The sequence below is a fragment of the Aristolochia californica genome, unplaced genomic scaffold, assembly GCF_029961685.1.
Source record: "Aristolochia californica isolate CCGP_79_NKW_82.1479 unplaced genomic scaffold, dmAriCali1.0.hap1 SCAF_13, whole genome shotgun sequence".
Classification (NCBI taxonomy): domain Eukaryota; kingdom Viridiplantae; phylum Streptophyta; class Magnoliopsida; order Piperales; family Aristolochiaceae; genus Aristolochia; species Aristolochia californica.
The window spans coordinates 25439934-25728291 of record NW_027181804.1 but is presented as its reverse complement, the minus strand read 5'-3'; the positions used below and the strand labels follow the sequence as shown (position 1 = coordinate 25728291).

The following is a 288358-nucleotide window of genomic DNA, read 5'->3' as shown; positions in this document are numbered from 1 at the left end:
TACAGTAGTAGAGCTAATCAGTTGAAGGAGTAGAGCTCTGGATCGGACAATCTTGGTGTTGGAACAGCCATGAGAGGTTCGGCCTTCTTCAAAACGAAACCAAACTTCTCTGAAACATCAAGTTTTGTGCCCTCAGGCAGTTTTCAGTCGAATGAGTGCAGGAGAGTGGCCATCACATATATTAACATCCTCTCTGCCAGGGCCATACCTGGGTATATCCTCCTTCCCCGTCCAAACGGAAAGTAATGAAAGTCATTGCCAGTGAATTCACGTTTGGCTGTAGCCGTCAAGAACCTCTCCGGTCTAAACTCCTCGGCAGACTCCCATGCCGCAGGGTTCCTTTGAATCGCCCATATATTCACAAACACGCGAGCGCCCTTAGGAACTATGTAACCACCCACTGGGGTGGACTGGTTTGGGGTTCTCGGCAGCATGAGTGGAATCACAGGGTGCAGACGAAGGACTTCCTTCACAAACGCGTTCAGGTAGTGCAGGTGAGGTAAGTGGGTCTCCTCCACGAGATGATTCTTTCCCACGACTTTGTCCAGCTCCTCTTGAGCGTTTTTCATAACCTCTGGATGCTTCATCACCTCCGTCATTGCCCACTCCATGGTTGTCCATGTCCTGTCGTTACCCGCCAGCACCAAGTCCTGTAAAGGAAGTTAGGAATAAAATCATGAAAATCAATTTGAATTAGACCTCGGTCACTCTCTTGCAATTTTTTAGTTTTACAAGCATTTCATGTACAGGAGTCTAAAAACTTCTGAAAGCTTTCTTTGTGCTCTCCTGATCATAGTGACTGCTCGACGGAAGTGTATAGATGCTTCAAGAGAAGTTACTTGAATTATAAAATTGATGGAGGGGAAGAAGGTGCTTGCCAGGAGCAAACCCTTTATGTGAGATCGCATAAGGGGCGTCTTAGGATCGCCACTCTTTTGTATCTGCAATAGTATTTGGAGGAAATCTTTTGTTCCAACACTGTTGCTATAGAATATAGGAATGAAGAATAATATTGCCATAATTATTATTGATCAGATGTAAGTTATTTATAGAATTACACAAAGATTGTAGGTGATTAGGACTCTACAATTTGAATCTATCTCTAATTCAAACACATATATCTTTATCTCTATCATTATCTTTATATCTATCACTATGCTTATTTTTATCTCTATCATGCCCCTGCAAGATAGAGCTCCGAGAGGAGAGTCCAATCTTGAACTTCAAAAATAAGAAGCATGTTCTTGGAAGTGGTTTGGAGAGAGCAGCGACACTGGTAACGGCTGAGTAGAGTCGCGGCAGTAGAGGCGGCTGGGGCGGACGGAATCACATCGTTTGGTGGAAGAGCAGTTGCATCGGAGGTGGCTGGGATGGACGAAATCGCATCGTCTAGTGGAAGAGCAGTTGCACTGGAGAAGGTTAGTGCGGACGGAATTTCATCGTCTAGTGGAAGAGCAATTGCACTAGAGGCAGCTGGTGGACGGAATTTCATCGTCAGGTGGCAGAGCAGCGACACTGGAGGCGGCTGGTGCAGACGGAATTGCATCATCTGATGGAAGAGCAGCAGTACTGGATGTGGCTGGTGCGGAAGGAATTTCATAGTCAGTGGCAGAGTAGCAGCACTAGAGGTGGTTGGTGCAAACGGAATTGCACCGTCTGATGGAAGAGTAGCAGCACTAGAGGCGGCTGGAGCAACGACTAGGGTGGACATAATTATATATCTGGTAGAAAGATAGCGACTGGGGTGGACGGTATCACATCGTCCAGATAGGATGAAATCTTTGAGTTTATTTTTTAAATAAAATTTGTTGCATGTGTGAAACACACACGTGTGAAAGTCCACGTGCGAGTTCGCATGCGGCGCACGTACGTGCACTAGACGATGTGTCCAAGGGGGAAATAATTTTTCCCCCTTGAACTTAGGTCGTCTCGGTGCTGTTGAGATGGGCGGCGCTGGCAGGCTGGGGGCAGTCGATGCTCTAGCTGGAGGCGCGAACGGCGGCGACAGTAAGGAGAGCGTCGACGACGATGGCGGCAACGAGATGGATCGGCGGGGTTGGAGGCAGCGAGAATGATTCGCAACGACGACAGTGTCGGGGGAGTGAGTTGGAGAGACGACGGGTTCGGCATGGGGGGAGAACTCTGGGCGGTCGACATTGTGGCCGTCGGAGTGCAGTTGCGAGCTGCAATTGATTGCTGTTGAGAGCGGGGACGACTTGCGGCAGCGACCGACTAGCTTCATGTTCTGGCGTAGTAGGGGCCAGTCACTAAGCGACGACTTGCGGCTGTGAGCGGCGGCGAGCGACGATGTCGTGCGGCTGTCGAGTGCCAACTTTTTGGCAGGCAAAGATTCTCGATGGTCGACAAAGGTAAGGGACTTGTGGACTGTTGCAGAGACGCCGTGTCGCAGGACCGTCAATGGGAAATTTGAGCAGAGCGGATGGCGGTGACAGCAGGGTGACGATGACGAGGATGTCAGGTGAAGTGTTGGTGGCAGTTTTTTTTTTTTTTCAAAAATTTCTCTGGCGAGATTACTCGGAGAAAGGGAGGAGAAAATAGTAGATATGGGCGGTGGTAGTAGGCGACAACTGCGGAGGCTGCTTCTGATAAGGATTTCTAGTAACGGCAGACTACTTCTGATTAATCGATCGGAAACTCTGATACCATATAGAAAATAAGAATGAAGAATAATATTACCATAATTATTATTGATCAGGTGTAAGTTATTTATAGAATTACACAGAGATTATAGGTGATTAGGACTCTACAATTTGAATCTATCTCTAATTCAAATACTAGGTATCTTTATCTCTATCATTATCTTTATATCTATCACTATGATTATCTCTATCTCTATCAGTTGCCTCTTTTCTAGCTTTGATCTATAAGGGAGTCGAGGATTTTCTCAAGAATAATTCTGACCTTCTTTGTCTAGCAGACGATTCCCCTAAATCAAATGGAGCAAGAATCGGAAAGAAATCCGATACGTCGAGCTTGTAGAAGACCTCCGCTAGGTATTCTACTACATCATTCACAAACAAGTTCAGAGTGGCGTTCTGTGGGTTACTTATGTCTCTTCTGTTGATTAGTTGGCTGATGCTCTCATCAAACTGCTTCCACGAACATGCTTCCTCTTCTTGAAGACCAAGATTGGACTCTCCTGTCGGAGCTCCATCTTCCAGGGGAAATGATAGAGATAAAGGATGATAGAGATAACAAATGATACAGATATCTTCAAAATCCTAGACCCTCACAAATTACTTATAAACTTATAAGAAAGTTCAATACAATAAATAACAAAAATTACAGATTAAGTAATCTACAAAATAGTTTCTGAATCAATGTGCTGATTATCTAGCTACCTTATTTTGTTTATATAATTTTAAGCTTATTAATAAACTAAAATTTTAATATTATATATTAGTTAGATGATAGATTTTCACATTGAAACTTTGATTTAGAGTAATTCTTAAATTCTTATAAATAATTCATCAATAATTATTAAATAAATAAAAATATAATAAATTATTTATATTAAATAAAAAATTATCTAATAAATTTCTATAAAAATAAAAAATATATTCCATTTGTAAGGATTTTTCAAACCCTAAACCCTCAGAATTAATAATATTAAGTTTCCCCAGTATTCAAATTATTAAATAAAATTAAATAATAATTATAGGTTTAATTTTATTATTAGTTATTAGTTATTATTATAATTATTAACTACTATTATCTGTAATTATTACTCTACATTAGTGATTAATCCTTTATTTATAATAGATTACAGTAATCTATGATATTTTCATAACTAATCGCTTAATTTTTAAAATATAACAAATTAATCTATAATCTTTCACTTGAGCCTATTAGCATTCGATGAAATATATATATACCTAAGTTTAACACAGATATTACATGAAATTATAATATATATTAAGATCTAATAAAGACAACTAATTCAACTTTAATGCATTAAAGTATGATTAATCAACTACAAGCGTTAATCTACCAAGGTGAAATGTTTACTCAAAACAGCAAATTCAAAAATTTAAATAGTAATAATTAATTCATAACCAACCCCTTCATCTCTCTCTAAATATCTCCCGATTTCCTGTAAAATCCTCTTAGAAACTGCAGCCCACCGTCGTTGTCGTCTCGTCTCATTAGTGACAATCCAGAAACCCCTTCTTCCTCCTTCTTTGTTTCAAACTTCCCCAAGCCATCACCGCCAACCAACCTTTGTCGTCAACTCATCCACCGTCAACCTTCACCCACTGTCATCATTCTCATTGCCGGCGCCGCACCAACCAATCCCCCCCCCTACGTACACACACTCCCCGTCCCAAGCACGTTCCTACGTAGCATGCGAACTTGCACATATACATCACACGTGCAAAAAAAAAAAATCACTATAAAACCTCGTCTCCCCATCCCGTGCATGTACCTGCCCAACATGCAAACTTGCACGTGTAGATCACACATGTGAGTTTCGCATGTGTGACAAAAAAAACTATCACTGCAAAACCTCTTCTCCCCATCTGGACAAAGCGATTTCGTTCGCTCCAGTCGCTACCAGTGCCATTGCTCTTCCACCGAAAGATACGATACGCCTGCCCCAACTACTACCAATGTTGCTGCTCTTCCACATCTCTTCTCCAGGTGATTCAATTTTGTCCGCCCCAGCCGCTACCAGTATCACTGCTCTTCCATATCTCTTCATAGGATGTTGCGATTCCGTCTGTCCCAGCTGCTACCAGTGCCATTGGTCTTTCACTTCTCTTCTCTGGATGATGCACTTTCGTCCGCCCCAGCCACTACCAGTGTCGCTGCTCTTCCATATCTTCATGAGACAATGCGATTCTGTCCACCCCTACGGCTACCAGTGTTGGTACTCTTTGAAATCTCTGCACCGGACAATGCAATTCCATCAGACCCAGTCGCAACCAATGCCACTGCTCTTCCACCAGACGATGCGATTTCGTCCACCCTAGCCGCTACTAGTGCTAGTGCTCTTCCACCAGATGATGTTCTTCCCATCCTTTAATTTTTGCTTCTTTTTCTTGAAGACAAAGATTGGACTCTCCTCTCGGAGCTCCATCTTGCGGGGGCATGATAGAGATAAGGATAAAGATCGAAATACAAGTACCAAATAGACTCAAACTCAAATTTTGAAGAGTTGTAATCTCTACCGTCACTATTGTAATTCTATACATAACATCTCCTCATCAATGAAAATCACAAAAAATATTATTCTCTATTCCTAAATTCTATAGGGTTTGCCAAAATCCGAACTCGAACCCGATCCCTGACCCGATGACCATTCTCGTAACCCCATCCTCACCCCGTCTCTGTAAACCCAAGTTAAATCTAACCCTTTCCCTCCTTGTCCCCATAAACTCGATCCGTCTCAACCCCATTTTATATTTTTGTCCCCTATGTGGGGTTGAGTTTGGGTCGGGTTAGTAAAAACCCGTCTCCGACCCGAAACCCAAAGGTTTTTTTTTCCACCCCTAGATTTTTTGGGTCAGGTGGAGTCAGGTTCCTGGAAAAATCTGACTCGATGTCCACTCCTAGACTTGTGACTCTCATACCCGAATTGTCCGAATCTCATTTTTTAGTACAGTTCGGGTGAGGGGCGCTTCCACCCTGGAATTCGGGAATGAAGTAGACATCTAAGAATGGGGTAAGATATCTCTATCATTTTTTATCTCTATCATGCCCCCCGCAAGATGGAGCTCCGAAAAAAGAGTCCAATCTTGGTCTTCAAGAAGAGGAAGCATGTTCGTGGAAGCAGTTTGGTGAGAACATCAGCCAACTAATCAACAGAGGAGACATGGGTAACCCACAGAACGCCACTTTGAACTTGTTCGTGAATGAAGTGGTAATCCAAAGCGACATTTTTCATGCGAGAGTGAAATACTGGATTGAAGCACACATTTTAGCACTGACATTGTCACAATAAAGCACCGGTTGTTGTGGAAGAAAAACAACAAGTTCAGTGAGAAGAGAGCATATCCATCGATCTCAAATGTAGTGGTTGCAATAGAGAGATATTCCATTTACCAAAGAAGTTTTTAAGAAGAGATTTAAAACCGAATAAAGATATTAAACACATGGGATTTTCTTTTGAGAGGGTAAAACCAGATATACTTTATGAAGTGATCAACAAAAATAACATAATATTTGAAATCATCAATAGAAGAAATAGGAAAGGTCCATACATACCAAGAAAATAATATCAAGAGGGGAAGTAGAGAAAAAAGAGGAGTGGGAGAATAGTAATTTGTAGCTCTGGTTGCATTGGCAAGACTTACAATTGAAATTAAATTTTAAATGAGGCAATAAATCTAACTGAAAAGTAGAAACAATGTGCCTTAGAATTGGAGATGACGGATGACCTAAGCAATGATGTCAAGTAGATGAAGTGGTCTTGACTCTAGAAAAGGCTACTAACGAGGAAAACTTGGGTGAGGACAACGGCTACTTGTACACACCATTCATAGTTCGACCCTACAAAAGTGTTGCCCTCGTGTAGAGATATTTCACAAGAAAAGAAGTAGAGCAAAAATCAATAGAAGCATGATTAGATTGACAAAACTGAGATATAGAAATAAGATTTTTTTTGCATGGTAAGAACACAAAAATTATTCTTTAAAGAAAATGTGCAGGAGGGTGTAAACAGAGATTTGAAACTAGTATGAGTAATAGGGAGATTTTTGCCATCACCAATCACAATGTCTTTAGTGTCGTCATAAGGAGAATGAAGAGAGAGATTACCAATTCGAAAATAATATGGTACAATGCGTCACCATCCAAGAGCCAAGTAGAATCAGCAAAAGAGGTGGGGATTGCAAGATGTGCTTGTGGTTGCCATTGTGTCGAAGGGCGTGGTTGGCATTTAGGAGTTGGGCGAGGAGCTGATGGTGGTGACAATAGTGGATGCTTCTAATAAAAGATAGGACAATGTGTCCTTGTTCATGACACTACTGGCAGAGTCCAAGGTAGGTTTGGGACCGGGATCGACCATCAACCGTGAGCATAGACTCAAGTGATAAGGAAAGAATAATTTCCTTATGACAAGTTGGAAGACCGTCGAGATAAATATGTTGTACTCATAAATCAAGCCGAAACATGTGGAGTCGTCGAAGTAGAGTCGAGGGCAGTATGCCTCTTTTTTATTCGCATGCACACCTGCTTTATGTGAACTGGCTCCCTCTTAGAGTAGGGAGAAAGGATCGATAAGAGGGAGAAGACAACGATGTCTCGTGTCTCTCATACCATGTAGAAAATTCAGAGAGCAGAACAAATAATTTCCACCCTGATCTTTCATTGATGAGGTATGAAGGTAATTTATAGTTTTACAATTCTTATTTGACTTCAGCTACGTGCTGTAGCTAGATACAAAGTACAGTTTGACTTTAACTTATCCTTTTGTCTCTATCATCCTTTTACCTCTATCATGTTATGTAATGTTACACCCAATACGTCTTGCTCCACAAACTTGTGATGTCTTGAATTTTGACATGGAAATATCCCAAAAAACCAGTAACTCCACTCTGACACGGATTCTGATTGGGTGCCATGGACAAGAAAAAGAAAGAAAGCGTGTTGTGGAAAACAGAATGAGAAGAGAGATGGACAAATGAGAGACACAAAGATGTCGTGATAAAAGAAGGTTCGGGGAGAAGATGTATAACCAGCCAACTGTTTAATCTATCATACACAGAACAGGTAGACAAGGAACAAGAAAGAAGAGACGTGAGAAGAAGGTGATAGAGGCAAGAGACGGTAAAGGAAATTGTTGGGTAGTAATTCCGGAAGGATCTCTGCCGGCCCTTGGCTTAAGAAAACTACTGGGAGTGCTGATCTCCCTAATATTAGATTACTTTATGTTTTCGTAAAATAGATGATTTGACTTCATTTTTTTCCAACTTGACCAAAGATGAGTTGACATCTTGTGTGATAGCCAAACTTAAGAGGCTATGATTTAATTAGATAATATAACTAACAAGTGGCGCAATTACGGCAAACTCTCTTTTCATTAGGCCATGATTAATCTTTTGGTTTTGAATCTCTTTCCAAGAGTGTTACAAGATGACAGAGCTACCTCTACTGGGACGATAGATTGTAACCTGTGTTGATTCCATTGAACTAGTCGAAGAACAGTTGCTAAATAGCTCAAGATTAACAGAGGTGAATCCTACTTTACTTCATCTCTGTTCTCAAACTATATGAATTATAGCTACGGAAAACAGCCAAAAGATTCTTTCGAACTAATTTTATTTATGTGCAGTAGTAGATCTAATCAGTTGCAGGAGTAGAGCTCTGGATCGGATAATCTTGGTGTTGGAACAGCCATGAGAGGTTCGGCCTTCTTCAAAACGAAACCAAACTTCTCTGAAACATTAAGTTTTGTGCCCTCAGGCAGTTTCCAGTCGAATGAGTGCAGGAGAGTGGCCATCACATACATTAACATCCTCTCTGCCAGGGCCATACCTGGGCATATCCTCCTTCCCCGTCCAAACGGAAAGTAATGAAAGTCATTGCCAGTGAATTCACGTTTGCCGGTAGCCGTCAAGAACCTCTCTGGTCTAAACTCCTCGGCAGACTCCCATGCCGCAGGGTCCCTTTGAATCGCCCATATATTCACCAACACGCGAGCGCCCTTAGGAACCATGTAACCACCCACTGGGGTTGACTGGCTTGGGGTTCTCGGCAGCATGAGTGGAATCACAGGGTGCAGACGAAGGACTTCCTTCACAAACGCGTTCAGGTAGTGCAGGTGAGGTAAGTGGGTCTCCTCCACGAGATGATTCTTCCCCACGACTTTGTCCAGCTCCTCTTGAGCGTTTTTCATAACCTCTGGATGCTTCATCACCTCCGTCATTGCCCACTCCATGGTTGTCCATGTCGTGTCGTTACCCGCCAGCACCAAGTCCTGTAAAGGAAGTTAGGAATAAAATCATGAAAATCAATTTGAATTAGACCACGGTCACTCTCTTGCAATTTTTTAGTTTTACAAGCATTTCATGTACAGGAATCCAAAAACTTATGAAAGCTTTCTTTGTGGTCTCCTGATCATAGTGACTGCTCGACGGAAATGTATAGATGCTTCAAGAGAAGTTACATGAACTATAAAATTGATGGAGGGGAAGAAGGTACTTGCCATGAGCAAAGCCTTTATGTGAGATCGCGTAAGGGGAGTCTTAGGATCGCCAATCTTCTGTATCTGCAATAGTATTTGGAGGAAATCTTTCGTTCCCACGCTGTTGCCTCTTTTCGCGCTTTGATCTATAAGGGAGTCGAGGACTCGCTCAAGCATGACTCCGCCCTTCTTTGTCTCGCGGACGACTCCCCCCAAATCAAATGGAGCAAGAATCGGAAAGAAATCCGATACGTCGGGCTTGCAGAAGACCTCCGCTAGGTATTCTACTGCTTTCTCAAAGTCGGCTCTCACCTGACGCTTCTCCTCTTCAGTGAGTGACCCTCCCCATAGCATTCCCGTAATTGTCTTATACATCACTGAGAACATGACGTTCTCGATTTTAATCGGAGCTCCGGCGCTGCCTTGGACCTCTGCCACAATCTCCCGGACTGCGGCCCGGCGGACGCCGTACGAAGTGTCCAATTTTGAGCTGTTAAGCAGCTCTCCAATGCTCACCATCCGGAGCATTCGACACTGCTCCCCATATGGAGCCCACCCCATGCCGTGAACTCCGTTCAATAATGCCATCGACCCCGGCGGCACGTCGCGGTTGGCGAAAATGGCGTCGTGGTCCCCGAGAAGCTCCTTCGCCAATGATGGCGAGCTCACCACTACGAAGAGCTTCTGGCCGAGGCTAAGGCTGATTATGGGGCCGTACTTGCGAGCTAAACGAGCAAACCAGCTGTGGATATCGGGTTCGACAAAGGGGAGGAAGCCCAGAAAGGGTACTCCTCGGGGCCCCGGCGGTAATATCAGCCGGCTTTTGCTCGTTTTCTTTGCGAGAATCACCCAAGCCAAAATAGCCACCCCGGCCACGACTAAGAACTTCACCGAAGATCTCCATTGCTCGTCGCCTAATTGCTCAAACATGGATAGGAGTTCCATAATTTTTGCTGTCTCCGTTTCCCTGGAAGAGATTATCGGAAGCATACTAGCTTGATCGAGCTACCTCTCCTTTTATAATTTTGTGGTCCGGATCGTGTCACCTTCTAGACGCAAAATTTAGCTTAATTGCCGGCCTAGCTCATCAGTTCCAGGAAAAAAGGAATAGAAATAAGCGTTCTCCTTTTATGAATTAATTATTACTATTTAAATTTTTGAATTTGCTGTTTTGAGTAAACATTTCGCCTTGGTTGATTAACGCTTGTAGATGATTAATCATACTTTAACGCATTAAAGTTGAATTAGTTGTCTTTATTAGATCTTAATATATAGTATAATTTCATGTAATATCTGTGTTAAACTTAGGTATATATATATTTCATCAAATGCTAATAGGCTTAAGTGAAAGATAATAGATTAATTTATTATATTTTAAAAATTAAGCAAATAGTTATGAAAAGATCATAGATTACTATAATCTATTATAAATAAAAAATTAATCACTAATGTAGACTAATAATTACGGATAATAGTAGTTAATAATTATAATAATAACTAATAACTAATAATATAATCAAACCTTTAATTATTATTTATTTTTACTCAATAATTTGAAAACTGGGGAAACTTAATATTATTAATTGTGCAATTGGATAATTTTTTGTTTAATATAAATAATTTTTTTATATTGTTATTTATTTAATAATTATTGATGATATATTCTTATAAAATTATAAGTAACTTGTGATTGTCTAGGATTTTAAAAATCGTTACAACTGTTAGTAAGCAATGAACTAATTAACAATATTAGGTCATTAAGTTAATTAATAAAGTAATTAAATATTAATTGAAAAATAATTTCAATAAATTATGATGTTTAATTATTTAAAAAATATTATATAGCATAATGAAGATGTTTTCCTATCATTTGTTATTTTTTAATTTAAATTTTTTAAAACTAATTTTGGACCTAGTCACCTTTTAGAATGATCAAGGGCAACTCAAGTGAGTAAACCCCACTCGATTAACCCAACTCGGGATCGAACAACACCGAATTGGGTCCCAATTTTGTTGCAACACCCCAACACCAAATAGATATTTAGATCCCAAAACACAATAAACTGTGTTTATTGCACACATTTAGTTTGTATCTTAAAAATTGTTAGTATATTTAATATTATATAATATATAATTATGAGGATTTTTATAATAATAGATTTTTTTTTTTCAAAGATACAACCGAGTCGGATCGAATCATCTTGTCACACGTTGAATTGGGACTCGAATCATGGGCACCAAGTCGAGTCGCCAAACCCTGCTGAGAACAGACAAACTGAAAGGAGAAAATCACAAACCGAAAGTACCTACTCCGAGTAGAAAAAAGAGAAAGGAGTGGTGTCGCCGGCCTGTTACAGCAGAGCAGAGTGAATAAGGTCGTTCATGGCCGACGTTCAATTTTCAACCAGAAAACGTAGGATATTGGACTCAGTTACCCAACAAAAAAGAATGAACGATAGTGGGGATCAGAGCTAACAACAACCTGTGCAAGAGTTCAGACATGCCTGACGACGACTTTCGATTCATCTTTCATGAGTACCAAACAAGCTTTTGCTTGCTTGTCACCGTAAAAGACAAGAAAGGTTAACCTCAACACTTGGAAATTCCTGTTGGGAATCATATAGACAGTCAACCATCAGGAGGGAATGGGATTGGGCGTTCTGGACGACGATGAAGTCATTTGTATTTCAGTATAATCCCTCACTCGGCCATCCCCGTTTCTTTATTAGCAACAAGGCCTCGAAACCTTTATCTTGATCAAGTCAACCAATATGTTTAAGCGATAGTATTGATTAAGACTCGTCCGGCCACTGAATTAAAAACGATAACCAGTTCTGGGTCAACTGGTTTTACGAGGTTTAACGGCTGCTTCAAGTTTGAATCAATCTGCCCGCATAAATAAGATAATTATTCTATGTAATATATGAATTCATCGCTGTTCTCATTGGAGATTAACCTTCAACAGCATAAAGAACTGTTAATGGCTAAGTTTCCTCGAGGCTTAGGTCATGAAAACGAGTGCAAGAGGGCTGAGATGCTTGTACAGCCTATGCAGGGAACAACTGGATTTGAGTTATTAGATAAAGATAACCCAGTTGTTTTTACTATATAGAAGAACATCTTATGTGGTCCTCTGCTGCCTGTGAGTGACAAATGTCTCTTCGTCTCAGTTCAGAAGCTAAGATTCCCTTCTCTGCAGAACAAAACGAAAAAGGTGACTCTTCTCGGTCGACTATCTGTTGTCTTCAAGTAATCATCCTTGAACGGAAATCATCCTTGAATTCTTATTTATATTTTGCTCTTGCAAGTAGCCGCGGTCTGATTGTTTACAAGTTTATACCTATCGTTTTCTTTTCTGGGTGGTCCTTTCAGGTAAAAATTTCATCTGATTGATTGAGTTCTGTTTCAGACCGAAGGTTGATCAGGCTACCATATTTCATCTTCTATTGGTGAGATCAAAGAATTAATAGTTGAAAGCGTTGAAGTCTGAGAGTGAGTTTGAATGCTCAGCTCAAAGCCTCGACGGACGGCAGCTCAGCATCTGCTCGCCACCCGACATGAAGGCACTATTACATGTCAGTTGTGACTAGGGGTGGCTTCGAACTGAGCCGGCTCGCGAGCGGCTCGAGTTCGGTTCGATGCCGGCTTGGTTCGATTCGTTATATCTTAAGCTCGAGACGATCTTGAGATCAGAAATCGGCTCGTTTAGATTAACGAGCCGAGCTTGAGCAAAGCTAGGTTCGGCTCACGAGTCGACTCGTTAATTTAACGAGTGTTGATTTGGGAATCGGGGGGATTTGGAAAATTTTTGGGAAAGAGAGTGTTGCCTCTTCCATTCCGTCTTGCCGCCTGTGAAACCCATACTTCTCTACCATTTCTCATGCTTCTCTGCCATTTCCATGACGTTTCAGCATGATTTTCTTGCGGAAATTATTGTTCGTCGGCGGGTATTCATGGGAAATGGGGTATTTTGGTCTTCAAATTCCTCGTTCTCCCCTCCCTCTTCGATTCCTCAATCTTTGTCAAAGACTTTGATTTTTCTGTCTACAATTTCTTCCTCTACGATTTCTTCCTCTTCGATTTCTTCATCTGAAGTTCTTCCTTGCCGACGAACGAAAGCGACAGTCTGACGAGTGGTAAGATTTTTATTTAAAGTTTTTTTTTTTTTTGCATCACCGACCTAACCCTACAAAATCTCTAACTCTCGCTTCGTTTCAGCAGTGCTACTTCATTCTTGGAAAAGTTTTGGAAATATCCCCGAACGGCGAACACTCTCTTTTCCTGTAAGTGTTGATTTTTGTTTTCATTTTTATCTTGTGTATGTTTTCTTCCTCTGCGATTTCGGTGTTGATTTTTTTTCATTTGTATCTTTTGTATGTTTTCTTCCTCTGCGATTTCGGTGTTGATTTTTTTTTTCATTTTTATCTTTTGTACGTTTTCTTCCTCTGCGATTTCGGTGTTGATTTTTTTTTTCATTTTTATCTTCTATATGTTTTCTTCCTCTGCGATTTCGATGTTGATTCGAGCAAAACACAACAATGATCTTTCGATCAATATTTGAATGATTTGATTATGATGTTGTTCGTATTTCGAAACTCAAAGGAATACGCATGATAAGAAATTTTTCCAGCCAAACTCTTCCTATTCCTAAATATAATATTCGATTTCGATGAACCCGCTCTTACCATAATTATGGATATTACAATGAGGAGCCAACAACCCCTATTTTTTTATTTGATTTTCCCTCTTGACTGTTTAAAAAGGAAGTATTGCTATTTCCCCATTATATTCTGGTCTAATTCCATTGTCACTGTGGACCATAGAACAACCATAATAATTAAATTGTTGTTCACCAAAACAAAACTCTTTTTTATGCATATGGAACTCAACCCAATTCCGTTATGTTAGACTAGTAACAAGTCTAGTAAGCATGTATTCATCATACATATAAGAACAGAACATTTCGGAATATAGTACATAATTTTTCTTTTTTGACCCAATATTTGGTTGAATTGATATGTTAGATACAGACGGATGTAAATTATATCTCTTTTTTTCAATTGATTTTTATCCTTCCTCTTCTATTTCTTCATCTGAAATTCTTCCTCGCTAACGAGACGAACGTAACAGTCTGACAGGAGGTAAAATTTTTATTTAATGTTCTATTTTTTTTTCTATCAACGACCTAACCCTACAAAATCTCTAACTCTCGCTTCATTTCAGCAATGCTCCTTCATTCTTGGAATGTCTTTTGGAGATATCCCCGAACGGCGAACACTCTTTCTGTTTCTATAAGTGTTGATTTTTTTTCATTGTTATCATTAATTTCTTGGTATTGAGGTTGAATTTCATCAGAATATTAGAAGAGAATGTTGGTGTGCTTATTTCCTTCTCTTAGAAGTTTTTAAATTTATATATAAAAAAAGGATCGGTATATTGGACTAGAAACTATTGGGCGCAGGGCTACAGGCTCGAAGAGACCCCGCTTCCTCTAAGAATAGACAAGTTTGATAAAATAAGATTAGGCCTAATAATAGACTCCTTAAAAATAGAGAGAGAGAGAGAGAGAGAGAGAGAGAGAGAGAGAGAGAGAGAGAGAGAGAGAGAGAGAGAGAGAGAGAGAGTCATTGAAAAATAAATCATCCAGATATAACAGAATAATGACTACCTCATATATTTTTTTTAGAGATATAAGAAAGTTAAAGGTTAGAGGTATTTGGGTAATTTATAAGAATGTTAAAGGTCAGGGGTATTTGGGTAATTTTATTTCAGGATATTGTATTCTGAAGTTGTAGTAAATGTAGAAACCTCCCTAAGGAGGTACATACAAGTTCCTACTTCAGCACTTTTGAATCTTTTGATAATCTTGCTTTGTCATTTTCTATCAATGTCATTAAAGTGTTCCCCCTAGAATTGTTAATCTTCGTAGGCATTGTTCTCGTTATTACTGATAAGTGTCTTAAATTATGTGTAGGATCTTTGATGTTTGGATTGCTTTCTTTTCTTTATGTTTTTAATTTGTAATTTTATTTTTTTGTAGAAGTAAGAATGTCAACACCTCCTCAATTGACATCAATAATTAACACTAGTTCTAGTGTGGCCATAAATAGTTACTCAAATCCACCAGAGTCACTACCCTCTGTCATAGAAGTGGGCCCAGATGATATTACCATAAATGAGGATGAAGTGGCTCTACCCATACTTCAAAACGACAAAAAAAGTCTCATGTGTGGTTGGAATTCAAAGAAGTACCACTTAATGGTACAAAAAAGGCTCAGTGTGTTCATTGTAAAATCAATTTGAGTGTTATTAGTAATGGAGTGACCACACATATGAGTCGATATTTGAAACGTTGCCCTAGTAGAAAAGTGGCAATGAGAAACAAAAAACCTTAAACTTTCAACCAGTGAGACTGGGGTCTAATTTTGATCAGAGTCCATCTAGACTTCCTTTTATGGATTTTGGAGGAAAATACGATCAAACTAAAATGAGAGTACTCATTGTTCATTATATTCTTATGCATGAGCATCCATTCATGATAGTAGAAGAGGAGGGATTTATTTTGTAATGAAGATGGCAAATATGAATTATGAGAAAATATCTCGTAAGACCATTAAGAAGGAGTGTATGGAGGTGTATGAGGCATAGAAAAAGAAATTGAAAATTTTGTTAAAAGAGATTAACAAGATTAGTCTTACCACGGATCTTTGAAAGTCCAAAAATCAAAAGATTGAATACATGGTTATTACTGGGCATTTTATTGACAGTAATTGGAAGCTACAAAAATGAGTCTTGAGTTTTGTGCATGTACCTCCTTCTCCTCGTGCGTTGATATAGCAAATGCTATTTACAAGTGTTTGAAAGAGCGGGAGATCGAAAATAAAGTTTTTAGTATTTCAGTTGATAATGCTACATATAATGATGTTTGTATGAGAGTTTTGAAAGAAGATTTTTCAAGGGAAAAAAATTTGGTTTGTGGTGGAAAGTTGTTTCATGTGTGTTATTGTGCTCATATTTTGAACTTATTAGTCTAAGGTGGTCTTGTTCAAATTAAGGATATCATTGATAATGTGCGTGAGAGTGTCAAATTCATAAATCTGTCTGAGGCTAGATTTCACACTTTTTCTGAAATTGTACAACAACTAGGACTTGGTGAAAAGAGGTTGGTTATTGAATGTCCAACTTGTTGGAACTCCACTTATGACGTGTTGTCTTCTGTATTAAAATTCAAAGATGCATTCTCTAGATATTAAGTTAGAGAACCAACTTATGATTGTTTGCCAAGTCTTGATGAATGGGAAAAGGTTGACATGGTGTGTGAGATTCTAGAAGTTTTTAATGCAATTACTAATATAATTTCTGGGAGTGACTACCCTACTTCTAATTTGTACCTTAGTGAGGTATATAGGGTAAAAGAAGTTCTGAATTTTCATTCTACAAATGAAAATGTTTTCATTCTACAAATGAAAATGTTTTCATTCTACAAATGAAAATATTTTCATTAAGACAATGGTTAGTAGAATGAAAGAGAAATTTGAGAAGTACTGGGGTGAATGCAATTTATTGATGGTTTTTGCTTCAGTTTTGGATCCAAGGGTCAAATTAAGGTTGATCGAAATGTGTTTTCCAGAGACATATTCTAAAGAGGAAGCTACAATGAATATAAATTTAGTTCGACTCACCTTATATGAGATCTACGATGAATATGTATCCTTATATAATGTGGATATTAGAGATGAAGAGATTACTTCAAGTATTAGCTCTGTGGGTGTTTCCACAAGTCGTAGGCCTTCATCAAGTTCAGGTTGATCAAAGTTAATGAATTATGTGAAACAAGTGGAAGTAGTTAATTCACCAAGGTCAGAATTGGAAATTTATCTTGAAGAAGGTGTATATAGTTGTGAAGGAACTTCACAATATGATTTTGATGTTTTAGAATGGTGGAAAGTGAATCATATGAAGTTTCGGGTATTATCTAAGATGGCAACAAACATCCTTGTAATTCCCATATTCACACTATTTTCAAAGTCTACATTTAGTGCTAGTGGTAGAGTAATAGACTCATATCGTTCTTCCTTGGCACCAAATACAGTTCAAGCTTTGATTTGTAGCAGTGGGTGTAAAGAAAAATCACAAGGTGAATTTATTTGATTAATTATTTATTATGATATTTTTAATATATTTTTTAGTTTTATTTATTAAAGTTTTGTTTTATGATTATAGCCTGAGAAGAAGAGTGTAGAGATAATGTTACCAACTACATGATTTTTCATTTTTTTCTCATCATGGTAATTTTAATATTTTTAACGACATTAAGTAACTAGTAGTGGAAGAGTATTTTTTTATATGACAATAACTAATTATTTTTTTTGTCATAGGTGGAGATTTTGCTCATGCAGGGACGTATATTATTTTCTAGCATGAAGAGAAATAACTATAGTTTTTAAATTTATAATGGATTCATAGTTTTTATTTGGGTGATTGTAAATTGATAGTGATATTTCATTTAATTTTGTTATGTTTGATTATTGTATGGAGTTTATTCATAATGTTATGTAGTGTATGGAGTGTTTAGACAATTTTATGGAGCGTATGGAGTGTATAAACAATTTCATGGAGTGTTTATGGAATGCATAGACAATTTTATGGAGTATTTGTGTAGTGTTTATGCAGGTATTATATATATAGATTATGCCCAATTTTAAGTAAAGGTCATGCCGAATTTTATACAGATATTATATACATAGATTATGCTCAATTTTAAGTAGAGGTTATACCCAATCTTATACATGTATTATATATATAGGTTATACCCAATTTTATGTAGAGCTCATGCCCAATTTTATGTAAAATGTATGCATAATTTTATATACAATTTATTTTATATATATTTTTTGAAAAATTTTAAATGTATGTTGAAACTCGAGCTCGGATCAAACTCGGTTAAAATTCTTGGGCTCGAGCTCGATAAAAATTTTAGGCTTGAGACGAGGCTTGGCTCAGCTCGAAGTTCTGCTCGAAATATTTAAATCAAACTCGGCTCGAACATAGGTAGGTTCGGGCTCGGCTCGGCTCGATGCCACCCCTAGTTGTGACCTCCTACAAGGTTCAGCTGGTCATTGTATTATTTAATGTTAAGACATAAAATTAATACTTATTTAAGGTTGAATGGATAATCAAATTGAATCCCATTTCTTCATGCCTGACTTGCAAAAAAAGATTGTCAAGGTAACTTTATCCTTGCACTGAAGCGTGGCACCAAGTCAAACTAGTTCACAAACAGTTCTTGGTCGGTTAAAAAAAACACTATTTAGTTCAATTTTTACTTCATCTCGGCTCGAGCTTAAACTAAAAAAAAACTCAGTTACCCACTTTGAATTCAGCCAAACCCGAAGATTGTGAAGGTTCTAAAGTACAGAAATGGGTGACTCATAGGAGTAATTAACTCTAACAAGATCAGTTAACTAGAGACCCTATTCCCATAGACAAGACAAGTTATCAAAGTGTGTATTGTTTAAGATACCTACCCCAGACGACCCAGATGTTTGATATGATCTACATTAGCTTTATTAATTTTCTCATTATGGTATGCTTGTAATAAGGGTAATTTTCACAATTTTAGTACTATTAGGGGGGAAACACACATGAGGGTAGTGTAGGGATCTTTCTTCCCATCAGTGATTTGTGGTTTATTTTCATTTAGCAAGTGAAGCCTCACCTTGGTTTATGTGGTACATTAAGTTACATTTGGAGCTCGATTAGTCTACTCTTCTTTGAGCACTTAGTGGCATTTCAATCCCTCAAAATATGAGGACATTGATGTCACTCAGATTTCAAACCTAGAGGACAAAATTCTCTTGAATGAAGGGTAAAATGATATGATCTAGTGTAGCTTAATAAAAAAATTATTTATATTATGCTTGTAATAAGGGTAATTTTGACAATTTCAGTACAATTAGGGGAGAAACACATATGATTTAGTGTGGAGGTGTGAGTTTTATGTTTAGAGGGGCAAAATGATCATCACATTATTATTTGCAATCCCTAACAAAAGTAGATAAGAGAAAGGAGGCACTGGGAGTGAATACTTGACCCTTCTTTGTTATTTTATTTTGGTGTCTCTCTTTACTTTCTCTCTTTGAAACTCTCACCTTGAACCGAAAGCTTGCTTCAAGAAGAACATATCAATGTTTCTTTCATTTCACATGCACCAGGGATAATAGGCACTTCAAGGCTAATCACATTCAAAGTCTAAGAACATGGCCAACAAAGAACAACCATGTTGTTTACAAATTCATGTTAACCATATTTATATTAAGTTTGAAACAAACACATTCTTTCCTTGACATATCATTGTCTAATGCTCATCAAGCAATGATTAATCATCTAGTCTATCTGGAAAAAAAATTACTTAGTAGTCTCTAAACCCACATAAGACTACTCAATGCTTCCAAAGTGATTTGACTAATAGGTATAAAAGTAATGTCTCAATTTACACATACACCTTAATCTTGCCAAGTAATTTCAAATTATTTTTCATTAGCTTGGAGTTGGAGACATGTTTACCTAGCATGGAGAACAAGTGATCTTGGGTATCAAAATTTGTTTGGGTCAGAGCCCTAATAATTAAAGTTAATTTCATTGGGCATTCTCCCTTTTCTTTTTCTTTTATTTACACTTCCCCTAGATCTAAAAATATTTTAGGGACAAAGATTTTATATATAGACAGTTTGAGCTGCAAACATCTTTTCACTAGGGCAGGTTGATTTCTTCCTAGGGACCCATGCTTTCTTTTATAACAAACTAAAATGGTTTTTAAAATTTTGCTTCAATTGGGTTATGGGGTACAAAGAAAAAATTCTTCTTCATCACTTGACGTGGAGAATGCTAGATAGGTCTCATTTTCTATACTCTTCAAGTTTGTGGCCTCATTTTCATCATCTCTTAATGAAGTGGATTCTTGAGGGACTTGGATGCCCACATCTCCTTCATATCTTGATGAAGGGAACCACACTTTCAATTTCTTTTTCTTCTTGATCAAGGAGGAGGAATCGAGTCAAACATGTTACTCAATGCTTCCCAATTTTCTTAGTCGTTATGCACATTTCAATATGGTTCAACTACTCACCTCTACTTTCATAAGACACCAAGTGCATAACCCATGCACAGACTTGAAGACATCTCTTGTCTTTAGTAGTTAATCTCCTATTTTCAAAAAAGTTTGACCCATTTACAATTACACTTCAAACCTCCATAATTTGAGCTTTGATGAATAGTCATTCTCTTTTTCCATCTTAAAATTTTGAAAGTCAAAATTCACTTGAAAGGGAGGGGTTGTTGCACTATTGACTTGAATCTGACATTAGTACTCTTCTTGAATACCAAACTATTAAAGTATACTTGTTTTAATACCACTTGTTAGGTTATGTGAGTAACAAAACTAAAGGAAGAGGATTTCATGATTAGGTTTGTTAATCTTCTTTTGATTAGGCTAAGTGCGCTCTGACCTTTTAGTGAATTTCTTTTGGTACTCTTAATTTCAAATCAAGAGTCTGTTGGAAGATAGGCCCAAGCCCACACAGCCAAAAAAGACCCACATATCTAAGAGTATTATAAGATGGGTCACACAACCAAGGAAGGCCCGCAAGATGGGACCAAACACATAAAAAGTAGTACCCATCATGATTACCATGAGCTGGCATCCTTATCACATAAGTCGGAAGATCAAGAAAGACTCACAAAGGCATCTTTATCTTATGGTCACGTCCTAGAAGAGTTCTAGTTTAAGTTATGTTTGTCTTTTATCTATATTGAGTTATTTAATTATGTTAGGACTTATCTTTAAGTGTTAGAGTTTGGGTGTAATTGGGACAAATGTGGTTTTATTGTAATTGGACTCTACTACCTTCCTTTATTATAAATAGAGGTTCATGTACTCTGATTATAATAAGTTAATGAAGTATTTCTCTTTTTCATAAATTTAGTAGAGTCTATGGATATGTAATCTATTTCATGATGAGCACATAAGACTTATAGTGGTTCACAAGTGCAACTCAAGTTTCTATGTCCATTCCCAAGTGTTGGTACCCTAACACGATTTATCAAAAACACACAAAGAGCTTGTTACTAGCCAAATAAACTTGAAAGTTTAGACGCACACTTGTGATTTCAGCCCTCAACCTCTTCCACAATGGCTTAAATTTAGGGACGATTCTTAAATAGTTTTCTTTGACTTTATTTTTTTATCACTGGTTTGGTTTGAGTTTTACGTGTGCAATTTGTTTAAAGATAAAATAAAAAAATTTAAATTTTGTATGTGACATTTTATTTTATTAAAAAATTATCAGATAGGTATGGTAATGTATGAGATTGATTATTAATTTCTATTTATTTATGTGGAAAATGCACTAATAGGTCTATTTAATTTTTCTTGAAAATTTAAAAAAAAAATTATGTAATTTCCTAGTAAGACACTAATAGGATTTTATCTTAAAGTTTCTTGGACAAGTGTCTACTAGGAAAATTGGGATTGTAAATTTCCAACTTGAGGCACTAACTGGGTCTAGGTCTAGAGAATTCAAAGCAATGAATTGGGAGAACTGAGTGGGTCTTGTTTGTGGCTACAGAATACAAAGAAAATACTCTTTTCTTGCCTCACTAATTTTATTCAATCATCTAACAAAATACTTTAATGCCAAACATCACTGCTTGTACATAGCCATAACTCTTAAACGTTTGGATTGCTGGTTTATTAAACGACTCTAGTTGCAGGAATACAGATCCGGATCGGATAATCTTGGCGTTGGAACAGCCATGAGAGGTTTTGCCTTCTTCAAAACGAGACCAAACTTCTCTGAAACTTCGAGCTCTGTGCCCTCTGGCAGTTTCCAGTCGAATGAGTGCAGAAGCGTGGCCATTACGTACATTAACATCCTCTCTGCCAGGGCCATACCTGGGCATATCCTCCTCCCTGACCCAAACGGAAAGTAACGGAAGTCATTACCGGTAAACTCAAGTTTGCTGTCGTCGCCCGTCATGAACCTCTCCGGTCTGAACTCTTCCGGAGACTCCCATGCCGCAGGGTCCCTTTGGATTGCCCACATGTTCACCAAGACGCGAGAGCCCTTGGGAACCATGTAACCGCCCACTGGCGTCGACTCGCTTGGGGTCCTCGGAAGCATGAGTGGAACCACAGGGTGAAGACGAAGAACTTCCTTCACAAAAGCGTTCACGTAGTGCAGGTTCGGTAGGTGGGCTTCTTCCACGGGATGATTCCTTCCCACGACTTCGTCCAGCTCTTCTTGGGCGGCTTTCATAACCTCTGGATGCTTCATCGCCTCTGTCATTGCCCACTCCATTGTTGTCCATGTCGTGTCGTTACCCGCCAGCACCAAGTCCTGTCAAGGAAAGCAGGAGTAAACTCATGAAAACGAATTAGAATTAAACACAGGCTTGAGATGATTTATGTGTTTGGCAGATCTGAGCTTCCTGGAATCATAATCATTGCTCCATGGAAACTCTGTAGTCTTCAACTCAAGTGTTTTGAATAATTTAATGTAAATTTGATGGTGGGGAAGAAAGGTACTTGCCGTAAGCAGAGACTTGATGTGAGATCTGGTGAGGGGCGTCTTTGGATCTCCACTGTTCTGTATCTGCAATAGTATCTGAAGGAAATCTCTGGTTCCCTCGCTGTTGCCTCTTTTCTGGCTTTGATTTATGAGGGAGTCAAGGATTTGCTCAAGCCTAACTCCGCCCTTCTTCGTCAGGCGGACGACTCCCCCGAAATCAAACGGAGCTAGAACCGGAAAGAAATCCGACACGTCGAGCTTGCAGAAGACACCCGTCAGGTATTCTACCACTTGCTGAAATTCGTCTCCCACCTGACGCCTCTCCTCCTCAGCGACCGACCTTCCCCACAGCAATCCCGTAATTACTTTGTACATCACCACGAACATCACCTTCCCAACATTAATCGGAGATCCGGTGCCGCCGTGGACCTCCGCCACCATCTCCTGGACGGCGTGCCGGCGGACGTCGTACGAAATATATAACTTTGAGCTGTTAAGCATCTCTCCCATACACACCCGTCGGAGCATTCGCCACTGCTCCCCATATGGAGCCCACCCCATGCCGTGAACCCCGTTCAATAGCGCCATCGACCCCGGCGGCACATCGCGGTTGGCAAAAGTGGTGTCTTGGTCCTTGAGAAGCACCTTCGCCAGGGATGGCGAGCTGACCAGTACGAAGAGCTTCTGGCCGAGCCTAAGGCTGATTATGGGGCCATACTCGCGAGCTAAACGAGCAAACCAGCTGTGAATATCGGGCTCCAAATGGGGGAGGCAGCCCAGAAAGGGCACACCTCGCGGCCCCGGTGGTAATGGCAGCCGGCTTTTGCTGGTTTTCTTTGCGAGATAAGCCCAAAGTAAAATAGCCGCTAGTGCCGCGACTAAGAACGGCCCCAAAGAACTCCATTGTCCGTCGCTGTGATTGCTCCTTTTCACCGCCCATGACCACGCCGTCTGAACGGCGCCTGTAAACTTGTTTTGAAGGTTCATAATTGTTGCTGTCTCCATTTCAGTGGAGAAGTATTGTGGGCAGCGTACTCGCCTCTCATTTTATAGTGATAATCATCCAGAAGTGATGGTTACCAGAGTAAAGAAAGAATCATTTGCTTAATTTGTCACCATCAGAGACAAAGAGCTAAAATCACCTGTACCGGTGGGAATCATAGAAAGAGTCAGTCGGCCTTTAAAGAGAGAAATCCTAATATTCAATGACGCCATTGCGGAAATCCAGGACTGTCATTTACGACGAAAAATGAACCCCACTTGTCGGTACATTCATTATACTTTAACCTTTATAGGTGGAATTCTTCATCGCTTGACGAGGATTCTTCGGGGACTTGGATGGCCACATCTCCTTCATACCTTGATGAAGGGAAACCACAATTTCAATTTCTTTTTCTTCTTGATCAAGATGAGGAATCGTGTCAAACATGTAACTCAATGCTTCCAAAATTTCTTAGTCGTTATGCACATTTCAATATGGTTCAACTACTCACCTCTTTAGTACTTCAATGAAAAGAGTAAATTTAAAATTGTCAAGAAATGTATACATTTCTTTGAAAAATCAATTTCACTGAGAAAGATCCCCACATTTCCTTAAAGCGATTAAATGGAAAGAGGTAACATTTATCGGTAAAATTATTTTTTCAACAAAAGTTTTCTTATTTTTAAAAGAGAATAAATGAAGAAGGGCAACTTTTCTCTACAATGGAGAATGTACTTATTTTTTGTGAAATTAATTTTTCCAAAAAATGTTCTTGTATTTTAAAAGAGACTAAATGAAAAAAAAGGGATTTTTTTGTTGGCCCAAGTGGCTTTTCATGGGGTCAATTGAGATTTACAAGTTAAAATTTTGACACAGGTGTAGAATACATGCAATTAAGCAATTTATAAATAAAAATTCAATCACGCACCTTAAAGTGACACAAGAATTTTTGTTATCGATATTCTCCTATTGGTATTCACCACCCAATAATAGAAATTCTATTATTTAAGCTCCAATAGCTAGAATTTACATAAAAAATATTTTGACTCTCCTACATGCTTTTAAAAATATGATTTAGCTGGATTCTAGCTTTACCTGGCCTTTTTTTTTTTTTTTTTATCTAGATTACAATAGGTTTTAGACGTTCACAAAAGAAAAAGAAAAAGGTAAAAAACACTTACACACTTTCACTTGCATAGTATATTCTCCTTGAGAGATCCAATCATCCAATCTTTGCAGCACAATGTGATTATGGGAGCTTGTCTAAATGAAATGCAAGGAAAGATGGAGGAAAGAGTTGGAAATTTTGTAAGTAAAAAAACTCTCTTTCGCTCAAAAGTACTTTGAGAAGAAGTATTTGCAAAACTTTGAAAATAAAGGCTTGAAGATTTACCAATAAATGCTCATTAACTTCTTTGTGTGAGTTTTAGTGGGGTATTTATAACTTTCCCAAACAAAACTAGTCATTTTTTGCCCATTTACAAAAGTCAGAGTTTGGATTGATCGATCAATAATGTATAACAACTATTTTTTTGTCTTGATGTGACTTATTGATCGATCAATATCTTCCCATTAGGGTTGATATGTTAAATTGATAGATCATTGCCAAGGTATGATCGATCAATCGAAGTTCCCTCTAACGATGCATTACAAGTATGATCGATCATGTTTTATGTCCCTGACTGGCAAGATTATGTTTGATCGATCAATCATGTGGGATGATTGATCATTCAATGTAAAATTTGCTTGTCTAAAAAGTATTGATCAATCAGTCCAAGTGGGATAACAGGGCATGTTTTATAGCATGATATGGCCTTGTTCTAGATGATCAATCAATCGCTTACATTGATCGATCATACTTTTAAACTTGGCATGTGCTGGATGATTGATCATTGGCAGATGTTGATCAATCATTCCAATTTCAGTTCAACTAAGTTGACTTTAAAAGTATGAGATTGAATGATCCTAAAGTGCTCTAACATGTTTAAAGAAAAGTATATGATGTTTTAAAACATATATGAATTCAATGTATGTCCTAAAGGTCCATGTTTAACATTGTACCCCAAATTGAAGGAGTTTGGACAATTGTCTTTTACATAGATTATTAAGTTCTAACATATATCAATGAATCCTAAACTCTAGTCTTCACTTTTACTTCTTATTCAAGGGTGCTTCTTCAAGAGGAGACTTCCTGTGATGCATGAGGTCTTAAGCAATCTTTATTCATTTTGAATCTTTACACCTCAAAATGCATGTCTCTTGAAGGTAAAGTATCTGAAATATTTAATTTGTAAATTGTCAACTCTATTAAGTTTTGCTATCATCAAAAGCAAGAAGGGAATTAACCTATGGTTAACATTTTCCCCCTTTTTATGATGACAAAACCTAACTTTGAAAAATTAAAACATACACAATCCCTAAGGTTGGAGCTAAGTCAATTATGCAATTTTTGGAATAAGCTCCCCCTTAACCTTTGCATAGTACTTTTTAGTCATTTGATTTTTGATTTTTAATTTTTAAATTTCTAGAGTGTGGCTAATGGGTCGGTGTCCATCTTTCCATTTTTTTTCTCCCCTTTTTATACCACACTCAAAAAGATTTTGAAATGGAACATAAGAGAAAGCAAAAAGTGTTGGCTCAAGGTCACATTGTTGACATGTAGCATAGACGAGAATCAATAGACATTGTTTAGCAATATCAACATTTTTTTTTTCAAATTTATAATCATTTCTCAATGCTTATGTTACTCTAAAACTTTTAATTCATGTATCATTCTAATGAATGATCTTTGATCTTTCTTTTTAATTCTCAATGACAATTTAGAGTGAGTCTTAAAGTTCAAGATTTCAACTAATGAAACTTTTCTTTATTTTAACTTCTATTTTACTTTTTTATGTATTTTTTTTCAGTTTTATGGTTATAATATAAAAATTTTGAAGAAAGAGAAAAAACTCAACATATGACAAAATTAAAAAAGTATTTAACTTTTATAAATTCCATTTTTAAATTTGTTAATAAAATATTAAATAATTAGGCATAAAAAACTTTAAAATATTTTAAATTTTATAATTACACATACTATTAAATTAACTATATATTAGAGTGAATTAAATGATAACTTACAATTCTTCAACTCGCTTATCGTGAGAGTGGGTTTCATTCATGGCTTAAGGGATAATTAATCCAACTTAAATGTTTAAAAAATACTCAAAAATCACATGCGAGTATCGACTCTGATAATTATTATACTAATGTTTATGAGTCATTATACACTAAAATTTTGGTCAATAAAATCACTTTAGATTAATAAATAATATAAATTATAAAAATTAGACAAATTTGGCCATTTTTTCATATACAATTATGTGTTAGAAAATATACAATTTTTTTCATATACTCATAGAATAAACAACAATAGGTATATTTTTTCATTTTTTAATAACACTTTGCTCTATATTGAGACACAATAGCAAGCTTAAGGCTCATTTGAGAACTAATCTGAGCTAAGAAGGTAATAAAAGGAAAAAGACAGAAATATGAAAAAAGAAAATACCCACAAGATAAAGAACAAAAAGGATCGTAGGCTGGGTCATTGTTTCCCTTAAAATAACCTGAAATAGCAACAAAAGATGCGACGAGGGAAGACAATGTCATGACGTCCGGTACTCATCTAACAGGCTCTACGACAAGGAAGTTAGAACAGAAACAATACCCAGTTTCCTGTTTCCTCCAAAGTGAAAATCTCCAGCTTCATGTCAGCAATCTTAGCTCTATCTTTAATTAAATGAATGCAGCTTTCACTGCTTCACGTTCGTCAACTACTCTCTTGAAAAAATATCCGGGCTTTGAAGGAATCAACTGGAGGACTGTTCACAGTTCCCAATCACATATTCTATGATTAATCAGCTTGGAGGAAAGTAAACGTTCAAGGTTTGTAGGTGAAGGTGGCGAAAGAGGACAGGTTTTATCTAATACGAAACCCAGTTTGCAAAAAATATGAAACGGCTATTCCAGCTGTACGATTTTGATCAATGGTATAGGGTTTAGGGTTTAGGGTTTACCCTAATACGATGAACGGTGACGATGGGAAGAGGCAAGCCGACGGTGATGGATGCTTAGACGAAGGCGAGGGGATGAAGTGAGGCCATGTGTTAGGTGAAGGTGAAGGCGAAATGAGAGAGAATGAGCCTCTTCCTAGCCTTCACTGCCCCTCACTTCTTATTCAAAAATCCTTTTCATTCGCCTCTCATTCCCTCCCCTTGGTGTCTCCATCGCCATCGCCATCGCCATTCACCGGACCTCATTTCACCTCTTATTAGCATCCATCTTTCTTGGTCACTCATTGTTTAATTCTCATATTAATGAACATAATTTAATTCCAATCATTGTTTAATTTTCATTTATGCATTGTAAATTGTTATTACTTGATACCTTTTGATTAGTAGTGAATATTACATTTGATAGAATTGGTTTATTTCTATTGAAAAGTGAGTAAAATTACTAACATGACTTGATTAGAATAATGTTGCTATTTACCAAATTGTTGATTCTAGACAGCATAGCAATAGTTTCTCTATTTTGAAAGCTCTTTTTAACTCGACTTTTAAATTTAGTTTATCCAAAATTTGAAAGCAATATGCCCTCATTTATGAGCTTATTTAATTTTTTTAATATTAAATTAATTCACCTATATTTACAATAACCATTTGAAAAAATATTAGTATGAATTTTGGATGAACTAAAAAAAATAAATGGTTATAACACATAAATTTGTTTATATTAATTTTAATTTTAATTAAATTTACATGTATTTTAATTTATTATTTTAATTTATTTTTAATTAAAACATCCAAATTTACATGTTGTTTAATTTATTATTTTAATTTTAATTTATTTTTAATTAAAACATCCAAATTTCCCACTTGAATTTCATGAAAAACATTTTCGCCAAACTAAAACTCTTTTGCAGCTACATTATGACAACCAAATAACCATTCACATAGCTATAAATCCAATCTTCCATGAGAATAAAAAATGACATTTGAAATTGACTATCATTTTATTAGACAAAAAGTATGAGTTGGAGTTATTTTCATTAACTAAACTCGTATTTAACAATCATGGTCTACTTTAACAATCATGCGCCAAGCTTACTGTGATCGATATCTTTGGTCCACTAGCTTCTGAGGGAGTGTAAAGAAGTATATTGTGTTTCTTTGAGTTAGTCACTATAGGTTTTCTTTAATTGTTCATAAGGGGCTTAGGGCACTCTTGTAATTAATATTGACTTTTATGATATAAAATATACACTCAAGAGAGGAGTTGGTCCTCAGTTGAAACTAAGGCAAAGGGGGGGCTCTCTCTCTCAATCTCACCACCTCATTAGCTCTCTTCTTCTCCTCTCTTAATAAATTATCATTTTGACATGGATAAGGTTAATGTTAGCACTTTATAGACTTTGTTTATACTTAGAGAGGGTTAGTCGATAAATATTCTCACCAACCCGCTTCGGACCCGTCTACATCAATTTCTAATTATTTTTTATTGGACTAATCTTCACTCTTTCTATTGATTTTTTTTTAAAATTTTCTTTTGTATGATGACACCGACAAGCTGCTTAAGTTATTGTTTATTCAAGGCTGAGATAGAAATAGAAGACTTTTGATGTTCCAGACCAGTATTCTTTATGTCAAGTAAAGGAGTAGTTGCTATTACTTGGTCCATACTGTGATACTTATATGACCACTTCTACCTCATAACCAAAAATGTTCTCATTTTTTTTTGGGAAATTAATCATGCAAATTGAACAATGCCCAATGCAGAAGGAAGATGGGAACTGACAATGTTGTTAGTATCCATTAGAAAAGGTAATAGGTTCCAAACCTTCATGGCACTTTATATGGGTACTCTATGTGAAGAACAATGTGTAATGTAAATGGCAGCAAAATGACTGAAACAAGGCACTTTATAAGAGCTTACAGACACTTTAACTCCTCTGAAGTCATTTGCTTGACCGAATCCTTTGAAGAAACTTAGCGACTAACTGGTGTTTTTTTTATGTAGTTGAGCTCTGCAAATGTAACAGGCTGATGATGCTCATTTGTCTTCTCTAAAATTTCTTTAGAGTAGATCTTATCATATTTATTAACACTCTTATGACCTATTCGAATAGCTTGACATGTCGCCTTCTTGAGTCAAGGGCCTGACCAATCTTGATTAATAACGTCGGTAAGCATCTTGTTTGACTTAATCGAGATTAGGATGTGTTCGGTGGAGTGGCTAACAAGTAAACGGTGATGGCAAGGTGAATGGATTGTGGTTGATCTAAGGCCTTCGTGTCTCTTTTCGAGACATATCAAGCAGATTTTTTTTCGTACTCACTGAAGTTACTAAATTCTAATGAAGTTTACTTCTAGATGGCCCTAATGGAATATTTGTTTGTATCGACTGGGCCAATCCTTGTATAAGATCTGTGGTCGAGCTTTTTAGCACACTGGTTTCAACATGGTATCAGAGCAGGTTGGTCCCGATTTTGAGTCCCGCTCCCACCGAATTTGTCCCATGTATTTTTTGTGAATTTGTCCCTGGTGTTGGAATATTTGTTTGTATCGACTCCTTGTATAAAATCCGTGGTTGTTTTCCTAACAGGTTCGAGCCTTTTAGCGCACTAGTTTAAACGGGGGAGTGTTGTATAAGACTTTTTATGGCTATCGATGTTCCCAACCAGTCTTTCTATTGACTTTTTCCCTTTCACTTTCGATGAAGTTAACGATTCAACATGACTGAATTGAAGATTTACGCCTACCTGTATTTTAATTTATTTTTAATTAAAACATCCAAATTTCCCACTTGAATTTCATGAAAAACATTTTCGCCAAACTAAAACTCTTTTGCAGCTACATTATGACAACCAAATAACCATTCACATAGCTATAAATCCAATCTTCCATGAGAATAAAAAATGACATTTGAAATTGACTATCATTTTATTAGACAAAAAGTATGAGTTGGAGTTATTTTCATTAACTAAACTCCTTCAGGTATTTAACAATCATGGTCTACTTTAACAATCATGCTCCAAGCTTACTGTGATTGATGTATTTGGTCCACTAGCTTGTGAGGGAGTGTAAAGAAGTATATTGTGTTTCTTTGAGTTAGTCACTATAGATTTTCTTTAATTGTTCATAAGGGGCTTAGAGCACTCTTGTAATTAATATTGACTTTTATGATATAAAATATACACTCAAGAGAGGAGTTGGTCCTCAGTTGAAACTAAGGCAGAGGGGGGGCTCTCTCTCTCAATCTCACCACCTCATTAGCTCTCTTCTTCTCCTCTCTTAATAAATTATCATTTTGTCATGGATAAGGTTAATGTTAGCGCTTTATAGACTTTGTTTATACTTATAGAGGGTTAGTCTATAAATATTCTCACCAACCCGCTTCGGACCCATCTACATCAATTTCTAATTATTTTTTATTTGACTAATCTTCTCTCTTTCTATTGATTTTTTTTTCAAATTTTCTTTTGTATGATGACTCCCACAAACTGCTTAAGTTATTGTTTATTCAAGGCTGAGATAGAAATAGAAGACTTTTGATGTTCCAGACCAGTATTCTTTATGTCAAGTAAAGGAGTAGTTGCTATTACTTGGTCCATACTGTGATACTTATATGACCACTTCTACCTCATAACCAAAAATGTTCTCAATTTTTTTTGGGAAATTAATCATGCAAATTGAACAATGCCCAATGCAGAAGGAAGATGGGAACTAACAATGTTGTTAGTATCCATTAGAAAAGGTAATAGGTTCCAAACCTTCATGGCACTTTATATGGGTACTCTATGTGAAGAACAATGTGTAATGTAAATGGCAGCAAAATGACTGAAACAAGGCACTTTATAAGAGCTTACAGACACCTTAACTCCTCTGAAGTCATTTGCTTGACCGAATCCTTTGAAGAAACTTAGCAACTAACAGCTTTTTTTTTTAATGTAGTTGTGCTCTGCAGATGTAACAGGCTGATGATGCTCATTTGTCTTCTCTAAAATTTCTTTAGAGTAGATCTTATCATATTTATTAACACTCTTATGACCGATTCGAATAGCTTGACATGTAGCCTTCTTGAGTCAAGGGCCTGACCAGTCTTGATGAATAATGTAGGTAAGCATCTTGTTTGATTTAATCGAGATTAGGATGTGTTCGGCGGAGTGGCTAACAAGTAAACGGTGATGGCAGGGTCAATGGATTGTGGTTGATCTAAGCCCTTCGTGTCTCTTTTGGAGACAAATCAAGCAGATTTTTTTTTCGTACTCACTGAAGTTGCTAAATTCTAATGAAGTTTACGTCTAGATGGCCCTAATGGAATATTTGTTTATATCGACTGGGCCAATCCTTGTATAATATCCGTGGTCGAGCTTTTTAGCGCATTGGTTTCAACATGGTATCAGAGCAGGTTGGTCCCGATTTCGAATACTGCTCCCACCGAATTTGTCCCATGTATTTTTTATGAATTTGTCCTGGGTGTTGGAATATTTGTTTGTATCGACTCCTTGTATAAAATCCGTGGTTGTTTTCCTAACAGGTTCAAGCCTTTTAGCGCATTGGTTTAAACGGGGGAGTGTTGTATAAGACTTTTTATGGCTATCGATGTTCCCGACCAGTCTTTCTATCGACTTTTGCCCTTTCACTTTCGATGAAGTTAACGATTCAACACGACTGAATTGAAGATTTAGGCCTACCATGAATTTTTTGCACTCGCTGCTAAATTCAGATGAAGTTTACGTCTGGATGGCCACATTGTCTCGCCTCCTGTCACTATAAAAGGAGAGGTCGCTGGACCAGGAGAGTACGCTTCCCATAATACTTCTCCCCGGAAATGGAGACGGCAACAATTGTGGGCCTTCAAAACAAGTTTACGGAGGCCGCTCAGACAGCGTGGTCATGGGCGGTGAAAAGGAGCAATCACAGCGACGGACAATGGAGATCCTTGGGGCCGTTCTTAGTCGCGGCACTGGCGGCTATTTTAGTTTGGTCGCATCTCGCAAAGAAAACCACCAAAAGCCGGCTGCCATTACCACCGGGGCCGCGAGGTGTGCCCTTTCTGGGCTGCATCCCCTATTTGGAGCCCGATATCCACAGCTGGTTTGCTCGTTTAGCTCGTGAGTATGGCCCCATAATCAGCCTTAGGCTCGGCCAGAAGCTATTCGTAGTGGTCAGCTCGCCATCCCTGGCGAAGGAGCTTCTCAAAGACCAAGACGCCACTTTTGCCAACCGCGACGCGCCTCCTGGGTCGATGGCGTTATTGAGCGGGGTTCACGGAATGGGTTGGGCTCCATATGGGGCGCGCTGGCGTATGCTCCGAAGGGTATGCATGGGAGAGATGCTTAACAGCTCAAAGTTAGATATTTCGTACGACGTCCGCCGGAGCGCCGTCCGGGAGATGGTGGCAGAAGTTCACGGCGGCACCGGAGCTCCGATTAACGTCGGAAACGTTATGTTCGTGGTGATGTACAAGGTGATTACGGGATTGCTGTGGGGAGGGTCGGTCGCTGAGGAGGAGAAGCGTAAGGTGGGAGACGAGTTTCAGCTAGTGGTAGAATACCTGACGGGTGTCTTCTGCAAGCCCGACGTGTCGGATTTCTTTCCGATTCTAGCTCCGTTTGATTTAGGGGGAGTCTTCCGCCAGACGAAGAAGGGCGGAGTTAGGCTTGAGCAAATCCTCGACTCACTCATAAATCAAAGCCAGAAAAGGGGCAACACCGAGGGGACCAGAGATTTCCTTCAGATATTATTGGAGATACAGAACAGTGGCGATACAAGGACTCCCCTCACCAGATCTCACATCAAGTCTTTGCTTATGGCAAGTATCTTTCTTCCCCAGCTTTGTGTCTAATACAAGTTGGTTTTCATGAGTTTATTTTTGATTTCCTTCACAGGAATTGGTGCTTGCTGGTAATGACACAACGTGGACAACGATGGAGTGGGCAATGACAGAGGTGATGAAGCATCCGGAGGTTATGAAAAACGCCCAAGAAGAGCTGGACAAGGTTGTGGGAAGGAATCATTCCGTGGAAGAGGTTCATCTTCCTAACCTGCACTACGTGAACGCTTTTGTGAAGGAAGTTCTTCGTCTTCACCCTGTGGTTCCACTCATGCTTCCGAGGACCCCGAGCCAGTCGACTCCAGTTGGCGGTTACATGGTGCCTAAGGGCTCTCGCGTCTTGGTGAACATGTGGTCAATCCAAAGGAACCCTGCGGCATGGGAGTCCCCCGAAGAGTTCAGACCCGAGAGGTTCTTGATGGGCAACGGCAAACGTGAGATTACTGGCAATGACTTCCATTACTTTCCGTTTGGGTCAGGAAGGAGGATATGCCCAGGTATGGCCCTGGCAGAGAGGATGTTAATGTACGTAATGGCCACGCTCCTGCACTCATTCCACTGGAAACTGCCAGAGGGCACAGAGCTTGATGTTTCTGAGAAGTTTGGTATCGTTTTGAAGAAAGCAAAACCTCTCATGGCCGTTCCATCACCAAGATTATCCGATCTGGGTCTGTACTCTCGCAACTAGCCTTGTTTAAAAACAAAGCAATCCAAATATCAAATATGGCTTTCGTGTATAACCATGTATAGTTGTGGTTCTATCAAATGTGCTTCTGCAGTGAAGCTCGGCCACTAAAGTGTTGTGTTAGATGTCTTATGTGCATGAATATAATTAGTGCAGCTATAAAAGATTAGCCTTTTTGCTGCATTCTGTATTCACAAGCAAGATCCACTCTGGTCCATTCATTGCTTTCTCTAAATGTTATTTTCATTTGTTATTTTCTTTAGGGAATTTTACTTTACTACCATTTTTTTAAAATATTAACACAAATAACCTTCAACCCTAACCCCAACCCCAACCCCAACCCTAACACAAACCCTAAACCCTCATTAATGGAAGTTGATTTATTTTTTTAATATAAATTGCAATTTTGTGTGTTTAGGGTCTAAGCCCTTACTAATTTTTTAGGATTTAGGGTTTGAAACCCTCCTAAACCCTCAACCTTATGCCCTAAACCCTCAACCATATGCCATATGCTATATGCCCTCCGTCGGTTTCATATTTATGAAATTGTACTTTACTCTATTGAGATAAGATTTGCAGGATTTTTAGTTGCAAGTTGCAATTAAATAAATTTGAAGTGCCATGTGGTGAGGAGATTCCGGTATTATAAATATCCACCACATGGGTTTTGTTTTTCTGTTTATGTTTTCTTGTATTTACGCTAGTTGCTAGGATGGGTACAAAGTTTTATTAAGAGTAGCCTAGCTAACCAAGGGTGGATTGAGTCCGATTAAGAGTAGGTTGGGTAATGGAGGGTGGGTTGAGTATAGTTCAAACTAGGTTGAGTTGTCTACACAAGCATCCATTAGCCAATAAAACCCGACCCACATCACTGACGAGGTATGGTTTGTAGTGACTGTGAAGTGATATGGGGCTCTACCAGGGGTATTCGGTGAATTTGGACTTAGAAGTGTTTTTGCATTGTAAAGACTAGTCATCTGCTATGGAATTATTTTGATTAATTTTTAAATGTTAAGAATGTTGTTGAATAATTTTGAATTTGTATGGAGTGTGGGTTATAAATATCCACCATATGTTTTTTTTTTTCTATATTTTATTGAGTTTCCATGTGTTTTCCCTAGTTACTGAGACGGGTAGAGAGTCTGGTTATGAGTAGGTTGGGTAATGGAGTGTGGGTTGAATCCAGTTCAAACTAGGCTCAGTCGCTTGCACGGGCGTTCATTAGCCAACGAAACCCGGCCCCCATCATTGGTGAGGTACGGTTTGTAGTGACTGCGAAATCATATAGGGCTCTACCAAGGGTGTTCGATGAATTTATACTTAGGTGTGTTTTTGCATTTTTAGAACTAGTAAAAAAATAGGACTTAGGTATCTTTTTACATAAAGAGACTCTTACTAATGTATGTAGATTTTGCAGATAATATGGCATCAATTGTTGAGTTCTTTAGTTTATATAATGGAAAATTTAACGAGAAGTCAAAATATTTTGATGGTTATTATAAAGGTCAATCACAAATCAAAAGGATTGCAGTTTCGACTAATTTTAGTGAGTTCTTAGTAATGATGTACAGAGTCGAAGGGGTTGGATGGTGATACTCACCCAATGCTTATTAAAGCCAAAGTTCCACTTTCTCACAGGGTTTTACTATCTTTTATGTGGAAGATGATCATGATTTGATTAAATTATTTGAGCTTGCTTCAAGTAATAAATCTATGGTTGAGATTTACTTAGAAAAATTTCTTAACACAAAGAGCCCATGGAAGAGAAGGTACGAGGAATCGGGACGTTATTGGTGAATCATCTTATCCCCAAGAATTACCATGTAGATATGATGATACAGAGGATTAGGTATTTATATTTGTATATTCATAATATGAATCGTAATAAGTTTACATGACTTGTTTTTAAAAACTAACTATTATTTATATAGGTTCAATACATAAGGGCGTGAAGTAGTGTTTTTGAACCCCTTGCCTATGGCATCACTATTTGAGGGTGGAACATCTTCACCCATGTAATTTCAAATATCCATTCGTTGTTAAATGTGTGATGTTTATGTTATCCCTACCCGGATTTTTATGTTTATTATTGTGTGTATTCAAGGTTGTCGGTGATGATGATAGTGATAGTTTTAGTGATAATTATATTAATTTAGAGGATATTGAGTGTGATGTTAACAAAAATATGTCAATTGCTAGTGGCCATGAGGGAGATGAGATATTGGAAGCCGGGGTTCATAATGATAGAATTGAAGTAGTTATTGGATACCCAGATATATATGAAGATGCTCGAGAGATAAATACCAGATATCACAATGGTGCTTCTAGAATGATAGATATTTCAAACTCAACAAAAAAAAAAATATCAGCGTAGATCAAATATTTGAAGATAAGTCCCAGATGTAATTTTATTTCAGAAAATACTCGATTGAAAGATAAGTCAAGTATACAACATTGAGGTCTAGCAACTATGATTACTAAATTAAATGTGTTAGTAATGGATAGGTGATTGCTTGCTGCATACCATGATTGTTTTGTATAGTAGTATGTTTTTCTTTTTTTTTTAGTTTTGGCTTAGGGTGGAACAAATGTTTTGGGTCCTCTATTGGTGTTGTATAATCATAGGTTATGCTTTATGCAATTTATGTTTCTTGTCAGTTGTTGATTGCCATTGTAAACCTTAAAAAGAACTCATTTGAGTGTAGAGGTTGCAAGAATAAAACAGACATTGTATAGGTATGAATGATTTTTGGAGTAGTTTTTTTTATTTAATATATTTCATGCTCGGGAATGCTTTACTATGATGTTGATGTTAAGGGTCTTTAGTGTAGAGGAATTTTTAATTTTCTTTTCTGCTACTACTTTGGGAAGTTCCTCTTAGCTTTTGTTTATGATTCTTTAGGTACTTTTGGGAAGTTCTGAGGTTTAATTTTGGAGATAGTTGGGAGTTGGAATTTGGTTTTGAGGGTCTACGATAAAGGATAAGAGAGGGAAATTTCATTTATGGTTTTTGAATCTGAGGAAAAAGGCAAGCATAAATGAGAGAACTAAGTGTATCTTTGGGATAAGGCGCTTTCCGAGCACCTTCAATATGTGATTTTGGATTACTAAAAGTTGAAATCAAAGTGAAATTTAGAAAATGTTACACCAAAACTTATTTATTTTTTAGTGTTTCTGATATGATTCAAAATGTTTCACTTTTTTTTTCTTTCACACACTAGGTATACGCATCTACAGAAATGTTGATGTAAGGAAATGGAAGAAATTAGTCTCTTATGATTTCTTGATGTGCACCTATTATATTTTGTTTTATAGTTTTTTTTTATGGTTGGTTGATTATAGTAATGAAACAAAAAGAGTTAATAAAATTAAATTCAATTTTTTTACTAATTAATAAATAAAATTTATATTTTATTACAATAAATAAAAGGTAATACAATGTGTACCGATAATTAAGATTTAAAAAAATTAAATAACTTTTTTTCAATATTTTTAATTTTTGAAAAAATATGAAATCAATAATAAAAGGAAGTAAACAGATTAAAAAATAATTTTTAAATTAGTAATTATATAAATTGTATAATTTATTAAAATAAATAGAAGATAATAAAACACTTACCGACAAATAATATTTTTAAAAACTGAAAAAATCCATTATTTTTAAAATATAAAAATATCATATTTCAATACATAAAGATAATATTTTTTATTACTTAATATGTAAAATTTTAATTTTATTACAATAAATAGAAGGTAATAAAATAGGTACAGATAAAAATAATTTAAAAAATAATTTTTAAAATATTTTTAAGTTTTGAAAATATAATAAATCAATAGTGAAAGGTACTAAAAAGATTAAAATATAAATTATAATTTTTTTTAATATTTTAAAATTAAAAATTTCTTATTTCTTTACATACTGATATGATTTTTTATTATTTAATATATAAAATTTATATTTTATTACAATAAATAGAAGTTAATAAAACATGGACTGATAAATAGAATTATTATACTAATGTTTATGAGTCATTATACGCTAAAATTTTGGTCAATAAAATCACTTTAGATTAATAAATAATATAAATTATAAAAATTAGACAAATTTGGCCATTTTTTCTTATACAATTATGTGTTAGCAAATATAATATCAAATTTTAGAGACCCAGATATCACACCAATACTCATAGAATAAACAACAATAGGTATATTTTTTTCATTTTTTAATAACACTTTGCTCTATATTGAGACACAATAGCAAGCTTAAGGCTCAATTGAGAACTAATCTGAGCTAAGAAGGTAATAAAAGGAAAAAGACAGAAATATGAAAAAAGAAAATACCCACAAGATAAGAACAAAAAGGATCATAGGCTGGGTCATTGTTTCACTTAAAATAACCTGAAATAGCAACAAAAGATGCGACGAGGGAAGACAATGTCATGACGTCCGGTACTCATCTAACAGGCTCTACGACAAGGAAGTTAGAACAGAAACAATACCCAGTTTCCTGTTTCCTCCAAAGTGAAAATCTCCAGCTTCATGTCAGCAATCTTAGCTCTATCTTTAATTAAATGAATGCAGCTTTCACTGCTTCACGTTCGTCAACTACTCTCTTGAAAAAATATCCGGGCTTTGAAGGAATCAACTGGAGGACTGTTCACAGTTCCCAATCACATATTCTATGATTAATCTGCTTGGAGGAAAATAAACGTTCAAGGTTTGTAGGTGAAGGTGGCTAAAGAGGACAGGTTTTATCTAATACGAAACCCAGTTTGCAAAAAATATGAAACGGCTATTCCAGCTGTACGATTTTGATCAATGGTATAGGGTTTAGGGTTTAGGGTTTACCCTAATACGATGAATTGTGACGATGGGAAGAGGCAAGCCGATGGTGATGGATGCTTAGACGAAGCCGAGGGGATGAAGTGAGGCCATGTGTTAGGTGAAGGTGAAGGCGAAATGAGAGAGAATGAGCCTATTCCTAGCCTTCACTGCCCCTCACTTCTTATTCGAAAATCCTTTTCATTCGCCTCTCATTCCCTCCCCTTGGTGTCTCCATCGCCATCGCCATTCACCGGACCTCATTTCACCTCTTATTAGCATCCATCTTTCTTGGTCACTCATTGTTTAATTCTCATATTAATTAACATAATTTAATGCCAATCATTGTTTAATTTTCATTTATGCATTGTAAATTGTTATTACTTGATACCTTTTGATTAGTAGTGAATATTACATTTGATAGAATTGGTTTATTTCTATTGAAAAGTGAGTAAAATTACTAACATGACTTGATTAGAATAATGTTGCTATTTACCAAATTGTTGATTCTAGACAGCATAGCAATAGTTTCTCTATTTTAAAAGCTCTTTTTAACTCGACTTTTAAATTTAGTTTATCCAGAATTTGAAAGCAATATGCCCTCATTTATGAGCTTATTTAATTTTTTTAATATTAAATTAATTCACCTATATTTACAATAACCATTTGAAAAAAATTAGTATGAATTTTGGATGAACTAAAAAAAATAAATGGTTATAACACATAAATTTTTTTATATTAATTTTAATTTTAATTAAATTTACCTGTATTTTAATTTATTTTTAATTAAAACATCCAAATTTACCTGTTGTTTAATTTATTATTTTAATTTTAATTTATTTTTAATTAAAACATCCAAATTTCCCACTTGAATTTCATGAAAAATATTTTCGCCAAACTAAAACTCTTTTGCAGCTACATTATGACAACCAAATAACCATTCACATAGCTATAAATCCAATCTTCCATGAGAATAAAAAATGACATTTGAAATTGACTATCATTTTATTAGACAAAAAGTATGAGTTGGAGTTATTTTCATTAACTAAACTCCTTCAGGTATTTAACAATCATGGTCTACTTTAACAATCATGCTCCAAGCTTACTGTGATCGATGTATTTGGACGACTAGCTTGTGAGGGAGTGTAAAGAAGTATATTGTGTTTCTTTGAGTTAGTCACTATAGGTTTTCTTTAATTGTTCATAAGGAGCTTAGGGCACTCTTGTAATTAATATTGACTTTTATGATATAAAATATACACTCAAGAGAGGAGTTGGTCCTCAGTTGAAACTAAGGCAGAGGAGGGGCTCTCTCTCTCAATCTCACCACCTCATTAGCTCTCTTCTTCTCCTCTCTTAATAAATTATCATTTTGACATGGATAAGGTTAATGTTAGCGTTTTATAGACTTTGTTTATACTTAGAGAGGCTTAGTCTATAAATATTCTCACCAACTCGCTTCGGACCCGTCTACATCAATTTCTAATTATTTTTTATTTGACTAATTTTCTCTCTTTCTATTGATTTTTTTTCAAATTTCTTTTGTATGATGACACCCACAAACTGCTTAAGTTATTGTTTATTCGAGGTTGAGATAGAAATAGAAGACTTTTGATGTTCCAGACCAGTATTCTTTATGTCAAGTAAAGGAGTAGTTGCTATTACTTGGTCCATACTGTGATACATTATATGACCACTTCTACCTCATAACCAAAAATGTTCTCAATTTTTTTTGGGAAATTAATTATGCAAATTGAACAATGCCCAATGCAGAAGGAAGATGGGAACTAACAATGTTGTTAGTATCCATTAGAAAAGGTAATAGGTTCCAAACCTTCATGGCACTTTATATGGGTACTCTATGTGAAGAACAATGTGTAATGTAAATGGCAGCAAAATGACTGAAACAAGGCACTTTATAAGAGCTTACAGACACCTTAACTCCTCTGAAGTCATTTGCTTGACCGAATCCTTTGAAGAAACTTGGCAACTAATAGTTTTTTTTTTAATGTAGTTGTGCTCTGCAGATGTAACAGGCTGATGATGCTCATTTGTCTTCTCTAAAATTTCTTTAGATTAGATCTTATCATATTTATTAACACTCTTATGACCTATTCGAATAGCTTGACATGTCGCCTTCTTGAGTCAAGGGCCTGACCAGTCTTGATTAATAACGTAGGTAAGCATCTTGTTTGACTTAATCGAGATTAGGATGTGTTTGGTGGAGTGGCTAACAAGTAAACGGTGATGGTAGGGTGAATGGATTGTGGTTGATCTAAGGCCTTCGTGTCTCTTTTCAAGACAAATCAAGCAGATTTTTTTTTCGTACTCACTGAAGTTGCTAAATTCTAATGAAGTTTACGTCTAGATGGCCCTAATGGAATATTTATTTGTATCGACTGGGCCAATCCTTGTATAAGATCCGTGGTCGAGCTTTTTAGCACACTGGTTTCAACATGGTATCAGAGCAGGTTGGTCCCGATTTCGAGTCCCGCTCCCACCGAATTTGTCCCATGTATTTTTTGTGAATTTGTCCCAGATGTTGGAATATTTGTTTGTATCGACTCCTTGTATAAAATCCGTGGTTGTTTTCCTAATAGGTTCGAGCCTTTTAGCGCACTGGTTTAAACGGGGGAGTGTTGTATAAGACTTTTTATGGCTATCGACGTTCCCGACAAGTCTTTCTATCGACTTTTGCCCTTTCACTTTCGATGAAGTTAACGATTCAACATGACTGAATTGAAGATTTACGCCTACCTGTATTTTAATTTATTTTTAATTAAAACATCCAAATTTACTTTTTTTTAATTTATTATTTTAATTTTAATTTATTTTTAATTAAAACATCCAAATTTCTCACTTGAATTTCATGAAAACCATTTTCGCCAAACTAAAACTCTTTTGCAGCTTCATTATGACAACCAAATAACCATTCACATAGCTATAAATCCAATCTTCAATGAGAATAAAAAATGACATTTGAAATTGACTATCATTTTATTAGACAAAAAGTATGAGTTGGAGTTATTTTCATTAACTAAACTCCTTCAGGTATTTAAAAATCATGGTCTACTTTAACAATCATGCTCCAAGCTTACTGTGATTGATGTATTTGGTCCACTAGCTTGTGAGGGAGTGTAAAGAAGTATATTGTGTTTCTTTGAGTTAGTCACTATAGGTTTTCTTTAATTGTTCATAAGGAGCTTAGGGCACTCTTGTAATTAATATTGACTTTTATGATATAAAATATACACTCAAGAGAGAAGTTGGTCCTCAGTTAAAACTAAGGCAGAGGGGGGGCTCTCTCTCTCAATCTCACCACCTCATTAGCTCTCTTCTTCTCCTCTCTTAATAAATTATCATTTTGACATGGATAAGGTTAATGTTAGCGCTTTATAGACTTGTTTATACTTATAGAGGGTTAGTCTATAAATATTCTCACCAACCCGCTTCGGACCCGTCTACATCAATTTCTAATTATTTTTTATTTGACTAATCTTCTCTCTTTCTATTGATTTTTTTTTCAAATTTTCTTTTGTATGCTGACACCCACAAACTGCTTAAGTTATTGTTTATTCGAGGCTGAGATAGAAATAGAAGACTTTTGATGTTCCAGACCAGTATTCTTTATGTCAAGTAAAGGAGTAGTTGCTATTACTTGGTCCATACTGTGATACTTATATGACCACTTCTACCTCATAAACAAAAGTGTTCTCAATTTTTTTTGGGAAATTAATCATGCAAATTGAACAATGCCCAATGTAGAAGGAAGATGGGAACTAACAATGTTGTTAGTATCCATTAGAAAAGGTAATAGGTTCCAAACCTTCATGGCACTTTATATGGGTACTCTATGTGAAGAACAATGTGCAATGTAAATGGCAGCAAAATGACTTAAACAAGGCACTTTATAAGAGCCTTACAGACACCTTAACTCCTCTGAAGTCATTTGCTTGACCAAATCCTTTAAAGAAACTTAGCAACTAACAGTTTTTTTTTTTAATGTAGTTGTGCTCTGCAGATGTAACAGGCTGATGATGCTCATTTGTCTTCTCTAAAATTTCTTTAGAGTAGATCTTATCATATTTATTAACACTCTTATGACCGATTCGAATAGCTTGACATGTAGCCTTCTTGAGTCAAGGGCCTGACCAGTCTTGATGAATAATGTAGCTAAGCATCTTTTTTTATTTAATCGATATTAGGATGTGTTCGGCGGAGTGGCTAACAAGTAAACGGTGATGGCAGGGTGAATGGATTGTGGTTGATCTAAGCCCTTTGTGTCTCTTTTGGAGACAAATCATGCAGATTTTTTTTTTGTACTCACTGAAGTTGCTAAATTCTAATGAAGTTTACATCTGGATGGCCATACTATTGGAATATTTGTTTATATCGACTGGGCCAGTCCTTGTATAAGATCTGTAGGGTTAATTCCCTAAAAGGTTCGAGCCTTTTAGCGTACTGGTTTTCAACATGGTATCATAGCAGGTTGGTCCCGAGTTCGAGTCTCGCTCCACCGAATTTTTCCCAGGTATTTTTAGTGAATTTGTCCCGAGTGTTGGAATATTTGTTCGACCGGGCTAGTCCTTGTATAAGATCAGTGGGGTTGCTTTCCTAACAGGTTTGAGCCTTTTGTGCACTGGTTTCAACATGGTATCAAAGCAGGTTGGTCCCGAGTTCGAATCCCGCTTCCACCGAATTTGTCCTGGGTTTTTTTAGGAATTTGTCCTAGGTATTTCTAGTGAATTTTTCCACGGGTTTTTCCCGTATTTGTTTGTATCGACCGAACCACGGGGGAGTGTGGGAATATTTTTTTGTATCGATCGGGCCATGCGGGGGAGTGTTGGAATATTTGTATGTATCGACCGGGCCATGGGGGAGTGTTGGAATATTTGTTTGTATCGACTGGGCTAGTCGTTGTATAAGATCCGTGGGGTTACTTCCCTAAAACATTCGTGGGGTCACTCCCCTTTTGGGGGAGTATTGGAATATTTGTTTGTATAGACCGGGCCAGTCCGTGTATAAGATTCGTGGGGTTACTTCCTTAAAAGGTTTGAGCCTTTTATAAAAGGAGAGATCGCTGATACTTCTCCCCGAAAATGGAGACAACAACAATTGTGGGCCTTCAAAACAGGTTTACGGAGGCCGCTCAAACAGCGTGGTCATGGGCAGTGAAAAGAAGCAATCACAGCAATGGACAATGGAGATATTTGGGGCCGTTCTTAGTAACGACACTGGTGGCTATTTTAGTTTGGGCGCATATCGCAAAGAAAACCAACAAAAGCCTGCTGCCATTACCACCGGGGCTGCGAGGTCTGCCCTTTCTGAGCTACCTCTCCTATTTGAAGCCGGATATCCACAACTGGTTTGCTCGTTTAGCTCGTGAGTATGGCCCCATAATCAGCCTTTGGCTCGGCCAGAAGCTATTCGTAGTGGTCAGCTCGCCATCCCTGGCGAAGGAGCTTCTCAAAGACCAAGACGCCACTTTTTCCAACCGCGACGCGCCTCCTAGGTCGATGGCGTTATTGAGCGGGGTTCACGGAATGGGTTGGGCTCCATATGGGGCACTGGCGAATGCTCCTAAGGGTATGCATGGGAGAGATGCTTAACAGCTCAAAGTTAGATATTTCATACGACGTCCGTCATGTAAATCTTTCTGATTTCAGAGAGGTTTTTCCATTATCAAACTCTGAATCCAAATTACAAAAAATCCCGTCGGGTTCATGAGAAACCCTATTCGAAAAAGCTATTCGAAAAAAAAAAAAAGAGGAAGAGGGAATTTACAAGTATGTCCTTGGACCAAGGAAAAAGACAAGTATGCCCCTTTACATATACATATTTATATTACCCCCCCCCCCCCCTTCAAACTTTTGAAGGGGCAAGTAATATAAGTTTACCTATGAGATGATGAAAACGAGGAGTTGTATGCGATTTGGTGAAGACATCCGCAAGTTGAGATGTGGAGGAAACATGGGGCAAGGTGAGAGAGCCTTGTAAGTAGTGATGCCGCATAAAGTGACAATCAATCTTAATATACTTCGAACGCTCATGAAAAACCGGATTCTTGGCAATCTGAATGGCACTTTGATTATCACAAAACATAGGGGTAGCAGACAGTTGAGGAAAGCCAAGTTCTTCAAGTAATCGGCGAAACCAAATTAACTCAGCAGCAATGGTTGCCATAGCCTGATATTCTGCCTCGGCAGAAGTGCGAGAGACAACGGATTGTTTCTTACTCTTCCAAGCCACCAAAGAATTACCAAGGATGATACAATACCCAGTAGTAGATTTTCGATCTGTCGGATCACCAGCCCAGTCAGCATCAGAATAACTAGTGAGGACCAAATCAGAGGTGGAAGACAAAAGTAAGTCATGATGCACAGTGCCACGTAAGTAAAGTAAGATACGAATAACGACTGTCCAATGAGTGGTACGAGGGGCAGAAACAAACTGACTAACCACATGAACAACATGGGTAATATCAGGACGGGTAACCGTCAAGTAAACTAGGGACCCAACTACCTCTCTGTATCTGGTAACATCAGACAACAAGTCACCATCTGTAGGGCCAAGGCGATGATTGAGTTCAATGGGAGAATCCATAATCCGATCATCTGTTAATCCTTCACGACTGATCACTTCAGAGATGTATTTTGATTGAGACAAAATATAACCTTCAGGAGAATAGGCAACTTCAATACCCAAAAAATACCGTAAATATCCAAGATCTTTCATTTCAAAGAGAGAATGAAGTTGTTGTTTAAGGTCTGCAATGCCAGCTTCATCATCACCAGTCACAATCATATCATCAACATATAGAAGGACCACAATATGCCCCACAACAGTTTTACGAATGAACATGGCAGAATCATAGTTGGAAGCAACAAAGCCAAGACAGATCAAAGAGGAACTGAACTTCGCAAACCAAGCGCGAGGAGCATGTTTGAGACCATATAAAGCCCGTCGAAGACGGCCAACATAACCAGCAGGATGAGGAAGGCCTGGTGGTGGCCGTATATATACCTCCTCTGTCAAATCACCATTTAAAAAGGCAATTTTAACATCCATTTAATGAAGATGCCATTTTTGAACAGCTGCAATAGAAATCAAGGTGTGAATGGTCTTCATTTGAGCAATTGGAGCAAAATTCTCATCATAATCAAGGCCTTCAGTTTGGGAGAATCCTTTAGCAACTAACCGAACTTTGTATCGCTCAAGTGTACCATCAAATTGAGTTTTGACTTTGAAAATCCATTTACAACCAATAGCATGCTTACCCAGAGGAAGTTGAACCAACTCCCAGGTACCTGTTTGGTGCAGGGCGGTGAGTAGGGGTGGCTTCGAGCCAAGCCGGTTCGCGAGCCGGCTCGATTCGGCTCGGTTCGATTCGTCATTTTTCGAGCTCGAACATCGAAATCGGCTCATTTACCTTAACGAGCCGAGCTCGACCGAAGCTAGGTTCGGTTCGTTGGCTCGCGAGCCGGCTCGAAATGAGTCGAATCGGCATGAATCGGTACGGGATCGCGAGCGAGCGGGGGAGCGGGAGCGGGAGCGAGAGCGAGGGGGGGAAAATTTTTTCCTCCCCCCTCGTCACCACCGACCCCTCCCATCGGTTGTTGTCGCCGCCTCTACCGCCGTCGTAGCTATTCTCCGGCGTCTATACCACCGTCGCAGCTGCTCACCGGCCGCCTCTGTGTCCGTCCGTTTGATTTCTTCCTCTCCTCGTCGTCGCCTCTGTTTCCGTCGCCGTCGCTTCCGTCACCGCCGATTCCGTCGCCGCCGACTCCGTCGTGGCCATCATCTCCGACGATAAATCCTCCCCGGCGCCGTAAGCCCCTTCCCTCGGTGTCGTCTCGGCGGAAAACCAGAACAGGGGAGAAATAATCTCCCCCTTCCTCGCGAGAAGATGATCTCGCACGTGCGATTTCGCACGTGCGAGATCATAAAATAAAATAAAAAAACTTTTTCCTCTGGAAAAAATTAAAAATAAATTTTATAAAAATAATTTTCTATAAACTATTAGTGTCTCATGTTTTTTAAACACTTTTCTAATTGAAATTTTTTATTAAAAATCATATAATTTTCAAAGTAAGATTTTTTGTACCAAGATGGGGTAGAAAACTGTATAGAAAATTTTTGAATAAGTATTTAACAGTTGATGCTGTAATACTTTTAGCATGAAATAATTTTCATTGCAATTTTGTGTTTGATATTTTATTTAATTAAAAATTTATCGATAAGTATAATAATATATTAGATTGATTATTAATTTTTATTTATTTCCCTAGAAGAGACAATAAAAGGTCCATTTAACTTTCCTAAAAAAATTTTAAAATATTTCCTGTAATTTTCTAATAAGTCACTAATAGTAATAAGATTTTATTTAAAGGTTTTTTTGGGAATATGTATCATAGGAAAAATATTTTTAGTTTTTCCTAGAATATAAATTTTTATCTAGGGGCACTAAGGTGGCCATAATAAATTATGGCCAAATTCAAAAATTACAAAACAAGCTAGATAACAATTGGAGTAAAAAATATTAATATTGGTGCATTTTAATCCATTATTGAAATTCAATCCTGAACCTCCCCTATCATTATATTTTTTTAAAATGTATGCATAATTTTATATATAATTTATTCAAAGCCACCCCTACTGCGAGATCATAAACAAGGAAAAAAAAAACTCTTTGTCCCTTCCTCATGGCTCTTAAATAAATTGAAAAGATATTTTAGTAGAAATACGTTTCCAGAGACTAGTTTTTTCAATAAATGTTGAAAAAACATTTTTAATAGAAATATAGGGACCATTAGTGCCTCGTATATTTTCAAAATATTTTTCTAATTATAAATTCTTTTTAAAAAATCCTATAATTTTTCAAGTAAGATTTTCTTGCCAAGATGGCTTAGAAAACCATATAGAAAAATTTTGAATAAGTATTTGACAGTTGATTATATAATACTTTGAGCATGAGGCAATTTTCATAGTAATTTTGTGTTTGACATTTTATGTGATTAAAATTTTATCGATAAGTATAATAATATATTAGATTAATTATTAATTTTTATTTATTTCCTTAGAAAAGGCAATAAGAGGTCCATTTAATTTTCCTAAGAAAAATTTAAAATATTTCTTGTAATTTTCTAGTAAGTATGTAATAGTAATATGATTTTATTTAAAGAATTTATAGTTTTTATTTGGGTGATTGTAAATTGATAGTGATATTTTATTTAATTTTGTTGTGTTTGATTATTGTATGGAGTTTATTTATAATGTTATGCAGTGTATGGAGTGTTTAGATTATTTTATGGAGTGTATAAACAATTTCATGAAGTGTTTATGGAATGTATAAACAATTTTATGGAGTGTTTATGGAGTGTTTATGCAGGTATTATGTATATTGATTATGCCCAATTTTAAGTAAAGGTCATGCCCAATTTTATACAAGTATTATATATATAGATTATGCTCAATTTTAAGTAGAGGTTATGCCCAATCTTATACACATATTATATATATAAGTTATGCCCAATTTTATATAAAATGTATGCATAATTTTATATACATTTTATTCGATATATATTTTTTGAAAAGTTTTAAATGTATGTTGAGGCTCGAGCTCGGCTCGAAGCTCGGCTCGAAATATTTAAATCAAGCTCGACTCGAACATAGGCAGGTTCGGGCTCGGCTCGGCTCGATGCCACCCCTAGCGGTGAGCTCATCATTAATAGTTTGTCGCCAATTTACATAAGATATAGCTTCCTTGTATGACTTAGGCTCAACAAAAGAATGAATCTTAGACGAAAAAAGTCAAATAGGGGGAAGAGAGCAAATATGAAGATGTACTATACCTCTGAGGGGGACGTCAGACACGAGTGGAAACGCGAGGGGTGGCAAGATGCGGATCACCAGAGTCCAAAGAGTCGAGAGGGAGAGGCACCATAGGAGAAGGTAAGTCAGTACCTGCATCTGACTGTTGTGAAGGCATACTAGAGGAGACCTCCGGATGGAGGGGTGAATTAGTGGACGGATGGTGAATGATTAATTGGTCGTCATGGGGCTCATCAGACACAAAGGGATCAATGTGTAACAATTCTGTATCATGCAAACTAGGAGTAGACAACGGAATCCGAAAGTAACAGAACTGTTCCAAAAACTTAACATTGCGAGAAACAAAAAGTCTACTAGACTCAGGATGATAACATCGGTATCCTTTTTTACCAAAACTATAACCTAGAAACACACATAATGCAGATTTGGCAGACAATTTAGTGCAACAGGAAGGGGGTAATAAAACAAAGCATGCACAACCAAAGACACGCAAGTGCTCATAGGTAGGACGAACACCATACCACCGTTCAAAGGAGAGATACTGCCAGAAACAAATGACGAAATTTGATTAATCAAATAAGTGGCAGTATGAAGGGCTTCCCCCAAAAATTCATAAGGGACAGAGGCATGGAGCAGTAAAGAGCGAGCGGTTTCAATAAGATGACGATGATTACGTTCTGCAACACCATTCTGCTGAGGTGTATAAGGACAAGACAACTGATGAATAATGCCCTCAGACTTTAGAAAATCATTCAATAAAGATAACATATATTCACCACCCGTATCAGAACGAAAAAATTTAATGTAGGTGGAAAAATGGGTTTGCACCATAGCACAAAATTGAACATAAATAGAATAGAAGTCTATTTTTTTATGCATAAGAAATATCCAAGAGAAACGAGTAAAATCATCGACAATCAATGCATAATAGCGAGCCCCACCTTTAGTGGATACAGGTGCAGGTCCCCAAACATCAGAGTGAACAAGATCAAAGGGAGAAGAAGTAACCGGGTGACTTAATGTAAAAGGTAAATGACATTGTTTGCCAAGATTACAACCAACACAGTCACGAAGAAGGAAAGATTTAATAGTAGAATCTAACATATTGTGTTTGATCATAAACTGTAAACAAGAAGCAGAAACATGTCCTAAACGAGTATGCCATAAGTAAAAAGAGTTATCTATAGAAAGTAAATCTTGCAACATGGATTAAACTGAAAAGCTAGACACCTGCAGAGATACTGGCAATTTTAAGTCATCAAGCAAGTAAAGACCACCTTCTCTATGGCCTATCCCAATCTGCCTCCCGGACTTGCGATCCTATATAAGACAATGATCAGAAGCAAAGGTAATGGTAAGACCTAAATCAGTAAGTTTGCCAATTGAAAGAAGGTTAACAGCTAGATGGGGAACAAAGAAAACATCAGACAAAGACCAAGTAGGGTGAGTGACAGTTCCAACCAAGGCTAGTGGCATGGGAGACCATTAGCAGCTTGGATGTTAATTGGGTGAGAAGGCTTAACACAGTCATGTAAAAGAGACAAGTGGGGTGTCATATGGTGTGTGGCTCCAGAATCTAAGATCCATTTATGAGTGTCACTGGAGCCAGCCAAACAAGACATACATGTATGAGATGCAAATTGAGTACTGGGAGCAGATGACTTGCCAAGAATGCGAGTGAACTCGGCAGCTAATGATGAGAGATCAGGCGTAGAATCACTGCTGGTGGGAGCTGGGCCAGAAGGGGCATCTGATTAGTCCAAAGATCCAATGGCAGTAGATGGACGAAAATCTCTATGCGGAGGTGGACGACTAAAGGCATGATGTGGTGCAGATTTGAAATGACCTTGATTTTGACGACTAGAGGCATGATGTAGTGTAGGTTTGAAATAGCCTTGAGTTGTATTGTTGCTTTGCAATGAGGGACACTGGTGTTTTCAATGACCTTTACCATGACAGAACATTCATCTTGTGGAACTGGCACTTTAGGCTTCCCTGATGACTGATGAGTATGAGAATGTGTTCCAGAACCAAGTATGTTCCCTGTTGACTGAGTATGAGAGTGTGTTCCAGGAACAAGTACCTGTGACATATCAGGTGATGATATCTTACTGGAAGAAAGCCCACCCAAAGACCTCAATCGTGTTTCTTCAGCCAACAATTCAGATACAGTTGTAGACAAGGTGGGTAGCGGAGCTCTATGAATCATAGATCCTCTTATCAGTTCAAAATCACTGCGAAGAGCCATAAGAAAATCGGTAAGCTTGCGATCATCACATGCTCTAGTATATTCAGGGAGCTTCCGAAAGGAGGGTGGATCCATCATATATAGTTGATCCCACAAAAGTGTCATAAACGAGTAGAATTCTTGAATTGTATGATCACCTTGCTTAGCGGACCGAAGTTCTGTCTCAATCTGTTACCTTTTGGCAAAGTTTGTCTGTTCATACAGAGTTTCTAAATAGTCCCATATTTCTTTTGCAGTCTCATACTTCAATAGTTGCAAACTGATAGACTGATCCACGGAGTTGTTGATCCAAGTGATGATTTTTGCATTATCAGTCAACCACTTCTTATTTTCTTTGATGAAGTTAGTGGATGTAGATTTTGGAGCAGTGATATTTCCATAAATGTAATCCCACAGGTCTTTTCCAACTAAAAAATTTCGCATCACAAACTTCCAAAGAGAGTAATTACTCCCATTTAATCGAATAGAAATAACCTTCATATCATGACTAATTGAATCCATAGAAAGGTAAGTCCAATAGCAAAAATGCCACAAGCAACAGAAGATGGTTGCACCAGTCATGATTCACGAGCAGGCAATGACCAAACTGAAACCAACTCTCAACCCAACCACTATAATCAACTTCCCTCACAAACACATATCTATATCAAGTTTTCTCAAAAACAATAACACGAGAACTTCAAACAACCACCAACAGAACTACTTCCGAAAACCACTCCAAAACCCCGAAATCAACAAATTTCAACGGTAAACCTACTGCAGAAATTTTAAAATTCCGTGAGTCCGTAATGCTCTCCACGAATAGAAATCACACAAACTAACACCAGAGGTCAACGAGACAGAGTAACACAAGCCACGATAGAGACTGAGTAACACAACCCGACGAGAGCTTTTGTGGGGCGGCGAGGTGTCTTCAAGCACTAGAGATCACCGGACGAAGAGTAGACGAGCGGCGCGAAAGCGGCAGACGAGCAGAACAAGCGCAAACCATGCAAAACAAAAAAAAATTCGAGTGCGAGAACAAACAAATCACCTAAGATGGAAAAATCGAAGCAAAATCGCACGATTTCCCGCTCTGATACCATGTAAATCTCTCTGATTTCAGAGAGGTTTTTCCATTATCAAACTCTGAATCCAGATTACAAAAAATCCTGTCAGGTTCATGAGAAACCCTATTCGAAAAAGAAGAGGAAGAAGGAATTTACAAGTATGCCCTTGGACCAAAGAAAAGGACAAGTATGCCCCTTTACATATACATATTTACATTAACACGCCGTAGTGTCGTCCGGGAGAAGGTGGCAGAAGTCCACGGCGGCACCGGAGCTCCAACTAACGTCGGAAACGTTATGTTCGTGGTGATGTACAAGGTGATTACGGGATTGCTGTGGGGTCGGTCGCTGAGGAGGAGAAGCGTAAGGTGGGAGACGAGTTTCAGCTAGTGGTAGAATACCTGACGGGTGTCTTCTACAAGCCCGACGTGTTGGATTTCTTTCCGGTTCTAGCTCTGTTTGATTTAGGGGGAGTCTTCTGCCAGACGAAGAAGGGCGGAGTTAGGCTTGAGCAAATCCTCGACTCACTCATAAATCAAAGCCAGAAAAGGGGCAACACTGAGGGGACCAGAGATTTCCTACAGATATTATTGGAGATACAAAACAGTGGCGATACAAGGACTCCCCTCACCAGATCTCACATCAAGTCTTTGCTTATGGCAAGTATCTTTCTTCCCCAGCTTTCTTCACTGCGCGAGTCAAGTTTGTGTCTAATACAAGTTGGTTTTCATGAGTTTATTTCTGATTTCCTTCACAGGAATTGGTGCTTGCTGGTAATGACACAACGTGGACAACGATGGAGTGGGCAATGATAGAGGTGATGAAGCATCCGGAGGTTATGAAAAACGCCCAAGAAGAGCTGGACAAGGTCGTAGGAAGGAATCATTCCGTGGAAGAGGTTCATCTTCCTAAGCTGCACTACGTGAACGCTTTTGTGAAGGAAGTTCTTCGTCTTCACCCTGTGGTTCCACTCATGCTTCCGAGGACCCCGAGGCAGTCGACTCCAGTTGGCGGTTACATGGTGCCTAAGGGCTCTCGCGTCTTGGTGAACAAGTGGGCAATCCAAAGGAACCCTGCGGCATGGGAGTCTCCCGAAGAGTTCAGACCCGAGAGGTTCTTGATGGGCAACGGCAAACGTGAGATTACTGGCAATGACTTCCATTACTTTCCGTTTGGGTCAGGAAGGAGGATATGCCCAGGTATGGCCCTGGCAGAGAGGATGTTAATCTATGTAATGGCCACGCTCCTGCACTCATTCCACTGGAAACTGCCAGAGGGCACAGAGCTTGATGTTTCTGAGAAGTTAGGTATCGTTTTGAAGAAAGCAAAACCTCTCAAGGTCGTTCCATCACCAAGATTATCCGATCTGGGTCTGTACTCTCGCAACTAGCCTTGTTTAAAAACAAAGCAATCCAAATATCAAATATGGCTGTTGTGTACAACCATGTATAGTTGTAGTTCTATCAAATGTGCTTCTGCAGTGAAGCTCGGCCACTAAAGTGTTGTGTTAGATGTCTTATGTGCATGAATATAATTAGTGCAGCTATAAAAGATTAGCCTTTTTGCTGCATTCTGTATTCACAAGCAAGACCCACTCTGGTCCATTCATTGCTTTCTCTAAATGCTATTTTCATTTGTTATTTTCTTTAGGGAATTTTACTTTACTACCATTTTTTAAAAAAATATTAACACAAATAACCTTCAACCCTAACCCCAACCCCAACCCTAACACAAACCCTAAACGCTCATTAATGGAAGTTGATTTATTTTTTAAATATAAATTACAATTTTGTATGTTTAGGGTCTAAGCCCTTACTAATTTTTTAGGATTTAGGGTTTGAAACCCTCCTAAACCATCAACCTTATGCCCTAAACCTTAAACTCTCAACCATATGCCATATGCCCTCCGTCGGTTTCATATTTATGAAATTGTACTTTATTCTATTGAGATAAGATTTTCAGGATTTTTAGTTGGAAGTTGCTATTAAATAAATTTGAAGTGTCATGGAATAATCATGCCATGGGGTGAGGAGATTCCGGTATTATAAATATCCACCACATGGGTTTTGTTTTTCTGTTTATGTTTTCTTGTGTTTGCGTTAGTTACTAGGATGGGTACAAAGTTTTATTAAGAGTGGCCTAGCTAACCAAGGGTCGATTGAATCCGATTAAAAGTAGGTTGGGTAATGGAGGGTGGGTTGAGTTTAGTTCAAACTAGGTTGAGTTGTCTACACAAGCATCCATTAGCCAACAAAACCCGACCCACATCACTGACGAGGTATGGTTTGTAGTGATTGTGAAGTGATATGGGGCTCTACCAGGGGTGTTCGGTGAATTTGGACTTAGAAGTGTTTTTGCATTGTTAAGACTAGTCATCTGCTATGGAATTATTTTGATTAATTTTTAAATATTATATAATATTATTGAATAATTTTGAATTTGTATGGAGTGTGGGTTACAAATATCCACCACAAGTTTTTTTTTTGTCTATATTTTATTGTGTTTTCCCTAGTTACTTAGACGGGTAGAGAGTCTGATTATGAGTAGGTTGGGTAATGGAGTATGGGTTGAGTCCAGTTCAAACTAGGCTTAGTTGCTTGCACGGGCATTCATTAGCCAACGAAACCCGACCCCCATCATTGGCGAGGTACGGTTTGTAGAGACTGCGAAATCATATGGGGCTCTACCAGGGGTGTTCGGTGAATTTATACTTAGGTGTGTTTTTGCATTGTTAGAACTAGTAAAAAGTAGGACTTAGGTAGTTTTTTACATAAAAAGACTTTTACTAATGTACGTAGATTTTGCAGATAATATGGCATCAATTGTTGAGTTCTTCAGTTTATACAATGGAAAATTTAACGAGAAGTCAAAATATTTTGATGGTTATGACAAAGGTCAATCACGAATCAAAAGGATTGCAGTTTCGACTAAGTTCAGTGAGTTCTTAGTAATGATGTACGGAGTCACGGGGTTGGATGGTGATACTCCCCCAATGATTATTAAGGCCAAAGTTCCACTTTCTCACAGGGTTTTACTATCTTTTATGTGGAAGATGATCATGATTTGATTAAATTATTTGAGCGTGCTACAAGTAAGAAATCTATGGTTGAGATTTACTTAGAAAAAGTTCTTAAGACAAAGAGCCCATGGAAGGGAAGGTACGAGGAATCGAAACTTTATTGGTGAAACATCTTATCCCCAAGAATTACCATGTAGATATGATGATACATAGGATTAGGTATTTATATTTGTATATTCATAATATGAATCGTAATATGTTTACATGACTTTTTTAAGTGCTAACTATTATTTATATAGGTTCAATACATAAGGGCATGAAGTAGGGTTTTTGAACCCCTTGCCTATGGCATCACTATTTGAGGGTGGAACATTTTCACCCATGTAATTTCAATATCCATTCGTTGTTAAATGTGTGATGTTTATGCTATCCCTACTTGGAGTTTTATGTTTATTATTGTGTGTATTCAAGGTTGTCGGTGATGATGATAGTGATAGTTTTAGAGATAATTATATTAATTTAGAGGATATTGAGTGTGATGTTAACAGAAATATGTCAATTGCTATTGGCCATGAGGGAGATGAGATATTGGAAGCCGGGGTTCATAATGATAGAATTGTAGTTATTGGGTACCCAGATATATATATGAAGATGCTCGAGAGATAAATACCAGATATCTCAATGATGCTTCTAGAATGATAGATATTTCAAACTCAACATAAAAAAATATCAGCGTAGATCAAATATTTGAAGATAAGTCCCAGATGTAATTTTATTTCAGAAAATACTCGATTGAAAGATAAGTCAAGTATACAACATTGAGGTCTAGCAACTATGATTACTAAATTAAATGTGTTAGTAATGGATAGGTGATTGCTTGCTGCACACCATGATTGTTTTGTATAGTAGTATGTTTTTCTTTTTTTTTTAGTTTTGGCTTAGGGTGGAACAAATGTTTTGGGTCCTCTATTGGTGTTGTATAATCATAGGTTATGCTTTATGCAATTTATGTTTCTTGTCAGTTGTTGATTGCCATTGTAAACCTTAAAAAGAACTCATTTGAGTGTAGAGGTTGCAAGAATAAAACAGACATTGTATAGGTATGAATGATTTTTGTAGTTTTATTTTATTTTATATATTTCATGCTCGGGAATGCTTTACTATCATGCTGATGTTAAGAGTCTTTAGTGTAGGGGAATTATTAAGTTTCTTTTTTACTACTGCTTTGGGAAGTTCCTCTTAGCTTTTGTTTATGATTCTTTAGGTATTTTTGGGAAGTTCTGAGGTTTCATTTTGGAGATAGTTGGGAGTTGGAATCCGAAGGTATGGTTTTGAGGGTCTACGGTAAAGGATAAGAGAGGGAAATTTCATTGATGGTTTTTGAATCTTAGGAAAAAAGCGAGCAGAAATGAGAGAACTAAGTGTATCTTTGGAATAAGGCGCTTTCCGAGCACCTTCAATATGTGGTTTTGGATCACTAAAAGTTGAAAGCCATGACTCTATTTGTAATCAAAGTGAAATTTAGAAAATGTCACACCGAAGCTTATTTATTTTTTAGTGTTTCTGATATGATTCAATATATTTCACTTTTTTTTCTTTCACACACTAGGTAGTATATGCATCTACAAAAATGTTGATGTAAGGAAATGGACGAAATGAGTCTCTTATGATTTCTTGATATGCACTTATTATATTTTGTTTTATAGTTTTTTTTATGGTTGGTTGATTGTAGTAATGAAACAAAAAGAGTTCATCAAATTAAATTCAATTTTTTTAATAATTAATAAAAAAAATTATATTTTATAAAAATAAATAAAAGGTAATACAATGTGTACCAATAAAAAATATTTTTTAAAAAATAATAAATTTTTAAAATTTTTTAAAATTTTGCAAATATATTAAATCAATAATAAAAGGAAGTAAACAGAATAAAAAATAATTTTTAAATCAGTTATTATATAAATTTTATAATTTATTAAAATAAATAGAAGATAATAAAACATGTACCAAAAAAACAAAATTTTTAAAAACTGAAAAAAAACGATTATTTTTAAATTAAAAAATATCATATTTCAATACATAAAGATAATATATTTTTATTAATTAATATGTAAAATTTTAATTTTATTACAATAAATAGAAGGTAAAAAACATGTACATATAAAAAATAATTTAAAAAAATTAAATTATTTTATGTTTTGAAAATATAAAAAATCGATAAAGAAAGGTATTAAAAAGATTAAAATATAAATTTAATTAGTTAATATAAAATTTTATAATTTTAAAAAATAAATATAAGGTAATAAAACATTTACGAACAAATAATATTTTTAAAAAATTAAATATATTTTTAAAAATTTTTAAATTAAAAATTTCTTGTTTCTTTACTTACTGATATGATATTTTTTTTAGTTAATATATAAAATTTATATTTTATTACAATAGATAGAAGGTAATAAAACATAGACTGATAAATAAGATTTTTAAAAAAGGAATTAATTTTTTTAATAATTTTAGTTTTGAAAATATATTAAATTGATAATGAAAGATATTAAACAGATTAGAATATAATTTGAATTAGTTAATATATAATTTCTATAATTTATTAAAATAAATAGAAGGTAATAAAAACACTAACCATCAAATAATATGTTTAAATACTTAAGTTTCTATTATAATATTTTTAAATTTTAAAATACCTTATTTCAATATATAATATTTTTTTATTAATTTATATTTTATTAAAAATAATTGAATGTAAAAAAAATTACCGATTAATAAGATTTTTTAAATAAATAATTTAATTTTTTAAAGTCCCGAGTACTCTGATTTTCTTATTCAACATTAGGAAAAGCTAAAGGAAGAAAACCATCGTCCCCATCAAGAGTAGTAGCAATCAATAGGCATGTAGGATATTTCTCATATAAATGTGTTTCATCAACACTAACAGAAGGTCTATAGTATTGGGACCCTCCAATGGATGACCCAAATCCCCAAAATGTACATCTTTCATGGTCATATTCATCACAACATAACATGTGTGCATTACCTGGATTCAATTGTTTTATTGAATTTAAAAATCATGGCAACAAATTGTATGAGTCAGCCCAATCACCAAAAATTGCTTTAAGAGTCTTGCATTTTGCTCTCCATGCTTTCACATACGGGACATAGATGTTATATTTATCTTTCATGATCTGCTGAATATCATCAAGAGTCAAAGTAAATTTTGTCCTCACAGTTGGCGTAATGATTTTACAAATGAAAAATGATGTACATTGTTGATAATCATAACGAATAGAAGTATTAACACATGTGTGATCTCCACCATACTTTCTTATCTTAAATTGATGAATCATTCGACTATATGATGCAAAAACACTCCAATGGCAACCATTATGAACATATTTAATTTTATAATCATAACCACTAGACCTCAATGTCTTATACTCGACATGTCTTTCAATTTAGTATTTTCTAAAGTAAAATTGCATGTGATACTATCCTCAAATATTTGACCCACACTGATATTATCTAATGTTGAATATAAAACATATATTAATCTAGAAACATCATTGACACACCTAGCATTGACCTCCCATGCATCTTCATATATATATATATATGTGGGTACCCAATTGCATCTATTTTTTCAACTTTGTCATTATGAACCCCGACTTCTAATATCTCATCTCCTTTTTGGTATTGACTTACTTATATTAACATCATTATCAATATCCTCTAAGTCAATATCATCATCACTTAATCTATCACTACCATCATCACTGACAACACTAAATACACACAACAATAAAAATAAATATCCGGGTAAGAGTACAATTAACATCATACATCTAACAAAACTTGAATAACGAAGAGGTATACGAAATTACATGGGTGAAGATGTTTCACCCTCAGATAGTGATGCCATAGGCAAGGGCTTCAAAGACCCTAATTCATGCCCTTGTGTACTATATCTATATAGATAATAGTTAGTAATTAAAAACACGTCATGTAAACTTATTATAATCCATATCATGAATATACGAATATAAATACTTACTCCTCTATATCATCAAATCTACTTGGCAATTCTTAGGGATAGGATGTTTCACCAAGAAAATCTTGATTCATCGTACCTTCCCTTTCATGAACTTATTGTCTTAATACCTTCTTTTCCAAGTAAATATCTACAACCATAGATTGATTAACTGAAGCAAGCTTAAATAATTCAATCAAATTATGATCATCTTCAACATTAAATATAATAAAAAACCCGTGACAAAGTGGAACTTTGGCCTTAATAATCATTAGGTGAGTATCACCATCCCACCCTATGACTCTGTACTTCATCACTAAGAACTCACTAAAATTAATCAAAATTGTAATCCTTATGAGTCATGATTGACCTCCGTCATAACTTCCAAAATTTTCAAACATCTCCTTCAATTTTTCATTGCATCGATAGAGGAACTGAACAACTAACACCATATCATCTACAAACTATACATTAGTAAGAGTCTTATGTTAATGTAATTCCTGACATCTTAATATAGACAAACAAATGCCTAAAACACTCCACAAGATAATGAATTTAACATTTTATAGCACTTCTAAATTTTACCAAACATACATTTAATTGATCTCTAACTACCCAACCTATTAACTATGACACACACGACAAAGCATAAATAGGAAAAAAAATACCAAATCCAAATTTTATGACTAGTCCTAACCGTGAAAAAATCTACCACAATCAAAATTCACTGGACACCCCTAGTAGAGCCCCATATGATTTCATAGTCACTACGAATTGTACCTCTTCAATGATTGGGGTTGGGTTTCGTTGGCTAATGGATGCTCGTGCAAATGACTCAACAAGTTTTGAATTGGCCCGAACCCACCCCCATACCCAATAGCCCTCTTTATGCAAAAAAAAACTACTTGAGTCCTAACTCATTTAACACCCCTGAAAGAGCTTTGTATGACTAATTCTATTCATGCAAGAAACAACCCAAGTCCAAATATTTATGACTAGTCCTAACTAGGAAAAAACCTACCAAAGTCAAAGCCCAATATGACTTCGCAATCACTATGAACCATACCTCGTCAGTGATGGGTGTCGGGTTTCATTGGCTAATGGATGCTTGTGGAGACAACTCAGCCTGGTTTGAATAGGGCCAAACCCACCCTCCATACCCATGCAAAAAACTACCTAAATCTAAACTCACCAAATACCCCCTATAAGAGTCTCGTATGCCTAATCCTATTCATGCAAGAAACTACCCAAGTCCAAATTTTTATGACTAGTCCTAACCAAGCAAAAACCTACCAAAGTCCAAATTCACCGAACACCCCTGGTAGAGCCCCATATGACTTCACAATAACTATGAACCGTACCTTGTCAGTGACAGGGGTCGGGTTTCGTTGGCTAATAGACGCTCGTGCAAGTCGTTTAGCCTAGTTTGAATTGAACTCAACCTACCCCCGTTACCCCACTTACTCTTAATCGGACTCTCTACATATCCTCATAACTAGGGCAAACACATGGAGACAGAATAAAACACAGACAAAAAAAAAAAAAAACATGTGGCGGATATTTAAAACACCTGAATCTCCTCACCACATGGCAAAATCATTCCATATCACTTCAAAATTATTCAACAATATTCCATAACATTTAAAAATTAATCAAAATAATTCCATAGTAGATGACTAGTCATAACAATGCAAAAACACACCTAAGTACAAATTCACTTAATACCCCTTGTAGAGCCTCGTATGGCTCACTACGACCATACCTCGTCAATGATGGGGGTTGGGTTTCATTGGCTAATGGACGCCGTGCAGGTGACTCAACCTAGTTTGAATTGGACGCAACCCACCATTCATTACCCAACCTACTCTTAATCGGACTCTCTACCCGTCATAGTAACTAGTGCAAACACGTAGAGATATAATACAACATATAAAAAAAAAAACATGCAGTGGATATTTATAACACTTGAATCTCCTCACCACATGGTAAGATCACTCCATAGCACTTCAAAATTATTCAACAATATTACATAACATTTTAAATATTAATCAAAATAATTCCATAGTAGATGACTTGTCATAACTATGCAAAAATACACCTAAGTTCAAGTTCACCGAATACCCCTGGTAGATCCCCATATGGCTTCCCAATCACAATGAATCGTACCTCTTCAATGATGGGGGTAGGGTTTTGTCTGCTAATGGACACCCATGCAAGCAACTCAGCCTGGTATTATTTGGACTGAACCCACCCTTGGTTACCCAGCCTACTTTTAACCAGACTCTCTACTCTCTACCCATCCTATTAACTAGGGCAAACAGAAGAAAACATAAACAAAATAAAAACTCATGTGGTGGATATTTATAACACCCAAATCTCCTTACCACATAGCATGATCATTCCATGACACTTCAAAATTATTTAACATCATTCCATAGCACTTGTAAATTACTAATACAGTAGCAATAGAACTAAAGGAAATTGAAGCCCAATCCAATAATATGAATGATGAACTGACCTATGTCAACATAATTTATGCAAGAAGGGGGACATAAACACCAATTATGTACAAATAAGGGGAAAATCACACTGTTAGCAATTGAAAATCCTGCAGATTTTATCTCACCAGAGTAAATTGTAATTTCATCAATATGAATCCACAGATTAAAGAACCTTTGAAAATGGTAAATCCTCCTTAGATGCTCAAACTAATTTTAACCCCTTTGAAGGAGTGTCTACCACAAGGCATGTAAACATAATTTTAATAGTGTAAAATAAATTTAGAAATTTAGAAACTTCAATTTCATGGTTCTAAACTCAATCTATTTATAATCATATTTAAATCAAACAGAATGTGAAATTTTTGAATTCAAATTGACCCTAATCCAACTCAGGAGTCTCAATTTTGGAATTTATTTACACCCAAGATATTTCTAATCGTGCTTAAATCAAATGAAACGGAATACTTTGGTTCAAGGAAGAGAAGTAAAAAAAAGAGAGGGAGGGGGGTCGTTGGTGTTTGGGGCTTAGGGCTTATGGCTTAGGACTTAGGGTTTAGGGTTTAGGGTTAGGGTTTAGGGCTTAGGGCTTAGGGTTTAGGATTTAGGATTTAGGGCTTAGGGCTTAGGGCTTAGAGTTTGGGACTTAGGTTTAAGGGTTTGAGGTTTAGGGATAGGGTTAAGGGTTTACAATTAGGGTTAGGGTTTAAGGTCCTGGGCTAAGGATTACGGTTAATGGTTTAAGGTTGAGGGTTTAAAGCTTAGGGTTTAGGTTTTTAGGCTAAGAACGTGGGTTTGGGGTTTAGGGTAGGGCATAGGGTTGAGGGTTTAAAGTTTAGAAGGGTTTCAAACCTAAACCCTACAAAATTGGAAAGGTTTTAGGTCCTAAACACACAAAATTGCAATTTCTATTAACAATAGAAATCAACTTCCATTAATTAGGGTTTAGTTTAGGTTAGGGTTTAGGGCATAGGGTTGAGGGTTTAGTGTTTAGGATTTGAAACCCTAAACCCTAAAATAATGGAATCGGTTTAGACCCTAAACACATAAAATTGATATTTGTATTAAAAAAAACAGAAATCAACTGCAATAAATCATCCATTAGAACAAAATCATCATTTAATGAACAAAAATAAAATAAAACATTCAAAATCATCATTATTGAATAATCTACTCAATTTACCAAAAGTAAAATATAACGTTCAATGGCATAGAAATTCATAAACTCAAATAAAAAATTAATTAATGCAGAGATCAATTCAATCAAGTTTCAATTAAAATTAGTAATAATTTTAATTTAAATCACAGTTTAATTTAGCTATATATGACAGAAATTTCATTAAAATAAATTCAAAAATTAAACTATAAATCACTCAAAAAATCAATACAGTAATTAAACTGTAAATCGGTACGATAAATCAATAAAGTAATTAAATACCTAAATTAAAATCATGCAATAATGAAATACAGAAATTATATTCAATTAACATCCCTAAAAATTACCCTAGTCAATCGGCTTATGAAATTCAGCTTTAGAGGGTGAGAAGAGTTCAATACGGCTTCGATTTTGACTTTGGGACAAGAGGATGTAATAGGCTTCGATTTTGAGAGAGGAGGCGGCAAGGGCTAGGCTGGTTCAAAGGAAGATAGGGTGGATGAGAGGAAGGTGCCAAGGGCTAGGCTGAGCGGCAGCCGTAGAGGAGCAGTGGCCAGGAGGCGGCAACATGCACGACAAGAGGGAGAGAGGGCAAGTGGAAGCCGTCAAAGCTCTGAAGCATCGAGAGGGAAGCACTTGTCGACAAGAGGGAGAGAGTGAATAAAAGAAAAATCATAGGATCAAGGGCTTATATGACATTTTGATGACATGACAAGATGACATGGCATCCAACGTGGATGATTATGTGGTGATTTGATTACGTGTCAGGTGACATGGTGTTATCTTTGAAGCGTTGAGATAGAAATAGCTCATGTCCCAACTTTGACACATGGCGATTCAATACGGTGTGATGACATGGCACCACATAAACGACCAAACTGATGTGTCATCTTCTACTGTACACGTGTGCAGTTGATCGATCAAAGTTGGGTCTTTTGCATATTAAGTTTGGAAGTTGGTTATTTTGTTTAATATTTTTACAAAATTGGTAAGTCTTCTCACTACCTATATGACCTAGTACCTTATGTCATAGCCAATGTTCATCAATTTTTTCACCCAAGCCGATGGCACTAGTTGAGGGTAAATCATTTATTTTCACCACATAAATGTTCTTATCTCTATGTCCCTCTATAACTAGTTCATCGTTTTCATTCTTTATTACAAAATTTAATAATACAAAGTAAATCATGCATCGACCCTTCAACATAGTATACATCAAGTATAAAAAAGGTCAAGGTACCAATTTTACCAATTCCTTTTATGGTACCTTTGATATTGTCACCTAATGTTACATGACCACCATAATTAGGTTTGAGTTCAACAAACTTCTTCTTATCAATGGTCATGTGCCTTGAGTAATTGCTATCCAAAATCCAAATATTTTTTGGTGCCTAGGTTCGGAGACAAACCTACATCACGAAAAATTTAACCATTAGTGATCCATTTTAAGTTGGGTCCCTTTGGGATAAATTTTGATGCACTAAGTGATTTGGGCTTCCAAATTTGTGTGCCCAAGTTCTTATGGGTTGCCACAACCCTTTTGGTTGTTTTGGGTACCCATCTTTGGCAAATGTAGGCGTAGTGACCCACCTCATTACATTAGTGCATCAAATGTGAGTAATGGGAGAGAACTTCTTGACTTGTTTATTTTTGTTCTTCCCAATTTTCCTCTTGGGTGTGGATTTTTTAGATAAAAGTTTGACTTGCTATTCTAAGTCTAAACTCTTTTTTTCAAATGCAAGTCTATCACATAATAGTTTTTTTCTATCAATCCACTTTGCCTTAAAGCAATCGCCATATGGCTCTTTAACCACCCTATCTATGGGTCTATATTGTGAAAGCCAAATAGCCATTCATATTACTTCGAATCCAGGCCCCATGGGACTGTTTAAGCCCATATAAGGACTTCTTTAAACGTCATACGGACTCTCCCTCAACCACATAACCAGATGGTTGACTCATATAAATTTCTTCACGTATATTACCATTTAAGAAAATATTTTTTGCGTCGAGAGGGAAGCACTTGTCGACAAGAGGGAGAGAATGAATAAAAGAAAAATCATAGGATCAAGGGCTTATATGACATTTTGATGACATGACAAGATGACATGGCATCCTACGTGGATGATTATGTGGTGATTTGATTACGTGTCAGGTGACATGGTGTTATCTTTGAAGCGCTGAGATAGAAATAGCTCATGTCCCAACTTTGACACATGGCGATTCAATACGGTGTGATGACATGGCACCACATAAACGACCAAACTGATGTGTCATCTTCTACTGTACACGTGTGTAGTTGATCGATCAAAGTTGGGTCTTTTGCATATTAAGTTTGGAAGTTGGTTATTTTGTTTAATATTTTTACAAAATTGGTTAGTCCTCTCACTACCTATATGTCCTAGTACCTTATGTCATAGCCAATGTTCATCAATTTTTTCACCCAAGCCGATGGCACTAGTTGAGGGTAAATCATTTATTTTCACAACATAAATGTTCTTATCTCTATGTCCATCTATAACTAGTTCATCGTTTTCGTTCTTTATTACAAAATTGAATAATACAAAGTGAATCATGCATCGACCCTTCAACATAGTATACATCAAGTATGAAAAAGGTCAAGGTACCAATTTTACCAATTCCTTTTATGGTACCTTTGATATTGTCACCTAATGTTACATGACCACCATAATTAGGCTTGAGTAATTGCTATCCAAAATCCAAATATTTTTCAATGCCTAGGTTCGGAGACAAACCTACATCACGAAAAATTTAACCATTAGTGATCCATTTTAAGTTGGGTCCCTTTGGGATAAATTTTGATGCACTAAGTGATTTGGGCTTCCAAATTTGTGTGCCCAAGTTCTTATGGGTTGCCACAACCCTTTTGGTTGTTTTGGGTACCAATCTTTGGCAAATGTAGGCGTAGTGACCCACCTCATTACATTAGTGCATCAAATGTGAGTAATGGGAGAGAACTTCTTGACTTGTTTATTTTTGTTCTTCCCAATTTTCCTCTGGGGTGTGGATTTTTTAGATAAAAGTTTGACTTGCTATTCTAAGTCTAAACTCTTTTTTTCAAATGCAAGTCTATCACATAATAGTATTTTCTATCAATCCACTTTGCCTTAAAGCAATCGCCATATGGCTCTTTAACCACCCTATCTATGGGTCTATATTGTGAAAGCCAAACAGCCATTCATATTACTTCGAATCCAGGCCCCATGGGACTGTTTAAGCCCATATAAGGACTTCTTTAAACAACATACGGACTCTCCCTCAACCACATAACCAGATGGTTGACTCATATAAATTTCTTCACGTATATTACCATTTAAGAAAATATTTTTTACATCAAGTGATAGATAGGCCTTGAAGAGTAAGCGGCAAGCGATAATAAGATACTTACAACTTGGCAACAAGAGATAAGGTCTTCTCATAATCCACTCCATAACATTGAGTGTAACCTTTAGAGATGAGGCGGGCCGTAAGGCGAGCAATGGACTGGATTATGTTTAATGGAAAATACTCATTTACAACCTACTGGTTTCTTGCCTCTCGGTAGCGGTGCTAAGTTTCATTTATGATTTTCATATAAGGTTTGCATTTCCTCATCCATAACCTCCTTGCATCTTGGATGTTGCACATAGAGGTGGAAGAAAGAGATGCAAGGAACTGAGAACATGCGGAAGACAAACGATGGTGAGACATAAAGTTGGATATAGCATGAGTAGGACAGGAACGACGTTCTTTTCTTAGACCAATGGGCCTAGTATCAAATTGTGGACCAAATGGAATAGGGGAAGGACTTACCTCGGCAGGATCCGAAAACTCCATATGTGAGGTGTCGACCGGTCCTTTGGGGGGTGGAGTGACATCGACATTAAAGGACACAAATGGACAAGGAGTGGTATTAGGGAATGACAAACCTGGAGAAGCATCATTCGAGGAATAGAATGAGGTGTCCTCAAAAAAGGTCACATCCCAAGACACAAGTAGCCTTTGAATGGTATGATTGTAACAGACATAACCTTTTTGGGTGCGAGAGTAACCCAAGAAAATGTAGTTCATAGAACGAGGAGCAAGTTTACTTCTCTGAGGAGATGTGCTATGGACAAAACATGCACAACCAAAAAAATTTACCGGAAGAGAAAAAGGGTCTTCACTAGGAAATAATACCGAATATGGAGTCTTATGACCAAGTATAGATGAAGGTAACTTATTGATAAGAAAATAGGATGTAAATATGGCATGAGGCCTATAAAAGTGTTGAAACCATTGAGCTAAAAGGCTCGAACTTGTTAGGAAAGCAACCCCACAGATTTTATACAAGGACTGGCCCGGTCGATACAAATAAATATTCCAACACTCCCCCACACAGGGAAAACCCGAGGACAAATTCACCATAAATACCTGGGACAAAATTCGGTGGGAGCGGGACTCGAACTCGGGACCAACCTGCTCTGATACCATGTAGAATTTAGGATCTCATGAAAGGAACTTTAGATCAACAAGAAAGAAGAAGAAGAAGAAGAAGAAAGAAGGAGAAGAGGAGAAGAACGTGGAAGAAGAGTTTGGATTAAGGGAGAAGAGGGTTGCGTCAAAAAGAAAAATGAGGGCTAGACGAATTTGTGCAAAGAGAGGAGAGTGCTTCAATTTCCTACTTCTTAGCCAATGCCTTTATTTATAGTTTTACAATACCCTTAGGGCTACAACTTGATAAAACAAAAGACATAAAAGAAACACATATTTACACTTCTATGCCATCTTTATGGAAAATACCATATTTTACACATATACCACTCCTTTAAGGTGTGGGCCTCTTGTTTTGAGCTCGTGGGCTTGAGCCCATCTTCCAACAATCCCCCTCAAGTTCGAGGAGAAAAGACATCATAAATACTTAGTTTGCCACATATAAACGATAGGATTTAGATGTAACGGGTTTAGTGAGAATATCAGCTACTTGCTCTTGAGATGACACATGTTTGAGAGAGATTATTCTTGCTTGAAACTTCTCCCGTATGAAATGACAACCCACCTCAATATGTTTAGTTCTTTCATGAAAAACTGGATTTGAAGTGATATGAATGGCTACTTGATTATCACAATGTAGATTCAAGGACCCCTTTTTATAAAAACCTAGTTCGGTAAGAAGGGTCCTAATCCATAAAAGTTCACTAACGGTATGGGCCATAGCTACGTATTCTGCTTCGGCGCTAGATCTTGCAACCATATTTTGCTTCTTACTTTTTCATGTAACCAAGTTTTCCCCAACCAGAGTACAATATCCTGATGTAGATTTTCTATCATCAGGAGATCCAGCCCAATTTGCATCTGAAAAGCCTTCTATGTTGAAGTGCTCATATTTATTATACAGCAATCCTCTTCCTGGAGCTCCTTTTAGATAACGTAATATTCTCTCTAAAGCCTGCCAGTGGGTAATTTGTGGTTTGTGCATGAATTGACTCACCACACTTACAGCATATGATATGTCTGGCCTAGTTACCCTGAGATAAATCAGTTTTCCCACGAGTCTTTGATATTTGCCAATATCAATATCTTCTTCATTTGTGGCACATAATTTTACATTTGTATCCATAGGTGTGTCAACTGGTCTACAACCTTTCATTCATGTTTCTTCAAGGAGATCCAAGACATATTTCCTTTGAGACAATATTATCCCATGTTTGGATTGAAGAACTTCTATACCCAAAAAATATTTAAGCATACCAAGGTCTTTTGTCTTGAATTCCTAACATATCATCTATTTCACCTCTTGTATGCTCAAAGCATCATCATCGGTTAAGATAATATCATCCACATATACGGCCAATAATATTTTCCCTTTGATCATATCTTTATAATATACGGAATGATCAACTGAGCATCGATGAAAACCCTACCGTAGGAGTGTTTGACTAAATTTATCAAACCAAGCTCGAGGGGACTGCTTAAGCCCATATAAAGACTTTTTTAACCGGCATACTGACTCCCCCTCAACCACATAACCAGGTGGTTGAACCATATAAATTTCTTCACTGACATCACCATTTAAAAAAGCATTTTTAACATCCAACTAATAGACGGGCCATGAGGAGTTAGCAGCAATAGATAAGATGATGCATACCGAATTCAATTTTGCAACAGGAGATAAGGTCTCCTCATAATCTATCCCATAGCACTGCTTATAGCCCTTAGCAACCAGTCGAGCTTGAAGACGAGCAACCGATCCATCCGAACTATGTTTCACCGAAAAAACCCATCAACAACCAACTGGTCTTTTACCTTTCAGGAGTGATGTTAAGTACCAGGTTGGTTTTCGTATAAGGCGTGCATTTCTTCATCCATAGCTGCCTTCCATCCTAGATGTCTCAGGGCCTCCTGATACGACTGCGGAACGGAAGTAGAAGAAAGGGATGCAAGAAACTGAAAACACTCGGAAGACAAGCGATGGTGAGACATAAAATTTGAGATAGGATGCGAAGTAGTACAAGAGTGACGTTCTTTTCTTAAAGCAATAGGCTAAGTATCAAATTCAGGCCCATACATTGGAGGAGAAGGACTTACCTCGGGTGGAACTGACAACTCCACAGGTGAAGGTACGGCCGGTGCATCAGGGGATGGATCACTTCAAGATTGAATGGCACAAACGGACAATGAGTAGTAGAAGGATAAGTCCATCTTGGAGGAGCATCATGGGAGGAGTAGAAGGGAGTGTCCTCAAAGAAGTCACATCCCTAGAGATAAACATCCTTCGAAAGGTAGACTGAGGATCAAGTTTATTTTTATGTGGAGATGTAACATGAACAAAACACGTACATTCAAACACTTTCAAAGGAAGAGAAAAATGATCTTCACCATTAAATAACACAAAGTAAGGAGTTTTATGATGAAGGACTAATGAAGGTAACCTATTAATGAGAAAGCATGTTGTAAGTATAGTATGAGGCCAATAGAAATAGGGTACCTTCATGGAGTAGAGGAGGCCCCGAGCAACTTCAAGAAGATGACGATTCTTCCTTTCAGCAACACCATTTTGTTGAGGAGTATAGGCACATGATGTTTGATGAATAAGCCCATTACTCTCACAAAATGATTTGAAGTCATGAGACATGTATTCCTTAGCATTATCAGATCTAAGGGTTTGAATTTTCTTCCCAAATTGTGTTAAGACCATAGCATGAAAAATTTTAAACAAAGGAAGAATTTTGGAACGCTCTTTAAATAGATATAACCAAGTCACTCGAGTAAAATCATCAACAAAAATGACAAAATATTTAACTTGGGAAATATTTGAGACACATAAAGGGCCCCATACATCAGAATGTATTAGCTCAAATGGAGCAGTACTTGTAGTTGTATGACGAGGAGAATATGTACTCCTGACATGTTTTCTTAATTGACAAACTTCACAACTGATATTAGAAAGTCCTTTTAAAGATGGAACCAAAGAACGAACTGAAGGGGTAGACGGATGACCAAGTCGGTTGTGCCAAAGTTGGGCCTCAGATGTAGTGGACGATAATGCAGCTAATAGTGGAAGAGTGAAGTAGTACAAACCCCCCTTTTCATGGCCGCCACCAATCACCCGCTTCGTAGTGAGATCCTGAAAGACACAAGAAGACAGTGAGAAGGTGATAGAGTAATTTAATTGTTTGGTCAATTGGCTAACCGAGAGAAAATTTAAAGGAAATTGAGGAACAAACAAAACATCTTGAAGGGGAATAGATGAAGTTGTCAGAGTGGTTTCATCCACTCTTGTTAGACTTTGTGGTCTTAGTTAGGTACTTGACTTTTCGCACCTTAAACGGCTAGTATTTTCGGGTTGTATTGGCTAAGTATCTGACTCAGAACTTCGTAGTTAAGCGAGTTTGGGCGAGAGTAATTCTAGGATGGGTAACCTCCTGGGAAGTACTCTTGCCTAGGACTTTGACATGGTATCAGAGCTAGGCACGCCACGGCCTGCGTTCTTATCCTGTGAGAAGCGGCTCCAGAATAGGCAGGGTGGGTGTCAGAGTGGTTCCGTCCACTCTTGTTAGAGTTTGTGGTCTGAGTTAGGTATTTGGTTTTCCGTACCTTAAACGGCTAGTCTTGTCGGGTTGTATTGGCTAGGTATCTGACTCAGAACTTTGAAGTTAAGCGAGCTTGGGCAAGAGTAATTCTAGGACGGATGACCTCCTGGGAAGTACTCTTGCCTAGGACTTTAACATGGTATCAAAGCTATGCACGCCACGGCCCGCGTTCGTATCCCGTGAGAGGTGGCTCCAGAATGGGTGGGGTGGGTGTCAGAGTGGTTCCGTCCACTCTTGTTAGAGTTTGTGGTCTGAGTTACATACTTGACTTTCCGCACCTTAAATGGCTAGTCTTTTCAGGTTGTATTGGCTAGCTATCTGACTCAGAACTCCGAAGTTAAGCGAGCTTGGGCAAGAGTAATTCTAGGATGGGTGACCTCCTGCAAAGTACTCTTGCCTAGGACTTTAACAGAAGTAAGAGAGGAGGAACCTTTGCCAAGGACCTTGGTTTGGGTACCATCAGCAACAGTAACGAATTTATGAGGATTACAAGGAGAAAAGGACTGCAACGAGTGTTTGTTACCTGATAGATGTTCGGAGGCCCATGAGTCGATGATCCAAGAGGAAGAGGAAGAAGAGGAAGAAAGCATACCTGAGGCAATAGTAATTGCAGCAGTAGATGATGAGGGAATAGATGATTCCATGAAGAACTTCAATTTCTAAAATGCAGCATAGTCCTCAGCCGTAAGAGTCACATTTTCGGATGATGATTCAACCTTATCTTCATTTTTTCTCAATGTTAACTGAGACTGGGTTACCTGTGGCCCAATCAGGTTTGCCATGAAGTTTCCAGCATGATGCCACAAGGTGGTTCTGACGGCCACAATAAGTGCAAAGTTGAGGCTCAGTACGGAAAGAATTCTGACCCGTTCTACCACCTCTATTTTCAGTCACTCTCATAGTTCGACCCCCTCTCATATTTCTTCCCCGTCCTCGGGATGAGGAAGATGTTCCCCGAATGCCAGAGAACATCGTCGATGGAGCATCAATAGGAGAAAGAGGGGATGGATCCGGTATCGTAAGTAATGTAGTACTAATATCATCGAAGGATGGAAGAGCAGAAGAACTTAGAAGTTGAGTTTTGGCCACCTCAAGGTATGGTTTAATATTCGATAAGAAAATGGTTGTTGCCAAAGCTTCTCTTTGTCGTTCTTGAACGGCAATATCAGTGGAATATGGCTGAGCTAGTTTTCATTCTTAAAGAAGACCACAAAACCGTGCCAAAAATTCGTGAATATTTTCTCCATGTTTCGTATGCAGCATGTTTTGTAAGACATCATATATTTTTTGTAATGAAGCAATGCTTGAGTAAAGCTTGGCACAAGTGTCCCATATGTTCTTGGCGGTTTCCAAGTGGACCACATTGTTGGCCACCTGCTCTTCCATGCTATTAATGAGCCAACTTATCACCATGTTATCATCCTTAACCCACTTGTGGTAGGACGCATCTTCTTCATCAATCGAAGGAGAAAAGTTAACAACGTGGCTCAAGAGGTCACGAGTAATAAGAACCCTCCAAACTGATTATGACCAGCTCGTGTAATTCGAGAGACCTCTAAGTGGAATTGTAGTAATACGGAGTATATCACTCTTATTACTATTGTATCCAATCTCCATGATGCAAGTAAAAATATGAAGGTCAAGGGAAAAGGCCTTCTTCAAAGAACAATTACTCTATGTAATTTGAAGAACCCGTAGACCAAATCAATCACCAACAAAAGAGAACAAGAACCAATTTATTTTACAAGGGCAAGCACCAAATTATCAACAAATTTGTGCCTTTAGAAAGTGATAATAACATACAGTCATCACTCAACTTCTCTTGTATTCATAGAAAAAAGAGAAGAAAGTAGATGCAACCGATTAGGCCTTAATCCAAATTCCAACACAAACGAGTAATAGACAAAAATTTAGAGAAGATTTAACGACAAACCAAGACACTTGGAAGAGATTTATCTTCAGCTCATGGGAGACTTCAATGTAAGAAAAAATTCAATTGTTGAAGTTAAAAAAACGAAACTACAAAGGGTAAATGGCTGTTGGCATTTCATCAAACATATAATGGGCATCCAACAACATAACAAAAACCTATGAGCAACCTAAAGTACGAGAAGATACAGCAACATGTGCTGAAATTTTCTACCTCAAATGAGATGGATCCAAATTACATAAAGGTAATTGAATTTCACCCATCAATCTTAATAATATGCAAACAGCAAATGATCTTGATCACTCTTGTAATTGATTTAAAAGGAGTCTAGATTATAACATCAATTTAGTCATAGAAATAAATCTTTACAACATATAAAGATTTATCTTGAGTTGATGTGACTCAAAATTCAAGAAGTAAAAAAAACAGTTAAAAGGAGTATGTAAATAAGAAAAGGAAACAAAAAAAAAACATAAACAAGAAAATGATGAACTTATCTCTTTATGACTGAACTCCTTTTACAACTTCTTGAACAGATTTCATAATAACTCCATGAAGAAATCCTAAACTCCTTGCTCTGATACCATGTTGAAACCATTGAGCTAAAAGGCTCGAACCTGTTAGGAAAGCAACCCCACGGATCTTATACAAGGACTGGCCCGATCGATACAAATAAATATTCCAACAAAAAGTAAGGTACCTTCATGGAGTAGAGGAGGCCCCGAGCAACCTCAAGGAGATGACGGTTTTTTCTTTCAGCAACACCATTCTATTAAGGTGTGTAGGCACAAGATGTTTGATGGATAAGGCCATTATCATCACAGAATGATTGAAACTCACAAGACAAGATTTTCTTTAGCCTTACCTAAGTACTTGAATTTTCTTGTCAAACTGAGTTAATACCATAACATGAAAGGCCTTAAAGATAGTAATTATTTCAGATCTTTTTTAAAAATATATAACCAAGTAACCCGAGTAAAATCATCAACAAAAGTAATGAAGTATTTAACATGAGAAAAGACACACAAGGGTCCCCATACATCAGATTGTAAAAAGGAGCAACACTTGTAGTTTTAGACCAAGGAGAACATATACTCCATTGGTATTTGCTTAATTGACAAACCTCACAATTGAAAGTAGATAAAGACTTTAAAAGAGGAAATAAATGGCAAAGAGAAGGTGGAGACGGATGGTCAAGCCGGTTGTGCCAAAGTTATGCCTCGGATGGAGAGGATGAAAGTGCAGCTAACGGAGGCTGGTCGAAGTAATATAAGCCCCATTTTTCATGGCCGTCACCAATTACTAGCTTCATAGTGAGATCCTGAAATACACAAGATGAGGGTGAGAAGTGATAGAGCAATTTAGATGTTTTGTGAGCTGATTGACCGAGAGTAAGTTTGAATGGAATTGAGGAATAAATAAGACATCTTGAAGTGGGATAAAGGGTGTAATAGACGATGATTCCTTGCCAAGTACTGTGGTTTGGGTACCATTAGCAATACTAACAAATTTATTGGGAATACACGGAGAAAAAGAATTGAGGGTGTGTTTGTTACCTAAGAAATGTTCAGAGGCCCTAGAGTCTATTATCCAAGACAAAGAAGAGGAAGTGGAAGAAAACATACCTAAAGCAATAGTGGTAGCAGCCGTAGGTAAAGGTGTAAGGGAAGACTCCATAAGGGACTTCATTTTCTGAAATGTATCATAGTCTTCAGGAGTGAGAATCATCTTCCTGGTTTGTGATTGTCTTATCATCCCGCTTATCAATTTTTACAGCGGTTGGAGTAGTTGTGGCCCATTCTGGTTTGCCATGAAGCTTCCAACAATTTTCCACAAGGTGGTCGTGACTACCACAATAGGTACATATACAAGGCATTGTGCAAGTGTGGGTAGGACCGGTTCTACCACCTCTTGTGCTGCCTCGTCTAAAAATTTTGTCGCATCCTCGAAAATGATTATTATGGTTAGTGATTACTCAGAATAAATGATTATTTTGGTTAGCGGTTCATATAGGTTATTAAATATAATCAATAACACAACAAATTTATTCTTATCCTAATGTTACAGAAAAATTGATAGGTAAAAATTAATAATGTAATTAATCAAGTAACAATATATTAATTTAATAATAAAATAATTAATTTACCAATAGTTAATTAAGTAATGATCTGATTAGTAATTAAGTAAGTAATGAATCAGGTAACTAATTTGGTACTTAATCAGGTAAGTAATTAAGCAAATGTTTTAGTTTGAAATATTTCAGTTAATGGGTTCATGTTTAGTACTCCAGGATATTGGTCTATCATTCTCTAAGGTCTTCAAAATGTTTAATATTTCTACTTCCAATTGTTACTTTATCATTCTAAATATTAATTTAATTAATGCTACAATACCATTAAATTTAATTGACTTAATTAGCATTGTTAATTTGTCAAATTACTTAAATTCATTAGTTAATTTTTAAATAATTAATGTAAATACAACTAACCTTATTTATATGAAAATTGATTTGTATTTATTACTTGATATAAAATTAAATTCTTACTAAATGAAATGATAAACTAAGATTAACTATTATGAAAAAAAATATTGGATTAAGTCGTTAAGTAATAAATTAAGTGATCTATATTTCAATTAATAATCAATTTAGTAACTAATTAATTGGGTAACAATTAACAATGTAAACTAAGTATATATTTAAATAATTGATTAATAATTAAATTAAATGAGAATTATTCAAATAACTAATAATAATTAATAATTAATAACTAAGTATTAACAGACTAATTAGTCAATTAAGTAATTGATTAAAAAGTCAAGGATGAATCAACTAATTCTCTAACTAATTAATTGAATAACAACTAATTGAATAAGTGAATGTTTGAAGTACTCATCTAATTGAAAAACTAATTGAGTAACTAGTGAGTCAACTAATAGTTATACAACAACTAACTAATTCATTACCTAATCATTTAATTCACTAGTGAATTAATAATAAATAAATAACATTAAATGACTAAATATTAGTTACTAAACTTAATAAGTTATTATTAAATAATATTACTTACTTACTTACAATTTAACTAAATTACTGACTTTTTTAGTATTAAATTAAGTGGTCAATTAGCCAAATAACCAGTTACTTAACTAGCAGATATTTAACAACTAACTAATTTATTGCTAAATTTTTTAATTACATCGTGAATTAATATAAATAAGAATATTAAATAATATTTATTTATCAATATTTATAACGTAAAAAATCGTACATTTTATAGAGAAATTATTATTTAAATTTTATTTTAATTTATTTTAAATTAATTAAAATATAAATTTAAACTTTATTATTTTATTTTTAATTTAAATTAAATTTACCCATATTATTTTAATAATTTTATAATTTTTATTTTTATTTTTATTTACTTTTATAATTTTTAATATATTAATTTAACTTTAATTGATTTAAAATTTAGAAATCCAAAATTTCCTCTTGAATTTCAGTAAAACATGTTCGCCAAAACCAAAACACCTATGCAACTTCATTATGACAACCAAGCAACCATTCTCATAGCTACAAATCCAATCTTCCATTAGTGAAAAAGATACATTTGAAATTGACAATCATTTGGTTAGGGCAAAACTAAGAGTTGGAATTTAACAATCATGCTCTACGCTTAGTGAGAATTATGTATTTGCTCCACTAGCTTGAGTTAAGGTGCTCTTGTAATTAGTATTGACTTCTATGATATAAAATACTACCCATTTTTTTAAAAATAACACAAATAACCAACTTTTCACCTTAATATCACAAATACCCAACTTTGACTGCCCAACCAGTCTTCCTATCGACTTTTGCCCTTTCACTTTTGATGAAGTTAATGATTCAACATGCCTGAATTGAAGGTTTACGACTATTCTCCCATTGCACATGACTCATGACATGATCTTCATGCGCATTACGCAGTTCATGTCCTGGTGTCGTTAGGGAGCGCCGAAATTTATGTCATGTACATTAACATACATAACTCAAGAGTTCATGTCCTAAGAGTAAACAGCGGAAAGTGTTTTCCGCCCGATTTTGAGAATCATCTACGTGACTCTCGCGCGGGGCTGTCTCTCGGGGTTCTCTCTACCGCACACCCTCTCTGCCATTTCATTCCCGCAGCCCTCTCTCGTTCTCTGCTCCCTCTCTCGTCTCCACCGTCCCTCTCCGGTCTCCCTCTCTACGACGTCCATCTCGCTGCGAACGTCCTTTCGGCATCTTGCTCTCCATCTCGGACTCACTCTCCCTCTGAACCTCCTGCTCGATTTTGACATTTGGGCTTCAATTTTTTTAATTTCTACTTCGATTCATCATCGATTTCCCCATTCGACTTTGATTTCAGCCATCAGCTTCAGTTTAACAACCATCCTCCCTCTCCTCTCCTTCTTGACCTCCGTCGCAAAGCACGGGAAGTCGAGCATCTGTTGCAAAGTTTCTCGACCTCCCTCTCTTCTCCCTCTCGGCGTACCGTCGGAGAGCCGCCTTTGTCAGCATTGCCCGCCGCAGTCGCCGGCCGTCGCCTTTGCCTACTAGCATGTCCCCGTCGCCATCACTGTTGCCTGCTGGCTCGCCGCTGAGGAAGACGAAAATGGTTTAATTTTTCCTAAGTTAGGAAATATTAAACTATCTTCATAAAAATCATTAATTTATAATTTTTATTTATAAAATAATTATTTTTATCTATAAAATAATTATTTTTATTTTAAAATTACTATATTAAAATAGTGATTTAATAGTCATAATTAAAATATTGTTAAAATAAATATTTGATAAATTATTTTGGCATAATTATCCGATTGCTACAGTTAATTAAACCAATGGTTTTAAATTTTGTGATAATATATTATTAATTAATAATACATAAAATATATTATGTACAAATATATAGTGTGTTAAATTTATGATTAGATCAATTTTTTCTCTTAAATTATTCATTTTTAGGTTAAAGTATATCATATGTTATTAATAAATTAATAACTCAACGTATTACTTTCGTTTTTTTATTTATAACGTTATTTATTACATTATTTATTTATTATTTGTAATTAATCATATACGTATTTCATTGGCTCATGTAATTACCATATTAATGCACAATAAAATATCTAATTCAATTAATAAATATATTAATATATTTAATTATACATTAAATAACTTATTCGTGTAGTAATAATGGTTGTTTTACCTAATTTGGGGTTTAAGGATTATGTTGTAATTAAGTGCACTCTAAAGGTTTAGAGATTCTCTTGTTTTTTATGTTTTTCTCATGTTAGGGCACTAACACTGGAAACTGTTTTCCAGTGCACATGAAGTCGTCAACACTAACACCCAGCGAAGATGATCTTCATGTACATGACTAACATGATCTTCATGTTGGACATGAACTTGAAAAATCTATTTGGGGGACTAACCCCCCCATAGTGTGATACAGTTGAAATGACCATAACTCCCCTGTAGTCATTTGCTTATTCGAATGAAAGATAGCAACTAACAGGTTTTTTATGCAGTTGAGCTCTGCAGATGTAACAGGCTGATGATGCTCATTTGACCTTTCTTATTCTAGACAATTTTTCTCCTACATTTTCATTTTTTTTTTTGTCACTTCTACATATTGTCTTGGACCTAATCTCAATCCTCTAATTAAATGGATCAAAACTACAAACCAGACCTGGACATAATTGGTACAACAATAGCTGCATAATTATGCATAAAACTTTATTCAATAATCAAACACAAAAATATTCATTTGAAAAATAACACTAGTTTTGTCCATAAGTACTCAATCAAATCGTTATGATTCAAGGATTGAAAAACCATATCATGGAGATAGAGGAAAAGTTTAAGAAAAATGGATGTAATTGATACAACAATAGCTGGTCGTTAAAGGCGCCTTGTGTGATTTGTCCTCATCTTCGGTTTACTTTTCTATTTATACTTTTAATTTAGATACCGCCATTATTAAGATTTGCTGATTTGGTTTGAATTCGGGTCCAAATGATCAATCTAAACCTGATCCACCCTTAAGCCACATCCGGCCTATCTATTTTCTGGTGCATCCTTGATTAGAATTCTTAGTTTAGGTCAATTTGTCAAGCTTCTGAGGTGTAATTGTATGGCCCTCTTACAAAAAAACGACAAAAGCGAATGGACAAAATTGAAGAGGCTAGGGACGTGACCAGATAGGTCAAATTGAACCCTTGAAATGTAGTCAAATAAAAACTCAAAAGAGCCCCATGAAGTCAAAAATCAAAAGAATCAAAAGAAACCCATGTAGTCAAATTGAAGAAAGGAAGGGACATGACGAGAGATATCTAAGAACCATGGGCACCAGTCCAAAAGTCTTCCTTCTAGAAAAAGAGGGAAAAAGAAAAAAGTCCAACTATTAAAGGGACAATTTTTTAAGGGAATTTTACTAAAATACTTAATTTTTAACAAATATTAACAAAAATAACTAACTTCAAAACTAAATATAAAAAATACCCAACTTTGACCCGTCAACTGCACATGTGTACAGTCCAAGTTGATACATCATCTTTGATCGCTTACATGGTGTAACGTCATCATGCCACGACGGTGCTTCAAGGCAATATTGCCCAACATCTAACATGTCCATTGATTGCCACATCATCATATATTTGTACAACATATCATCAACGTGCCGCATCGCCACCCCATGTCAGCTAACCTTATTTCTCCCATTTTTCTTTCATTATTTACTTATCGTCATATTTAATTTTAAAAATATATTAAGAACATTAATTTCTGGTTTTATTAATATTACACATTTCATTACCTTCAATTTAAAAAAATTAAAATATAACATTTGTTCATTAATTATTTATAAATCATTTTCTAATGTTATTAATACATTACATTATCGATTTAAGGGATTATTAAATTTAACACAATATTTTATTAAAAAAATTGTAGGTACATATTTTATTACATTCTTTTTATAATAAATATATATTTCTTATTTTTTATTTAAAAATCATATTCTTACCAATTTAACACCTTGATAATCAATTTAAAATATTTTTTATTTAAAAATTAATTTCAAAAATTAATTTTAGTGTTCAAAAATCTTTTATAGTGGTAACATTTCATAACATTCTATTTATTGAAATAAAATATCAAATTTTAGTAATAATTATTTAAAAAATATTTTTGTAATGTAATTAACACCTTTCATTTTTTATTTCAGATATTTTATAATTTAAAAAATATATTTCAAGAAAATATTTAGTTTTCAAAAATTATATTTGTCCTTACAGGTTTTATTATCTTCAATTTAAAAAAATAATATATATATATATATAAAATAAATTAAGGTATTATTTAATAAAAAATTCCTCTAAACTCATTAACACATTTTGTTATCGATTTAAGATATTTTATAATTTAAAAAATTATTAAAAACTATTTATGTTTTAAAAACCTTATCCCTTGGAACACGTTTCATTACCTTCTATTTATTGAAATAAAATCCAAAATTTGTATATTAATTATTAACAAATCAACTTCAAATCTGATTACCACCTTTGATAATCGATTTAAGATATTTTCAACTTTAAAAATATTTTAAAAAATTATTTTAATTTTATAAATCTTATTTGTCAATACATGTTTTATTACCTTCTATTTATTGTTATAAAATATATAGTTATTTATATTAAATAATTATAAATTTATTCTTATATATTTAACATATTTCATTTTTAATTTTCTAATTTTTAAAATATATAAATATTTTAAATTTTTAGTTTTTAAAAATATTATTTTTCAGTACATGTTTTATTACCTTCTATTAATTTTTTAAAATTATAAAACTAGTATATTAAATAATTAAAAAATAATTATAAGTGATAAAAGTACCAATATTATAATTATACCCTTCACCAAAGTAAGAGAGAAGAAGATACAAAAAAAAATTAATTAATTACATCAATAACACTCAAATTACATCATATCTTCCAACAAATTAGTAATTTTTGTCATCTATTTTATTTTGATTTTGAAGTATTTGATATTTGCTTGTAAAAATTTATAATATAGTCTTTCCATGATAATATAGAATATATACATTCATAATAATATATAATAGATATATATATATATATACACAAGAATAAATGTATATATCTTATTATATCATAAAAATGTCATTTAACATTCCCTAAATAAAAATTATAATTTCATTTAAAATAAATCATAATTTGAATAAATTTAAGTTGAATATTTTTATCTTTTAAACCTAGAAAAAAATTATAATTTTAATTGATAAATAAATTGAAAGTAAAGATTACATTTTAGGTACACTCTATATAATTTAAAACAGATATTTTATTATAATAATAATAATAAATTTTATTTTAATTAATTCATGTAATCTAAATATAAATACATATATCTTAATGAAAAAATATTAGCTAGTCACATATAATTAAATAAAAATAATTAAAACAAAATTTAAAAGATATTTTCAACAAAAAAAAATATTGATATTTAAAGAACAAAATTTCATTTAAAAAAATAATATTAAAAATTATAATTATAATTACTTAAAAATATAAATTTATCATTTTAATGTTTAAACTAAAACATCATTTTAATCATTTTAAATACAAGAATGTAATTTTAATTTCAACTTATTATATTTCATAAATAAAAATAGTAAAAAATAAATTTAAAATATAATTTATATACCTTTGAAATGATATTTTATTATAATTATTTTTAAGTATAATTTATTTAACTTTGAATTGATATTTTTTATAATTATATTAATTTATAATTTATATAACTTTGAATTGATATTAATTATATTTAAGTATAATTTTAAAATTCATATAATAACCTATAAATTGAAATATGAGTAATTTAATGACAAGTGTCAGTTATTCAAATATAATCGAAGTATAAATTTTAAATTAATAATTAATATATTAATTATTAAATTCAATTTAAAATTTTCATTTAACAATATATAAACACAATAATGTAATTTTAATTTCAACTTATTATATTTCATAAATAAACACAGTAAAAATAAATTTAAAATATAATTTATATACCTTTGAAATGATATTCTATTATAATTATTTTTAATTATAATTTATATAACTTTGAATTGATATTTTTATAATTATATTAAAGTATAATTTATATAACTTTGAAATGATATTAATTATATTCAAGTATAATTTTAAAATTCATATAATAACCTATAAATTGAAATATGAATAATTTAATGACAAGTGTCAGTTATTCAAATATAATCGAAGTATAAATTTTAAATTAATAATTAATATTTTAATTATTAAAATCAATTTTAAATTTTCAATTAACAATATATAAATAGAAAATAAAACTCGATTATTTAAAATTATTTTTTGAAATTTAAATTAATTTTGTGAATAAAATACAAAAGTTAGTGACCCTAAGTGACGTTTAATGAACTAGGAGGACGGTCATGTGGTGTCTATAAATTTGGCTTCTAAGCAACTATGTCGTGATCTATCAAATGGTATGGCAAACTATATAATCTTAGAATGATACATCAAAAGCATAATGGAATGGAGGGCCATTTGCCCTTTGCTATGAAATTTGTAGCAACTTTATCTTGATGACAAACATTTTACTTGTAATTGCTTATTATTTATTTAAATATTTAATCAAATAATCTCTGGTTAATTAACCAATTTATTGTAATTACTAATTACTTAGTTGAATAATTTCTAATTAATTTGAATATATCTATATTTTTGTGATTATGTTTATTTATATATGTTTATTTTGGAATACAATTAATAATTAAATTTCAAACTTGTAGTCTTTCATGATTACAAATAAGTTAACCAAAATAATTTCTAACTAATAAAATTATTATATTTTTATGTTTGTCACAATACTAGTGACATTATGTGCAATAAGATAATTTTTTTATTAATGCAATAGAAGAAAATTTTAATATAAATTTTAAAATGGAATTAAGTATTGTAATAATTTATTTGTGATATTAGTTATTCCAATTATAGCATAATTACTAAGTATAAATGATTATTATGGTTAGTAATTACTGAAAATTAATGATTATTATGCTCAGTTGTTCTTAATAACTTAATAATAACTAAGTATTAACAGTATAATTAATCACATAATTAATTGATTAAAATGTACATGATGAAATAATTAAATTCCTTCAGGAATCATCTGGCCGATATTTTCACCAAAGTAGTTCCACTTGGTCTATTTTAACAATCATGCTCCAAGCTTAGTGTGATTGATGTATTTGCTTCACTAGCTTGTGAGGGAGTGTTAAGAAGTATATTATATTTTTTGAGTTAGTCACTATTGTTTCTCTTTAATTGTTCATAAGGAGCTTAGGGCACTCTTGTAATTATTATTGACTTTTATGATATAAAATATACACTCAAGAAAGGAGCAGGCCCTAAGTTGAAACTAAGGGGGGCTCTTAACGTGCTCTCTCAATCTCACCCCCTCATTAGCTCTCTTCTCTCTTCTCTTTTCTTAATGTTTGCCATTTTTTTGGGGAAATTAATCAGGCAAACTGAACAATGCCCAATGCAGAAAGAAGATGGGAACTCACAATGTGTAATGTAAATGGCAGCAAAAAGACTGAAACAAGGCACTTTATAAGAGCTTACAGACACCTTAACTCCTTTGAGATCACTTGCTTCACCCAATCCTTTGAAGAAACTTAGCAAGTAACAGGTTTTTATGCAGTTGAGGTCTGCAGATGTAACAGGCTGATGATGCTCTTGTCTTCTCTTCCGATCTCACTACCTCATTTGCTCTCTTCTTCTCTTCTCTTAATAAATTGTCATTTTGACATAGATAAGGGTTAGTTTGTAAAGAATTTCACCAAGCCGCTTCAGACCCATCTACACCAGTTTCTAATTATTATTTATCTGACTAATCTTCTCTCTCTTTCTATTGAATTTGTTCAAATTTTCTTTTGTATGATGACGCCCACAAGCTGCTTAAGTTTTTGTTCATTCAAGGTTGAGATAGAAATAGAAGACTTTTTTTATGGCTATCTGATGTTCCAACCAGTCTTTCTATCGACTTTTGCCCTTTCACTTTCGATGAAGTTAGCCATTCAACATGACTGAATTGAAGATTTAGGCCTACCATGAATTTTTTGCACTCGCTGCTAAATTCAGATGAAGTTTACGTCTGGATGGCCACATTGTCTCGCCTCCTGTACTATAAAAGGAGAGGTCGCTGGACCAGGAGAGTACGCTTCCCATAATACTTCTCCCCGGAAATGGAGACGGCGACAATTGTGGGCCTTCAAAACAAGTTTACGGAGGCCGCTCAGACAGCGTGGTCATGGGCGGTGAAAAGGAGCAATCACAACGACGGACAATGGAGATCCTTGGGGCCGTTCTTAGTCGCGGCACTGGCGGCTATTTTAGTTTGGTCGCATCTCGCAAAGAAAACCACCAAAAGCCGGCTGCCATTACCACCGGGCCCGCGAGGTGTGCCCTTTCTGGGCTGCATCCCCTATTTGGAGCCCGATATCCACAGCTGGTTTGCTCGTTTAGCTCGTGAGTATGGCCCCATAATCAGCCTTAGGCTCGGCCAGAAGCTATACGTAGTCGTCAGCTCACCATCTCTGGCGAAGGAGCTTCTTAAAGACCAAGACGCCACTTTTGCCAACCGCGACGCACCGCCTGGGTCGTTGGCGTTATTGAGCGGGGTTCACGGCATGGGTTGGGCTCCATATGGGGCACGCTGGCGAATGCTCCGAAGGGTATGCATGGGAGAGATACTTAACAGCTCAAAGTTAGATATTTCGTACGACGTCCGCCGGAGCGCCGTCCGGGAGATGGTGGCAGAAGTCCACGGCGGCACCGGAGCTCCGATTAACGTCGGAAATGTTATGTTCGTGGTGATGTACAAGGTGATTACGGGATTGCTGTGGGGAGGGTCAGTCGCTGAGAAGGAGAAGCGTCAGGTGGGAGACGAGTTTCAGCAAGTGGTCGAATACCTGACTAGTGTCTTCTGCAAGCCCGACGTGTCGGATTTCTTTCCGGTTCTAGCTCCGTTTGATTTGGGGGGAGTCTTCCGCCAGACGAAGAAGGGCGGAGTTAGGCTTGAGCAAATCCTCGATTCACTCATAAATCAAAGCCAGAAAAGGAGCAACACCGAGGGGACCAGAGATTTCCTTCAGATACTATTGAAGATACAGAACAGTGGAGATCCAAAGACGCCCCTAACCAGATCTCACATCAAGTCTTTGCTTATGGCAAGTACCTTTCTTCCCCACCATAAATTTTACTTGAAATTATTCAAATTACTTGAGTTGAAGATTCTACTAACCCAGCTTACTTCACTGCGCGAGTCGAGTTTGTGTCTAATACAAGTTGGTTTTCATGAGTTTATTCCTGATTTCCTTCACAGGAATTGGTGCTGGTGGGTAATGACACAACGTGGACAACGATGGAGTGGGCAATGACAGAGGTGATGAAGCATCCGGAGGTTATGAAAAAAGCCCAGGAAGAGCTAGATAAAGTCGTGGGAAGGAGTTATCCCGTGGAAGAGGCCGACCTACCCAACCTGCACTACGTGAACGCTTTTGTGAAGGAAGCCCTTCGTCTTCACCCTGTGGTTCCACTCATGCTGCCGAGGACCCCGAGCGAGTCGACGCCAGTGGGCGGTTACATGGTTCCCAAGGGCTCTCGCGTCTTGGTGAACATGTGGGCAATCCAAAGGGACCCTGCGGCATGGGAGTCTCCCGAAGAGTTCAGACCGGAGAGGTTCATGACGGGCAACGATGGCAAACGTGAGTTTACTGGTAATGACTTCCATTACTTTCCGTTTGGGTCAGGGAGGAGGATATGCCCAGGTATGGCCCTGGCAGAGAAGATGTTAATGTACGTAATGGCCACGCTTCTGCACTCATTCGACTGGAAACTTCCACAGGGCACAGAGCTTGAAGTTTCTGAAAAGTTTGGTATCGTTTTGAAGAAAGCAAAACCTCTCATGGCTGTTCCAACACCAAGATTATCCGATCCGGATCTGTACACTTGCAACTAGAGTCGTTTAATAAATTAGCAATCCAAACGTTAAGAGTTATGCTATTATGTATAAATAAGCTTGTGTAGTGAAGCTTGGCCACTAAAGTGTTGTGTTAGATGGCTTATGTGCATGAATATAATTAGTGCAGTCGTAAAAGATTAGCCTTTTCTCTGCATTTATAGAATAATAAGAAGAATGAATAATTTTCTAATGATTTTCATTGAACAAGTATCCAGTATTTATAGGATTACAATAGGTGTCATCGCGTGATTTACAAAAGAGTTTATAAGTCTTCAGAGTTACAATTTGAGACCATTTCAAATTCTATCAAGCTTTATTTTCATCTCTGTCATGCTCCCGTAAGATGGAGCTCCAAGAGGAGAGTCCAATCTTGGTCTTCAAGAAGAGGAAGCGTGTTCGAGGAAGCAGTTTGGTGAGAGCAACAACTAACTAGTCAACAGAGGAGACATGAGTAACCCAAAGAGCACTACTTTGAACTTGTTCTAGAATAAATGGTAATCCAAAGCTACATGTTTCATGCGCAAGTTAATGATTGAATTAGAGTACAAATTTGTAGCACCGATATTGTTACAATAAAGCACTGATTGACACGGAAGAAGAACACCAAGTTCAGTGAGAACAGAATATATCCAACAGATCTATAGTAGTAGCAACAAATTGATATTCTGCCTTAGTAGAGGATTGAGCCACAGTCCATTGCTTCTTAGTACTCCAAGAGATAAGATTGCGACCTAGGAAAACAAGATAGGCACCGATGGAAATGAAATCATCCTTGTTTCATGCCCAGTCAGCATCAGAGAACGCATGGAGAGGTAGAGACTCATGTTCGGCTTGGTTTGACTCGTTATATATCGAGCTCGAGCCGAACTCGAACTCATAAATGGGCTTGTTTAGGTTAACGAACCGAGCTCAAGCAAAGCTAGGTTTGGCTCGCGAGCCGACTCGTTAATTTAACGAGCAGCAGGATGGGGCAAATTTTCGGGAGCTTCGCACACTCTCTCCCAAAAAAAAAAAATTTTGATCTCTCTCTTGCCCTTGCTCTCTTCGTCTCCTCCTTTCCTTCTCTCTTCTTCCTCCGAAATTCCCTCTCTCGGCCTCCATCTCCCTTCTCCCTCTCGCCGTCGGTGCCCCTTCCGCCGTCGCCGCACCTAATCCTTCCCCCCGCTCATCGCCTTCTCTGCCTCTCATCGTCGTTGCCGTCGACTCCCGTAGCGTCGCCCTCGCCTCGTCATACCCCAACTAGAGCGGATGCTCTGGACCCTCTCCCGTCGTCGTCACCCCCTACCACCGCCTGCTGCCGCCGTCAAATTAGCCGGCCACCGCTCTCGCTGGAACGGCAAGAACCCTCGGATACCTAATTTTAGGGGGGGAGATTATTTTCCCCCCTCGACGCTCCATCCCGCACAGCGTGCGAACTCACATGTGCAGTTCACACATGCGAGTTTCGCACGTGTGATTTTTATAAAAAAATAATATATATATATATATATATATATATATATATATATAGTGTGTGTGTGTGTGTGTGTGTGTGTGTTAAAGTTAGCATTTGATCAAATTTTCCTGTTTATTTTTTTTATTTTTTATAATTAATCATGTACACAATTAATTGGCTCACGTAATTATTGTATTAATGTCTAATAAACTGCAATCATTAAATAATATAATATCTAATTTAATTAATTAATATATTAATTTATTTTAATTATACATTAAATTACTTATTTGTGTTGTAATCATGTTTGTTTTACCTAATTTGGGGTTTAAATATTATGTTTTAATTAAGTATACTATTATAAGCTTATTTTCTTGTTTTTTATATTTTTCTTATTTTGGGGCATTAACACTGGAAACTGTTTTCCAATGTATATGAACTCGTCCACACTAACACCAAGTTTGAAATTGAATTTCATGTAGAGGAATTAAATGAATTTGAAGCAGGAGATGAAGATGAACTTCAAATTTTAAGTTTGTTGACTAACCCCCCTTATAATTCTCATATCCATAGTAGCTTCGGAGTCATTATTTAGTGTTGGTGGTAGAGTAATAGACTCCTATTGTTCTTCCTTGGTACCAAATACATTTCAAACATTGATTTGTCGTAGTGATTGGGTTCGGACTCTTCACGGTATAAATAAAAATCAAAAAGTGAATTTCTTTGATTAATTATTTATTACGATATTTTTTAGTTTTATTTATTAAAATTTTGTTTTATGATTACAGCCTGAGAAGAAGAGTACAGAGATAATGCTACCAGCTACATGATTTTTCATGTTTTTCTCATCATGGTAATTTTAATATTTTTAACGACATTAAGTAACTAGTAGTGGAAGAGTATTTTTTTATCTGACAATAACTAATTTTATTTTTTTGTTTTTGTCATAGGTGGAGATTTTGCTCAAGCAAGGACGTATATTATTTTCTAGCATAAAGAGAAATAACTATAGTTTGTAAATTTATAATGGATTTATAGTTTTTATTTGGGTGATTGTAAATTGATAGTGATATTTCAATTAATTTTGTTGTGTTTGATTATTGTATCGAATTTATTTATAATATTATGCAGTGTATGGAGTGTTTAGACTATTTTATGGAGTGTATAAACAATTTTATGGAGTATTTATGCAGGTATTATGTATGTTGATTAAGCCCAATTTTAAATAGAGGTCATGTCGAATTTTATACAGGTATTATATATATAGATTATGCTTAATGTTAAGTAAAGGTTATGCCCAATCTTATACATGTATTATATATATACATCATGCCCAATTTTATGTAGATAGAGGTCATGTCCAATTTTATGTAAAATGTATGCATAATTTTATATTTTTTTATTTGATATATATTTTTTGAAAAGTTTTAAATGTATGTTGAGGCTCGAAGCACGGCTCGAGCTCAATAACAATTTTAGGCTCGAGATGAGGCTCGGCTCAAAGCTCAGCTCAAAATATTAAATCAAGCTTGGCTCGAACATAGGCAGGTTCGGGCTCGGCTCGACTCGAAATATTTAAATCAACCTCGGCACAAACATAGGCAGGTTCGGGCTTGGTTTTGCTCGATGCAACCCCTACCTCCCGTACTCTACGATGGAGGATGAGAGGGAGAGGAGAGGGAGACCGAGAGGGACGGAGGGAGAAGAGAAAAAAAATTCGCAGGGGGGGGGAGGGGTTGGTTGATTCGCAATATAGGTGGGAAACCAAATTCCCCGATTTTTGCCTTAGAGAATGAAGTGATGTAATTTAACTTCAATTCAATTCATTCTACACTAACGATGTTATTTAACGAACTAAGTAATGCGGGGAGAATTCATTCCACCTCATTGTGGACTAACCCCCCTTGCCTACTTCAAACTTAGATATCTTAAATGATGGGTTTATTGGATTCTCATGGCATCACCCATCCTTCTGATGCTTTTTGTTGATCACCATTATACTAGTTCTTCCTATCGTAGTCCTTCAAATAGCACACCTTTTTTTTATATTTTCCAAGTTTTAATTAATTTCTTATATATATGCATTTTTTTTTTACTTCAATACTATATTTTTTTAGCCCATTATTATATATTTAGCAGTATTACGTATATAAATAAAATCCATATCCATTTTTATCTCACTTGTAAACAAGTATACATGACAAATAAAAATATATATGACAAAAAATTCCACCATTAATAGTTTTCACATAAAAACACAGTTCTTGTCAATGATAATATATGTCGATACATATTTAAAGATGATTTAATAAATAAATTATCGATGTTACTTTTCTCGATAATTAAATAATACATTTTTAAATAAATTTAATCTTTGGTAGACATTTTTTTCATAAAATATTTTTGGAATACATCTAAAAAATTTATCAGTGAAATTTTTCACTAAAAAAAATAATTTTAAAATTAAAAAAATAATATTATCCATTGAAGCATTCTTCACCACAAATATTTAAAAAAAATATAGATATGAGGGTTATCAAAGGCGAAATTTAATCTTTTCTTGGCATTTGTTGTACCGACAAAAACCTCATTTCTTGTAAGGAACTGGATCACCCAAGTTAGATCAGAACCCAATCGTGAAGTGCCTTCGTTCGATCTGATCTTACTTGTAAGAAAATGATTTCTAAAACAAATCTTAGCCAGTATCTCTCTGATCTCGCCTACATAATCGTATATAGTCCAGATTTATATATACAAATAAAAAAACGATAATCAAAATTTATTGCTCTTCTTCATCGTCGTCCAGGTTTACTGCCACAACCTTAGAAGTGCTCATCTTCGTTAATGGCTGAGGCAAGGGAGACATGTGTTTCTTCTTCTCCATCGTAACCTCGCACATTTCCCGTTCTTTCTTCAGGTCTCCGGGCGGCAAAAAGCAATCCATAGACAAACCCCATATGTTGAAATCCACTTCCTCGATCGTCCATGTCTCCTCCATGAACGTCCGACTATGGCTGTCTGAGTTGTGGCCGAACCTAAACAGGGAGACTGTAGTTTTTCCGCAATGAGCGATACTAACGCCATCGACAAGCCTGTAGTCCTCCACTAAAGAAGCCATGGTGGTCTCCCAGTAGACACTGTCCCCGTCTGAGGTCTTGATTCGTAGAAGGTGCGAATCTTCGAACTGGACTAGAAGGCCGGTTCTCTGGCTGAAGTAGCCCCATACTGTGTGGCGTATGATCTCGACATTATTGCCACTTCTGGCCCTCAATGCTGAAGGTTCGGCTTCCAGTTTCAGTAAGAAACAGTCCTCGTTATTTATCGTTCTTTCACCATTGCAGATGGCACTGGAGAACAAGTTGGCGGTGGCTCTTGGGTCAAGACCCTGCGCAGATCCCATCAATAACATTCATTTAGATTTGGTGAAGATGAACAACATTTTTCGACAATTTTTCTCCTACCTTTTCATTTCTTTTTTCACTTCTACAAAACTGTCTATGATCTTAACTCAATCCTCTTATTAAATGGATCAGAACTATAAACCAGACCTGGTTTACGTTTCAGAGAAGCCCTCTTACAGAAAAACGAAAAAGTAAAGGGAGAAAGTGCCGGTATCGTAGATTCCAAAAATCAAAAGAACCCCATGGAGTCAAATTGCAGAGAGGAAGGGACGTGACCAGAGAGATCTAACAACCATGGGCATCAGTGCAAACAAAGAGGGAAAAAGAAAAAGTCGAACTAGTAAAGGGGCAGCTTTTTTTTTTGTGAAATTAAATTACATGCACTTTAGCTTTAACAGAGGAAATTCAGTCAATCGAATCTCGTTTTGTATTTGAGCTACGAAGAAATAGTTTTCCGAATTATCATAGGAAAGGAGCGTACTGAATCACAGTAGAAGAAATTTGAAAATGAACTTGATCCTCACAAAGAAATTTGGAAAGAAATTCACCTGTAGGGAGCGACGTAATGGCCGAGGTGGTCCTCTGGAAGCATGAGATTGGTGCCATGGAGTCTGTCTCCATGCCACCTTCCCGTCGCTTCCGGCACTAATCTTGCAGCCGGACACGACGAGCTCCAGACACCACAAATCGGGTCTCTTCTGCCAGAGCACAAACCCTCCCACCTCGCTGTACTGCGATCTCTTCACCTTCATCATCTTGTTTTTGCTATTCTGACGACCACCTCCAGATTGAAATTCAGAAGCCGACATCGTTACTTTCCCGATCGCATACATGCTGTTGATGGAGCCTAGAATTTTCTCACCGCCGGTTGCGGCGACATATTGTTGGACGATGTACTTCGCCATCGATGCCTCCTGCTAGACACATTTTGATCAACAGTGATTAACAATCTTAATTCCTGAAGAATTAACCAAGATTTGTAAATGGGTTCCTTTAGAAACTATTGAAACGACGACGGAAGAAGAAGAAGAAACTCACAATGGGGTGATCTTTGATGTTGCGGTTGAGGTAGTGGTCTCCGCAGATGGGGAGAGGGGTAAGAGGAGCCCCGACTACTCCTAGTAAGAGCTGAAGCTCCGCTTGTCTTCCTCCTAAGATAGACGAGGGAGGAGAGGATCTCTCCACATTGCACCTCATCCATGTCTTCATGTTTTGCCAGGATCTCCCATTGTTGTTGCCGCCGTTGTACGATTTTAACACTTCTTCAGGGATTGGGACTTCGAGGACGGTTTCCAACCCATCTTCTCGGTCCAAATTCGGGCAGAGCTTCATCATGAGAGAGAGTGAGAGATGAAGACGGAGAGAGGAAAAGCCAGGGATCGACGTATCGGTATCCTTGTTAATGGCCGAGGCGATGGAGTACTGTAAAGGGAAACAGGCGGAGGCAAGTAAGTCAAGTTAGAAACCAAACGCGGACCCCATTCTTCTTGTCGACGTCGTGATTGCACGCTCTTTGTCTCTCTCTCCTTCTCTGAAACTGAAACTTTGAGCTTTATCTTTACTCCAAAATCCAAAGAACTTGACCTGCTCTTTTTCTTTTCTTCTCTGTGAGTTTCTTTTTCATCTCTCAGGAGTATTTTAATGATCTGATACAGGATAGAATGGCCGACACAGACAGTAATTACGCGATCATTCTGTTTAATTACGAGTTAGATTTCATGTCTCACCCTCAACAATAATTAAAAACTTTTCAAACCATTGAACCAAGCGTGCCGGATACGGTTCAACAGTTGCAGAAATTTGAAATTCTCAATTCTTATTAGCATCTTATTCCCTCTGAAGTTGATGAACGAGAGATTTAGTTCTCTGTGAAAAGTTCTCGTTCAGCTTATCTAGGGGATTACATTCACCGTTCAACCATTAAAATATGAGAGATCAGAAGATGCCTTCCACGTCCTGATTAATTTACGAATTCGCGCAAGGTGTGTTTTATCAGTTTTGTGCCTCTGAAACGACAAATCTCAAAAATCAATCGTCTTCTTCACCAAGTATCGTTTAAATTTTAAAGAGAGTAAATAGTTCAAGAGAGCTACTTACCATTTCCGACTTTCAGTAACCTTGTTAAGCTTGAGAATCCATTGTTTCCATGAACTCATTTGAGTGTGAATGGCCCCTCCGCGAGCTCCTTGGTCATCCTCTCCAGCTATTATCACGCCGCGATCGACGGCGTGATTCCCTGGACATTTAGACGGAGTACGCGGGGGACGGCGCGACGAACAGAGAGCAAACTATTCAAAAGGACAAACAGCAACCTCTCTTCCTACAGCTTCATCTTTAGTCTGTTCTTTCACCAAAGTCTTTGCTCTCTTAGGTTTTTCTTGTAGGAGCAATCCTTGATTCATCAATCATAGATAGTAATTCCTCCAAAGTCAAGTTTCTCTTCATTTTCACTCCTAATTTCATCTTCTTCAATATAAACACTCTCTATAAGAAGAGCTACACTTGGAGTCCTTGAAGTAATCAAACTCTAATTTGCACCAAATGTCTCTGGTTGATTTTAAAAAAAAAAACTAACCACTTCATTTCTCAAAGCATTAAGCAAGAGTTCTTTGGCGATGACATTTCTATTTACCTTGGCAATGTTGTCACAATTACTCATAGACTTGGGAATTTATTAGCCATTTAGTTCTTGAAATGGGAGTCAGGGTCCATGACAAATGGATTATCACATGTCAAAATTCTCTAGCTAAATAAATACTTTCATTCATTACTCCGACAATTGTTATTGAGTCCCATCAAACATTGGAGGGGCATATGGATCGTGACCCTCTAAAAATGTAATGTAGTCCAGAGCTTCGATGCTTACTAAGTTCTTAAGAAGATAGGGGCTTGTGTATTGTTGTTATAATTTCCAATTGGGATCTATAGTACTTAATCTGAATACTAAGCTTTCAAAGTCAACTTGCTCGGATACCACCTGTTAGGTCCCATGAGGAACAAAACTTAAGGGAGGTGAATAGGTATGTTCACGTTGTTGTTGATTTTTAACTTTGTTTTAGTTGGACCTACGTGTGTTCATAACTTATGAATTGTAATTGCAACTTGCGGCCTGTTTGTGCACTATGTAAGTGAAAGTGAATTCACTTTCTTTAGGGAAAGTGGCTCCAAAATTGATAGTGCGTTGTGTACGTTGAGAGTACAAGTGAATTACATAGGTAATTCACTTTCACTCGTTTAAGTGAAAAAAATGACTGAAAGTGAATTCACTCTATTATACCAGTGAATTTTCAGTTTCACTCGTTATTTCACTCGATGCTTGATGCTGAAAATTCAACTGGGTTTTAATGAAAATACTCATATCATTTTATTAATAAAATATCTTATTTATTTATTTATTATATTTATAATTTTAATATTATATTAAATTACTAATTTAAGAGTAATTATTAAGATATCATAAAAGTAAGAATTTGATTAAGTATATATAGTAAATATTTTTGTTTAAATAATATAAGTTTCTAATTAAGTAAAATAATATTTTTTATTTTACATTATAAATATTATATTATTTTAGACTAAACAAAAGAATATCTTATTTTATTAATAAAATATCATATTTATTTATTTGTTATGTTCATGACTTGTAATAGTATATTAAATTACTAATTTAAGAGTGATAATTTAGATATTATAAAAGTAAGAATTTGATTAAGTATCTAGATATTATGAAAGTAACCATGCTTGTTTAGGTATATTATTTTTATATTTAATTAATTTAATATTTTATTTAAATATTTAAATTATTTATCTTATTTTGTTAATTAAAATTTTAAATAAAATATTTTAATAAAGTTAAATCTATCACAGTATTTTATTAATAAATTTATTCTCCACTTGCCACTGTTTTTTTTATTGTGCACACTAACAAGAAAGTATTTTACATTGCACTTTTCATTGAGCACACTAATGCAAAAAAGTAATTCACTTTCACTAGGTAATTCGATTCACCACCGATTCCCCCCCCCTCCCTTCTTGATATTAAATTCAATGTTCAGGCAAAAGTAAAAAACAAAAAAGACGATGAATGCATTGGGATTTATATTGGTTCACAATTCTATCTTAGCATCTTAGAATTAATTCACAATGTTCAAAGGCCTAACAATATCTACAAAAAATTGTTACTAAAGCAAATTACAATGTTGCCTATGTTGGAACTTACAACACTCAATTGACCATAGAAACTAACTTACATAGTACACTCTCACATAGATTTATAGCACACTAAGCTCTCTAGCCTATATCTAAACTAAGAACTTTAGCACATTTGTCCACTTTAGGGACTTACAATTTGCAACAACTAGGTACACTTACCTAAACCCACAAAAGGATTAACAGCAATTTATTACGCACTCTTGCCTAGATTCACAAAATTATTGATAGTAGTGTCCACCTATTCAAAGACCTACAACACTTTCATATCTATACCCTTGAAAGTATTCCAAAAGCCAACTAATCAACATAGCTTAGACCCATACAGGGTTTATCAATGTTGATCGAGTTTTGACTCTCATCCAAATATTGATGATAACAAAACTTAATCGAACTAATAATTGAAATTTATACAAAAATCAAAGTTTATGCAAAAGAATCGGCATATGCATATCCACAAATGTGTCAAGTTATCTTGAAGAAGCACCCATAAGTAAAGAAACGAATAATGAAATATTAGAGTCTAAATTGTCTAGAAAAATCTTAGAAATCGAGGAACAAGTGAAATTTTGGCATTCGTAACATATTTTATTGAAGCATAGCTAACTTTGAAACATGTTAGAATCACTTTGGCTTTGAAGCCTAGATTAGAAAGCTAGCTTTAGTATGATCGATCATTGTCTACCAATAATAGATCTTATTTAATCGATTTAGTTAAAAAAAAAAAAGTACAAGCAAACACGAGAGAAATCTTATTTTAAAAAAGAGAAGATGAAGTCGAGAATGGAGAAACGGGTGCCGAGCTTGCTAGCTTCAATTCAGATGATTCTGCTCGCGTTAATTTGGAATGCTGAATCATGGACGAGTCATATTACGAGTTATGGTTATACTGAGTTGCTGAACTGAGTTGTGAGTTGTAAATGGGTTGTAATGAGTTGTATGTGTGTTAAGTTAGCGAGTTAGGCAGTGCGCCAACTCGTTTTTATTTTTTTCCTTCTCTGTATATACAACTTACAGAAGTGAACGAAAGTCACTCTGTTTTTCCAAAATAACAGAGGAGCTTCGTCTCCCGATTTGGGGATTTTCCAGAAGCAATTTTATCATGGTATCAGAGCTAGACGAGATCTCGTTTCCTGTTCGTCAAATGGATTCTTCAAATCCGTATTATCTTCATCACGGCGACAATCCGGGAAATATTCTCGTCACTCAACTTCTCACCGGTGAAAACTTCAACACCTGGCGTCGCTCGATGATAATGGCGTTAACCGCCAAGAACAAGGTATGTTTCGTTGACGGATCTCTTCCGTCTCCTTCTGAAACATCCTCTATGTTTCATCTGTGGATTCGTTGCAACAATATGGTACTCTCGTGGATCTTGAATTCACTTTCACGGGAGATAGCTGCCAGCGTCATTTACGCTGATTCAGCTCAGGCGATGTGGTCCGAACTCAATGAGAGATTTTCGCAAGGGAATGGACCTCGCATTTATCAATTGCAAAAATCCATTGCATCTCTCATTCAAGATGATCTTTTCGTAAGTTCCTATTTTACAAAAATGAAAAGTCTCTGGGATGAATTGATGAATTACCATCCATTACCTGTTTGTTCCTGTGGAGCATTGAAGTCGTTGATGGAAATGCAGCAACAAGACTATGTTATGCGATTTTTAATGGGACTAAATGACTCATTTTCGCACATTAGAGGTCAGATCCTCCTTAATGATCCATTGCCTTCCATTAACAAGGTCTATTCTTTGATCATTCAAGAAGAACGTCAACGAGAAATTGGAACTATAATGTTACCTGCCATACCTGCTGCTGCTACTGTTACTGCAGCAGCTGCTGCTGCTACTGCAGCTGCTGCCATTGCTGATGCTAAATCTGTTCGTCAGAACAAGTCTAACCATCGTAAACCTATATGTTCTCATTGTTCCATACTAGGACATACAGTGGAGAAATGTTTTAAATTGCATGGATATCCTCCAGGATATAAGTTTAAAGGCAGGTCTTCCAATTCTTCTAACTCTTCAAATTTTTCTGCTAATCACTCTGCCTCTGCTAACAATGTTGCAGCAGAATCATCAACTATTTCTTCATTACCTTTAACTCCAGAGCAATGTCAACAATTGTTGGCTTTACTCAATACTCAATCCTCAAATTTTTCATCACACAATGCAAATATGGTAACATCTCCACTTGAACATTTATCTGGTAAGGGTGATTCTGCATCTTCACATTCTGTTTTTTCGTTTAATACTGTTAAATCTAGGTTGACTCATAATGATGAATGGATCATTGATACTGGTGCTACGGATCATATGGTTCATTCCATATCTTTTTTTGATTCATATAAGCCTATTCAGAATTCATTTGTAAAATTGCCAAATGGTTTTTTTGCACCAGTTACACATATTGGATCCATTCATTTGTTTCCTCAACTCACACTATACAATGTTTTGTGTGTTCCTTCCTTCAATTTTAATCTAATTTCTGTTAGCAAGCTTACTCAATCTTCATCATGTTGTATCACATTCTTTCATGATTTTTGTTTTCTTCAGGACCCCATCCATTGGAGCATGATTGGGAAGGGTAAAGCTTGTGAAGGGCTTTATATACTGCAGAAACCAGAACCACCTGTGACCTCCCATAAAATTGTGGTTTCTAATTCTGTTTTTGGTTTTCATTCCAGAAATTCTGATTTTGTCATTTGGCATAAGAGATTGGGTCATCCATCTCCATCTCGCATGAAATTGTTATCGTCTTTTGTTCCACAAATTGCTGGTTCTAATTCAATGATTTGTGATGTATGTCCTCTTGCTAAACACAAGAGATTACCTTTTCCTTTACACAGTCAAACAAAAACATGTTGTTCTTTTGAACTCATACATTGTGATATATGGGGACCATTTCAATCCTCTTCCTTGGATGGTTTTAAATACTTTTTAACAATAGTTGATGATTATACTCGTAGTACTTGGGTTTACTTGTTGAAATCCAAATCTGATGCTCGGATTCTTTTACAACATTTCATAGTTCTGGTTGACACTCAATTTCATACTAAAATCAAGTATGTGAGAACTGATAATGGTAGTGAATTTGCTATGCCTTCATTCTTTGCTAGCAAAGGAATAATTCATCAACTCTCTTGTGTAGCCACTCCACAACAGAATTCAGTTGTAGAAAGGAAACATCAACATATTTTAAATGTGGCTCGAGCACTCATGTTTCAATCTCATTTACCTTTGCATTTCTGGTCTTATTCAATTCTTACTGCTGTTTATTTGATAAATAGAATACCTTCTCCATATTTGCAAGGTAAAAGTCCTCATGAGTTGCTTTTCAATAAACCTCCTGTTTATGATCATTTGAAGGTTTTTGGATCTTTGTGTTATGCTTCCACTTTATCACATAACAGATCCAAGTTTGCTCCTAGAGCTCGTAGATGTATATTTCTTGGATATCCTCTTGCCATCAAGGGTTACAAATTATATGATCTTGATGATCATATTTCTTTTGTTTCCCGGGATGTCACATTTCATGAGCATGTATTTCCTTTTAAATCCATATCTCAGCATTTGAATTCATCTATTCCAATTGTTCTTCCAAAACCATTGGTTGATTTTTTTTCTCAGCACTCTGATATTGCATCTCCTTCAATTGATCATTCATCTCATATACCTCTTGAATCTGAACCTTATTTTCAAAATCAGCATTCTGACACAGATCATACATTACCTGTCTCTAATGATCTTCCTCTTAGAAGATCTTCTCGAGCTCACAGGTTACCTGGATATCTGCATGATTTTCATTGCCATATGGCTTCTTCAACAGCTTTACCTCCAACATCTCCTAATACGATGGCTGGTTCTCAAACAGGTACTTTGTATCCTCTTTCCAATTTTGTATCTTATTCTCGTCTTACATCTAAACATACAGCTTTTGTTGTTGCTCTTTCAACATTTTTTGAGCCTAAAACATTCACTCAAGCTGTCAAAATTCCTCATTGGAAGACTGCCATGGCTGAAGAAATTACAGCTTTGGAAACAAATAAAACATGGATTTTAACAACTCTTCCACCTGGTAAGGCTACAATTGGTTGCAAATGGGTTTATAAGGTGAAGCTTCGTTCTGATGGGACACTTGAACGGTATAAGGCTCGCTTAGTTGCTAAGGGGTTTACACAAAAAGAGGGCATTGATTATTTTGACACTTTTTGTCCTGTTGCTAAGATGGTGACAGTTAAATGTCTTCTTTCCATTGCTGCTATTAAAGGTTGGCATCTTATTCAATTAGATGTCAACAATGCTTTTCTTCATGGGGATTTGCTTGAGGAAGTGTATATGGATTTACCTCCTGGTTTTGGTGATCAAGGTGATAAAAGAGTATACCAGCTAACTAAGTCTTTGTATGGCTTAAAGCAAGCTTCACGCCAATGGTTTGAAAAATTTTCTTCCACCATAGTTTCTCTTGGTTTTCAACAGTCCAAAGCTGATTATTCTCTTTTTACCAAAACTCAAGGTTCCAGTTTCATGGTTTTATTAATATATGTTGATGACATATTGATAGCCAGTAATGATATGGCATTTGTAGACACCTTCAAAGTTTTTCTTCATCAGAAGTTCAAGCTCAAAGATCTTGGACCCTTGAAGTATTTTTTGGGACTTGAAGTGGCCCGTAATCAATCTGGGATATCTCTTTTTCAACGCAAAAATGCCTTAGATCTTTTGTCTGATGCTGGTTTTCTAGCTTCTAAACCTGCCAAAACACCTATGGAGCAGCATCTTAAGCTTTCAAAATCTGAAGGTACTCTTCTTGAGGACCCTAAGATTTATCGAAGATTAGTTGGGAGGTTGCTTTATTTGACCATTACTAGACCAGATATAACTTTTGCTGTACATCAACTAAGTCAGTTCATGGCTGCTCCTCGGATGCCTCATCTCCAAGCAGCTCATCGTGTGTTGCAGTATATTAAGAATTCCCCTGGACAAGGTCTTCATTTTTCGTCTTCCTCCACACTTAACTTGACTGCCTTTACAGATTCTGATTGGGCTGGTTGTCCGGATACTCGGCGGTCTATTACTGGTTTTTGTATATTTCTTGGTAGTTCGCTTATTTCATGGAAATCCAAGAAGCAAACTGTGGTTTCTAGATCTTCTGCTGAGGCTGAATATCGGGCTCTTGCAAACACTGTTGCTGAGTTGCTTTGGCTCATTTACTTACTGAAGGATTTTCACATTTCTCATACTCATCTTGTGGCTGTTTATTGTGATAACAAATCTGCTGTTCACATTGCCACCAATCCAGTGTTTCACGAGCGTACAAAACACATTGAGATTGATTGTCATTTTGTGCGTGACAGAGTTCAAGATGGGTTTATTAAACTCTTCCACATCACTGCTTCTCATCAACTTGCTGATTGTTTCACTAAACCACTTGGCTTGCCATTGTTCTCTGCTTTTCTTTCCAAGCTGGGCATTCTTGACATTCATGCGCCAACTTGAGGAGGGGGTATTACGAGTTATGGTTATACTGAGTTGCTGAACTGAGTTGTGAGTTGTAAATGGGTTGTAATGAGTTGTATGTGTGTTAAGTTAGCGAGTCAGGCAGTGCGCCAACTCGTTTTTATTTTTTTCCTTCTCTGTATATACAACTTACAGAAGTGAACGAAAGTCACTCTGTTTTTCCGAAATAACAGAGGAGCTTCGTCTCCCGATTTGGGGATTTTCCAGAAGCAATTTTATCAAGTCATCATCAATCACAATGCTTATGCTACTTCTCAGACTTCTTCCATCGTCCAAGCTTTTCTAATCCCTGTGGAAAACATCCCTTCGATGTTAGCACGATGACTCTCTGGACTGGAACTGAACCTGGCAGGATAGAGACTGAGAAAAAGGAGAAAATAGAGAAATACCTTGCGAGTTTCTATTGAATGTTCATTATCAACAATCGAAATTGCCTCAAAGCCCAACGGAATCAGTACTTTCTGGTAGCTGCCAAAGAACCAAGTTTCAAAAATGAGTAATGAATTTCAATCGAACAGAGAATGTCGCAAATTTGAATGATTATAAATGGTGAAAAATGAGGAATAAGGGGCGAAGAATTACTCAGCAACGGAAACACCGTAAGGGGGTCCCCCAAAGTGCTCACTAATCTGTAATACGAAACACAAATATTAAATTTCAGCATTGCTGCTTCAAGAGCAGATTACTTCTGGATGCAATCAACAGAGGGAAGAGATGAATATGGTGGAGGAAGTACTGACCGGAGAGATCAAGGTTATAAGCTCCCCATCGGGTTTAAGAAGATCTGCAACTTTGCTCCCCCAATCAGGCCTCAAACTTGGGTCTACTGCGGCGAAGAACCTGCAGAGATTCATTCAAGTTATCAGAGACGGAAGAATAACTCACAGGGCGATTTAATATCTAGTCCGAGAATCATGGGTACTCACGTATAATCGAAAATGAGATCGAATTGTTCAGCTGGTTTCCAAGCGAAGAAATCCGCCTTCAGAAAGTCGAGGCAATTTGCGTTCGGAAGAGAGGAAGATAACTGGATTTGCATTCAGATATTTTAATCAGGCAAGAATTAAAAATAAAAAAGACAATACTATCGGAACAAGAACAGCATCTGTCTCTGGGTTGTCTCAGTGCTAACCTCTTTTGCTCTCTTGATGGCATTTTCTGAAATGTCTAAGCCTACAACAAATCGGTCTGGCGCAGCGATGGCAGCAACATCGTGACCCTGTAAATGTCACGAATTAAACCAAATCAGTCTTCCCATCCCTGTAAATGTTAAAATTATGAGAGGAGAGGAAAGTGAGAGACTCACACTCCCACAGCCTGGAATGAGAGCCCTCCCCTTGGGAAGAGCACCGGAATTCAGAAGATGGACGATGACTGGCTGTGGCCGTCCCAAATCCCATGGAGTATTCCCATTCTCCCAGCATTTGTCCCACCCATCTGCATTCTCACAACTCACAAATTAACGCTTTGGCTTCGATAAAAACTCATAGCAGGCCTGAGCCATTACTGAATCGAAAGCTCTCCAAGATGTGTATAGGCTTACCTTCAGGACTATCTTGTATCCTCTGTTGCGTTTCAACTATTTCTGGGTTCGCACTCGGAGCGTATGGACGCTTTGCAACTTCCGCCATTCTCACGACTCCTTAATTGATACGAGGCTGAGAACTCCGCAAGTATACAAGACTGAGGACTCTGAAAGTAAGAATTGGGATGGTTTAATGGAGGAAGACGTTCCTTTATTTATAGTTCTCTGCGAGGAAGGTGGAAACCACAATCCCGAATCCCCGTGCTCGTCAAAGCAATAAAGAATTTCTGACCCATAACTTGGTAGAGTAAAAAATGGAGGACTCTGTCGCTCGTGCAGACTAGAAACAGAAGAAGAGTCAAATTATTACTCCTTTTACCGCTCGATTACAGATCAACTTGTTGGATGGAAAAGAAACGGCAACGACAGCGAAGTGAGCCCGTGTTCAATGCTTCAATCATCGTTCGTTTCTTTATCCAAACAAATCGAACTGGAAGATCTTTAACAAGTGGCACCCTCCATGATACAGTTCTGCTCAACCTCAAGTTTCACGATTCCGTTTAGCCTCATTGTATATTTTATTGATTCTCTCACGTAAGAAAATCATCGTTGAGAGAGAAGATGAGATGTCGATATCGGCTCTTCTGTATTTTAGCCAAACAAAAGAGAGATAAAGAAGTCGAAGGCTTTTTTGGTGGCCGCTGTGGTCAAACTTGGAAGACGGAGTAAAGCTTGTTTAATCAAACTTGGTAGACGGAGTGATGAATGTAAGAATGTATCAAGACCCATTATGAACGTAATGAATGTGGCAGAGTTGGCGATGAGGGTTGCAGGTTATGTCGCAGATGATGTGGTAAAATAATGATGTGGTAGATGATGTGTCGATCTATGTTTACTGCATTGATGAAGTGGCGACACATAAACAGTCAAAGCTCATGTGTTGCTTTTGACTGCACACATAGGCATTTGACCGGTCAAAGTTGGGTAGTTTTAGAAATATTTTGATGATGTCAGTATTTTTGAAAATAATTTATTTTAAATGGGTATTTTAGGGAAATTCCCTTTTTTTAAATAAACAACATATTTATGAATTAAAATTTTAAATATCTTATTTAATTATAATTTAGATAAATTAATTATAAATTTAATAATTAATCTATTTATTTATTTAAATATGAGCTTAATTATAAAAATTAACAAATAAAAATTATGAATTTATATTATTAAATTTTAGAGTTCAATATCTTAAGTTATTATTTTTAATTATTTATTTTAGGATTTATGATTTATTATATTTTATATTATAATTATTGTTTAAATTAAATTAATAATTTAGTTATTAACATATATTTAATTTCATATATTTTTAAATTATTTAGTAACATAATATGTTATATTACTTTTTTTAAGTAAATAACACAATTATGAATGTAATTATATAATTAAAATGTATTTAATTAATTAGACAAGTAAGTAATTATTACCTGTTCCATTAAATAATTGATTAGTTATTGCAATGAATGGGTTATTTAGTTTGATAATACAAGAATTAATTAACTAAATACTTAGTTACATAAGTAGACTTTATTAAGTTTATTGATTAATTATTCACTAATTAATAGGTAATTATTACGTTGACCAATTTATATTTCCATTAAATTGAAATGTTTTAACTATATAAAGATTATGACAATTATGATAATATAGTGGCATTATGATAACAAAAAACTTTATTTTTGGTCTTTTTGAGTTAGAAAATATTAATTTTATAAGTAAAAACAGTTAAGATTTATTCTGAGATTTTTTCCCTTAAGGAGAAATCATGAAAATATTCTATAAATCCGCTCGTTATGTAATCCCGTTAATCAGTCATAATTCTTCCATTTATATTCTATAAAATGGTTATTTAATTTGATGATGTAAATGAGAAAATAAGAGACTGAAATTGAAGTATTACTTTCTAGATGGTATCAGAGCGGGAGTCTTTATTCTCCTTCTCGTCGCCGAAGAATCGAGCTTCTCCGTAGCTTTCTGTTGACCGAAGAACATAGCAGAAGCTTTGTCCTGTAGTTTCTCCGTCGTCATCCCACTCCGGCAGAACCTCGACGACTGTAGCCGAACTACCACTCGGCCTTCCATCATACCACACCACTGGCCCCGCTGTCGATCACTATTGCCACCGAAGGAAATTGTCGATTTTTTTATCCCTACGACTGCCGACAGTCCCGTAGCCGAAACCTCGTTGCCGACAATCACCGACGACTGCACCACCTGTCCCTTTGTCACAACCGACCACTGCACCGAAGGAATAAAGCCAAATTCTGCCACCCGAACTCAGCTGGAACCCACCAAACCGCAGTCGAATCACCGCTCGGCCTCCCCGAAAACCATACTACCGTCGCCGAAACCAGAAGGCATGCCGTCGTCGAAACCGGTACTGCCGTCACCGAAGACGAAGACAAAGGTACAGGAAACAACAATTCGCTTTCGTTAACTTAGGTCCCGATTTTATTTTTTTCTGGCGAGTCGCCAAACCGAACAATTTCTTCTGCCAACCCGGACCCGGACCATAACCGGACCATAACCGGACCTAACCAAAATGAAGACAAACCGGACCACATCTATACTCGAATGGAACCGTGCCAAAACCAAACCTGACCAGAAAAAAAAGTCCAGATCGATGGCCACCACTAAAGGAGCATCAACCAAACTTATCCCATCACCACAGTTTATAGTCCACTAAGACAATTCTGCATTTCCAACAAGAATCATCCTCGATGAGACCAATTATTCATTATGGTACCAGATCATGGAGATGCGAATTGGCACGCGCAACAAAGCTAGATATCTCACCGATGAAACGAGAAAACCAGCGTCTGGCGATCCCAATCTTGGATCATGGATTACTGAAAATTAAAGAGTCAAAAGTTGGCTTATTGACTCTATGAGTCCATTGCTAATGCAACGATTTATTCGCCTTTCCACTGCCAAGGAGATATGGGAAGCAATATCCAAAACAATATATGATGGGTCAGATGAAACCAGTATATTTGAGTTGAACCAGAGATCTTTTTCTACCAAACAAAATGGTAGACCACTATCCACATACTACAATGAATTGGTTGCTATTTTCCAAGAGATTGATCATAGAACCATATCTCAGGAAGGAATGGTCGAAGGGCTCATCCAGTTGAACTCTGTAATGGCTAGGTTTCGAGTTCATATTTTTCTCAATGGGCTTGACTCCGAGTTTGATCAAGTTCGTGGAAAAATCTTGCGAAAAGACCGCAAACTTGATTTGGAGAGTACACGCATATGTCAGACGAGAATATCAACAGATACAGACAATGGGGAGCTATCGTCCAGTCTCAGAGAACTCGACGTTCTTGGTCAACCAAAATCGACAAGGATCATCAAGCAGTAAGAACACTCAATCCTCTAAAAAATGTACCAACCGGGTATGTACTCACTGTGGAGAAAAAAGACATTCGCAACAAAGGTTTTATGAGATTATTGGTTATCCGGAGTGGTGAGATTTCTCTAAAAAACCCCGTAAAAAGATAGTTGGGAAAGCTGTGGGGACATCCATGAAAGCTAATCAGCAGCCCCCTATGGCAAATGTTACCCATTCAGGACATTCTAACCCAGAAGATTCTTGGTTATGGTATTAGACGGGGCAAACTCTTCTATTTGGAGTTGACAAAAAAAAAATATATATATATATTTGTAGCAACTGGGCGTTCATACTATTCACTCACCCCCAACTTGAGGGGGAGTGTTGGAAAACAAGACCTCGGAACCGAAGGCGCTTTGTCATCACCACATCACCAAAGATGCCCTGTCATCACCGAAGACGTTATGTCATCACCGAAGACGTTATCTCATCACCGAAGACGTTTTGTCGTCACCACATCACTGAAGATGCTCTGTCATCACCGAAGACGCTATGTCATCACCGAAGACGCTCTGCAATCACTGAAGACGCTCTGTCTTCACCGAAGACGTTTTGTCGTCACCCATCACCGAAGACTGTCTTGAATTCATCTCTGGTTCGTTGTGAGAGCACTATTCAGAAGTGCTCTCGACGAAGAAGACGACAAGACCAGACTTGATCGAACCAAATTACCGAACCAGACCGAACTGAACATCCAAATCGGATCGTACAAATTGACTTCTGCTAATCACACCCGATGGAGCGCTCAAGAAGAGCGGATATATGGTATATTTTGTCTCTGACCAAGCGTAGTATACAGCAAAAACTTATACAACTCACTTAGCAAGTTGGGCATCCGATATTTGTATGCATCAACTTGAGGGGGAGTGTTAAGATTTACTCTAAGATTTCTTCCCTTAAGGAGAAATTATGAAAATATTCTGTAAATCAGGTGATTGTGTAATCCCGTTAATCACTCATAATTCTTCCATTTATATTCTGTAAAATGGCTATTTAAGTCAATGATGTGAATGAGAAAATAAGAGACTGAAATTGAAGTATTATTTTCTAGAAAAACTAAAATTAAAATTAGAGGTAACTTTACAATCTTTATTAATTTTTTTATCTTCTTTCAAAAGGAAAAAAAGAGAAAGAGAAAAAGAGATCAAGGGGAACAAAACAAGAAATAAAGAAAAAAATATTTCCTACCAAATTTCTTCTCCCAACGAATATCAAATTTCCTAGCAAAAGTCTAGTTTTGCCAATGAATTTTGTTTCAAAATTGTTAGGTTTTTTGTTGCCTAAAGTTGTTTTTCTTGTAGTGAGTGAAACTCAAATGAGTTATGTATGCCTTTTCCAAAGAGGCACTTTTTCCTAAGAGTCACTCTTTCATGATTAAATCTCAACTTTCTCATTGGTATTAAGGTATTTGAAGAAGAGCCTAGAGCAAGGATTATTGTATAAGAATCATGGTTATTTTAAAGTTAAAGGATTTGCAGATACAAACTGGGTAGGTTCTCTTGATGATTGAAAATCTACCTTCGGTTTCTGTATAATAGTTGGTGGCAACCAAATGATTTGGGGCGCAACAGGGAACAAAGTGTTGTAGCGCGATTTGGTACTGAGGCCCAATACAGGGCTATGACACAAACAATTAGTGAGATGTTATGGCTTCAATCCTTACTCATAGAGTTAGGTTTTCTAGTGGAGACTCCAATGCAACTTCATTTTGACAATCAAACAGTCATTCATGTTGATAGAAATCAAATGTTTCATGCAAGGACATAATACATTGATATTGATTGTCATTTTATTCGCGGAAAACTTAAGACGGGACTTATTAGTATTGACTATGTTCCTTCCAAGAATAAGCTTGTAAACATCTTCTTTTGATCAGTTGCAATAGGTACACTTCAAAAGATATGTTTCGACCTTGGGGTGTTTGATGTTTTTGTACCATCAATTTGAGGAGGGTGTTAAGAGAATATGAAAGGAGCTAACCATAATGAAAGAAAAAAAAAAAAAAAACAACACCCCCCCACCCCCCACCCCGCCCCCCTCCTTCCTCTCTCAAACCTTCATGTTCTCTCTCTTCTTCTCTCTAAGCGAAGTACAGTCCTTCTTTTCTCTCTTTTTCTTCTTCTTCTTCTTCTTCTTCTTCTTCTTCTTCGCCCTCTTTGTTCTTCTCTTATTGTTAGCCTCTACAATGGATTAAGCCCTAGAATATAACACGGAGCAACCCAAAGTGGTGTCAAAGTTATTTGTGCGGGAGCATGATACATCGATAGATGTGGCACAACCGAAGATAGACAAGTAGATGAATATCTAATGGGAGTTTGATCATTACTCGAGTGAGGAAACCATTAGTCAAAATCCCAAGCAAGGGGAGCACCCATATCTACATAAAAATAAAGCAAATTTTCATATGGATCTACTCAAAATTGATCATTCATTTTGATTACTAAATATCAATGCAAAAATTCCCATAAAGAATCAGAGATATATTATTGACCCACAAATTAAAAACGAAAACAACATCTAACATGTCCTCCCACACACATGCCTTCAACCCCAAGATCTAAAGGTTTAAGTACATTTCTCTTCCCAACTTATCCAACATCAAAGCCATAATGCTACAAATTAACCAATACAAATCCACTAAAAGCAATTCAGCCATAAGAGAGTTGGTGTTTGGGTGAGAAGATTGTGGAGGAGGGCCAATGTCTAAGTGAGAAGCATTGAAGGAAGGGAAAGACGGAACGAAAGAGAAGAACAAGAGGAAGAGGTGAGGGCCAATGTGGAGGTCACGCCTGTCAACGAGGACGAAGGAAAGCGCATAGAGGCAAAAATGAGACGAAATGAGAGGCGACTGAGAGTGAGAGGGATTTTTTTTCGAGGTGAAGTGAGGATGCAGGGCTACGACGACGGAGACAATGAGGCGACGATGTACAAATGGGAGTGAGCGAGCGATTAGGCAAAATTAGAAGAGGGGGAAAGAATGGAAAACAAAAGGTGAGTGAAGAGCGTGACCTTTCACCTCCACTGTTGATCAATATATATATATATACACACACACACATTAATTCACATTTATACTTATCTTCCACTAATACATGTGAGCACATGTTAAACAAGCTTGTATGTGTATATGACTGTATTTTTATTATTTGTTTTAATAAAATAATAACCTAAGTTACTTACTATTAAGTATTTTTACTTACAAGTGACACTTCTTGCCTCAGTCTTCCAAGTTTGACCACCGCGGCCGCAAAAAAAAGCCTTTGACTTCTTATCTCTATTTTGTTTGACTAAAAAATAGAAGACCCGATATCGACATCGACATCTCATCAACCTTCAATTTTCTTACGTGAGAGAATCAATAGAATATATAAAGAGGCTAAACAGAATCGTGAAACTTGAGGATGAGCAGAACTCTATCACGGACGTTGCCACTTGTTAAAGATCTTCCAGTTTGATTTGTTAGGATAAAGAAACAAACGATGATTGAAGCATTGAACACTACATGGGTTCACTTGAGGATGAACAGAACTCTATCACGGATGTTGCCACTTGTTAAAGATCTTCCAGTTTGATTTGTTAGGATAAAGAAACAAACGATCGTTGAAGCATTGAACACGGACTACCCAACCAATACAACCCGAGAGGTGTGGAAAGTCAAATACTTAACACAGATCACCAACATATTCCAACAATCAGTTGATTACACTTAGTCAAGTAGATTTGAGCTAAAGTTTTTCTACAAGGATTGATCGATCATACTTTATAACATTTTGGCAAAGTTATGTCCGATTAATCAACTATGTTTTATATTTTGAGCCGGTGCACATTCTGGATGATCTATTATTGGCAAACAATGACCGATCATGCTAGGTGATCAAGTACATTACTAGGTGATCAAATTGAATGTAGACGCTTTGAAGCTTATTCAGTCTTGAAGTTATCCCAATCACATACTTGTTTAAGAATAATTTTTTCTTTACATTTTGGGATGGGATGAAAGATCCATTAATGAATGTTTCTCATAATTCAATTACAATGGATTGTAAGAAACATCTATTCTAATTTTCCACCAGAACATAATGTCTGCTCTGTTACCAATAATACAAAAAAAATACAACTTTCTTTTCAGAGAGTCTTTCTCCAAGTGAGACCTATTATTCCAAAACTTTAAGCACAAGAGATAAAATGTATAGGAGTTTGATGGAACTTTGAATGCAAACAATTGGAAGAGAAAATGGAGCTTTAGCCAAATATGGAGTTTTCCTCTTCATTGGGTAAAATCATAATTTTATGCCCAAAGATAATTGTCCAAAGGTTTGGTATGCCAATGTAAGCTCAACTCTTGGTCTTCTACGAATTTGAGAGAGTTTTCCAACCAAATTAATTACTTTTTGCCCATTACCAACAGGCCGTAAAAAGTGTTGATCAATCAGTGGAAAGGTATAATCGATCAAGCATATATAACAGCTATATATTTTAGGTTCCTTAAGCCTATTGATCGATCGAGACATGAATAAATGAGTTTTCAACCTTTTAGAAAATTCATTAATCATTCAACCATGCTTTATAGAACTGACTATGCAGAGTTTTGTATGATCTATCAAGCTTAAGTAAATGATAAATCATACTCTATAAGTTACGTCGGATTTAATTTTTGATAATTGACTAAACCCATGTAGGTTGATAGATGATGCCAATTTACTATTTTGACATTTAAGCATTATATAAGTTACTATAGGAATTTACCAATGTAAAATGTTTATATACATTCGGCTAAAATATGATTTTGAAATATTTCATATGTTAAAGCTTCTTCGTAACATAAATATGCTTAAGAATCTAATTTTGGCTGGCTATCTACTTACGAGTTCTTAATATTTTCTATTAGATTTTTACCTAAAGTTTTATTAAATCTAATTCTCTTATTTAAAATTATAATAAAAGGTTGTATTTAAAAATTATCATTAAAATTAAAATTAAATAAAAAAATTCTCCTTCTAAACGAACCCCCTTCCGTCTTGCTGATATTTCTCCAGTTCTCTCTCGTCGTTTTCTCTTCCGCATCCGTAGCCTGCTTGTCTGCTCGTCTTCTCTGTCATCTCTCTCTCTCGTCATTTTCTCTTCCGCATCCGTAGCATGCTTGTCTGCTCGTCCTCTCCGTCGGAAGCCCCATTTTGCCGGCAAGTGTATCGAGTCCGAGGAACAGAGCGAGTCCCAACCGGGACGAGTCGCCCTGATCGGTCAGAGCTGCCACGAGGCCTTCGTCATAGGAATCTCTCCTGTCCATCCGACGGAGACTGAGAAGAAAGACAACTTCGCTCAGTATGAATTTGCCACCGTCTTTCCGATTGATGATTTTGCCATGAATGGAGGGCAGTAATTATTTAATTTACTCCAAATGTGTATTTCAGAATAATAAATAAATAAAATTAAAAAAAATAGGTATCAAGGAGATTTTTCAAATATAGCCTTAGTCAAATCTCTAATTTAAATTCTATCAATTATTTATTTTTTTTTTAATTTTTTTATATATTAGATTTTTCTGTGGGATTGAAGTAACTTGTGATTAAAACATATTATCCACTATTAAATATAAATTAAATAATTAAATAAATATAATATATATAGACTTGTGATTAAAATAATAATCATATTCTTTGTTGAATTTCCTTAAATTTTCTTTTATTTTCTTTAATTATAAAAGATTTGTATCCGCGTACTTAAAAAATACATTATGTAGCCAATGCGGAGATATTTAAATTATTTATTTCTTTTTCGTATTTCGCCCTTTAAATTCATCTCCGAAAAATCCTCTATACTCAAAAAAAAAATCCATTATTGATTCCTTAAGCATTTAATTTATAATAAATGAAAGAATATAACATATAAGACATATCTATGTAGTTATTTTTTCTCTTATGCATAGGTTTCTAAATTGTATTTTTAAACATAACTAATGGTAAATACGACGAAGTATAATATGCTTGTTTTTCATTTTTTTTGTCGAAGGCAAAAGATTTTCTCTGTCTATTTATTTACCAACTCATGTATTAGATAAATGAGTAATTGGTAGATATTTTGATAATTGAAAATTATTAAAATGTGTTATTTTTATATTTTTAATATAATTTAAGTAATGTAAAAAAAATATAGTAGTTTTATCTGATTAATTTTAGTAATTGAAAAAAGGCCAAAATATGTCTGTTTAGAGTTGAGCAAAAGCTACAACTTTAAGTGATATATAAAAGATTAGTAAATTAATAATTTTTTTAAATATTTCTTTTAAATATCAAGGAAAAAAATTTAAAAAAATTATACAAAACAAGATGGAAAAACTAAGAATAATCATATAAATAAGTGTGTCTGTGTGTATATATATATATATATACGACTGATCCAATACAAAAAACCATTTGGTATGAAACAAGCAAATAACTATCTCAGTCGTATGATCATCATCGAACAACTAACATAGCCATTGATCATGATCCGATGGTTGAAATAACTGTTAATCGTGATTGGATAGTTGAGATAGCCATTAATCATGATCAGATGGCTGAGATAACGTTTCACACTAAATGACTGTTCATATTGGATCAACCCTCTCTCTCTGTCTCTCTCTCTATCTCTCTCTCTCTCTCTCTCTCTCTCTCTCTCTCTATAACTATATATATAAATGAATTTGTGTAGCTAATTGTGTACAAAAGATTCTACGAACATATTGCGATAAAGTTTTCATTTGAACCATCTATTTGGCAAAATATGTGAAATTAAAGTAATTTTAATTTTTTAAAATTCCCTCTAATATGTTAAAATATTATTTAAAGTTCCAAAAGATTTATAATGAACCCAAGAAAATTATTTGGTAATAATTTTTATATTTCTCAAATTGGGTTGCTCAATAAAACTCCCTACACACCTTAAATATGTTCCATTTGAAAAAAAAAAACTGAATATTCACCGAAGATCCTCTTTTAAGAATCGAGGATGTGAACATGAAAGGTTACATTTTTGTTCGAAATGATGAGTATGCCCCTATGTGGCAAAATGACGAATTTTAAAGTGTGCCATGGGCACCAAACTAGGTATTTATCAAATATTTTTTAATATATAGTTGAAAAAAGGAAAAAACCTAATTTGAATAATAAATATATTAATTAAACCAAAATTAGTGATACTCATATACATAGTTGTAATAGAGCTTCTAATGATAAATATTTTCTTGCAATAATATTGAACGATATATAAATGTTCTCGATGAGTTTTTGTGTTAAATTGACTAATACAACTTCCAATCGATGAATTAGTTACTCTTTTATAGAGCAGTATTGTTAATTAAGTTCAAATTTGCTAGTCCATGTATTAGTAGTGAAGCCGGTCTCTTCCGGTTGGAGAATAAAGGTGAACACCCGAGCTTGGCACTTGATCTAAATACTTTGAACTCAAGTTTGAGCCCAAAAATTTTAACCGTGTTTGAGCTCGAGTTTGAATTCGAGCTCCAATCTATACTTACGACAGTAATTAGAATAAAGGGTAATTTTATAAAAAAATCTATGTAAACTAGAAAGGCCGAACATGGAAAATCTCAAGTTTGGCTTATTATATTTAACTAGCTTTATTTCAAATTTGAGTTCGAACCCTAACTTTAACTAAAGTTAAAACTAAGAACGGGTCTCCAAACGTCTTCGAATTTTGAGTTAGTCGGATCCGGCCCTTGCTAACGAGTCTGTTTTCCTCGATCGGAACAAGGGCGGACGTCTTTTTTCAATTCCACCTGACGTGACGGGGCTCCTGGATCTCTAACTGAAACTACGATATTCTCTGGTTTTCTTAACCGTGGCGGCGTTGATTTGTCGCTTGGTCAGCCTCGAACCTCGGCCGGATAAAGGTAACAATTAAATACAGAGAAGTGGAAACTTCAGAAAAAAATGAGGAAAGTCGCTCTCTTGTCGGGTTCCTTTCTCGTCCAAATTTGCAGGCCGCGGCCGGAGGTCGCGTTTTTTGCCAAATAACAGAACTCGAGCGAGCCCTGCTGCCTCCGGAATCCTCCAACTTGTCTTCCATTAAATTAACTCGGACAGAATATTTGCCTTTATTTTTTTCCCTTTTTCACAGTGATTTCAAGGTAACGACCTAATTCCCTTTTCATTTACAATTTAATTAGATTTTAAAAATAGAAATTTACTTTTAGAAGTTAGGCTTTATGGTTTACCATCTTTACGGTTTCCACTCTCTTCCAGCTCCTTTCCCCTATGGTCGCTTAGCGAAGATCTTTTTCTTTATATTCTACTGTTCAAAAGGCCGCGTCCAACCCGAGTTCTGTCATTTCATCGCAGACGTCAATCGAGTCATTAATTGGCTTCCGATGAAGCCGATTCGTTGTTTAAACGAAATTTGCGCCTCGGACTCGGTTTTTCCGTTGGGCAGCGGCTAGTTTCTGTCCGGGAAGGACTGAGATATTGATTTTGATCAGGTTTGCAGATAAGTCATCTGGGTGGACTTCTGGGATTCTAGCGGTTCCGAGTAATATCAATCCATCCTGCACTGTTTCCTCCCTGGAAGAGGGCGTTCTCTGATTTTGTTTTGTTTAAAAATTTCAAATTCTGCTGTGAAATCTTGATGAGAGTTTGAGGGAGGACCCCTTCTAGGATGTTGAACCTAATCGTCAGAATGTGAAGTATTATGGCAGTGGCTGCCAGATACAGAGATGTCCTTTTACGTTGCTCGCAAAGGTTCCAAGGTTGGTACCTGGCTTTTTAGCTTTTCTTCCCCCTTTTCTCCCTTTTGTTTCTTCTTTCATTCTCCTAATCTCTTTTTGGGCTTGCCTTTCTGTTGTACTTCCTTTATTCAGTTATCTTTGCTTTCCCTTTAACTTGATTTCCTGTTTTTGGTGAGAAGTTATGGAGGAGGGTTTGCATGGAAACCTCTGTAGAGTTGCAGCTCTTAGCCGAAAAGTGGAAGCTTCTTCTTTCCGGACTACTTTTTCAGGTCTCCTTTTGTTCTCAATTGTTTTCCAAGATGATCAATGCAGAGGATTTTATTTATTTATTTATTCATTTGAACTAATGGTTTATGCGCTGTTCTCTTCAACCAGTTAGTTTATGTGATGCTAATTTTTTCAAATCTTCAATCAATATGAGAAGAACAAGCCACAAGGGCTCTTTATCATCTTCCTTAAGAATTGAACATTTGGAGTAACTGATTTATTCCTCTTCTCCGTATTTAGATAAAGTGAACCTCAGAATAACTACACGGTTCTTACAATTCAGCTCTGAATGCCTATCTGATCCTAAATGTCAACTCAGACTACAAGTATCGGAGTGATGAATGGCCTTGAACCGCGTTGTACTGTTCAATTTATCATGGATATGTAAATAAAAGAGCTTGCTGGTTTTAAATAGTGAATTGAAAAAGAGAGTTTTTCACAAAGAATGAGAGACGCTTTCAACCAAAAAAACAAGGAATCTTTAAAAAATTTTTTGAGACAATTAACGTCCTGGGTATGCAGGTTTTACGGGTTTTCCCATTGTCTGGTAATATCTCTCTTGCTGCACCAAGCTTGGCGGTTGACATATTTTATCCCGGACAACAAGCTGAAACGTCATTTCAGTATTGTGGCTTCTGTACTCCGGTCTATTGATGTGATGGGTCTTGGCCTTTTCTGCTTAATCTTGTTTTCCTTTGTTAGATAGTTCAGTCAGCACAATGTCTTTCCTTTTGATTGGAAAATGTTAAATTAAAAAAATGCTGGAGACTGATTATAAGGTTTTATCTATAGTATATCCATGGGTTAGCAGCTCGAGGAGTTCATTATTTACATCACCCTGGACCAATGCTTCAGGATCTTGGCTTCTTTCTCCTTCCGGTGAGTGATATTCTTTGCCTCCTCTTAAGATTGCTTGCCGGCATGCTTTTATACTACGTCTACGTGTCTTCCTAAAGAAAAGTTGATGGTTATATAGTTTTCTAGATACATGCATTTGCACAAATACAAAGTGTCAAGGTGAGCACCTTGTATATGCTTCATTGTCATAGCCGTAGCCTTTTTAGTTATAACTGCTTCTCCTGGTCTCAGGGACTCAGCTTCTTCCTTCACCAATTAATAAAACTGGGCTTAATACTCTCTGTCATTGTCTTGGTTTACAGATGTATGGCTCTGATAACCTATCTTAGTTTCTGATGATCTGTAAATCATGGTCGACATATTGCCCAAAACAACTTTGCAAGTGAATTCTGTGCCAATGTGAAATTTGGCACTCCGTGTAGAAACTTTTCATTCATTGCTGTAAAAGCAAAGTACTGCAAAATAAAATAAAGGAGTATGGTGAATTATTTTTAATTTGTTCTACTTTATTCTATTATTTAGTGAATGTCATTTCTCATCCTGTTAAAAAAACGATTTTAGCTTACATGTAGCAAATAATGGAATAAATGAACCAAACTTTCCTATTAACTTTATTCTGTTCTTCTATTATTTTAAAGTAGTAAGAACTTTATCTTATTCAATTATTTGAGTCCTAAAAAAAACTTCGTGATGCTTCTATTTATTTGAAGAATTGACCTTAATATTCTTTGATGTTAATGTGCATAGGAGCTTGGACAAGACAAAGCTTATATCAGTGAGAGCCTTTTTTCCTTCTTGTTTGTCTCCTTTGTGTTGGTAAAAATCTTTCTCAAATTTACATTACCATGTTCCTCTCTGATTGGTCTAGATTTGACTTGTAACTATGTTCCTCTTCTGATGTTAAGGGTGATCCAGTGGTCCTAGAATAGTTATAGCCTAACAAACTTAAGCATGATGCATTAAATCCGAAGTACATCAATAACTTTGAGCAATGCCGCTGTTTTTTTGTTCATGCTGTTTCTCTTTATATAGAGCTTTCTTGAACCTTTTAGTGTCAAGTTTGTTCCAATTTTTAATGAGAAGAAAGCTTGAAATTTTACTTTCATGCATTATATTACCCTTTGTTGTTTAGCTTGTAAAAGCTGCCTATTTGGTTTATTAAAAATTAGCAGTGCTGGCTGTTTTATTTTCATTTTTTGAAAATGATGAGGAAAAGATTTTGTAAAAGAAAAGTTCCATGAAGGAAAGTGTACATTTGACCAAAGACAGAACTACAATTTCAATAAAAGCAACAATTTTAGGAAATCCTATTGTAAAGGTAGGTGGTTCCCACAACTTTTAGGGAAGCCCTGCATCTAGATGTAGAATTGGCTTGACAATTGACAGTTTTCATGTTGTAAGTCCAAGAAAGTATCCATCATCAGAGAATGTCATCAAACTCAACGAAATAAGCATGAATCACCCCAGTGGAGATGTCTACCCTGAAACCCAGCTGTTGCTCATTGCTGATTTCCCCTCAACCATGGGAGGTGCAGAGAAGTTACTGATATGTATCCAAAGCCCTCAGAGAAGGAGCCCTTTCTCCACCTCCATAGAATTAGATTGACTGAAAGATGTAGAAAACAAGATGGGATACACAAAGATTCCTGGATTACCCACCTCCACTTACTGCCTTAGATAACCTGTAGAACCTCCATCAAAGTTCACCATCCACGGGAGGGGACTATTCATACTACATAGCTCCTACAGTTCACCAGTCCTAAATTGTCATAGGGCTAATCAGAGGCTAAGCTCCCAGAATCTGTTTGCCAAAAAATATAATGTAGATTGCTGTCTCCTGATTAAATGGCATGCACCATCAAAGATCCTTGTATTTTTTAACTTTTGGTTATGGTTTTTGGTCAAAGATTTAGTTGTCAAAGTGATCATCCCTTTATTATGATGCTATTATCATACAATCTGAACAAAATTGATAGTTACTTTTCTCTTTTAATTGCCCTGCCAAAGATATTTATCAGTCTCAATCTTTTCAGACAGGATACGTATATGAAAAAAAAAAGCAACTGTCAGAAGCAAAGTTCTTTTTTGTTTTTTGGAACAGAAAAACAAATATGGTCATAGTTGTTGCTCAACATCAAGGTCTTCAATGTCTGTGAAGCTTATTGATTCCCTTTCAGTATGCTCTTTTTTTTTTTTTTTTGGTGTGTGTAAATAATGATGGGGGTTTTAGTTGGGGGTGGGGGATACAGGGGCTGTGCAACTTGGACGTCATTGTTACTCAACCTTATGCTGATGTAAAAAACTAGTTCTTTTCTTTGTGGTGGCTATTTTGAAAGAGAATTTTTTTTCTTCTCTGTTGTTATTATGCCCAGGCAGCTAATTTAACAGAATATTTTGAAAAGTGTGTCCTATAAATATATTGCATCATTGGTTTTATTTAGGTTGTAGGCTCTGGATGTATGCATATATAATATGTATATATGTATATATATTTTAGTTGTGCAGTTGCACTTGCATTTGTTCAATGCTTGCCTTCTTTTTACTTATTCTATTTTCTGTTGCAGTGGACGTTCCATCCATTCATTTTGCAAAGCAAGAAATTCTACACTGTTCTTCTCTGGCGCAGGGTTTTAGCTTTCCTAGTTGTAAGTGTATCTAGTTTATGATAAAAAAGCATATATAGTACTTGAAAATTTTATTTCTGCTGTTCTTAGGATGTACCCTTTACATCTGTCTCTGCACTGTGATGTGGCTGCTTATAAAGTTCAAGCTGCATCTGATGAGAAAATAGAGGTGCTAAAGAACCTATCTCATATTGCTTCCGTGACCTACTCAGTGGATTGACAAGAATACCATGCGTAAAAAGCACCAACACCTTGCATGTGCTTGTGGGCATCCTGTTATTTTATTAGTTTGTAAATATGGTCATGCATTAGTTTATCTAGGTTCGTTGGGAACAAAAAATATCATTTTAGAACAAGTGTGAGTTATGTCAGTTTAAAAAAAAAAAAAAAGCTGACCTGAGACTAATGATTTTGTCTCTTGCAGGCTTCCCAAACCCTCCGTATTATCACATTTTATTCTACACAGCTTCCAGGGCCTAATTATCACTGCCGTGAGGTAACGTCCTTGTCAAACATGGTTGTTTTCAGTATACTTGCATGTCTTTTTTCGTATGCAATGTCAGTGCTCAAGAGGAAATTTTTAAAGATAAAAGTCAAGTATTTCTATTCAAATCAAGCCCCTCAAATCAATTATAATTAGCTGATGCAACATATTTGAAAGGTCATTAAAAATATGGAAACCCTTTGAATCTCGTGCAAGTTTATTAAAAAAAAGGTCCTTTCTTTCAGGGATCTAAACTAGCAAGATTGCCTCGTCCAGATAGTGTACTTGAAGTTCTTCTCATTAATTGTAAGGGATAGCTTCACTTGTGATGTTATGACAAATAAACAGATACTTTTAATGTTCATTTCTCACGTCTCAACTGCAGTTCCCCGTGGTGCAATTTATGGTTGTGGTGATTTGATTTTTTCATCTCACATGATCTTTACGCTTGTTTTCGTTCTCACGTATCAGAAGTATGGCACTAAAAGGTATTTTATCAACATTTTATTCTGTCTGATAGAAGGTAGGAACCGTCTTATGTGATTTTATCAGCATTTCATTCTTTAAACTTAAAAGGTAGAAAGAACCACCTAATATAGAATTAGGTTCTCCCATCCGTTGTTGGATGGGATGGGGTTTTTATTTCCTTTTGATGGCTCCAGTAATTCATTTGAAACCATGATAATTCATTTGAATCCCATGGTTTTCTTGATGGATGCCGTTCCAGTATGAATAGATTGCTTTATGGAATTGCTTCCTTGTAGCTGTATTTCAATGCCTGCTCTTTCTACATGGCTTTTAGGTGTATCAAGCAGATTGCATGGTTGATTGCTGTGGTTCTCAGCTTTTTGATTATTGCTTCTCGCAAGCATTACACAGTTGATGTTGTGGTGGCATGGTAAGTATATCACTTTTTCTCGTCGTTTTTAGGCTATCTAAATAAGTTATGTTTTTATGGTTTTAACTAATGTAGATGTGGACTTTTTATCAGGTATACTGTGAATCTGGTGGTTTTTTTTGTGGACAAAAAGCTTCCAGGTTTGTATTTGGCAGTTAATTTTGGAGTCTCACCTATCCTTTGTTCTGCTATTATGTGTAAGTTTTGTCTTTTCCTGGTAATGACAATCTGGTGTTTCTCATTGCAGAACTGCCTGACCGGACCACTGGCCTACCCTTGAGCACCAAAGACAGAGATGGCAAATCCAAAGAAGAGAACCTCAAACTCATTAATGGACATTCCGTGGATTCCACAGATTGGGTATAGCTCGTCAATCCTTCCTCTTCAACTGATCTCACCATTCTTTCTCAACCTTAAATGTCATCTAGTTATTGACATGATCAAACCTTGCTCCAGAGACAGAGAACACAAGTGAATGGGAAGCTTCTTGAGGATGTTAATGCCGTTCATGCTGATAGTCCTATGAACGGCACATAATGCAAGCGTGGTGCAGGTTGAGCTCCTTGTGTATGTATAATCTAGGAGGCAGAAATGGAATTTTCTGGGCTTGATTTGTTTCATACGCTCTTGCTTGCTCCTTAAATTCATGGCCTCCCCGACACACATTGTAACTTGGAGAGCTAATATTGCGTTTTTCAGTTGTGCTCCCCCGCATGGAAAATACGTATAAACAGCTACCAAGTTCAGGTATGCCCTCCCGTTCTCGCCCCTTGCCAATCGCGTTATCTGCTTTAAAATGCACCCTCTAGATTTCAGTTTCTTGCAGCACGGAAGATTATTTTCTCTGTGATTGGGAGAGGGAGAGAGGGAGAGAGAGAGGGAGACTTTCTCGGATTGGGATAAGATTATTAACCTCCAAAACCAGCAAATCAGACAGAAACCCACCCCAACCAAGACGCCGGGCAAGATAGATTCGCCATTTTTGAAATACTGGGGAGATGATAAGGCAATGGAAAATGTAAGTCGCGTGGCAGCCATGAATGGAGCTGCATGTTTGCTGTTGCAGGTCAGGTGTTTGCATATTTGCTGCAACTGAGCTCACCCGATCCCTTTTTCTATTTCATCTTTTCCCCACAACCACAACCTCTCTCCCATCCTTCTCCTGATCAGAATCGAGAGTGTCGTTTCTTTGCTGTATGCGTCTCTACAAAGAGGGATTCAAAGCTCATCATTTTGTCTCCTCTCCTTTTCCTTTCCTTTACTCTGTCGTTGTAAGACTAGTGTCTGCTTTGGACATGATGAGCAGCACTTCACCTGCAAGTCTTGACCGGCGTGATAAGTCGCCGGAAAATATGTAAAGAATTTATCGGAAGGCAATCGGGCACATGTGATTCACTTGATAAATCCACATGGAGTTTGCGTATAAAATCCAAGAACAGAAGCCGCATCTGTACATTTAACTTTCAAATGGGTAACGAAAAACGGATCTCGAGTGGGGCCGAGTGGGCCGAGTGTGAGACGGAACAGCTCACACCTGTGTTTGCTTTCTCATTTTGTCCGTAAAACAGGGAGAAAGAAGGAAGAGCGGAGGGGACAGGGGACCGGCGAAGGAGCTGAAACGTAAGAGGGGTTGATCAAAGAGGAGCTGGAGAAGGGGATGACGGAGGGTCGATGGAAAGCTGAATGGTAAAGGAAGGAGAAATGATGAGGGTGGTGAAATGCAGAAAAACAGACTGCTGAGCCCCTTTGCTGCTCATAGAAACCTACCCAAAAACGTTTCCAAAAGAAAAAAGGAAGATTAATTTTTTTTTTTTTGGGACCTTGGATCCACAAATCTTCCTCGCTGCTGCTACTAATCCAAAGCTTTTCTCTTTCAGTCTTTCTCCCTCCCTCCCTTTCTCTCTGTTGCTCGTACCCCTCCTCTTCATGCCCGGTGATTTTTTATGAGGCAAGCATTTTAGGACACAAACAATAGTCCTTATTCTTCAGCTTCAGCTGTCCTTTCTCTCCCCTCGATCAGTCCTTCCCTCGGACAATGGGAGCCCGTTGCTCCAAATTCAGCCTCTGCTGGTGTCATCCTCATCTCAAATCCACCGTCCTTGAGTCGTCCGATCTCGGTAAGTCCCGCTCAATGACTTGAATCCACGTACATGCTCTTGCATTTCCTTAATTTCTGGTCTCTTTTACCTTTGGCGGGTGTTTCAGAGAATGGCTGGCCGAATGGCCGGGACTTGCTGCCTGTTTTCACCGAGTTCAGTTTAGACCTGCTTCGAGTTGCCACTTCCAACTTCGCCGTCGATAATATTATTTCCGAACATGGCGAAAAGGCGCCCAATGTCGTTTTCAAAGGAATTCTTGAAAATGATCGAAAGATTGCTGTTAAGAGATTCAACAAATCGGCCTGGCCTGATTCCCGGCAGTTCCTTGTTCGTTTCTACCCTGGGCATCTTTTAGGTTCAAATTCTGTTTGTGTGTGTTTTGCATTTAGTTTTCACGGTGATATTCATTTTTCTACCTCGTAGGACGAAGCCAGGTCGGTGGGTCTGTTACGAAATGAGCGATTGGCAAATCTTATTGGTTGCTGCTGCGAAGGTGACGAGAGATTGTTAGTTGCCGAGTTCATGCCGAATGAAACCCTAGCAAAGCATCTCTTCCACTGTAAGTCTGGTCTAATAATAATGCTCTTGTTTGTCATTGTGTTAACTTCAGACAAGATGAGGTGGACTATCTACTGCATTTTTTGACACAGTCATTGGCTGGCATAGTTTAAACACACTGAGCGAATTGACCTCAGTCAACTATTCTATACCATAACTCTGGAACTGAAAAAAAAAGCTGCATTAATCTGTTATTTCATGTTGATTTAACTAATAAATCTACTATAACTGAAAATTAAATGCACTTTTACTGCTCTAACAATTATGAATTATCCCCATCTGGTGTGTTATTTTGTTGTTTCGTCAAAGTTAATTTTCCTTTTTTATCCTTAATTTAATGGGATTCTCTTGATTCAGGGGACTCGCAGCCTATGAAGTGGGCAATGAGGTTAAGAGTTGCCTTGTATTTGGCACAAGCTTTGGAGTACTGCAGCAGTAGAGGGCGAGCTTTATATCATGATCTAAATGCTTACAGAGTTCTTTTTGACCAGGTTGTTATTGACTATGTTTTGTTTTGTGTAGTTTGTTGATTCCTTTTTACTGTCTAGGCCTAATTGTATGTCTGTGCTCTACAGGATGGAAATCCGAGACTCTCATGCTTTGGCCTCATGAAAAATAGTAGAGATGGAAAAAGTTATAGTACAAACTTGGCTTTCACCCCTCCTGAGTATTTACGAACAGGTAATAATTGGTTCAGAAAAAGTTCTATTAGTTGTTACAAACACTTCCAAAATAAGAATAATTCATGAACATATCCTCTGGTACTTGATATGGGTCATTGGTATGTCATGCGGTATCCGTGCAGAACTGGCAATTACATTATGTCTTAAACTTAGTTACTGAGAGCTGTTGAGCTGCATGTGGGGGTGGCTCGTGAAACAACTTCCATCTTTCAACAGACTTGAATGAAGCTTGTTAAAGTGGTTGATCTATCCTTTCATTATCACCAAAATAAAATCAAAAAGGAAAAAAAGAGTTTGTTCTCATATCTGTTTTTCAGTTTCTGGGTACAAAGGGTGGGTCTGCCTCTGTACACCAATATATTATCATTTATAAGTTTAAATTTATATGCGTAGCAGTTAGTCAAGCTTGTCTTTTACCTGACAAACTTCTAACCCTTTCAGTTTTTCTTGCTTGTAATTTCAAATATTGTTTGCTCAGCAAATATAACATTCTGAACAAAGAATGGAATTATGTTTTTCCTTTTAGTCAGTCAACATTACTAGTTTTCATTAATGATCATTATTACCATTTAGATGGGTGGCATCAATGGTCAGTCATCATGATCATGTCCTTTTAATATTGTTAGATGTACTGTGAATATCGACTAATGCTAACTATATATTCTTGTTCCTGGTTTGCAGGGAGAGTCACGCCAGAAAGTGTTTTCTATAGCTTTGGCACTCTATTGCTGGACCTTCTTAGTGGCAAGCATATTCCCCCAAGCCATGTTAGTTCTCATTTTATACATTTTTGAGGTTTACATAGGAGGGCAAATGTTGATTTGAGTATTGTGTTGCTGCAGTAACAGAATCTCATTGTTTATTAAGGATATAATTACTTAAATAAGAAAACAGATACATGCTTTTATTGTATATCAAAATTAGATTTTCCATCATTTGATTGGAAGAAAGAACAGTAAGGTTACATATAATTCAGAAAACATTGAAAAATGGATGCAAAAAGGAATAAAGTGGGATGATGAGAGATTTTTGCTGGATTGTCATATGAAAGGGTTTCTTGGTGTGACATCTTGGCTTCAAGCATGATGGGTGTATGGGCTGTTTGAGGTGAGCATTATCAGCATACAAAAAGTACAATAGTGAACACGTAATCTGCCATTTACTGAATTAATCAGAACTGGTTAGTGGCCCCTGAGAGCTTGTATTTGCTTCTTCCACCAAAGGATGTTCGAGTTTTCTATCAACCATGACATTATGTAAACAATGATATAATTACATATCTCAAGCACTTCTCTCAAAACTAAAGAGATAAAATATGGCCATATGGACATTGATATTTGACTTCTGAAATTTGAAGACCCACAATATACTCATGTTTGATATCATATGAGACTAGAGGCGGGCATCGGGTCGGGTTTCATGGGGAACCGACTTGACCTGACCGAAAACCCCGGGTTTGGGTTTTGGGTTTTGGGTTTTGGGTGTCATCCTGTAGGTGGGGTCGGGTTTATGGGAATGGTAGGGTTGGGGCTGCGATGGGTCGGGTTTATGGAGATGGGGCGGGGATGGGTCGGGTTTACAGAGAGGGGGTGGGATGAGGTTGCCGAGATGGTGATCGGGTCGGGTTTACAGAGAGGGGGTGGGATGGGGTTGCTGAGATGGTGATCGGGTCGGGATCAGGTTTGACATTTCGGGTTTTTTGGGGTTCAGGGACGGGAAACCCAATCCCTATCTGACTCGTGCCCCCCTATGTGAGACTTGTAAGAGTGTTCATCGTTTTCCAATCAAACACAAGCAATTCTAGATCCAATCTGGAAAGGACTGACTGAAAAATAGTGCTGAGTGGAGAAATTGTTTAATCCACTAAAAATGGATAAAGCTTTTCCTCTCTTGTTGAGAGAGACAGTGATGTTCAGGTAGGGACAACTGCTCCGAGGTGGCGGATCAGAGTGACCAGGGCCTCATTTCTTCTGCTATTTTGACCACTCAAGTTGGTCAATTAGATAAAATAACAGTAAGTATTGTCTAGATAGACTGTCGAAACTTTTCTGTTGTTGGATTTGTCTTTTCTTCAAAGCTAATCCACTTTGGTGCTAAACAAGCAAGTAAATGATAAGCAGTTCTTCATTCCCTTGTTTCTATACTGTCTATTTCTTTTGATAAGAATTACTCATATTGCAGCTGTGGGACTTCTGTTTTTTCTGAAAAGAAATGGATTTGAATTTTGTTCACTTGTTGCAGGCTCTTGATCTTATCAGAGGGAAAAATTTTCTGATGTTGATGGATTCTTGTCTGGATGGTCATTTCTCGAATGATGATGGAACTGAATTGGTGCGCTTAGCTTCTCGGTGTTTGCAATATGAACCTCGTGAGAGGCCAAATGCAAAGTCATTAGTAGCTTCCCTTACATCTCTTCAGAAAGAAACAGAGGTAAATACTACTGCTGGAGGAATGAATGGAGGTTGCTTCTTTTGTGCTTCTCTTTGATAAAGAAGATTCTGGGAGCCTTTTGCAGGTGCCTTCCTACACACTAATGGGTATTCCACATGGGACTCTCTCCTCAAATGAGCCATTTTCCCTCACTCCATTTGGTGAAGCTTGCTCCAGAATGGACCTCACAGCAATACATGAAATGTTGGAAAAAGTAGGCTACAAAGATGACGAAGGGATTGCCAATGAGGTAAAAAACTTTATCAGCTTAACTAACTTCTCTTTTTCATTTCTCTAGTCATGTTATTAGAATCAAATTTCATTTGCCTTCTGCAGCTCTCCTTTCAAATGTGGACAAATCAAATGCAAGATACCTTAAATTCTAAGAAACAAGGGGATGCAGCTTTCCGAATAAAAGATTTCAGTACTGCCATTGATTGTTATACACAGGTCTGTATCGGAGAACCAAAGCGATATTATAACACATTTGCATTATCCTAGTTGGTTAATAGAATTGCTATCACTACTGACTTTGTCATCTTCTGCAGTTCATTGAGGGGGGAACAATGGTCTCTCCAACAGTGTTTGCTCGGCGCTGCTTATCTTACCTCATGAGCGACATGCCTCAAGAAGCATTGGGCGATGCAATGCAGGCTCAGGTGGTGTCCCCAGAATGGGCTACTGCATTCTACCTTCAGGCTGCTGCTCTGTTTAGGCTTGGAATGGACAACGATGCCCAAGAGACTCTCAAGGATGGCACTGCTTTGGCAGCCAAAAAGAATTGCAGAAACTAAAAAAATGTATAGGTTCTTTTCTCCATACAGATTTGCACAATATTCTCTTTGATCTTAATATATATTATAATTTCATGTAATATCTATCTTAATATCTTAATATTAACCTAAATACCCTTTATTTATTATAATTTATTAAACTAATATTTTTTTAATTATATTATTAATTTATATTACACTAAAATCTATCTTATGTTATTAATAAAATATTTTATTTATTTATTTATTATATTTATTACTCTTCATACTATATTAAATTGCTAATTTAATAGTAATAATTTGATCAAGTATTCTTTATTTTATAGGTAATTAAAATATTAATAATAATTCTACACTCTATCTTAATTTATTAATAAAATATTTTATTTGATTATTAATTATTTAATATATTTTAATATTACATTAATATTATAAAAAATAATTCATTATCTTGTTTGCACTATATTTTCCTTTTTGGGTGGGACCGGAAAATGGAGGGTTTAGATCATCCTTCTGATTGGTCTCAATGTTGTACGTTTTCCGTATACAACTTGTGCTACGAGTGCGCCCCCGTCTCTCGTCGTATATAATTCCGTCGTGGCCATCCTACAAAAACCCTAATCTCATATTTCTTTGGCAGATTAACCCTAGGTCGACGAGAGCAGCGCCGCCCACCTTCGCCGGATAGGTAACTGAACCTTTCTCATTCATCCGACGACAGCTGTGAGCGAAGCTCTTGGACTCTTTTTGATCTTTTTCTCTGGGCATTTGTTTGTCTGTTGCTTATCTGATTCTGTGTTGTGCTCAGTGCAGCGAAATCATGGCATACGCTGCAATGAAACCTACTAAGCCTGGGATTGAAGAGTCTCAGGAGCCCGCTCATCGCATTAGGATCACTTTATCTTCGAAGAATGTCAAGAATCTTGAGAAAGGTTGGTTGCTTTACTGTGTTGTTGTATTATGAGTTTTTATCATTGAACTGTACTTCTCCAAGTCATAAGTGTTAATCACTGCTTCTTTTTATCTTAACTATTTAATGTTCGGTTTATAGTTTGTGCCGATCTGGTGCGTGGTGCCAAGGACAAGAGATTGAGAGTTAAAGGACCCGTGAGGATGCCTACTAAGGTTCTTAACATTACCACCCGGAAGTCCCCTTGTGGAGAAGGTATATCTCACCCTTTAACTTCTACAGCATTCGCGCTTATGTATCTTCATGCTATATTTGATAGCTTTTGAATTGGATTTATGCTTTTGTGTAAAGTAGTTTCTTTCCTCCCTTTGGTGTGAGGCGTATTTTCTTTTGAATTGGATCTTAATACATCCCAATCTTCTGTTCTAGTGCTTTCAGTGCTTGTGTTGTGAATCATGGGTTCATGCGCAGACTATTTTACAAACCCTAAAGTTTGTCTTTGATTTAATTATCCTTAAATCTTAGAATAAAAAATCATCTTTGAATCTTAGATCTAAGTTTTTCCACACCGTGTGCTATAAATTATGCTAATATGCTTCATAGATAACATTGGTTTCTAATACTAGTTTGTTGATGACTGGAGCACTAGAAAAATTACCCTAACTATTAAAGTACCTTTTTATGTCTGTTGGAATTGATTTGAGAAGTCACTGTTGGTTGTGTACATGAGATATAATCCTCTTTGCTGAACTGCAGCAAAACATGGATGTTCCTTGACCTTGGTTTACTGATCTATTGATCACTTGTGTTACTTATAAATTTATGATCTACATTATAGTTTAATGCAGCAAATTTTGTATTTGGAAGAATATCACTAAATTGCGTTGGCATTCTTAAGAGTCATCTCTGGAGAGATTTGTCTTTGGATGTGTGGATGTTGTATTTACTGTGTTGTCTTTGTGGGTTCTCTGATCTATTGATCGATCATTGTGTTACTTATAAACACGAATTTATGATCTACATTATAGTTTAATGCAGCAAATGTTGTATTTGGAAGAATATCACTAAATTGGGTTGGCATTCTTAAGAGTCATCTCTGGATGTGTGGGTGTTGTCTTTGTTTTCCATTTGTATGACTGAAAAAGCTGAGCGTATTATTTGAATTGTTCCAGGAACAAACACCTGGGATAGGTTTGAGCTTCGGGTACACAAACGAGTAATTGATCTTGTCAGTTCCTCAGAAGTGGTGAAGCAAATCACCTCTATCACTATTGAGCCTGGTGTGGAAGTTGAGGTTACCATTGCAGATCCGTGAAAACATTGAGGCTTCATTGGGCTTGTGTTTTGTTTCCAGTGGGAGAGTCTCAGGAGTTGAAATTTGTTCTGAGAATGTATGACCGATTTGGGTTTATTTTCTTTATTTGTAGGTAGGATGCGTTATCATATGGGACTATTTTGCTATACGAGAAATCTGCAAAATTGTTTCTATTTTGCATTTTTGTTTCATTTAATTACAGTTTTCCCATATCAACTACAGCATAGTGACCTGTGAAAGTTATTTTCGCTTTTATATTAGTAATTTAATATAATATTAAGTAAATAAAATATTATATTATATAAAAATACTTTGATAGATTAAACTTTTATAAGATGGTTTTATTTTATTTTTATTAATAAAGTAAAACAGATTTTAGTTTAGTCTAAAAACACAAATTATACACCCATTGCAGACATTTCATTAATGGATTTAAAACTTGTAACGACGGTTGCAACCACCCCAAGAACCAGAAATAATGCAAAAAAATTCGAATCCTCCGTCGGCGACGCTTGGCCCTGGCACGAAGAACGACAAGGGAGACCAGCCCCATTCGCCGTAGAACGGCGACTTAAATCCATACCCTCAGACCAGGGGCGGCGCAACAGGTGGTTTTATGTAAATATTTGTCCTTCAGATTTTGGCTAAGTTCCCTATGAAGGCTACTGAAAATGGAGTTCAGTTCTTATCGATGAAATCAAGGGAAGAAATCCGCCTTATTATATTAGATTTCTGTAGCTGTAATGGCTTTTCTCTGGGTTGTTCTTCACGTAAGATGCAGCGGGGAGCAATTTTCTTGAATAAAAGGTGAAGCACGATCCAAACAAATTAGTTATAATAACACTTTCAATGCCTTTAAAAGTGTCGCCACTGTTCCTGCATTATCATTAAAGATACCCGCAACCAAACTCCACTCACTGCCTCCACTATTAGCAGAAGAAAAGGAATAGACTCCGATCATGAAGCGTCTCTGCAACACAAAATCTCAAGCAGAAAAGTAACTACTGGTTGAAGCTGGAAACTTTCCAGTGAATCATTCTAACACTTGAGTGTGGTAAAACAACTACACATGAAAAGCTTCAGTCTCAACATCAATCCATGGACAAGCCACTCAATAACCCAAAAAAACAAAAACGTGTCACATTCAAGTCCTACCTACCTCTTCTGTTCAAGTAAGATTTTGCAACCATATCAACACAAAATGTCAAGAAGAAAAAAATCAACAACAGAAACTGAGCATGATAAGACCATTTTCTAATCAAGCAATGATCATCAAAATCAATTGTCAAGAATTTTTTAACTTCAGTTATTGTCAAACTTCTCTTGTGAAGACTTTAGCTCAATGACCACAGAGAAGGGTTTCTAGAGGCCTCTGGTTCAAGTCTCACCAGCATGCTGGGTTCAGTGTTGAAAGAGATCTAAAGAAAAAAGTTGATCAGAAGAACACTGGCAAGATATACCTCATGGAAGGGGAAGAAAGAGTAGGAAGATCATTAAACTTAACCAATGATGACCTTCTGAACCCTCATTGTTGATATTGGTAGCATATCACCTGCACTATTGCAAAATCAAACTGCATATGACAATAGAAACCAAATAACAAAGTACTGAAGATCTGAGGTACCAACTACACAGAGCTGTTTTATTGAAATTGTATCATAAGGGTTAAGGTTCATCAATCAGTAAATGCTCTAAAGCATCATTTTTCGCGGATTGTACATTTGCTGAAACTACCCATTCCATCATTAGGCAAAAAGGAAAAAGAAAGAGATTGTTCCATTTTTTTGATACAGATGAAGCAACGCCCAGCAGAAATATGCTAATGAACACAGTTTATGGCAGGCCACTAGCTTCTGTCTTATATAACAATAAAGAAATGAAATAAGGGCAAGTGGAAAAGGCGAAATGAAGGGGGAAAAAATTAAGAATCAAAATCAAGAAGAATTCGTAACAAGCGTTCTACCACAAAATTTAGCCAGTCCTCTTTTTCCTCGAGCTTGAATAGTAGTCCAAGTACCACCGGACGAATTTCTTCAAACCCGTTTGGAGATCAGTGGTGGGTTTGTATCCAAGATCCCTCTGTGCAAGACTAATATTTGCATGAGTGAACATAACATCTCCGTTCCTGGGCATCTTCATCATCACCCGATTTGCCTTCACTTTCAGAAGCCTCTCCAATATACTAACAAGCTCTGTGACTGGTACAGGCGACGTGTTCCCCAAATTAAAGATCCGGAATGGTGCAGGGCCCTTCTTCTTTCCGCCACTTCCCGTGCTCTTCCCGGCAGTATCCAATGACGCCAAACAACCCTTCACTATATCGTCAATGTAGGTAAAATCTCTGGCCACAGTTCCGTGATCTGGTCCCTCAAAGATGGGTATACTCTTTCCCCGCAGAATGTCCTTCGTGAAGAAAAAATAAGCCATGTCCGGGCGCCCCCAGGGCCCGTATACCGTGAAGAATCTGAGCCCTGTAATGGATAGACCGTAGATATGGTTATAGGTATGGGCGATCTCCTCCCCAGCTTTCTTTGTAGCGGCATAGAGACTAGCAGGCCGATCCGTTCGGTCCTTTTCTGAGAATGGCACTTTCGAATTCAGGCCATATACAGAACTGGAAGATGCCCACACGATAGCAGGTTGGGGATTGGCGGATTTGCAGACTTCGAGAAGACTGACGAAGCCGGCAATGTTGCTGTGGACGTAAGAGCCAGGGTTCTGCAAGGCGTACCGAACCCCCGCCTGGGCGGCTAGGTGCATGACATGAGTGAATGACACCACATCGAAAAGCTTGCGGAGGAATGCGGAATCGCTAACGTCGCCCTCGACAACAAAAACACCGGATCGCTCGAGGAGCGCCTGCCGTGCCCGCTTGAGGGAGACCTCGTAATAGTCATTGAAGTTGTCAATACCGAGAACACCGTCGCCCCGGCGCTTAAGCGCGGCCGAGACGTGAGTGCCAACGAAGCCCGCGGCGCCGGTGACAAGCACGGAAAGCCCGTGCTGCTTGCGAACGCGTGCCGAGGACCGCACTCGCTTCTCCCAGGCAGGCCCTCCCCAGACGGAGTTCCCCAAGATTCTCCGCGCAGGGTCTGCCGCAGAAGGAGCCGGCGGGGATCGTAGGAAGAAAATGAGAATAAAGCCAAGGAATACAAAAGACCAGAAGGCGATTCTGGCCAGAGAAGAGTGCCAGCGCAGGCGATGCATGTTGGCCGATTTGTCCATCATAAATTTGCAGGGACTTAAAGGGGTGTTATCTAGATGTCAAATCGTCTTCAGCTGCAACATAAAAGGGCAGTAGAAGAAACCCTAATTCCGGAAATTAGGGTTCGGAGTAGCACCGTCATTTTCCGCCCCACCTTTTTTTCTCCACGCAAAGGCAGAAGCGAGAAACTGTAAAGGTCTCAGCCGCAAGGGTTTCCTCTTTGTGCTCTGCCCAAGAATCTTTCCGTTGCTTGGATGGGTTTGTCTCCTACCTGTCCCCCTTTTGAAATATCCAGACAGAGAACTACGTGACCCAACACGGAGTCAAGAGCTATCGCCCGAGAAAGTAGAGAGAACAGAGAAGAAAGAGGGTGAAATAAGCTAAGCAAAGGCAACGGAGGGGGAAGAGAGATCTTGGGGGCTTCGAGTTGGAGAAGAGTCAAAAGCAGCAATAAATCATGAGATTGGTTTCTTTTATATTTATACTTTTTGCCCTTTCTGAATAAAATATAACCATGTTCACATTAAATAAAGCAAGCAGAAACCAGAAGGCGATCGCCACCCTTTTCGCTCCATCGTCACCAGAGTCGACTCGAGGTTGTTAATTGTTTAAATAAATTCTGAGAGACGTAGCCGAAGATTTTGACTAGGATTTACAGTAGACGGGAAAAAAGGCGACTGCGATTGGTTTAAAACCCTTAAATATCTACCTTGATTTGATCGCTTCTCTTGAGATTCGTTCCTTTCACGCCCTGGATTTTCTGGATTCCTGATAAAACCGTAAAATCATAGTCTACCCTGTAATTTGAGTTTTGCTATTTTAATGGAGTTTGGTAATAATAAGTAAAATTACCCGATTAAATATCCAGATAAGATTTTTTGTTTTATATATTTTCCGTTTAAATCAGATAAATGGATGAAATTGATAAGAAGATAAAAAATACAAGTTGCAGGATACAGAGCAAGGAGAAGATGCAGCTCACGAGAAGCCTGTCACTCCCTGACTGCAACCCCTCTTGTTAAAGAAGAAGAAGACCTGCTCTGTTACTGAAAGAATCGCTCGTTTTTTCTTTTTCTTTTTACTCTCACCGCTACTGAAAGAATCGCTCCATTTAATAGTTACCAGACATAATTACTGTAGTTTAGTCCTACCATGCATTGGATGCTGTCCACAAATAAGCAACAGAAACAACTCAGGATCATATAGAGAACATCACAGAGACCAGCAAAACAATACTGAAACAACAGAAGATAATCTCTCCGCATTGGAAATTATATGTTACACAGCACTCTCTTACCTTGCTGCAGCAACCTGCACTGGTGATCTTTAAAAAACTCCCTGAAAAGCGTTGCTAAACTCTCAATACTTGGTGAAATGTTGGAGGACCTCAAAGTAGTCTGGGAAGGTTTTTCGAGTGCATCCTGGGTCCTTAATGGTGACAGGAACGTCTCCACAGGCAGCCAAAGAGAAGGCCATGGCCATCCTGTGATCGTCGTAGGTGTCAATTGATGTCACGTTCAACTTCTCTGGTGGAGTTATGATGCAGTAGTCTGGACCTTCCTCCACGGTTGCTCCTAGCTGAAAAGACCCCCATAACAATTGATGAGAAAAATGTTTCTCTGGTGTTACGAAAGCTGGAAGTCAGAGCACCAACCTTTCTGAGTTCTGTACATATTGCAATCATTCTTTCAGTCTCCTTTACTCTCCAGGATGCAACTGAGAAAAAAATAACTTCTTATCAAACAGGTTCACCAAAATTTTAGGTATCTAAGACTTGAACCCACGAACTAGTGAAGCAAATCAGGAGAAAACCTACCATCCCGAATGGCGGTGGGGCCATCAGCAAAAAGTGCAACCACTGCAAGGGTCATGGCAACATCGGGCATTTTGTTCATATTGACATCAATTGCACGTAACCGCTTCTTCTTGGAAGGATCCAGAGGTGGACCTGTTACTGTAACACTTGTCTCAGCCCAACTGACCTTCGCGCCCATTTTCTCAAGGACTTCTGCAAATTTGACATCACCCTGTAGAAAACAAATGCGAAATTTGTCAGTTAAATATTAGGGTACAAACAAATTCAGACCTGAGAGTTACAAAAATATGCACAAAATGATGATACCTGTAGGCTGCTAGTGCCACAGCCTTCCACAGTGACAGTCCCACCAGTTATTGCTGCACCTGCTAGGAAATAACTAGCACTTGATGCATCGCCCTCGACATAAGCTTTTCCAGGGGACCTGTTGTCAAAGTTTGGACCAGCATAGGCAGTTAGAATTGTCGATAACCTACTTTCATGGGTCAAAAAGATTAATTAGATGGGATCCACTAAACTTACTTGTACTTTTGACCTCCCCTAACTAAGAACCTGCTCCAGCTGTCATCATGCTCAACAGTCACGTCAAAACGTTCCATCAATTTCAAAGTCATCTCCACGTATGGAACAGAAATTAGCTTATCAACAATCTCAATTTCTACATCTCCGAGGGCCAAAGGGGCAGACATAAGCAATGCAGTCAGGTACTGACTGCTTATGGATCCAGAGAGTTTAACCTGCAAGCAGAAGGTCTAGGTTATATCTCCATGCACCAAGCGGTGGCAAAATAAGGCAGAATGAAAGCATAGTAAAATATGTAGCTTTTTCATTCAATTCTCACAGTTCAATTGAAACCAAGATTACCTTTCCCCCAGGCAGCCCTCCATTTACATTGACAGAAACAGGAGGGCAATTTGTACCCAGCGTACAGTCAACATCTGCCCCAAGCTGCTTCAGAGCATCAACAAGGTCCCCAATAGGCCTCTCCCTCATGCGTGGAACCCCATCTAGTATGTATCTGAAAATATTCAAGCAAATTGTCTCAAATTTGAAAATAAAAATCATCAGGAACCCATCTGATGCATATTTATGTTTCTTAGAATCATATCCCAAAACAGACCTTGCTTTTCCACCAGCAGCTGTGACTGCAGCAGTCAATGGACGCATAGCTGTTCCTGCATTTCCTAGGAAAAGTTTCACTTCAACAGTTGATTCTTTGCCTGCAGGAAACAGACCGCCACAACCTTGTACAGTTGCTCTTCTCAATTCTTTGTCATCCTCAACAGCAAGCCCAAGAGTCCTCAGAGCTCCAAGCATATAGTGGATGTCCTCACTACTTAGTAAGTTATCTACTATGGTTGTTCCCTGAAAAATATTGGAAGACCTTCAATATGACATCAGACTATCAAAAGCAACAATATGACAATATGACAAACAATATGAATCAGGTGGATGGATATATATTTGCTACTAATTGCAACAGACTGTGACCAAGAGACTTTCAGTTCATTGTCAGAACAAGAAAGTGAACTGCATTTTATGTAACAAGTGGGAGAAGATATTTTCCAAAAGCACTATTGTTATAGTGTAAACACTGGAAACATGCAATACAGAACTAGTAGATGCATTTAAATATGTCCACCTATCACAAAAAAAACATGTCTGAGGATGATCGTTCATTTATCGATCTTGCTATATTCTCTCTGTGACACATGATAGATTCATTATATAATGATGGGAGCAGGATGCCAAAAATATCCAGCCAAAGGGATAAAAGCTTGCACATAACGTGAGGAACCTACCTCAAAGAGCTTGAGATTGGTCCTGAGCTAGAGAGAGAAAATGCAGGAAAAAAGAAAGTTGGCACCGGGTTGTGATATTTAATGTGCTTGGTTGACAGACAGAAAAAAAAAATCAATTGAACTAGGGAATTCTAGCTGCCCTTTCCTCGTGCTATGTTGTATTTATTAATGCTATAGTAGTGGAACCCACATAGGCTGGCAATTCCCTCCTAATGAAAAAAATACCCTACATCGTACTGTTTACAGAAAATGACAAAGTACCCCCATGTGCCTATTACAATAACTAGAAATATAGCAAATATAACACATAAACTTGATACCTAACATTCCACCCTTCCTACAATGAACCTTTTCCTCGAGGTTCAGCTATGACTGGAGATGCTTGTGTCATCCCACTTCATCCACAAATATGCACACCTCATACATGTATGTATCTCCAAGGTTTTTAAGCAAGTAGAGCTGCAATTGCTTACATTGATGCCAAGAGTAAACTTTTCATCACAATTGAAGCATAACTCTTGAGATCATTGTGCAGCCATTGCTCCAAGGTCAACTTATTGAGGGGATTTCGATTGCCAATGTCCAAATTGCTCCTCGCTGGTATTGCCTATTGAGTTTGTAAGATCTAGTGGTGCTCATGCATGTGTACCAAGTCTATGACCTCCAATATTGGCTTTGGCTTGAAAATGCATACATCAACGGCTATTTCTGGCTTTAAACCACACATAAAGCAACCGACTTAAGCCTTCTCCAACGACTCGATGCAGTTTGCTAGTATTGAAGAGCAAGTATGGAAGACTCCTACGTGACTCTCACAGTAAGAAATCTCACAGAGCTAGAATTAATATGGTGCAGTCTAAGAAGAGTTTCGTGGAAGGAGGTCTAATAGAAGAGTCTCAGTTAAAGGTGTTTTAATTATATTAATCTTTTATTTATGTTCAGTTGTTCAATTGTTCTAGGACTTATATTTTAGTGTTTAACTTTGGGTGTCACCAAGACAAGGGTAGTTTAATTGTAATTGGATTCTATTTGTTTCCTCTATTATAAATAAAGGCTCATTGTACTCAAATTAAATCAAGTTAGTGAAGTATTTCTCTTTTCAAGAAATTCAACAGTTAGTTGTTCAAATTTACCTTGAGATGCTTTCACCGAGCTTGTTCTGTTTAGCTTAGAAAGTGCTATTTTAAGTTCTCATACTAGGTTAACATAAAACTGAAACACAAGGCTCAAATAAAGGAGTCCGAGTTGAGGCTAGGATACGATTTAGAGTACCACTTGCACCATTGGTAGTGTCTCTCCTTCCAAGTGAAAGGAGGTGAGAAGCACCTTCTGATCTCCCACTGTCTTGCGGAAATCGAAAATTTGCTTGGCTTTGTAAGTGTAATTAGTGAGATACTCATAGGGCTTGTACTTGGTGAAGTCTAATCATGTGTGCCTCGGTTGCAGGCTTCTCTTTTGGTAGCTGTTCACATCTCTAGCCACTCAAATGGGGTATCTTATTCCTCAAAAGGCTTGAACTTTTTCAGTTCGGCCTCCTAATGTTGATCTCTACCAAATCTTTCAGTTTAAGTCTCCTTCGATCAATTTCCTCCTTGCTTCAGTAGAATTGGGCAAGTCTTTGTTGGAGCAGACTTTCACTTTCTTTTTGAGTCATCTTCAAATGATTGATTGCATCTCAAAGACCAGTCGAATATGCATCAATGCAATTTATGTGGACAGTGACTTTTCTCCCAATTTTCCTAGTCCTCTTTAGTAGAAATTGAGAGCAGTAATGCTTCCTGTGAAGACTTCAAGTTGCCTTGAGACTTCAAACCTGTGTGGTATAAACGCAGAAAACTGTTTTAACTTCAGCCAAATTATTTGATAGGAATCAAATCTCCACCTTAGTATAAGCAAGGCTACTAACCTCATGTCCAAGATAAAGGAAAAAGAGAGAGAATGGCAAGAGTATGGTTCCCTAACATGATGTCTCCAAAACAAAACCATAAAGGATGTCTACTAATAACCCATACCTATGCCCAACTCCTTGTCATCCGTCCCACAGTGGCAACATTATGACCACAATTGCTTGGATACAGAACTGTTACGAAACCACCTCAGAAAGCTTCAGATCAGTGGTAAGCAGGAGGGAAAATGTAGAAAAGAGAAAGATGACGGTGTGCTAGGGTTTTGACACCTGACATGCTTGGTGGACCCCCTTACTTTTGCTATGCTGTATTTATTAATGCTTAGAAGTGAGACTCACATTGGCAGGCATCCACTACAAACCCTAACCCTCATTCTCTCCCATTGCCAACAATACCCCCATGTGTCCCTTACACTAATTATAACTTAATATGACAGATAACTAATATACAGTTAAATTTCTGAAGAGCCACTGCTTTAGGTGATTCATAATGTTTTTTTTCTCTGAAACACAATGCCATTGCTGATTCTGCATTCAAAGAACTGTATAATTTTCATCTTTCTCATCAGTGTGGTGCTTCGCACAAAGGGTTATGTAGAAGTGTAGTGATCAAACACCATGTCTTGTCCATGCCAAAGTTCAACGAATTCATGTGTTTACTAACACAAAGTTCTTTTAGTCATTCCAAACTTCCTGTAGCACTATTTCTAATTTCAAATCATTACATCTCTGTCCAAACTATAGAATTTTCCTCACTGGTTTAGTTGATTACTTTCAGCCATATGGTTTAACAATGACTACAAGTTATGAATGTGTGAAAGTGGGGGGCAGAATGTTAAAATCATAACCCAGGCTGGACAGCTGAGAGATCTAAAAGTCAAGTTGCACTAAATGAAGGAACTAAAAAAAGTCAATTAACAGTGTTATTTCTTCTTGTTTAATGAAATCTATCACCAAAAAAAGACAAACCTAAAGAAACTTTGACGGAACATTACTATACTTTTAGGTTTGTCTTCCAAATTAATGAGGGTCTTTCAGCGTTAGCAGTAGTTGACATAAACTGCACTTACTAAAACTACAGATTTAAATAAATAAATTGAAACATTCAAACAGTGACTGAACTTACTAAAATCGTAAAGTTTAAGAAAATAATTTCAAACATTCCAACATAAAAGATACTCTCCTCTTCATGACCAACAATTTCATAATCAAAAGTTGTAAGAACCAAACTCAGCCAGAAAGTTGGACCTAGTTTAATGGACTTCATTGCTTTGCAGTTTTTACACAAGAGAAGAACTGTTTCTGCTTAAAAAGGCACAACCTTCCCAATTGACCCACTTAAACTATTAAACTAGTCCAAGTTCAGTTGCCAAAAGACCTTCACTATTAACATATGTTTCATACTTTTGAACTCTGAGACCTATGAGTAAACCCATGGAATTTGATAAAGACAAATAAACACCAAGCCATCTTTGGATGTCTAATAAATGATAAGAAGGTAAACCGTTAAATTTTTAAATAGATTATACAACATGAAAGTATCAAATAATTAAAATTAACAATATGTCTGTTTTTTACAGCTTTCATTAGAAAAAAAAATTGAAGATTTACCCAAGAGACTTAAAGCTTCAACAAGGTTTTCCAAGTTGGTACAATGTTGATAACTGTGAATTCATAGTTTGCAGCAGGACATGTAACAAGCGGACAAAGGTGCAGACGCTTTCAAATTATATCTTTCACCTCTACAGTACAGTGACCATAACTTAATTGGTCAGTAAACGGTCTTACATTGACCACTTCCTAAAGAATTATGAATTGAAAACATGGGAACAATGTATCATATGAATGTTTAAGTCAAGCCATACCTTTTCTAAGTGAGCTATGGTCTAAACAAGACAGCTGAATATTAGATAAGAGTCAACTGTAAAGCAACCACTAACCCGAAGCCACAACAAATGTCAAGCTCTACCTCGGTTCCTAAACACTATGACATAAACCTCAGCCTTTTCTTTTCTACTGAAGTTTAACCTCTCCTACGGTAATCAAGGGGATACATCACCTGAATCATTCGCTAGAACCTACAAACCAAGGAGGGTTTTGGACCACCACTGCATGGACACCACCAATCTTCTACAGTGTAATGATTAAAGCCTCTCAGATGTTAATAAATTCCAGAATTTGAAATCAGCGTCAAAGGAAGTACTCCAAGGTCAAGATATTCGTAATGTATTCACATTTAAACTGATTAGCTTCCCAAAGACAAGATATGCGCTTCTTTGCTAAATTATAAGTTATCAGTCTTTTCTGAATGTCTAAAAAGAATGATGTTACTAGGTCCAGCTCCTTGCGCATATCACAATACCAATAACTAGGAAAACTTTATGTGTAACGAGCAGACACTCAGCATTCAGTAACCAACGGACAGAAGTAAATTTTAAATTTTGATAAAACCAACATCGCACACGTCCAACATGAGTTAATCAGGTGGAAAAACCAATCCAAATAAAAGAGACGAATTCACCTCAGAGAGAGCTGCAAGGAGTAGAATTCGATTAGACAGCGATTTCGATCCAGGCAGGTTAACAGTTCCCGTGATCTCCTTAATGGGTTGCAAGACGATCTCCGGTAAAGCCGAAGGCTTCTCGGCGGTGACGACAGCAGCCGAAACTCTAAGAGAAACCGGCGGAATAGAACCCAAACCGGGTCTGTGGCTTTTCATGCCCCCAAAAGCCGATAACTGACAGTCGGATCCAATCCACAGAGAGGCAACCCTCCTGGGTCTCTGAATTCTGCTCACATAGGCCGGGAAGAGGCGGGTCCTCAGACCATCCGCTATACCAGCTTGTGCCATCGTCTTCCCACCCTCGCTCGACTTCTTCCGCCGCTTCGACTGGAGATCCGGGAGAATGGTTTAACGAGAGATAAAAGTAAGTAGTATATTTTCCACTCCGACTAGCCAGCTGCGAGACGGAAAACCAGAAAAAAGCAGCCGGAGTTGGTCTCACCAACCCTCTTACCTAACACGACTCACTTGGTCCATAAACGGCGACTTCTCAATTGAATCGACACTCGACTTACCTTCGGTCAAGAATGATGTCGCTCCTCCTATACGGGTTCCAAGAACAAGTGGGTAAGGTAAGATGACGCATCTCCAGCAAATTATTGCAGCTTGACACCATTTTGAGCACATTTTAGTGCTGCCATATAATAAAACTACCCCCCTACTATAATCTGCATAAGACTTAGAGATTCATTTTCACCTTTATAAATATTATCTTGAATCTGTTCTATGATTGGTAGCAAAAGAAAGATCTTGATGGGTGGTGAAAACAAAGAAAAAAAGGATTTCATGGGTTTTTTTTTTTTTTTGTCTTTATGTTGTTGTAGTAACTTGGGAAGCCACCTCGGCCAACAATTTCTTCACGTGCATAACGTCTTCTTGTGTAGATACACGAGGACACGTTGTTGTCATGTTCTGCACGATTGTATATGAAATCGATTTACTTTTATAATTTTAAAAATCCCTAATGGTAATGCATCTTATACTATTAAATTAATTTATATAAGTCTTGTCTAATTTAATTATATAATTTAAAAAATACCCAATAGATAAAGTGAGTTATATAATTAAATTAAGAATCTAATGAATGAGTGTTCCATTATCTCTATGGGTTGATCGAGTCAATTTATAGAACCTGTTCTGATATTTGTTGAATTTTGGGCAAAAGAAACAACTCATTGACTTAATTATAAGTTAATGAGATTTTATTTATAATAGAAGAAACAAGTAAAAGTATATTACTATTAAACTACCCGTATCCTAGTTACACTCAAAATCTAACTCTTAGAAATAAGTCATAGAGTATAAAATAACTAAAATATTTTTTTGTTGAATCACTTTTGTGATCATTCCTTCCATGAGAATTCTGTAAGACTCCGCTATAAGAATTGTTAGTCTGTGAGATTTCTTGCCATGAAAAGTCATGTAAGACTCTTCTATTTCTTCTCTTCAATAAGAGTCTATTGAAATATAAGAGAGATCGGCCTGGTCGATATTAAATTTTCAACACTCCCCCGTACGTTGCCATTTGTGGCTTGTGGAAACAGGTGGGAGTGAGACTCGAACTCAGGACTTACCTTGCTTTGATACCAAATTGAAACCAGTTACGCTAAAACCTCGAGGCAATAGTGAAGGCACAACATGAATATAAGAGGGATCGGCCTGGTCGATATTAAATTCTCAATAGAGTCAATAATCCAAGATGCGGAAGAAGCACAAAATCGAGTAGATGACATACTTGTGGTTGCAATAGTGGTAGAAGGAGGTGCTAAGAGGGGTGATGAGCATACTCTTCAATCGTTGAAAGACTTCAAAATCTTCTTTAGTGGAAGTTTTATTAATCTGGGAATTCACCTCCTTTCGGTCACTAACTTGGTTCATATTTGTTGGTCGGCCATGAAGCTTCCAACACTTGTTTCGTTCGTATGATTGAATAAACCAAAGTAAGTGGAAGAATGAAAATTTGAAGGACCAGACATTTTCTCCTCTACCTTGGCCTCTTGAAGTATTAGATGGTCCTCTTCCTTGAGAGATCATGACAGATGTTTCTGTGTGACCGGGATCTTGGGCTTTTGATTCTTCTTTGATAGTAACACACATATCATCAAAGGATATACTGTTTCAGATTGGTACTTGTTCATTTGGCACTATTTTGGTGGTACATTCATGATCTTAGATGCTTCAAAACTTTTTGCAGTTTCCTGTCATTTCCCTTGACTCCTCCTGCAACCACAACGCACGTCGTCTCCTTCCCTTGTACCAGTGCAGCGTAGGACAACCTTACTTGGAAGCTTTTATGACTCTTTATCGAGTCTCTTTTGATTTCGAGAGACCCATTTGAGATTGAATATTCAGATGCTTAAAAAAGTTTTTTTTTTGTTACTTGATGAGATGCTTGAGATCCGTCGAAGTGGCCTGGCCGCTTGTTCATTTCATGCAAATGTGACTTATATTTTATTGATGATCCTCGTTATTGGTTTAGGTAGAGTAATTCAAATGGAAAAGCTTTCAGCTTTCGATTGTACAATCAAACAGCAAATGCTTCTTCGATGTGGTTGTAAAAAGCACCCTGGGCAGAAAAGCACAGACAGATGGAAGATGAAACACCTCAAACAGTAGAATTTGCTGGCCAGAGGCAGACACAGACAGGAACGAAGAAGCACATAAAGAGGTATTTTTTCATCACTTCCGTAAAAATAGTGTTAACTGAAACAGATTCCAAACAGAACATGCTCAGGGGCTCGGTTCAATAAGAGCAAGAAGATACTATGAAAATGAAATTAAAACACAAAAATAAAGGTAAAGAGGGGGCTTTATTATCGTCCAAACACCAAAGACAAAATTCTCTTTAAACTGGTTTCTTCTCCAATGCCATTTCCGAATCTGGAGAGTGGGATCCAAATCCAAATGCTGCATCTTTTAACACAGAATGAGACTAAAGAAGCTGATCCAGCCTAATTTATAGTAACGTCTTGGCAGCAGCAATGACATTTTCTGCTGTTATTCCATATTCCTTGTATATCTTTCCTGCCGGAGCACTTGCACCAAACCGGTCGATGCCAATAGACTTGCCCTTGCTTCCGACAATCTTCTCCCAGCCAAATGTTGAACCAGCCTCAATACTTACCCGTGCAGGGACATCAGATGGAAAAACACTTTCCTTGTACTCATCAGATTGCTCATCAAACAGTTCCCAGGAAACAAGGGAGACCACTCGGACCTTCTTCCCTTCTTTCCTGAGTTCATCTGCAGCTTTAGCAGCTATCTCCAATTCAGAACCAGTACCAGTCAAAATAAGTTCTGGTTTGCCTCCAGAAGAGTTGTCAGAAATAATGTACCCTCCTTTCTCAACTCCTTCAATTGAAGTTCCAGCAAGCTGGGGAAGCTTCTGACGGGAAAGAGCAAGAACAGAAGGTCTTTTCCTGTTGAGAACCGCGACCTTGTAGGCCCCAGCAGTCTCATTACCATCAGCTGGGCGGAGCATCAGAATGTTAGGCATAGCTCTGAAGCTTGCCAAGTGTTCAATAGGCTGATGGGTAGGACCATCCTCTCCAAGTCCAATTGAATCGTGGGTCATCACATAAATGACTCCAGCCTCGGACAATGCTGAGATCCTCATGGCAGCTCTCATGTAGTCCGTGAAGACGAAAAAGGTTGCACAGTATGGGATGAGCCCAGGACTGTGAAGGGCAATGCCATTACAGATGGCACCCATACCATGCTCCCTAACACCAAAACGAACATTTCTTTCTGCAGGAGTGTCCTTCTGGAAGTCTCCAAACATTTTTAGTAGGGTCATGTTGGAAGATGCAAGGTCAGCACTTCCTCCAAGAAGGCCTGGCAGAACCTTTGCAAGTGCATTCAGGCACTGCTGGGACAGATTTCTGGTGGCATCTGCAGGGCTTTCCGGAGTGTAGGTCTGTGAACAAACATATGAAGAACTAGGTGATACGCCAGACAAATCCATAACATCATTCAGGTCATATGATCACAAAGTACTCACTGGAAGGGCCTTTTCCCAGCCAGCAGGAAATTCACCGTTAATGAGTAACTTTAATTCTGCTGCCTCTTCCTTGTACTTCTTTTCGTAATCTGCAAATTTCGCATTCCACTCAGCTTCAAGAGCTGCACCTGCTTCAACATGGCGGCTCCAGTGGCTACATAAGCATCATCAAGTACCCATCAATAAAACCGAAATGAATAACTAGCTTCACTTACGAGGGAGAAAAACCCTTCAAGTTGCACAAACCTCTTGACATCTTCAGGCACATGGAAAGGCTCATGAGGCCATCCAAGATTTTGCCTTGTGGCATCCACTTCTTTGGCTCCCAATGCACTACCATGCACACTGTATGAGTTGGCCTTGTTTGGGGATCCATAACCAATAGTGGTTGTCACCTGTAGTAAAACAATATAAAAAAAGTTAGAAGCTAGTGTCTTATTTTTTGTAATTGAAAAACTTCTTGAGGGACTTGTTTGAAGAGTCCACACCTTAATTAATGTGGGTTTGTCCTTCACAGCCTTGGCTTCTTCGATGGCGGCATGGATCTCATCGTAACCCGTGTTACCATTCTTCACCCAAATGACATGCCAGCCAAGTCCTTCAAAGCGGGTGTCCACACTCTCAGTGAAAGCAATATCAGTATCACCATCGATAGAGATATGGTTGTCGTCATAGAATGCAATCAGCTTTCCAAGACCCCAGTGTGCAGCAAGAGAGGAAACTTCATTTGAAATTCCCTCCATTTGACACCCATCCCCAAGAATAACATATCTATGATGATGGGAAGAAAGGTTTTAATAATTTGAAAGTGAATTACAATGGTCGAGATAAATACCAGAAAAAAAAAGATTTCCAGAGTACGAGGGATTTACGTATAGTGATCAACAATCACGTTGTCAGGTTTGTTGAAACGAGCAGCTAAATTCTTTTCAACCAGAGCCAATCCCACTGCATTTGCAATTCCCTGTCCCAGAGGGCCTAAATAAGAGAAAACACGTCAGGTTTTTCCATTTTTTTCCATTATTAAGCAGCAAGGGGTATGATCAATTTCAATGCAAAAGAACTAACCGGTGGTGACTTCAACACCAGGAGTCTCAAAATTCTCAGGGTGACCGGGAGTTTTGCTTCCCCACTGGCGGAAAGATTTCAAATCTTCTTCCTACAGATAAGTTGCAGGTAAGGGCGATTGGATTTACAAATAGAAAGTATATATTCATAAAAAGAAATTAGACTAAAGAAGTTCCCTTGTTCTTTCTCTTTTCATTTATTTTTCCTTTTCCTTGAGCAGAATCGCACCAGCAAAAATAGAGTGCAACCCATAAGAAAGTAAAATTGCGCAAAATGTAGATTATACGCAGATCAGCTGCTCCCGTTACGTATGGCAGTATCAAATTAATAATAGTAACAACAATAAAAGGCTTCAGAGAGATCAAAACCTAAGAAGATCAGTTGCCCAGGAATGAACTTCTACCCTAACTCTCCGGAGGACCAGAAGACCTACCCAGTACTTCAACTGATCAAATCAAAAGAGTTTGCAATAGAAAGAAAAGAATAGTTACCTTGACACTGTCGTAGCCGGCGAGATGCAAAAGTGCGTACTGCAGCATGCAGCCATGGCCGGCGGAAAGCACGAACCGGTCGCGATTGAACCAGTAAGGATTCTTGGGGTTGTACCTCATCACCTCATCGTAGAGTATGTGACCCATTGGCGCACATCCCATAGGCAAACCGGGGTGACCGGAATTCGCCTTCTCGACGGCATCAATGGCGAGAAATCTGATGGTGTTGATAGACTTCTCCACGAGGGCGGTCTCGGCCTTAGGCAGCGTATCGATGGCTGCGGCACGGACGTGTGCGTTGCGACCACCGATCGGAAGCTTCTGCCCCTTGCGGTAGAACTGCGAGGAAGAGGAGGAGGCCTTGAGGGCCCTTCCGGCGAAGGTACTGACGTTGAAGCCTGGAAGGGCGGCACGCTCGCCATGGGTGGAGGAGCCATGGCGTGCCGTAGCACGGGCAACGAGGGCATGAGAGACAGTGAGGGAGGAGGAAGCAGCCATGGCTGCTGCGGGGAAATCGGAGGGTAGGCGAGGAGAGGAAGGAGTAGTTCCGTTCTTTGTACAGATTTGAGTAGGGGTTGATTGGAGACGCTTTTAGGAGCAGAGAGCCTTCAGCCAACTGATCTAATCCTCTGCGGCAAGAGGGTATGGAGGAATCATCCAAGCCCTTAAAACAGGGTAGGAAATGACTGCTTTCAGTTTTTCTTTATCCTTTTCCATTTGTTAAAAAGAAAAAAAAGAAAAATGAATTTGCAAGGTGGCTCTTGCTACTGGTTCGATCCACACCATTGGTTTCTCCGGCCGAGTGGTGGTTCGCTTCCGCAATGGAAGCCCATTCGTCCCTGCCACCGTTCGTATTAAGCTCACATTTCAAACTTCAACAAAGCCGGTTTGTATTCTTACAATTAACCCAGGAAAAAGCCTTCCAATTTGCGATTTTTTAATTGAACTCGATTTGACCCATTCGAGACTAATCAGATACTGACTCGAATTAAGGTTGATTAGTTGAAAGCTCACCTGTCTGTCGATAAGAACGAGGAGGTTGGTGGAAAGCGAGCGCCGCGTGCCTGTGCTTCTAATTTCAAACCAGGAGCTTTCCTTGAAGCAAACAATTGAGGTAGGTAAGGACGATTGACGTACATATTTTACTCAATGTATCACGTTGGAATTTTGAGTTGGTGACGTGAATACTTTGGTAACCATTCCTGAGCTGGTTACCTTTTCTTTTCTACTTCAATCCGATTCTAAATATGTAGCACAAGCTTATAGATATAAAGATAAACGATAATTGAATTAGAGATAGGCTTAAATTAAAAATTGTACACAACTATGACATGTAGCTGAAAGAGTTGTAAAAACTACGGAGTGTGTTATAATTCTATAAATACTACATACCTAATCAATGAAAGAAACGACAAATTAATCTATGTTCTAATTATATATGGTATTAGAGCTCTCGATCAGCCCCCTCCCATCCCGACAGAGCTTTATTAGCAATCCCCCACCCCATCATTGTTGACCCGACTGGAGCAATGTAGCTCATCGCTGGAAACTGCCACTGTAGCCAAACCAGAGGGTCGTTGTTGTCGTTGCAACCTCTTTTCTCCCCGTCACAGGCTTTTGACCTGAGCCTTGATTACTCAAAACCACTACAATCACAACTACAGACTCGCCATCGTAGCCGGACCCGAGGGTTGTCTGAAGTCTCCGCCGTTGCCATTGGTACCTGGTTTTTTTCTCTCCCTCTTCTTCTCCGCTTTTCTTGTACAATCATAGTTGAAGTTGTAGCATGTCATCGTTTCCATTGCCATTGTTAGCTTCGACGATAGTCACGCCGACTGCTTCCAATGATTCTCGCCGGTGTCGTCCAGAATCCACCCCTTGTATCTTGACAGGACCACGAGAGAGACCTAAGTCCAAGGGAAGAATTTGTTTTCCCCTTATGCCTTTTAGCTCACATCCACCAATTATCTTTGCTAGAAACTTCAGATGGAGGTTATTCTTATTGGTTATGATCTCTACAAGTTTGTTGATGGTTCTTATCCTACGCCCTCATCCACAAAGACTGTCAATAGTCTCACTGCTCCCTATCCTCAATACCGTATATGGCTTCGTCAAGACAAGTTGATTTTTGGTGCTCTTATCTGCCCTCTCATACCATCTCTCATTTCACTTATCACTCATTCAAGGATCTCTCATAAAGTCTGGAATACTCTTGGCTATACTTATGCCCACCTCTAGTGGTCACATCAAGCATATCAAGGAATAACTCAAACATGCCACTAAGGGATCCTAAACAATTTCTAAGTATATGCACTTTATTAAAACATGAGCTGATGAATTTGTGGCCCTAGAAAAACCTATAGATGCAGAGGATCACACTGAGAAAATTTTGGATGGACTAAACGATGATTACAAACCACTTTTTAGCATTATCAATGGTCGTGACATGCCAATTTCCTTTGATGAATTGCATGGAAAACTCATCAATAAGGAAGTCTCGCTGTGTCTATCAAGCTCACTCCTCTCCACTTTCAACTTTTACAAATCCCATCAGTTCTCGCTACAATTTCGACAAGCCAAGTAAACGTAATCACCGACAACATGGGGCATCCTCCTACTGCCCACAGCCAGTTACTGCCTCAAGTCTCCCTAACACCGTCACTCTAGATGGTCGATCTCAGCATCGATCCTACCTAGAACATTGCCAATGGTGTCGTGAAAAATGATACATTGTTCCACAGTGTTTTGTCTTTCGTCAGATGCAACCTCTCCTGCCACCGCCCTAGGCTCCTCGCCAACCTCTTCACTGGCTACCTTGCTCTTCGGCATCATAGCAACCATGAGCACATCTTGCAACCGCCAACTCTCCTACTAGTTCTACTTGGCTTCTAGATAGTGGAGCATCGCACCATATTACCACCGACTTGAGTAATCTCTCACTTCACACTCATTATGACAGCACTAACGACATTATGATTGGTGATGACACCGGTCTTCCTATTACTCATACTGGTTACAAATTTCTATCTACACCCTCATGCAATTTTTCCTTAAATAATGTTCTTTGTATCCCTATCATGCAAAATAATCTTATTTCTATTTCTCAGTTTTGTAAATCTAATAATACTTCTATTGAACTCTTACCTACTTTTCGTGTAAAGGATCTTTGCATGGGAGCAACATTTTTGCAGAATCAAACTAAGGATGGTGTGTACGAATGGCCATCGTCCTTAGTCTAGCCTTTGCCAATAATGGATTTCTCCAGTGTCAAGACCACTTCATCTGCGTGGCATCATATCTTAGGTCATCCATCATCTACGATTCTCAAGCACATCGTGTTTACCTTTCAGTTAGATTTATCGCACCCTCTCAATTTTAACTTTAGTTGCAATTTTTATCACTGCAATAAAAGTCACAAATTACCATTCTTCCACCCCACCCTTGTCTCTTCTTCCCCTCTTTACATGATATTATCAGATGTTCGGACCTCTCCCATTTATTCTATTGGTGATTTCAAATATTATATTATTTTTGTTGATCACTTTACAAAATATATCTGATTTTACCCTATCAAACAAAAATCACATGTGTTTGATACATTTATCCGATTTAAATCTTTTGTTGAAAACTTCTTTGGTAAAAGGATTAAGACGTTATTTTTTGATAATGGAGGGGGAGGATGTAAAGGTTTGTCCTCTTTTCTGGCAATCAATGGCATCTCTCATCTTACGTCCTCTCCACATACACCTTAACACGATGGGTATTCCGAATGACGACATCGATTGTTGAAACAAGTCTGTCTCTTATTTCTCATGCCTCCATACCTCAATTTTACTAGTCATATGCTTTCTCCACTGTTGTCTATCTCATCAACCATCTACCTACTTCCACGCTTAACCTTCTTTCACCATATGCCAAACTTTTTGGCACTCCTAAACTACTCTAAACTCCTTAATTTTGGTTGTCTTTCTTAACCGTGGCTCAGGCCATATTCCTCTTCCTGTGTCTTTCTTGGGTACTCTTCCACTCAAAGTGCCTATTTGTGTCTTGAGTCCACTACCTTTCGTCTTTATGCATCGTATCATGTTAAATTTTTTGAGTCTATCTTCCCCTTCACTTCACTTTAGTATCACCTCAACTATCTATCGTTTGACACACTCTCCCATTGGTATTCATCTATGTCATTACTTCTGGTTACCGACACATCCACCGCAGCTTCGATCCCTACACCCTCAACAAGCTCCATTCATGACCTCGCACTTAACCCCACTTCAACACCAAACCTCACTCAACCTTCAGACGACCCACACTCATCATCCCTCCCTGATTCCTACTCTCCCTATGATATTGTCATTAGATCCAAGAATAACCTCACAGCTCATCCAAAAACTAAACCTCACAACCAACCGTGACTCAAGCTCTCATTGATCTCAAATGGCGCCAAGCTACGTATGATGAGTATGATGCTTTTGTTTGGAATGAGACATGAGAATTTGTTTCCTCATATACTTTGTAGAATCTGGTTGGTTGTAAATGGATTTTCATACTAAATATCTCTCTAATGGCTCTATTGACAGGTACAAGGCTCACTTAGTTGCTAAAGGGTTTCACCAGTGCCCCGAGGTTGATTATCCTGAAACCTTTAGTCCCGTTGTCAAGCCTACTGCTATTGGCATTGTTCTTAGCCTTACATTAAGTCGTGGCTGGTCGCTTCAACAACTTGATGCCAATAATGTGTTTCTCCAAGGTTCCCTATCTGAGGATGTCTTTATGGCATAACCATGGGGCTTCATTGATCGTGATCATCCCCATCATGTCTGCAAACTTTACAAAGTTATCTACGGTCTCAAGCAAACTCCTTGTACTTGGTATCATGAGTTGCTCCAGTTTTTCATCACCTCTGGCATCACCAACTCTCATGCAGACACATCTCTATTTATCTATCACACAGGTACTAATGTGTTGTATATTCTGGTCTATGTGGATGACATTATTATAATAAGAGACAATGATAAACTATGACAATGTTCATCCACCTTCTTGCTCAAATATTTTCACTCAAGGATCTTGACTTCTTGAAATACTTTCTTGGAATTAAAGTTGTTCCTCATTCTCAAAGATTATTTCTGTCTCAATGCCGATATATTTATGATCTACTTGCTCGTACAAGCATGACAAATACAAAACCTGTATCTACGCTCCTTGCCATGTCATCTACACTCACACTTTAGTCTGGTATGACACTCTCTAATATATTTGAATATCGAACTATTATTGGTAGTTTGCAATACTTCTTAGTCGCCCTGGCATTGCTTATGTGGTAAATAATTTATCCCAATTTATGCATTGCCCTAGTACTGACCATTGGGATGCTGGCAAACTATTGTTATACTATCTTTGTGGGACTTTGGATCATGGTATTGTATTACATCAACAATCTTCTTTGTCTCTCCATGCGTTCTCTGAAGTTGATTGGGTAGGAAACAAAGATGATTTCACTTCTATAGTTACCTATTTTGTTTACCTAGGTTGCAATCCTATCTCTTGGAGTTCTAAGAAGCAATAGACTGTGGCTCGATCCTCTACTGAGGCGGAATATCAATTTGTTGCAACCACTGCACCTGAGATCCGTTGGTTCTGCTCTCTTCTCATTGAGCTTGGTGTTTTTCTTCTGCAACAATCGGTGTTTTATTTTGACAATGTTGGTGTTATAAATCTGTGCTCTATTCCAGTCTTTCACTCACACATGAAACATGTAGCTTTGGATTACCACTATATTCGAGAACAAGTTCAAAGTGGTACTCTTTGGGTTACTCATATCTCCTCTACTGATCAGTTAACAAATGATGTCACCAAATTGCTTTCATGAACACGCTTCCTCTTCTTGAAGACCAAGATTGGACTCTTCACTCAGAGCTCCATCTTGCGGGGGTATGATACAGATAAAGATAAACGATGATTGAAATAGAAATAGACTCAAATTGAAAATTGTATCCAGCTACGTCACATAGTTGAAGAGTTGTAAAAGCTATGAACTGTGTTGTAATTCTATAAATACTACATACCTGATCAATGAAAGAAACGACAAATTAATCTATGTTCCAATTCTATAGAAGCATCAATAGACACTCGTAGATCCCCAATAGTCAAACTAAAAGTGGGTCTCAGTATCAGGCTCAATCTTTTGACAAATTTGAGCTGCCAATCATGCATTTACGCACATTGGTCTTTTTTCTTTCTAGGATTCTTTGATAGACGAAAGCACTTTCCAATGGGAAAGTTAAGCTTGAATTCCGTAAACTAGCTTATGAATTTGATTTTTACAACTCTCTAACAAAGACCCACTAACCAATAGATCTCTCATAGAATGTCGAAGAAGTTTTCCCCCTTTATGGCTTTGCATTTTGCAAGGGACATTTAGAACCTGCCCATAAACGAGTCAGACCATTAGGCAAGATAACACGATCAGCAAATCACTCTTGAGCCAAGGGGGATTTATTCATTGAATATTCTCTTCCTATCCCATCATTCTCTAGTCACATAAAAGAAAGGTGACTGGCATTTTTTCCACTTACCATTTACATTATTTTGATTCTTTTACAGTTTGCGTCTGAACTGTGAATCCCTTTACCTATCACAAGAAAGGGCGTCGATGCTCTTTGTAGCGGTGGGAATTTGTGGATGCATGCATATCGTTCATTGCCATTCCAATGTAGAATAATCCGATATGTGCTCACTCCCTAATATTATGATAGATAAATGTTGAATCATCAAAAAAAGGTAGGTATGATAAATTAAGATTAAACCAAATAAGAACCATTCATTGTTTGTGTGCTTCATCCAAAACATTGCGTTTGAGAAGATGAATTATCGGAGGCAGTTTTCAGAAATTTAATGGAATTTTCAGAATTATGAATGCTTGGAACATTCATACATGAGAAGAATTTCTTGCCTCTTTGTACTTTGTCTTACAATCTAAACGAGAAGAAGAGCATAAGCAAGCCCACAAGCTGCACTGATTATTCAAACAAACACCAACATTAATGCATGAAATAAAGAAAACAGAAAAGCAGCTATATACATTGTTGAAAACTGATTTCGGATCACCAAAATATGAACCTTTTGTAATCGTTGTTGTAACTTTGGTTCAACAACACAACTTGCTAAAAGGAAAAGATGAGTCATACTTAGAAGTTGAATAACATTTTTATTTTCTAGATAATACGTTTAGTTGGAAGACCAGTTGCCAAGGAAACACACTGAAGATCATTTGAAACCAAGCATGAAGGAGGATGAAAACCATAATCTGCTCTTCAGATTTGAAGAAGAATAAATCCCGGTAAGTTTGCACTTCAATTGGCATATGACCCAGGAAGAATTATGTGAAGATAGAAAAAGAATTGGAGAGAAAAGAGAGAAAAGTAGAGAGAAAATTAAGGCTAAGTACAACTTATACAATGAGGGAAAGATCAACTCACCCCGCCCACTTTTATTGCTCAGTTAAGTTGGTTTTATAAAAAGACTAAATTACCCTTATAAAGATATATTATACATAAGTTAAACACTTTTTAAAATCTCAAAATTTACATTTACATAATAAGCACACACTTTAGAGATATTAATCTAGACCCTTCTGTCTAACAAATTACAGATTTAACACAAACAATTACTAAAATACCCTTAATTTCTAACATTCACTCTCAAGTTAAAGTATATATGTAAAGCAATCCCAACTTGGTACAAAATTTATTGAACTATTGCTTTCCAAGAGCTTTCGTGTATATATCACCAATCTGCATTGGGGTAACTACCTTACCACTTATCACTACATTGATTACCACACTTAAGCACCATAGGTTCTTCAAAAAGCAAATTATAAATCTTCCAATATTGAATATATCTACATGAGTTGATTGTATGGGCCATTCAACGATATTGTCCTCAACAGTAGAATGTGCCACAACGTTTTGTTTTTTTATTGTTCCAACTAACACTATTTCATCCAACATATGTACAAAAACTTGTGTTGGATTTTTGTCCAAATTAGAGTCATCGTAATCTGCATATGAGTATACTTCAACTTTGAGGTGATTGTGAGGAATATATAGTAGCACTTTTCCTAGGTCTCCTTTCAAATATTGAAACACTCTTTGTTTTGCTTATGTCAGAATGGTTCTGTCCACTCTTGTTAGAGTTTGTGGTCTGAGTTAGGTACTTGGGCTTTCCACACCTTAAACGGCTAGTCTTTTCGGGTTGTATTGGCTAGGTATCTGACTCAGAATTCCGAAGTTAAGCGAGCCTGGGCAAGAGTAATTCTAGGATGGGTGACCTCCTGAGAAGTACTCTTGCCTGGGACTTTGACTCAGAGCTAGGCCCACCACAGCCCGCGTTCGTATCCCGTGAGAAGCGGTTCCAGAATGGGTGGGGCGCACCTTAAAAGGCTAGTTTTTTCGGGTTGTATTGGCTAAGTATCTGACTCAGAACTCCGAAGTTAAGCGAGCTTGGGCAAGAGTAATTCTAGGATGGGTGACCTCCTGGGAAGTACTCTTGCCTAGGACTTTAACAACTTCAAGATAAACTTTGCATGAAGATTCCATAAACTAACCAACCACTCTAACAGGGATAGCAATGTCAAGTCTTGTGACGGTTGCATATATAAACTATCCAACTAATCTTCTATACATAGTCTTGTCATTCAATAACAGCCTATCCCCATCCCACAAATTCTAACCAACCTCCATAGGATTTTCCATTGGTTTGGCTCCTAATAATCCATATTCACATAACATGCCACTAATATACTTCCTTTGTGAAAGTATTACTCCTTGCTCACTCCTAGCAACTTCAATCTGCAAAAAAATATTTTAGGGATGCAAGGTCATTGGTTTGAAAATACCGGCTCAAATAAGCTTCCACTTTCTTCTTCCCCTTGGTATCACTTCCAAACAATACGTGTCATCTACATATACCACAAGAACTACACTCCCAGATGCTAAGTAAAAAAAAAGAATGATAACAATGGCTCCACACAAACCAAAATGTCATAACAATTTTATTAAATTTATCAAACTAAGCCCTTGGCTCTGCTTCAAACCTAGATAGATTTACATAATTTACAAACTTTCTCATTCTCTCCCTAAGCAACATGCCTAAGAGGTTGTTCTTTAAAAATCTTCTCATGTAGATCAAAATTCATTCTTAATATCAAGTTCAACTAAGGACTTTCCCTTAGTAGAAGGAACAAAGATTAAAACTATATTGGTACTCATGCAACCACCAGAGAACAATATCAAATACATCTACCATATATGTTTGGGTATAACCTTTGGATACACAATGTGTCTTATATCTTTCAACTGTCTCATCAATATTGTATTTGATTGTATACACCTAAAAACAACCAACAACAGTAGCATTAGTAGGGGGATCAACCAATGTCCAATAGTAAGGCATTCATTTTATCATCTATAGCTTTCTTTTACCCGGGCAAACATAAGGTATCCTACACTTTATTAGGTATAGAAACACAGGATGATGAAGTATCAAATGACTGGAATGAAGGAGATAAACTATCAAACGGACATACTAAGAAATTGGATAATGAGTTTCATTCTTTAAAAAAACAAGAAGATGCAGATCATCAATGGTAGGATCTACAAGTATGGAGGAGGAGGATTCAACAATGTCAGAGGGGAGCAAATCTTCTTGTAAAACATCAAGTGGAGACAAGATACAAATCAAGGCTAATATACCAAGGAAGTTTCAACATATCCATTAGATTAATCGAAGTTCAAATCAAATTCGTTCATGGGGATTAAATCAAAGGATCAAATCAGAGGTTGAACCTTACATTAATTGAATCTTAGTGATTCTCTTTCCTTGTTGTACGTATAGTTGCATCGTTCTACGGACAAGCTCCCCTATACATTGACAAGTACCTCTTTGGTGCATTCATGTGAGAAGAGACATTTTTTAGTTTTCACCCAAAATTAATGAATTTCTTTTTGGTTTATAACCTATTACAAGAGAGTTCATCTACTAACTCTTGCTGCCTTAAAGCATTGGCCAAATGGCTATTATGAGCTTCATTAAGGGCAGCCACTTCACCCTTGAGTTTGGCAATTTCTTGCTTTAGAGTATCACATCAATCTTTATATTTTTCAAGTATTTCTTCTAGCTCATGCTTATAATCGAAACCGCTTACCTCTTCCAATGTGGTGGAATAATCATCTTCTTGTGCTATGAGTCCAATATCCCTTTCCTTCTCTTCTGAAAGGCTAATTTCTTGTTCCCATCCTAAACTAAGATCAATACCTTCTTTTTTTGTTCTTGGGATATTTGCTTGAGAATGGTGACCTTTCCTCAAGATTTGAGCATTTATTTTTTTATGCCTATCTTGCCACACTCAAAATAGACATAATTCATTTTCAATGATTTTTCTTTGTTACCTTTGTTTTGACTTCTTCTAAAGTTTTTCTTCATGTTATACTTCTTTTATAGGTGTCTAGTAATGAAGCTCACCTCAATGAATCTTTCTTCACTTAGACACTTACTCAAACCAGATTTTGTGTGAAGAGTAATGTTCTTCCTTCTAGGCTATTTTTTCCTCTCTCTTTTTTCCAATTCCATTTCATAAGTTAGGAGGATACCTAGCAACTTTTTTCAGTTCATAGTCTTAAAGTTGGCCTTTTCTCAAATAGTGGTCTTCCTCATGTCCCATGACTTTGGAAGGATCTTGAGAAATTTGCCATTTCTCCTATAGCAAAAAATCTCTTCACCAAGGATGTTCAACTCATTAGTAATATAAGTGAACCTAGAGTTCATGTTAGCTAATGATTCACCTTATTTCATTTTGAGTTTGTTGTATTGGGTAACCAATAGGTTAATTCTACAGTATTTGACCTAATAGTTTCCTCATGGGTCACTTCCAACTTGTCCAACATGTTCTTTACAGTTTTACTAGTGGAGCCTATCCAACTCGTTTGGTCCTAGGGAACATAAGAGTAGGTTGATGGCCTTAGAGTTGGTCCTAAGTTGCTCTTTGTCTTCACTAGAGAGTTCCCCGAATTCCTTGGACGCCTTTTCTCCATCAATCATTTCATGAGGATCAAATGGTCTATTTTTTGTGACATACCATATGTCCCAAGTCCATAGATTGAAGGAAGAACCCCTTCTTACCTTCAAATAAGCATAATTTGCTCCATTGAAGATTAGGTGGCAGTTGGTGGATTGCCCTATGGGGAGGAGCATCTTGTCTTAAGAACCCACTGAAATCAATTAAATGAAATCAAATGGAATATGGATTTCAAATGCTTAGGCCTATTTTGATACCAATTATTGACCTAGTTGGCAACTCAAGAGTGGAGTGAATTGAGTATAAATTCAAATTTTAAGTGACTTAGTGCTTGTACTGCAATTTAAAGCAAGTATAGAATATAAAGCAAAATTACACGAACACAACCACAAGGAGACCAAAATTTTTATTATCAATGTTCCTCTAGTAGTAATCACCACCTAGTAACATGTATTCCAAAAAATTTACAAATTTGCCCTGTAGGGAAAATTACACAGAGATTCACTAACTCTCTTTAAGCTAAGTATAATACCCAATTACATTTTACCCAATCTCCCTCAAAGAAATTTTGGCTCTACTAAGTACTCCTCTTCTAAATATCGGGTTCTAAAAAAACCTCTTTGAAAAGAAAGTGGAAGATACGAAAGAAAAAAATGAAGACTTACACAATTTATAAGAGAGAATCTTCCCTAGTGAGATCTACCCTTCCAATCCTTAGAGCACCCTATAAAAATATTTGGTGCTTAATGGAATAAGGAATATTAAGAATATCAAGAGAATGTTGAAGATTTTGAAAAAAAATTCCTAAAAAGGGTAAAAAAAAAAAAAAGTATGCAAGAATGATTGTTGAAATTTTTATTTGCCAATAAATGCTCAATAAATATTATCCAACAAGTGGGTGCCTGTTTATAATTTCCTAGTCGAACTATTTATTTTTTCCCTTTTTAAAAGAGTTGCAGAAAGACATGATCGATCATACATGATCGATCATAAATTTTGTTGATCGATCATTCAATCCCAACAACTAATTTTTGAGTTCTTGTGGCCTATTGATTGCTCAAGGCACCGATCAATCCCTCATGTTGATCAATCATGCCAAGTCAATTGATTGATCATGCTTTAAAAAATTGGCTAATAGTGTTCTGTATAATTAGATCATGCTTCTGAGGTTAATCGATCATGTTTTATAAATCTTGTCTAATAGTATTTTGTATGATTTATCATGCCTATAAAGGATAACGAATCATGCTTTATAAAATCTATCTGGCTGCATTCTGAATGACCGATCAAGCCTATACAGGATGATCGATTATACCTATTGCTAGTATACAAAGATGATTTCTTAGCATGATTTAGCCCATTTCTAAGGGAATTAATGTTTCTAGAGTTGACTGTCTTCTTGCAAAACTAGAGTTGTTGAGATTTTTCTATTTGATTCCAAAGTCTATGTATTCAAATCTTCGAACTCTCTTTCGTAGGTGCTTTTTCAAGATGACATAACATTTCATTTTGCATCAGATCTTGCAGATAGTTTTGTCAATTCTTCCTCGTATACCTTGAATTTGTGTTTTATTATCAAAATTCAGGATGCACTTCTTGTTTTCTCTGCAAATTTTTTGTTTGTGCCACCGCGGGATGGCGAGTTAATGGAGGGGAGATGACAAAAGAGGTTTTTGTCTCCTTCCAATGAAACGAGGTAGACAGAAATGGCAGAGGGGCTGCCGCGCGTAGATAACAGTAATTAGTTTTGAGTTTGACGTTTTCGTCCATATTGGTGGCATTTTGCTCCCAATTCCGGAGGTTGAAGACGGTCACGTTTTGGGTTTCAACCCGAAGAGTTCATGGAGTTTTTCTTTTTCTTTTAATCAAAACTCAGATTAGATTCACGAACATTCATATAGATCAACAATACCTACTCACTGAAGAAACCATTTATAGAGATTTACGTAATCATTTCCAATATTGGCCTCTTGTATCTGCATCTTCAACTTCGTCTTGGTCAGCCTGCTTCATCTTCACAGTGATTATCAGAAAATCCCATCCATTAATCCTATTTTTCACCTTACTGAGTAACTCCATTAAAAGGGTTGTTCTCTCCTAGCATCAGTAGCGGTTTCCCATGATCCTATCTTGGCTCTTCGTAGCAAGATATTGATCAAAACGAAATTCTCGTCGTTATCCAATTTTGCAGCTTGGAGTCTGTTAGCTGACGAAATTAAGAACTGAGAGGGGAGAAAACGGTTCCGGAAAAGCAATCCATCTTCTTCAACTTCCATGGGCTGGTAATGATGTCACAGCTCAGCCAAGTGGTGTCTATGTTTTCGTGCAGACATCTGACAATCATTTCGTTTCTTCCGAAAAGGGTTCTGAATTCTTAAAGATTGTGCTCATGGCGGACCCGGCCAAGCAAACAGACATTCTCTCATTCGGATGGAACTTGGAAGGAAGCGATAGTGTTGGTCGCCTGAAACCCTGGCAAGTGAGTTCTCTGAAGCATTCAAGTTGTCTACAGAAAATACCATTTACAAACTGTAATTTCTATAATGTTTCTGCTTGATTCAGAAACAAAACTAGAATTAAAACAAACAACGAGAATAAATCCATATGAAAGAATGATTGGATCGAGTGGGAAGGCATAATCGGAAGTCTCAAGAGTAATAAGATTTGAATGGTAATAAATTTCGTTCTACAAATCTGGAAGCCAATTTGATAAAAAAATGATGATCAGAGGGATGTTCGCCTTGAATCCGTTTGCTGCACGGACGAGTAAATGTCGTCCTTTTCCAGTCAAGTTCTACAGTTTTACTGCTACGTTTACAATGCAGATTGGACCCAGAATCAATTTCGCTCCAAAGTCCAGAGCATAGCGAAACAAAAATTGAAGAAAGCATAATGAAGATGAATTCCCACTTGCAATTCGTGAATCTCATCAAGGCCAGCCAGTGGGTGGACCACCGGAAGCCTCTGATTTCTCCCCGGTAAATCCATTTCCAACGGTACAGGGGAAACGAACCAGTTCCCAGTTGCTCCAGTTGTGGTTAAACGTGACGCCATCGACGCTTTTCCCCGTGAATATTGGTTTTCCCATTATCGACGGCAATTACTGAAAATGTTTCGTCATAATTGATCAATGGCGTCTGACAAGACAGTAAATGAGCAGAGCTGGATGCTTAAAGGACGACAGACACGGCAGGTTCTTTCTTCGGTGAATCGGCATCTGGCCGTTTACTGCTTTCGTTTCACCATTTCTGCTTCTCTCCCCATTCAAATCATAAATGCATTGCATGACAAATCTCAATTCTCTCTCCCCCGTTTTCTGAATCCCAACGAACAACCAGCGAATCCTTTATCTCCTTCAGATTTTCAATTTCTCTCTAAACAATGGCAATGTTGTGAAGTGTCAAGAGAGAATTTTTATTAATAAAATATTTTATAAATTTAACTTTTATAATTTTTAATTAATTTTTATTAAAAATCAAATGATAGATTTTAACTTGTAATAAATTAATTAAATATATAATAATGAAATAAATTAAAAAATACTTACTTTTATAATATCAAATTAATCAAATTGTTATTTTGCAATATCTAAAATTTTACTACTAAACTAGTAATTAAATATAATATTAATCATCAAAGGAAAGAATACTTTAATAGCCTTCTAGTCGTCATCGAAGGGAAACAAACTGTATTTGTAAAACCGGTCTTCTGCTTGAGATGGAATTGTTGAATATTACGTATACAAAGCAAGAATTCGGGAGTTGAAAATCAGTTTATACAAAAATAAAAAATGGCTTACAAATAGTTTTACAGAGAAAAAGAAAGTTCTTCCGTTTAACATTAACATCCTCCCTTAAACTGGATGCTTTTAGCAATCAGTTTACACCTGGATCCGAACAAACACCCAACAAATCGTGTATCTTCAAGAATGCGTCAAACTTTAAAGGCTTAGTCATTATATCTGACACTTGCTCCTACGTATGACAATAAACCATCTTTTATTAGCTCACAAAAGAAATGAAAACGAACATCAATGTGTTTGCAATGACCATGCATCACTGGATTTTTAGAAAACTTGACTGTTGAACTTTTATCACAATAAACGGTTGTGGAACCATGTTGACCATGACTGACCTTTTCCAATATCCTTCTTATCCATATTGTTTGACAGACATATGAGGTTGCAACAATGAACTCGACTTCAGTAGTGGACAAAGCGACTACAGGTTGTTTCTTCGAGGACCAAGACACTGTTCTTGAGCCCATCATAAACACATCACTTGAAGTACTTTTCGTCTCGTCTAAATCCCCAGCATAATCACTATCTATGTAGCCAATCATTTTCTCACTTCCTTCCTTCTTGTAGAACACACCAAAATTAATAGTACCTTTCAAATACCTTAATATCCTCTTTACTGCTTAGAAATGAAGTTTAGTAGGGCAATCCATGAATCTACTGATGAGACTCACTGCAAACATAACATCTGGATGAGTGGTAGTCAAATACATAAGACTTCCCATAATCTACTTATAGAAAGTATTGTCTATCCTTACTTCATCTCCATTTGCCATGACCTTGAATCTAGGAACCATAGGATTGCAAATTGGGTTGCACTTGTCCATGTTGAACCTCTCCAACACTTCCTGTACATATTTCTTTTGACTAATAAATATGTTATCTAATATTTGCATCACCTCAATGCCAAGAAAGTATCTCATTTTTCCAAGATTAGTCATATCAAATTCAAGCATCGTGTTTTTTTTTTAACTCAACAAACATAAACTCATCATTCCCAGTAAATATAAGATCATTCACATAGAGACACATAATAAAAATATTACCTCCATTTCCAGTCTTGATGAATAAAGTATGTTCATGGTGACATTTCTCAAATCATTCTTTCATAAAATAGGACTATACAACTATACCAAGCTCGTGGAACTTGTTTAAGTCCATACAAGGTTTTTTTCAGTCTTAAAACCTTCTGCTAATTGCCCTTCTATTCATAGCCAAGTGGTTGTTCAACATATACTTTTTTCACTTAGTTCACCATGCAAGAAGCTGACTCTACGTCTAGTTGATAGATTGTCCATTCCTTTAGAGTTGCAAGAGAAATCACCAATCAAATTGTATCTAACCGAGCTACAAGTGCAAAAACCTCAGTATAATCTACTCCATGTTTTTGAGTGTATCCCTTTGCGACCAACCGGGCTTTGTCCTTATCGACTTCTCCATTCTCATTGAGTTTTGTCTTATAAACCCATTTTACCCCAACCTTCTTTGCTTCAACAGGTAAGTCTGTCAACTCCCGCATATCATTTCTCTCTATGGCTCCTATTTCTGCATCCATTACTTATCTCCACTTCATACTTTTCACAGCATCGCCGAATGAGACTGGATCACTGCCTGCAAACAAAGCTTGGTATGCAGTATTTTCTTCCTCAAAGAGACCTTCTCCACTTTTGTAATCTCTCATCCAAGCCGGTGGCCTTCTAACTCTTTCTTCATTGCCATTACTTCTATTTTCTTCATTTGACTCATCTAAATGATCACCCTCTATATCTTCTGTTTATTTGTCACGGTGATCAACTTCAATGTTTCCTCCATTGTTATTTATTTAGAGAGATTTTTTGTCACTTTCTCCCTTGTCCAAATCAGCTATAATAGATTCTTTATGATTTTTGCTCTGATCCCAACTGTTTTTTTCTTCAAACCACATCTCTACTTACTATTATCTTCTGAGAAACTGGATCATACAATCTGTATGCTTTCATTTCCTCACTAACTCCGAGTATAATACATCTCACACTCTTGTTATCAAGGTTAGTCCTCTTATTATCAAGAATATGAACATGTGATATGCAACCAAACACCCCGAAATGATCAACTAATGGTTTAATTTTACTCTTAGCTTCTTCTGGAGTATGTTTTTAACTACTAAAGTTGGACTTTTATTCAGAACATAGACATTCCACTTGACTGCTTTAAGCCAAAAAGTTTTTGGAATCTTTCTTCCTGAAAGCATGCTTTGAACCATATTCATAATGGTTTGGTTTTTTCTCTCTGTAACTCCGTTTTGTTGTGAAGTATATTCTGCAATCAGTTGTCTTTGTATGCCATTTTCCTTACAAAAAATTGTAAACTCGTGTGATATAAATTCTCTTCCACGATCAGTTTGAAGACATCTTATATATGAACTAGTTTCTTTCTCAACGCAACTCTTATAATTCTTGAAAGTAATGAAAACTTCTGATTTATCTACCAAGAAATAAACTCAAGTTTGCGGCTAAATCATCAATGAAATTGATTAGGTGCATTTTGTTGTTGTTTGAAGTGGGGTTGATTGGTCCTTAGATGTTGACACACACCAGTTGAAGATTTTGAGAAGCCCTCCATGTGTTCTCTTTTGGAAATGGATCTCTGCGTTGTTTTCCTACCAAACAGTCTTCACATTCTGTCGAAGGAGTTGTGAATTGAGGAAGTCCATTCACCTACTTTTTTGTTAAAGAGATTTTAAGTCATTGAAGCTTAAATGCCCATATCTAGAGTGCAAAAGCCGAGTTGGATCCTCTGTAGGAGAAGAAAAACATATTTCTTCTTTTTGTTGTTTCTGGGCAGGTAAGATGAACATTCTATTTGAGGTTATAGCAGCCTCCATGATCAATTCTCTCAGGATTATAAATTTTACATTTTCCATGTTATATGAGAATTGCAAACCTTTTTTCTTGTAGTTGTCCAACACTTAGCAAATTAGTCTTCAGTTCTGGAACATAAAACACCTCAGTGATGACTTGCACAAGTCCATTCACCAGCATTCGTATGTTTCCTTTTCCTATCACAACCATGCTTGAATTGTCTCCCAACTTTATAAAATTGCTAAAATTTTCATCAAGCATGGAGAAAAACTCCTTCTTGCTACACATATGGTTTCTACAACCTGAATCAAGGAACCACAACTCCACTTTACTAGCTTCCTTGGAGTTCACTTATGCCATTAACAATATTTTTTTATTAACTTCTGCATAGTGTGCCTTTGTCTTTGTCCCCTTTGTTGGGCCTTTATCTTGAAAATATCCAAGTTTATGATTATTATAACACTCAATGGTAGACTTCTCAAAATTTTGCCTACCTCGTCCTCTCCCTCTAAATCCGCCACAAGTCAACTTCAATGTTTGTTCTTCCACAACATGACTATTCATGCATTGTTCATGCACTAGAAGATTGTTTTGTAGCATATCAATGGACAAAGTGTATAAATCATTAGGCTCTTCAATAGAACACACAACATAGTCGAATTTTGTAGTCATAAATCTTAGAATATTTTAAATGAATACAATATCCTCTATTTTCTCACCATAAACCCCCGTCTTGTTAGCTATAATAAGAGTTTGAGCAAAATATTTATTCACAAATTCTATTACCTTCATGTTGAGCACCTCAAATTGTACTTATCGGTGTTGTCCCCTTGTACTTTTGCTTCAAGGAGTCCCAAATATTCTTCAATGCAAATCCTTTAGCTTTATATATATAATTACCTTCTTTTATCCATATGTAAGTTTTGCCCGTTACTTCTACTAATCATAGTGTTAATCAAATTTTGGAATTGATCGTTGAACAAAACTACTCTTATTTGTCATTATTACTTTTTTATTATTTTATCATTTCTTTTTACGTCAAGGATTTTTTTCTCTCCTCGAAATGGGCGTTGCTCTTATCTCCTCGGAGAAGGCGCTGCTGTTCTCTCTTCGAAGCAACACGAGGCGCTGTCCTCGTTTTTTTCTCTCCTCTCCTCCAATCATGCGTTGCTCCTCTCCTTGAAGTGGCGCTGGAAAACGAAGACACTCACTGATTAGCCGTTCAGCCAGGCGAGAACCGAGACGATGGCAACGTCAATGCCGATGAAGAAATCAGAGACGTTCAAGAAGCAGACAGGGACTCTGTGTCTGGGTTCCGGGAAGCTCCGCAGGGATTTTTCGTCGAGTCAGGAGAGGTCTCGCTCCGACTCCGTCTCTCTCTCGCCGTCTCTGATTTCGAGATTTTCTTCCCGAACGGAATTTTTTTTCCAGAGGGGTCTCGATCTCTCCTTCTCTCAAATTTCTTTTTTCTCTCACCGTCTCCTCTCGCTCTCTCATTCTCTCAAATTTCTTTTTTCTTTTTTTTTTTCTTGATGTCAGACCTTTCTACAGCAGCGTCGTAGGAAGACAAGGGGTCGCCGAACGGAATTTTCTTCCCACAGTCGCTAATCCAACCAAATATTGAATATTTCGTATACAAAGCAAGAATTCGGGAGCTAAAAAATTAGTTTAATCAAAAATTAAAAAATGGCTTACAACTAACCTTACAGAGAAACAAAAGTCCTTCATTTAACATTCCGGAAACAACTGTAAGGAACAGTTCATTCTAACAGTTTTAACAGGAATTAGAGAAGAATTTTCAGTTATCTTTAATTACGATTACTTCCATGTAAATGGATGACCTGAAAATCTCAGAAATAATAGGGAAAATGAGCTCAGTTGACACGTCTCTTAGATTAGGTTTCCTCCTTGTCCCTATATAAGAGTGCATGCTGCTCTGCTTCTCCTCTCCAGGCATCTCACAAAAATCCTCCTCTTTCTCTTCTCTCTTGTCTCAGGGGCTATGTCAAACGTCTGCAGCACCACCGCCCTCTGTATGTCATCTCTCCAACGAAATCTTCTAACATCCCAAACTTCGGACACCAAAGAGGATCCCCATGAATGACGCTCTGGATCGAAGCACCGTGTATTAATAATAGATACATCACATCACAGAAGGGCATTATAGCAAGAAAGAGAGCCCCCATCAAAATCATGATTGCCATCCTCTGTGATTGTGATGCCTTTCTGAGTTCAGACGGTAGCCATACCATGGTGATCAAACAACTCTCCTAACTTGTGAAAAAAGGATAAATCGTACCTATGGACTTCGCCAGCTCTATAAAATCGTGCTGAAAGGAGAAAACGTGGTGGAGGACCTCCATACAATGGTGCCAGGCCGGTCGAACTGGAATAGAAACAACAAGACGAGCAGGAAGGGGAAGAAAGAGGAAACGACGAGTGAAAGTAAATTTATTTTCACTTACTAAGAGGCCCTCTGGTACAGTACGACACCTTCAATTCACACAGCTAGACATTTGTGGTTTCCGTTGGTTGTAGATGGGCTTGTTTAACTCATCTTCTTAAAACCCTTCTCTTTAATCCATTGATGAGCATTAGATAGAGCAGCTTCGCCATTACTAATTGCGGTTGAGCTTCAACAGCAGAAGAACTGTTCTTCTGGCATCGTCGTCTCGTCTTTGTGCAGGGAAAGGACACCCTGTGGAGGGATTCAATTGAGATGGTCGGCCGCTGCAGAGAAACAAAAAAAAAAATCACATGATCTACAGATCTCTCGTGTCATAAATGACTCCTGATTTGCGGCGGACGCGTTCCTGCGTGTTTTTTAGGTCAGATTCATACGAGCAAGATTACAAATAAAAAAATTATATTTAATAATAATAATAAAAACAAATATTTTAAACCTAAAAATGGAGATTAAAAATAAAAATAATAATAAAACAAAACTAACAAATAATTGATTTGTTATTTAAATTTATTTTTAATAATAAAAATTAATATTATAAACTCAAAAAGGAGATTAAAAATAAAACTAGCAAATAATTGGTTATATAATTCATATATCAACTAAATTGATTTTTAATAATAAAAAAATTAATGTTATAAAATAAATAATATTTTAAAAATATACCAATCGATTATTTTTTATTTTAATTTTTTTAATTATTTATAATAAAATAATTTAATTTTCATTTTAATTTTCTATTATTGTCAAAGAAAATTTAAACTAAAAAAAAAAAGGGTGGGAATTATAAGAACTAAAAAACAAAAGGAAAAAAGCGCGTAAATCCCTCCGTGATTAGGTCTATAGGGAGAGCCGGACCACTTATTTCTGTCTCTTTACGGGTTTGGACGGGTGACCCCACTCGAAAGATCGCTTATCTCTTTGACAGATTTACCCCCTATAGACAACACAAGAAGGAGCGACAAGGGGGGTATTACAGTCATTTCAGTCGAAGATTCGACACGGGCGATCATTTCCATCCCCTTGGGTTCAGGATCAAAAAGAACCGAAAGCTTCTTTTTTTTGCCCAAAATGCCCTTCTTATCTGAAACAACAAGAGCAAAATGGGGGAGCGGTGGGACCCGCGTGACAGCTGGATTTTAAGAATCTATCTGTCCTCCAATACCCGCAAATCAATGGCGCGCTTCTCAGACTGAAGATAGTGAAGCAAATTAATCGGTCCTATATATACCCGTCGGGATCCTTCTTCTCCGACAGTCTGTCTATGACCATGCGGCGGGCCTTCCTTGGAGGTTGCCTTCGGCAGCCCTCCGCGCCGGTAGCCCTTTTCTTCCTTTTTCCGGTGTTTTTGTCGTTGGTCGCTCCGGCGACGGCATGGCGACCATGGCCCCGCCTTTTCGATAACTCCTCCACAACTGAAGGCCTGGATATCGCCTTCGGCGCCTCTAAGAAATACGAGGGCTCCTCTGAATTCGTGCACCTCGTGTACCATATGGGTCCGGTTCTTACCGCCAACATTACCTTACACCCTATCTGGTACGGCAACTGGAAGCCCGCGCAGAAACGCATCATTCGGGGCTTTCTTCGCTCCATCTCCGCCACCGGAGCCACACGCCCCTGCGTCGCCGGTTGGTGGAATACCGTCCGGCTGTATACGGACCAGACGGGGGCCAACATTACCCGAGTCGTCCGGCTAGGGGAGGAGAAGAATGATCGGTTCTACTCCCACGGCAAGTCTCTCACCCGTCTGTCAATCCAGTCGGTTATTAAGAGCGCAGTGACGGCGTCGACGCGGCCGCTACCCGTCAATCCCAAAGGCGGCCTTTATTTGCTGCTGACCTCCGAGGACGTGTACGTGCAGGACTTTTGCGGTCAGGTCTGTGGTTTCCACTATTTCACCTTTCCCTCCATCGTCGGATACACGCTACCTTACGCCTGGATCGGCAACTCGGCCAAGCAGTGCCCCGGCGTTTGCGCTTACCCCTTCGCCGTGCCCTCGTACATTCCGGGCCTGAAGGCCCTGAAATCGCCCAACGGAGACATCGGTGTGGATGGGATGGTAAGCGTCATTGCCCACGAGCTCGCCGAGCTGGCAACTAATCCTCTGGTGAACGCCTGGTACGCCGGCCAGGACCCATCCTTCCCGACGGAGATCGCCGACCTCTGCGAGGGGATTTACGGCACCGGCGGCGGGGGTTCCTACACTGGGCAGATGCTTAACGGAGAAGATGGGGCAACTTACAACATGAACGGGATTAGGAGGAGGTTCTTGGTGCAATGGATTTGGAACCCTGTTGTGAATTATTGTTCTGGACCAAATGCTCTCGATTAGTATAAAATGTAAACAAGCACAAAAGTGAAAAAAAAAAAAAAAAAAACCAAAGGTATCTCTTCTGTTTAATTACTGAAGCTAGAGTTTTTCTCTCTATTTCTCTTCTCCTCGCCATGTAATGTAATAAAAATGTGTTGATGGCCCTTGTACAAACAGGTTTTCTTGTTGTTATTTCATAGAACCATCGGTGTTTCAGCTGTTCTTCCCGCCGGGAAAAATATCTCTGCGTTTGAATTTTGAAGAAGGGTTATTTGCCACTTCCGACTGGAACTTTTGCTAATCTCGGGATGCGGCTTCGATTCGGACGTTTTTTGTTTTTAATAGTTTCGAGGGAGCAGGAGTCCAGGCATACAGAACTCTTGTCTTGTCTCACCTCTTCTTTTTTTGCCTTCTCCGCATTCTCACAGACGTCAGCCACGCTCGCCAAGGAACAGTTGCAGAAGCAGGAATAGGGCCTTTCAATGTTGGTTTCTGACCCGACTTTGTTTAAACTTTATCACCTTTAGTCGCCTCTTTCTTCTTCTCCGTTCCTTTCCTGTTTCCACCTTCAAAAAATCATTCTTTGTTGCTTTACACAATCCTCACCTCTCGCGGACCCTTCTCTTGCTTTCTCTCCTTTTCAGAAAACTTTTATCTCGGTTCTTTCGAGAGTTCAATCAAATAAAGGTAAACCCTTTCTTCGTCAGTTGTTCCATACCTCACTGGAACAAGCAGAATGTGCAAATGACACTATCCCATTACCAGCTCATCTGATATCTTCAACAGTGACGACGACCGCCTCGTATTCATGGCTTCTCGTGTTGAGATTACGTCCCTGAATACAATGAAAGGTGCTGACTCTGCGCCGTTGAAAACTTAATACCATTCAAGAACAGCTAACAGGAACTGGATTTAGATGAATAAATCTGCCTGGCCTTTGATGATATGATACCACTTTCATAGGTTTCACCACTTCGATGTAACAACTCTTTGACAATCTATCCCTGTCGACTTTTTCTGATTCGAATACATGAATTCCTGTACACAAGGACTGAAAATTCTCCAATATGATGTCATTAAACAGTTTGAACTGTTGTTTCAGCTTGACTGGAACAGAAACAAATGTTACACAGAATAAAGATAAGAAAGAAATGGAAATCAATAAGCTGAGGTAAGTTATTAGTCGCTTTAGGCGGGTGGAACTGTTCAGGTCTTTCAACGTTGGCAAGATAAAGATCCCTGCATAGTCAGAATAATGATGTCTGGGAACGAAAAAGCCTAAGGAGAGGGTAATCTAGATAAAGTCACGCGTGGCCCATAAGAAAATTATTAAACCTGTAAAGCTCTACCTTACATTAATTGCTCATCATGTCAAATTGATGGAGGTATAAAAATACCATATGCATAGTAAACAAACCCAGCGAAGGATGGTTGAGATCGAATGCATGATTAGCACCAGAAATCAATTGTAAAGACCGTCAGAAAACCTGATCAAATGTAAACAGTAAAAAGTTGAATTTTTTCAGCTACTTTCACCAGTAACAATCATTCATCAGTTTCCTCCAAGATCACAAGCCATTAAAAAGAACCCAAATATATATTCCATAATATAAAGGTTCAGCACGAATGTTTTCCTTGTTCTAAAGGGAATGCAATAAAATTAGACTCAAGAGGAGAGTGTTCCCTTGGTTTACCTGCAAGATTGTTGGTAGTTCGTATTCCCTATCTTATCTGTGTCACAGAGACCTAGAACAGTCAACAGAGTGGTGATGGGACGAACCGTGAATGGTCGATGTCAGAGATGGGTCTGCTCTGGCTCTTTAAGTGAAGGAGCTTGACTAATTTCTTTGACCAATACTCCCCCAGGGGCCACCTTGGCTGTAAATCTAACTACTCCACAGTGCATAAATAATCCAGAAATTAAAAGAAAGAAAAGGATAGCAAGCATCAGAAACAGCTAGCATATGTAACACCAAAGTACCAGCCAAAGAAATAACTCCTCTTTATGTATTTGATTATCCTTTTTCCCCACAACAGCCACTACGCATACAGGGACATTCTGAATTGACCAAGAAAGTTTCTTCACTTGGAGAATATTTCTTTGATGGCACGTTTACCAAGAATTTTTTCACAAATTATCTGCAGGTAAATCTTCCAACTTGACCAAGAAAACTTCTTCCCTCACGGAGACTACTTTGATGACATGTTTATCAAGAATTGTTTTTAACAAAATTTCTGAAGGTAAGTAAGCATTGTTCTGACCTTATCAAGAAAGGAGTAAACATTCGGATACTAGTAAGAGTTACAGAGAGTGTGATAAACAACAGATTCTTTGTTGGTTCCTCCGCAGCTGGGGGGTGATCAAATCTTCACAAAAGGTAGTGCTCTAGAACGGTCCAAGCAACCATTACACCAAATCATTAAGAGGGAAAAAGTAGGACTTGAGAGGTGAACAACACAATAAATTCAACCAAGAATTGTAATAGATTTAGACAAAAAAAGGTCCTTTTTTCCTCTGTAGGGCCTTTGATGTCACTGGGGCCTGATGTGAGAGAGGGACACCTAACTAAAGGAAAAATAGTGCTCTTCCTAAGTGTAGGCATGGAAAGCTTTGTGAGAAAACTTACAAGTACAGTTTGGGGGGAGGCGGGTGTTAACACACCGTTATGAGTATTCGGAAAATAACTGTTCCCATGAACAGTCACTCACTTTTGACAGTTATACGATTCCAGAAGATGATCCATAATGAAGGCTAAATATTGTTATAGTGAACCTTACCAAAGAACCGTAACGAATTCAGTGAATTTTTTATATCCTCACTTGATGGGATACTAAAATTCATATCAATCACTTACAGAATCTGCATCAGGACACATGGAACTTCTTTTTCCAGAGGATCTGATCACATTTTCCTCGGTAAAAATAACGGTTTCAAGTGTAATGATTCAACAAAAAATATAGAAAAACAATTTAAGATGTGCATAAAACACAGATATAATGAAATATCCCTATGTAAATTTTCAGCTGGAGTTCATTAACTGGAGTTTGAGAGGCAATAATAGAAGAGAAGAGAAAGTGGAGAGAGGACAGGAGAAATGGAGAAAGAAACATTTGTATCTCCCCTCTCACGCTATTTGCTTGAAGTCACAATCTCCCCATGATTAGGAGACTAAACCCATGTCCTAATATAAAACAAAGAAAAAAATCTTACTAAAATAGGAAACAAAGAATCTTACACTACCTAACAATTTCCGCACTAGTTGCAAGCTTGCTGAACTTGGCATCTTCTACACGCACGTGAGTGACAGCCGGCATGAGTTTCTTTTCACACTCCCTCTCAAGCTGGAGTTCATTAACTTCAGCTTGTTACATACTAAACCAAAATAAAAGGACATAAATTTTTTTCTGTTTAAGTCTTCAATGAGGAAATCAGCTCACAGATCCTTAAAAGCAGCTCGAGTCATAGGCTAGCTTTAACTTGTCCCATGATCAGCTGCTAATCATTGTTGATTTGGAAACACAAATTCTCCCCCTTACACATGGATGTCAAAGCAGCAAATGAGGAAATCTACTCATAGATCTTCAAAAAGCAATTTAGTGTTATGCTAGAGTAACTTGTCCCCAGTCTGCTGCTAGTCATTGCTGATCACCGAAGTAACACACCTCTACTCTAGAAAATTCTTGGGTAGGCTTAACTAACACTACCAGTACTACAATGTACTTCTCACCCTCAATTTGGAAACCCATGACACAACCCCACCTTGGACAAACTGTTAAATATATTGAAGAAGAGTAGTTTGGTCATTTCGGTCTGAGTGTATCAAGGAGAGTACTAATAGTTTCAGGAAGTGTATTAGTGTCTATGGTCCAAATTTCATTATTTTTGGACTTGTATATATGGAGATATAAGGTGTACTTGTATGAGGGGTAGAGCGGTCTTCTCCTCTCAACTCACTTCAGTGAATAAGAGGGATTAGGGGCTCGAGCTTTTCAGCCTAATCCAGAGCTTAGGCTCCTCCTAAATCCTCTGTTCTTCTGCTCCTCATCTCCTCTCACTCTCAATCTCTTCTTTTCAAATTTTTACATGGTATCAGAGCAATCTGTTCTGATTGCAGCCCAATGAAGCATCCTCCCTCCTTCTGTCGCATACAACATTTCTGAAAAGGGTTTATCCAGGTTTGACTTGACTGGTGTCCAAACACTTGATTTTTTGTTCTTTCTCTGCCATAACCTTAAGGTTGATGGTCTCTACTATTAGATTAGTATTTCTATGCTTGATTAGTGACCCAAGAGGATTCTTTGCTTGGGATTTCCCAATTCTTACTGTGAGCAGACCCTAATATTGATTGTTTTGCCTGTCATCTCCTGGATTGCTTATGTCAGCTCTATCTGTTGTGATTCTGGTGTGTTTTCATTGAAATTTCATTCAATTTCAGTTTTCTACATATTATAGGGTGTTCGTGTGTTGTTTTTTATGAAACCCTAATTGTGACCTGTGGGGCCTACTTGGTATGCAAAACTATAGAAGGTCATATTGAATTTTATTTATTGGACTTTTCTGTTATCTATGGCTGATGCTGATGAAATTATCACTCCCTCAAGGGATGTTGGGAGCTTAGAAGGAAAAGATTCAAGACTCAACTATTTGAGTTGATCTAAAACTGTTCAAATTTATCTTAATGCCAAAAGAAAGTCAAAATTTATCAGAGATGATCCTCCAACCCTCCTTACAAATGATTGGGAAACAGAAGACAATTAAGTAATGACTTGGCTATTGAATAGTATGGACTCAAGGTTGAGAAATCAAATTATCAATTGTGAAACAGCCAAGGAGATGTGGGTGTCCTTGAAACAACTAACCATTTCTTTGACAAGTGTTGGATTAAGTTGGCAAGCCTACTTGGGCAACTCACTGAGGAGCACCAGATGAAATGCAACAATTGGCTCAGTGCATGGCTTAGCTTGCCTCTATCTCAGCTCCTTCCTCTTCAGCATCGGTTTACACTACCTCCACTTCCTACAGTTACCCGTGCCAGCTCAAGTATGTCAATATATATGTACGTCTTGGGTCCTCCTAAGTAATTGACTCAGGAACATCCACTCTTATGTCAGGTATATTGTCTTTATTCATTGGTCTAAGGTAGTCTTCACTGGTTAAAAATGTTATGTTGGCCGATGGTTTAGTCTCACTTGTACAGGGAATGGGTGATGTCACACATACTCCATCTATGCCGCTTAAATCTGTGTTATTTGTAGTTTCCTCATAATTTTTTATCTATTAGTCTACTCACTAAATCCTTGAATTATTTTGTAACTTTCTTCTATCAATCTCATTGTGTGTTTCAGGATCTTATGACGAGGAAGATGGTTGGTTCCACACGTGAGAGAGGCTCCCTTCCAGTGGTATCTACAACTCGGCCATCCTTCACCAGCAAAGTTAGTTCATCTTTTTCCTACATTTCCATCGAGCTTATCTTTTCAATGTGAGTCGTGTTAACTAGGCAAGCATCATTCGATTTTTTTTCATCGAGTCAGAAGAAAAGTAAAAAGAAGCTTGAACTTATTCATTCTAATATACGGGGTCCATTTCCAATTCCTAGCATGTTTGGGTGCAAATATTGTTAAGTTGGGTCCAAGGCCCATCCCAAAATGATTTAGCAACTTAGGAAACCTCTTGCCCAGCTAATAAACTCAATATCTTTGTACTCACTAATCCATGTGGGGCTATTCCTTAACACTCCCCCTTACGTGTAGGCCCTCTTTTGTGGCTTTACAAGTGGATAATTTAGGTGTAGGCCCTCTTTTGTGGCTCTACAAGTGGATAATTTTAGGTGTAGGCCCTCTTTTGTGGATCTACAAGTGGATAGTTTAGGTGTAGGCACTCTTTTGTGGCTCTACAAGTGGATAATTTAGGTGCAGGCACTCTTTTGTAGGTCTACAAGTGGATAGTTTAGGTGTACGCCCACATATGAGTACCTGTTCTGATACCATGTTAAATATCACCAAACACCACAATTCAGTACACTAGAGCATCAATAAACCAAAGAGAAGTACTTTCCCCAAATTTCAATATTTGCGTAATCAAGTGGGCCCTACACCGAATTCAATTATGGCAATACAACACCCAATTCATTCAATTTAGAACCAATAGTGATCAATTCCAACAATTGAGATCTTAAATCAATGAAAGAATGACTTAATTGCAAGAAATCAAGATGGCATAGGCTATATGGATGATGACACAAGCATTAGGTTGATGACGCAGGTAGATTTGAGAAATTTCCTCAAATTGGGATCATCAAACACTTCTAAATCCCTACATTCAGTCAAATAGAAACAGTAATCATTAGCTAATAGGCTAAGACAAGTAGAAAAAGAGGGAAAATGAAACTTTTACCCTACTAGTCCAAAAATGTGGGAAAAACCTTCAAGGAGATTGCTGAAAATAAAGAGAAGATCCATAAAATCGAAACAAAGTTGCCCAAGACTTGTATTACTGCTTTAATACCATGAAAAGTACAAAATACTGAAAATTTATGGTTAAGATATTCCAAACCATTGTCAGTACGAAGTACATGAACACAGGCACCAAATTGATTTTTTATTTCATTGAAAAAAATTGAGGAATACATCAAATACTTCGGACTTCTCCCGTATGAGATACACCCAAGTGACTCTACTGAAATCATCAATGAACGACACAAAATACTTAAAACCAAATGGGCTAGGAACCCGACATGGACCCCATACATCAAAGTGGACTAATTCAACAACTTGGTGTTTTGACTAGAACTAACTAGGAAACTGGTGTGATGATGCTTTCCCAACTGACAGGATTCACAATCAAATGAAATATCGGCCGGCAGAGAAGGAAAAGACTGACGCAACTTAGTTGGTGAAGGATGTCCCAAGCGCAGATGTCACAAGTAAGAAGAATCTGCAGTAGAGCTACAGCTCGAGAAACAAATACATCATCTAACATGTACAGCCCTCCCTTCTCATGTCCTGAACCAATCGTCCTCTTCATCTGCAAGTCCTGGAAAACACAAGAAGTATGATAAAAGTTGACTAAACAATTTAAGGATTTAGTTATATGACTTAAAGACAAGAGATTATCTAAAAACTTTGGTACAAATAAAACGGAATCTAAAGATATTTGTGGAGTAGTGTGAACTATACCCTCCCCCTAAATGGGAGAGGTGGATCCTTTAGCTAAAGTAACTCGACGATATGAACGAGATGGACTAATGGACTGAAATAGAGAGGGCATATCTGGCATGTGTGTAGAGGCTCCTGAATCAATGATCCAAGAGGGGGAATGAGACACATTTAGTGTATTCATACTTGTACTAGCCATCGTGGCACGCACTGAGGAAGAAGGAGGTCTAGAACAATGGCCAAAAACATAACAAATGATCCCCCTATACCTATTAATGAAGACTAAGTAACATAAGACAATTTAGTGGTGACCTAGTTGGTTAACAGTATGGAGTCACGATTCAGTGACTAGTTTTTGAGTTGTAGTACTGTTAAGGCAATGTGGATTACCTTGGCATCTATTTTATCTCAAGAAAATAACTTGTCGAAAATTTATGAATTGTATGTGAGATACTTTAATATGAAGGGTGGAAGTAGATCACTGACAAATTACTTCACTGAGATGAGAGGGGTACTATAGGAAATTAGCACATTTCTAGATGGTTTAGGCTCTATGTGTGATGCCATTCATGGCTAGTTGTTGGCAAATGAGGATGTGACCACCTTAGAGAAGGCTTTTACTAGAGGTCTTTGGACTGAAGATGCAATAGTAAATAAAAATGACTCAAGTGAAAATCTCTCTGATGCAGCTGCTCTTAACCTCTAATCTTATACTAGTGAGCTTAATGGCCAATTTCGTGGTAGTAATAATAAAGGTAGAAGTCGTTCCTTCTCTACTCGTGGTCGTGACCGAAAATTATTGGGCGAATAAAAAATGAGTTCACCGTGGTAAGTAAACCATATTTCTGAAAAATGTTGGGAGAAACTCGGTAAACCTACCTAGGTCAATTCTGTAATGATAGGAAAGGACGCCCCTTCACACACTAGGTCTTATGAAGAGATTTAGTAGTTAATACAGCGACTAGGCCAGTTTACTGCATCATCTACTACAACGATTGTTGAGACTTATACTTCATCCTCAACAAGTATCACAACGATGAGTACAGGTATGACTTCATTGAATGTGTCCCATTCTCCCTCCTAGATCATTGATTCAAAAGCCTCTACACACATGTCAGGTATGTCCACTTTATTTCAGTCCATTAATCTATCTCATTCACATCATTGAATTACTTTAGCTGATGGATACACCTCTCATATTCAAGGGGAAGGTATTGTCCACACTACCCAGTAGATGTCATGTCAAGTATGTCCACTTTATTTCAGTCCATTAATCTATCTCATTCACATCGTTGAAATACTTTAGCTGATGGATACACCTCTCATATTCAAGGGGAAGGTATTGTCCACACTACCCAGTAGATGTCATGGGACTCAATTCTGTATGTTCCAAAGTTTCCAGTCAATCTCTTATTTGTAAGTCATATTACTAAATCCTTATATTTTTCCATAAAATTTTATCCTACTTCTTGCATTGCACAAGACTTGCAAACGTAGAGGATGATTGGTTCAGGATATGACATTGGGACAATGTTTGGATTGGGACACCATTATAAATAAACCCACTACACCCCCCCCCCCCCCCCCCCCCCCCCCCCCCCCCCCCCCACTACAATAACTTTTATTACTCCTACCACACTTGAGAGTCGTTGTCCTATGGAAGAACACGGTGGTGGACACTTCAAAGCAATGCCGATAGACACACTACCTACATAAGACAGAGTGTGCCCTACATCCGGCATTAGGATTGGAGTATGGAGCAATGTCTTACTGCTAGGAGTGATTTTTACTCTCACTTACATTATGCCAGCAATGCCTCATGGAAGGACACAACGGCGTGAGGGGGAGTGATGGAAGATGAAGGCATATTGATAGATGTGTCATTTTATACAAAAAGATTTTATACATCATTTGCAGTAAGTTGGGAGTTCATGTTGTTCTCTCACCCCCAAATTGAGGGGTAGTGTTGGAAGATAGGCCCAAGCCCACACAACCAAGGAAGGCCCACATATCTAAGAGTATTATAAGATGGGCCACATGACCAAGGAAGGCCCACGAGATAGACCCAAGCACATAAGAAGTGGGACCCACCATGATTACCACAAGTTGGCATCTTTATCTTATGGTCACGTCCTAAAAGAGTTTTAATTTGAGTTATGTTTGTCTTTTATCTATATTGAGTTATTTAATTATGCTAGGACTTATCTTTAAGTGTTAGAGTTTGGGTGTAATTGGGACAATGGTAGTTTTATTGTAATTGGACTCTACTACCTTCCTCTATTATAAATAGAGGTTCGTGTAATCTGATTATAATGAGAAGTTAATGAAGTCAATGAAGTATTTTTCTTTTCCATAAATTCAACATTTTTGGTGTTTTGTGCCTCACATGATATTACCCATTAGACGTCTTGTCCTCATACCCCTCAACAAAATGGGCTGGTTGAATGTAAAAATAGACATCTTCTTGAGGTTACTCGGACATTGTTACTTCACATGAACATTCCTAAGTCTTTTTAGGGGGATACAATTTTGACTTCTTATTTCTTAATTAACTACATACCCTCTATATTGAATGGTTAACTTTCTCTTCGGGTTTTAATCCTCTAAATACCTCAAAGTATACCATGAATGTCAACAAAATGATATTCGTTATCCAAAATAACAATAGGTATAAGGTGCAATCTGCACATGCCAAGTGGGCCCCACACTCAATTAGGGCACAAATCCAGGACCGACAATCAACAATATCACCAATAGCCCTCAATTCACCCAACTTCAACAACAATAACAACAAATTGAGCACAAAGACCAGCAATTAGGGCTGACATAGGCACAAAGAGACAGTGATGCAGGATAGGGACAAAGTATGGATTTAGAAAACGATCAATAGGGAACCCTCAAGGGGTAGAAAAATCATAGTAATCTGCTTTATTAGTAGTAAACAAATAGTTATACCAAAAAAAAGGAAGAAACCTGACCCAACCAAGAGAAGAATTCTGGATTAAGAATCCAAATCTTGTAGAGGGAACAAGAAACTGGCTAAAGAACCTCCCAAGAACGAATTCTATCGCTCTGATACCATATTATGAGATTGAGATTAAAGAAGAAGAAAAAGTAAAGAAAGAAGTGAAGAAGAGAGATAGGAAGCATCAGAATACACTGCTCATGTAGGGGCTCAGAATTCAAGCTCAATCCCTTTTATTAAATCACTTAAGTGAGATTTAGTACAAAAAGACAAATTTGCTCCTCCTTACAAAATCTCCCATAAATTCTGAAATACAACTCAGAATTAAATGAAAATTGAAACATAGAATTCTGTAATGAAAACCAACGTACTTCAACCCTTATGATAAATTTAGAACTACAATAAATTACCAAACACCCCCATATGTGTATTTTAACAATATTGAACCACATTATTTTGATCCATTTTTTCTCTTTTAATCTATTAAACCAAGATCCATTGGATCCTTGTGTCACACAAAACCTGAACCAGAGTCATCATTAATCAAGTCAGGTAAATAAACCTACACCAGACCCGTTTATAACTTGGATTGGGTTTGGGTCAACTAAAACCGGTTGGGTTCAGATCGGATTACCAAGTTGGGTCAAACTTTGCCACCCCTACCTGCATTAGAGGCGCATGATTATGAGATACACACTCATCCTACAATTATCTCTATAAACACTTGATATTTATGCTATTCTATACGTACTTTCCAAATTTTCTTCCAGAATCATCATTGCCTAACAAAACAGCTTGTTATGTTCTTGAAGAGGATCAAGATGTATATTGTGTAGTGGTGATCTCATAAATGTGTGGAGGCAATCACCCATACTATCTCTTGACAATGAACTCCTGGATCTGCCAATTATATAGCTGATGTCTGAGCTAAAGATGGTGTATTATGTTAATGTTGGGAAGCCCTTTCCCCTTGTGGTGTTGTATCTCCCTCCCAATTAATTATGTGTTCTTTTTTTTCTAAAAAATGGTGACAGTATCATCTAAAGAAAAGTGAAACACAGTTATTCTTCAAAAATCTTTATTCTTCAATATAATGAGAGTCACTATTTCAAAGAAAAAAAATATATACTATTGAATAGATGGTAACACAGGTGGGATTTTTAACTCAGATATGCATGTACTCAATAGGAAAAATAGTGTCCCTTCAATTACTCTACTAGAATTTAGATAAATAGGACCATAAGGATTGCAAGATATAATAGCTGAAATCAGGAGATTCAAGAATGGAAATTGCAATTCCTTGTCCATTAGCCTGGATAGAAGCGAAGCGAATATTAGATGCTCAAATAAGCATATGCAACTTTCTAAGCAGATTCACTTTAAATCTTGCCAGCAGTAATTTCACATAGCCAGGTCATGGACCACAACAGTTTTTCAATGCTTAACTGAGAAAGGAACTATAAATAATTAGACAGAAAATCATTACCTTTTTCTCTTTGAAATTCAATTACTATGGCAAAAGAAATAAAAGTTAGGTCACCAGCTAAAGATCCTTGAGAAGAAAACCAGCAACGTTCACACTCTTGACTGAACATTGTGAGTGCTACCATCCTTCAAATTTTATTTTTACTAAGTATCCCTCTCTTACTCTGTTGTCCTTGCAGTTTGCAATGAGATCACAAATTCTACTAGTGTCTTTATCCATTAGTAGTCATACTAGATTCCACTCACTACGCATGATATGCTTTCCTTGCTTTTTGAAAAACAAGCAATTGGATTGAGAATTTTGAGCAATAAAGAAAAATCCTACACCAAGCTTCTACAGAGCCATCCAGACATGCCTACTGTGCAATATACACACACTCACATTCGCATTGCTCTCATCATCATTATTGTCATCATCTCATCCGTCTTTCAACCATGATGATTTCAGCTTCACAAACCATTCTGATATATCTTCTCCACATCTTGCCAGAGCATCAACTAGCATTAACAGAACCCTACTGGATGATCTATAAGATTTCTGCATTCAGTTGAGTCCAACTAAGATGACTCTCTATTATTTTTTAGTCTACAGGAGCTAGCAGTAGTTGTTTTGTCAATATTCGTCTCTGGTTCTGCCTTTCTTTATTTCTCCCGAATCTGTAGGAATCTTCTCATCTCTTCTAAACACATCTTCTGAAAGATCAGTGCCAAATTCTGTGATCCAAGTTAACTAATAACACGTTGACAAAGCACAATATTCTAAGGATTCTGCTCAAATACTGAGGGTCTACATCTTAAAACAAAAGGTCCATGTTCCAAAAACTATTTTAGAATATTCCAATGCATTTAGACAACCTAGAGCAAAACATTGGAACTGTCACAGATATACACAGGTTAATAAGAAGAAAGAAAAATACAATGACAATTTTCTACAGGATTACCTAGCAACCAAAACATGAGCTATGATGCACTCCAACGAACGGCATACTGAATTTTTCAGCCATTTTCCGAGCCTTGATGACATCAACTACAAAATTAAATAAAGGATCATAAACTTAAATCTCTATTACCTTCATATCTTTAGCAGACATGTAAGAATTGACACAACAGAAGATACAAGTGATCAGGTAAGAGACTCTTAATTCATTTTAGTTCACCTAAATCTATAACTTCTCCCAGTTCAGCATTATTTAGTGAGTGGCTATATATCAGCACCACAGAAAAAATGTAAATAGCTAGAAAATTTTATACCTCGCAGGCAAAGACTTAACCCTGGATCAATAGTAACAGCGACTGCAGAAAAATCTCCTATTTGACATTGCTTCATCCAGTGCCAGTTGAATAACCTGAATGCATGAAATACAAACTCAGGTTCCATGACTCCAACAGGAAGTTAAACTGAATTCAAAATGAGACATATATAAACAATTTGACTTCATGGAAATGCATCACTTGGGCGTGAGCTTCTTCTACCATTTTAAGAGCAACTCCACCAAACTGTGTGAGCAAATCTGCCTTAACGAAGTGGCAAACTAATTGTTCAGAAAAGTACAAATGCAAAAGAGCCACTTGCAACTATTTCTTAACTTTAATCAATGCTTTAATCCTACTGAGCTCTTTCAGAGCTGTTGATTAAAAATTAAAATAAAATGGAGTACACGCGGTCAAATTTAGGAAAAAGCATCGCAATTCACGTTCCTACCCAGAAAAAAAAAATGTAAAGCCATGGAAAGAAGACATAAACAGATGATAACCAGCAAATACGGTTAGTGAATTCTGGAAATAGGAAATACTAAATCAGAAATTACCAGAGAAGAAACCACTTGGCTAAGAATATCGCCGCTGCTTCTAAAGCTGACCCCAAAACCAATTGAGATACAAACTAATTAAATACAAGCTAATACACAGAAACAATTCCGTCATAAATAAGGCTCGAACGTGACAAACAGTAAACTCACTACAGCTGCAGCTTGTCTCGATGCCGAGAACCACAAAATTGTCTTCTGTGCTGATATCTCGGCCGAGTATACCACAAGGATACGCACGGGCAGTAAACCTAGGAGCAGCGGTGAACTCACTAGAGAAGTATTCGTAGGGAAAGTTTATTCGGTATGGAGAAGAAGTAGCGATGTGTCCTCTGCCTGAGGCAATCCGCGAAAGCACTGTCCAAGGAGGGAACGGAATCCGATTCCGTAGAAGATTAATGGGGGCAAGCATGCTTCCATTATCGCGTATGCTCGACCTCGGAGCAGCTGCAACGAAAACAAACCTGTTCCTGTGCTCGTGTGGGGTTAATACACTCAACAAATTGAATTCCGTTTCCCGCTTATAACCTGGGCTACTTTTAGTGAAAATAAACCTTTTGTTTAAATATTTTATATTTATGCATTAAATTAAATTAAATATCTTAATTTAATTTTTTTAATTATTTATTAATTTATTTATTTTTAAAAAAATATCTTAGTTTACTAACAAAATAGTTAAATAAAATTATCTTATAAAAATTAAATCAATCAGAATCATTTTATATAATAAAATGTCATCTTATTTATTTATATAAATTCATGATTTTAATATTATATTTGATTTCTAATTTAAGAATGAGAATTTAGATATTACAAAAGTAACAATTTGATTAAATATTTGGATATTATAAAATAAAGTATTTATTTAATCATTTTATTTTATTTGAGATTTAAATCAGGCCATAAAATCTCCTTATAATAAGCATTACAAGAAATCATCTCTACTCCTTAACAATATTTCATATACGACATACGTTTTAGCTCTACTTGTAATGTAAACACAACTCAATTCTACAACAATTTATTAGATAAATGTCGACCTTTTCGATTTAAGTCTTACCAGTTGGAATATTTTTCATAGCCCATAGACTAAATGAAATATCGACTGGGAGAAAGTGTCATCTTTGCTAGATAATTTGAAAATTCGCTAGCAGAGAGTACCAACTTTACTGATGAATTTAAAAAATTGCTGGCAGAGGGTATTATATTAATTTTTATATTTTACAACTTTTCTAGTGAAAATTTGAATTTTGATGTGAAAGCATAACAAATTATAATTTTTAAATTTACATGTTAAAATATATATATTCACGTTTAATATAAATATAATAAAAATATAAAAATATAGAAATAATCTATTGAATTATAAAATCAAATGTATATAACAAAAAAAAATATACAATAAAGCCCCAAAATATACACCATCTAATGGAGGATTTAAAGGAGGACGACTTTGGGTCTACATTTGCCCCTTTTTATCCTCCCCAAAGATGAAGAAACTAGAAACATTCATCTTCACAATAAGTTCAAAATTTTTGTGAATGCCTCTACATTTGTATCTATTTGTGACTTACTTGACTGTTATTTTTTTTTTTTTTATGGATGCAAAAAAGGAGGATAAAAAGTATAGCATAGATTAAGGGAGGGTCTACACCAAAAAAAAAGACCCATGCATGTACAAGTCTAGCTGGAGCCCATATTTTTGGAGTTAAGTCCTTGTGTTGTAACGCTAGATTATACAAGATTTCATTTTCTATGGTTAATGAAGTCTGGAACATGCATAGAGATATGAGGATAGGTAGCTTTAAAGTGCGTTGCTACACATGCCTTCCACCACAAATATTATGAGGTCTATTGCAAAAGCTTAAGACAAAAGATGATCAATCAAGTTGCCAAGACAAGACACAAAGCAAAAAGTCATTGAAGGTTGTTGTGAAAAAGAACTAACAGAAAGTGGAAACTTGAAGTCTTGAAGATCTAGTCAAGTTACATAGAAAATCTCAAAAAAGCTTACATATGAGGATAGTCAATCAAATTTCAATCCTAAGGTACTTAAGAGCATTGGAGCTTTAAGGTGTGAAATATTTCAAAACTGTGTTTTATTGATGCATCAAAATAATTTATAATTACTAAATCCCTTAGTGTTGCGTATATCATGTTTAAGATTCAAATCAGTACACTATCATATAACACGATCAATAATTCTGTATAGGCTTGATTGATCATCCATAATGTACTCTAACAAAACTTATAAAACATGATTGATCATTAACTCAGGCATGATCAATCATATAGAATATTGTTTAACCGGTTTTATAAAGCATGATTGATCAATGAGTTTTCTAAAAGGTTGAAAACTCGTTGATTGATGTTCTGATTGATCAATGGGCTTAGAGAACTCAAAACATATAGCCTTTATACAGTGTTGATCCACCATACTTTTTCATTGATCAATCAACATTTTTTGTAATTTTAAAAAATTGGTCAACAAATGGCTAGTTTGGCTACGAATCTTATAAATAGGCCTCCAAACTCATTGGGAAGAAATAACTGAGGAGTTATTGGCAAATAAAAATATTTTTAAAAAAAGGTGTTTAAATTTTAAATTCCCAAATACCCTTTTGAGAAAAAAAGGTTGATTTAGTACAAAATCCATCATCTTCTCTCAAATCTTGTGGCATTCCTCGCTGAATCAAGCTCCATTACATTGTGTATTGTGGTCAAAGAATAGGAATTGGAATTGGTAAAATCGGTACCTCAATCTCTTTCATATCCGATGTTTATTACATTGAAGGGTTAATGCATGACTTACTTAGCAGTCAATTCTGTGATAAAGAAAATAAAGTTTCATTTGAAAAGAACAAATGCTTAGTAAAGAATGAAAATGATGAACTAGTTCTAGAGGGACATTGAAACAAAAATCTCTATGTTGCTAACATAGGTAATATACCCTCAACTAGTGCCATCTGTTTGGGTGCAAAAATTGATGAATCTTGGTCATAGCATAAGAGATTAGGACACATAGGAATATGTTTAAGAGTAAATATGGAAGAGTCTTACATGACTCTCATAATAAGAAGTCTTACAGAGCCACGATTATTATGGAAGGAGGTCTCACATAAGAATTTTAGTTTAAAGGTGTTTTAGATATGTTAATCTTCTATTTATGTTGAGTTATTCAATTATGTTATGACTTATCTTTAAGTGTTAGAGTTTGGGTGTCATGGGGTCAAGGGTAGTTTAATTTTAATTGGACTCTATTACTTTCCTCTATTATAAATAGAGGTTCATGTACTTTGATTACATCAAGTCAATGAAGTTTTTCTCTTTCCATTCCATAACTTCAACAGATTAGTGAAAAATAACCTAGTAAGAGGACTGTCGGATAAAAAAATTGTAAGAGAGAAACCTTGTGATACTTGTCAACTTGGAAAGCAACACAACTTCTTTCAAAGATAAGAATTTAGTTTCAAGCTCTCATCCTTTTCAACTAATCCACATGGATTTAGTTGGACCTACCCGAACCTTAAGCTTAAATGGAAGTGCTTCACTCTGGTGGTGGTAGACAATGACTATTCAAGGTTAACATGGGAAGATTTCCTAGCCCACAAGGATGATGCTTTTCTAGCCTTTGTTAAATTATGTGAAAAAAATGCAAAAGGAACAAGGCAATAACATTCGAGGAATATTACACAAAGCATAGTATAGACCACACATTCTTAGTTCATTGAACACCTCAGCAAAATGGTATTATTGTGAGAAGAAATTGAATCTTAATTGAAATGGCTAGTACTATGCCTCATGCATACAACATGCCACGTAGGTTTTGGGCCGAAGCTACGAACACTGCATATTATATCATTAATCGAGTAAACATAAGGCCACTTCTCAAAAAAACTCCGTATGAGTTGCATGGGGGCACCCTTCCCAACATTACTTATTTCAAAACCATTGGATGCAAAGTAAACATATTGAAAGAACCAAAGAAAAAATTAGGGAAATTTTACTCTAGAGCTTATATAGGAATTTTCTTGGTTATTTTACTCATAGCAAATCTTATAGAGTTTATAACAAGACATCTATGAGAGTAGAGGAGTTAGTTCATGTTGAGTTTGGTGAATCTGATTCACCAAATCCAACTCCAACTCCAATATTTGATGGTGAAGGGGGAAACCCCTTCGATTCATTCCCGAGATCTCAAATTCGAGACCAAAATCTTGAAGAGAACTCAAATCACCCAAATAATCAAGAAGACCCACCTATGGAGCCGAAGAACTATAAGTTCATGGCTGATCATCCTCTAGAACAAATCTCTGGTTACCCTCAAGGCAAAATTGTAACCATAAGAGCAACTCATGAAACTATGACAAATAGTGTCTTGATTTCTCAAATAGAACCCTTGCTTTGCTGAGGTTGAAAAAAATGACTTTTAGATTATGACAATGCAAGAAGAATTGAATCAATTTGAGAAAAACAACGTTTGGACTCTGGTACCTAGACCCAAAAATCAACAAGTCATTGGAACAAAATGGGTCTTTAGGAAAAATTAAGTAGTGAGAAACAAAACTAGGTTAGTTGCCAAACGATATAACCAAGAAGAAGGTATAGATTTTAAAGAAACTTATGCACCCGTGGAGAGACTAGAAGCAATTTGAATCCTCCTAACCTATGATTTACATAAAAGAAGAGATATATGTTGAACAACTCGAAGGATTTAAAGATGTGAGTAAGTTTGACCGTGTATACAAATTATAAAATGTATTATATGGGTTAAAGCAAGCTCTAAGAGCACGGTATGAAAGATTAAGTGAATTCTAAGAAAAGAATGGCCATAAGAGAGGAAGCATATCGAACAACTTAAGCGATTGATCGATTAATCGAAACAAAATGATCAATTATTCACGACGTGAACAAAAAAGAAGAGCCACATTTGAATTTTGAACCCATCTCTTCATCCCAAATCATTTCAAAACCTATTCCAACGATTTTTCAGGGCTCCACTAACCCGAAATCTCTATTCCTTCTTTGTTTTTGAGAGATTTTCCTTCAAATCGAAGGCTAAAACTCTCATTTCTTCCATTTTCTCTCAAAAAAACTGAAGTGAGAAAGATGGTGAGAACAAAGATCATGGCAAAGAAGAAGACTCCAAGGAAAGTGGACGACATCTGGGAGGAAATCCCAAATTGGAGGAGCAATTCCTCACACAGGCTCAAAGAGATAAGTATCTCCAATACTTTGCCTCTAAGAGTATAGTTGAGCCTAGTGAGCTTGATCTCTCCTTTTGCACATGAGAGATTGTTGATTTTGAGAATATATTTTGTGCTGACAAAGGTATATTGGAATGTGAAGAAGACATTTATCCACTCTTGGTGAAAGTCTTTTACACAAACCTTGAGGTAGAAAAACTCTCCTCATGCAACCTCTGACTCACATGTCAAGAACACTCGTATATCAATCAAAACTAGTGAGCTCAATGCTCGGCTTGGGACGACATCTATGGGACTTGCCAAGTTCGTCAAAAGAGAGATGGCATATAGATCTACATCCGCACCACCCTCAAAATCTCCAAGACATCATCCAAGTGTCTCTAGGACAAACATGTGGAAGCTCCTATGAGGTTAAGATAAAATACTTAAGCATGGAGCATTGAGTCTTCATGGAGATTGTTACACATTTTCTCAATCTAAGGAAAGGAACATTCTCTTGCCTCACTACAACTGACATCTTCTAACTTTGGGCCATTATCAAGAGAATTCCACTAGATTATGGCTACATTATGGGAAGGCGCATGTTGGATGTAGCTACGAGTACTCAAGCTGACAACCTTCCATTTGCCAGAGAGATCACCACTGTTCTCTATGTGTTCAGAGTGGATCTATCAAATGAGGTATCCATGGACATCACAAAGAAAATGTCCATTGGAGAATAAGGGTTGGAAATTTTTTTTTTGCTAAGCGGCATGGACAATAGATTCAAAAGGCTAAGATACAAAAGAAGACAACCTCACAACCTTGATGAAGATGAGATGAATCCAGAGCCTCCCGTGGATCAGTACGAATTTGCAAAGAGGAGAAGAATAGAAGAAGGTACTTCATCATCCACTGATCGACTCTCCACTATTGAAGAACATGTAGATGATGTCAAGCTACTCAGGTAGCAATCATGTCCAACATCGACGAGGTGAAGGCACGTTAATAGAGAATCGAGTAGCTACTTGATACCATTCTAAGCCAACTTCAGCCTTTAGACTAGTTGACTTTAGGATCCACCTATTTTTGACTCCTGGAGTACATGAATATACTTGTATGTTTTGATTTTATACTTGTACACATTTTGTAACTATTTGAACATCTTTTATAATATGGCCTTTGAGACACTTTTTGTTCTATAATATGTGTTTAAATTCATTATTTTTTTGAATATGAAAAAAAAGGGGGAGAAGAAAACACAGAGAACTTGGATAAAAAAGACCAACACACTCATAAAATTACACTTAAAAGGATTAAAACTAACTATGCACAAATTAAGGAGGCGCTTATGATAAAATTATATATTTACTTATCTCCTACCCTTATGGCAGTGTAATCTTTATTTTTTTTCCAAGTCAGGTTTTGCCATCATAAAAAAGGGGGAGATTATTGACTATAGGTTGACTCTCACACTGTTTTTGATAATAACAAAACTTAATTGAGCTAATAACTTACAAATTTAGTATTTCACATACTCAACCTTCAAGAGCATGTCAAGGTCTAAGCTTCAAAGCCAAAATGAAGACCTCAAGCAAATTAAAGAACCTCTCTTGAAGAAGCACTCATAAGAAGAAGACAACAAGAAAACTCAAGCTCAAACATCAAAGACATTAGTTTAAACTTAGTCAATATTTGTAAGAGAGTATTTTAGCTTCTATTCCTTAAGATCTTGTCAGATTGGAGCTTTAGGTTATAAATTGCATATAAACATGTTAAAGTACTTAGAGAGAAATTCTCTTGCTTTATAAAGCATATTTTTAAACTAGCATTAGAATGATCGATTAATCATTGACTGTGATCAATCAACCATAGTTGATCGATTGATCAACCATAGTCGTTCGATCAATCATGCTTGAAGTCCTTTACTAGCAAGGTTCTGACTGATCGATCAATCTGGAGGGATAATTCATCATTCCATGTTAATTTTGCTTGCCTAGATAGCTATGATCAATCAATTGATGAAGGATGGCCGATGATACGTTATATCATGAAATGGATGTGTCCTAGATGATCAATCATACTTGTATTGCATAGCTTGAGGGAATCTCGATTGATCAATCATACTTGCATTGCACAACCAGGGGGAACCTCGATTGATCAATCAACCACTAGCAATGATCGATCAACTTAACTTTTTTTTATCAACAGTAACATATTGATCGATTAGTCCATTGATCAATAAGTCACTTTCTAACAAAAAAGTAGTCGTTATGATCGATTGATCAATTAGTCACTTACCAGTGATTGGACAATCAATGGTTTAGTTTTTTTCCCAACAGGCAAATAATGGCTAGTTTGAGTTGGGGAAGCTATAAATACCCCCACCAAACCGTGAGAGAAAAAGAGAATGAGAATTTATTGCTATATCTTCAAGCCACAAATCTTTATCTTACAAATTACCTTCAAAAGTGTTTTAGAGAGAGAGAGCCTTATATTTGAAAACTTTTATTTCTTTCAATCATCCTTGCATACATTGCAGTACAAACTCCTTGATCATTACTACATAGGAGGAGGCAACTTGAATTTGTCAAGGAGAAACATCTCTCCAAGCAAGGGTGTAATTTTTTCCTTTCTTTTATGAATTTGTGAAAGGTTCAACTAAAATTTGTTATTCTAGATAGAAAGACCTAGCTAGACCTAGAATCTAGTAGTAATCTCTTGGGGAAATCGGCTTGTGTAAAAATCGTGTATTAAGCTACATGTGGCCAAAGAAGGTCAGAAAGTCTTTGTATTTTTTTCCAGCTATTAGAGTATAATAGTGGAAATTCCCCTTGCAAGGGTTCTTGGGCCGTGACTACCACTAAGGGAACATTAAGAACAAAAAATCTTTTTGTCCCTATGGTATGTGCATGTCTCTACTTATATTGAATTGATTTATTCAAATTAAAATTGATTACACGTATAAATCAATTTTAATTTGAATAACTCAATCCATCACCCTTTGAGAAGCCACCTGGACCAACATATGCTTGTACCATCATGACAGATACACTAACTCTTGGAAAAGTCAATTGAGGTGAGTTTCTTTTTGAGATGATTGGAGATTCCTTGCATATGTTTGAGGAGAACTATTGTGATGTTCTTTGTATTATTTTACCATCGCTAACACCTTAGGGCTTTAAGATAAGAGAAACTTGTTGATGGAGCTATGAGGTGAATTTCTCTATCTCACAACTGTAGAGGTAGCTACCCAAAGACCTTGCAAATTCCTTTTTATTAGTCAAATAACTAGACCTAAATGAGTTGTCACTGTAGTGCTTGAAGAACCTCCTTTTTTTTCTTTGATGGCTCCATGATGAACTGTGTGTTCAACTGCTTCCTTCAGTTTAGATGGATGACAATTGGATCTATCTGTTTTAGATTTGATTGAATCAAATTTGAGCTTGTGGCCTTGAGATCATCACTATTCTTTGTGCCTTGAGAAGCCAAGATGTTGGAGTTAATTTTCTTTTCTAGTGGAGAAAGAAATGAGAGGTAGATATTGTCCCACCGGTATACGAAAAAATGTGGATGTACAAATGAGCTAGTCCGCAAAATGGCACAACCACTTATAGTACAAAAACAGAAAAAATAAATAAATTACAAGTGATGTTTTAAGTCTTATCTCTAGTGACCATCTAATTCTATCTCCATGACAAGTTTAGAGCACATTTGTAAAGGCAGTTGGTTGTTTTGAATCCGATGCTTTAAATAATCTATGCCTAACATTTAGACGAGAATTTCCAACTTGTGCTTACATATGACTGATTTGTGTTGAGACAGAGTGACGGTAGGAACAGTTTTGGTTGTTGCGACTTTGAAGTGAGAATCGGTATTCTGGTGATCCGTCTTTCTTTAGGTTTTTCAACTATGTTCAGCTTCTAGTTCTTAGAGCTCCCTTTAAAAGGTAAAGAGATCAGTATTTATTGTGGAGAGATGGTGGTTCAACCACCACCCTTTCACTCCCACATTTTCTCTTTGCCAAGTCCTCAACCAACAAAAATTTGACTTGTGGTAGCACCAAGTCCACATCATGATATTTTTGACACATAACATGTCCAAGTTCTCATTGTATGAGATTTCAATATGTGGCAGAGCTAAGTCTAATTTCCTTTAAATTGTGGCAAGTAGAAGAACCAAGTCTCCTACCATGTGTGAGATGATGTAAATCATATTATGCTACGTGGCACTCCAATTGGTTTCACATATCACTCATGTGCCAACTCCCCAACTTGTGTGGTGTCTAAATCGCATTTAAGTGACCTTCTTTTGTACTTTAATTTGGGTGGCGGCCTAGTTCGATTTGCCTCATTTTGATTTTTTGTTTAGACTACAATCTCAAATTTTGACTAAAATTTTGATTTTGACCATCCTTCCACACTTTGATTATTGGAAGCTTTGAATTTGACCATCGGTCAACTGGTGGTTGAGTTCCTTCGATCTAGATTGTTAATCAAAATTGATGATTCTGACCATCGATCAAGGTTATAAATTTTAGTGATCAAATTTTCATATCTATTTATTTTACTAACTTCCTACTACCTCCATGTAAGAATTCATGGGATGGCAACTTCCAAAGAAGCCAACATTACTGACAAGCCTTCCATTAAAGAAAAGCAAATTCCTCTTCAAGACTTTAGGCTAATTTTTAAAATATAAGGCATATATGCCTGATCAGTCTGCATTGATCTCTGTAACTCTTTTCCTATAGAAGATGTCTTACTAAGTTGTACTTTAAGGTCGTGTTCGGAATACAAAGAGCGGAGAAAAAAAAAACAAAAAGGAAAGAGGTTACATTTCTCTTGTTTGGATGCCCATAAAAATGAGAGACAAAATGGAAGAAAAAAGTAATTTCTTATTTTTGGATATATGTGGAAAATAAATAGTAATATTTAATTTTTTAATAATTAAGATTTTCTTTCGAATTTCTATCTGTTTTCTTTTCCTCTCCACTCCTTTTCGCTACTATTTCATGGCAGCGACAGCGCCGGCCCTTTCCGTCGGAGACGATGGAGACAAATAAGCTACCTTCTTGATTCCCTCGAATAAATCCAGCGATTGCTTCTTCTTCTGAAATTTCTCTATTTCGGTAACAATCAAAACTGAAAGATTCCATTTTGTCGTCACCGGCGACGACACTCCCAGCTCCAGGGAGCTGTCATGGCGGTTTCCCCCTTGTCCGTATAAAACGAAACTCTCAAAATCAAGCTCAAGCGTCATTTGATAAATCTTTTCAGTGCCGTCTTGGTATCTCCGAAGGAATCTATCAAGCAAAATTATTGGCCAAACTGTTGGATGATGTCAGCCTTCAGTCACAGTTGGCGCCGTAATTTCTTATGACGACCGTGGACATCTTTCCTCCTCTTGATTTTCTCAGGTAGGATTAATTACTTTCTTGACTTTGACGCATGTGTGGATCAGTTCATTCTTTTTTATTCAATTAAATAAAATTTTATTAAATTATTTATTATTATTTTAAATATTTATAAAAATAACTAACTCTCAAACTTAATTTTAAAAATATCTAACATATCATTAATTGCCGTATTAAAATCCAAGTAGGCCGCACCTTGGGCGTGTGTGCGCGTGTTTGAACGCTAATGTGGCAATTAATGATGTGTCAGATTCCATGGCGCATACACTTGCGGATAGTGACATGGCACTATGTGGGGGCGATCAATACAGTAGAGTTGGATATTTTTAAAATTAAGTTTGTGAATCGATTATCTTTATAAATGGTTAGTTTAGGGGTTTAGGATTTAGGGTTTAAGGTTCTCGTTCTTAGGATTTCTCTATATATTTGTGGTTGAAGAGGAGATGGTTAAGAGGTTTAGGGTTTTCATTCCATGGATAATTGAGGAAATATGGAAAGTACGTGGAGGCTATGTTTGCAGCTCTTTCTTTCCGGGGGAGGAATACTCGTCTTCTTCTTCTACCCTTTATTGAATTCTGATCCTTCTAATCTCTTGGATTGCTCTCATTACTCTCCTTGGTGTACCTCCAAGAACAGGATCCAAGCCACCTCCGGACGAGTCTTCTCCGACGTTGATTCATCTCGTCGGAATCACCTTATGGTTGTTCCTCACCATCCTCTTGACCCACTTACCTTTCAGGAGATCCTGAGAGTGCGTTCGGTTCTGTTCTCTCACGAACTCTTCAACTCCTCCAGTATTTCTTCAGTACATTCCTTGGATCTTGACGAGCCTGAAAAATCTGATGTCCTCGAATGGAAGGCAGGGGAGCCACTCCTCCCTCGGCGAGCGTTTGTTATCGCCTTCTCCGAGGGACGATCTCATTTACTCTGGGTTGACCTCGGAGAGTCCAGGGTGATCCGGCACGAGGTTAGCTCCTCCTCCGGTTATCCGATGTTGACCTCCCAAGACCTGGAAGTCGCTTTGTCGATGCCATTTGCCGATCCTCAGTTCAACCGGACCGTGTTGGCGAGGGGAGTCCTTCCGTCCCAAGTGGAGTGCGTCCCACTTCCCGCCGGTTGGTACGGAAGGTATGAGGAGGGTCGGAGACTTGTCAAGGTCCAGTGCTTCTCCAGGGAGGACACTGGCAATTATTACATGAGACCCATCGAGGGAATCACCGCTGTCGTCGACATCGACGCCAAGAAGGTGGTTGAGCTGACGGACCATGGGGTCGGTATTCCGATACCGAAAGCGCAGAATACAGACTATCGATACGCTGCTCAAACAAAGACTTCGTCGTCGCCGGAGATGCTACCGGTGAATCCGATCTCAATGGAACAGCCCAAGGGGCGGAGTTTCATCGTAGAGGAAGGTCATCGGGTGAAATGGGCCAACTGGGAATTCCACCTGAAGACTGATGCTCGAGCTGGAGTGATCGTTTCCCGCGCTATGGTGCGAGATGAGATCACCGGGGAGCTTCGAAGCGTCATGTACAAAGGGTTCTTATCGGAGTTGTTCGTGCCATACATGGACCCGACGGAATCATGGTACTTCAAGGCGTACTTGGACGCCGGCGAGTATGGGTTCGGTTTGTGTGCGACGCCATTGAACCCGCTCAACGATTGCCCTCGCCACGCCTACTACATGGATGGTATCTTTGCGGCGGCAGACGGTACGCCGTTCGTCCAATCTAATATGGTCTGCATCTTCGAGCGTTATGCCGGCGATGTCAGCTGGCGCCATGCTGAGAAGAGTTCTAGGGAGAAGGTATTTTAAAATAAAGTTTTTTTTTTTTTGAATACCCAAAACAAATAAGAGAGAAAAATGGGAAAAAAAAATATAGTTTCTCTTCTTTCTCTTTCTTTCCAAAATTTCATGTTTTTTTGACAGAAAATCCGTTAACTAAGAGTCTGTTTGGAACCCCATGGAAAATAAAATAAAATAAAATGAGAATTTAATAATTATCTCATTTTTATTAAATATTTTTAGGAATAATAATGGTTAAATTCTCATTTTATTTTATTTTCTAGAGATTCCAAACAAACCCTAAGAGAGAAAATATGTTTCTCTTGGAAAATTTGTGCTATCAAATACCCAAAAAAAGATTTTCTATCTTTTTTTTTATGGTTTTTAAACATGCCCCTAAGGAATTAAGTGAAAAAATGGGAAGAAAATCTTCCTTAAGATATTTTCATTAATTTCTTCATTTCCGCTATATACTTTCATGAGGTGACATTTCTAGTTGCATTCATGTACTTCCTATTCCAATTCATTCTATCAAAGCACATCGAAATTAATTGTAACCACATGTCACTTTATACAGAACTAGATTCGAAGCAATTCCACCATAGAAGTATACGAATTAGTTCGATGTCTCTATTAAATTGTTGAACATACAAGAATATCTTCAAAATTTTCTTTTCTTTCCTTTTTTTCCTCGAAAAAAACCGACTTGCAATATATGGCTTTATTTTTTAAGATTTCTCTTTTCTACTATTGATTCCTAGATCATTTTTTTTTTTATGCAAATAACTAAACATAGAAGCTAGATAGAAAATACCAAATTAAGTAAGAGAAGAGTTAGATTTTCGTATGAGAAAAAAATGGATCACTTTCACAACCCCTTCATCCCCTCCAAAATGAAAAAATGGTAAAACCCTAGCTCTTAAAGTACAGGAGTCAAGAATGCTCTGGCTGATAGGAATCGTTCACATGGGTACGAATGGATTCCGCTCAGAAAGATCAATCACAACTTAATTGAGCGTGGGCAACGTTACTCTCAACCAGCTGTAAAAGGCTGTTTTCATGGCGGTGAGGAGAATTATGAGATAAGGAGATCCTCATAGAGGTCATCAATCGCCATTTAGGGGTGGAGCCCTGTTACGATTTTGTCAACGTTCACCATCTCTCTACAAGATTTTTCTTTTTTTTTTTTTTTCTTTTTTTTTTTTAAAAAAAAAACGGAAGGAATTGGCCTGTTCTTGCGATGACCAAGGAAATCTAAGGAGACATAGCACATCTTACTGAATATTCGAAGCTTTTCTTGCTTCTGGGTGTATCTTACTGAATATTCGAAGCTTTTCTTGCTTCTGGGTGTATCTTACTGAATATGGGTGTATCTTACTGAATATTCGAAGCTTTTCTTGCTTCTGGGTGTATCTTACTGAATATTCGAAGCTTTTCCTGTGTACAGATTCGTGAAGCAAGACCGAAGGTGACGTTGGTGGTACGCATGGCGGCATCTGTCGGGAACTATGATTACATCGTCGACTGGGAGTTCCAGATGGATGGTTTGATCCACATCAAGGTCGTCTTCACCGGCTTCTCTTCACGTCAATTGTTTTTCGTAAGTGTTTATTCTTATACAGTTCTCTTTCTGGGTTTTGATGGATTCGACAGGTGGGTCTCAGCGGGATGTTGCTGGTCAAAGGAACGGGATACGAGAGAGTGGATCAAGTAGCTGAAGACGAAGATTTGTTCGGCACGTTAGTTGCGGAGAACGTGATCGGAGTGATTCACGATCACTACCTCACTTTCCGGTTGGACATGGACGTCGACGCGCCGGAGAACTCGTTCGTGAAAGTCCACCTGGAGAGGGAGGAGACTCCGCCGGGATCCATGAGGAGGAGCATCATAAGAGCCAATAAACGAGTGGTGAAGACGGAAAAAGAGGCCCAAATCAGGCTGAAGCTTTACGATCCTTCCGAATTTCATGTCGTCAACCCCTCGCGGAGGTCGCATGTGGGTAACCCTTCTGGTTACAAAATCGTTCCCGGTGGCACCGCCGCCAGTCTGCTGGATCCCGCCGATCCCCCTCAAGTCCGAAGCGCCTTCACTAACAATCAGGTTTGCTCTTTCAACCAAATTAACTTTTCCTAATTTGTCACTGATGAGAAAAACTGTGATTAATGTCAAATCGGCTAATCGGTTTAGCCGGAGCGACACGCATCTCTATCTAAAACATTAATTCGGCGGACATGACTGGTACTGTCGAACCAGAAAAGATTACCTTCGTCAGCTATCACATTCTTTTCGTAAACGACAGCAGTTGAACGAATTAAGTCAGGTTACGATTCCTTTCCGACGAACAAACCTCTTATCTCGCCATTAATGTCATCAGATATGGGTGACTCGTTACAACCGGAGCGAGCAATGGGCAGGCGGTCTTTTAACTTATCAGAGCCACGGAGAAGACACTCTGGCCGTTTGGTCGGAAAGGTAGCTAGAATCTGTTTCTGGTTCTGGGTTTTCTATGATCTGCAGTTATTGATGATGCATCTTCTGACTTAATGAAGGGATCGAGAGATCGACAACGAAGACATAGTTGTGTGGTATACGTTGGGCTTCCATCACCTCCCTTGCCAAGAGGACTTCCCCATCATGCCCACCGTCCAGTCCAGCTTTCACCTCAAACCTGTCAATTTCTTCGAGAGAAATCCCATCCTTCGCACCCCTCCTTACGTCGACGGCGACCTTCCTGTGTGCCGAACAGTTGCTTCGACGTGAAAAGCCATGGATTCAACTCGGGTGAAGCCCGGCGGGGATTCGATTGCTGATTGAAATCACAAAAACACAGAAGAAGCAATAATGTGCAGCAGCTGTAAGGAGTGATATGGTGGTGTGTCGCTCCCGTTTCTGCGCCAATATGTAGATAATATACACAGATATGCGAGGCAAGACTGCAAAAGGGGGTGAAGATGTTCATTTCTTATCAGTTTTTATTGGAAATTTTACCAAAATACCAGAAATAATTTATTTGCAAAACTACCAAACTTTGACCGGTCCACTGTATAAGTGGACAGTCAAAGGTGACACATAAGCTTCGACTACTTATGAGTTGCCCCGTCGATACTGTAGAGGCTGCCACTTCATTATTATTGACACATCATCTGCCACGTCATTATATGATAAAATTTTGAATAAATTTTAAAAAATTAAAAAATAAAATACATTTTTTATTACCATATATCTAAAATAAAAATTATTAAATTTTTTAATAAACAATTAAAAAATAACTTATACTTATTTAACACCATTTAATATCAATTAAAATATTTATTAATTAAAAAAATTATCGTCACACTTTTTATTATTTTATATTTTAAAAAATAAAATAAAATAAGTAAACTACTTAGTTTTAAAATAATTAGAAATTTAAAATATTTATAAATAGAAAAAATCTTACTCTTAAGTCTTAAAATATTTATAAATTAAAAAAATATATACAAAAAAATTATTTTAGAGTTTTAAAATACAATTTATTTGTATACTTTTTATCACCTTATTTACAAAATAATAATATTTACAAATTTAAAATATTTATAAGTAGAAAAAATTAAGAGTAATCAAGCAAAATATTTCTTATCCCTGAAAACAAGAACAAACACACAAAAAAAAAAAAATTGAATTGGAACTTAGAAAATTTGATCCTTCATTTTATTACGGAGCACATTTATTGAGGAAGAAATTAAGTGGCCTGAGTCAGGTTGACCCGGACCGAGTTGGTCTGAGTTGAATAAGTCTGGTTGGTGGACTCGGTCGACTGGGAAGGTTGGCTCGGTGGCTTGACACGGGTGCGCTGAAGCAGGGGTAATTAAGTCCGTTTCCTAAGTTAGGAAAATCAAAATTTCCAACAGTGTCATCTTCTTTACGACTTCTGAACACGGAAACAGAGAGTTCTTCGGGAGGAAAGTTTCCCAACAACAGCAACGTTCGGTCGAAGGATCCCAATACTCCAGACTATTAGGCTGTGGAACCGTGATTAATCAAGTTGGAAGCAATTGAAACAGATTAAACAGAAAAATCAGTAGAGTAAATCAATGGACTCCCGTGCATTAGACCCAAAAATTCATTACTACACGTCCTCTTTGTTCACTATTGTTTCCAGAAACAAAAGAAAAGAAGGGCTTTTTACCAAAATAAGGGGCGATTTTGAGAGAAGGGGCGGAGAGAAAGTGAAATGATAGGGTATTAAGACAGGGGGCAGCGAGACGATGAACAGAGGGGAACGGAGAAGAAGAACGAGAAATGAGGCTGAGACGAAGAGAGGGCCGAGACGAGAGGCGAGGAGAAAGATCGAGGAAGAGATAAGAACGAAAAATTGAGGACTGCCATGGCGAGCGCTTACGTGGCCCAAGATGACAGGGCAAAAGACAGTAATATATAATTGCGTGGCAGTTTACGTGGCAGCTGATGTGTCAAAATAATGACGTGGTATCTGATGTTTTAATCTACTCACGTTACGTTGATAATGTGGCAACACGTAAGCAGTCAAAACTTATGTGTCGACTTTGACTGTCTACAATGGACTAGTCAAAGTTTGGTATTTTTGCAAATAAGTTGAATTCGTCGTTGTTTTCATAAATAAATTTTTTTAAACCTGTATTTTGGTAAAATTCCCGTTTTTATTTTACTTAGGAGTTAGTCAAGTTAAAGTTAGACTTCAATTTCAACTCTTAGGGTTTAGGGTTTTGTGCCCTAAAATGAAAAATATGATACTTAAATAGAAGATATGTTTAAACATATAATTAACCAAAATAAACATGATTACTTTACTAATAAGTGATTTAATGTAGTATTAAAATATATTAATATACTAATTAAAGAATTAATATATTAATATACTAATTAAAGAATTAATATATTATATTAGTTAATGATTAAAGTTTATTATAAAACAATATAATAATTACGTGTGAATGTAATAAATTATAAAAAATAAAATAAAAATAATAGAAGCAAATATAATAAATAAATAAATTTATTAATAACATAAAATATATTTTAACATTAAAAATACTAATTTAATACAATATTTACAAACTAAATATACTGAATAAATAAAAACACTTATTTTACTAATAACAGAAGATGGATTTTTACGTACTATTAATTAATAATATTTTTTAAAAAAATTTTAAATGATTAGATTAACTAATTATAAAAATGGAATAATTAAACCAAAATATTTGATCAAATGCTCTCTTTAACAATATTTTATTTACCATTATAGATTATAAATAACATATAATAAATAATAAATAAATATATATATATATATATATATATATATATTCTATAATTAAAACTTAAAAAACATACTTGAAAATGAATCGAGTTACTCGTAATAGTCCACAATTTTCAGCATAAAAGCAAAAGTTTATGGCTTGGAATATAACAATGAGTTCGTGCATTTAATATTAAAATCATCAACTGACTAGTTTAGTATATATGAACAACAAAATACATGTTAAAAAACAATAAGATACAACCATCAATGATCATTCCATATGCTAGTCGCTATGACATCTCGAAATTGTGCGGCTCTTGTAGATTCTATTGCACGCAACCTCCACATGTTTGTTGATAGGCTATCTTCATCCACAAGACCATCGCTATCATCGCTATCTTCATACTCATTTACACTTGTTAATCGGACCTCATCACCTCTTACACCATGCTCATCACCTGAATCATCATCTTCCGATTCAAACATCCTCTCTATATATATAATTATGTAATATGCAACAAGCTATTACAATATTTATTTGGATCTTATAAGAAAACGGAGGAGCACCTTTCAACATTTGAAATCGAGTTTTTAAAGCACCAAAAGTTCGTTTAATAGTACTCCTCAAATATGAGTGCCTTCGGTTGAATAACTCTTTATCAATTCTAGGAAGGTTGTCTCCAAATTCTTGCAGATGATAACGAGTTCCTCGATATGGAGCCAAAAATCATAGCAGATTTGCATAACCAGCATTGACTAGATAATATATTTACCTACAATACAAAATATATTCTACCTAAAATAATTGAAGATAATAATAAATAAAAAGATACTGAATAAAAAAATATCATTTATCTTCAGGTACAAGGAGTCTTATCTTCATGAGTCAATGCGTTATTCAGTACTCGGGAATCAGTTGTTGATCCCTCCCATCCAGCAAGTATATAAATGAATTGCATGTTAAATGTATATGTTGCCATCACATTTTAAGAAAGAACCCTTTTTGTTCCAGAACCTTTGTTATTCTTCAAATGGGATGTTCACTTTGATATGAGTTTCATCAATAACCCCAATACAATCCTAATTATACCATTTCAATTAATACAGAGCAACTCATTATATTAATCTAAAATTGTTCATTAGAGGGTAAGTAATGTTACCTTAAAATACGGATAAAATATTGAATTGTTTTAACCTTCGAGTGAATGTGTTTTGAAGGCCGTTTAATAAAAATCTTCTACTATTAAGTATCTCTGCCAATTTGTGAAACACAATTTGATTCATCTTGTAAACTTTTCGAAATTTAACAGGTGATTTCTCTAATGCCTTTTGCTAATAAATCGGACCACCAATCCCACAAGAACGTGGTGCATATGAATTACTGAGATAGTATCTTCCCATGGCGTAAAAAATACACATGAATGCTAACATACTTACAATCATTTCTTTGTCTGTCGTAATATCCATGGAAACCTGCAAATACAATCACCATAAGCACAATGACGACTATAAAAATAATTCATGTTTCTTCATAAAAGTCATAAACACAAACATACCCCTATCTTCAATCATAACCTATTTTCAATCACACATCTACACAACTATATTCAATCACACATCAATTTTCATCCACATTCCCACATTACTACCTTCAATCATAACCATACACAACTATATTTATTCAATTGTCCACGTCCATACTCATCCATAATATTCATCCACACAATAAGAACCCAACAATCATGAAAGCCCAAATCTTAACCATAATGATATTCATAATCTATCAATGATAAGTCTTACAATGTCATAATTAAAAAATATCATTAAAATTCAAAACACTCGTCCCAAAGTAGATAATGTACTTAAAACTCATTGTTACATTTCATAAGAACAATATTTAAGCCATTGGAGCCGCTCTTCCACTATCAGCTTTGTAAATATGTCCCTCTTAATTTTCGTATCCAACCATCAGGAGTGCAAAACTTCAACTATATCGGTAGGTCAGAGATTTTCTTGAAGGCTTCAAACCAATTATCTTCGAATTTACCATATTTAGGTTTGATAGCATCACTAAATACTGCGATGATTTCCTTCATTGCATCAAAGAATATGAAAGTGTCATCAGTGGACATTTCGGATATCTTTCTACGACGAGTTGAAGTCAACGGGTTACCACTTCGGGACTAATTAGGTGCCGACTCATTCCCGCTAAAAAATGGTGATGGAGTATCACTACCTAAATCGACATCGTCGACTATGTCCAAGGGTGAATTTTCTAACTCACATTGGACATCATTGCACATGTCTACGCTAGTTTGACTTACTGTCCTTATGGCTATTGAGTTTCCCACCACCAAAGCCAATTTGTCGTAAAACAAGCACCCTTCGTGTCTATACTTCTCAACATCTTTATACTCCTACAAGAAAGAAACATCATTTAGACCTGCTGATACAAAGTTCTAGTAATGCAAAAAACATACAAAATGTTTTGCAGTTCAGTATGATTTACTGACTTTAATGTAGTCTTGCCATACAGAAAACATACAGTAACTCGCTATGTGGTTGCATCCCAACCGAACCCACTAGTGTTGAAACATCTGGTTACTGTTTGGTAAGTTTTCTTCCATGATCTTGTTCGATTCTTGAGCTGCTCAACAGTTTTTTTATTAACTGCATCTTCATTGAACCTATTGACACAATCCATATACACCTCAAGCTTCCAAACCCTATTGGGCAACTTGTTCCCTATATTGACCTGCTCAACCAAGAGATCGAACATTTTGCTATAATCCTAAAAGGTTCAAATGTCATATGATCGAGGAGTTTGCTATCTTCTTCCAACTTATAATCTAAATCCGAAATAGTCCTCATGGAATTTTTTTATCAAACAACTTTTACGCGTCATAGTAAATAGGGACACATAGAAACACAAATAAGAACTTAAGGTTTAGGGTTCAACAATATTCTATAATATTTACAAATTAATCAAACTAATTCCATTGCAGATAACTAGAATAATGCAAAAACACACTCATCAAATCCAAATTCACCGAACACCCCTGGTAGAGCCCCATATGACTTCGCAGTCACTATGAACCATACCTCGTCAGTGATGGGGGTCGGGTTACGTTGGCTAATGGACACTCGTGTGGGCGACTCAACCTAGTTTGAACTGGACTCAACCTACCCTAAACCCTAAACCCACCCTCCATTAGCCCCTGAACACTAAACCCTGACCCTAACTCCATTAGCCCCTAAACCCTAACCCTAATTCCATAACCTAAACCATAAACTTTTTACATTAAACACCCTAAAAGCCCAAACCCTAAACCCTATAACCCCAAACTCTAAAGCCCTAAACCCTAACTTCTATTAACCCTACCTTGACCACACTTTTTTTATAAAAAAAAACTCTAACCCTAAATACCCTAAACCCTAACTTAACTATACTCTAAATACCCAAAACCCGAAATTATACCCTACCTTAACCCTAACTCTAAATACCCTAAACCTTAAACCATAAAGACGAAAATGAATGCTAAATACCATAAACCCTAACCCTATATCTCTAAATTATGCATAAACTAAACAATAAATACAAATACCGCACACAAAAATTAAGATTAAATCAAATACAACAGTAAATTAATAATAATAAATTAAGGTTTTGGGTTACCTTCTGAAATTTGGGGAAAATTATGGATGTAGATGAAGAAGTCGATTGTGCCATTTGTTGGGCTAACTGTTGAAGTTCATCTAGGCACCAATCACGATACCCAATTTATCAACTTTATTCCACCACTTAATAGAAAAATAATTGGTGTGCTCACAATGTATACATATTTTGTCACCTTTAGTGTCATCATAATTTCTACGTCTACCTAAGTTATCTCGGTCTTTGACTTTGTTGCCCTATCCACATCCATGAGTAGTCTCTAACTGGTTCTGTTATGTTGAAAATTGAGAGTAGTAGCCTCTACCAATTTAGTATCTTTGCTACCTTACGGTGTCATAGTTGTTTCTGCATGCATTACCATGTTAAAGGCCTTTGGGAGGGGATGGCAAAGCATCAAATGCAAGCAGTTGAGCCCAAATAGCATCGAACTCCAATTCTAGACCATCCAAGAACTTTGCTCCATGAATTTTCCCATGCTGCATTTGAAGCGCTTTCTCATTAGTGGTAAAAGGATGGTAAATACTGATTAAGATACTCTAGAGCTCATTATAATAGTTAGTAAGTATTTTATCACCACTTTTCAGACTAAATAACTTGGCATGCAATTTATGAACAAATTACTTCTTGTGCATATATAGTCTCGAGATATGTCCAAATTTCCTTCGTAGTTTCACAATTCAAAACTTGACTTCGAAATTTTGACTACATGGTATTGAGTAATTGTGTCATTACCTAGCTATCTTCTAGCTCCATATCATCAATAAGAGGAATAGGAGGATCATCGTCAAGGTATTTAGTGTTCCTTGGATCAACAACGGTAATTTTTTGAAGTCGGGAATATAGTATCTTTATCTTCTAATTTTCGAAACTCTCTAGTAGGTGTAAATACTTTACTAGAATCAACCAAATTTGATCAATACAATTAGCACCAAGTGCAAGACTGTTAAGCACCTAACCAATACTACCCAAAAGATTGGCCTGGTAGGTAGTGGAAAACCAAGTACTTACTCTAGGACCATAACATCACACACCCATTGGAGAAAGAATTTGTCCTCATGCTCTTACGATCAAACACTCAACAAGCTCCTCCGTTACGAGCCGACGTCTACGACGGCCCACTCTAGCGACACCGCTAGGTCGCCCCCTCCGGGATTCGAACTCGCAATGTAAGTAGTGGCTCTGATACCAAATGTTAAACACCTAGCCAATACTACCCAAAAAAAGGGCCTGGTAAGTAGCAAAAAACCAAGTACTTAACCCGGGACCATAACAAAGACCCCACACGCATAAGAATTACGACTTCAAAATTAGCAACACACCCATAGTTGCTTAATTAGCAACACAAGCCACCAACCCTAGGGATATGACACAACAAGAAAGGGAAAAAAATCTAACCATTACCATCAATCAACACAAAATTTAGAAATTCCCCTTCCCTAGAAAGTATCAACTTCAAGAAGAACGTAAAAGAATGCCTGGAAAACTTCACAGCAAGGTCTTATTGGACTGATATCATGTAAAAAGGTAGAAAACTGCAAATAAGAAGAAAAAAGAAAATCGAGAGAAGAGGGGTAAAGAACAGAGTGTGTTGAGGAGACGCTCTAAAGTGAAAAACATTACAAGTTACAAAAATGCCCTTCATGACTCAAATCTCTATAACTCACTAAATATAAGTCAGAATAATAGATATCCCTATGAGTGAGGTAAAATGACCAAAATACCCCTGTATGAATTTAAAAAAAAAAACATTAGATTATCTCCCTCCAAAATGATAAACTTATTGGAGATTTCTTGGCACGAAACCAATCCAACTTCTAGTTTGATGTCAATTATAGTATAAACCTTTTATTTAAAAAAACTATAAGAGATGGGTGGGTTCCATGTGTGAAGGGCTAATGGAGGATGGTGTCTCAGATATTTACTGATTTCATAATAGTTGTCAACTTCATAATTAATGGCTGTCATGTGGATTAGAAAGAATTAAGAAAGGAACAGGTAGACCGCATCCGGCCTCCAATAGGAATTGGCATGTGAAAACTGAGGTAAATAAAAATGAAAGACCAAGTAAATCAATACTTAAACAAGACATAGATTAAAGAAAGACTTTTAAATAAAATACAATTATTTAGAAATATTCTACAAATAATAAGGATTGCATTATTACAGAAGGTGCAGGAAGTTTTTCTTCCAAAAGCCGCTCATCTACATTGCTAGGTTTCTATGAATCTCAAGATGAACTTCAGTTCTATGTACAAGTGCTTGTGATGTTGATATTTTGTTCTGATAATTTCTATCTGAAACTTCTCTTCTCAGAGAACATGATCTGCAAGTGATATGTTCTGGTTAGGCTCTTATAAAAAATTTTATATTGTAAGTGAATCTTTAAGTTAGATGTTATGTATTAGATCTCTGTTTTTACCAAACAGAACCTTTACTGTTTAGAAATGGTTGCATCCATGCAAGCTTTGAATTTCCAAAATTTAGACAAGGTGTTGCACAAGTTATCCACTTTTTTAATTATCTTTTGACATCTGCTTTTACTTTTGAGAGGTAACAGAAAATCGACTCCTCAATCCTGGACAAGGCTTGAAATAGTAGAATGAACATAGTGATGATAAACAGTCATTAGCACACTATGTCATGAGCTGCACTAATGTGTCATAGAATCCCCTTGGTAGGGACCTATCTTCTTCAAGTGCATGTAAAAAAAAAAAAGATGAAAGGTTATGGTTAAGATGGCTGGAATTGGAAGTCTAAGAGGAAGAGAAGGAATGGAGTAGAAAGTGGTGATAATTTCATGGAAGGAAATTGGTAGTGGCTCGTGTGAGAAAGAGAGGAAGTTTGAGAAGGAAAAAAGGGAAGGAGAAAAGCTTGTGGGGACAAGCCTAGAGAGGGAGAGGGAGAGGGAGAGAAAGTGAGCAGAAGTTTAGAATAATGCTCGACTTCTTAGCTGATTTGCTCCAGACCAGCCACCTCTGTTTATACTTTTTCTTTTACATCTATTAGGAAACTCCTACTTCAATTAGAATTTTCAATTACATCAAAAGAAAATCAAGATTACATGATTAAAGGAGATTGCTAATTTAATTAAGACCCTATCTTAGAGAATATGACAAGAATAGGGAAACCAAAGATGGCTTTCACCACTGACCAGCCACTTGACCTTTGATGGAATTCCAGATCCGCCCCTAGGCTGGCGCCTCTTGCAGAGTTTGGCAAAAAAATACCAACTTTGCCCTTAAAACACAACATTTCTCCTCCTCTACTAGTTAGGTACCACTCTCATGCCATTTTTTGGGTGTTTTATCAATTTCATAAGCTTTTATTGCTTGAGTAGATAAGGTGCAAGCTAAAGTAAAATCATACGATGCAACATATGGCACAACTGTAAGCCCCTGTAATTATAGGCAAGGAGCTGCCTAGACACCCCTTCCTTTTCTAATTGATCAAAGAGGGGGTTGGCTGATTAAGCACATACTTCCAACTGACTTTCCAAGTAGAGATAACACCAGATATTTTGTCATACAAGTAACCAAACCTCCATGGAGGAGGAAGACCCTTCCTCACCAACCAATTACATTAGTCGAGTCATTTTCAATAATTAGAAGACATCACAATGCTCAGAAAACAGGTTAACTCCTGCTAAAAATGCCTTTGTTTTTGCTTCATTAGAATCACAAGTACCCGCCAGACCCAAGACTACTAGAACAACAGTCATAAGCTGATTTGATGATAGTCATAAACAAGTGAATCCTAAAAGACAATTAACTCTCAATGTTTCACTTAAGTAATCTATCTATTGTAGCCTCATAAATAGACAATCTTATGTGCCAGACAAGGGAGATGTACAAAACCAACAAGCTTCTTTTGCAATTTCCAAGTATCATGAATGTAGTGGACTGTCAGTGACATGTACCCCTTAGTTTGTCCAGAGGTCCATAAACCACAAGTAACACTCAACCTCGATGAAAGGACTTCTAGAGCTTTGTACATTTTCTCCCGCACACAACCATACATTTTTATACATGTAGTCTTTATACTGTTCCTTGAAACCATCTTGAGCTGACGATTAAAGCTACCAGAACACTCTCTAAACCCAATATGCTCAGGAATAGAGAACAGGTACTCATGTTCAACAATCACTTTAGCAAGACACTAGTGAGTAGTTTCTTAATCAAATTAGTCAAGTATGCAATCTTATCCTTGTTTTATCACTCATATTAAGGAGCATCTGACCAATTTGAGGTGCATTACCCTTTTGTGTTTTCTCAATAATGGACACTTATTTATGTGGTAATTCAAATGAGTGATGCCTTTACAAGATACAGCTAAAATCTCTGCACTACAAAATTTACAGACTGCAGTCACTCTTTTGTCAGTATGTATAACCCTCTCAGAGTCCTCCCACAGCTTCAATGTTAACTTTCTTCTCATACTTGTACCAGTATGACTAATTGCAATACTATCCAGTGGGGTATTACTACTCTCTACAGTGTTATGCACAACAAACCAACATCATGGTCTCCATGGTCACCATCCTCATCAGATGCATAGGTTCTAACATTTTGCACAACAAAACTAAAACTTCCATAAAGTATGAAAACAATAACTGAAATTGTTAAAACTTCATACTCATTTATTATCATATAATACATAAATAATATTTTTTTTTGAAATGTTGATAACTCAAACAAAAATAACTTCAATGCACTACTTAAAATTTTTATTTAAAAGCCATGTGGTGGATTACATCCATAATCTCTCACCGCATGGTAACAACATTCCTATAACACTTCAATAACCAAACATGCCACAAAGTATGACCAAAAAAAAAAAAAAAATCTAAAGAAAAATCATAAATAAGGAATCAAAGTTCAACTTATAGAATCGATAAACACCTTGAGTTCTGGTAGCTCATGTGCGATTAACTACACAGCAGCCTTCTACATTTTGAGGTCTGTTAGTTGAATTCCAAATCTCTAAAGGTAATCAGAGAGTCAGCATAAGATAAAACAAATGGAATAAATGGCAGGAAAAAAAAATCCTGGACGTTTTCTGAATTTCAAGCTTTAAACTAGTAATATGGATGCCACATTGACAAAAAGAATCTGTCTATCCACCCTCTAGAAACACATATACTGGTCCTCCATGACAAATTAGTCCTAAATCATCCACAGGGATAAAATTTTATGCTATGCAAAGATTGAGCTAAAAAGGCTTCTAACACAGAGGGCACAAACATGACTCCACTCTCATTTTAAATAAGTAAATGCTCTTAAACTGAAATAAGAAAACCATTGAATCCCTCACCTAAAACTCACAGCAAATAATAACAAAGCGAATGGCAGACACAAACCAACATAACAAGTACTAATGTTGCAGAAACAAGGGCAATCTATACAGAATGTAAAGACAGTAATATAACAGCTTGTCCAATAGAATCAGAATGGCATGGACCAGATGAAGCAAAATAACATAGATATCTTAGAATTTATGCATACCTCCGAAAAGCAAGCACTTCAAATAGCTTGTAACGAAGGGACTCTGCCTGGGCAATGGCACAAAGACCTCTGTTGTTAACCATTTCAGCATATCAAGAGCACGCTGTTTTTCAGGGAAATTAAATCGTTTCTGAAAAAACTGACGCTCAATTCCTGAATTCATCTGCCCTTCTCACCTGAAGGAAATAAACAAGTTTCCTTACAAATAACTACCGAATTTTGACAATACGCGGAACTGTTCCAGCAGTCCTTCACTCCCTAGATGTCTGAAGTGAACGAGATGAGTGACCTTCCCTTCTCCCAGTCCCGATCTCTTTCAAAACAGGAAATAGTGAGAAAATAAAAGAAATACAAAACCAGAACACAAATAAAAAAAAAATAAAAAAACAGAAATGAGAGGAGACGAGAGATGATAGAGAGACGCCGTCAGGAAGAGAGAAACGAAGGCTGAGGGCTCGCCCTGATATAGGGGGACACCAGAAAGTGGACTGCTAATCTTCTGGTGCTCGGAAGAGGTTGAGAGAAGACAGATGTGAGAGTGACGACGTCAGGAAGAGAGAAACGATGGTTCAACCGAAAGATACCGTCAGGAAGAGAGACGCGAAGGCTGAGGAAGTCGCCGCGAAGTGCCGGCAGGAAGAGAAACGAGGAGAAGTTGAACGAGGGAAAGTGAATTTACGGTGATCGAATGTAAACTACAACATTTTTTCCCCTTCAAAATTGACGGATTCTATTCCAAACTATGATTTTCTTTTATTATATTGTGTTTTGTTCCGGTGACTTCTCTATATTCATTTTTTAAGGGGAAAAAAACTAGAAAGAGAGAACAAAGATTTAACATCAACGAAAATAAACCAAGATTGAAGATATAAACTCCAAACTTGAATGAAGAGACAGACGAAGACTTACATGACTCTCACAGCAAGAGTCTTACAAGAGTTTCATTATGTTGGCTTTTTATTTATTTTCAATTATTCATGCACAAATTATGTTACTTAATTAGATTGTCTGGGTGAAGCCAATTTTACATGCACTAATGTAGTTTTGTCAAGAATTTATACCTGATACATATAATTACGAAAGTAATATTTTCTTAATCGAATGATCAATAATCTAATACGAAACCATATATGCTAAATTCCGAATTCTACAGCGTTTGTTAATGTAATATATTACGATAAATTCTTCTATGCTATTAATCAACCAATTAATCACACAATAGTAACTCCTTTTTACAAACTATTTTCATTTCACTGTGTAGATAGCCATATCAACCACACAAGTGTTTAAAAGAGCACTAACTACAACATGTATGTGCAATAACCAGAAGTACTTTAAATACTTGGTGTCCTAAGTCAAGAATAACACAACAATGCAATAAGAGCCAGCTTTAGGATACTGCCTTAAAGTCCTAAAGCAAGTAGTCAAAGAATGCCAGAATAGTAGTAATTTGAGAGCAAGATGGGCATAGGAATGAAATTAAAAATAGACCACCAAGGCACTATAAAGGAGCTTTCAAAAACTCCTTGGAACTCCTTTTGTAAACTAGGAAGACCTTGAAATTATGCATTGGAGGAGAAGAACAACAAGGTAATGTGAAATATGTTCATGTTAGAAGCAATAAGTGGAAGAGTTGATCAAACAAGTTTGGGTCTTCAATCTAAATTGGCACAAAAGATAGCAAAAGTTGTTTGAACTAATTTAATTGTTCACACAGGTCATGCCAAGAGCATTGTAGAACTAACTTGGAGCTTTGATCTAGCCAAGAAAGGTCTCTAGTAAATGAAATCTATGTAATCAACGTCTCTAGTAGAAAATCTTAAGCAAATTTGGTACCCTAGTGTAGCTTAAACTTGATCTAGAAGACAGTAGAGTTTAGGGTTAGAAATCAAAGAGAACTTACATCCCAATCTTATGCATCGAAATCAACCTCTCACCCATAAAAGAAAATGAGAGAAAAAACGAGAATGCAGATATAAACTTAAAGTGTTTCTAACAGAATAAATTAATATTGATTTTCTTAGTGGAAAATAGCACATAAATATAAGCAACAAAGATGAACATTAGCACCAAATCGAAGCCATATTAGCAGTCCTAGCCCCTCGTATACAAGGAACAAGAAATAAGAACAGGACTCTAGATATTAACGAAATGTTTCAGCCATCGAAATACAAATATGCCGAATGCAGTCCAGACAAAATTACTACTTTCTATTCATTCGAAGTGTAAAAAACAGAAACATTCTAAGCTTGCACCCCACAAAAGGAAAAAAAATTGCCGAAAACTAGTGTAGAAACCTAATTCAATAAAGACGGTGATGGAAGGAAGAGCTCTAATCGAACAAACTGAAACCCATATCTTCGTCGCTCTCTTCTTTTGGTTCCTCCTGCAATTGAAAACAACAAATAAGAAAACTACAAAAGAAAATGAAATCTCCGAACTTCAACCTAGACAATACAGAAAGGCAAAAAGCAGTGAAGTGAAATTAAGAATAGAAAATCATCAAATCAACCCACCTTCTTCTCTTCTGCGGCAGGAGCGGCGGCTGCAGCAGCTCCCCCAGCAGCAGGAGCAGCCACAGTAACAGGAGCGGCTCCCCCACCTATGGACATTCCATTAGAATATTTGGAAATGAAATGGTACGAGTTACTTTGATAATCAAGGAACGCAATCCACATCAACATAAACTAATACAAACCAGATCCAGAGTTAAGGATGAGCTCCTCAACACCCCTCTTCTGCACAAGTTTCACGAAGAGCCCGAACCAGTAAGCCTCCACCTTAATATTGGCCGCCTCACAGATGGCGGCGATCTTGTCCGCCTAAAAAAGATTATAACACGAAATATTCAGTTTCAAAAGAAAATGCAAACCACAAAAGATCTCTCGGTTCTCGTTCGAGTAACAAATGAGTAAAAGAGAAGGAAGAGAACTATACCGTGATGGAAATTCCATCGTCGAAGAGGATCATACAAGCATAGGAGCAAGCAAGCTCGCTGCACGACATCGTTGCAGTCAGATTTTGCTTTGGAAAGACGGAGGGAGTAAGATGAGGAGGCCAGACGCTTAGGAAGAAATGGCGTTCTAGGGTTTGGAGGGATTATAAAGGCCACGAGTCTAGGGTTTTCTAGTCTCAGAATCGTCTCTGGACTGGACTTTTTACTGGGCTTCAATTACAGGCAAAGCCCATAATGGCGTCTTCGGGTTCCTAACAATCAATCACATAAAGACGGCCGACCGGGTTCCCTTGCAGGGTTGCACTCTGTTTTTTCTTTTTTTGGGATCAAGGAATTTATTAATAAAATATGGGATAAATATATTAAAAATATTAATAATTTTTAAATATATTTTATAAAAATAAAAGCATGTAGCATGCAACCCCCAAGGAGTATTTCACCAAAGAAAGACCTCACGTGTGTTGATAGCACAAGCTAACCAATGACTTGAATACAACAGAATTGGAATTACTGATTTGAAGCCATGAAAAAAAATTGTGATTTCCCCAATGTTTGGAGTAAGAATGTGTAAACATATACAATTGGAGCTCTATTGAATCATTTACAAGTTTTGGCACATGGGATTAGATAATTTTTTGCTCTACATTGATTTTAGTCGAGAGTTCTTAACCCATTTGAGTAGTAACAACTAGCCATTTTCTAACTATTGGAACTAGAGGGCCCTCACCCCCTACTAGAGTAGACTCTGTGTTGGTCTCAAGATTCTCATAGAGATAATTCTAATAATAACAAATATTTAACTTAATAATGAGATGTCTTAAGTATAACTTATAGCTCAAAAATTATTCGGGTAACATATTTATTTGATCAGTTGTGATCCGATCAAATGTCCCATACAAAAAGAGATAACAAGCAACTCATGCCAGAAAATACATCGTCTGAGCGGCCTAATACCACCGTATACCATTATATTAAAAAATATTTAATTCATACTTTAAAAAAAATTAAGCTCTATTTTCCCCTACTTAATCAAAATGACAGAAAGTCATTTTCTAGCCACAATGATCGATTTTTTAAATGTTGGGGAAGCTCTCTATTTAACCAAACTTTCCCGAAAGTTGAAATCTTGACTCTAGTATTTTCCAAGCCCCTCAAATTCTCACAAATTTTTGAGAATTTATCTGTTAAATTTGAAAGTTTTATTCATTGAGCTAAGTATCTTTAAGCCTTTACTTTAAAATCTCCACTTACCGTCTCTTTAAAAAATACAAATTGGATTACATTCACTTCTCAATGATCTCTTCAAATCACTTGAACATGAGATGGTTGAAATGAGAATTGAAAAAAATTCAAGGTGCATAAGATCAAGACCATGATTTCCTATATCTTCCATATATATTGGGTATTAATCGATAATATCCGATTTCAAGGGATTACATATTAGGTCCCTTATATTGAAGGCATTAGCATAACCCTCTTTAAAAATGCCACCCTAGTATGGTAATCAGGTCCAACAAAAAAAAAAAAAACCCTTTTAATCCTAAGTTTTTTATTAATATTTAATACCTATGATTATAAAAATGATATTGATCAAGTTTATATGTGTATTTAACTATAATTTCTAATGGTAGACAAATATTAATTAATATGGTTTCCTACTTTAGGACTGGACTTTTATATACTAGTAGTTTTATAACTTGATATTATGATTAAGTAATTACATATTTATTATTTTAATATTAAAATTTTATATATCAAATTAAAAATAATGAATCAAGTAGATGTGCTCAAGTTTATATTAAATTTATATAACAAACAACCCAAAGCAAAAACCCTCAATAAATGATCATGATTCTGTAAAATAGAATCTAGAAACCAAATGTAATCTTCTTTTGCTATCATAAAAGTTGATGTCTTCAACTAACAATGAACAAAGAATACTAATCCACAAGTTGGCTACACAATCTCAAACCCCATGAAGCAACATTCTTCTGACCCCAAGAGATTTACAGAAACCATTAGAAAAACAACAACCAATAAACCATAAACGCCCATTAGATAGAGATAAAACCTTAGGTGTCATCTACTTGAGAGTGAAACACAAAGCTCGAAAATGTCGTCGTGATGTCCCTGCTCAAAGATAAAACTAGGTCAACATACAATACAAATTATATAAAAAGTTTGACTCAATGATTGAAGGATATCGAGCAAATGAAGTACTAGAACAGTAAAAAACAGCACCGCTCTTTTACAAATGGTTAAAAGTGAGAGTAGAAATTGATGACGAAAACGGATAATTAAGGCTTTGTCACCAATTTTCACTTACACATGAGTTATTGTGGCATGTGTGACATCCTACCAAATGCAGATAAACTTGATATATAAAGGAAAAATCTATAATTTAAATACAGACCACCTCTGATTATAAATGAGGCACAAACAATCATTGCAAACAAATCATGACTTCAAATAGTGTCCCTTCCTCTCCCTCCCCTCCTTCATGTAGGCCTTAGAAACGGGTAATGAGCATCAAACATGAACAATGTTGAGAGTTGCAAGTCAGGGGACTTGCTTCTGGATAGTTTGATCATTGAATACCCTCTCTTGTAAGTGTTAGGCTTAAGTTTCCAAGCTTTATGTTTTATGTTGTATAATCACGACGCATACAATGTAAATAAGAGAGATGATACCAATGTATCATTCTTTATAAAAGTAATTTAAGTGAATAAAAGGAGGCAACAGGGGCAAAGTTTTGCCCTGACATCTACCATATTTTTCTGCGACAGGATCTCCTCTTTTTTCCCTCTTCCTTTTCTTCCTTGGAATCTTTTCTTTTCTAGTCTACAACTTGACATGGTATCATAACAGGCTGTTAGGCTCTATTAATATCTTTACAACTTCCCTCCCAAATACTTACAAGAGCACTTTTTAGGAAAAATAAAAAAAGTTCTCTAATGAGAGGTCTAAGGGACTTTTGTTTTCTCTTTGTACACCACAACCAATTTGTTGGTGGTGTTAGTGGGTAGACTTGCTTGAGTGCCCCTAAGCTAAGTTCTCTATGTGTTAATGGTTATATCAGTTAGAATACCCGAGGCTGCAAGACTATTGGTCTGAAGAGACTCAGTTGCAGAAAGAGTCGTTGCCACTGGTTTAACAACAACACGTAACCAACTACCCATTCTACTACGATATTATTAGACGGATTTTACTGGTGTAAAATTGGCATCAGAGCTGTAAATTTGGTATCAGAGCCTTAAAGAGTTTTTTGGTAAAGGAATGGAGCGCATTGTCCAAATCTTTGTTGATAATCAATAACAAAACAAATTCAAAATCTCAAACAAGCCCTAGGATGAACACAATACTAACAACACTTTCTTGGCTTCCTAGCCTAAAAAGGCCACAACAAAAATTTGCAATTGTGACTCCACCACATTATAAGGAGACACATATCAACAACCTGAATGGAAACCCTCTTGTCGACATAGATATCACTCAAGATAGGGATGAACCGAGTGTCTAAAAATTATAAAATTATGCAACTTTAAGTCATTGTTAATGAATTATAGATAATTACACTTTTGACACAATAAAATATTATGAAGGTTCATCAAAATTGGGCTAGTCTCCATTCAAAACTCTTCCTCTAGAAAATCAACTAAAACCCATAAGATTTCAAAAGTGTTATTACAAATATCTACAAAGTGCATAAAATACTTCCAATAATTACAAAAGATTCACCAAGAACCTCAACCCCCAAGGAGTGTTTCTCCAAAGAAGACTTCACTTGTGTTGATAGCACAAGCTAACCAATGACTTGAATGCAAGAGAATTATAAAATAAAAACCACAATTCAAAGTTTTGGACTTATTGATTTGAAGCTATGAAAAAAAATTGTGATCTCCCCAATGTTTGGAGTAAGAATGTGTAAACATATACAATTAGAGCTTTATTGAATGATTTACAAGTTTTGGTACAAAGGATTAGATAAATTTTTGCTCTAGAATGATTTTAGTCAAGAGTTCTTAACCCATTTGAGTAGTAACAACTAGCCATTTTCTAACTGTTGGAAATAGAGGACCCTCACCCCCTACTAGAGTAGACTTTGTGTTGGTATCAAGATTCTCATAGAGATAATTCTAATGATAGCAAAAATTTAATCTACTAATGAGATGTCTTAAGTATATCTTATAGCTCAAAAATGATTCGGGTAGCATATTTATTTGATTAGTTGTGATCCGATCAAACGTCCCATACGAAAAGGGATAGTAAGTAACTCATGCCAGAAAATACATCATCCGATCGACCTAGTAGAATCGTATGATTGGACAAGAGAACGAAAGAGGTTCTATTGAAAACTGTTCACCAAAATGATAGAATGACCAGCCCAAAAAAAGGGTAAAAGAGTGAAAATGACAAAAGAAGCCAACAACATAATAAAGAGTTGATCACTTAGTAAGAGAAGTGTTGAAGTGCCAAAGTTAAAAGAAGTTTACTAAAAAGTACAAAAAGTGAAGGTAGTCAACTATTTATGAAGGAGTTGACCAATTTCAATCTAAAAAAGCAGTCTACTACTCCAAGACAGAAAAGAAAATGAGTCAATCCCATGAAAAATAGTCAACACATACACTTAAAAAGTAATGGAAAAAAACAAAAACAGTCAACCACTTTTAAAGGCAATCGACCACTTCAGGAAAAAAGGAGTTGACCACTCAAAAACAATCAACCACAACCACCACCACAACTTGATAGAGAGTAAAAAGCAGTTAATCATTGCCAAATGAGTCAACCACATGCATAAAAATTCAAATTAATTACAGGTCTTCAAAATTGTACGCCAACCATTATATTAAAAAAAGATTTAATTCATACTTTAAAAAAAATTAAGATCTATTTTCCCTTGCTTAATCAAAATGACAGAAAGTCATTTTCTAGCCACAATGATCGATTTTTTAAATGTTGGGGGAGCCCTCTATTTAACCAAACTTTCCCGAAAGTTGAAATCTCTATTATAAGCCCCTCAAATTCTCACACAATTTTGAGAATTTATCAATCAAATTTGAAAGTTTTATTCATTGAGCTAATTATCTTTAAGCCTTTACTTTAAAATCTCCACTTACCATTCCTCTTTAAAAAATACAAATTGGATTACATTCACTTCTTAGTGATCTCTTCAAATCACTTGAACATGAAACAATTGAGATGAGATAATTGAAAAAAATTCAAGGTGCATAAGCTCAAAACCATGATTTCCTATATCATCCATATATATTGGGTATCAATCGATAATATCAGATTTCAAGGGATTACATATTAGGTCCCTTGTATTGAAGGCATTAGCATAACCCTCTTTAAAAATGCCACCCTAGTATGGTAATCAGGTCCAACAAAAAAAAACCTTTTTTATCCCAAGTTTGTTATTAATATTTAATACCTATGATTATCAAGTTTATATGGGTATTTAACTATAATTTCTAATGGTAGACTAATATTAATTAATATGGTTTCCCTACATTAGGACTGGACTTTTATATACTAGTAGTTTTATAACTTGATATTATGATTAAGTAATTACATATTTATTATTTTGATATTAAAATTTATATATCAAATTACAAATAATAAATAGGTTAAAAAATGAATCAAGTAGAAGTGCTAAAGTTTATATTAAATTTATATAACAACCAACCCAAAGCAAAAACCCTCATGATTCTATAAAATGGAATCTAGAAACCAAATGTAATCTTCTTTTGTTATCATAAAAGTTGATGCATTCAACTAACAGTAAACAAAGAATACTAATTCACAAGTTGGCTGCACAATCTCAAACCCCATGAAGCAGCGTTCTTCTGACCCCAAGAGATTTACAGAATCCATTGGGAAAACAACCACCAACAAACCATAAACACCCATTAGATAGAGATAAATCCTCAGGTGTCATCTACTTGAGAGTGAAACACAAAGCTCGGAAATGTCGTCGTGATGTCCCTGCGCAAAGATAAAGCCAGGTCAACATACAACACAGATTATATAAAAAATTTTGACTCAATGATTGAAGGATATCGAACAAACGAAGCACAACACAACTATTTTACAAATGGTTAAAAGTGAAAGCAAGATCTAATGATGAAAACGAATAATTAAGGCTTTGTCACAAATTTTCACTTACACGAGTTGTTCTGGCATGTCTGACATCCTACCAAATGCAGATAAGCTTGCTATATAAAGGAAAAATCTATAGCTTAAACACAGACCACCTCTGATTATAAATGGGACACAATCAATCACTGACCAGCAAAGTGGCCTTCCCTATCACTAGCCATCACTGCGAACAAATTACGCTCCTTCCTGTAAGCCTTAGAAACGGGTAATAAGCATCAAACATGAACAATGTTGAAAGTTGCAAGTCAGGGGACTTGACTCCGGATAGTTTGATCATTCAATTCCCTCTCTTATAAGTGTTAGGCTTAAGTTTCTAAGCCTTATACTTATGCTTTATGCTGCTTAATCACGACGCATACAATGTAAATAAGAGAGATGGTACCCTGTATACCATTCCTTATAAAAGTAATTCAAGTGAATAAAAGGAGGCAACAAGGGCAATGTTTTGCCCTGACATCTACCATATCTTTCTGCGGTAGCATCTCCTCTTCTTTATCTCTTCCTTTTCTTCCTTCAAATCTTTTCTTAACTCTAGTCTACAACTTGGCATGCTATCATAGCAAGCTGCTAGGCCTAGTAATATCTTTACAACTTCCCTCCCTAATACCTATATGAGCACTTTTAGGAAAAATAAAACATGTGCCCTGCTGAGAGGCCTAAGGGACTTCTGTTTTCTCCTTGTACACCACAACCAATTGGTTGCTGGTGTTAGTGGGTAGACCTGCTTGAATGCCTCTATGCTGAGTTCTCCATGGGTTTAAAGGCCTTTTATAAATGACTACAGTCAGTCCTTGGGTATAATTCATAAAGAATAAGAGTTATTTGATGCTTTCCTGAGTTTTGTTAATGAAATAAAGATTCAATTTGGTCTCTAGTACATGAATAGTCTTTTTCTTCATTTTGTTTCTCCCATGACATGCCCAACAATCCTCTGGTGTCTATACTCAAGAACAAGATGGAGTAGTTAAAAGAAAAAACAAACATTTCGAGGGGGTGCTTTATGCCCTCATCAGTTTTTAATGGTCAAATTCCTCTCAAGATATTAAGACCCACAGCTAAATTATTCTCTCCCACCACAAGTGTTTGAATGTGTATATTTTGTCCACCTTAGTGGTCCTTAAATAGACAAGTTGTCTCTCAGTCAGTGTAATGTGTATTTTAAGGCACTCAGGTGAAAAAAAAAAGGGTATTGTAGATGTGACATATTTGAAAACTCTTGCTACTTCCAGTTTCCTATTGACTCGAAATCTATTAAAGTGTGTCCTTTCTAGTATGTCTGTCCTTCCTCCGTCAATTCCCCATCCTGTAGTTGATGTGCTAAGTCCCAAGGTGGACAAGCCAGAGGACAAACCATGGCAAGTCTACCAAGCATAGACATAAGAGACCTATAACAGTTAAAGAATATGATGTTGCAGAAAACTGCTCATGAGATAATGATGTCAATATTGCTCTACCACCGTCATCCACATCAACTAGGGCTGACCTTGATTTACCCATTACACTCAGGAAAGGTATTTGTGCATTTACTCATCATCCTCTTGTGAAATATGTCTCTTGCTCATCTTTCTTCTGCCTATAGTCTTTTGTTTCTTCCCTTTCTTGAGTGTCTCTTTTTAGGTCTAAGTATGAGGCCTTGCAGTGAGTGCCCTAAGTGGAAACTTACTATGGATGAAGAAATAGGAGTCTTATTACAACAACAGACTTAGGAATGTGCGATCCTTTGTCTAGTGCAGAAATTTTGGGTTGTAGATGGATGTATGACAGAGAATAATCTAGACAGATCTATTGAAAGATACAAAGCCCAAAGTTACTGGCAGATACAGACATATAGAGTTCATTACTTTTAAAACTTTTTCCCCAGATGATCGGCCAGACTCTGTTTGCATTCTTATCTCAGTTGCAGTGAGTGAAGGTTAGACCCATTTTAGCTGGATGTCAAGAACAATTTTCTGTATGGTAATATGCACGAAAAAGTTAATAAGCAACAACCTCTAGGTATGTTGCTTAGGGGGGTGTAATAAGGTTTGTATGCTAAAAGACAATTTAGAGGCTTAAACAAAACTCTATAGTGTTTGGGTTGAAAATTTAGAAAAGTGGCTTTAGTAATTGAATTTGTGCATAGTCAGTTCGATCATTCAAGCTTTGTGCAAAGAAAGAAGACTGCAGCAGTGGTGTTAATCATGTATATTAATAATATTGTTCTGCCAGGAGATGGCAAGCAAGACTTGTTGATGTGAAAAACCACTTGATGGTGAATTTTCATACCAAAGATTTCGAGCTTAAAATATTCATCAACATAGAGTTTCAAAGAACGAATCTGGGATAATCTTATCCTAAAGGAAGTATTATTACAGGCTCACTTCAAGAGAATGGGTTGCTTGGGACCAAACCTATTGAGATACCTATGGACAGCAATGTGGATCTTAATGATGAGGATAGCCTATGTTGAATAACCGAAATATCTATCAGAGGTTGGTTGTAAAGTTGATTTATGCAACACTGACAAGATCTGACATTGCTTTTGTCGTGAGTGTTATTAGTCAATTAATGGAAAAACGAAGGAAAGTTCACCCGGATGCAATCTGCCGAGTTTTAATGTTTTAAAGAGCCACAAGAAGGGGTAGACCAAAAGGAAATTATGACATTAAAGGGTTTTCATATCCTGATCGCAAGTATGGCGAGTGCATGAGTGAGAAAGAGTGAGGCGGGAGCTGGCAAATCTCAGGCGAGCTCGACTACATTGAAGAGAGAGACGACAGATCGGAAAGACAATTGAACGACCGACAACAACCAGGAAGACGCACTGAACCTTGGCAGAGCAGCAATCTCGATCAAGTTCCTCTGCGGATCCTTCTCACTTTGAGCATGATGACGCTGGCTGGACACTTGTTCAAGGAAGAAGAAGACATCTGCAAACTAATGCTACGTATCCACAACTGGAAACATTCCAAGTTGGCGCATCCACATTCATCCTCAACATAATCAATATTGGCACAAGAATTTCTTCTCAAACTAGCAAAAAGATGTCCCTTCATCAGCATTCCAGATATAGCCGCCACCATATTTGTTCAACTTTTCGACAGGGTCACTGCTGAAAGAGGTGCAGGAAGGAGAACTTGTGAGCTCTGGACTCCTAACATCATCTTCGACATCTCAGATTTCCACTATAAGGGTGGCCTTGACTGAAAAATCACTCAATGCCATGGAAAATCGATCATGGCTAGACTTTACATCCCTTAAAAGACCAACTCCGACTTCGGAAGGACTGCCTTCGAGACCGTCTACTTCATTATTCCTCCAAACATTTCATACAACCCCCCACTCCACCACCACCAGTGTCTTCCATACACACCCCCCCACTCCCCCCGCCATCCCAACATAACTACATGGCAGAGCACTCGCCCACACAACCACCCAACTCCCCCCAACCAGAAATCCAGCTACAGAATCTCCCACCACCACCCTCAATTTCCATCCCCCCATCCCTTTGGCTGGAAGGAGAACAAATACTCTCTCTATCACTTATCGCCATCACCTGCAACCACCCACCTTGCCCATTATCTATTGCCTCTTGGTTCAGTGAAACACTACAACTCCATTACATTCCATCCTACTCCTTCCTCCAACCGGGTGAATGGATATTTTAATTCCTCACACACTCTGAGAAATCAGCCACCCTTTCTCTTCCCATTGATCACCAACCCAACATCACCACATTGTCGGCCAGGACACCCTCCAAACCAGACAACTCCCCGGGTCAATGGGTCAACGTTTGGGGCATCCCTGCTGAGCTCTGGCACATTCAAACATTCAATCAAATTGCTACGGCCTTTGGAACCCTCTCCGGCTTGGATACCACCATCTCATCTAAATCGAGACTTGATGTTGCCAGAATCCTCATCATCCCCAGCAGGCCTCTCCAAGGATCTAAATTCTTGAAACTCCTTGTCAATGACCTCTCTTTTTGTTTAAACATCGTCTTTGAAAATCCTCTCACTGAATCCTTATTGTGCCATTCATGACTTCAGAGTCACCCACACTGAGCTGACTCAGTCACCTCCCCCAGTCACCCTCGTATTGAGGATGATATCGGTTCAGTGGACAACCAACTCCACCACAAGACTAACGGTGATCAATACATTGCCATGCCAAATTCAAAATTCAAAATATCTGCCCCCTTACGGGCCCTCGCACACATTGTCGGCACTGACTCTGGCGAAATTGACCCCAATTTGGACCATTTATCGCCTTACACAGATGCCTTTCAAACAACCCGTGACCCCCACCTGCAGTCCCCTTGTCCAAGTCAACCTCTGCATTCCACCGATCCCATCGCACCTTTTCGTCTTATCCAAGAAATGACCATGCCGCCCATCCCAACACTGCCATGTGGATCTCAACTCTCCATGGATAACCTATCAGTACAACCGTGTCAGAATCACTTTTCCTCTGCTCCCCACCCAGAATACAGCAACCGACTATCAACCTTAACAATGCCCCCTTCCCCTCCCAACCTTTTTTCCCTTAAATACCCATCCTACTCACGCCTTTCCAACCACATTGAATTCCATCCAAATTGCCCCTCCAAATTTGGAAACCTCCCCTCTTCCCCTCAACTCCACCACTGCTGACACTATCCTCCACACCCTCCCAAACACATTACCTTCTACACCCACCCAGAGAATGTCATCATGATCCCTCTCTAACTCGCCAGCCGCCTCTCCACTACCTACTACTGACCACCCATCAGACACTGAATCCAACACTCCCACCCTTTTCAATCAGTAAGCAGACCTTCAACCCGCCCCTCCAAATGAAAATTCCAGAAAACATGTGGCTGATCTACAATCGGAGAGGCATAAGTACAATGATGAGACTTGGGCACAAATGATGAGACTAGCTGAAATTAAGGGAACCATCACTCAAGATCAACCTACTGCCTCCAAACCCAACTCTGGAGTCCCTACCAACATAAGACAGTCATGATCATCCTTTAATGAAACATCCACAAAATTGGAAATCCCCGCAAGATGGCAGCGGTTCGAGACACTATTGCCTGCTCCAAAGCCTCTATTATCTTCATCCAAGAGACCAAGCGCCAGTCATTAGATGATAGCTCTGTTCACGACATCTGGAGAGGCTCTAATCTTTCCTGGATGGCTTTAAATGCTACCGGTCAATCTGGCGGCATTCTTGCAATGTGGAACTCTGGTCTAATAGACGTCATGGATAGCTTTATTGGTTCCTACACCATCTATCTTAGGGTGTTTGATCATGCCTCCGGTAACACCTGGGACCTTGCTGGAATCTATGGCCCAAACCGTTACCACAAATGCCGGCAATTCAGGCAGGAACTCTCCTCTCTCGCCTCAATGTGGCAAATTGCTTGGCTCTTCACCGAGGACTTTAACACCATCAAATTCTACAATGAGAAGATGCGAGCTTGAGGACATTCCCCTATTTGGTAAGAGACCTGGTTCAATTGTCAACAACATAGGCCCATCCTCTCCAAACTCAGATCGATTCTTGGCAAATGGAGATAGGCTCCAGCTTTACCCGAACTCTTTCGGCAAAGTCCTCAATCGCGTATTTTCTGATTATTGGCCTATACTTCTTGATACTAAGCTCGGCCAATGGGGGTCCAAGTCATTCCGATTCGTGAATTCATGGCTTCTCAATGAGGACTTTGATTCATCTTTACCAACCTATGGAACACCCTTCCTACTGTTGGTAATAGAGCACGGTCACTACCTCATAACCTCAAGCAACTAAAGCCGCATCTCAGAAAATGAGCCTCGAACAAGCACATCGCCACTACTGCAAAACAATCCGATCTTCTCTCCAAAATTGCAGAAATTGACAAAATTGAAGATGATGGTGGTCCATTCTCTCTCTCTCTGAATTTGAGACCAGACTTGCCCTTCAAGCCCACTCCCTCTCTATATCTCACCGTAAGTGAATCCACTAGAAACAACGGGTTAGATACAAATGGCTCTCAAAAAGATATGGCAACACCAAATTTTTCCATGCCATGGTCTCATCTAGAAGAAGAATCAACCGCATCACTTCCATGTCTCAATGATGAGGTGATCTTTGACTGTTCAGTTATTACTAACACTTTCCTCAATTACTTCACAGATTTATACCGAGAGAAATACTCCCATTGTCTGAAGCTTCTCAACTTTCAGCTCCCTGCCATCTCAAACTCGGTTGCTGCCCTCCTTGATCTTCTTTTCTCTACAAAGGAAATTGAAAAAGCCACCCTCGGTCTACCAATCGATCATGCTCCATGGCCCGATGGCTTCAACGATGATTTCTTTAGACGCTGTTGGCACATCCTCAAAGAAGACATCACCAACATGGTCAACTCCTTCTACCATCAAGGGATCACCTTCAAAAGCTTGGCGCCACTTTCATTACTCTCGTCCCCAAGAAAGCTACTACTAAGCATCCCAGAGACTACCGGACCATCAACCTAATTACCAGAAGCCACAAAATCATTGCATGCACCCTCTCTCACCTCCTCAGAGCTGCTCTCCCTTCAGTCATCAACCCGAGCCAATGCGCTTTTATTAGAAGCTGGTCTATCCTTGACGCAGCAATGGCTTCTCACGAGCTTCTCCATCATTTCAAAATTGATCATCAGCCTCAGTTTGCTCTTAAGATTGATTTGGAGAGGGCATTTGATCTGTCGAACTGGCATCTCCTTGATGATCTCCTCCACCAAATGGGCTTCGGTGGTAAATAGCGCTTCTGGATCAGAAGTTACATCACGTCTCCTTCCTTCTCCCAAATTCTCAACGGCTTCACCTTCCTACAATTCGTCGACGACACCATTTTCTTCGAAATGGGGACATTGGAAGAAGTTAATAACCTCAAGGCTCTCATCGGCCTCTTTGAAATCACCAGTAAGTAGACAGTTAAATGCGCAAATCGACCCTCATTGGATATCACATTGCCCCAGACACTCTCCTATCAATGGCAAACTCCTTGGGCTGTGAAATTGCCTCATTGCCAGCATCCTACATGGGTCTACCGTTGTTCAACAGTCGACCCAACAAGAATCTTTAGACCCCTGTGATTGAACGGCTTGAACGACGTCTAGCTACCGGGAAAGGACACCTTCTTTCCAAAGTTGGCTTCATTCTCCTGAATTCCTGCCTCACCGGTATACCGAACTACTACATTCCCTTCCTTCATTGCCCAATGTCAATTTTCAAGAAGATTGATGCCCTTCAATGACGCTTTCTTTGGAAGCCAAAATCTTGTTAAATGGAGTGACATTGCATGCCAAAATTTGTGGGTGGTCTCGGTATCTGGCTAACTAAAGAGATGAATCAGGCCTTATCTCTCAAATGGTTATGGAAGTTTAATGCTGAACCAAGATCCATCTGCCGCCCAATGCTCACTGCCAGACTCAGTTGACACTCCCCTTGGAGGATTTCTGGTGGTCGACGTCACAAGCTATCCCCCCTCTGGTATGCCCTCTTCCTCCTTATTCTCAGTCTTTGGGAGAGGAAATCGTTTTCTTGCCGACAATGGGTCCTCCATTGTGTTCTGGTCAAACTGGTGGTGTGGTCATGAGCAGTTCAAATCAGCCTATCCAGCTCTCAACTTTGTGTGTTCTCGGCCCCTTTGCCACTATTGCCTGTCTCCAGTCCCCCCCCCCCGATGGATGAAATTTCCACTTCCGCAGAGAACTTAACGACTCAGAGGCAGCCTTGATATCTTCTTTTCATGCTGACCATTAGCAAGTGCAAATTATACCTCTTCTTAAGGACAAGATCATATAGCACCCTGAAGAAAATGGCTTATTCTCTGTCTCATTAGCATACATGCTCATCAAGGGGATGGTCCTCGTCCCACCCTCAAGATCTCTCCTTCCTTTGGAAATTAGCCACTCCTCTCCAGGTCCGCTTCTTCCCCTTATGTGAAGATCAAGACAAAATCCTCACTGCTACCAAACTTCACAAACATGGTAACACCTCGCCAAACATCCACTGCCCCTTCTGCAACGCTGCCGAAAAAACCACCTATCACCTCCTTCTTCACTGCCACTTTGTTTGGTCAATGTGGACTGGCGTTCTTCAACGTATCAGACTTCAAATTTGTCTACCCAGCACTCTCCTCAGTGCCTGCAATTCTATCTCGCATTCTCCCATGCCCGGCATTGGCAAAATCATTCTCTTCTTGCACTGGCCACATTCCTTGGGCCCTTAGGAAAGAGAGCAATCGAAGACACTTCAACCTTAAATCCAGCAATGTTAACATGATCTCCAACAACGTCATCAGCCTTGTTGCCTCCTGGTTGTCCACCAAAAAAGAATTCACTGCCATCGGCTCGCCCCTTAGCATCAATTGGAGAGAGATGGCCAGCCTCCACCTCTGCAAGCGTTCCCGCGCCCCTCCCCCCCCCCCTTCTTCCTGAAGCTCAATTTTGATGGGAGTGCTCGTGGCTGCCCGGGAGTTGCCAGTTATGGGGGAGCTTTCCAGAATGCAGACAGCCACATCCTCATCACTTATTCCAAGCCTTTCGGTATTGCTAATCCCACGTAAGCCGAGCTCTTTGCATTGCTTCAAGGTCTCATCCTCTTCAAAAGCCATTTCTCCGCCCCCCCTCATCATTGAGGGCAATTCACAAGTTATCATCTCATGGTGCTCCACCTCCTCCCCTCCTTGGAGGCATTGGAATGTAATCAATAAGATTTTTCATATTTTGCCTCTTTTGGAATGTTTTTGGAACAATGTACCGAGATCAGCCAATTCTTTGGCTGACTCGCTTGCTAAAGATGGAACCTCCCTCCAATCGCTTGTTGTAAATGGAGTGCTCCTTCTCTAGGTTTGCATTTCCTCTCTCTGAATAAAATTCACATATAAATATATATATTTATATATTTATATTGATTGCAAATTCCAAGTAGGATTGTTCTACAACTGGGTATTGAACCTTTTTGGTGGCAATCTAATGGGGACACCCCTCATGTACCATCAACTACACAAGTCTATACTCAGAGACACCGGACTACGACAAGACCCACACATTGTGGTTGGGGAATGAGGCTTTTAGTACAGGTTAATTTTTATTTTATTTATTTATATTTTGCATTGTCCTTAGAAATAATTGTTTTATTTTTTCGGGGAAATTTTGGTCTTTAGGGGTATTTTTGTCATTTTGAAATGTCTTAGGGTTGCGGGTCACTATTTAAATCCATTATATTTTTAAATCAGGGATTATTGAATGAATTGAAATTTTTTGTCCTCCCACTGTTCTCTTCTTCCTCTTCCTTCTTCTCCTCTCTCTATTTTCCCCATTCTCCCTCACTGCAGCAATACACGACGCTCGTCCCCCGTCACAATCTAGTAGCATGAAAGAGTAAAAAGTAAAACATGGTGGTTAGATCTAAACATTTAATCTGAATATAAAGCCATGGCTCATATTACTTGTAAGTTAATATAGGTGAAATCCCTTATGGTAGTTTTGTTCTACTCTTAAGGATCCTATTTTCATGGGATGTAATAATCAGACTACTATACAATGTAAATTAAGTAAGAGAGAGGTATATTAGTCTTTTTATACAAAAGTGTAAAATTGGCTCCAAGGCCCATCCCAAAATGACTAGCCAACTTCTCCTCGGACCCAACTTCACATGGTATCAGAACAGGTACTCATATGTGGGAATACACCTAAACCATCCACTTGTAGAGGCACAAAAGAGGGCCTACACCTAAACTATCCACTTGTAGAGGCACAAAAAAGGGCTTACACCTAAAATTATCCACTTGTAGAGGCCTACACCTAAATTATCCACTTGTAGAGGCACAAAAGAGGGCTTACACCTAAAATTATCCACTTGTAGAGGCCTACACCTAAATTATCCACTTGTAGAGGCCTACACCTAAATCATCCACTTGTAATTATCCTACTACATGTGAGGGGGAGTGTCAAGGAATAGTCCCACATGGATTAGTGAGTACAAAGATCTTAAGTATATTAGTTAAGAAAGGGGTTTCCTAAGTTGACTAGTTATTTTGGGATGGGCCTTGGACCCAACTTAACAAGGAGTCAGTAGAGGGAGTCAATTTTTGCCTTGACGTCTGCCATCACTTTTTGCGGCAGCATCTCCTCCTCTTCCCCTCGTTTTCTTCTCTTTTGAAATCTGTTCTAAAATCTAATCTACAACTTGACTAACAAATAAACAAGGTCCAAATTGAACAAGCACAAACTAGGCCCAATAGAATAAATGTCTTACTTAGATTCCATGTTAAAGGTGGTCCAACTCCAACCTTAAATGACCAGACAAAACTAGCAGACTTTTTTCCCAGCGAATAACCGTAGGGTATTCCTTGACATTAACCTGTGTGGGATTATACCTACTAACAATGCTAATAATAATGATGATGATGATGATGATGATGATGATGGTAATTTGAGAAGCTTCTTTTTGTTTGCTAATGAATATGAAGAGTTGATGTAGAAAAAGAGTCATTCAAATATACCAAGTTCACCCATAATATCATACTACACACTGTATCCTTGCTCTTGCTTTTTATCGTCCATTGAACGAGCCAATGTTGTATGGAACTTACTATTCAACAAGTCCACACAGCCACACACAACCTAATTTTCCAACAGTTTTAAAAAAAAATTATCCCCTTTACCCCCTATATGAGGGGCTCAATCTCACGGACATCTACATGCACATGTATGTTATGCGAATCCACATGCATGAGCAAATGCAGTGATCCCACTCCTAGTAGCCAGAATAACTCAAACCACAAGACTGCTCCAAAAACATGAGTCATAATACAGTAAAGCAAAAGAGAGCCAAATTATAAAACGATGAATACGTGGGCATATTTTTTGTTAAAATTCAGGTCCATCCCAAAATGACAAGCTAACGTAGGAAGTCTTTCCTCCAACCAATAACCACATGACTTTTCCTTAAATTTATCTATGCGGGATTATTTCCACTAATACTCCCACTCACGTTGAAGCCTACTCAAACGAACAACAGGCCCAAGACATGAACAACGCAAGCGAGGTACAAAGTAAATGAGTACTACCTAGGCCCAACAAAGCGAACATCCTACTCTAATAACATGTTAAATCTGGGTCCAGATACAATCCAAAACGACTAGCTGATAATGACATGATTTTTCTTGATATTGCCCTATGTGGGATTACTCCTACTAAGACTCCCCCTCATGGCTCCTGAGACATGAAAAACACGAAGGGGATACAAAATAAACATGTACTAAAGTTGTGCCTAAGTTCATCCATCCAAAATGACTAGCCAAAATTATGAGGCATTATCCCAACTAATACACACATGACTTTTCCTAATATTAACCCATCTAGACTATTCCCACTATACCATGTTAAAGATTGGATACAAGTCCATACCAAAATGATTAGCCAAAGTTAGAAACTTTTCCCAACCATTAACCACAACTTTTCCTGATACTAATCCATGTGGGATTATCCCATCAATTTGCACATCTTAAATATAGAACAAAAACTGATCCACATTTGCTCATGACAGATAGCAAATCAACAGGCAAAAGGCAATGAAACTTACTTGAGATATTGGAGAGTCATATTCTTTAAAAGAGAGGGGTGTCGTAATACAAGGCTTCGCCATTCTTCCTTATCAATCTTCCCATCATGTTTAGTATCAGCCTCCTCAAATGTCTGAAACAGAATACTCAACCAAACTATAAGGTTCTACAATAAGCAATCAAATGATATTTATTGGATTAAAAGGACAAATAGCCATAACACACCATGAGTGCTAAATTGGGTCCCTCCCTTTAATCTCTTGTTGTTAGGGGAGGCCTCCCTTGATGTTTTTTCTCTTTCTTGAAATAAAATCATCACTATTTCAAAAAAAAAAAAAAAAGATGCACTTCCAAAAATCATGATACTGAACATGAAATAAACTTCTTTTGGATTAATCATGAAAAAAACTTTGATAACTTAAAGTTTGAAAATACTCATCATAAAGCACAGATTCTAACACAAAAGGAAACAAGAAAAACAAAAGCATGTGATGAAGACAGCACCTTATCTATGATACTCTCTATGACATCATCAGTAAGGTTCATTCCAGATTCGGCGAGAGTGGCTACTACCATTTGCTTCACCTAAAGATCAGATATCAAAATGTTAGGTAGTCCCTACCTAAATGCTTTAACAAGCCAGAGGATACTAACAAGCCAAAAAAATTGATATCATTGCTCTCGTCATAATCAACAGAGCCGGTTGCAAGCACTGGCATTGGGGATGTACTACTTTCATTACTACAATATTATTAAGGTTGCCCTTAAAAAAGAAAACTCAGCATGCCAAATATGAATCACGGAAATGTGTAAACAAGAAGAAGCAAATTTTTACAAACACAAAATAACCATCACACTTCTCAACCAAATGTAAGTAAAAAATTCAAGCAGTTATAAAAACAAAAATAACCACAACCTTTCGCTTTTTAGCAAAAAATTTCATTTAGATTAATATATAAGAAGAGATCCAAGATGTTTTTTGTAATATACCTTCATTAAGATGTAAAAAATGATAAGAATGGGAACAGCACATTCAAAATATAGCAATCTGAAAATAGGACCATCAAATTTGGCAGAATCACAAAGCTCCTATCTGAAGGAACCATCAAAGGAAACCAAATCTCATCAAGGGTTGTTGTATAGCTTAAGAGAATCAGACATGCAAGACACCTCAACCAATGTGAGTAACAGATATGTTTTTCATTTAGCATGGGTGCAATAATTTTTACTCAAACTAAGACTTCTCAAGGACGTGAGAGAGAGAGAGAGAGAGAGAGACCCCATAAACCTGTCTCTCCATGAGCATTTCAGCAGTAAGCTAGTAATAAACTTTTCTACATATCCTAAAATATATAATCACATTATGGAAGATAGCAACATCTTACCTCTTGTCTCTCAATGAACCCTTGTTGCTTGAGATCATATAGTTGAAAAGAAACTACAAGTCCAAAACATAAAAATCAACTTAAAAAACAACGGAACAATTGAGTAGTTGATAACCAGAAATAAAATAAACTGAAAATAATTACCAGGTAAAATGTACACTCTTCCATTCTCATATTATTTATTACTCTAACAGAGTTTTATTCAAGTGCATTGTCCACGTATGAGAACAATGATTATCCATTAGATTCCACCAACACATTTTTTTCTCAAATGCAGATGACATGCCCCATTTGAGGTCAGGGTTATGTGTCTACTCAATACCAACTCTAATACATGTAAATCTATTGAAGAACCCAGGCAATGGACGCACAGAACCTTATCACACCAGAAGCAATCAAAGATGCACAACTACTTACATTCAATCTTATCATCAATAGGAGCGTTGGGATGAAAGACAGACAGGGCACGTGCAAACTCCTCAAAACCCAATATTCCATTGTGCTTAGTATCAAACAAGTCAAAGACCTGTAAAGATTGAAGTGCAGCAAAACCAAAGAGATATTAATGTACACTTTGTAAAAAGCAAACTTATGGGAATTTTCCCTTTTCTTTTTAAGTAGACAATATAAAAAGTTTTGAAGGGAAAAAAAACACCAGCAGCAACAGCAAAAAGTGGAGACAGCAAACAAACAAAAGCCTACTCACAGAGCCATCTGAAAGCATGTTTTGTGTGGCTCTCTCAGCTGTAAAATGTGCTGATAAACATGCTTTCACTTTTCATAGTGGGATATGAAATACTCATGTAAATATTAATATAGTGGGATGTCCGAGGGTACTTCCTCTGAAGGATGACTTCTTTACATCACTCACAGGATAAACCAAATAATATATTATAAAAGGAAAAAGAATAACTTATAGTAGATATTCTAAACCCGTGTGCCTCATGAATTCACCACAGATGAGGTTTACCAATTCAGCAAGCAGAGAATCAGAAATAAGCAAATTGCCATAAAGAAGTTTTCTGTACCATTACTTATTAGAGGTTCAACCATGCTCAGTGATTTAAAAAGATCAACAGATAGGGAAAATATAAATGAGACATATGAAGAAATAAATATTGTTTTTCATCAATTATTTGGTATTTTCTTCATAAGTTCCCTCAATAATCTTAGTTTGATTAAACTTTCTGAGTACCATTACATTCCACTAAACGACAATGAAAATTGGCAGGCATCAACAATAATTAAGTAAACAAAAAGAAATATATTTCAATGTTTTTAATTATCCTCTCTGATCATGATTTGCACTCTCCAGTCCAATTTTGAAAGTTCAGCTGACTGCCCATCCATAATTCAAGGTCTTACTGTCAACACTGGATAGCATCTTCAAGCCAATATGCTTGTAAACAACTGATATATGATTTTGTATGTTTTCACCCTAATGTTGCTTGTAAAAGAGGTATTCATTCTAAGAGAAAAACAATGTCTCATGTGAAGAGTCCAGTTGAACACCCTGTAGCTAAGGCATCTTCAAGCATGAATACAAATAATACCAGATTATCAACTTAAGAGAACTGTTGAAGATGATACAGACAAGAAACTACACGCAAGACCTTTCTTAGCACAGTTGTAAAGAGATTAGCCAAATGCCTAGACACTTTATTCAAAATTCAAATAGAATAGAAACAAAGAGCATACCCGATCAGCAAATAAGCTCTCTTTTTTGTTTGTTTTGAACAGTGCCAATTGGAACTTTTCCTGAAATTATTTAAAACTTATGTCAATATAAATGGACCTAGAGAATAAGTAGGTAGTGTCAATATACACATCAATTTGTTTTCATTCTCCACTGAACAATCAAAAGAGCCCAACTGACCTTATTGATTAGCCCGTCATCAATCACAGCACTGCTAATCTTCTTAAAAAGTTCATATAGTGCTTCAATTTCACTAACACTGACTGTAAACGGATAAAGCAGAATTATGAACTGGAGTTGGATCAGTATTTAACTTTATAAAACAGAGAGAGAGAAAACTACCATGTACATGATGCAAATTTGTGATCAGATTTGAAGAGCATTAAATGGTTCATTTTATACTCCTGATGTCACAAAACGTTTAACAATTGTACTAGAAATATCATACCAATTCATATATTTTAATTTTATGCTTTTTCAACAGTTTTCAGATGCCACATTCAAGAGAGAAAATAAGAGAGGTTCTCTGACGGAACAAAATGGAAACCAATATCCGTATATTTGTAATTATTTCTTATAGAGCGTGTAGTTTATCTATTATACACCAATATCTATATACATGATCAGATTGCTAATCTACTACAATATGTATCTTTTTCAATCAAACATTCTTTTATATGATCTCTTTACCCCATGGTGATAAAAATCAATATTTTGCAATCATTCCATTTCTTCCCAGCTTTCTCAATGATTTAGATTTGTCAACCATATATTATAAAAGAATTTACTCAACTATTTCTTAGAGAAAATTGCACTAGTTGTGGACTGAGACTTTAGCTCAGCGGTCACATGGGCAGGTTTAAAGGCTTGGACTCAAGTCTCAATAGGGCTAGGGTGTTGTGTGCATGTATAATCAGCATCTTAGTAAAATAAATAAATAAATAAATGAAACCATTTCAAACTACTGGGACCCAAGTGAGTTCTTTCATCTTGAAATCTTATGATATTCCTCATTTCAATAGGGTAAAGGAAACGAATGAAAGAGTATTAGTAACACGATGCCTAAGACACTTATGACAATATCTGATACAGATAGGTCAAAAGAATAGGCAGCTTTTACCTTCTATAGCTTAACCATTCTGGGTGGAAGGAGAAAAATGCTGTCCTATGCAAGAAAGAACAGAACATTTCACTAAAAAGTGAAAATGAAACAGAGAGAAAAGACAGAAGAGGTAATCTGGAAACCAGTAAGAGAGAAAATTCTTTCAGAATACAAAGATTCCTAGTAAATGGCCAGGGCTTTGTCTCTCCTTCCATCAAAGAATTCTTCACTTTCTTCTACATGATAGATCACCACAAATGTCTTAATCTTTTCTTTTTTTAATAAGGCAATCATCAAAAAGAGAATTTACAGAAGTACAAAAAGGGTAAGAATCAACCCAGACAGCTCATCACATATCTAAAGGGAACAAGTCACCCACAATAACATCATGCAAATCCATCCCCAATCTGGCTAAAGAGTCTGCATTTCAATTTGTGTTCCCAACAAACACCATACACATACAACTAAAATGAATCTCATCATAAATATGAAATGACCGCCATGGAAAACATGCCTTGGCCATGAGCTAAGTACATCGGTGCTCTATTTATGATTAAGAAAATACTAGAATCAAAGTAAAATAAACTACCCATGTCCCACTAGAAACCTTAAAGATAAGTCTTAAAACAATGAAACTACCAATCCTTCAATGGAGAACTAGTTGAACAAAAAGACCTTTCGTGGGAAACTTTTTTCCATGAGACTCATGTAAGACCCCACCATATTAAATCTTTCACTGTGAGATTCCTTTACCCTGAGAATCACATAAGACTCCTACATATTTTTTTCTTTAACACTCCCCCTCAAGCTGGAGATTGTAACTTCAGCTTGCAAAAAAAGATTTTGGATCTTCAATCTTCAATTTTCCTGTATTCTTCATTGCTAGTCACATAAAGTTTTTTACCAAAACTCATGGAATTTTTCACTGTAGGCTCCTCAACACCTCTTCTTTTGTACTTCTCCTTCTACTTCTCCCTCTCAAGCTGGTAACTTTCTTTTCAAAAGATTTTGCTTGCACAATATAAGGGAAGAAAACATCACTCCTAGCCAAACAACAAGACTCCACACACTAGTGAAAAAGGTCTAAGTCTAAAAACCCACACAATTTTAAAGGCAAACAAGCCAATTTTAGGGCATTGAAAAGAGACTACTCACTATTTAAGGGTAGCTCACAAAACATCACCATTGGGTGAAAAATAAAGATTTGACTCAAACTGGATGTTGGGCACACTCCTATTCTTTGCAGGTAATGTGTCTATAGGCGTTACTCCGAAATGATAAAACATATAACATTGATAGGAGAGGTACTAATGGAATTTCTGGAAGTTTAACGAAAGCGACCAATGTTGACACTAATGAGAATAACAAGAACTAATACTAAAGAAAGGGATTTGACCATAAAATAAACGAAGACCAAGAAGATAGCAATTTGACCCACAATATGACTATAAATTTGACAAGGAAATTGTCCAATAAAATTGACCATTCAATTAAGTATTTGTAGTGAAATTTAGCAGGAAAGATCAGACCATAATCCAATTAGAGCATCATGTACTAACCAACTGGTGATGCATCACAAGTGAGCATAGCAGTAATGGTGAAATTAGCAGCTTCAATAGTTAAATCCAACAGTAGTAATAATGGTTCAAAAAGGTGTTCCAGCAACAACTCAGTAACATCATTCCGATGCTTCATCTGAACTCCATGTTTTCGCTCTGTCAACACTTGAAATTCCAGTAGCTTCCCATCTTTCTTATGGTGAAACCATTTTCTATACAGAGACTCCATCTGTTTTCTAGGACATGGGCAACTTAGCAAGTTTCGATTTTTCAGGGTCTCTAGAGAAAATTAAAATAGAAAATCAGCAACCCAATGTGAGATAGAAATGTTGACAGGGTAGAGTAGAGATCCGCCTAATCAGGGGGTAAAAAGAAACACAACAATCCATAAAAAGATTTTGACCTCTAAATAGAAAGTCCAATTTAACTCAGGAACTTACAAGCACATTGGATACTAGAAAAACAACTTAAAGCACGCAACTTAGTAAAGGTCTGATTAACAGAGGAAGCAACTTAAGATAGGAAAGTGATGATCACCAGGAAAACCAAGGACAGCCAGCATCAGGCAGCTTAGATTTTTTAATATGCAGACTGCTGCAGTTTCTGCACCTAAAGGGAGACCAGAAAACTAGAAGAGACAATTCTAATCCCATGTTTGACAATACAAACCATGCACATTTGATCATCCCAAACCTACATAATTATGTAGAAGAAATCCCCATCTAGCAAATCAGCATAAATTGAAATCACAAATAGGAAAACCAACGATTAAGCAAGATAGCATACGAGCACAGAGTTATTAAAGTGAAAGTGCAGGCTGAAAACAATAGTAGAATATATATGAATAGAGGACGCAGATACTAGGATTTTTTAGTGAAGTAGAAGGAGAAAAAAGAATACAGAGCGATGAACTTTGGGGCACAAAGGATTTAATTGCCTACCAGATGCATCCCTCCATGGTGTCCTGGCAAGGGAAGATGGTGCATGCGTGAATGTACTGGCACTTTGTGTACACAAAAGGATGAGTCTTGTTGAAAGTTTAGGGCGGGGAGAGCCATCAGACAGCAAACGAAGTAAGGTCGGCGGACAGCTTCTCAGTGGGGGCTTCTATTATGGCTGCCAATGGGTCTTGCCAAGCGGTAAGCCTCCATCAAACCCACTTTCTGTAACAGAAGCTCTAGGCGGTAATCCTGTAACATAAGGCCTACGGTCGTTTTTCCAAGCTATAAGCTCCTTGAATCTGAGATTGATGTTGTCAAAAGACTGACAGTGGCAGCTTCCAACGTGATTAAAATGAAAGAGAGACAAGGGGCCAAGATGAGCGACATCAATCAGTAGCCATTGCTACTGTGCAAGAACAGAGTCATCGATCAGCTGCTGATCAGTGAGGGTTTAAGTAGAATTGGGATTTTCAAGTGTAATTTTCTCAGCATCAAATCCACTGAAGGGCAGCGAGAACAAGTCATAGACTAAAAAACATAAGTATATCAAAACACATGAGTTATTCCAGAAGAACCGACAAAACAAAAAAATTAAAAAAAAATTAATATTATGTTCAAGAAGACAAAATTTGTAAAGAAAACAACATAAACTCTTTGACAAGGCCAACTCACAGACATGGAGTAACCTGCTCTGATACCATTTTGAAATTTTAGAAGAAAAGTTGTAGTCATTGATCGACTGTAAACTGACTACATTGGTGCTCTATTTGTTATAGAGAAAAATACTAAAATCAAGATAAAATCAAACTATCACATTGTCCCAGTTACACCCAAATAAAATCCTTAAAGATAAGTCCTAATTAAGCCCTAAACTACTAATTGCAACCAAAAAAAACTAAACTACTAATCATTAAATAGAGAACTAAAAGACCTTTTGTGGGAGACTTTTTCTATGAGACTCCTGTAAGACTCTACCATATTAAATCCTACAAAATAATATTATGTTTATCAAGAGAGTCGCATAAGACTCCTCCATATTTGCTTCTTCAACAAAGCCAACTAATAACCGACTTAAAATCTCCTTCAATGACAAGGGGACAGTGAAAATTTGCTTATAAAGCCTTAAACCATGGCAGAGAGCACGAAATTCTGCCTCTGAGGAGTCAAAAATACCCAAGGAAACAAAGTAGACAAGAAGGACCATATGTGAATGATCTCTAAAGAGCCTCAACCCATGCATGGCTTGGATTACCTTTAGAACTTCCATCAAAATTTAATTTAAGCTACCCTTGTTGAGGAGGGAACTATTCTACAAGTGACGCATGCCTTGAGGAGGAAAAAGATACCACGTCCTTCCAATGGGCACTGCTATACAGAGTACTAAAAGCAGCAAATTTACTTACCCAAAACTGAGTACTGTGAATTGCTCACTCAATTACTCCTTCAATAGACCAAGAAGTGCTGTCAAGTGTCCAACTATTTCTCTCTTTCCAAAGAGCAAATTACAACAACAAAGGCTGCTTGCTATAACAACTTACCCAGAAGTGGAAGAGATCTTTTAATTACCTAGACCATCAAATCCCGGAAAGAGGAAGAGAAACAAAAATGAAAAGAAATTTTCTACCCCATGGAATTCCAAACCTCAAAGGCAAATAAACAGTGAATAAATAAATGATCCTCAGACTCACATGCACTATTCCGAAGCTTACAATCAGAATTATGAACATTTTGACCCCAGTGGCTTAACTGCTCAATTGTTGAAATTTTGCTTTTAGACGCACAGCAAAGAAAATTGTAACCATCAGGGGAACTGGTAAAGACCATATCAACGGTGACACAGGATGACTTTGAACATCAACACTCAAATAATGGGCATAAAAAGACAAAAAAGTAAACAAATCCAAAGAGCAATATTTCCTAATCAATTCATCTGTCCTTCCCCCAAAACAAAAGTCCCCTCCATAAGAGACATTAAGGATGCAGCCTCCATCACGTCCTGATCATGCAGACCATGTTGTAAATTAGGGCTCCCCCAACCATTCACATAAGAGGATGACCCATGATTTGAGGGTCCCTAACCACTGCAAAGTGCTGAGGGAAAGAAGACGATAAAGGGGCATCATCAATAGACTCATCTAACCAAAATTTAGTGAGGACCCATCACTAACATGAACACGCAATCCTCTGACAAAGAGACCCCTCAAACAAACTATTGCTTTCCATTTACCAGAGGCAAAAGAAGGAACAATTGTTCGTTCAGTAACCGGATGCATCCATTTGATTTTATGGTAAGTGATTAATGACATTGAGAGGGAATCATGGATGCAAATGTTGGTGGATCTAACCCAAGGTTCAGAAAGTGGGGAAATGTCTTTTGCAATCAGTTTGTCAGGTGGACTGCTTGAAATCTCAAGCTTCATGATTGCTAGAAGTAGATCATGATTTGGATTAACCAAGACTCCAAATCACCAAAATGCTATTTAATCAACATGCGTAGGTTGGACTCCAAGTGGTCCAACAGAGCTGTAAGACGTGACCTTTGAGCAGAATGGGGTGCGCTGTCAGGGCTGGTGCTGGGCTAGCATGGGCCTAATGGGGCAGGCACCAATGATGCTAATGAGACTGGCAGTACTGAAGCTGCTGATGAGGCTGGCAATATTGAGGCTGCTGATGGGACTGGCGCCAAAGCTGCTGATGGGGCTGGTGTTAAGACTGCAGATGGGGTTCGGCATGGGGGCTATTGGGGTGAGGGCAACAGTGGATGGGGACTTATAGATTGTTGAAGAATAATAAATCAATAAATTCACAATCCACCCAAGCATGTAGTTCAAGAAAAATGCACAAAAGACAAATAAGAAATCCTTGCATGGGGACTGCCATGATGGCTAATGAGAGTGAGAGAAACAGTGAACTTCAACCCCCCCCCCAAGACACATATCAACGCCAAAAAAAATCAACTTTTGCGCTCGCCTCCTATCCCCGATTTGGAAATCAATTCAAAAACAACTCCTAATATTCAGATATGCAACTTCCTTTCACACAGGCAATGGAAGGACCCTCCTCTTTTGGTCAGATGAATGGTGTCGCCCCAGCCCCCTCTCTAAGGATTTCTTGGGGCTGTCTAGGGTGGTGAGAGACCTCTCTTGCTCAGTGGCTGATTCTTGGAGAGATCGCTCATGGAGTCTCATGTTTCGCCGAGGATTAAATGATGAGGAAACTTTGGCTTTTTGCTCTCTCCTCTCCAGACTCAGCAGCATTATTATTTGTGAGTCTGCAGTTGATAAACTAACATGGAAGCCCAACATTAATGGCCGATTCACAGTTGCATCCGCCTACTCTCATATTAGATTCTTCGTGTGGACCACCATCAGGGAACAGATCCTCACCTCTGACAACCTCCATAAAAGAGGCTACACAGCCCCCGATCGTACTTGTCCCCTTTGTGATGTGTATGACGAGACAGTCCAGCATGTTCTCTTACATTGTGATTTTTCTTGGCAAGTTTGGATGAAGATATTTCAAAAGATTGGAATCCAAATAGGGCTACATCAAGACCTTTTTGGCACCTATGAGATGGTTATGGGGATCCGCCTTCCTAGGTTGGGCAAGATAATTCTCTTGGCATGCCTTGCGCATGTCCCATGGTGCCTATGGCTCGAGCGAAATAACCGAAGATTCAACTCCAAGGCTAGCACCCTAGATAATACAGTTTCTCAGGTAGTGGGCCTTATTTCGAGTTGGTTACACACTAGGAAGGACTTTGCCTCTCTATCGGGTGTTTCCCTTCGGGAAAATTGGGGTTTGATCGCGCATATGGCAGGCCCCTGTAGGAATCCAGTTATGGTCATCTGGGATCCCCCCATTGCGACTACATCAAGCTCAATTTTGATGGCAATGTTTTAGGCTATACTGGGCCGGCTAGAGCCGATGGTGTTTTCAGAGATAGCAGTGGAGACCCTATTTTATCCTATGTTGGGCCGATGGGTATTGTTGATTCAAATACTGCTGAAGTGAGTGCTCTTCTATTCGGCCTCCAAATCTTCAAATAGCGCCTCCATGGCAAGCTGTTTATCGAAGGAGACTCAAAGACTGTCATCAGCTGGTGTTCAAAAGATAGCTCCCCCCCTTGGCGCCACTGGCCAATCACTGATTGTATTGTTGACATTGTATCATTTATTCATTGTAATTGGAACCTCATTCCTAGATCAGCCAATTCGTTGGTTGATAAATTCAGAACCTCCCAGCAATCTCTCATTGTTTGGGAGGGCTCCTCCCTCCCCCCCCCCCCCCCCCCCCCCCCCCCCCCCCCCCCCCCTTGTAATTTGCTCGTTTGAGCTCTCTCTTAATAAAATTCAGCATCATTTAAAAAAAAAAGTCAACATTTACGCATTGAAGTTTGGTGTAGTTCAAGAAAAACACACAAAAAGATTATAAAAAATCCTTGAAAAACACTAGACACACACCTGCGACCAGTTTTTCTTTTATCAAAAAATCAAACTAGAAAAAGATCACCTTGGCCTTCTCAGATTGGCAATTTCTCTTCATAAATAATCTTCATTTCTTCAAACTCTGATATCTCTTTGAAGAAAAATCTTCAAAAACAGATTGTTTTTTTCCAAAAACTAAAATAAATACCTTTCTTTTGAGGTATATAATGCAATATAAAATCTGGTCTTTGATCTTCTAAGGGTAGGAGATTGTCTTCTTCATGCAAGTAGATTTTTGTTGAAGAAGCAAATAAGGTGGAGTCTTATGTGATACTCATGTTAAAAGAGTCTCATAGTAAAAGAATTAATATAGTAGACTTACACGAGTCTCATAGAAAGATGTCTCACATAAGAGGTCTTTGAGTTCTATCAATTTTTTGTTTATGTAACAAGTTGTTTACTTTGCTTATATTTCTTATTAGGAGTTCTACTTTAGGAGTAATTGAGAAATGGCTAGTTTAATTTTACTTTGATTCTATGAGTTTTTTTATTATAAACAGAGGATAAATGTACTTAGTTTACAATCAATCATTCAATACTAGTTCTCTCCTAAAATTTCAACATCATATCAGGACAGGGTTTGTGAGTTGACTTGGTCAACCAGCAGAGATAGTCTTTTCCTATTCTTTAATCTCGTGTCTCACAGTGTCCTTTTCTATTTTTTTATTATTGTGCCTGACAATGTCTTTTTATGTTTTTTTAATCCGGTGTTGGGCAATGTCTTTTTCTACTCTTTAAGCTCATGTTTCTCTTTCTTTTCTTCTTCTTCGGTTTCTTTTTCCTTCTCTCCTATTGGTTATCTAGGTCTATCTACTGTCGGGAGAAGAAATTTTTCCAAAAATTTACACTATCTTCCCTATATTATTTCACTTTCTTCGAGCTAATTCTGCCATCATTAGAAGAATTTAACATGAGATTTTCTCAAAAGAATTTACCATGAGGATCCCACATCCAGATGAGCTTGTCCTAATTGTTATTATTGATCCAAATATTTTTTTTTACGAAAAGAGATTTTATTAAGAGAGTAAAAAGAAGCTAAGTCTTGACAACAAGAGATCCAAATATCACTAAATATCACCAAAAGCAAATAAGAGACAACTAACTGGGAGAGCCATTGCATCATTTAACCCCCTTCTAAAGTTTAAGTTCCAATTAATTTTATCAGAAATAAAACTTCAAGCGGACTAGGGTTTAGAGTAACATTTCAAAATTACCCAAATACCCCTGATAGTAAAATTGCCCCTAAAGGCCGAAATACCCCTAAAGAAATAAAATATTTACTTCTACGGACAATACAAAATAAAATAACAATTAATCTGTCCTAAATGCTTCACTCCCCAACCACAATGTAGTGGGTCTTGTTGTAGTCCGGTGTATCCGAGTATAGACTCATGTAATCTTTTAAGGCAGTAAACAATTCTCCAAAGAGAAATAACTTCACAAGAATATAAGTCAGGAGGCACTTGCAGCCTGGTTATCAATACTTAACAAGCAAGATAATGATGGTGATGAATGGAAAACAATGGCAAAGTCCTCCAAACAATTACAGAATCTTTATTTTGCTCAAAATGTGAAATTCCAGAATTTTCAATGCAGTTTCCACATAGGCAAACAAATCATTTGAGAATTCCATCTGTTAATCCAGAACATCTAGTTGCAGGAGAAAAGAAGAGCCCAAGCAACAAGCACATAAATTAATAGAGGAGATTAAGATTGTGAAACCTGAAGAACACCTAGTAGACGATAGGAAGAGACACTAATTAAACATACAAACTGTTTCCCTGGCTAAAAGTTCAGGATCCTCAAGGCCCTTTGGCGGCTTGTATAATTCAAGATCACAACACCCAACCAGGACAGCAAACAGGTGCTTGAATCCCTCTAGGCACTGCAACATTATATTTGTCTCGTGTCGAAATACTCCATACCTGCAATCAAAGCGGCAACACAACATACGTCAATTTTTAGAAGAGGGGCATGTATATATAAATAACATAAACGCACGTTTACTCTATTCAATACTTTTGGTGTCCAAAGCCCAGATGTGAGGGATTGTCCAAAAAGAGTTTAGTACATTATCTGTGTCGACATTAAAAGAGATGTCTCATTTTTTTTTTTGGAAATAGAAAAGAGATGTCTCATTACCAGTGATCTTACAAGAAAAACCATTCATTGCTTAAGAAGTTCAAAACTCCAGGGAAAAGCAAGCAAACCAATTTTCATGAAGTAAAGAGAGTTGTTTGAGAAGCTTCACAGAAGAACAATATACATTGTAAAATAGAAAAACAACTCCACTCAGGTGTGACTTTGAAACAAATATGAATATCTGTATGTACTCCACTCAGGTATGACTTTGAAACAAATATGAATGTTTGTATGTCATACAATGTTTTAGCTACTCGTGTTAAACTTGGCACCACATCAAACACCTTGAGAACACTAATGCATAAAAGATAAGATCTGGTTTGCTCCAAGGAGATTATGATTGTTCTCTGTGTGTTTGTATGTCTGTATTTGAACCTCATACACCTTGGCTAGACTTAGAACCTAAGACCTCATATTAAAAAATTGGATATGGTCACTGGGCCAGAGGCCCAATCCTCAAGGAGATTATTATGAATAACCAACCAATCCAACAGCCAGAAAGTTCCTCCAGAAAAGGAACAATGTCTTTAACGTACACAGAAAGAGTTCAAAATCTGCAGTACAAGGTAAAAAGGGGAAGATGATTAGACTTCCCAACATTACAGAACCCTTTAGACTTCCCAAAATTAGTGTCTCCAATTAACAGCAGGAGGCTCCCACCCAGTGCCAGCTACTTCCTTAAACCTCTCAACGCCTTAGCTAAAAGCACCAATTTTTCCATAAGGCTCTCCTTTTCTTTTCCTTTTTTCCTTTTTTTCAGGGATGAACAGACAACTTGTCCAAGAACGACCACAGAAAGTCTCTCTTCACTGAGTTTCTAATAAAAAAAAAAAAAAAAAGTCTCTCTTCATAGACTATACAACTACAATCGCTTTTCAAATGTATTCAAATTCCAGCCTGTTGTATACAAAGTTGTTCCTTTCCGGGTTCATTAAGATTACCAAAAAAAATGAAAAGACACATTACCTTTGATCTGTTAAAATCTGAAACCTACCGCCCACACCATCATCATCATCATCCTCATTGCCATCAGGTTCAGTTAAAAACTCTCGGATGTAATTACATAAAAGAAATTGAAAAGAAAAAGGAGATTATACGAATATTAGATACGGACGTATATCCTGGCAGAACTTTAAGAAAATGAACCATGACTATCCCCGATCAAAACGACTCCGGGCCCGTTACTAAAAACATTACTTTTGGGGTAAGAAGTTGACCGAACAGGGCACCTCATAATCGCTTAGATCTCTTCTCTTCTAAGTTGAACTGAATAGTACCAATTTCCATTGCCGGTCCTAATCAAAGACATCGACTTCAGAATCAAATTATCTACGAAAGAGAAAAAATCGACCTCAGCACGTACGTCCCATCAGTAGAAGTATCCTCCTAAAACCCGCTTCTCCATCCTTCGCCGTGGAACATCTAATACTTCGTCTGGAAAGACGAGAAAGAACTACAGCTACCACAATGATAAAAACTACTTCCAGAGAGAACGCCAAGGGAGTTTTTTACATCTAAAAAGGGCATTGACTGAATTTTATTTCAATAAAAAAAAAAATAACCCCTTCTTTAACGAAATACAAACATTTCTTACTTACTAAAGAAAATTTCTAAAATGCCCTTCTCATTTATTTATTTATTTAAATATTTAAATATTTATTACATATAAAATTGAATAATAGAATTTTATATATTTTAATAAGGTCATTTTAGGTGTTTAACATTATATTCAACCTCCTTGGCGTCACTGGCCAATCATTAATTGTATTGCTAACATTGTGTCATCCATTCATTGTAATTGGAACCTCGTTCCTAGATCAGCCAATTCTTTGGCTAATAAATTAGCAAAATCCGGAACCTCGCAATAATCTCTCATTGTTTGGGAAGATTTTCCCTCGTGTAATCTGCTTATTTGAGCTCTCTTAATAAAATTCAGCATCATTTAAAACAAACAATATATTCTACCTATCTAATTCCTTTTAATTTATTATTATTGTTAATGATAATCATATATTGTTATAAATTTGAATGTAATTTAAACATCGACAATGCGTTTGAAAAGTGGTAAAATTATAAATTATAGTTAAATATAGTCTTGTCTCATTTATTTACTTGCACATATATTTATATATTTAAGTATTTATTAAAAATAAAAATTAGATAATATAATTTTAGATATTTTAATAAGAGCATTTCATATAGTTATCTTATTAGGCAAACAATGTTAGTATATCATTTAGTGGATTTTATTGAGATGAAATTTTTTTAATGAAATTATTAGATATGAAAGTTTCTAGAGGGGTATTTTAGAAAAAAAAAACTTTGTTAAAGAATGACCCTCGTATTTAGGAGTGGCATCAAGTCGAGCCAAGTTCGAGCTCAAGAATTTTAATCGAATTTGAGCTTGAGTTGGGTTTGAGCTCCGATCTACATATAAAATTTTGTATAAAATACAACTCAAATAAGTTGTACATAATAAAATTGTGCATGAACTCTATATAAAATTGTACTTAGACTTTGCATAAAATTGTACATAAACTATGTGTAAAATTGTTTATAAACATTACATAAAATTTTGCAGAAGTTCGGCTAATAATCAAATACAAAATTTTAAATGAAATAGCAATATTAAATTTAGACAAAAATTATGAACCAAATATTAAGCTCAAGTTTTGTAATTTTGTTGTTCACAATTAGAAATTTCTAAGAATGGAAACTTATTCCTAAAAAAGCTCAACTCTTTCCCTTCATGCAAGGAAATAATATGCCGAGTCCTCATTCCCTCAAAGTAAAATCTCCACCTATGATAAAAACAAAAGAATAAAATTTGATAATGTCCGATAAAAAATATTCTTCTACTACTAATTACTGCATATAATAGAAAAAAATAAAATTACTAAGATAAGGAAAAGATAAAAAAATCATGTAACAGGTAGCATTATCTCCACATGCTTCTTCTCATATTGAAGTCATCAAACAAAAATTTAATAAATAAAACTAAAATATTCATAAAAATATCATAATAAATAATTATCCAATAGTAGTTCTCCTTTTGATTTTTATTAATACCATGAAGAACCCAAATCCGATTACTACGACAAATCAAAGCTTGAATTGTATATAGTACCAAGGAAGAACGATGTTGATCTACTACTCTACCACCAATACTAAAAGTAGACTCTAAGGTTACTGTATATATGAGAATTATAAAAATATCTATTGTCATCTTAGATAATACCCAAAATTTCAAGTAATTCACTTTTCACCATTCTACAACATCTAAATCATATTGTGATTCAATTCTGACTTTAGTGAATTCAATACTTTCACATATTTTGCATAAGTCATTAACTTTAACCAACCTGAATCTGATGAATAATGTGACCAACAACTTGTAGTAACACTTGAAGAACTAACCTTAAAAATCTCTCTTCATCACTAATTCATGCATTACACATGGCTACATATTCATCATAAATCTCAAATAAGGTCTGCCAAACTAAGTTATATTCACTTTAGCTTCCACCTCATAACATATTTTTAGAAAACATATTTCAGTCAATTTTAATTTGACCCTTGGGTTCAAAAATGAGCAACAACCATTAACAAATTACATTCACCCCAATACTTATTAAAATTTTCTTTCATTTTACTAACTATTATCAGAATGAAAACATTTTCATTAATGGAATGAAAATTTAAAACTTATTTTACCCTATATATCTCACGAAGATACAAATTAGAAGTATGGTAGTTACTCCTAGAAATGATATTAGTGACTATATTAAAAACTTCTAGAATATCATACACCATTTTAACCTTTCTCCTTCATCAAGACTTGGTAATCAATTATAAGTTGGATCTCTATCTTAAAATTTAGGAAATGGATCTCTAATTTTTAATGCACAAGATAATATACCATAAGTAGAGTTCCAATGAGTTTGACAATCAATGACCAATCTTTTTTGCACCTATTTGTAATTACTACACAATTTCAGAAAAAGAACGAAGTCTTGTCTCAGATTGATTAATGAATATGACAGTTCCACACACATTCTCAATGATATTTTTAATTTCACCAAGACCATCTTGGACTCATAAATTTAGAATATGATCACAACAACACACACGAAACAACTTCCTACCATAAAAAATTTACTATTTTTAGAAAAATCATCTTTTAACGTCTTAAACAAACATCATTATACACAATATTATCAACTGAGATACTAAATACTTTATTTTCAAATATTTAAACACTTGCAAATAACATATTTTATGTCAGCACCACGACGAGGAGAAAGAACATACACAAAAAAAAACTCATTTTGTAGCTTCCAATTACAATCAACGAAATGCCTAATAATAACCATGTATTCAATTTTTTGATTTTGTGACTTCCAAAGATCTATGGTAAGACTAATCTTGTTAATTTCTTTCAATAAAGTCGTTAATTTTTTTATTTTTTTTGCCTCATACACCTATACACACTCCTTTTAATGGCCTTACAAGATATATTTTCATAGTTCACATTTGCCATTTTCATTACAAAAATAAATCCTTCTTCTTCTACTATCACTAGTGGATGCTCATACATAAGAATCCAATGAGCAATAAGCATTTTCCTTTTAACTTGATCAGACTTACCTCCAAAATTCATAAAAAAAAGAAGGCCAAATGAACTATGATCAATAATAAATCCCACTGGTTGAAAGTTTATGGTTTTTATTTTTTTGATATTTCCACGTTTCTACTAGGACATGTTTCAAATGTTGACTCATATGTAAGGTCACTCTACTACTAATAACACTCAAATTGGTTTTACAATTAACACGTTGAGTTATTTTTGCACTAACTAGAAGTGAGATTTATTTGAATTCCAATCACACATGATACCTCTTTTGTCTTTTTTTACTCTAGAAAGAGTCACCTTCTTCCTCATTTGGGGTACCTCCATCTAGGCTCCCTTCCATTGCATTAGTGGTTTTAGGGGGGGTAGTACTTTGGTGAAGTTGAGTCATTGTCTATAGCTACATTAGAACTAATGTTAGCTATATATGTCAAATAAGCAAAAAATGTTGACATTCCTAGTGTCAACTAAAATAAAAATAAAAATAAAAACATATAAAAAAATATCAATCCAAACAACAATGATACATTCATAAATATTTTGTCTATGCATATATATAACTTTGGTTGAGTTCAGGTTAAATAAATGGGCCAAATTAGATTTTGTTGTCTCTTAATCCAAATTTGTCTTAACGTGATTAGCCAAAGTTAGGAGGTCTCTCTCAAGTAACAAAAATTGAATCTTTTTAATATCATATTAATGCGGGACTATTTTTTGGGTGGGGCCCATGCAAGAACCTTCTCTTTTAACATACTACAATCGGGTCTAAGTCCTACTTAAAATAACTAGTCATAGTTACAAGTAATAAGCACATGAGATTTCTTACCTTAGATCAATATGGAACTATTCTAACACCTCCCCTCATGTGTAGACTGTAACCACATCCATCCCAAGAATGTCTTCCCAAAGTTAAAGTCAATTCTCAAGTAATAAGCACAAGATCTTTCTAATCTCATAATAGTGTAAGACTATTCCTAAAAAGTTGAAGCCTGTTAATGGAACACTTATTTTGCGTAATGCAAGAGGAACAATTCCACCAAAACCTCTCTAAAATGTGATGTATTGTTAGTAGAAGAAACAAAGATAATTTGCAAGGATGAAATTAAATTTAGATAACATTTAATAGATAAAAGCATGTATAAGGTAAAAGCTTAAGATCAAATGCTCAAGAAACTCAAATTGTTTGAGAGTTTCAAATTTTATTAGATTGTGATAGGCAGAAAAAGACATCAAAGATCTTCATATCACTTGTATTTATACCCTTTTCCCCAATCAATTACTTTTCCAAGAAAATATGGATTTTACCCTAAAGTAAGTCCAGCAGGAACAAATTTAGGCAACACAATTATAGCAAACTACAACAGGTAGTTTAAACAGAACTCCCTCTAGCAACTTCTTGTTTTTGTACTTTACCCTGGTTTCCCAAAGTGTTACTCATTGCAACATAGACCTACTTGGAGACTCTAATTTGATTAGTTCAAAGTTATTCCCAGTATGAAAAAAGGTCTAACTTTACTTCTCCAGATTATGAGTGAGGATAAGTCTGCTAGAAACATTATACAAGTTTATCTAATTCACAAAAGAACACTTTGATTGGACCACAAATTTCTATTTATGCAAAATTAGACTTTGGAACCTACCCTTTCCAAAAAAGTAAAGATATGAATGGAAAATAGCCAAGATATATGAAAAAAATCTTCACTAAGTACATAAGTTTATTGTTATCATTTATAGTTTTATTCATGAACACTGTCCAAGATCATGTAATGCTCAAAGAGGTGAGACTACATATGAGTCTCTACTTACCTCAATATTTGAGTCTTTAGTGTATTAGATATGTCTTTAGCACTCAAAGTTAAACGATTTAATAAAGAAACCTATGTTTTAAAACCAAAAATGAAACCTCTTAGAACAATTACACTTGAATCAATAAGCTAAAATTGTTTGAGACTTAACCTTACAAGTGTTATTGGTCATTTCTTTGAAGTATTGGAAACCATGTTGGATTAGGTTTGGATCTACTTTTCACCTTATTTTGATAATAACAACAACAAGAAACATCATTGTGCTTGAGAATAAGTTTTAAAATCTATAAAAAGACCCACATGTTGACTGAGAGTCGACTCCCTTCTTAATTTTGATGATAACAAAACTTAATTGATCTAACAATTGAAATTCAAACATTTCAAATGCATTTCCTTCAAGAGACACAAAAGTTAAAGGTCTATGAAATGAACTGATACAAGCTTCTCAAAGACCTTGAGCTACACAAGTGTAAAAGTGTTCTTGAAGAAGTACCCTCAGAAAGAAGAAGCAAAACATTGAAGATTAGAGTTGATGAAGTCATGAAAATCACAAAACTCAATCTATGTAAGAGAATAACCCAAAACTTTCTAAACTTAAGGTACAATGAAAACTTTTGGAGTTTTAGGTGATATTTGCATTTCTACATTTTTTAACCAAAGTATACACACATTTCGAGCATGTCAGAGTCACTTAGGATCACATTTTTTCATACTTTAAAAATTCACTTAGTGAATTGACACTAGATTGATGGATCAACCAAAAGTGCACATGCCAAAAATATAAAGTATGATAGATCAATCAGGGTTGATTGATCCATCAACTAGAACATGACCAAACTATGCTATAAATCATGATCATTCATCCCTAGTGGATTGATCGATCAATGTTGTCTAGGCAATATAAAATCATGTTGGTTGATGGATCAACCTTCAGACATTGATCGATCTTACAAAACTTTGCCAACCAGGGACATAAAGTATGGTTGATCATAACGAAGTCATTGATTGATTATACTTGTTATGCACTGCCAGTAGGAATTTTGACCGATCGATTATACCCTATACATTGATTGATCAACTTAAGTTGTCAAACCCAACGAGAGGATATTAATCGATCATACCATCAATCAATAAGTCATTTTCTGACGAAAATATAGTCATTACACATGATTGATTTATCAATACTTTACACCAATCAATCAATGTAAAGCTAGTAAACTTGCAAAAATTACTAGTTTGGCTTGAGGAACTTATAAATACCCCACCAAATGTCTCTTTGAGAAGTTAAAAGAGCTTTTATTGGCATACCTACCACATTTTATTCTCAATCATATAAAAATTCCTCCCAAAGTTCTATTTTGATAAATAAAATGGCATATTCTTATGAAACCTCTCCATTCTTTCTCACATTTTACTCATTGTATACATATAGTCAAGCTTTTGTCGATCCCCATTGTGCATAAAAGGCTAGAGGCTTGGACATTTCAAGGATAAGCTTGTCTCTCCACAAATCTAAAGGGTGTAAGTTTTTCTATATTGTGTTATTTTCATTTTCTTGATAGGTTCATCTAGAACCTTCCTCAATCTAGATAGAAAGGCTTGCTAGAGCTAGAATTTGGCAAATCTCTTGAAGAGATTGTTTCGTAATCGTGTATTTGACCATACAAGTGGCTTGAAAGAGAGCCAAAATCTCTTTCTTGTAAATTGCAAGCTAATAGAGCTGATATTAGTGGAACTTTCAAGCAAAAATTCTTGGGTGGTGAATACCAATAGGAGAACATCGATAAGAAAATATTTAGTGTTATTTGTGGTGTGTGAATTTTTGTCTCAATACTTGTATTTTTTATTTACTCAAATTCTTACACACTTAAGTTTAATCTTGTAAAAAATCAATCCATCCCCTCTTTTGAGAAGCCACCCGGGCCAACAATTGGTATCAAAGTAGGTCAAAGCACATGTGGAATCAAAATCTTATGGATTTTGAAAATCAATTCAAATGGCATCTCAGGATAAGTTGCTCATTTCCAAAGGACAACCGCCAACCGCCCCTCCCGCTATTCAATGGTGTTAACTATGGCTATTGGAAGGTAAAAATAGAATTCTTCCTCCAATCAATGGATTGGGACATTTGGCACTTGACAAAGAATGACCCATTTGAGGCACAAAAAATCGAAAATAACATTCTTATCACAATGAGATTTTAAATATTAATCAAGTATTTACTCATTAATTGTTGAATGTGTTCATGATTTTTAATCATCTCTTGTTCAACTTTGGCACCTCAGTGCATATTCTATTGACTTCCCTTTAGAATCAACTTTAGTAGCATCTTATTGGGCACTTCATTTTCAAATCATATTAAGATTGAGCTACTAAAATGCCAATAAAATTACCTAGGATTGGGTATATTCATTTTGCACTTATTTTTTTAATAATACTAGACTAATTAGAAGTATTACTATGCTACACTTATAAAGAGTAATCCTCTTGAAAATTGAAAATTTGTGTACGAGTTTAAGTGAGTGTTCCTAGTTGCTTAACATAAATCCTAAATGTTGACATGTATTGTAATTCAAACTTTTGAGGTGTTTTGGTGTTGTTATGATGCTCAATATAATGAATTATAAATCCGTATGGGGGATTGTGAACCTCTATAAATCCTCATGTTATTGTGGTTGACTATTGTTGTATTTCTGTATGTTTGGATTGCAATTAATTGAAGTTCAAATTATAGTTAGTCATAAAATATGATGAAACTATTCGCTACCCCTTCACCCTCTAGGTTTATCCTTATAAGATCAAACAATTAGAACCCTATATTACATTTTAAATAACACTGTAAACACGTCCTAATCACAAAAGAGGATCCTTATTCACGTGTCATTGTGGACATACCCATCCACACACCCTTACACGTTCGCAAGCACACACATACACACATGCACAAACACGCACATACACACCCACCTAATCACAAAAGAGGATCCTTATTCACGTGTCATTGTGGACATACCCACTCATCCACACACCTTTGCACATCCGCAAGCACACACATACACATACACACACGCACATACACACCCACCTAATCACAAAAGAGGATCCTTATTCACGTGTCATTGTGGACATACCCACCCATCCACACACCCTTGCACGTCCTCAAGCACACACATACACATACACACATGCACAAACACGCACATAAACACCACACATGTTCACACACATGCAATAGCTAGAATTCGATGAAACTATGTGCTCCCCTTCACCCTCTAGGTTTATCCTTATAGGATCAAACAATTAGAACCCTATATTACATTTTACATAACACTATAAACACAACCTAAACACAAAAGAGGATCCTTATTCGTGTCATTGTAGACATACCCACCCATCCACACACCCATGTATATACGCAAGCACACACATACACATACACACACGCACAAACACACATGCAATAGCTAGAATTCCATTGATCAAATCCGCTTTTTATCGATTACCAACTTTTAATTTTAGGGGATGCAAAAGGGAAGGGAAAAGGTTTAGTCCAGCCCAATTCAAGATATCTATTGGGGGTGGGTTTAAGAAGAATAAGCTTTGATTTCTCGATTCTTAATTGATTTATTTTGAATGTGTACTAACCGTTTGAAAACTGTGTTTTCTTTTTGTAAGGTTCCAAAGAAGAGATCAATAAATGTTATGATCTATATAGCTTCATCATCTTTGGAAAGAGCAAATACGGAGCTTCCTGACAGAATTTCTATTCCCACCAATATTCTGAGCGTACGAAGGGGGGCCTCTCCTATATAAGCACGACCTGGTCGTGCCCTTTCTTCTTCTTTTTGGGTAAAAAGGCCAGGATGTGGTTAATTGCTGCCATTACAGACAGTTTCTGCTTTACAATTCACAGCCCATATCAAAAGATTCTCGACGATGACCGATTAAAATATGAAATTTAGGCTGGAAGCTGGCTGGTGGCTGGTGGCTGTTGGCTGGTGGTTGCTGGCATGGTGTGTTTCTTACTCAAACACCTTGGCACGCCTCGATTTATTCCCTTATTCTTTTCTTCCTTCCTAATCTCTCTCCTAATCTTAACCCAGTAAAGCAAAGTTCAAATGATCACGGAACAAACTTAAAACCAATGATTGACGCCAGCGGCAACTCACCTTCCCGATTTGAAATCTTCTTCCTTGTGGTTAATTGTATTTAAGCCATCGCGGGGCTTTATGAGTACTGCAAATGCATGCCTGAAGAAAGTTTCTTCTCCCTAATGCCATTATGCCAGTAGTTGTTGGGAGTCACATGATCCAATCAATGGAAGAACGTAAAACCCTTTATCCTTGGGCAAGTCTCCGCTGTCCAGGCGCAGACTGGGGATTCCTGTCTCCGTTTTCTCATGTCAGAGGTCCTTCCCCTGTCTCCGTTCCACGAAATGGCCTTAGAAGGGCTACCCTTTGTGGGGGACTACCCCTCTGATGAAATTCAGAAAATTTTCTCTTCGAAAGGGGTTGGTTGCTTTGTCTTGAGATATGTGTGAGAGTGACCTTACTCGCGATGCCTGGCTTCACCGGTGGAACAAGTATAAGAGAAAGACAAGCAGGAAGTTTGGTAGATAACAAAAGGAACATGGCCAGCTGTAAAGGAGAAGTCACAATCTCTCTTCTGCTTCTATTTACGACTATTAAATACAGAATACAGTGAAGAGCCTTCAACAAAAAGAAGAAAACAAAAAACAGGACTAAAAACCGAGTGGGTCTTAGTTCAGAAAGGTGATGGGAATGCCTGGAAGTCCTCAGCTAAAACATCAAACAGCTAGCTGATGTTTCTGAGGGGTGGAATCATCTTCTGAGAAGCTGCAATGGAGTTTTAATGGTTTGGCTAGATTGAGGGAAGATTCAAGCAACATCTCTCTTTGTAAGTAGTTGCAGTAGGAGTGGAAAGCAGCAGGAGTTACATTCAAGTGGAAGCTCAGCCCAAATAGGAAATCCACTTCAAGGAAGTTCATCTCTGTAGTGCTGATTCCACCCACTTTGGCGTAGTAAGCATTGTTGTAGTACCTGGATGCACCAAAACACTCTTTAGAAGACTCATTCCAGAACAGAAAATAAAAGTAGAGACTCGATCAATTCCAGAATTCATTTATGAGTTCGGACTGAGAAGTTTAGCCATAATTAGGTGGGTAGTTGCTTTTAGAGTTAGTTTGGCATGACGTTTTGAGGATTTCATCGAATCGATCGGTTCCAGACATCCAGCTACAGAAAAAAAAGGGGGAGATCATCCTAAATGCTTTCGTCTTAATGGTTGACATAAGGTTGTTTTTAGTTAATTGGGGAAATAAATAAATGAGAAGGTTAGTGACATTGTAGAAGAAAAAGGGGTTTGAGTTTTAAAAGCAAACGAAAGAAAGATTGGAGAAGAATTGAGCCAATCGGGTAGTTCCACAGTTCTAACGTCAATTAGTTCAGGACATTCTCCCTCTTCTCAGCGAAAAAACATGTCAAGAAGATTATAACAACATCTCCATTCAGGAGATTAACAAAATTCTCGATTGCAGGGACCCGAAGGATTCGAGAAAAATAAAGAGTAGATATGAGGATAAAGTGAAGAACATCAAAACGCAAAAATTTCAAAGTCTTCTGCGTGAGATTTTCAGCAGAAAGAATTCAAACAGAGCAAACCCACAAAAACCCAGAATGCAGATTTACAGAACTCAAGATCAGTGAAGACAGATCGTAGAAAGCGACCGAAATAGCTAAAGAGCTCAGTAACAGGATGAATCAACACTCACATATCATCCATGAATTTGGCGGCAACCATGACGCTGGTGATCAGGAGTCGATGTACGTTGAAGGAGATGATGGGCAACGAGGGTTGCCTCTGCGCAAATCGATCGAGGTAGATGTAGGCAACCACAAAGCAAGACGGGCTGCAATTCGCATACTTGAAGATCCTTTCGAGGTATCTTTGGATGGAGATGGTAGGCCTGGTGAGTCCATGAAAGACGGAGATCTTCTGCTGCTCGAAGCGCCGGACCGAATCGTTCGAGTCGGCTACTCTCTGAAGCAGAGAGGAGAGAAACGTGATGACTTTGGGCATCACATGGGGATTTTCGAGCTCCGCCATTGATGCCTGCAGAAGCTCTGTGCCAACTCTATCAACCAATATTTATAAGCCCACAAGCGTCAAATAAAAGCCGGTAATTTATCCGCGGGTGGTCGTTAAAAGGCTCTTCTATAATGAATTTACTGTAATACCCTCACACTTTTGACCTAAGGACATTTCATGAATGCTTTGTTTTTGCCCAATATACCATTAATTATCACTCTAGAATATATTTCTAATCAACTAGGTTTTATCATCATAAAAAAGGAAGAAATTGTTGCCCAAAGTTGACATTCAATTATTCTATTATGATAACAAAACTTAACGGTATTTGTGTTAATATTTACAAATCGAACATTTCAGATGCAATTCCTTATACAAAATCAAGACCTATAAATAAAAATCGATAAATTCAATACAATAAATCAAGCTATATGACGTGTTTAACTATCTCGAAGAAGCACTTATCAGTAAAGCTTAAAAAACTTAAAAACTAGAGTGAAAGTTTTTTAGAAATATCTCAAGAACTCTAACCATATACAAGGACAGTCACAAAACTTAAAATTCTAAGATACACAAAAGTATTGGAGTTTTTGGGCATAAAAACTTTTCAAAACCATATATAAACAATGTATAAAACCAATTTAAACTTGAAAAAACCCTTAATCTTGTTTTTGTAATGTTTAAAAATTTAAATTTACACTCTGGCATAAAGCATTATCAATCAGCCCACATATGTTTGATCGATCATCCCGAATGCAGTATGGCAGAACCTTGAAGTATGATCGGTTATTGAGTCTAGCATAATCGATCTTCCAAAATGTTGCCAAATAAAGTTATAAGGCATGATTGATTATTAAAATACTGCACAACTAGTTTTATAAAGTATGATAAATCAATCGAAATGGGTTTGATAGATCAATGAGTTTTTTAAAAGGATGAAAACTCGTTAATTGATGCCTTGATATATTAATAGGCTTAGTGAACACAAAAAATATAGTCTGTTAAACATGGTTGATCAATCGTACCTTTCCGATGATTAATCAACATTTTTTACAACTTTTTAGAAAAGGGTAAAAATGCTTAGTTTGATTGGGACACTCTTAAATAAGTTTCCAAACTTGTAAAGGACAATGAGTTGAGTTTATATTAGCATACCAAACCTCTATAAGAATATTTTCAGGTTTAAATTTTTTATTTTACCCTTTTAAAGAGAAAAACTTCAAAATTATTTAAACATTCATTTTCTCTTCACATTCATTGCATTCAAAGTTCCATCAAATTCCTATACATTTCAATTCATGTGCTTAAAGATTTGAAAACTTGGATATCACTAGGAGAAGGGCTCTCTCCAAATATAAAAAATTATAAGCTTGATTTTACTCTTTTGTATTTTAATTTTCTTTGATAGAAGTTCTCTAGTAATTTAAACCTATAAGAATTAGTCTTCTAGAGTATGAAATTTAGAAAAGAAGTACCAACTAGAGTTGGAGTTAATTTATACTGAACCTCTCGAAGTGAGATTAAATTATGTAATTAGAGATATGCTTGACTCAAACAAAGATGAAATCTCTTAGTAGATTTCAGCTAATATAGTAAATTAGTGATTTTTTTCCAAATAAGAGTTGTTGGATAACGATTACCAGTAGGAAAACATCGATACTGATTGTGTGCATGAATTCCATTATGTTTATCTATTTACTTGTGATTGCACTATAAGAGCTTAAATTTTATATTGTATCTCAATTCACCTCTCCCCTCCGTCGAGACGTTGTCTAGGCCAACATATTCAAGTTACTACATACCAACTTTGAGTAGTCTCGCGAATAGTTTGATCGGTAGAGAAGGAACAAGACCCACCTCTAGGTTTCTATTGGCTGTTAGACAATGTGGTAAAATATAATTAGGGAAGATGTGGGGTTATTTATGTAATATGTGTAATTAGGTGACCAACTTATTCAATTATTAGGTATATCTTGCTTAAAGGGGAAGAAATATTATGGAATTTTGGTCAGGTATTGAAGTGTAAACACCGCCAGGGGCGTTATCGTTAATCTGCCTAAAGAGGAGAAAACAAGGATGTGACTTTAAAGCAAAAAGGCCAATCTGTGATTTTTTATATAGTTTTACAGCTCCTCTCAGGGATCTAACCCTGATGATCTGAGCAACTGGATTGAAAGGAGTGGTGGAGATTCCAGTCACCGCCGCATTGCGGAAGGAGGAGAATGGCGCGTCGTGATTGTCCAGCAAAAGAGAAACTAAAGTCTTTGCTTAGCAGATCACAGCTCGAAGAGCCACAATCTGGATGTCACTGTTGATGAAAAGACGAGCAATGGGGATCTCTCCAACAGCCTGTCGGGGTCCCATCTGATCCACTCCCTCTTTCACTTTTTCTTCCCTCTCTCTCAACGACGACGGCATTCTCTTCCTCTGTAAATACAGGAAACAGCTCATGGTTTCTTCTGGTAATTGCGCTTGAATAGTTTAATCCAGAATAGCTGTAAACGTGGTGGAGATGATGAAAATTTCATGCTGCAGAGGAAACAAATGCGGAGTCTCTTCCTCATGTGGTGGCCATGTGAGGGGAGCTTTTATTCACACAGCCGAACCCGCCCACGTGATGACATATATTGCACGAAAGAAGGAGATTGATCTCCCCTTCCTTCTGCACTTTCAGTCTTTTCTTCTTTTTCAATGTTTCGCTGTTATTGATTAAATATGGTACAAGTTTTAAATAGTGAACACATGATCTTAACGTGGATTGAGGAAGAAGCCGACTAGTGGCGTAGGCCAACCGAATCCTCTCCTGTCTCCTTCCTCCCATCAAACCGATCCATGTTCTGGGTCGTGGATTCATGCATGAGACACCGTTCTTCCCTGTTCGTTCGTGGTCGCTTGCTTTAGATATGATCCTGCGGAGTGGTGGTTTTGCGATTAAGAAAATGTTGATGAGAGCATGGTTAGTTCTTTAAAGTGGGATTAAGGGATTTCGGGCTGAATTTGCTATTAGAGATTCTAAAGGGAAATTGCTCTTATTCTTTAATTAAAATATTTCATTACTGTAACTTGTGTGCTCACGAAATGACTTCCTTCTAAAAGAGATAAGAGGCAGAAATTACCAAGAGCAGAAGGGTCTCCCCCTCCTTTGTAGGCAAGGGAGCTCTAGGACAACTTCACTGTCAGAGAAAAAAAGTAGAAGCAGAAGGGGAAGGGAAGTCCTCGTTTTCTCATCTTTTTTAGGGGAATGGGAGGGTCCTTGACTGGAAAAGAGGGTAACCCCATTATTGGTAGAAGGCTTCCCTCTCCCGCCCTTGTTCTATAATCAATAAAAGGGAACAGGAGACGAAGAACCCTCTCACACGGACACTAGGAAATAAGTGTTTTAGTTTTATGGATCTGGTTTAGAAGTGACTTTCTATGACGAACCGATTGTACTTCTGGACTGGAGGTAAACAATGGTTTCCGTTTACAAATTATGAATTTCATGATGTATTTATAAATTCATTTATGCTAACATAGGACACATCAAGTAGATCACTCTTCTCCTTCGAAACAAAGGGGTGGGAAGTGGGAGCCCTCATATGGCAAGAGGGAGGGGAAGGTGGAGGACCCATCTCCTCCTATCCCTTCCTCCTTTCATAAGGGAGATGCATTTTTACCAACTACATTATTACCTATCCCTTGCTCCTTTCATAAGGAGATGCATTTTTACCAACTACATTATTACACCAGTGAGAGGGCAGATAATTTCTGGCTGAAATCTGTTGAAACAGCAGAAAAGTGTAACATTGTCTGAAAAGAAAAATCTATCAGTAGATCACTTTGGTGCCTGTCTGGTGTGAAAGATGTAGTAGAAAAAGCCTACCCCAGTTAGGTTTGCTGGCCAGACGTCTCACTCTCACGCAAAAAGGAATTATCTCTGCGTAACACAGGAGCCAAGAGGTGGTGAAGAACTACCTCCTCTCTGTTCAACAATCACAAAGAGTGAACCTACCACCCCTTCTTGTTGATGGTATGAACTCCTTCACTAACAAAAGATAAAGAGGGAGGGAGTGAACCTACCACCCCTTCTTGTTGATGGTATGCAATCCTTCACTAACAAAAGATAAAGGGGGAGGGGTACCATTGATAAAGAGAGGAGGAGGGGCACGGTCGCCACCCTATCTCCTCCCTAATTGTAAACGATAGGGGGATCCCTCCCTTGTTGAAAGAATACACAAAGTGGGGATGGAACCTCACTCCTCTCACTTTGGTTTTCTCAAGGGCGGTTTGCTTTTCAAAATATCAGCTTGCTTCCACACCAAGACGACTTGATTGATCTTCTTTTTCTGCTTCCCCTTCTCGTCATCCTCCATCGCAAAGACTGAAACAATCTTTCCCGGTATGGTCTGCCGTCTTGCCGTATCGCTGCTATGTCAGTACAGCGATACCGGCGATCATGTATTGGATATGTCAGTAAGATTGAAACAATCATTCCCGGTATGGTTTGCCGTTTTGCCGTATCGCTGCTATGTCACACGGCGATACCGGCGCTTAGACTGGTATATCGGCGATCATGTGTCGGATTTTGACAAACCAAGTGTGCTCCATGGTTAGAAGAAGATCAGTTGAAATGTGATGCCATTTTTGCAAAGCACTATACGATAAGAAAATAAGGATTGGTAGGGTTGGTGATCTTAGTGGATTAGATATCAGTTAATTATAAACTGTTTATGGGATAATATTATGCAACTAGCCACCAACTTATAGACGATTGACTCCATCTTTTTTTCATGATAAAAATGATAAAATTGTTCACACCTAAATCAAACTAATTTCTTTCTAGTTTCTTGGAGTCACGAAGAGGTCCTGAGTGAGACGTATTTCATCTACGTGCATGGGTCTCATTCATGGTTTGACATTCCATTTCGGACTAACTAATCCAATTAAAACCTATACACAAAAAAATGTATAGTAACATTTTATGAAAAATGGTAACATCAACTAAAGTTTTGTAGCAGGAAGCTAACTACTAAAATAAGGAAGGTTCATAATAGAGATGTTAATTTTACTGTTAACCTATTTTCTATACTTTATTAAGTAGAATGAAAATAAAACAAAAATTCTTATCCGATTATGTAATTATACAATTATCCAAATACAAGTTTGATATTTATTAGAGAGAATGGAAATGGATAAGGATTATTCAGTATCGATTAATTGATTCCCTGATTATATGTAAGAACTATTTAGTAATTTTTTATTTGAGTGAATCCATGTTTGAGATAAAATATGATTCAAATAATTTTTAAAAGGATTTTGTATTATTTTTTTGAAAATTTATATATATTCAAATTATAATATATTAGGCTTCTATCTATCTATCTATATATCGATATATATATATATATATATATATGAGAATATGATTCTTTATATTTGAAGTAATTTTTATAATAATTTCATTTATTTACCCACATACCTATTCTATTGTTGGATAAATAAATAAATATATTGATTTTTAGGACTTCATACGTTACAATCTTTGGTAAAGTAAAGAAGTAAGAAGAAGAAGAAGAAGAAGAGAGAAGAAGAAGAAAGAAGAAGGAATAAGACGTCCAAGAGAAGGAGGGAGAAAGGAGAGCACGTTGAGGAGAGAATGAGAGGAGAATTAGGGTTGTGGACTTATGTCCTATCCCTCCGCCATAAATTGTATTTATAGATGTCAAACAAGTAAAAATTACAAGTGTACTCTTCACCTTAGAAGGAGTAAATAAGGGACAAATATCATAAGATAATGACATCAATGACACGCAAACTTGCCTATATCTTCTAACAGTTCTCCTCAAACTGGTGGTGAAAAGATGTCATATATCCCAGCTTAATGCCTGCAGTGGAGAGAACATTGGAGTTAATTGATTTTGTAAATATATCAGTAAGTTTTCTGTGAGATGAGATGTGTTTAAGACTCACAATACCTGCTTGTACCTTTCTCTCACAAAGTGCCAATCCACTTCGATATGCTTAGTTCTCTCATGAAAAATCGGGTTAGAGGTAATGTGGATTACAACTTGATTGTCATAGGGGAGTTCCATAGGGCATTTTTTGTTGAATCCCAACTCAGGTAGAAGAGATTTAATCCATAGGAAATTCCTTATGGCATGTGCCATGGCTCTATATTTTGCTTCTGCACTGGATCTTGTAACTATATTCTATTATTTACTCCATGTCATAAGATTGCGTCCAACTACAGTACAATATTTTTAAGTGGATTTTCTATCATCTGGTGATCCAACCCAATCCGCATCAACAAAACTTTCAATATTGAAGTGACCATGACACTTATATAGAAAACCTTGTCCTAGTGCGAGAATTTTTCTAATGTTTGTCAATAAGAAGTTTGAGGTTTATGCATATACTGACTTACCAGACTAACTGCATAGGACATATCCAATTTACTCACAGTAAGATAAATCAACTTCCCAACTAGCCTTTGGTACTTGCCCACATCAACTTCTTCTCCAAAACCAGCTCATAATTTTGTGTTTGTCTTCTTAGGGGTGTCAGCAGGGCGATATCCTATCATTCTTGTTTATTTAAGCAAGTCAAACACATATTTTCTATGTGATAAAATAATGTTATGCCTGGACTGAAGAACCTCAATACCAAGAAAATACGAAATACTTAAGAAGTCCCAAGTCCTTTGTCTTGAATTCACTACATATCTTGTGTTTGACTTGACGGATGCTCTTCATACACTACCTATCAAAATAATATCATCTACATACACAACAAGTAGTACCACACCTTTCTCAGTATGCTTGACAAATACTGAATGGTCCACAGAGCACCTTGTAAACCCAAATCAGAGCATAGCTTGACTAGACTTGTCAAACTAGGCACATGGAGATTGCTTCAGACCATATAAAGATTTTTGTAAGTAGCATACCAACTCCCCCCTAACCACATATCCAGGTGGTTGCTGCATATAAATTTTCTCTTTAAAATAGCCACCGAGGAGGGCATTATTCACATCAGCTAAAAAACAAGCCATGGAGTTACTAGCAAGAGATAATAAAGACATACCGAGTTGAGTTTGGTGACGGGCAAATTTTTTTTATCATAGTAAATCCCATAACACTAAGTATAGACTTTAACCACGAGTCGGGCTATAAGGCGAACCACAGAGCCATCTAGACCCATTTATAGCCCATCAACTTTTTATCGGATGGAATGGAAATAAGTTGCCAAGTCTAATTCTCATAGAGGGTTGTTATCTTTTCATCCATTGCTATTTTCTATCTTGGATGCTATAGGGCCTCATGATAAGACTAAGGAATAGAAATAAAAGAAATAGAGGCAATAATCTGACAACACGATGAAGATAACCATTGGGTTGATAAAAAATGAGAGGTGAGGTGAGAGGTAGATGGTTGTGTGAGTGACTTAGGCTCTTTCTGAAGAGCGATCAGCCGAGTATCAAATGGAGGACCAAAAATATGAGGTGGAGTAGGTGAACTTACCCTAGAGAAGTTAGGCGACGCCACAGGTGTAGTATCATCCAATGCTTTAGGGGGTGGAACAGGTACATCATCATGGCCATGAATGGTTGAGTCATCAATCGACATAATAGGCTTAGGAAACTCATTTGTTCTAGAGAAACCAGGTGGGGGCACCAGTAGATGAATAAATGGGTTGCTCTTTAAAGAATGTCACATAATTAGAAACAAACATCTTCTTGAGAGAAGGATTGTAACACATGTATTCTTTCTGAGTACGAGAGTAGCCCAAAAAAATGCATTTAAGTGCCTTGGGATCCAATTTAGTAGTATGCTCTTTAAAGAATGTCACATAATTAGAAGCAAACATCTTCTTGAGAGAAGGATTGTAACACATGTATTCTTTCTGAGTATGAGAGTAGCCCAAAAAAATGCATTTAATTGCCTTGGGATCCAATTTAGTAGTATGGGGGGATGTAACATGAACAAAGCAAGTACACGGAAAGACCCTCAAAGGAAGAGAAAATAACTCATCACCGGGAAAGAGATGAAAGTACGGTGTCTTATTATCCAAGTACTAAGGAAGGTAACATGATAATGAGAAAACAAGTTGTAAAGATGGCATGTGGCCAATAGAAGAGAGGCACGTGCATAAGGTGCAAAAGATCTTGTGCAACCTCAAGGTGACTATTCTTTCTTTCAGCCACACCATTTTGTTGTGGTGTATAGACATAAGAAGTTTGATGAATGATTCCTTTGTCTCTACAAAAGGATTGAAAGTTTCCTGACATATATTCCTTGGCATTATCTAAGCAAAAGATCTTCAAGGTAGTATTGAACTAAGTAGACACCATGATATAAAAAGATATGAAAATAGGTAATACCTTTGATCTATCTTTAAGTAAGAATAACCATGTAACTTGAGAAAAATTATCAACAAATGTAACGAAGTACCTTGAACGGGAAATATTAGAGATGTTCATGGATCCCCACGTATCAGTATGAACTAAAGAGAAAGGACCAACGCCTTTAGTTTAGCCTCGAGGAGAATAAGTACTCCGTTGGTGTTTACTTGACAATGTTCATAGTTCAGAATGGAAATGGAATATAAAGACAAAACCATCTGTTTGAGAGACTGCAGGATGGATGGCTTGATCTATTATGTCACTGAAGAGCCATATGTTGAACACTAGATGTAGCTGTGAGTGTTGGCGGATCGAGATAATAGAGCCCCCTATTCATGACATCCACCAATCACCTGTTTAATCTATAGATCTTGAAGCACACAAGAAGTAGGAGGAGAAAAGGTAATAGAGTAGTTAAATTTCTTTGTTAATTGACTAATGGATAAAAGATTTAAGGAAAACTCAGGAACAAAGAGGATGTCTTTTAAATGAAGGGAAGGTGTAGCAAATGTGGACCCCACCCCACGTAACTAGGTTTGGGATTCATCTGCTATAGAAATAAACTTGTTAGTCAAACAAGGAGAGATAAAACACAAGAGGTTACCAATACTAGTCAGATGCTCAGAGGCCCCAGAGTTAATGATCCAAGATAGAGAAGTAGCTAAAACTATACCTATCATAGTAGTAGCAACAATAGGACAAGCCTTGTGTGAGGAGGCTTGGTGAGTGGTAGGTACCATTATATGATTTATCTTCTGAAGTAACTCAAATTCCTCTTCAGAATTTTTTTTCTTGCGAGTAGACACCATCATATGTTTTATCTTTTGTAGTAATTCAAATTCCTCTACAAACTTTTTTTCCTTAGAATTGAGCTCTTAAACCAATTGAAGCTTTTATGAAGGGAGCTGATGTCTTTTCCTTAAAAATAATGTCTCAACAAGAGAGACAAATGTAAGATAGGCAATTTTTTGCTGCTATAATAAGAGGGTTGGTATTTCCAACAAGTTTAGTTGAGAACCATATATGTTGTTGAAGGATAAAAAATAAGTCTACTGAGTGTTTCTGAATCAACCGAGGATTTTATAAACTTGTGGAGTAAAAGTAAACACCGAAACCAGGACAAGTGATTGATGTTGTCTAAACCCAAGGGCTGCTGCTGTAGGGATGTTGAAACTTAGGATTGCATGATGTATAATCACAGTAGAAGAAGATTAAGAGGTAAGAAGAAGAAGAAGAGTTGTGGAGAGAAGGTTGTAGGGGGAGAAAAGGAGAGGAAGAGTGACGAATTTGAAGAAAAGAGGAGGAAGATTAGGGTAATGGACTTATCCAAACCCTCCTCTTAAGTTATATTTACAGATATAAAAAATACTAATATTACAAGAATACCCTTCACACAAGTAAGAGTAAATAAGAGACATAAATCATAAACCAATTACATCAGTGCCATCTTTATGAGATAACTTTTTATTTACCATCATGATACCATTGTGTGGGTTTATGGGCATTTTCCTTGGTCTATGGGTTTGAGCCCATCTTCCACACACTTGGAGGTGTGGGCCTTCCTTGTTCATGTGTGTTTGGGCCCCTCTTCCAATACTCCCCCTCAAGTTAGAGGTGAGAGAACATCATAAATGCCCAACTTGCTACAAATAGTATATAGGATCTTCCCGTATAAAATAACAGTCCACCATATATTCCAGCACTCCCCATCAAGTTGGTGGTCTATTTTTTCCAAGAGACCTAATTGGCATAATATAAGAGAGAGAGTAAAATCACTCCTAACCGTAAGACATCACTCTATACTCCAGTCAAATGGTCATAGTCAAAAATACTTTCTGCTCAATTTCACAGGCGAAAAAGTAGCCCTATTGTGGGACACAAAGTCTACCCACTTTCTCAGGGTAACTAAAAAACACCTTTTGGGTGAATAAGAGACTTGATTCACGCTGGATGTTGGTCACACTCCTATCCTCTATAGGTAGTGGGTCTATAAGCATTGCTCTGAAGTGTAGTAATAAACTCCTCCATCTAGGTGTCCCAACACAGGGTACCAACTCTCAAATGGTAGGAGTAAAACTGCCAATTACGGGGGTAAAGGGTAATCACCAGAAGATAATATGCTTGGCCTCTATGTGCTTTCTTCTTCACCGGAGTAACCAATGTTGACAACGATCAACAACTAAGAAGTCCTTCAATAATAATGTGTTAATCAAAGAGACATAATAACAATAGTAGTAATGAGGCAATGCCCAAATAACACGTACAAAATAGGCAGTTATATAGCAACGGGTAACCAATAGGTAGTAAAAGTCCTTAAGAGCAATAAGGACACATAAGATAATCTGTAGAAAATGTGTAAGTAAACATTAATAGTTTAATAACGTTATATAATTAATCTATAAATGTTAAAAATTTGATATTAATTAATTTAAATTTAATATTAGTACTTGTATAAAAAAGATATAAGAGGGATTCAATTTGTGGGTTGAATTGCTACCGCTACTATGGGGTGTCAACCTACGTTAACCATGCAAATTTCTATCGGCCCACAGGTGTCAAGTAGCGTCCACGTGTCCTTCTTCCTCTAGCTTTTGAATTGATACCACAAGCACCGAACCAGGAAGGAGGCCCCTCGACAGGCTTCGACAGGAGACGAAACTCGAAATATTGAGTGAGGGGAGGCCAGAAAGGTTCGATTGTACATGATCTGTATCTGGCGATCGACTTACGCCAGAGACTCGAGAGGTCAGTGGTGGAAGATGAATGGCGATTGAAAAGAGGCGTTTGTTATGCTGAGGCTTTTGGGTGTTGTTCATCTACCTGTTCTTCTGTTTCATCTTTCCAGACTGTTGGTTTCGCTCTCTTAAATTCAGGATGAACGGCTTTGATTTCCTTTCTTCTCTCTCCGAGTCTCGAAGGAGCTTCTACTGCAGGTGCAGAGAAGGTCATGGAAGAGATAAATACGGGTCTAGATGGATTTATAGTTTGTTGATGGTCAACAGCACTTGGCTCATCTTCTTCATCTCCTCTCTTGTACTGCATTAATGACTCCATCAAATGAACTCCAGTGTCGTGCTGGGGGTTTCACGTTTTATACTGAAGAAAAGCTTCATAGTTCATACATATGAGCCATCTGCAAGTACATGCAATCCATTTCAGAATTCGTACGCGAACTACTTGTTAGGAATCCATTACAGGAGGCTTTTGGAAACTTCTACTTGTTAGGAATCTTAAGACTGTCGATATAGCTTCCAGTTGAAGAGATGCCGTTGCGGGAGGTGAAATCGAGAAACTCCCTGACGCTGCTCGCTATGTAGGCTCTGGGATTTTGTTCATCTACCAAGTGTTCGACGACTTCGATCTTGTCGTCCATGGCGAAAGAGTGGAAGCTGGCGATGGAGATTCTCTCTCTTTCCGGGCTCAGGATGACCCTATGCGGGACGCTCTTGTAGCGACCATTGGTCAGCACTTCGAGGTGGTCGCCGACGTGAACTGCGAGAGAGCCGGGAAGAGTCTGGACCCATTTCCATTGGTGGTCGTTGGGGTCCAGAACCTGGAGGCCCCGGCAGCCCTGGAGGAGGACGGTGATGCAGCCATAGTCGGAGTGTGGGGGCAAGCCGAGAATGAGACCGGGACGAGGAGATTCAGGGTATCTGTTGACGGCCAGCACTTGGGTTCCGTCTTCGAATCGGTCTTGCATGTAACTGGGATCTAATCCCAGGCTTTCCATTATGATTCGGATGAGTTTCAGAGCCAATGTCCTCACTTCTTCGGCATACTTGCCCATCTTTTCCCTGTCTCATTTCATAAATTTCGTTGAAGTTACGAATAGCAAAAGATGTAAAAAACTTCCAGCATCACTCAGAGGCAGGAACGAAGTTAAATCAAATTTGATTTCTGGTTCAAAATCAAATTTGAGTTTTCGTGCTGCTTGATCCAATACGAAAAGTCATTTAATGCAAAACACTATCTCAGTCATCCGATCATGATCAATGCCTTTATCAATTGTTCGATCATATTTGGTGCAAAAACTATCACAACCGTCCGATCATGATTGGACCGATCGGACGACTAAGATAGTTTTTGTACCAAATGGCTTTTTGTATTGAATCAACCCTGAAGATGATACTTAAATATTTACGAAATTAAGAGAATAGTAAAGAGCAAAAAAAATCCTTGTAAATTTGGAAAATTAGCTCTAATTGATAACAAATGAGTATAACACTAACTTTGTTAAGGAATAGACTCACATAGATTATTGAGTAAAAGATCTTGAGTTTATTAGTTGGAAAAAAAAGTTTCCTAAGTTGGTTAGTCATGTTGGGATAGGCGACTTAACTTTACATAGTATCAAAGCAGATACTCATATGTGTACCTCTACCTAAATTATTTACATGTAGAACCAAACCTACAGCCTACACGTGAGAGAAAATTTTAAAGAATAATCCCAATGGTTTGTAGCAAGAGCCCTCCCCCGTCCCCCATGTTTTGGGACGTATTAAACGAGTGGCACGTAGCTTTTTCCATGACAGATCTTTCAAAAATGTCGGGCGACAGAGATACTGAGAATCTGTTTCATGTACGAAAAGTAACGAAACGAAGGCTAGATCCGTTTGTAAAACATGTTTTAATGGCGACGACAAGGAAAACCAAGGCAACTAGATTCGTAAATGCAGTAGACATCAAGAAATCTCAGCGGAAATGGAAATTAACGGAGAATAGTTTCAGAAAGAAAGTCTTCAACTGCAGAGATTGATCTGTTTACCGAAACAATCGATCTAAAGAAAGGGAGTAAGCGGAACTCACCTGTAGTCACTTGGTTTGGACGGCCAGAGCTTCATCCAGAGCTCGAGCGGATGAGCGTAATGCTTGAGAAGCAGCCTGTAGACGTCGACCCCGTCGATGCCGTCGCTCAACCGAGCTTCGTACCGCACCGGCTTCTGTACATCGTTTGATGCGAACACGATCTTCTCCTCCGTCGGAAGATCGAAGAAAGCGCTGGCAGAGCAGAGTGAATTCTCTATGGTCGACGGACAGATCCCATGATTAATGGCCTGCAGGAAAATGTAGCTAGTCAGATTACCAACTTGTCATCCCAGATGAAAGCCAAAAAAGTTTTAAAAAATAACGATATCGAGTCTAGTAATTGGTCGTCTTGCCTGGAACAAACCGAATTGTTTGCAGGCCTTGCCAATGTCCTGAACTAGAAGATCTCTCTCTGGGGGTGGAAGGTTCAAGCGTGACAAATCCATGACAGGCGCAGAAACTATGTCAACATCTTCAACCCATCTCCGTTCTCCATCATTCGCCTTCTCTCCGTCCATCATCTTCTCAAACGATCATCTACAGACTGCGCCATCATACGGGTATTTATAGCCCAAAACCTGTGCCATCTGCAGCCGAAAGCTCAAAACCTAAAGACGTCTACATTTCACCACTGTTCTTTGCCCTAAAACGAGAAAAAAACATTTTTACCTTTCTAAACCTGAAATTAAGACTGATGCTCGTATGCTCCAAAACGAAGCCTTTGTCTAATTAATGAGAAGGCATTGAAAATTTTCATGTCCAAGCCTAGTTTGCTGCTTGCAAAATTGATGTATAAGAACATCGTCTAAAATGAAAAATTGTTAAAATTTACTCTGAGATTTCTTCCGCTAAGGAGAAATCATGTAAATATTATGTAAATCCGGTGATTGTGTAATCCCGTTAATCACTCATAATTTTTCCATGTATATTTTGTAAAACGGCTATTTGAGCCGATGATATCAATGAGAAAATATGAAAGAAATTGAAGTCATATTCTTTAGTCGGTAACAGAGTAGAAGAATCCTTCTCCTTCTCCTTATCGTCGCCGAAGAACAGAGCGAAAGCTATGTCCCGTAGTCTCTCATCGCTGAAGAACAGAGCGAAAGCACTGGCCCAAAATCTAAGTCACCAAAGAATAGAGAAAGCTATATCCCGTAATCTCAGTCATTGTTCGGAAGTTCCGCCGGTCGCCGATGACCTCAGCCGAGCCACCGCTCGACCTTCCATCAGAAAGTGTCGCCGACCGACGACGAAGAGCCTCACCAGCGTGTGTCTCGATGAAGACAAACCTACTCTGTGGGAACCTACTCCAGCAAACCTTCTAGACGTCACCGACGACGACGATGACAGCCTTTCAGCGAATTGCCAACCCAATCAGCGTCGGCAAAGAGGAAGAGAGGCACCGTCTCGACGAAGAAGACGATGTATAAGAAATTTAATTTGTCCCACTTAAACTTAGGTCCCGGTTTCATTATTTTACTGAGCGACCCGGTCTCGGACCGGACCAAGATCAACCCAGTAGGAGTAAGCAAACCGGACCAGACCGGATCTATTCACGGACCGGATCGGACCGAAAACAGAGACCCAAACCGGGTCAACCCAATGGTAGGAATCAGACCGGACCGGGAAAAAAATTTGATGAAGTCTTATTTAGAAAGTGGACCGGACCAGTTCTCTGACCAGACCAAAATCAGAAACCCAAACCGAATTAACCCAGCAAACAGAAAGCGAATTGGACCAGTATTTTTGCATGATCATCACCGATCTTCTTGCATAATGTCGAAGGAATCAAAACCAGAGCGTATTTGTATTCACTATGGTGAGACTGGGCATACAAAGTCAAGATGTTATGAACTTGTTGGTTATCCAGAATGGTGGGATCCTACTAAAGCGCCTCACAAACGGAACACTAAACCAAATAATCATGCTTCTGTTGTAGTAGCAGAACCCTCCACCTTTGCTACATCCGGTAAGGTTTTTAATACTTCCACTCCTAGTAGAAATAGTGAATAGATAATTGATTCTGGTGCTACTGATCATATATCCTTTGACAATCATCATGTTGAAATTACGAAACCATATGAACAACATATCATATCTACAGTAAATGGTACTCCCTCTCACGTTATTGGTGAAGGTTCCATCACCCTCACTGAAAATCTGGGTCTTAATTCTATATTAGTTGTTCCAACTCTCAATCATAATTTATTATCAGTGCCTCAAATAACTCGCACTTTGCATTGTATTGTATTTTTTGGCCTAACCATTGTGTGTTTAAGGACATTCAAACTTAGAAGACAATTGGTTATGGTACTAGAAGGGGGAAACTCTATTACCTTGATCTGAAGCGAGAGTTCTCATCAGTTAGCTCAAGCATTCTCCGTGAATAAATCTGCAGAAAATGAGATTTGGTTATAGCATAAAAGGTTGGGTCACTCATCTTTTGGTTATTTAAAGAAACTGTTTCCAAAACTATTTGCTAGATTATCTGTTTCAGATTTTAAGTGTGAGGTATGTGAATTAGCTAAAAGCCATCGTGTTCCATTTCAAATAAGCACGAATAGGAGTCCATCACCCTTCATGATTATCCATTTTAATGTATGGGGTCTAGTAAATATAGCTTCTCTAAGTGAAAAACGGTGGTTTGTTTCCTTTATTGATGATCACACCCGGATGACTTGGATTAGCTTAATGAAATAAAAAAGTGAAGTTACTTCATTATTCAAACAATTTCACAAAATGATAGCCACTCAGTACCATTCTACAATACAAACTCTACGCAGTGACAATGGTGGAGAATTTGTTAATCAAAGTTTGAAAGAATATCTAGGTGATCATGGAATTAGTCATCAAACTACTTGTCCATACATCCCTCAGCAAAATGGGGTTGCAGAGTGAAAGAACCGCCACCTTCTTGAGGTTGTTTGTGCTTATGTCGGCTAGTTATTGGGGTGAAGTCATCACAACTGCAACTTATCTTATCAACCGAATACCCTCGAGTGCGTTACAATTTAAGACTCCCTTGAGTGTTCTTCATGAAACTATAAGTTTACCTACCGTGCCGAATCTGCCACCAAGAGTTTTTGGGTGTGTGACCTTTGTTCATCTCCGTAAGCCATTGAGAAATAAATTGCAACCCCGAGCTCTCAAGTGTGTCTTTGTTGATTATGCTCAACATCAGAAAGTTTATCGTTCTTATCATCCTCCCTCTCTCAAATTGTATGTCACTCTTGATGTGGTATTTCATGAAAATCACATGTATTATTCTACTCCTAAATCTTCAATTCAGGGGGAAAACAGGATTGAATTGCAGACCTTTAATCATCATTTGGATATCTTGGATACTACAAGTAGGAAGTATTCAAATTACAACAGTGAACATCAAAATGATACAAATGAGAATGATTTACAGGATGGAGACAGACAAGACCAGATGAAAGTGATGCAACCAGAGTCTCAGCCGATATCTTCCTCCCTTCATAATGTACCAATGGATCAATTGCCTTCTGAGTCTGAGTCCATATTTGAGCCTCAGGTAAGTTCTGAAACTCAACTAAGAGTGCTACATCATCGAACCACAAGAGGAAAACCTAGAGTCAATTATGAACCTCTTCTCACCTCTAAATCTCAGTATCTCATGCATAATTTTGTGTCTTATCATAGATTTTCAAAGGCAAATGAAGTATTTGTGAATCAATTATCTGCTATATCTATTTCTAATAGTGTGCAGGAAGCCTTGAAAGATCCTAAGTGGAAAGAAGCTATGAATGAATAAATGAGGTCCCTCCAAAAGAATTCAACATGGGAAGTGGTCGACATACCTGTAGGAAAGACACCAGTTGGATGCAGGTGGGTATTTACCATTAAATATAAAGTCGATGACACCATTGAAAGGTTCAAAGTAAGGCTTGTCACTAAAGGATATACTCAAACCTATGGGATCAGACATTCGCACCAATAGCCAAAATCAACACTGTTCGGATCCTACTATCTCTGGCTGTGAATCTTGACTGGCCCTTATATCACTTTGATGTTAAAAATGCATTTTTACATGGAGATCTCCAAGAAGAAGTGTATATGGAATTACCTCCTGGATGTATTATGCAAAACAAAGTATGCAAAGAAGTATGTAAACTGAGGAAATCCCTATATGCTTTGAAGCAGTCCCTGAGGGCATGGTTTGGAAGGTTCACAAATTTTATGAAATCTATCGGAAACAAGCCAAGCAACTCAGACCATACTATCTTCCTGAAATATAACAAGGAGGCCATCCCAACTCTTATTGTGTATGTTGATGATATGATAGTAACTGGGAATGATCCAGAAGAAAAGAAAGCATTGCAAAGTCATCTTGCTAGAGAGTTTGAAAAGAAAGATCTTGGCTATTTAAAATATTTTCTTGGTATTGAAGTGTCACGATCCAAGGAGAGAATTTTTCTATCTCAACGAAAATATGCTTTGGATTTATTGAAGGAAAATGGTATGACAACATGTAGTCTAGTCAGTACTCCGATGGAAGAAAATTTGAAACTGGGAACACATTCAGATCAAGTTCCTACTAACAAGGAACATTATCAGAGAATAGTTGGGAGGTTAATGTATCTTGCACATACTAGACCAGATTTAGCTTATGTACTAAGCATGGTTAGTCAGTTTATTCACTCTCCAAGTGAAGAACATATGAATGTTGTCAACCGTATCCTACGCTACTTGAAATCATCTCCAAGGGAGGGAATTTTATTTAAAAAGGGAGGTAACTTGAAAATTGAAGGTTATACCGATGTCGATTGGGCTGGGTCAATAGAGGATCGGTGGTCTACATCTGGATACTTTACATTTGTAGGTGGAAATTTGGTCACTTGAAGAAGTAAAAAAACCAAGAGGTGGTGGCTAGATCGTTAGCTGAAGCCGAATACATGGGAATGGCTAAGGCAATATGTGAATTATTATGGATAAAAAATCTGATACAAGAACTACATATTGAGCAAACAAGTCCTATGAAATTATACTGTGACAATAAGGCAGCATGTGATATTGCCCACAACCCAGTCCAGCATGATAGAACTAAACATGTTGAAGTTGATAGACACTTTATTAAAGAAAAGTTAGAAGTAAGAATCATTGAAGTCCCTCATGTTTGATCTGAGGTTCAGCTTGCCGATGTTCTAACCAAGGCAGTGTCTTACCGAGCTTTTAACAATTGTCTTGACAAGTAGGGCATGAGTGATATTTATGCACCAACTTGAAGGGGAGTGTTATGATTTACTCTGAGATTTCTTCCCTTAAGGAGAAATCATGTAAATATTCTGTAAATCCGGTGATTGTGTAATCCCATTAATCACACATAATTCCTTCATGTATATTCTGTAAAACGGCTATTTAAGCCGATGATGTGAATGAGAAAATATGAATGAAATTGAAGTTGTATTCTTTAGTAAAGTTAGTCTCTTGACTAGATCACTATCTCATCTATTCAAAAGCTTCTCGATGGAAAAGACACAGACTGCTTCTATTCGACCAAATCTGAATTCTTAACCCTTCTTTTACCATCATAAGAGGAAAGCTACAAATGCCCACCTTCCTACACTAACAATAAAATAATCCTCTCAAAAAAATAATTATTTCTCGTGTTAGTAGGTCAAAAGACCCATCAAATGATCTATAAGGCATTTGTGCGATAAACTCCTTTAAATGATGCTTAGGATGTCTTCTTCTATTTATACAATAAACATTTTTATGTCAATTATATGGTTAAAAATCTGCCTATTTAATGGACTTACAACTTATGTTTTTCTTGTTTGTATAAAGTTAAATTATGTCATCGTTATGGATTAGTATTCAGTAGATTTCCCACGTCTTGGCAACTTGATATAGTGTAAATCATGTTCTTGACTTGTATGAAATATTAATATTCACTGGTAAATGACTTCAATCATGCCAACTTCGGTATGTAGTAGCAATAGGAATTGGGTAAAATTGCTAGCCCTAATGGTATATAAGCATATAAAAGGGAAAATAGCAATGCTCTAAAATAAATTCAACATTCTATAATCTTTGTCTAATGTGAAGGGATACAATTACGTGTGAACTTTCTATTGGTTCCATGCGTTTTTCTTTTTTTTTGTGGAGAAGTATAACGAAATTGTGGAAGTATGGCATCTCTTTGTCTTTGACAAATGTATTCCTAATATAGAAGTAATGGTCGAAGTAGGGATCATCAAAACGTTAGGCCATTCAAAGTAAGACAATTTCTAGTGCCTCTTATCCAATTAGGCTCTAGCCCTAGCAACTATTGATTCAATTGAACTCTTATTATGTGTGTAGAACATTTTATGACCTTTTGTGGTCCGATTTTAATAATTCATGCAATTCTTGGAAGAAAAAAGAAAGTTTGTCGTGTTCGATACGTTTTGGCCATTTACGACTAGGAAATATTTTTCATAACATTCTAAAAAAGAAGGTAAACTATTATTTAGGTAATAGAGAAAATGGTTGTCATGCTATACAAACCTTGTTGGTTTTTCCTCTGAAGAAATATTCTCTTTGACAATTTTATGGTTCCTAATAAATGTAACATTTTATAAACATAGTTTATGAATTGGTTTTTACCATTTGTGTTCTTTTTTTGAAACAAAATTAACATCCATCATAAAGTTACATGATTTTGGCTTCGTATGAGCTTATAAATTCAAATATTCCATTGTCACATGTAACACCCTTTTACGAATACGGTTAATGACATAATAAGAAAAGAAGACATAGACATTGTAGAGAAAGAAGAATGAAGGAGTCTTTTACTTGGGTAGTTTTTACTACTTCCTATAGAAATGGGAAACATAAAGAGATTACAATAAGTTAGGGAAAGATATAAAGAAAGCTTATAGCAAGAGTAAATTCAATTTTCAAAAATGGAAAGTGATGCTCGCAAAGGTGGGGTGTGATGTTATGGTCCTGGGGTTTAATACTTATGCCTTCCGCTCTTAACAGGCCGGTCTTTTGGATAGTATCGGCTGGTGCTTAACACCCAACCCCCTGATGTACCGAAACATAGGGCCCCTCACAAGCTGCACTATGACATGCTCATCAACTAGCTCAAAAACTTCTTCTGTCCCTTGCACCATCCACTACATGTCATCCTATTAAAGATAACATGAAAAAATTATAATAGTACTCTCCCCTAAAATAAAACATATAAATAAATGAATCTAAAAGTTATAATTTAAGACATACTTATTGTTCTTGGGATCCTTCAAATCATTCATACATTGATTGATGAGTAATCCTAAATTGCTCAATCTTAGAGCCACTTTCATTGTACCCTACAAATTTTAAAACATAATAAGAATATCTTAGATTAATAATATAATTTCATAAAACATACATCAAATTGAATAGATATTATCTCCTCTCAAATGTGTATGAATAACTTCATTCCTATATTAGGCTGAATCGTTTGTTTTATAATATTTTTGACATTTACTCGGGAATGTTTCTTAAATTTTATATCAAACATTGGTAAAACAAAACCTTAGTAAAACTTCTATACATAAACTTTACAATTCAAATTACCTAAAAGGCTAAAACCTCTCCCCTCAAAAGATACTTTGATGCATCCATTGCCAATCCTCAAGGGAAACCACTCCATAAGGGGTCGATAGTGTTGTAGGTGACCCCATGCTCCAGCGCCAAGCATGCATGCTAATCTTGTGTTCTTAGAATGCAACACCGCATATCCAATGCACGATGACATGTTGTTGGCCTAGGTGGATTCTCAAGAGGGGGTGAATTGAATATTTCAAATTATAAATTATGTAAGGCATGTAAACAAAAGATCATGCAAATTCGCAATTTCAATGAAATGTAAACATTCACACACCATAACACAAGGATAATTTTTTTATCGATGTTCCCCTAATGGTATTCACCACCCAAGAACCCTTACATGGGAAATTTTACTATTTTAAAACTCTAATAGCCGGTATTTACACAAAGATTTTTGCTCTCTTTAATCTACGTGTAGCTCAATACACGCTTTTTACAATCACAATCACCCCAAAAAATTGGTTAGATTCTAACTCTAACTGACCCTTTTTATTTAGATTGAATAGGTTCTATCACAAAGTGAAATTAAAGAAAGGTAAAAACATACACCCTTTACTTGGAGAGTACCTTATCCTTAAGAGATCCAAGCTACCACTTCTTTAACAACACAATGCAGAGGGAGGCAACTTGTCTAGAATGAAATGCCAAGAAAGGAATGGAAAGAGTAGTGATTTTTTCTAGGCTAAGACTCACTCTTTCACTTTAAAGCACTTTTGAGAAGATAAAAAGCTCAAAGGTTTTGCCAATAAATGCTCATTAACTTATCAATGCATGGTTTGAAGGGGTATTTATAACTTACTCAAGCGAAACTAGCCTTTTTTTTGCCTGTTTGCAAAAATTAGACCGTTGATAGATCGATCATTGTAAGGTGATTAATCGATCAATTGATCATAACGATTCTTTTTGTGTCAAGATGTGACGTATTGATCGATTAATTTGTTACCATTGGTCCTAAAAATTTAAGTTGATCGATCATTGCCAGGAGATGATCGATCACTCAGAATTCCCTCTGGTTGTGCAACACAAGTTAGATCGATCAGTGAACTTTGTATGACCGATCATGCTCTGTGAAATTTACTTGCTGGACAATATTGATTAATCAATCCAAATGGGATGATCAATCATACTTTATACCATTATATAGCCATGTTTTGGATGATCGATCAATCGACTATGGTTGATCGATCATGCTTTATAGTCTTGGCCTACATACTCCTCGATGATCGATCATTCAAAAACTTGTTCAACTAAGTTGACTTTAAAAGCATAGGAATAATTTTGTTTACCCAATTTTTTTAACATAATAATACAAATAACCAACTTTTTATCTTATGTGCACAAATACCCAACTATGATAGATCAACTACACATGTACAATCAAAGGTGACATGTAAACTTTGACTCATTACATGGTTCCATATCATGATGCCACATTAGCACCAGAATAGTCTTATGCCATGTCAACTGACGCATCATTGGGAAGTCACGTCACTCTGTTGGATGCCATGTCATCATGCCACATCAACAAATAAATAATTAAATAATTAAATAATTTTAAATTACTTTTTAAAATATTATAAAAATAATTAACTATTTTTAAATTTTAATTAATAAAAATATATTAAAAATAATTATAATTTGTTTTTTAAAACATATAATTATTTTTAAAATAATTTTTAAAATAAATATTTGTTTTCAAAAAATTAAATATTTTAGAAAAATATCTTTATGATTTAAATAAAATTATAAAAATATAATGATTATTTTTAAATATATTAAAATATAAGGTAATAAAATGTGCACCGATAAATTAGATTTATAAACTCAAAAATAATTTTTAATTAAATTTTATTTTAAATCGATAATAAAGTTGTTAAATAGGTAAGAATAAAATTTTTAATTAATTAATATACGAATTTTATGTTTTGTTATTATAAAAAGGTAGAATATTTGTACCAACAAATAAGAATTTTAAAACTAAATTATTTTTTACTAAATATTGTATTAAATTAAATAATATCTTAAAGTAAAATAATTACATTAAGGTATTAAGTAAAATAAAGTATTAATTATATTTAAAAAATATTTTTGAAATAATTAATAATCAAAATATATATTTTTTATTATATTAAAGTGAAGGTAATGGAATGAAATGTGTAAGAGTTTTTAAAACCAAAAATTAATATTTTAAAAAATTTAATTACATAGTAACCTAAATCAATCATGAAAAGAAAATGGGAGAAAAAAAGGTAAACTATCATGGAGGGCAACGCGACATTTAATGACATGGCAGATGATGTATCATCCTACATGGAGGATAACATGGATTGCCTATGATGTGTTTGTTGAAATGGCATAAAACTCTTCGAGTGCTAATGTGGCACGATGACATGTCACCTCGTAATTGATCAAAGCTTACGCATCACCTTTAACTAGGGGTGGCTTCGAACCGAGCCGGCTTGAGCTCGGCTCGGTGCATGCTTGGTTCAATTCGGTATCCTTGGATCTCAAGCCGAGTTCAAGATCCGAGATCAACTCGTTTAAATTAACGAATCGAGCTCGACCGAATCCAGGTTCGACTCGATGGCTTGTTAACGAGCTAAGTAGGGACAAGGAGTAGGGGGAGGGGGGAATTGTTTCCTCCCCTCGACACCGCCAAGCCCCTCCCGTCTGCTGTTGTTGCCGCCTCTATTACCGTCGACAGTTGCTCGCCAGCCACCTCTGTGGCCATCCGATCAATTTTTTCCTCCCCTCACCTTCACCTTTTTAAATGAAGTTCGGCTTAAACAAGGTTCAAACTCAACTGGATTCGATGCCACCTTTACACCCAATTTTAAGTAGAGGTTATTCCCAATTAAAATGTATACAATGTATTTTTTGAAAAGTTTTAAATGAAGCTCGATTTGAACATAAGCAAGTTCGGGCTCTGCTCAGCTTGATGCCACCCCTACCTTTAACTATCTACATGTGCAGTTGATTAGTCAAAATTGGGTATTTGTAAAAATAAGTTAAAGTTGGTTATTGTGTTATTATGTTAAATAAATTGGTAATATCGTAAAATTCCCTATAATTATCAACTGTTTACATGAACAATATGGGAAAGTACGCAGAAGCCATGCAAGAACTAGCAGCTGAGTTAATGAAAGCTATTTTTGGAAGTTTAGGATTGAATCCTGACTTCTTCGAAGGAAATGGCGGAAGGTTCGCAGATGATAGTCCTGAATTCCTATCTTCCATGCCCAAATCCAGAGCTCTTGCTGGGCATTCCTCCACATACAGACTTCGGATTGCTCAGAGTTAAAGAACTAGCAGTTGAATTAAAGAAAGCTATTTTCTGAAACATCGAACAATTTGGCAACCAGAATCATTTTTCTGGCCAACACAAGATGCAGAAATGCTGACATTAATTCTATGACAAGTTAAGAATAGCCAAAAAGAGAACAGAAAGCTTGTACAGTTACAGAGTCGGATACCAATATTTAGAAGCAGCAGCAGACATTTCACAGAGGAAGCGGAAGACTGGGAGAAGACCAACAGCCTCTGACCTCGAGATGGTTAATGGAGATGCAATATTTATTCGCACTCATGAATTTGGAAATAAAGGAAACTCCGAACTTTTGTAAACAGAAAATTTGGGTACTTACTGTCATCTCTCTTCATGAAACGAAATAGCAATCTAGTCGATTTTGATCTCCTCTCTCGTTTTCCCTCTGCTCCGCCATGACTAGTAGCTTGAGGCCAGAGTGAGGGAGTTCCAGAGAAGCGCTGCTCGGCAAGGGAGAAGATAGTAACGTGGCGATGCACAGTTTCATCCGCAATTCGAATTTATTCAAGAATCGTGCAACTGGAAGTCAAAATCGTTTCCGAGCAGAAGAAACACCGATACAGAAGAAGAACAAATCATGATTTGAAGAAGAAACAGAATTCATTCCAGTAGTACTATTGAGAAGTTGTTGCCATTTGATCACAGAGCATCTTCTAGTGACTAAACAAAACAAGAAAATCACAAAACCCTTTCCTTCAAGCAAATATGTATATATATCTTTGAAGAACAATGAAGAGGATGGCATGCTGTCTGCATATAGCTGCGGCTTTTGAGTGTTGAACACCCACCAGTTGTGGTGAACGCTTCTTGTTTTCCTTCTCTTCCTCTCAACGGAAATGGAATGGAAGCTTACCCCTACAGAATTCACGATCCCTTTAAAATTAAGCCAGTAGCTTTCTGAGAGTCCAAAGAGAGGGAAGTTCCATTAGAGAAGAAAAGAAGTGGCAGGCCGACGGCACTCGGCTGACCCCTAACGCAGATCCTCGCTTCTGAACCTTGAAGAAATGGATTCTATTGACGCTTCTTTTTAAAGATAACCAGGTGATTACATTAGTGATTTCTTGGAACGATGCTCTTTGGGTGCAATGAATCCAGTTGTTAATGGCTGTTGAGCTAGCTGATTTCTTTGAGAGGTCCCTCTGCGTTCTTGATGAGAGACGGATTCGATTAAATTGGGTCTAAGGTTTTATCCTATCATGACTAGCCACTTAGGAAACCTTTTTTCTAGCTAATAAACTCAAAATCTTTGTATCCACCAATCCATGTTGGACTATTTCTTAACACTCCACCTCACGTGTAGGTCCACTCTCTTTTGTAGCTCTACAAGTGGATAATTTAGGTGGAAGCCCACATACTGAGTGGCTGGCTAAATTGGGTCAAAAACCTTATCCTATAATGACTAGCCACTTATGAAACATTTTTCCCAGCTAATAAACTCAATATCTTTGCATCCACTAATCCATATGGGACTATTTCTGAACAGAATCCTCATAGCAAACTGAGAGGGCATTAGATTTGAGAAAACCACCGGAGAACATGGTTTGGTATTCAACTTGCCAAGCTGTTAACAGGGAAGGTGTTCAGAACAAAACAATGAAGGTGGTGATGAAATCTTCACCTGATCAATTGGCTCAAAAGTAAGAGAACCTTAAGTAATGGTGAGCCAACATAACAAAATCTTTTGGATTAGAAAAAGTTTTCATTGAGTCTTGCAATTTTTTTCAAAAACTTGTTTTCATAATTACTTGTGTTTTGCTTTCTCATTAACTTTGCATGAACCTTCAATCCACCTAAGACATCAAAGGTATTTAAGTACTCTTAGGGCCTATTTGGAACCCAAAAAAACGAAAAGAAAAGAAAAGGAGAAATAAAGTTATTTTCTATTGTTTGGTAGTAGAAAATCATTGAGAGAAAAGAAAATAAGAAAGACTTAGTTAATAAATTTTCTCTCACAAAATGATGGAATTTGGAGAGAGAGAAGAAAAGAAATGGAAACTTGAGAGAAAATCTTAATCATAAAATTTTTTAAATATTACTAATTTTCTTTTCTTTTTTATTTTTCACTTGTATCCGAAAAATTATATTTATCTGCTATTTTCTCTCTCATTTTCCATGGAAAAGAACCACTTTTCTTTTCTTTTCTCTTCCTTTTTTTTTCTCTCTCCACTTTTTGTGTTCCAAACACAGTCTTAATAGTGACATAGTGCCTTTGAGCAACATCAACTTTCCTTGCTTTTCATTTGTAGCTTGCAACTAGTTGATCTTTCTATCTTACATCAGCTATCTTTATTCTCCTCTCTTCATTATCTGCTCAATTTCCAAGCCCAAGGAAGATTTAGGCAAGCAATACAGGTTACTACATATGATAATTGGATTTTTGGGAGGTAATGCTAAACCCTAATTTTTTTTCAACTAATTTAGTGTTGTGTTTGAGTTAATTTTAATTTTTGTGCGTAATTTATCTTGATTGTGGCCTAATTTTGGGATTTAGGGTTAGGGTTTATGGGATTTAGGGTTCAAATTTGTGTTGATAGGGTTTAATTTCGGGATTAGAGTTGGGGTTTGGGACTTTTAGGGTTTTAAGCTCTAGGGTTTAGTCTTTAGGTCTGGAATTAGGGTTTATGTCTTTTTTAAAAAAACATAGGGTTCTCGATTTTTGGGGTGATAGTGTTTTAAGTTCTTAGGGTTTAGTGTTTGGGGCTTTTAGGGGTTTTAGGGTCTAGGGTTTGGGACTTTTAGGGTTTTAAGCTCTAGGGTTTAGTCTTTAGGTCTGGAATTAGGGTTTATGTCTTTTTTTAAAAAACATAGGGTTCTCGATTTTTGGGGTGATAGTGTTTTAAGTTCTTAGGGTTTAGTGTTTGGGGCTTTTAGGGGTTTTAGGGTCTAGGGTTTGGGACTTTTAGGGGTTTTAAGGACTAGCATTTAGGGTTTGGGGCTAGGGGTTTTAAGGAATAGGGTTTAGGGTTTAGGGATTATTTTAATTTGTAGGTTTCTCGGTTAGGGTATAGGATTTAGAGGGTTTAGTCGAGTTCAAACAAGGCTGATGATGTACGGTTCGTAGTGCCTGTGAAGTCATATGGGGCTCTACCAAGGGTGTTCGGTGAATTTGGACTTGATGAGTTAGTTTTTGCATTGTTAGTCATCTACAATGAAATTAGTTCGATTAATTTTGAAATATTTTAGAATGTTGTTGAATACGTTTGAAGTGCTATGAAATATTTTTGCCATGTGGTGAGGAGATTTTGGAGTTATAAATATCCACCACATGGTCCAATTCAAACAAGGCTGAGTCGCCTACACAGGCGTCCATTAGCCAATGAAACCCGACCCCCATCAATGACGATGTACGGTTCGTAGTGACTGCGAAGTCATATGGGGATCTACCAGGGGTGTTCGGTGAATTTGGACTTCATGAGTTTGTTTTTGCATTGTTCTAGTCATCTACAATGAAATTAGTTCAATTAATTTTGAAATGTTTTAGAATATTGTTGAATACGTTTGAAGTGCTATGGAATGTTTTTGCCATGTGGTGAGGAGATTTTGGAGTTATAAATATCCACCACATGGTCCAATTCAAACAAGGCTGAGTCACCTACACGGGCGTCCATTAGCCAACAAAACCCGACCCCCATCAATGACGATGTATGAAGAATATGTTTACGAAGCTGCCAGTGGAAGAACGACTTAATTGGCTTAAATATTGTGCTGATGAAATGTAGTCAATAGTTTGAAATACACTATGTATTTTGGGACGATTGTTTTGAAGTTTAATTATGACTTTATAAGACATATCGTTGATAGATTATGAATCCTATTATGGTTAAGATTTGGGTTTTCATGATTGTTGTGTTCTTATTGTGTGGATGAATATTGTGGGTGGGTGATTGGAGATGGTTTTATATAGGAATGATTGAAAATAGGTCATGATTGAAGATAATGGTATGTTTTTGTGTTTATGACATTTAGGAAGAAACAAGAATTATTGTTGTAGTCGTCATTATAGTTGTGGTGATTGTATTTGCAGGTTTCCATAGAAGACAAAAATAGGAATACAAGAATGATTTTATTGACATGTCTTATATACATGATGGGAAGATACTATCTCAACCATAGGTATAGACGAGCATTACGTCCTCGTGGGATTGCAATAGCTTGTTGCATATTACACAATTATATACGTAAAGAGGATTACAATGATATGTTTGAGTATTTTTATTAAGTATTATTAATTTATTAGGTATTTTTATACTATATATTATGTTATTACAAAAAAAATTATTTATTAATTATATTCATTTATGTTATTTTTAACTGTTTTAGGTACTTTAAATAATTTATTCTAGTCACACGTAATTAGTAAATTAATTTATAATAAATTTTAATCATTAATTGGTTTAATTATGCAATTGCTATAATTAATTAAACAATTAGGTTTATTTATTATATTCCCTTATGTTATTTTTTTATTTTTATTAATTTTAAATAATTTATTCTAGTCACACGTAATTAGTATATTAATTTATAATAAATTTTAATCATTAATTGGTTAATTATCCAATTGCTATAATTAATTAAACCATTATGTTTATTTATTATATTCCCTTATGTTATTTTTTAATTGTTATTAATTTTATATAATTTATTCTAGTCACACGTAATTATTATATTAATTTATAATGAATTGTAATCATTAATTGGTTAATTATCCAATTGCTAAAATTAATAAACCATTAGGTTTATTTATTATATTCCCTTATGTTATTTTATTAATTTTATATAATTTATTCATGTCACACGTAATTATTGTTTTAATTTATAATAAACTATAATCATTAATTGGTTTAATTATCCAATTTTTATAATTAATTAAACCATTAGGTTTATTTATTATATTCCCTTATGTTATTTTTTAAATTTTTTATTAATTTTATATAATTTATTGTAGTCACACATAATTATTGTTTTAATTTATAATAAACTATAATCATAAAAGGTTACTCATTCTCTTCTTTATTTAGAAAAAGACACTGGAATCTGTTTTCCAGGCACTAACACTGGAATCTGTTTTCCGGCCACTTCAACTGGCCTGGACTAACACCCAAACATGAGTTAAAGTCGAAGCAATTCATCTTACTTCAATTCAATTTTTCACTTAATTTCTACTTCATTATGGACTAACCCCCTAAGGAAATCCAAAGCAATTGCAAACAACTGTGATATCAAACCCTTGGGAGAATGCTAGCTTAAGGGTGAGTATGAGGATGGTTAAACCGGAAGACTTAAGTAAAACTTGAGAGTTCTATTCTTTCACCTTAGACTCTTTGATAGGACTCTGCATGAGACTAATTTTAGATTCCTTGATATGGCCTATTCAACAAATTAGGTTACCCGGATTAGACAAGTTAGCACGGAAAATTCTGGTTTTCCGATCACCTTTGGCCGGACATTTTATACTGAGCTCGAGGTGCAATTATATTTTAGAGTTCAAAATTAAGGGCAATGTAAAGATTGAACTCAGTGTAGGTGTGTTGTCTACTTAACCTTAGTGGAGTCCATATCAGTAACCTAACTTGGTTGAGGAGGGAGCTCCTTTTTGGCAGTAGCATTGGCATGGATATACTTTGACTAAGTTCAAAAGTGGATTTCAACTTCTTTAATTTTAGACTCATTCTCCACTCCAGGCCTCCACCCCCTCCAATTTCATTCCACCATTTTCTACCACCACATAGAAGTCTTTTTTTTCCTAAAACTAGCTAATCTTGAACCAAAAAGGTTTGGCCTCCCATCAGCCAAATTTGGTGTTCAACCGCCAATGGTTGGCGACAATTTTATTCAACTCGTATAATCAAATTCTCTTTTTCACTAACTATTTTTTAAAATAATAATGGTTAAATTTTTATTTTATTTTATTTTCCCTGGGGTTCCAAACAAACTCCCAGAGTAGCAGGACAAACCTCCTTTCATCTTTGGTGAACATCTTATCTCCTAGAGTAAATGAGGGAAAGATGGTGGGGAAGCAACCTCTCCACCCCCTCTCCCTAAAACAGAGAAGTTTGAAATCCCACAGGGTTCATCACTCCCTTTCTGGACAAAAATAGGGAGAGGGGCAAAAAAATTGGAGGTGGTCTCTGCCATTTCTGCTTTCTTCAATGAGGGGCAATCTTAACACACCTTATATTTCTTTCTTTCTCCTTCTCATACTCCACTTACACCCAATATTTCTATCTTTCTTCTTTGCATAGTCCACTTATTCCAAAACATTTTTCTAGCCAAAGAGAAAAATGATTCTGAAGCTATCCTTGTGGTGCAAATAGTCATAACTCACGGAAAAAGCTGAAGGACCAAAGTATAATTTTTTCAATGTCAAAATCAGCAAACCTGTAAATAATAGAGATGGGGCTCCTGGGTTTCTATCAAATCATCCTGGGTTTTCGTCATTCCCAAATAAACTCGGAAATACAATTTTCTTGACAATAATCAGTGAAGCATCATATTATTCCAAGATTTCTAAGCATTTACCATTCCAAAAAACCCAAAAAAAAAAAAAAAAAAAGGATTTCTAAGCATGTACATCTCATGAAAGAAAATAGGATACTGTTTACAGAAAAGAGAATTGGGCATCACTTCCAACTTATTGACCTACACTAAATCTAGAATTTATTCTCTTCTTGAGCTTCACCATACATGGGGACAGGATTGACAAACCTCTCCCACCCATCACCTTAAGAAACTCTTTGTACCAGTTGATTGCATGGTGACCAATTAACCAATGAAATTTCAGGCCACTATGGCCTAATAAATGGAGCAGAGTATTTACTAGCTTCTGAAGAATTGAATTAGACATGTGTATCATGTGACGGATCTCCTGAGTATGGGTTCTCGTATAGTGGATAATCTAAAGGCCAGGAATTGATTCCAGATTGTACTTTGCGGATGATGTTGGAGCTTCAGTCTCACCGTTCTCCTCTAATTTGGGTTTCTCGGTGGCACCCAGATTCTGCAAGTAGGAGTAAGATGGGTTTGAGGATGGCCCAGGATTGCTTATCCTGCTAGCAAGGAAACGTTTGATCAAGCGTCTCAAGAATGGAGCCATGGTATCTGGCTCATGTTCTAAGAAATACATGATACCTCCCATGCATAAACAGAAGAGAGCCACCTGAGATTTTAAGATAATGGAATAAACAATAAAATAGTTAGCATGCTTTTTCACTGGCTCTACTGAATTCTGATGTTGAAAATTTTGCTTTCAAGTAATTAGGTATGGTTTCTGCAACTAAATGGAGTAATGGTAGAGAAGCAAATGAAAGGAAGATCCATAAAAAAATAATAACAAAGATAACTTTTACCTCAGCATTCTTAATATCTGGAAGGAGACGGCGATTCACTAAGATATACCACAAGGAATCTCCAGCTCGGGGAAGCACATAGAGAGCTAACTCTGCTCTCCTGCCTTTCTTTTCCATAAGTACAGAAAGGGCAGCTATCCCACCAGCAAACCAGTACAAAAGTTTGTGATCTTTTGAGGCCACCTTTCTATGTAGACATATTACTCCCTAGCATCAAGCAGAAGTATCACTACTGCTACTAAAAGAGTATGATGAAGAGAAAAGTAAAAAAGAAAAAGAAGAAAATGATATTTGATGAGATAGCTACCTGGAAGATGCCAACAAAGGCAGATAAAAATGTTGTTGAGCGAATAGCAGCTAGAACAGCCATTGAGCTCACACGAAAAGGAGACTCCAAGAACTGGTAATTATCAGGTCGAAGGTAAGAGATTAATTGCCAACTGAGGGTATTCAAATTTAAAACTTTATGATACCAATTATTAATACATTAAACAAATAAAAATATTAATTACTATAATACCAAGGGCTATGAAATCCTAGAATTGCACCTTAAACATGTACCTCACTGGCCAGACACTCATACAAAATTGACATATAGAACAGGCTTGTTGCAGGTGCCTCTTGCACCCTTTTCTAGAGAACTTGATTTGCATTTTTACCAAAAAAGAATAAGGAAGATACCATTGTATTCATTTCAGTAACAGGTAAACTTATTTATAGAACTGTAATTAAGGATACAAAAATCTTATCAGAAAGAAGCATACTATGCAGTTTCCTAATTTCCTGTCAAATATTCTCTTCACAAGATCACTCTTTTTTTTAAAGCTTTGTTTGTGTGAGTCTAAGATGAATTCTCATAATTTTGAAGATTAAACCACTTATGTTAATTAGTTCACGTTTTGCCTCCTTGGATATGAAACTCACTAGCACAAGAAAGCTTGCTTATTTCCAGAACACCACCTCTCTTATTAAGTACAAATTTATCCTATGAATGCTTCTTCAGTTTTCCCAGGTCTATGCAACAAATCAAAGAATAAATGCATTAAACAAACAGCTCTAATATTAAGCAAAAGATGGAACTTCTAGCATTCATAATGGAGGAGGCAAAAGAAAGGGAAATAAACAATGCTCAGTGATTGCTAAAAATAAAGTAGCAGACCACTTGCAAATTCACAAATATTTTCGATAAAAACAAGTTTTGTGTGTTCCTCATATGAGCACTGAAATAATGCACACCATACTACGTACCTATTCAACAAATCCAAGAGAAGTAGCATACCTTCTGTAGATGAAGAACAACAAATGGTACAAATGTCAATGAGAAATATAAAGGAAATGTTTTCCTAAAAGTTGCTGAAGCTGCACGTCCATTTTGAGCCAAACACGAGCTCGTGTCAGGATGAATTATAGAACATGGGATAATGGAGGGATATTTCTCTAACTTTATGAAGCTCGCAGGCCTCCTTCTTTTGGATAAGAATGCAGACAAAGCAACAATATCAACAGGAAAGCCTCTGCAGATATCCCGGATGGCCTTGTATATTGGCTCCTCCACTGGTCCAGTCTTTTGGATAAAATCTTGATACGCTTTAGGTAAACTCTCTGGCCGCATAACAAAGGCATACATGACCTGACACCCAGAACAATTTTGCATAAACGAAAATAGCAATAGCAAAGAAAAAATAACAATGAAATTTTTTGTAGGCAACCCAGTTGTGATAATGGATCTTAAAACCTTGCACTACAAGTGGTCAGAGTGAATCAATTCCGTGGGAAACAGTGGCAAGCGTCATGGACAAACCTTGTTCTAATGGTGGAAACTTATAAAATCCTTGGAAAATTATACCACAAAGTTAAACAATTTAGGAAAAAAGAGAAGCATAAAGAACTTCCTTTATATTTTTAATTTCTTTTTTCCAAATTGCAGACAGTAAGTTTCATATTCTAATTGTGGGTTTTTGGCACACCTGATAAACTACAGAATCATGATATGCAAAAATGATGAAGTAATCAAACACTGGCAGTTCAAGCATACTGATCAAAGACATGTCTATCATCGTCAAAATCAGAGCCTTCTTCCTTCATATTCTGGCCATTTTATCCACATCATATATGGAGTGGAATTAAAGCATAAAATCAATACATATAGAAAGCAGATGGCTATGCAAACATATGCCATGGAATTCCACATACAAACGGGAAGTATATGGTCTGATCCTGAGATTGCAACAAGAGTAGAACACCTGGCATAGGATATAGTTAAATAAGATTTAGGTCACCTGACTACATGCTAAAGAAAAGAGAAAAGAATCTCCATGTCTCCAATGGCTACCCCAGAGATGAAATTTGTTCTTCGACTTCGCAGAATTATATGCACACTGTAGGACAGATGTAGAACCTGTTAGAGTAGGAAACAAGATTCAATTTGCATAATTCCTAGCACTAACAAAGGGACACTAAAACAACTGAATTTAAAAACTTGCTTCAGACCTGTGCAAGTCTAGCTAAGAGATATAAAGCAAGAGTGCGCCTCCGACTTGAATCATCTAATGCTAAAATGGACAGACCAGCAACTGAACCTGCTAGAATTC

At 37.0% G+C, this 288358-nt stretch overlaps 23 protein-coding genes across 38 annotated transcripts in view; 8 read left to right on the top strand and 15 right to left on the bottom strand.

The window, feature by feature from the left end:
• Positions 1–8308: 8308 nt before the first annotated feature.
• LOC137947746 (cytochrome P450 CYP736A12-like) lies at positions 8309–10138 on the bottom strand. The gene is made up of 2 exons (XM_068793516.1): positions 9170–10138; positions 8309–8941 (listed from the first exon to the last, which is right to left on the bottom strand). Exons 1-2 carry the CDS (start codon positions 10136–10138, stop codon positions 8309–8311), a joined length of 1602 nt encoding a protein of 533 aa, XP_068649617.1.
• Positions 10139–21802: 11664 nt separating this feature from the next.
• On the bottom strand, positions 21803–23715 carry LOC137948877 (flavonoid 3'-monooxygenase CYP75B137-like). Its single transcript, XM_068795074.1, has 2 exons — positions 22738–23715; positions 21803–22545 (listed from the first exon to the last, which is right to left on the bottom strand). Exons 1-2 carry the CDS (start codon positions 23701–23703, stop codon positions 21910–21912), a joined length of 1602 nt encoding a protein of 533 aa, XP_068651175.1. The 5' UTR covers positions 23704–23715; the 3' UTR covers positions 21803–21909.
• Positions 23716–32575: 8860 nt separating this feature from the next.
• On the top strand, positions 32576–34374 carry LOC137947745 (flavonoid 3'-monooxygenase CYP75B137-like). Its single transcript, XM_068793515.1, has 2 exons — positions 32576–33559; positions 33636–34374. The coding sequence occupies exons 1-2, from the start codon at positions 32576–32578 to the stop codon at positions 34266–34268; spliced, it is 1617 nt and encodes a 538-aa protein (XP_068649616.1). The 3' UTR covers positions 34269–34374.
• Positions 34375–44948: 10574 nt separating this feature from the next.
• LOC137947744 (uncharacterized mitochondrial protein AtMg00810-like) lies at positions 44949–46154 on the bottom strand. Its single transcript, XM_068793514.1, has one exon. The coding sequence runs from the start codon at positions 46152–46154 to the stop codon at positions 44949–44951; it is 1206 nt and encodes a 401-aa protein (XP_068649615.1).
• A 5536-nt stretch (positions 46155–51690) lies between these two features.
• On the top strand, positions 51691–53604 carry LOC137947743 (flavonoid 3',5'-hydroxylase CYP75B138-like). The gene is made up of 3 exons (XM_068793513.1): positions 51691–51739; positions 52533–52873; positions 52972–53604. The coding sequence occupies exons 1-3, from the start codon at positions 51691–51693 to the stop codon at positions 53602–53604; spliced, it is 1023 nt and encodes a 340-aa protein (XP_068649614.1).
• Positions 53605–84261: 30657 nt separating this feature from the next.
• LOC137947742 (flavonoid 3'-monooxygenase CYP75B137-like) lies at positions 84262–86036 on the top strand. Its single transcript, XM_068793512.1, has 2 exons — positions 84262–85245; positions 85401–86036. The coding sequence occupies exons 1-2, from the start codon at positions 84262–84264 to the stop codon at positions 86034–86036; spliced, it is 1620 nt and encodes a 539-aa protein (XP_068649613.1).
• Positions 86037–90178: 4142 nt separating this feature from the next.
• Positions 90179–92210, bottom strand: LOC137949104 (uncharacterized). Its single transcript, XM_068795378.1, has 3 exons — positions 91914–92210; positions 91424–91789; positions 90179–90859 (listed from the first exon to the last, which is right to left on the bottom strand). The coding sequence occupies exons 1-3, from the start codon at positions 92208–92210 to the stop codon at positions 90254–90256; spliced, it is 1269 nt and encodes a 422-aa protein (XP_068651479.1). The 3' UTR covers positions 90179–90253.
• Positions 92211–100797: 8587 nt separating this feature from the next.
• On the bottom strand, positions 100798–102236 carry LOC137947741 (probable thiol methyltransferase 2). Its single transcript, XM_068793511.1, has 8 exons — positions 102149–102236; positions 101912–102042; positions 101738–101824; positions 101532–101632; positions 101346–101445; positions 101188–101234; positions 100995–101073; positions 100798–100894 (listed from the first exon to the last, which is right to left on the bottom strand). Exons 1-8 carry the CDS (start codon positions 102234–102236, stop codon positions 100853–100855), a joined length of 675 nt encoding a protein of 224 aa, XP_068649612.1. The 3' UTR covers positions 100798–100852.
• Positions 102237–113297: 11061 nt separating this feature from the next.
• LOC137947924 (phosphatidylinositol:ceramide inositolphosphotransferase-like) lies at positions 113298–120184 on the top strand. 6 transcript variants are annotated; one of them, XM_068793776.1, is made up of 13 exons: positions 113298–113472; positions 114066–114324; positions 114483–114572; positions 115363–115449; positions 116176–116244; positions 117993–118073; positions 118477–118548; positions 118782–118842; positions 118922–119024; positions 119339–119434; positions 119528–119574; positions 119682–119794; positions 119891–120184. In XM_068793776.1, the coding sequence occupies exons 2-13, from the start codon at positions 114292–114294 to the stop codon at positions 119969–119971; spliced, it is 933 nt and encodes a 310-aa protein (XP_068649877.1). In that variant the 5' UTR covers positions 113298–113472; positions 114066–114291; the 3' UTR covers positions 119972–120184. The 6 variants fall into 6 exon arrangements, with proteins under 6 accessions (XP_068649877.1, XP_068649876.1, XP_068649875.1 ...); XM_068793775.1 differs by having other exon boundaries at positions 114058–114324; XM_068793774.1 differs by having other exon boundaries at positions 113298–113709.
• Positions 120185–120307: 123 nt separating this feature from the next.
• Positions 120308–126078, top strand: LOC137947774 (serine/threonine-protein kinase BSK5-like). The gene is made up of 10 exons (XM_068793539.1): positions 120308–121551; positions 121640–121860; positions 121957–122092; positions 122449–122582; positions 122667–122772; positions 123456–123541; positions 125016–125204; positions 125290–125454; positions 125541–125654; positions 125753–126078. Exons 1-10 carry the CDS (start codon positions 121470–121472, stop codon positions 125996–125998), a joined length of 1479 nt encoding a protein of 492 aa, XP_068649640.1. The 5' UTR covers positions 120308–121469; the 3' UTR covers positions 125999–126078.
• Positions 126079–126579: 501 nt separating this feature from the next.
• On the top strand, positions 126580–128382 carry LOC137948372 (small ribosomal subunit protein uS10y). 3 transcript variants are annotated; one of them, XM_068794451.1, is made up of 4 exons: positions 126580–126665; positions 126786–126909; positions 127029–127142; positions 128060–128382. In XM_068794451.1, exons 2-4 carry the CDS (start codon positions 126798–126800, stop codon positions 128200–128202), a joined length of 369 nt encoding a protein of 122 aa, XP_068650552.1. In that variant the 5' UTR covers positions 126580–126665; positions 126786–126797; the 3' UTR covers positions 128203–128382. The 3 variants fall into 3 exon arrangements, with proteins under 3 accessions (XP_068650552.1, XP_068650554.1, XP_068650553.1); XM_068794453.1 differs by having other exon boundaries at positions 126587–126665; positions 126791–126909; XM_068794452.1 differs by having other exon boundaries at positions 126599–126700.
• Positions 128383–129843: 1461 nt separating this feature from the next.
• Positions 129844–131839, bottom strand: LOC137947914 (UDP-glucuronate 4-epimerase 3-like). The gene has a single exon (XM_068793756.1). It carries the CDS (start codon positions 131428–131430, stop codon positions 130174–130176), a length of 1257 nt encoding a protein of 418 aa, XP_068649857.1. The 5' UTR covers positions 131431–131839; the 3' UTR covers positions 129844–130173.
• Positions 131840–132584: 745 nt separating this feature from the next.
• Positions 132585–140037, bottom strand: LOC137948214 (3-phosphoshikimate 1-carboxyvinyltransferase 2). Its single transcript, XM_068794217.1, has 8 exons — positions 139453–140037; positions 134344–134588; positions 134088–134241; positions 133746–133960; positions 133530–133647; positions 133224–133434; positions 133062–133123; positions 132585–132985 (listed from the first exon to the last, which is right to left on the bottom strand). Exons 1-8 carry the CDS (start codon positions 139780–139782, stop codon positions 132767–132769), a joined length of 1554 nt encoding a protein of 517 aa, XP_068650318.1. The 5' UTR covers positions 139783–140037; the 3' UTR covers positions 132585–132766.
• A 2104-nt stretch (positions 140038–142141) lies between these two features.
• LOC137948120 (transketolase, chloroplastic-like) lies at positions 142142–145738 on the bottom strand. Its single transcript, XM_068794074.1, has 7 exons — positions 145054–145738; positions 144563–144653; positions 144367–144472; positions 143983–144265; positions 143741–143889; positions 143495–143648; positions 142142–143410 (listed from the first exon to the last, which is right to left on the bottom strand). The coding sequence occupies exons 1-7, from the start codon at positions 145549–145551 to the stop codon at positions 142451–142453; spliced, it is 2241 nt and encodes a 746-aa protein (XP_068650175.1). The 5' UTR covers positions 145552–145738; the 3' UTR covers positions 142142–142450.
• Positions 145739–166466: 20728 nt separating this feature from the next.
• LOC137947985 (protein EXORDIUM-like 3) lies at positions 166467–167714 on the top strand. Its single transcript, XM_068793866.1, has one exon. It carries the CDS (start codon positions 166492–166494, stop codon positions 167557–167559), a length of 1068 nt encoding a protein of 355 aa, XP_068649967.1. The 5' UTR covers positions 166467–166491; the 3' UTR covers positions 167560–167714.
• On the bottom strand, positions 167587–181363 carry LOC137947739 (probable tRNA N6-adenosine threonylcarbamoyltransferase, mitochondrial). Its single transcript, XM_068793509.1, has 5 exons — positions 181105–181363; positions 180955–181000; positions 180398–180492; positions 180088–180173; positions 167587–168589 (listed from the first exon to the last, which is right to left on the bottom strand). Exons 1-4 carry the CDS (start codon positions 181361–181363, stop codon positions 180088–180090), a joined length of 486 nt encoding a protein of 161 aa, XP_068649610.1. The 3' UTR covers positions 167587–168589.
• A 10656-nt stretch (positions 181364–192019) lies between these two features.
• Positions 192020–196364, top strand: LOC137948295 (amine oxidase [copper-containing] gamma 2-like). Its single transcript, XM_068794333.1, has 5 exons — positions 192020–193360; positions 194787–194900; positions 194993–195439; positions 195714–195811; positions 195889–196364. The coding sequence occupies exons 1-5, from the start codon at positions 192044–192046 to the stop codon at positions 196097–196099; spliced, it is 2187 nt and encodes a 728-aa protein (XP_068650434.1). The 5' UTR covers positions 192020–192043; the 3' UTR covers positions 196100–196364.
• A 2421-nt stretch (positions 196365–198785) lies between these two features.
• Positions 198786–208576, bottom strand: LOC137948900 (uncharacterized). Of its 5 annotated transcripts, XR_011111668.1 has the most exons (5): positions 207780–208575; positions 207177–207257; positions 200040–200075; positions 199170–199375; positions 198786–199060 (listed from the first exon to the last, which is right to left on the bottom strand). XR_011111668.1 is itself a non-coding variant. In XM_068795112.1 (4 exons), the coding sequence occupies exons 2-4, from the start codon at positions 207868–207870 to the stop codon at positions 198867–198869; spliced, it is 321 nt and encodes a 106-aa protein (XP_068651213.1). In that variant the 5' UTR covers positions 207871–207882; positions 207956–208576; the 3' UTR covers positions 198786–198866. The 5 variants fall into 5 exon arrangements, 3 of the variants coding, with proteins under 3 accessions (XP_068651213.1, XP_068651212.1, XP_068651211.1); XR_011111669.1 differs by lacking the exon at positions 207177–207257 and having other exon boundaries at positions 207780–208574; XM_068795112.1 differs by lacking the exons at positions 199170–199375; positions 207177–207257 and having other exon boundaries at positions 207780–207882; positions 207956–208576.
• Positions 208577–209823: 1247 nt separating this feature from the next.
• LOC137948016 (large ribosomal subunit protein P1-like) lies at positions 209824–210862 on the bottom strand. The gene is made up of 4 exons (XM_068793918.1): positions 210717–210862; positions 210478–210601; positions 210296–210381; positions 209824–210165 (listed from the first exon to the last, which is right to left on the bottom strand). The coding sequence occupies exons 1-4, from the start codon at positions 210783–210785 to the stop codon at positions 210112–210114; spliced, it is 333 nt and encodes a 110-aa protein (XP_068650019.1). The 5' UTR covers positions 210786–210862; the 3' UTR covers positions 209824–210111.
• A 5512-nt stretch (positions 210863–216374) lies between these two features.
• Positions 216375–243241, bottom strand: LOC137947799 (calcineurin B-like protein 3). Of its 5 annotated transcripts, XM_068793575.1 has the most exons (10): positions 243129–243238; positions 242732–243060; positions 241394–241548; positions 231715–231797; positions 231537–231596; positions 230256–230364; positions 229839–229891; positions 228958–229038; positions 228474–228586; positions 216375–216720 (listed from the first exon to the last, which is right to left on the bottom strand). In XM_068793575.1, exons 3-10 carry the CDS (start codon positions 241515–241517, stop codon positions 216663–216665), a joined length of 681 nt encoding a protein of 226 aa, XP_068649676.1. In that variant the 5' UTR covers positions 241518–241548; positions 242732–243060; positions 243129–243238; the 3' UTR covers positions 216375–216662. The 5 variants fall into 5 exon arrangements, with proteins under 5 accessions (XP_068649676.1, XP_068649675.1, XP_068649677.1 ...); XM_068793574.1 differs by lacking the exon at positions 242732–243060 and having other exon boundaries at positions 243117–243241; XM_068793576.1 differs by lacking the exon at positions 242732–243060.
• A 9597-nt stretch (positions 243242–252838) lies between these two features.
• Positions 252839–254347, bottom strand: LOC137948309 (cyclin-U4-1-like). The gene is made up of 2 exons (XM_068794351.1): positions 253992–254347; positions 252839–253260 (listed from the first exon to the last, which is right to left on the bottom strand). The coding sequence occupies exons 1-2, from the start codon at positions 254324–254326 to the stop codon at positions 253008–253010; spliced, it is 588 nt and encodes a 195-aa protein (XP_068650452.1). The 5' UTR covers positions 254327–254347; the 3' UTR covers positions 252839–253007.
• An 11555-nt stretch (positions 254348–265902) lies between these two features.
• LOC137947738 (flavanone 3-dioxygenase 3) lies at positions 265903–268015 on the bottom strand. The gene is made up of 3 exons (XM_068793508.1): positions 267848–268015; positions 267495–267742; positions 265903–266482 (listed from the first exon to the last, which is right to left on the bottom strand). Exons 1-3 carry the CDS (start codon positions 268013–268015, stop codon positions 265903–265905), a joined length of 996 nt encoding a protein of 331 aa, XP_068649609.1.
• A 16900-nt stretch (positions 268016–284915) lies between these two features.
• Positions 284916–288358, bottom strand: part of LOC137948850 (uncharacterized) — a 5831-nt gene continuing 2388 nt past the window's right edge. Inside the window, exons 3-8 of the mRNA XM_068795032.1 lie at positions 288258–288357; positions 288047–288145; positions 287047–287397; positions 286075–286167; positions 285768–285974; positions 284916–285577 (exon numbers count right to left, since the gene is read on the bottom strand). Of these exons, the coding sequence (XP_068651133.1) occupies positions 285317–285577; positions 285768–285974; positions 286075–286167; positions 287047–287397; positions 288047–288145; positions 288258–288357 (1111 nt within the window). The 3' untranslated portion in view covers positions 284916–285316. The remainder of the gene's footprint in view (positions 285578–285767; positions 285975–286074; positions 286168–287046; positions 287398–288046; positions 288146–288257; position 288358) is intronic.

Coding starts and splice junctions, on each gene's coding strand:
- LOC137947924 (XM_068793776.1), top strand. CDS start 114,292: ATGTCCTTTTACGTTGCTCGCAAAGGTTCCAAG. Junction 116,245..117,992: donor TGTTTGTCTCCTTTGTGTTG/GTAAAAATCTTT, acceptor TTTCTGTTGCAG/TGGACGTTCCATCCATTCAT. Junction 118,843..118,921: donor TGAAGTTCTTCTCATTAATT/GTAAGGGATAGC, acceptor TCTCAACTGCAG/TTCCCCGTGGTGCAATTTAT.
- LOC137948877 (XM_068795074.1), bottom strand. CDS start 23,703: ATGAACCTTCAAAACAAGTTTACAGGCGCCGTTCAGACGGCGTGGTCA. Junction 22,546..22,737: donor ACATCAAGTCTCTGCTTACG/GCAAGTACCTTT, acceptor TTTCCTTGACAG/GACTTGGTGCTGGCGGGTAA.
- LOC137948016 (XM_068793918.1), bottom strand. CDS start 210,785: ATGTCGTGCAGCGAGCTTGCTTGCTCCTATGCTTGTATGATCCTCTTC. Junction 210,602..210,716: donor ACGATGGAATTTCCATCACG/GTATAGTTCTCT, acceptor AATCTTTTTTAG/GCGGACAAGATCGCCGCCAT. Junction 210,166..210,295: donor CTGCCGCAGAAGAGAAGAAG/GTGGGTTGATTT, acceptor TTTCAATTGCAG/GAGGAACCAAAAGAAGAGAG.
- LOC137947744 (XM_068793514.1), bottom strand. CDS start 46,154: ATGGATGTTAAAATTGCCTTTTTAAATGGTGATTTGACAGAGGAGGTA.
- LOC137947741 (XM_068793511.1), bottom strand. CDS start 102,236: ATGGCGGAAGTTGCAAAGCGTCCATACGCTCCGAGTGCGAACCCAGAA. Junction 101,633..101,737: donor CCATCAAGAGAGCAAAAGAG/GTTAGCACTGAG, acceptor ATGCAAATCCAG/TTATCTTCCTCTCTTCCGAA. Junction 101,074..101,187: donor TACGGTGTTTCCGTTGCTGA/GTAATTCTTCGC, acceptor GTTCTTTGGCAG/CTACCAGAAAGTACTGATTC.
- LOC137947742 (XM_068793512.1), top strand. CDS start 84,262: ATGGAGACGGCGACAATTGTGGGCCTTCAAAACAAGTTTACGGAGGCC. Junction 85,246..85,400: donor ACATCAAGTCTTTGCTTATG/GCAAGTACCTTT, acceptor TTTCCTTCACAG/GAATTGGTGCTGGTGGGTAA.
- LOC137947746 (XM_068793516.1), bottom strand. CDS start 10,138: ATGCTTCCGATAATCTCTTCCAGGGAAACGGAGACAGCAAAAATTATG. Junction 8,942..9,169: donor ACATAAAGGCTTTGCTCATG/GCAAGTACCTTC, acceptor CTTCCTTTACAG/GACTTGGTGCTGGCGGGTAA.
- LOC137948309 (XM_068794351.1), bottom strand. CDS start 254,326: ATGGCGGAGCTCGAAAATCCCCATGTGATGCCCAAAGTCATCACGTTT. Junction 253,261..253,991: donor GCCAAATTCATGGATGATAT/GTGAGTGTTGAT, acceptor TGGTGCATCCAG/GTACTACAACAATGCTTACT.
- LOC137947914 (XM_068793756.1), bottom strand. CDS start 131,430: ATGATGGACAAATCGGCCAACATGCATCGCCTGCGCTGGCACTCTTCT.
- LOC137947799 (XM_068793573.1), bottom strand. Junction 231,798..241,393: donor TTTAGCCAGGGAAACAGTTT/GTATGTTTAATT, acceptor ATCCGTTTACAG/TCAGTGTTAGTGAAATTGAA. Junction 216,721..228,473: donor ATGACTCTCCAATATCTCAA/GTAAGTTTCATT, acceptor ATCTTTGCGCAG/GGACATCACGACGACATTTC.
- LOC137947774 (XM_068793539.1), top strand. CDS start 121,470: ATGGGAGCCCGTTGCTCCAAATTCAGCCTCTGCTGGTGTCATCCTCAT. Junction 121,552..121,639: donor CCTTGAGTCGTCCGATCTCG/GTAAGTCCCGCT, acceptor CGGGTGTTTCAG/AGAATGGCTGGCCGAATGGC. Junction 125,655..125,752: donor CCATTGATTGTTATACACAG/GTCTGTATCGGA, acceptor CATCTTCTGCAG/TTCATTGAGGGGGGAACAAT.
- LOC137947743 (XM_068793513.1), top strand. CDS start 51,691: ATGCCACAAGCAACAGAAGATGGTTGCACCAGTCATGATTCACGAGCA. Junction 51,740..52,532: donor CAGTCATGATTCACGAGCAG/GCAATGACCAAA, acceptor GTGATGTACAAG/GTGATTACGGGATTGCTGTG. Junction 52,874..52,971: donor ACATCAAGTCTTTGCTTATG/GCAAGTATCTTT, acceptor TTTCCTTCACAG/GAATTGGTGCTTGCTGGTAA.
- LOC137948120 (XM_068794074.1), bottom strand. CDS start 145,551: ATGGCTGCTTCCTCCTCCCTCACTGTCTCTCATGCCCTCGTTGCCCGT. Junction 144,473..144,562: donor TGGTGTTGAAGTCACCACCG/GTTAGTTCTTTT, acceptor TCTCTTATTTAG/GCCCTCTGGGACAGGGAATT. Junction 144,266..144,366: donor GTGATTGTTGATCACTATAC/GTAAATCCCTCG, acceptor CCATCATCATAG/ATATGTTATTCTTGGGGATG.
- LOC137948214 (XM_068794217.1), bottom strand. CDS start 139,782: ATGGCACAAGCTGGTATAGCGGATGGTCTGAGGACCCGCCTCTTCCCG. Junction 134,589..139,452: donor TCCTTGCAGCTCTCTCTGAG/GTGAATTCGTCT, acceptor AATATTTTTCAG/GGAACAACCATAGTAGATAA. Junction 134,242..134,343: donor GCTGCTGGTGGAAAAGCAAG/GTCTGTTTTGGG, acceptor GAATATTTTCAG/ATACATACTAGATGGGGTTC.
- LOC137948900 (XM_068795110.1), bottom strand. CDS start 207,942: ATGAATTCAGGAATTGAGCGTCAGTTTTTTCAGAAACGATTTAATTTC. Junction 200,076..207,779: donor GAAGTGCTTGCTTTTCGGAG/GTATGCATAAAT, acceptor TTGTATTTGCAG/GTTTCCATGGATATTACGAC. Junction 199,061..200,039: donor CGACAGACAAAGAAATGATT/GTAAGTATGTTA, acceptor ATGATGATTCAG/GTGATGAGCATGGTGTAAGA.
- LOC137948372 (XM_068794451.1), top strand. CDS start 126,798: ATGGCATACGCTGCAATGAAACCTACTAAGCCTGGGATTGAAGAGTCT. Junction 126,910..127,028: donor TGTCAAGAATCTTGAGAAAG/GTTGGTTGCTTT, acceptor TTCGGTTTATAG/TTTGTGCCGATCTGGTGCGT. Junction 127,143..128,059: donor GAAGTCCCCTTGTGGAGAAG/GTATATCTCACC, acceptor GAATTGTTCCAG/GAACAAACACCTGGGATAGG.
- LOC137949104 (XM_068795378.1), bottom strand. CDS start 92,210: ATGATGAAGCTCTGCCCGAATTTGGACCGAGAAGATGGGTTGGAAACC. Junction 91,790..91,913: donor ACATCAAAGATCACCCCATT/GTGAGTTTCTTC, acceptor TGTGTCTAGCAG/GAGGCATCGATGGCGAAGTA. Junction 90,860..91,423: donor CATTACGTCGCTCCCTACAG/GTGAATTTCTTT, acceptor GGATCTGCGCAG/GGTCTTGACCCAAGAGCCAC.
- LOC137947985 (XM_068793866.1), top strand. CDS start 166,492: ATGACCATGCGGCGGGCCTTCCTTGGAGGTTGCCTTCGGCAGCCCTCC.
- LOC137948295 (XM_068794333.1), top strand. CDS start 192,044: ATGGAAAGTACGTGGAGGCTATGTTTGCAGCTCTTTCTTTCCGGGGGA. Junction 194,901..194,992: donor ATGGTTTGATCCACATCAAG/GTCGTCTTCACC, acceptor TGGATTCGACAG/GTGGGTCTCAGCGGGATGTT. Junction 195,440..195,713: donor GCGCCTTCACTAACAATCAG/GTTTGCTCTTTC, acceptor TAATGTCATCAG/ATATGGGTGACTCGTTACAA.
- LOC137947738 (XM_068793508.1), bottom strand. CDS start 268,015: ATGATGGACGGAGAGAAGGCGAATGATGGAGAACGGAGATGGGTTGAA. Junction 267,743..267,847: donor AACAATTCGGTTTGTTCCAG/GCAAGACGACCA, acceptor ATTTTCCTGCAG/GCCATTAATCATGGGATCTG. Junction 266,483..267,494: donor TCCAAACCAAGTGACTACAG/GTGAGTTCCGCT, acceptor GAAATGAGACAG/GGAAAAGATGGGCAAGTATG.
- LOC137947745 (XM_068793515.1), top strand. CDS start 32,576: ATGGAGACGGCAACAATTGTGGGCCTTCAAAACAAGTTTACGGAGGCC. Junction 33,560..33,635: donor ACATCAAGTCTTTGCTTATG/GCAAGTATCTTT, acceptor TTTCCTTCACAG/GAATTGGTGCTTGCTGGTAA.
- LOC137947739 (XM_068793509.1), bottom strand. CDS start 181,363: ATGCTTGCCCCCATTAATCTTCTACGGAATCGGATTCCGTTCCCTCCT. Junction 181,001..181,104: donor CGAGACAAGCTGCAGCTGTA/GTGAGTTTACTG, acceptor TTTTGGGGTCAG/CTTTAGAAGCAGCGGCGATA. Junction 180,174..180,397: donor GTTAAGTCTTTGCCTGCGAG/GTATAAAATTTT, acceptor TTAATTTTGTAG/TTGATGTCATCAAGGCTCGG.